The sequence below is a fragment of the Bombina bombina genome, chromosome 1, assembly GCF_027579735.1.
Source record: "Bombina bombina isolate aBomBom1 chromosome 1, aBomBom1.pri, whole genome shotgun sequence".
Lineage (NCBI taxonomy): Eukaryota > Metazoa > Chordata > Amphibia > Anura > Bombinatoridae > Bombina > Bombina bombina.
In genome coordinates this window covers 1,504,190,196-1,504,478,553 of record NC_069499.1, presented here as the reverse complement: position 1 = coordinate 1,504,478,553, position 288,358 = coordinate 1,504,190,196, and the positions used below count along the sequence as shown (strand labels likewise).

At 39.0% G+C, this 288,358-nt stretch overlaps 1 protein-coding gene across 1 annotated transcript; it reads right to left on the bottom strand.

Moving 5' to 3' along the window:
• Positions 1 to 88,003: 88,003 nt before the first annotated feature.
• Positions 88,004 to 220,794, bottom strand: CACNG1 (calcium voltage-gated channel auxiliary subunit gamma 1). Its single transcript, XM_053707883.1, has 4 exons — positions 220,430 to 220,794; positions 116,243 to 116,317; positions 99,994 to 100,131; positions 88,004 to 89,177 (listed from the first exon to the last, which is right to left on the bottom strand). Exons 1-4 carry the CDS (start codon positions 220,662 to 220,664, stop codon positions 88,951 to 88,953), a joined length of 675 nt encoding a protein of 224 aa, XP_053563858.1. The 5' UTR covers positions 220,665 to 220,794; the 3' UTR covers positions 88,004 to 88,950.
• Positions 220,795 to 288,358: the final 67,564 nt, after the last annotated feature.

Genomic DNA, 288,358 nt, shown 5'->3' with positions numbered 1-288,358 from the left:
GAGGCCAAAAGGCTTCGGCAACTTCTCCTCCTTTTTGGCTAAGAAGTATAATCCGCTTAGCTTATGAGACTGCTGGCCAGCAGCCTCCTGAAAGAATTACAGCTCATTCCACTAGAGCGGTAGCTTCCACATGGGCTTTTAAGAATGAGGCTTCTGTTGAACAGATTTGTAAGGCGGCGATTTGGTCTTCACTTCATACTTTTTCTAAATTCTACAAATTTGATACTTTTGCTTCTTCGGGGGCTATTTTTGGGAGCAAGGTCTTACTGGCAGTGGTGCCTTCTGTTTAAGCGCCTGCCTTGTCCCTCCCTTCATCCGTGTCCTATAGCTTTGGTATTGGTATCCCACAAGTAATGGATGAATCCGTGGACTGGACACACCTTACAAGAGAGAAATTCTCTTGCTTGTCTTCGGTCGAATGACTGGAGGTGGCAGTTAGGGGAGGAGCTATATAGACAGCTCTGCTGTGGGTGATCCTCTTGCAGCTTCCTGTTGGGAAGGAGAATATCCCACAAGTAATGGATGAATCCGTGGACTGGATACACCACAAGAGAGAAATTTATCAGGTAAGCATAAATTTTGTTTTTTAAGTTCCTTCAGATGGGAAACTTGTATCTTATCTAAGGAAATTTATTTTATTTTCAGGTCCTTTTCCTAGGCCTGCAATTTATTTGGCTGATGTTGCAACTGCTTCAACTTTTTGGTTGGATACTTTAGCGCAACAAGTATCGGATTATCATTTGATTAGCATTGTTAAGTTGATTCAACATGCTAATAATTTCATTTGTTATGTCATTTTTTGATATTTTCACAATTGTGGTTAAATCTATGTCTTTAGCTATTTTAGCTAGAAGAACTTTGTGACTTAAATCTTGGAATGCTAATTTGATTTCTAAAATCCAGATTTCTATTTTTCCAAGGTAATAAATTATTTGGTTCACGATTGGATTCAATACTTTCAACTGTTACTCTGGGGAAGGAAGTTTTTTTGCTTCAAGATTGTTATAAGAGTAAATCTTAAGCTTTATATTAGTTTTTGTTCTTAATAAGGAACGGAATCCTAATTCTTCCCCAAGTAACATGTTTCTAATTGGAAGCTTTCTTCAAAATGGAATGAATTCAAGCCATTTAAAAGATAAAAGTCAGCCCCCAAATTCACATGAAGGTGCGGCCCATATTCCAGCTTAGCTGGTAAGGGGCAGGTTAAGACTTTTCTAAAGTTGTTTGGTTCAATTCGGTCCAAACTTCTTAGATTGGGGTACAGAATAGGATTCAGAGTAAGACCGCCTGTTAGAAGTTTTTTTCTCCCTAGCATATTCCGGTAAAGGCTCAGACTTTCCTGAAGTGTTTTTCAGACCTGGAGTTATCTGTTGTATTCATACCAGTTCCATTTCAGGAACGGGGTCTGGGGTTTTGTTCAGAACTATTGATTGTCCCAAAGATAGAAAATCTTTTTGAATTGTCATGTAAGAGTACCATCTTTCAGAATGGTGTTTATATGGTCTATTCTGCCTTTTGGTCAGCAAGGGCATTATTTGCCTACAATAGACTTACAGGATGCATATCTTCATATTCTGTTTTCATTCAGATTATTTTCATTTTCCGAGATTCTCTTTTTTAGACAAGCATTACCAATTTGTTGCTTTTCCTTTCTGGCCTAGCGACAGCTCTAGGAATCTTTTCAAAAGGTTCTCAGTGTTTCCTTATTTGGACGATATTGTGGTATTTGCTCAGTCTTTTCGTTCTGCAGAATCTCATACGTTTCAACTTCTGTTGTTTCTTCAAGGACATGGTTAAAGGATCATTTTACCAAAAGTTCCTTGATTCCTCAAGACAAGGGTCACCTTTTTTTAGCTTTCCAGATAGATTGTGTCAATGTCTTTGTTTCTAACAGACAAGAGACAATTTTTATTGGGTTCAGCTTGTCCGAACCTTTAGTCTCTATTATTTCCTTCAGTAGCTATATGCATGGAAGTTTTAGCTCTCATGACTGCAGCATTGGATTCGATTCTCTTTGCTCATTTTCATATGAAACCTCTCCAGTTTTTAATGCTGAATTAATGGTGCAGGGATTATTCTAGGATATCACATTTAATATCCTTGAATCCCAGTATTCAACCATCTCTGACTTAGTGGTTAGATCACCATCGTATAGTTCTACGGGTCTCTTTGGTTCATCCAACCTGGACCGTGATCACAACATATGCGAGTCTTTTAGGTTGGGAAACTGTCTGGGGATCTCTAACAGCACAAGGGGTTTGGAAATCTCAAGAGGCGAGATTATCTATCAATATTTTGGAACTCCGTGTGATTCAGAGTTCTTCAGTTTTGACTTCTATTTGAAGAGAGAGACGTTTATTGGTTTTCAGACAGACAATGTCACAACTGTGGCGTATGTCAATCATTAGGGTGGGACTCTCAGTCCTCAGGCTATGAAAGAATTATTTTGGATACTTGCTTGGGCAAAATCCAGCTCCTGTCTAATTTCTGCGGTCCATATCCCAGGTATAGACAATTGGGAAGCGGATTATCTTTGTCATAAAGTTTTACATCCGGGAGAATGGTCTCTTCACCCAGATGTCTTTTTCTCAAGTTGTTCAGATGTGCGGACTTCCAGAAATAGATCTGATGGCATCTCATCTAAACAAGAAACTTCCCAGGTACCTATCTAGGTCCAGGGATCCTCAGGTGGAAGCAGTGGATGCATTGACACTTCTTTGGAGTTATCAACCTGCCTATATTTTTCTGCCTCTAGTTCTTCCAAGAGTGATTTTCAAAATCATCATGGAGCAATTGTTTGTGCTGCTGGTGGCTCCAGCATGGCCGCTCAGGTTTTGGTATGTGGATCTTGTTCGGATGTTAAGTTGCTAACCTTGGCCATTTCCATTAAGGCCAGACCTTATATCTCAAGGTTTGTTTTTCAATCAGGATCTCAAATCATTAAATTTGATGGTATGGAGATTAAATGCTTAGTCATAGAAGTTTCTCTGACTCAGTGATTAAAACTATGTTGCAGGCTCGTAAATCTGTGTCTAGAAAGATTTATTATCGAGTTTGGAAGACTTACATTTCATGGTGTTCTTCTCATAAATTCTCTTGGCATTCTTTTAGAATTCCTAGAATTTTTCAGTTTCTTCAGGATGGTTTAGATAAGGGTTTGTCTGCAAGGTCTTTGAAAGGACAAATTTCTGCTCTTTCTGTTCTGTTCCACAGAAAAATTGCTAAACTTCCTGATATTTTTTGTTTTATACAGGCTTTGGTTCGTATAAAGCCTGTCATTAAATCAATTTATCCTCCTTGGAGTCTTAACTTGGTTTTGAAGGCTTTACAGGCTTCTCCGTTTGAGCCTATGCATTTTCTGGACATTAAATTACTTTCTTGGAAAGTGTTGTTCCTTTTGGCCATCTCTTCTGCTAGAAGAGTTTGTTTTATCTGCTCTTTCTTGTGAGTCTCCTTTTCTGATTTTTCATAAGGATAAGGCGTTTTTTTGCGGACTTCGTTTAAATTTTTACCTAAAGTTGTGAACTTTAACAACATTAGTAGAGAAATTGTTGTCCCTTCTTTGTGTCCTAATCCTAAGAATTCTCTGGAGAGATCCTTACATTCTTTGGATGTGGTAAGAACTTCAAAATATTATGTTGAAGCTACTTTCAGGAAGACTTCTAGTCTATTTATCTTTTCCAGTTCTAGGAAAGGTCACAAGGCTTCTGCCATTTCTTTGGCATCTTGGTTAAAGCTTTTGATTCATCATGCTTATTTGGAGTCGGGTAATTCCCCGCCTCAGAGGATTACGGCTCATTCTACTAGGTCAGTTTCCACTTCCTGGGTTTTTAAGAATGAAGCTTCTGTTGATCAGATTTGCAAAGCAGCAACTTGGTCTTCTTTGCTTGCTTTTTCCTAAATTCTACCATTTTGATGTTTTCTCTTCTTCAGAAGCAGTTTTTGGTAGAAAAATACTTCAGGCAACTGTTTCAGTTTGATTCTTCTGCTTATATTTTCAGTTTTTTTCATTATATGATTAAAACTTTTGATTTGGGTTATGGATTATTTTTTCAGCGGAATTGGTTGTCTTTATTTTTATCCCTCCCTCTCTAGTGACTCTTGCGTGGAGTTCCACATCTTGGGTATTTGCTATCCCATACGTCACTAGCTCATAGACTCTTGCCAATTACATGAAAGAAAACATAATTTATGTAAGAATTTACCTGATAAATTAATTTATTTCATATTGGCAAGAGTCCATGAGGCCCACCCTTTTTATGGTGTCTATGATTTTTTTTGTATAAAGCACAATTATTCCAATTCCTTGTTGATGCTTTCGCTCCTTTCTTATCACCCCACTTCTTGGCTATTCGTTAAACGGAATTGTGGGTGTGGTGGGGGGTGTATTTATAGGCATTTTGAGGTTTGGGAAACTTTGCCCCTCCTGGTAGGAATGTATATCCCATACGTCACTAGCTCATGGACTCTTGCCAATATGAAAGAAATTAATTTATCAGGTAAATTCTTATATAAATTATGTTTTTTTCTATACAGGGTCACAGTGTGGCTCCTTTATACCTCGGTAGGATCAAGGGTTAATATCTCCTTCAGGGAGATAATTTGAACAGCTAGGGGTTATTTATAACTGCTTTAATGTGAGTTTTTGGGTTCATAGTCTGTGTGCTTTTGGCTTGGAACAAACAGGTTTCACTTTCGTTTTTTGAGTGTTGCGCAGTTCATAATAGCTTAGCGCCTTTTTCATAGCAGGGGAAGTCATGTCCTACGCTCCACATGACCGGGCGCGGTCTTTTCATTTCCTACGATCCTGCTGCAGACATTACTCCTAAGGAGAGCATTTTTACTGTTAGCTGTCTGGGTCTAGGAGGGGGTGAGTGCCCAGCCACTATTTTTATAGAGGTGTCGTTTTTTTGAATAAAAACGTTTACTTTTTTTTGTCCTAATAAATAATTCCTGTTTATATTGTGAGGAGGCCGTGGTTTGCCTGCCTGCTCAATTTTGTTCCATTTGCCTTAGCACTGTTCTAAAGTCTAAGAAGGGAGACAAGCCTGCTAATACTCGTAATGCTATTAGCCCCCTTGAGCAGTCTACCTCTCAGGAATCTGGATCCCGAGAGATTACTACCCTTTCTACACTACCCGCTCCACATGCAGTTCCCCGCAGCTCAACTAATCCTCCATCTGGAGGGGGCTTTTTTCCGGTGGACTTAACTGCGCAGTTATAAATGGCGATGTCTGCTGCCCTGAGTGCCTTACCTCGCTCTAGCAAAACTAAGAGAAAGGTTAAACATAGTTCTCCTGACCTAGAGTCATCTAAATATTTGTCGGATTTAGCTACTATGTCCCAGCTATCCGAGGATGAGTTAACTTCTGTAGCTTCAGATGGTGAACTTTCTGAGTCGGAGACTTCAGTTTCTAAACCTCCTTTAGCTTTAAAATTGAGCATCTGCGTTTTTTTATTAAAGGAGGTTCTGTCTACACTAGAGGTTCCAGAGGCTACACTCCCTGAGGAACCTAAGATCCATAAATTAGACAGGGTTTATGAAGACAGGAAGGTCCCTCTGACTTTTCCTGTGCCAGTTAAAATGGCAAACATTAACGAATGTCTACTTTTAAAAAAAAATTATTCCCGGTCCCTGACTCTCAATTAGATTTATGTGGCTCCATCCCTAAGGTGGATGGCACTATTTCTACGCTAGCTAAGCATACTACTATCTAAGCATACTACTATCCCTCTGGAGGATAGTTCTTCTTTTAGAGAGCCTATGGATAAGAAAATGGAAACCTTTCTGAGGAAGATGTTTTAACATACAGGGTTTTTATTTCAACCGGCGGCAGCTGTAACCACAGTTGCTGGAGCAGCTACCTACTTGTGTGACACTGTCGGAGCTCATTGAGGTGGAGACTCCCCTTGAGGATATTCAGGAAATAAATTAGACTCTGAGAATTGCTAACTCCTTAATCTGTGATGCGAATATGCAGATTATTCGCACAAATGCAAAGGCTTCTGGCTTTATGGTCTTAGCCCGCCGGGCTTTCTGGTTGAAGTCTTGGCCTGCGGATATGACTTTTAAAATCAGACTCCTTTCTCTTCCTTTCAAGGGGAAGATTTTATTTGGTTCAGGGCTAGACTCCATTATTTCTACGGTTACCGGAGGGAAAAGTGCCTTCCTACTGCAGGATAAGAAAAATAGGCCTAAGGGACGGCAATTGTCTAATTTTCGTTCTTACAAATCACGATGACAACAATCCTCATCCAAGTCCGAGCCACCCAAGAGTACTTGGAAGCTGGCTCAGTCCTGGAATAATTCTAAACAGACTAAGAAGCTCGCCGAGAACAAATCGGCATGAAGGGGCGGTCCCTGATCCGGGATCGGATCGAGTCTGGGGCAGACTGTCTCTTTTTTCAGGTGCTTGGTTCCAGGAGGTTGTATCTCAAGGATACCGGATAGCATTCAAGCCTCATCCACCCAGGGGCAGATTCCTACTCTCCAGTCTGTCTACAAGACCAGAAAAGAGGGCTGCCTTCTTAGGTTGCGTACAAAATCTCTCCTCTCTAGGGGTAATTGTATTTGTACCTACAGCAGAAAGAATTTTTGGGGGTTTTATTCAAACCTCTTCTTGGTTCCAAAGAAGAAAATAACTTTTCGTCCAATTCTGGACTTAAAGTGCCTACACAAATTTCTGAGTGTTCCCTCTTTCAAGATGGAGACTATACGGTCAATCCTGCCTCTGGTTCAGGAAGGACAGTTTATGACCACCATAGACCTGAAGAATGCATACCTTCACGTTCCAATACACAGGGAATATTTTCAGTTCCTGAGGTTTGCCTTTCTGGACCAGTTCATAGCTCTTCCGTTTGCCCTAGCTACTGCCCCAAGGATATATTTTAAGGTTCTGGGAGCTCTTCTAGCTGTTGCCAGAACACAAGGTATTGCAGTAGCACCTTGCCTGGACGATATCTTGGTGCAGGCACCATCTTTTCGTTTAGCGGAAGAACATTTGAAGTCCCTTCTCAATCTTCTTCGATCACATGGATGGAAGATAAACTTGGTAAAGCGTTCTCTTACTCAACGTACAAGGGTGATTTTCCTGGGGACAATAATAGACTCCATATCAATGAGAATATTCCTCACAGATCAGAGACGTTGCAAGCTAACTACTGCATGTCTTGCCCTCCAGGCCTCCGAGACTCTCAGTGGCTCAGTGTATGGAGTTGATCAGACTCATGGTGTCCTGTATGGACATCATTCCTTTTGGCAGATTCTATCTCAGACCCTTGCAACTATGCATGCTGAGACAATGGAACAGCGACCATTCAGATCTTTCTCAGCAGATTGTGCTGGACAACCTGTCGAGAGACTCGCTCTCTTGGTGGCTCTGTCAAGATCATCTGTCCCTAGGCACGTGCTTCTTGAGACCGTCCTGGGAGATTGTGACTACGGACGCATGCCTTTCCGGCTGGGGAGCCGTTTGGGGTGCCAAGAAGGCACAAGGACTCTGGACTCAAAAGGAGTCCTCCCTTCCGATCAATATATTGGAACTCTGGGAAATTTTCAATATCTTGAAGGCTTGGTCCCTTCTGGGTTCGTCCCAGTTTATCAGATTCCAATCAGACAATATAACCTTGGTTGCCTACATCAAGCATCAGGGGGAATGAGAAGTTCCTTGGCGATGAGAGAAGTATCTCAGATACTAGAGTGGGTGGAGACTCACGGATGTACGCTGTCAGCGATACACATTCTGGGTGTGGACAACTGGGAAGCGGACTTCCTCAGCAGGCAATCCTTTCACCCAGGGGAAATGGTCTCTCCACCCAAAGGTGTTTGCAGAGATATGCAGAGAGTGGGGGACGCCGGAGATGGATCTCATGGCATCCCGCCTCAATACCAAGCTACCCATGTACGGGTCAAGGGATCCTCAGGCGGAATTGATAGATGCCCTATCAGTACCATGGAGGTTCAGACTTGTATATCTTTTTCCTCCATTACCGCTTCTCCCTCATGGGGTGGCTCGCATCAAGCAGGAGCGATCATCAGTGATTCTGATTACTCCATCATGGCTGAGAAGGATGTGGTTTGCGGATCTGGTGGGGATGTCCTCATCTCCTCAGTGGAGGTTACCTGCTGATACAGGGTCCCTTCATTCATCAAAATCTAGATTCTCTGAGGCTGACTGTGTGAAGATTGAACGCTGAGTCTTAGCCAAGAGAGAGGGTTCTCTGAGAGTGTTATCGATACTCTGGTTCAAGCTCTTAAACCGTCGTATCTTCCATAAAGTGTGGATGACTTCCGGATGTGAAGTCCTTTGTTAGGGCTTTGACTATGATCAGACCTGTGTTTAGATCTGGGCCTCCGCCTTTGAGCCTAAATCTTGTTCTTAGTGTTTTGCAGCAGGCTCCGTTTGAGCCTATGCATACTATTGACATTAAATTGTTATCTTGGAAGGTAGATTTTTGAGATTTCTGCTTTACAATGTGACTCCCCTTGTTTTCCATGCTTATAAGGCAGTTTTACGTACTTAATTAGGGTTCCTCTCTAAGGTAGTGTCGGATCGTAACCTTAATCAAGAAATTGTTGTTCCTTCCTTGTGTCCTAATCCTACTTCAGCGAAGGAACGCTTACTTCACAATCTGGATGTGGTTGTGCCTTTTGATCGTCATCTATACGGGGAAGCGTAGGGGGCAGAAGGCTACTACAACTTCGCTATCTTTCTAGTTGAGGAGCATCATCCGCTTAGCTTATGAGACAGTGGAGCAACAGCCTCCTGAGAGGATAACGGCTCCACTAGAGCAGTGACTTCCTCCTGGGCTTTTAAGAACGAAGCCTCAATGGATCAGATTTGTAAGGTGGCTACCTTGTCCTCACACACTTTTTCAAAATTTTACAAGTTTGATGTGTTTGCTTTGGCTGAAAAGTTTTGCAGGCTGTGGTGCCCTCAGAATAGGGTCCACCTCTTTTTTTGTTCCTTCCCGTTATTCATTCAGTGTTTTCTGGAGCTTTGGGTATAGTTTTCCCAACAGTAAGGAATGAAGTCGTGGACTTTCCCTGACTTATGGAGGGAAAACATAATTTATGCTTACCAGATAAATTCCTTTCCTTCCTTGCAGGGAGAGTCCACAACCCCGCCAGTAATTTATTTTTTTGTTGGACGGCTCCCTTTTTATATTCTTCTGGCACCGTTATAACCTGATGTTTCTCCTACTTTTCTTTGTTCCCTCGGCAGAATGACTGGGGGATAGGGGAAGTGGGAGGGATATTTAAGCCTTTGGCTGCGGTGTCTTTGCCTCCTCCTGGTGGCCAGGTGTTGCATTTCCCAACAGTAAGGAATGAAGTTGTGGACTCTCCCTGCCAGGAAGGAAAGGAATTTATCTGGTAAGCATAAATTATGTTTTTATTATTGCTACTTGGTAAAAAAGGGAACAGCAAAAAACGTTACAAAGTTTGCTGCCCTGTAGAAAATAAAAACACTTCAAAACTTCTTGAGAGCAAATGATGCTTTTAACAATATATTCAAATGTTGACCAGGGTTGCACTGGTTAATATGTAATGCTATAAAAAGAGATAAAATATGTGTTATGGCTTCCAGATCCCAGCCAATACGCTGCACTGATTTATGTATATGTGCAAACCATTCAGATAACAAGCTGCAAAGTCTAGCAAGATCAATATAAAATAACAAGGGCCACATACGATTGAAATTGAGAGTGCCAAAAATTTCTCACTAGGCTCTAATTGATGGAAGGGATAAATGCAATATATAATAATATAACCCATAGTTTTAATAATGCCACAAGAATGAGATGATCAAGTATCCTTTACAAGTATATAGTCTAAGTTCAATACTTTTAAACAACAAGAAATGAACAGTTTAAAATGATAAATAAGCCTCTGATGCGGTTGCGTTTCATTTTATGCTTACTCAGAGGGGTGTGCGTGGCTGCAAACTGACCTTATTTATTCAAACATAACTCCCTCCTCTTAAGTTCAATTGGTTAGGTGTGCTCAAGAGCCTGAGTAGGCATTGGTTAAATTGTGACGACATAATCATTGTCGGTAGGTCACGTAACATGCTGTTATTAAACTTATGTCTCTATGTTTACCAGTATGGTCGACTCCGGAATTATAGCATCTTATCTGCATAGGTACGGTAGGATCACATTAGTAATTCCTTTTCGCTTATAGTAAGGATGTCACAACGATCATATATTCGTCTTTGGTTTCAAATATAACTACAGTTAATATGGCTTATTTTTTCTAGAGAAGCGTGTTTATTAAAGTCATTCTTTTCATCGAACTTGAAATCCTTCTTATCTATACAACATCCTAAAGTACCGACCTTTGTATCTTATTCCCAAGATCCACAAACATATTAATAAACCTCCTGGTAGGCCCATAGTGTCTGGCAATGAAGGACTTACAGAAAAAGCCAGAGAATACTTATATACATTTACCCTCTTTTGATAAAGACACCATGGAAGTCTTACAAAAATTTGAAAATATATAATTAACAGGCAATTCATTGTTGGTTACTGCAGATGTGGAATCACTTTACACCAATATTCAACATGATAGACAAAAAATATGATATTGCTTTTTTACCTACTAATGAATTTAACAACAGAGAACATAATCAATTCATATTACAATTATTACATTTTGTTTTACATCACAATTTTTTCACTTTCAAAGATTCCTTTTATTTTCAAGTGCAGGGAACAGCCATGGGGATTGAGTGTGCCCCAACATACACAAATCTATTCCTTGGTTTGAGGGAGAACAAAATCGTATTCACTGACAACAATGACAAATACACTGTATACATCCCATTATGGATTAGATACATTGATGATGTTCTATACATTTGGGTTGGCCCACTAGAAACCCTCCACAAATTCATGAGAGTTCTTAACAACAATGTGGTAAATATCAAACTAACATATGAACTCAGCAATAGTCAAATTATTATTTTCTTCATAAATAGAAAGAGTCCACAGCTGCATTCATTACTTTTGGGAAAATAAGAACCTGGCCACCAGGAGGAGGCAAAGACACCCCAGCCAAAGGCTTAAATACTCCTCACACTTCCCTCATCCCTCAGTCATTCTTTGCCTTTCGTCCCAGGAGGTTGGCAGAGAAGTGTCAGAAGTTTGTTTCTTTCATGTAATTAGCAAGAGTCCATGAGCTAGTGACTTATGGGATATACATTCCTACCAGGAGGGGCAAAGTTTCCCAAACCTCAAAATGCCTATAAATACACCCCTCACCACACCCACAAATCAGTTTTACAAACGTTGCCTCCTATGGAGATGGTGAAGTTTGTGCTAGATTCTACGTTGATATGCGCTCCGCAGCAGGTTGGAGCCCGGTTTTCCTCTCAGCGTGCAGTGAATGTCAGAGGGATGTGAGGAGAGTATTGCCTATTTGAATGCAATGATCTCCTTCTACGGGGTCTATTTCATAGGTTCTCTGTTATCAGTCGTAGAGATTCATCTCTTACCTCCCTTTTCAGATCGACGATATACTCTTATATATATATATATATACCATTACCTCTGCTGATTTTCGTTTCAGTACTGGTTTGGCTTTCTACAACATGTAGACGAGTGTCCTGGGGTAAGTAAGTCTTATTTTCTGTGACACTCTAAGCTATGGTTGGGCGCTTTTTTATAAAGTTCTAAATATATGTATTCAAACATTTATTTGCCTTGACTCAGGATGTTCAACATTTCTTATTTTCAGACAGTCAGTTTCATATTTGGGATAATGCATTTGAATCAATCATTTTTTCTTACCTTAAAAAATTTGACTTTTTCTTTGTGGGCTGTTAGGCTCGCGGGGGCTGAAAATGCTTCATTTTATTGCGTCATTCTTGGCGCAGACTTTTTTGGCGCAAAAAATCTTTTCTGTTTCCGGCGTCATACGTGTCGCCGAAAGTTGCGTCATTTTTTGACGTTCTTTTGCGTCAAAAATGTCGGCGTTCCGGATGTGGCGTCATTTTTGGCGCCAAAAGCATTTAGGCGCCAAATAATGTGGGCGTCTTATTTGGCGCTAAAAAAATATGGGCGTCGCTTTTGTCTCCACATTATTTAAGTCTCATTTTTCATTGCTTCTGGTTGCTAGAAGCTTGTTCTTTGGCATTTTTTCCCATTCCTGAAACTGTCATTTAAGGAATTTGATCAATTTTGCTTTATATGTTGTTTTTCTCTTACATATTGCAAGATGTCTCATGTTGCATCTGAGTCAGAAGATACTTCAGGAAAATCGCTGCCTGGTGCTGGAACTACCAAAGCTAAGTGTATCTGCTGTAAACTTTTGGTAGCTGTTCCTCCAGCTGTTGTTTGTATTAAATGTCATGACAAACTTGTTAATGCAGAAAATATTTCCTTTAGTAAAATACCATTACCTGTTGCAGTTCCATCAACATCTAATGTTCAGAGTGTTCCTGATAACATAAGAGATTTTGTTTCTGAATCCATTAAGAAGGCTATGGGGGGTAGTTATCAAGCCGTCTACTTTTCTGGCTTCGCCGGCCCAATACGTCCGCCTAAGCTCGCCTACCTTCGCCGCCGCGGACCTTGAATACGTTCGCCTAAGTTATCATATAAAGCTGTCAAAAAGCCGCGGGGCGATGAGCAGCGGACTGTGACAGTTATCACTCATCCGATCTCGCTGCCCTTCGGCTTTTTCCCAGCTTTATTGCTAGCCTGTCACTAAGCACTCACACTAAACTACACTGTTCTACCCCCTATACCGGCGCCCCCGGAGCCCCCCGCAACTAAATAAAGTTACTAACCCCTAAACCGCCGCTCCTAGACCCCGCCGCAACTCTTATAAATGTATTAACCCCTAAACCGCCGCTCCTAGACCCCGCCGCAAGTCTTATAAATGTATTAACCCCTAAACCGCCGCTCCCGGACACCGCTGCCACCTACAGTATACCTAGTAACCCCTATCCTGCCCCCCCTACACCGTCGCCACCTATAATAAATTTATTAACCCCTAATCTGCCCCCCCTACACCGTCGCCACCTATAATAAATTTATTAACCCCTAATCTGCCCCCCCTACACCGTCGCCACCTATAATAAATTTATTAACCCCTATCCTGCCCCCCTACACCGTCGCCACCTATAATAAATTTATTAACCCCTAATCTGCCCCCCCTACACCGTCGCCACCTATAATAAATTTATTAACCCCTAATCTGCCCCCCCTACACCGTCGCCACCTATAATAAATTTATTAACCCCTATCCTGCCCCCCACTACGCCGCCGCCACTGTAATAAAATTATTAACCCCTAAACCTAAGTCTAACCCTAACGCCCCCCTAACTTAAATATTAATTAAATAAATCTAAATAAATTAACTCTTATTAACTAAATGAATCCTATTTAAAACTAAATACTTACCTTTAAAATAAACCCTAATATAGCTACAATATAAATAATAATTATATTATAGCTATTTTAGGATTTATATTTATTTTACAGGTAACTTTCAATTTATTTTAACCATGTACAATAACTATTAAATAGTTATTAACTATTTAATAGCTTACCTAGCTAAAATAAAGAGAAATGTACCTGTGAAATAAATCCTAACCTAAGTTACAATTACACCTAACACTACACTATACTTTAATAAATTATTCCTATTTAAAAATAAATACTTACCTGTAAAATAAACCCTAAGATAGCTACAATATAATTAATAATTATATTATAGCTATCTTAGGATTTATATTTATTTTACAGGTAACTTTGTATTTATTTTAGCTAGTTTAAATAGTTATTAACTATTTAATAACTACCTAGCTAAAAGAAATACAAAATTACCTGTAAAATAAATCCTAACCTAAGTTACAATTAAACCTAATACTACACTATCATTAAATTAACTAAATAAACTACCTACAAATAACTACAATTAAATACAATTACATAAACTAACTAAAGTACAAAAAATAAAAAAAGCTAAGTTACAAAAAATAAAAAAATAAGTTACAAACATGTTAAAAATATTACAACAATTTTAAGCTACTTACACCTAATCTAAGCCCCCTAATAAAATAACAAACCCCCCCAAAATAAAAAAAAATCCCTACACTATTCTAAATTAAATACATTTCAAAGCTCTTTTACCTTACCAGCCCTTAAAAGGGCCATTTGTGGGGGCATGCCCCAAAAAGTTCAGCTCTTTTGCCTGTAAAAGAAAAATACAACCCCCCCCCAACATTAAAACCCACCATCCACATACCCCTAATCTAACCCAAAACCCCCTTACAAAAACCTAACACTAATCCCCTGAAGATCATCCTACCTTGAGTCGTCTTCACTCAGCCGAGCCACCGATGGAACTGAAGAGGACATCCGGAGCGGAAGAAGTTAATCCTCCAAGCGGTGCTGAAGAAATCTTCCATCCGATGAAGTTATCATCCAGGCGGCGCTGAAGAAGTCTTCGATCCCGCCGATGTCATCTTCAAAGAGGCGCTGAAGAGGTCTTCTATCCGGGCGAAGTCATCTTCCAAGCCGGGTCTTGAATCTTCCTTCCGCCGACGCTGAACCACCTTCTTCCCTGACGGACTACGACGAATGACGGCTCCTTTAAGGGACGTCATCCAAGATGGCGTCCCCTCAATTCCGATTGGCTGATAGGATTCTATCAGCCAATCGGAATTAAGGTAGGAAAATCTGATTGGCTGATGCAATCAGCCAATCAGAATCAAGTTCAATCCGATTGGCTGATCCAATCAGCCAATCAGATTGAGCTCGCATTCTATTGGCTGATCGGAACAGCCAATAGAATGCGAGCTCAATCTGATTGGCTGATTCCATCAGCCAATCAGATTTTTCCTACCTTAATTCCGATTGGCTGATAGAATCCTATCAGCCAATCGGAATTGAGGGGACGCCATCTTGGATGACGTCCCTTAAAGGAGCCGTCATTCGTCGTAGTCCGTCGGGGAAGAAGGTGGTTCCGCGTCGGCGGAAGGAAGATTCAAGACCCGGCTTGGAAGATGACTTCGCCCGGATAGAAGACCTCTTCAGCGCCTCTTTGAAGATGACATCGGCCGGATCAAAGACTTCTTCAGCGCCGCCTGGATGATGACTTCATCGGATGGAAGATTTCTTCAGCGCCACTTGGAGGATTAACTTCTTCCGCTCCGGATGTCCTCTTCAGTTCCATCGGTGGCTCGGCTGAGTGAAGACGACTCAAGGTAGGATGATCTTCAGGGGATTAGTGTTAGGTTTTTGTAAGGGGGGTTTGGGTTAGATTAGGGGTATGTGGGTGGTGGGTTTTAATGTTGGGGGGGGGGGGTTGTATTTTTCTTTTACAGGCAAAAGAGCTGAACTTTTTGGGGCATGCCCCCACAAATGGCCCTTTTAAGGGCTGGTAAGGTAAAAGAGCTTTGAAATGTATTTAATTTAGAATAGGGTAGGGATTTTTTTTATTTTGGGGGGGTTTGTTATTTTATTAGGGGGCTTAGATTAGGTGTAAGTAGCTTAAAATTGTTGTAAGATTTTTAACATGTTTGTAACTTATTTTTTTATTTTTTGTAACTTAGCTTTTTTTATTTTTTGTACTTTAGTTAGTTTATGTAATTGTATTTAATTGTAGTTATTTGTATGTAGTTTATTTAGTTAATTTAATGATAGTGTAGTATTAGGTTTAATTGTAACTTAGGTTAGGATTTATTTTACAGGTAATTTTGTATTTCTTTTAGCTAGGTAGTTATTAAATAGTTAATAACTATTTAATAACTATTCTAACTAGCTAAAATAAATACAAAGTTACCTGTAAAATAAATATAAATCCTAAGATAGCTATAATATAATTATTAATTACATTGTAGCTATCTTAGGGTTTATTTTACAGGTAAAAATAATTTATTAAAGTATAGTGTAGTGTTAGGTGTAATTGTAACTTAGGTTAGGATTTATTTCACAGGTACATTTCTCTTTATTTTAGCTAGGTAAGCTATTAAATAGTTAATAACTATTTAGTAGTTATTGTACATGGTTAAAATAAATTGAAAGTTACCTGTAAAATAAATATAAATCCTAAGATAGCTATAATATAATTATTATTTATATTGTAGCTATATTAGGGTTTATTTTAAAGGTAAGTATTTAGTTTTAAATAGGATTCATTTAGTTAATAAGAGTTAATTTATTTAGATTTATTTAATTAATATTTAAGTTAGGGGGGCGTTAGGGTTAGACTTAGGTTTAGGGGTTAATAATTTTATTACAGTGGCGGCGGCGTAGTGGGGGGCAGGATAGGGGTTAATACATTTATTATAGGTGGCGACGGTGTAGGGGGGGCAGGATAGGGGTTAATACATTTAATATAGGTTGCGGCGGGTTCAGGGAGCGGTGGTTTAGGGGTTAATATGTATAGAGTAGCTTGCGGTGGGCTCCGGGAGCGGCGGTTTAGGGGGTAATAACTTTATTTAGTTGCGGCGGTGTAGGGGGGGTCAGATTAGCGGTGTTTAGACTCGGGGTACATGTTAGGGTGTTAGGTGTAGACATCTCCCATAGGAATCAATGGGATGTCTGTCAGCAGCGAACTTGTACTTTCGCTATGGTCAGACTCCCATTGATTCCTATGGGATCCGCCGCCTCCAGGCTGGCGCTTTGAAAACCAGGTACGCTGGGCCGTAAAAGTGCCGAGCGTACCTGCTAGTTTTTTGATAACTAGCAAAAGTAGTGAGATTGTGCCGCACTTGTGTGCGGAACATCTGGAGTGACGTAAGAATCGATCGGTGTCGGACTGAGTCCGGCGGATCGAAGTTTACGTTACAAAATTCTACTTTTGCCGGTCTCGAGCCTTTGATAACTAAGGCGAATCAGCCGCGCCACAAATACGCTGCGGAATTCCAGCGTATTTGAGGTTGATGGCTTGATAACTAGGCCCCTGTGTCTGTTATTCCTCCTCCTAGTAAACATAAAAAGTCTTTTAAAACTTCTCTTTATCCAGATGAATTTTTAAATGAACATCATCATTCTGATTCTAATGATTCTTCTGGTTCAGAGGATTCTGTTTCAGAGGTTGATGCTGATAAATCTTCATATTTATTTAAAATGGAATTTATTCGTTCTTTACTTAAAGAAGTCCTAATTGCATTAGAAATTGAGGATTCTGGTCCTCTTGATACTAAATCTAAACGTTTAGACAAGGTCTTTAAATCTCCTGTAGTTATTCCAGAAGTTTTTCCTGTTCCTGGTGCTATTTCTGAAGTAATTTCCAGGGAATGGAATAATTTGGGTAATTCATTTACTCCTTCTAAACGTTTTAAGCAATTATATCCTGTGCCGTCTGACAGATTAGAATTTTGGGACAAAATCCCTAAAGTTGATGGAGCTATCTCTACCCTTGCTAAACGTACTACTATTCCTACGGCAGATGGTACCTCCTTTAAGGATCCTTTAGATAGGAAAATTGAATCCTTTCTAAGAAAAGCTTATTTGTGTTCAGGTAATCTTCTTAGACCTGCTATATCTTTGGCGGATGTTGCTGCAGCTTCAACTTTTTGGTTGGAAACTTAAGCGCAACAAGTAACAGATCATGATTCTCATAACATTATTATTCTTCTTCAACATGCTAATAATTGTATCTGTGATGCCATTTTTGATATTATCAGAGTTGATGTCAGGTTTATGTCTCTAGCTATTTTAGCTAGAAGAGCTTTATGGCTTAAAACTTGGAATGCTGATATGTCTTCTAAATCGACTCTACTTTCCCTTTCTTTCCAGGGTAATAAATTATTTGGTTCTCAGTTGGATTCTATTATCTCAACTGTTACTGGTGGGAAAGGAACTTTTTTACCACAGGATAAAAAATCTAAGGGTAAAAACAGGGCTAATAATCGTTTTCGTTCCTTTCGTTTCAACAAAGAACAAAAGCCTGATCCTTCATCCTCAGGAGCAGTTTCAGTTTGGAAACCATCTCCAGTCTGGAATAAATCCAAGCCTTCTAGAAAAGCAAAGCCAGCTTCTAAGTCCACATGAAGGTGCAGCCCTCATTCCAGCTCAGCTGGTAGGGGGCAGATTACGTTTTTTCAAAGAAATTTGGATCAATTCTGTTCACAATCTTTGGATTCAGAACATTATTTCAGAAGGGTACAGAATTGGTTTCAAGATAAGACCTCCTGCAAAGAGATTTTTTCTTTCCCGTGTCCCAGTAAACCCAGCGAAAGCTCAAGCATTTCTGAAATGTGTTTCAGATCTAGAGTTGGCTGGAGTAATTATGCCAGTTCCAGTTCTGGAACAGGGGCTGGGGTTTTATTCGAATCTCTTCATTGTACCAAAGAAGGAGAATTCCTTCAGACCAGTTCTGGATCTAAAAATATTGAATCGTTATGTAAGGATACCAACATTCAAAATGGTAACTGTAAGGACTATCCTGCCTTTTGTTCAGCAAGGGCATTATATGTCTACAATAGATTTACAGGATGCATATCTGCATATTCCGATTCATCCAGCTCACTATCAGTTTCTGAGATTCTCTTTCCTGGACAAGCATTACCAGTTTGTGGCTCTGCCGTTTGGCCTAGCAACAGCTCCAAGAATTTTTACAAAGGTTCTCTGTGCCCTTCTCTCTGTAATCAGAGAACAAGGTATTGTGGTATTTCCTTATTTGGACGATATCTTGGTACTTGCTCAGTCTTCACATTTAGCAGAATTTCATACGAATCGACTTTTGTTGTTCAAGATCATGGTTGGAGGATCAATTCACTAAAAAGTTCATTGATTCCTCAGACAAGGGTAAACTTTTTGGGTTTCCAGATAGATTCAGTGTCCATGACTCTGTCTCTGACAGACAAGAGACATCTAAAATTGATTTCAGCTTGTCGAAACCTTCAGTCACAATCATTCCCTTCGGTAGCCTTATGCATGGAAATTCTAGGTCTTATGACTGCTGCATCGGACGCGATCCCCTTTGCTCGTTTTCACATGCAACCTCTTCAGCTCTGTATGCTGAACCAATGGTGCAGGGATTACACAAAGATATCTCAATTAATATCTTTAAAACCGATTGTACGACACTCTCTGACGTGGTGGACAGATCACCATCGTTTAGTTCAGGGGGCTTCTTTTGCTCTTCCGACCTGGACTGTAATTTCAACAGATGCAAGTCTTACAGGTTGGGGAGCTGTATGGGGGTCTCTGACGGCACAAGGGGTTTGGGAATCTCAGGAGGTGAGATTACCGATCAATATTTTGGAACTCCGTGCAATTTTCAGAGCTCTTCAGTCTTGGCCTCTTCTGAAGAGAGAATCGTTCATTTGTTTTCAGACAGACAATGTCACAACTGTGGCATACATCAATCATCAAGGAGGGACTCACAGTCCTCTGGCTATGAAAGAAGTATCTCGAATTCTGGTTTGGGCGGAATCCAGCTCCTGTCTAATCTCTGCGGTTCATATTCCAGGTATAGACAATTGGGAAGCGGATTATCTCAGTCGCCAAACGTTGCATCCGGGCGAATGGTCTCTTCACCCAGAGGTATTTCTAAAGATTGTTCAAATGTGGGAACTTCCAGAAATAGATCTGATGGCTTCTCATCTAAACAAGAAACTTCCCAGGTATCTGTCCAGATCCCGGGATCCTCAGGCGGAGGCAGTGGATGCATTATCACTTCCTTGGAAGTATCATCCTGCCTATATCTTTCCGCCTCTAGTTCTTCTTCCAAGAGTAATCTCCAAGATTCTGAAGGAATGCTCGGTTGTTCTGCTGGTAGCTCCAGCATGGCCTCACAGGTTTTGGTATGCGGATCTTGTCCCGATGGCCTCTTGCCAACCGTGGACTCTTCCGTTAAGACCAGACCTTCTGTTGCAAGGTCCTTTTTTCCATCAGGATCTCAAATCCTTAAATTTAAAGGTATGGAGATTGAACGCTTGATTCTTGGTCAAAGAGGTTTCTCTGACTCTGTGATTAATACTATGTTACAGGCTCGTAAATCTGTATCTAGAGAGATATATTATAGAGTCTGGAAGACTTATATTTCTTGGTGTCTTTCTCATCATTTTTCCTGGCATTCTTTTAGAATTCCGAGAATTTTACAGTTTCTTCAGGATGGTTTAGATAAAGGTTTGTCCGCAAGTTCCTTGAAAGGTCATATCTCTGCTCTTTCTGTTCTTTTTCACAGAAAGATTGCTAATCTTCCTGATATTCATTGTTTTGTACAAGCCTTGGTTCGTATAAAACCTGTCATTAAGTCAATTTCTCCTCCTTGGAGTTTGAATTTGGTTCTGGGGGCTCTTCAAGCTCCTCCGTTTGAACCTATGCATTCATTGGACATTAAATTACTTTCTTGGAAAGTTTTGTTCCTTTTGGCCATCTCTTCTGCCAGAAGAGTCTCTGAATTGTCTGCTTTTTCTTGTGAGTCTCCTTTTCTGATTTTTCATCAGGATAAGGCGGTGTTGCGAACTTCTTTTAAATTTTTACCTAAGGTTGCGAATTCCAACAACATTAGTAGAGAAATTGTGGTTCCTTCATTATGCCCTAATCCTAAGAATTCTAAGGAGAAATCATTGCATTCTTTGGATGTTGTTAGAGCTTTGAAATATTATGTTGAAGCTACTAAGACTTTCCGAAAGACTTCTAGTCTATTTGTCATCTTTTCCGGTTCTAGAAAAGGCCAGAAAGCTTCTGCCATTTCTTTGGCATCTTGGTTGAAATCTTTGATTCATCATGCTTATGTTGAGTCGGGCAAAACTCCGCCTCAAAGGATTACAGCTCATTCTACTAGGTCAGTCTCTACTTCCTGGGCATTTAAGAATGAAGCTTCGGTTGATCAGATTTGCAAAGCTGCAACTTGGTCTTCTTTGCATACTTTTACTAAATTCTACCATTTTGATGTGTTTTCTTCTTCTGAAGCTGTTTTTGGTAGAAAAGTACTTCAGGCAGCTGTTTCAGTTTGAATCTTCTGCTTATATTTTTAAAATTAAACTTTATTTTGGGTGTGGATTATTTTCAGCGGAATTGGCTGTCTTTATTTTATCCCTCCCTCCACATCTTGGGTAGTCATTATCCCATACGTCACTAGCTCATGGACTCTTGCTAATTACATGAAAGAAAACATAATTTATGTAAGAACTTACCTGATAAATTCATTTCTTTCATATTAGCAAGAGTCCATGAGGCCCGCCCTTTTTTTGTGGTGGTTATGATTTTTTTGTATAAAGCACAATTATTCCAATTCCTTATTTCTTTCATGTAATTAGCAAGAGTCCATGAGCTAGTGACGTATGGGATATACATTCCTACCAGGAGGGGCAAAGTTTCCCAAACCTCAAAATGCCTATAAATACACCCCTCACCACACCCACAATTCAGTTTTTACAAACTTTGCCTCCTATGGAGGTGGTGAGTTTGTGCTAGATTCTACGTTGATATGCGCTCCGCAGCAAGTTGGAGCTCGGTTTTCCTCTCAGCGTGCAGTGAATGTCAGAGGGATGTGAGGAGAGTATTGCCTATTTGAATGCAGTGATCTTCTACGGGGTCTATTTCATAGGTTCTCTGTTATCGGTCGTAGAGATTCATCTCTTACCTCCCTTTTCAGATCGACGATATACTCTTATTTATATACCATTACCTCTGCTGATTTTCGTTTCAGTACTGGTTTGGCTTTCTACAAACGTGTAGATGAGTGTCCTGGGGTAAGTAAATCTTATTTTCTGTGACACTCTAAGCTATGGTTGGGCACTTTATTTATAAAGTTCTAAATATATGTATTCAAACATTTATTTGCCTTGACTCAGAATGTTCAACATTCCTTATTTTCAGACAGTCAGTTTCATATTTGGGATAATGTGTTTGAATCAATCATTTTTTCTTACCTTAAAAATTTGACTTTTTTTCCCTGTGGGCTGTTAGGCTCGCGGGGGCTGAAAATGCTTCATTTTATTGCGTCATTCTTGGCGCAGACTTTTTTGGCGCAAAAAATCTTTTCTGTTTCCGGCGTCATACGTGTCGCCGAAAGTTGCGTCATTTTTTGACGTCCTTTTGCGCCAAAAATGTCGGCGTTCCGGATGTGGCGTCATTTTTGGCGTCAAAAAGCATTTAGGCGCCAAACAATGTGGGCGTATTATTTGGCGCCAAAAAATATGGGCGTCGCTTTTGTCTCCACATTTTTTCAGTCTGATTTTTTCATTGCTTCTGGTTACTAGAAGCTTGTTTATTGGCATTTTTTCCCATTCCTGAAACTGTCATTTAAGGAATTTGATCCATTTTGCTTTATATGTTGTTTTTTCTCTTACATATTGCAAGATGTCTCACGTTGCATCTGAGTCAGAAGATACTTCAGGAAAATCGCTGTCTAGTGCTGGAACTACCAAAGCTAAGTGTATCTGCTGTAAACTTTTGGTAGCTATTCCTCCGGCTGTTGTTTGTATTAATTGTCATGACAAACTTGTTAAAGCAGATAATATTTCCTTTAGTAATGTACCATTGCCTGTTGCAGTTCCCTCAACATCTAAGGTGCAGAATGTTCCTGATAACATAAGAGATTTTGTTTCTGAATCCATCAAGAAGGCTATGTCTGTTATTTCTCCTTCTAGTAAACATAAAAAATCTTTTAAAACTTCTCTCTCTACAGATGAATTTTTAAATGAACATCATCATTCTGATTCTGATGACTCTTCTGGTTCAGAGGATTCTGTCTCAGAGATTGATGCTGATAAATCTTCATATTTATTTAAAATGGAATTTATTCGTTCTTTACTTAAAGAAGTACTAATTGCTTTAGAAATAGAGGATTCCGGTCCTCTTGATACTAATTCTAAACGTTTAGATAAGGTGTTTAAATCTCCTGTGGTTATTCCAGAAGTTTTTCCTGTTCCTAATGCTATTTCTGAAGTAATTTCCAGAGAATGGGATAAATTGGGTAATTCATTTACTCCTTCTAAACGTTTTAAGCAATTATATCCTGTGCCGTCTGACAGATTAGAATTTTGGGACAAAATCCCTAAAGTTGATGGGGCTATTTCTACCCTTGCTAAACGTACTACTATTCCTACGTCAGATGGTACTTCGTTTAAAGATCCTTTAGATAGGAAAATTGAATCCTTTCTAAGAAAAGCTTATCTGTGTTCAGGTAATCTTCTTAGACCTGCTATATCTTTGGCTGATGTTGCTGCAGCTTCAACTTTTTGGTTGGAGACTTTAGCGCAACAAGTAACAGATCATGATTCTCATAATATTATTATTCTTCTTCAACATGCTAATAATTTTATCTGTGATGCCATTTTTGATATTATCAGAGTTGATGTCAGGTTTATGTCTCTAGCTATTTTAGCTAGAAGAGCTTTATGGCTTAAAACTTGGAATGCTGATATGGCTTCTAAATCAACTCTACTTTCCATTTCTTTCCAGGGTAACAAATTATTTGGTTCTCAGTTGGATTCCATTATCTCAACTGTTACTGGTGGGAAAGGAACTTTTTTACCACAGGATAAAAAATCTAAGGGTAAAAACAGGGCTAATAATCGTTTTCGTTCCTTTCGTTTCAACAAAGAACAAAAGCCTGATCCTTCATCCTCAGGAGCAGTTTCAGTTTGGAAACCATCTCCAGTCTGGAATAAATCCAAGCCTTCTAGAAAGGCAAAGCCTGCTTCTAAGTCCACATGAAGGTGCGGCCCTCATTCCAGCTCAGCTGGTAGGGGGCAGGGTACGTTTTTTCAAAGAAATTTGGATCAATTCTGTTCACAATCTTTGGATTCAGAACATTGTTTCAGAAGGGTACAGAATTGGTTTCAAGATGAGACCTCCTGCAAAGAGATTTTTTCTTTCCCGTGTCCCAGTAAATCCAGTGAAAGCTCAAGCATTTCTGAATTGTGTTTCAGATCTAGAGTTGGCTGGAGTAATTATGCCAGTTCCAGTTCTGGAACAGGGGATGGGGTTTTATTCAAATCTCTTCATTGTACCAAAGAAGGAGAATTCCTTCAGACCAGTTCTGGATCTAAAAATATTGAATCGTTATGTAAGGATACCAACGTTCAAAATGGTAACTGTAAGGACTATCTTGCCTTTTGTTCAGCAAGGGCATTATATGTCCACAATAGATTTACAGGATGCTTATCTGCATATTCCGATTCATCCAGATCATTATCAGTTCCTGAGATTCTCTTTTCTGGACAAGCATTACCAGTTTGTGGCTCTGCCGTTTGGCCTAGCTACAGCTCCAAGAATTTTTACAAAAGTTCTCGGTGCCCTTCTGTCTGTAATCAGAGAACAGGGTAGTGTGGTATTTCCTTTTTTGGACGATATCTTGGTACTTGCTCAGTCTTTACATTTAGCAGAATCTCATACGAATCGACTTGTGTTGTTTCTTCAAGATCATGGTTGGAGGATCAATTTACCAAAAAGTTCAGTGTCCATGACTCTGTCTTTAACAGACAAGAGACGTCTAAAATTGATTTCAGCTTGTCGAAACCTTCAGTCACAATCATTCCCTTCGGTAGCCTTATGCATGGAAATTCTAGGTCTTATGACTGCTGCATCGGACGCGATCCCCTTCACATGCGACCTCTTCAGCTCTGTATGCTGAACCAGTGGTGCAGGGATTACACAAAGATATCTCAATTAATATCTTTAAAACCGATTGTACGACACTCTCTAACGTGGTGGACAGATCACCATCGTTTAATTCAGGGTGCTTCTTTTGTGCTTCCGACCTGGACTGTAATTTCAACAGATGCAAGTCTCACAGGTTGGGGAGCTGTGTGGGGATCTCTGACGGCACAAGGAGTTTGGGAATCTCAGGAGGTGAGATTACCGATCAATATTTTGGAACAATTTTCAGAGCTCTTCAGTCTTGGCCTCTTCTGAAGAGAGAATCGTTCATTTGTTTTCAGACAGACAATGTCACAACTGTGGCATACATCAATCATCAAGGAGGGACTCACAGTCCTCTGGCTATGAAAGAAGTATCTCGAATTCTGGTTTGGGCGGAATCCAGCTCCTGTCTAATCTCTGCGGTTCATATCCCAGGTATAGACAATTGGGAAGCGGATTATCTCAGTCGCCAAACGTTACATCCAGGCGAATGGTCTCTTCACCCAGAGGTATTTCTTCAGATTGTTCAAATGTGGGGTCTTCCAGAAATAGATCTGATGGCCTCTCATCTAAACAAGAAACTTCCCAGGTATCTGTCCAGATCCAGGGATCCTCAAGCGGCAGCAGTGGATGCATTGTCACTTCCTTGGAAGTATCATCCTGCCTATATATTTCCGCCTCTAGTTCTTCTTCCAAGAGTAATCTCCAAGATTCTGAAGGAATGCTCGTTTGTTCTGCTGGTAGCTCCGGCATGGCCTCACAGGTTTTGGTATGCGGATCTTGTCCGGATGGCCTCTTGCCATCCGTGGACTCTTCCGCTACGACCAGACCTTCTGTCGCAAGGTCCTTTTTTCCATCAGGATCTCAAATCCTTAAATTTAAAGGTATGGAGATTGAACGCTTGATTCTTAGTCAAAGAGGTTTCTCTGACTCTGTGATTAATACTATGTTACAGGCTCGTAAATCTGTATCCAGAGAGATATATTATAGAGTCTGGAAGACTTATATTTCTTGGTGTCTTTCTCATCATTTTTCTTGGCATTCTTTTAGAATTCCAAGAATTTTTCAGTTTCTTCAGGATGGTTTAGATAAAGGTTTGTCCGCAAGTTCCTTGAAAGGACAAATCTCTGCTCTTTCTGTTCTTTTTCACAGAAAGATTGCTAATCTTCCTGATATTCATTGTTTTGTACAAGCTTTGGTTCGTATAAAACCTGTCATTAAGTAAATTTCTCCTCCTTGGAGTTTGAATTTGGTTCTAGGGGCTCTTCAAGCTCCTCCGTTTGAACCTATGCATTCATTGGACATTAAATTACTTTCTTGGAAAGTTTTGTTCCTTTTGGCAATCTCTTCTGCCAGAAGAGTTTCTGAATTATCTGCTCTTTCTTGTGAGTCTCCTTTTCTGGTTTTTCATCAGGATAAGGCAGTGTTGCGAACTTCTTTTTAATTTTTACCTAAAGTTGTGAATTCCAACAACATTAGTAGAGAAATTGTGGTTCCTTCATTATGTCCTAATCCTAAGAATTCTAAGGAGAAATCATTACATTCTTTGGATGTTGTTAGAGCTTTGAAATATTATGTTGAAGCTACTAAGTCTTTCCGAAAGACTTCTAGTTTATTTGTTATCTTTTCCGGTTCTAGAAAAGGCCAGAAAGCTTCTGCCATTTCTTTGGCATCTTGGTTGAAATCTTTAATTCATCTTGCCTATGTTGAGTCGGGTAAAACTCCGCCTCAAAGGATTACAGCTCATTCTACTAGGTAAGTTTCTACTTCCTGGGCGTTTAGGAATGAAGCTTCGATTGATCAGATTTGCAAAGCAGCAACTTGGTCCTCTTTGCATACTTTTACTAAATTCTACCATTTTGATGTATTTTCTTCTTCTGAAGCAGTTTTTGGTAGAAAAGTACTTCAGGCAGCGGTTTCAGTTTGAATCTTCTGCTTATGTTTTTCATTAAACTTTATTTTGGGTGTGGATTATTTTCAGCAGGAATTGGCTGTCTTTATTTTATCCCTCCCTCTCTAGTGACTCTTGCGTGGAAAGATCCACATCTTGGGTAATCATTATCCCATACGTCACTAGCTCATGGACTCTTGCTAATTACATGAAAGAAAACATAATTTATGTAAGAACTTACCTGATAAATTCATTTCTTTCATATTAGCAAGAGTCCATGAGGCCCACCCTTTTTTGTGGTGGTTATGATTTTTGTATAAAGCACAATTATTCCAATTCCTTATTTTATATGCTTTCGCACTTTTTTATCACCCCACTTCTTGGCTATTCGTTAAACTGAATTGTGGGTGTGGTGAGGGGTGTATTTATAGGCATTTTGAGGTTTGGGAAACTTTGCCCCTCCTGGTAGGAATGTATATCCCATACGTCACTAGCTCATGGACTCTTGCTAATATGAAAGAAATTAATTTATCAGGTAAGTTCTTACATAAATTATGTTTTTCGTCTCTTATGGAGTGTAGTACTCTTCGACATGGGACAGGAGTTTTAAGTAATCCTGTCAGTCTCTCAGTGAGTACGGAGATACAGGAAGAGTCTTTCTGTAAAACCATCCCGACTCATTTTAAGAACTCCACAAGCAATCAGCGTTTTTCGAACTTCGCTTTGCTGCCTGCTTCTCTCAAGTCCATGGCGGAGAAGAGGCTACTATCAGTCACACTTGAAGGGCCGTGTTCCTGTTCCACGGCGTAGATTCTGGTAAGATCGTTTCATTTTACTTCATGAATGTACTGTAACTCATTTGTTCCTGCAAACTCACATGAAAAATACAGGGTCTCAGTGGGACTCCTTTAATATCTCCTGAGGGGGATTATTGAACAGGGTTTTTTTTTAATCATGTTTGTTATGTGATTCAATCTGCTTATGTGTAGTGTTAACTAGGCTCGTGGCTTTTGGAACATAACAGCCTTTTGAAGTGATGTGACCTTACGGTCGGGCACGCTTTTTTTGGACTGTACGGTTCACCTTGTGACCGGGTGTGTTTACTTGTGGTCTCCCATTTCCCCATTCCTGACTGTGTGGCAACGGAGAATTCTAGTCCGCTGGTGTTTGGTTCATAGAAGGTGGTGAGTGCCCCAGCAATTGTGGGTGTGAGGTGCCATTTAAATTATATTTAGTCCAATTTTTGGTATCCTTTATCCAGTTATGGAGGATGCTGATGTTGAGATTGTTCAACTTTCTGATTCAGATTCTTCGTCCTGTGACGAATGCGAATGGGCCCCATTGACTGAGGTCAGTCAGTTATGTTCATTAGGCCCGTTCTAGAGCACCTTGTTCCTCGGGCTCGGGTATTCAAGGGACTGCTGAGCCATCCGCCTTGGGGGGTGCTGTCCTCCAGGAGGCGAGTTCCCTACAGCTCCCTACTACTACTACACATGCGGGTAACCCAGGTTATGTTTTTTGTAGGTTGTGGCACATTTTCGCTTTTACATGCTTTTGACGCACGTCTCCAAAGTCCAGATGTTTATTTATGATTGTGTTCGTGCCTGATTGCCCCAGGTCTCTCGGCCACAGGAGGGCATGTGCAGTTCCCTGCGGGTGTAACTGTTCCTGAGTGTTCTGCCTTTCGGTACAGGCTGGCTCGCCATTGTGTTCTACTCAAACACATTTTTGAGCTGTTTGGGGACCCTATCCTTCTCGGTTATGGGACTCATCAGTCTTCTTCGAATGGCTCACCTCGTTAGACATGGGGGGGATTTAGTAATCTCCTTTAAGTCTTGTTATCGAGATCCTTCTCAGTTTTGTTGGAAGAACAGGGTTTCCGTTAGGCTGGTCCTGCGGATCTTTCTGTTCTTCTTAGGCGTTAACACTCGGGTTGCCAGTCATTTTATTTTATCTGGTTAGGATGAATTTTCTTTTTCATACTGTGTTTCCTGCAGGAACTTTCTCTGGGATTGATACTCGCTGTTTGCTTCTACGGAAGTTGTTCGGGACACATAAGTCCCATGTTTGTCTGTTTTTTCTTACTCCCTCTCTAAATAGCCATCTCTCTGGTGACTGGGTCAGTCGCCTTTTTTTCCGCCGGTCTGGGCGGTGTTGCTTTAGTTAATTGTCCTTTTTGGACTTGTTCTTTTAGTGGTTCTTCTTCATTGAGACCTCTTGGATGTTGTCCGTTTCTCCATGTGGATGGGTCACCTTTGGGGGACTTGTATTTCCTTCGGGAATTGGTTGTTCCTTTTTCGGGACATTAGACAGTGAGGTCTTTTTGGGTCCTTTCCCCGGTGTTGGGAATGCTCTACATCTCCTGCTTGGGATAGAAGAGGTCCTAGTGGTTTTCCACTCATATGTTTCAGGTATTGTCATCCAGGTGGCATTCAAACCCATGTTTTACTGTCCTCTGACTTCGAATCTGAGGTTATGTGGAGGCTTTATGTTGCTCTGTTCGGGTGACTGTTCCTCAATGTTCCCCTTGTGTCTGGAGCTCGTGGCTAGCTGGACAGCTAGCTCACCATACTAATGCTCTGTGGCTACTCTGTACTGTTGCAAACCAAGGGTTGCTAGTTCGATCCCCGGCGAGGTGTTGGGCTCCTGCAATGTGTTGTCTCTTACCTTTGGGTCGGAGGGCTTCTTGCTCTTGTTATCCGAGTTATTCTGGATTTTTCCCTGGGAGGTCTCTTTTATATCAGACAAGGGATTTATGTTCCTGGAAGATTGTTTAATCTAAACATTTGTGGGGCCTGGGCTTCTTGTCCTGATCTTCCGGTGGTCGAGGGTTTTACTCAGCGTTTTCTCTTTGTGGATCTCACTGTGGGATGTTACCAGACCTTATGATCCTAGGAATGGACTGGGGGTTCTAGTTTCCGGGGTACTTGGGCTTAGCCCTTGTTCTGGCTGTTCTGTTTTACAACTTGGCCAGATTTACTGATAGCCAGGGCTCCTTGTGGCTTGTCTTGTAGCGGACAATACGGTACGGTTCCCTTGGGACAGCCAACTACCGTGACCTGATGGTGGGCTTTCCTGCCTAGCAAACGGAAGGTTTTTTGGTTGCTCCGCTGTCACTTTTGCGTCTGATATGTGTGCTAGCACGATGGTGTTTTAAGGGGTTATTCCATGTTCTTCAGTGACATGGCCTTGTGTCCCCTCGGTTCTTCCTATGACTTCCTGTTTTATGGGCAGGTGTTTATCGACGCTCTCCTCTTCAGGGGGCTCGGTGTCTTCCTTATGGAGGTGTGGTTCCTTTTTTAGGGGCCTTTCTGGGAGGTTGGAGCAGATGTTTTGTCTTTAGATGAAGTGGCTGTGTCCATTCTTCCGCCCTTTTGGGGGCCGGTTTTGGGGTTCCTTTCGGTTCCCTTGCTTTCAGATCTGCCACTACTTGGGCTGGTCCGGCTAGGGTAAGATCTGAGATCTGTTGTTCATCCTCAGGTCTTGGGGGTGACACTGGATCTTTTTTACAGGTTCTGTGCCTCTCCCCCTTTGTGATCTGTGAGTAGGCTTGGCGGCCTGGATTGCCTGGAGAGTGTCCTCTGTCTTGGAGTTTGGGCAATCAGCTATTTTGTTTGGCGGCTTCTTCATAACGGATAGTGTTTTCTCCCTGTCTTCCTACGGATGGCAGCGTGTTACTGGACTCTGATGTTTATTCTGAGTTTGCTACTTGTAATTTTCTGTTTGCTCAGTCTCTGAGTTCTGATGTTTTGAGGACTTTGTCTTCAGCTGTCTTTTTCGGTGCTGTTGCACAATGTTTTGGAGATGTTTATTCTCCTTGATGATGCCAGGTTGCTCCTTGTGGGTTGGGAATCATCTCCCCTTGTTCTCGGGATCTATTTGGGTCTCTGTGGACTTGGCCTTCCTTTGACAGGGGTTTTTCCTTTATGGATTTTGCTGTACCTTTGGGTATCCCTTTGGCTTACCCTTGTCCTCTCCCTTTTGGGGATTTTGGTACTGTACTAGGAAGGGTTGTTTGGGGACTGACTGCTGGGCGATGGTTCTCCTGGAGGTGTGTTGGATATACATTCCTACCAGGAGCGAATAAAGTTTCCCAAACCTCAAATGCCTATAAATACACCTCCCACCTCACTTATACCTCAGTTTTAAAAACTTTGACTCCTTAGGAGGTGGTGAAGCATGATGTGCTTGATATCTTCAGTGAAAGGCGCTTCTAAGCATATTGAAGCCCGGTTCCTCTGTAAGTGCAATGTTTGTCTGAGGGAGTATTGCCTGATGATACCATGTTTTCGCCTATGGGGAAACTTTCTATAAGGCTCTCTGTAAATCGGTCGCAGGAATTCATCTGCTGCCTCCCTTTATAGATTGACCATATACTCTTGTACCATTGCCTCTGCTGATATGTTTCAGTACTGGTTTGGCTGTCTGCTATATGATGGGTGTCTTACATTATATAAGCCACTCAGCTATGGATTGGGCACTTTTCAAAGGGACCGTCAAGTCCAAAAAAAACTTTCATGATTCAGATAGGGCATGTAATTTTAAACAACTTTCCAATTTACTTTTATCACCAATTTTGCTTTGTTCTCTTGGTATTCTTAGTTGAAAGCTAAACCTAGGAGGTTCATATGCTAATTTCTTAGACCTTGAAGGCTGCCTCTAATCTAAATGCATTTTGATAGTTTTTCACCACTAGAGGTTAGTGTTAGTTCATGTGTTTCATATAGATAACATTGAGCTCATGTACGTGAATTTACCATGGAGACAGCTCTGATTGGCTAAACTGCAAGTCTGTCAAAAGAACTGAAATAAGGGGGCAGTCTGCTGAGGCTTAGATACAAGGTAATTACAGAGGTAAAACGTGTATAATTATAACTGTGTTGGTTATGCAAAACTGCAGAATTGGTAATTAAGGAATTATCTATCTTTTTAAACCATAAAAATTCTGGTGTTGATTGTCCCTTTAAGTAAAGTTGTTATATATTGTTTGTATACATGCCTTGAGTCAGTAATTAAGTGCTCTTTTTAAGCGACTTTATTTGTGGCTAAATAGTTGTCAAGGCTGGTAGAGTCTGTGAAACATACAGGGTTTTTTTTGAGCTAGTAATTTATTTATAAATTAGGATGCTACATATTATATTAGTCTCATGGAATGTTAACCCCTTAGTGACCAGAGCACTTTTCCATTTTCTGTCCGTTTGGGACCAAGGCTATTTTTACATTTCTGCGGTGTTTGTGTTTAGCTGAAATTTTCCTCTTACTCATTTACTTTACCCACACATATTATATACCGTTTTTCTCGCCATTAAATGGACTTTCTAAAAATACCATTATTTTCATCATATCTTATCATTTACTATAAAAAAAATTATAAAATATGAGGAAAAATGGAAAAAAACACACTTTTTCTAACTTTGAACCCCAAAATCTGTTACATATCTACAACCACCAAAAAACACCAATGCTAAATAGTTTCTAAATTTTGTCCTGAGTTTAGAAATACCAAATGTTAACATGTTCTTTGCTTTTTTTGTAACTTATAGGGCCATAAATACAAGTAGCACTTTGCTATTTTCAAACCATTTTTTTTTCAAAATTAGCGCTAGTTACATTGGGACACTGATATCTTTCAGGAATCCCTGAATATCCATTGACATGTATATATTTTTTTTTAGAAGACATCCCAAAGTATTGATCTAGGCCCATTTTGGTATATTTCTTGACACCATTTCACCGCCAAATGCGATCAAATACAAAAAATCGTTCACTTTTTCACAATTTTTTTCACAAACTTTCAGTTTCTCACTGAAATTATTTACAAACTGCTTGTGCAATTATGGCATAAATGGTTGTAAATTCTTCTCTGGGATCCCCTTTGTTCAGAAATATTAGACATATATGGCTTTGGCATTGCTTTTTGGTAATTAGAAGGCCGCTAAATGCCACTGCGCACCACACGTGTATTATGCCCAGCAGTGAAGGGGTTAATTAGGGAGCATGTAGGGAGCTTCTAGGGTTAATTTTAGCTTTAGTGTAGTGTAGTAGACAACCCCAAGTATTGATCTAGGCCCATTTTGGTATATTTCATGCCACCATTTCACCGCCAAATGCGATCAAATAAAAAAAAACGTTAGATTTTTCACAATTTTAGGTTTCTCACTGAAATCATTTACAAACAGCTTGTGCAATTATGGCACAAATGGTTGTAAATGCTTCTCTGGGATCCCCTTTGTTCAGAAATAGCAGACATATATGACTTTGGCGTTGCTTTTTGGTAATTAGAATGCTGCTAAATGGCGCTGCGCATCACACGTGTATTATGGCTAGCAGTGAAGGGGTTAATTAGGTAGCTTGTAGGGAGCTTGCAGGGTTAATTTTAGCTTTAGTGTAAAGATCAGCCTCCCACCTGAAACATCAGACCCCCTGATCCCTCCCAAACATCTCTCTTCCCTCCCCTACCCCACAAATGTCCCCGCCATCTTAAGTACTGGCAGAAACTCTGCCAGTACTAAAATAAAATGAAAATTTGGGCTTTTTTGCATATTTACATATGCTTCTGTGTAGGATCCCCCTTAGCCCCCAACCTCACTGATCCCCCACCAAACAGCTCTCTAACCCTCCCCCTCTGACTTAATGTGCGCCATCTTGGGTACTGGCAGCTGTCTGCCAGTACCCATTTTAGTGAATAATATGCTTTTTTTTTATTAAAAAATGTCCCTTTTCTGTAGTGTAGCTTCCCCCCCCCCCAATACCAACCCTCCACCCCTTCCAGATCCCTTAGATCGTTTTCAAAAAATAAGTATTTCATTTTATTTGACATTTTACTTTTACATTTTTTTCTGTAGTGTAGCGGTTCCCACCCGCTCCCGCCCCGTGCACGCGCCCGCCCGCCACCCCCCGTGCACGCGTGCGCGCCCCCGATCCCGCCCCCTTCACCTTCCAGATCTCACCGATGGCCGCCCACCCACCAACGATACCGGCCATCGATGTCCAGTGCAGAGAGGGCCACAGAGTGGCTCTCTCTGCATCGGATGGCCAAGGGGGGTTATTGCAGGATGCCTCCATATCGAGGCATCACTGCAATAACCGGAAAGCAGCTGGAAGCGAGCAGGATCGCTTCCAGCTGCTTTCCAGACCAAGGACGTACGCCACACGTCCTCGGTCATTAACTGCATTTTTTTTGAGGACGTGTGGCGTACGTCCTTGTTCGTTAAGGGCTTAATAATCACATTTTATGCAGTATAATAGAAGTATCCATTTGGGCTTTATTTAGGTACATTTTCTGTCCAATGGAGGCATGGAGAGTCCACAAATTCATTAAATGACTAGTGGGAATTCAACTACTAGCCACCAGGAGGAGGCAAAGAACACTCCAGCAAAGCTGTTCAGTATCACTCCCACTTCCCATAAACCTCCAGTCATTCTTTGCCTTGTACATCAGGAGGATGTGCGAAGATGGTGTCTGAAGATATTTAATCCTTTAATGGGTACTTTTCCCTGCAAGCAAGGATTTGGGGCTATGCTGTGTCCATGTCAATCTCTTTAGTAAGCGTAATGGTGGCTTTTAGCAGTTGGAAGACGGCGAGGTAGTCCTTGCTTACCTTCCAACATTTATGCTACCCCTACATAGAAAACCAGGGTTTGGTTACTCTGTCTTTTCTTTATCTACAGGTCACTGTCAGAGGTCGTCTGGATCTGTCAGACCGGAAATTCCATACCTGCCCCACTGCTGAGGCTTCAAGGTAAGTGCTTATTTCCTTCATAGGATTATAAAGCCAAGCTCTTTGGAGGTTAATAATATATCTCCCTTACTTTAAGGAGCCCGGGGACAGTCTTTATAATAATCAGGAGTTTGGCTATACGTGGGTTTTTTAGCCTAGGGGACAGTCCCCGGACCTATATAGTGCACTTTTGTATCGGACATTAATCCAACCCTACTGCCCATGCTATGTCCGCCTAGAAGCTCTGTGAAATGAGTGCTTTGGGTTAGGACTGGGACACTTAGTCACTTCTGATAGTAACTAGGCTGCGTTTCACAACGGCTCAATCTAGCAGCCTCATCCCTACTTATGTTCTGCACAAGAGGTGTATGTGACAGCGGTGTTACTATACACATGTTGGGGTCTCTGTGAGGAGCAAGAAGGGCAGCCTATTATTCGTATCATGCGGAGATCTGAAAAGAGACATTTCTACAGTCCTTAATGATGCTACTCTTCTACTAAGGTTAAAACTATGACCACTAATGCCCCAACTGCCGATGGGCTGATCTTTTTAGACAGCTTGGAGCGCTTTTTTTTTAGTTTCAGGTACGATCTTGACTTTTTTTTTGTAAGGGGCAGTTTTACTCAGTCCCTTAGACTCCGGGTGCCTAACTGTTCTGCGGGAGTTTCGGTTTAGTCCACTCCCGCCATGAGTGTTTTTTTGGCGTACAGTGTATGCACTGCGACCTTTTTAGCTCAGCGTCCGGATGGACGAAATATATTGTTTCCCTACATTATATGGGGTCACTAATAAAAAGTAACTCCTTTTTATCCAGAGACAGGATTATATGTTTGCATCGGGCTATAGTGGCCTGTATAGCCTATATTTCCCTGTGTGTACAGTGTCGGTGTATAATTCAGTGTCACACTGTGTTAAGTACACACTCTGCTGTATGGTCATCAGAGGGTTCCAGCTAGACCTGGGAGTTATTCCTCAGGATAGAACTTGTGTCTGGGGGCCATGTGCTTTGTGCTGTATAGTGTCGGTGTATAATTCAGTCACACACTATTGTATGGTCATCAGAGGGTTGCAGCTAGACCTGGGAGTTAATCCTCAGGATAACACGTGTCTGAGGGGCCATGTGCTCTGTGCTGTTCAGTGTTAGTGTAACTGTGTAGCCCATAGTATTCTGTGTAATTTTATCTGACATACAGTCCGAAGCTCCACAGAAAATTTGTGCGATTTTTTTTTTTTTTTTTTTTTTTTTTTTTTTTTTTTTTACAAGAATCATCCCCCTGTTTGTGATCTTTAATGAGGTCTAGGGCTGAGGTATTGGAATGCTTTAACTTTATATTTCCAGATACTTTTCTACACATTCAGGGCAAACTTAACTTCAGTGAGGGTTCCCTGTTGTTGGTGCCATCTAGTGGAGGTTAATGGTGTTTATCCATTCATTCTTGTCTAGTCAAGAGTATTTTCCAAGGTTTATATTGAACCTTCTCTAAGGTTTTCATGTTTTAATTTCATTTGTGTGACTTATACTAAATGTCATAGGAAATTTTTGTTTTATATTTGTGTGTGTGTGTGTGTATATATATATATATATATATATATACTGTCTATGTGTGTGTATGTGTATGTGTATATATATATATATATATATATATATATATATATATATATATATATATATATATATATATATATAATGTCTCCATAGATTTGGAGCAATATTTTTCTCCATGTTGTGTTTATTTCTTTCTTAAGACACGGTGAGTCCACAGATCATCAATTACTGTTGGGAATATCACTCCTTGCCAGCAGGAGGAGGCAAAGAGCACCTTCCCTTCCCACAAACCCCATTCATTCTCTTTGCCTGCGGGGCAAGGAGGAGGTGAAGTTTTCAGTGTCTGAAAAGAAGTTTAATTCAATCAAGATTTTATTATTTTAAAGCAGAGTAGGTTTGCTCTGATCTTTCCTTGGGTCTAGCCGTACCCCACGTCAGTCTTTTCACTAGGGCAGTGGTGGCTTTTAAGCCATTGGGAACTTGTGAGGTTGTGAGGTACAATCCTCACTGCGTTTTATCAACAGTTTTGCTGCCCTATTCAAAAAAGCCTGAGTAAGCTTACTAAGATCTTTCTTTCTCCAAAGGTCCATGTGAGGAATGACATCCTCTCAAACCATGTGAGCTGTCATTCTGCCGGACAGACTGACATGCAGGTAATTGCCAAGAAAATATTTTCTTTTATTCAAGAGGAAAAATACTGGCAGTTCAGTAGTCCAAGGCTGCATGGGGACGTTTTTATTCATTGACCCTCTTTAAGGGTTAATTATTAAGGCAGAATAGCAGGCACTGTGGACGATGGGGAGGTGGTTTTATTTTTATTGGTGGCTGTCAGTGTCCTTAGCTCCGGTGTAGCTCCGGTCAAGGACAGTGTAGGAATGTGGTGACGCTATTAATATTTTAGTTAGTGCGGCCATGCGTTTTTCTGAGACTTTTTACTTTTACTGTCTTAATGGCCGCCAGGACCGCCCCCAATTATTAGGAGAGGTGGTTCCCTTACTGAGGCGACAGTGTAAAGCGTGCTTTCTGAGCTCACTTCCTGTGAGTTCCGATCTGGTGACGCTGTTAATGTCTTCGGCTGCAACGGAGTGAAAACGCTCAACCAACTTTGTCTCTCAGGATTCCGGAGTGAAACTGGAAGTTGTTTTTTTTTAATATTTGGAATCCAGTCAGCAGGACAGGTAGGCACCTCAGCAACATAGCTGAGGTGTAGGGGGTTGCCTGCGGATTTGAGCTCCATTTCTTTTTGACAAAATTAGCTTAAAGGGGCAGTAATCGTTTATTTTTTTCTAGTTCTAAAAATAAAAAATATATATATAGTTTTTTTCTTTTTGCCTTTTATTAGCTTCTTGTTTGGTAATATGGGCCAAGGCCAACGTGAGACTTTAATAAAAGCAATTAAAATGTATCAACACGTTTCTCAATCAATAATGGACTGTTGCATCAGGTGAATAACAATACACGGTCAGCACAGCTTATAAAAGGCCCTAACTATGAAAAGCTTAACACCTATTAGTGCATTCAAAAAACAACAAATCAGACAGGTATAGGATAGTGAAATAGGTGCAACAAACCACATGCAACATTATCAGCCAAAAGTGAGAACAACCTGTCAAAAAAATATAAATAAAATAAATATTTGACCTGCTGTCATGAGAAAATTAAGATTAAAGCTAAAAAGATTATATAAAATCGCAACATTATTGTTATGCAGCAAATTGACAAATATGTTGTATCTATAGCTACAAATTCTTACGTTAAAAAAAGGCAAGATATAACCATGCCCTGGTCCGATTATATACCCCACTTGGGGACTCAGTTTACCCAAAAAAATATATATTTTCAATATTGTATACTTTTAATCATTGGATTAATGGTCTAGCTTTGGACCATTATTTATTTTTAAAAACCGCTGAAAAAACAGGTGTAAGCAAATCATTTACAAAATAGTAGCATACATTATATAGCACATATAGTGCCAATACCATATTTAAATGCAAGTTGATATTACATATGGAGAAACAAAAATATTAAATCATTCTTGTCTATCTACAGATGTGAGTATATATCCAAAATGGGATCTTGAATCAACCTGACCCATCCAGAATAGCTACAAACACCTATGCCTACAGGATTATGTTCAGCTCGATGTGTAAAAAACCCTACATTTTCATTTAAAGGCTGCCATATCAATGTTCTCGTTTAGACCAAAGGGATTTAGAGTTTCTCCAACATTGGTGTGTCCGGTCCACGGCGTCATCCATAACTTGTGGGAATATTCTCTTCCCCAACAGGAAATGGCAAAGAGCACAGCAAAAGCTGTCCATATAGTCCCTCCTAGGCTCCGCCCACCCCAGTCATTCTCTTTGCCGCTGAACAAGCAGCATCTCCACAGAGATGGTGAAGAGTATGTGGTGATTAGTTGTAGTTTTTTATTCTACTATCAAGAGATTGTTATTTTAAAATAGTGCTGGTATGTACTATTTACTCTGAAACAGAAAAAGATGAAGAGTTCTGTTTGTGAGAGGAATATGATTTTAGCAGCAGTAACTAAAATCGTTTGCTGTTTCCACATAGGACTGTTGAGATGAGATAACTTCAGTTGGGGGAAACAGTTGGCAGACTTTTCTGCTTAAGGTATGACTAGCCATATTTCTAACAAGACTGTGTAATGCTGGAAGGCTGTCATTTTCCCCATCATGGGGACCGGTAAGCCATTTTCTTAGTCTCAAACAGAACAAAGGGTTTAATATGGGCTATAAAACTGGTAGACACTTTTATGGGCTAGATTGATTGCTTTATTTGGGCATTTTATACAGCTTGATGTTGAAATTCACACTTTATAACTTTGGGGAACGTTTTTTTACGCCAGGCACTGGTTTAGACACCTTCCCAGTCAGGAAGGGCCTTCTATGTAGTAGGCAGAGCCTCATTTTGCGCCATTACTGCGCAGTTACTTTTGAGAGCCGGACATGCAGCTGCATGTGTGTGGGTCTGGAAATAGTTGAAAAGGTTCCTGAAAGGCTTCATTTGGTATCGTATACCCCCCTGGGTTTGGTAAAGTCGCAGCAAAGGCTGTAGCTGGGACTGTAGAGGGCTTAAAACTGTAAACTGCTCCGGTTTAGTCATTTTAAGGGTTAAAGGTCTGAAATTTGGGGTGCAATGCTTTGAATGCTTTAAGACACTGTGGTGAAAATTTGGTTAAATTTGAACAATTCCTTCATAGTTTTTCACATATTCAGTAAAAAAAGTGTGCCCTGTTTAAAATTTAAAGAGACAGTAACGGTTTTGTTTTAAAACGGTTTTTGTATTTTATTGACAAGTTTAAGCCTGTTTAACATGTCTGTGCCTTCAGATAAACTATGTTCTGTATGTATGGAAGCCAATGTGTCTCCCCCTTCAAAATTGTGTGATAATTGTGCCATAGCGTCCAAACAAAGTAAGGACAGTACTGCCACAGATAGTAAAGTTGCCCAAGATGATTCATCAGATGAAGGGAGTAGACATAGTTCTACATCATCTCCTGTGTCTACACCAGTTTTGCCCACGCAGGAGACCCCTAGTACTTCTAGCGCGCCAATGCTTGTTACTATGCAACAATTGACGGCAGTAATGGATAACTCCATAGCAAATATTTTATCCAAAATGCCTGCTTTTCAGAGAAAGCGTGATTGCTCTGTTTTAAACACTGTAGAGCAGAAGGGCGCTGATGATAATTGCTCTGTCATACCCTCACACCAATCTGAAGTGGCCATGAGGGAGGTTTTGTCAGATGGGGAAATTTCTGATTCAGGTAGAATTTCTCAACAGGCAGAACCTGATGTTGTGACATTTAAATTTAAGTTAGAGCATCTCTGCGCACTGCTTAAGGAGGTGCTATCTACTCTGGATGATTGTGACAACCTGGTCATTCCAGAAAAATTGTGCAAGATGGACAAGTTCCTAGAGGTTCCGGTGCACCCCGACGCTTTTCCTATACCCAAGCGGGTGGCGGACATAGTGAATAAGGAGTGGGAGAAGCCCGGCATACCTTTTGTCCCCCCTCCTATATTTAAGAAATTATTTCCTATGGTCGACCCCAGAAAGGACTTATGGCAGACAGTCCCTAAGGTCGAGGGGGCAGTTTCTACACTAGCCAAGCGCACTACTATTCCTATCGAGGATAATTGTGCTTTCAAAGATCCTATGGATAAAAAATTGGAGGGTTTGCTTAAAAAGATTTTTGTACAGCAAGGTTACCTCCTGCAACCTATTTTGTGCATTATTCCTGTCACTACAGCAGCGTGGTTCTGGTTCGAGGAACTAGAAAAGTCGCTCAGTAGAGAGACTCCGTATGAGGAGGTTATGGACAGAATTCACGCACTTAAGTTAGCTAATTCCTTTATTTTAGATGCCGCTTTGCAGTTAGCTAGATTAGCGGCGAAAAATTCAGGGTTTGCAATTGTGGCGCGCAGAGCGCTCTGGCTAAAGTCTTGGTCAGCGGATGTATCTTCCAAGACAAAATTGCTTAATATCCCTTTCAAGGGTAAAACCCTTTTTGGGCCAGAATTGAAAGAGATTATCTCAGACATCACTGGGGGTATGGGCCATGCCCTACCACAAGATAGGCCTTTCAAGGCCAAGAATAAGTCTAATTTTCGTTCCTTTCGCAATTTCAGGAACGGACCGGCCTCCAACTCTGCAGCCTCTAGAGAAGAGGGTAATGCTTCGCAAACCAAACCAGCTTGGAAACCGATGCAAGGCTGGAACAAGGGTAAGCAGGCCAAGAAGCCTGCTGCTGCTACCAAAACAGCATGAAGGAGTAGCCCCCGATCCGGGACCGGATCTGGTAGGGGGCAGACTGTGAGGTATGTGAGGATGTTTTAAGTTAATGATTGGAAACCCAGTTATATCTACTCCACTCAGTCTCACACCAAACCTCGGGAACCTTGTCAAACTAGGAACCCTGATATGCTCATAGACTGAGGGTGACCAGTTAGGTCAAAAGGAAATACAACTTGTTAAAGTTGTAGGAGATAAGCACTAATTCAGAAATTTTAGAATGTATTCTCTGAATGTGCAAGTACTCTCCAAATGAAAATGAGGTTAAACTTAAAATGGAATTAATGATGAGTAAAAGCTTATTCTTAGATGAGTTAACTTATTAACCAACAATACAACTGAGATGAATGATGGTAGTTTCCCTTTAAGGCATATGAGTTCAATCCCACAGATACAATTCTTTAGTTGGTAGATAAAGCAATAATGAAGTCACAATTAGTCTAGAAAGCCATTAGTGTTGTTAAATAAGCTTGAAATAGATGCAGTCTGATTGACAATTGTGATTAGTTGCAAATGACAGAGTTAAAGATTCAGCAGGAGCATGTAAGCTGCAGTTTAGGTTAGTGAGCGTATGCAGTCTCTGAAGTAGAATTTAACACAGTCTCTTATCAAACATTTGTTAGTGAAATGTACGGTACCGTAACATGCTGTAGTTCAGATCAGCTGTTCCTTACTGTATCGAATGATGAAGCTGTCCGGAGATGGTTTTACATGAGCGGCAGGAGAGAGGAGCTGAGAGACACCCGGAGTGATGATGACGTCAGACGCCGAGCTCCGGTTCACACGCTGAATCCTTGCTTGGCTCCGATGCTGAATATACACAATCTGTGGATTTTAGAAACAAAGGCAGATGCCAATTTAGTACAAACAGTTTCTCTAACACTCATAGGAACTTGGAACAAAGTAACATCTCCCCAACTGTTCAAATTACGTAGCAAAGTTGAAATAAGGTGTGCTTAAATAGGCATAATAGTCATGTGATGTTATGCTTAAAGGAACAGCAAGATGTGTTATGCCTGATTTAAAGACACAGTGTCTGGAGTATGACAGAACACCCCCCCCCCCCCCTTAACGATCAGCTCTGCGGATCAGGGTTTAGGGCGGTCTGGAAACCTGCGACGAAATAACGACACCAACTTTGGAGCTGATAGATTTGTAGATGGTTCCCAAGAATCTTCATCTGGTGCATAACCTTTCCATCGGACTAAATATTGAAGAGTATTCTTGTAGAATCTGGAATCTAGGATAGATTCAACTTCATATGTTACATCATCTTGAATCGAAGTTGGATCAGGAGTAAGCCGTGCAGAATCTCTGATGGGAATGTAGGGCTTTAAAAGGGAAACATGAAAAGTCTGATGTATCTTAAAGGTAGATGGAAGTTGTAAAGTGACAGCATTAGAATTAACAATCCTAATAATCTTATAAGGTCCAATAAACAAAGATCCAAGCTTCTTACTGGGGATGTGAAGTTTCAGATGTTTAGAAGCAAGCCAGACTAAGTCACCTATCTTATACTCGGGAGGTTTTGTCCTCTTAAGATCATAGTAATATTTTTGTTTCTCTTGAGCTTGTAGAATTTGTTTAAGTTGAGTAAAACCCTCAGCAATCTTATTCACTGTGTCATTCACCAGAGGACAAGAACTTTCAGATCTTTGTAATAAATGATAGGAAGGGTGATACCCATAGTTAATAAAAAAAGGAGTTGAGTTAGTGGATGAATTAATGGTATTATTGTAAGAGAATTCAGCAGTGGATAATAGAGTAGTCCAGTTATCTTGTTGCGAAGAACAGTAGCAGCGTAAATATTGCTCTAAGGTTTGGTTCGTTCTTTCAGTTTGTCCATTTGTTTGTGGATGATAAGCTGAAGTCAACCGACGGTTAATCTGTAAACTGGAGCATAGTTGTGTCCAAAATCTGGACGTAAATTGAGAACCCCTATCTGTTGTAATGGACTTAGGTAACCCATGTAATCTGACAATATTTTTTATGAATAGATCTGCAGTTTCGGAAGCAGTTGGCAAAGTATGGACTGGTATAAAATGTGCCATTTTAGAAAAAAGATCCACCACTACCAGAATTACTGTGTTATTCGATGAAGGAGGTAATTCGACAATGAAGTCCATGGCAATATCTTGCCAAGGTCTATCTGCAATAGGAAGAGATAAAAGTAGACCATATGGATGAATTCTTTGTGGTTTACATTTAGTACAAGTGGCACAACTTTGAATATATTGCTTAACTGATTTATTCATATGTGGCCACCAGAAATCTCTTTGAATTAAATGAATAGTCTTTTTGAAACCAGGGTGACCTGAAATTGGACTATCATGTGCCATAGCTAATATATCACCCCTAAGAGATTCTGGAACATACAGTGCACGACCATGGTAGAAAAACCCATCTTTGTGTTTATGAATCCTAGAGTCTTTGATCAATGGATCCTTTTGTTGTTGGTTTTTGAAAAATTATGTTTTCTCCACTAAGAGACCAATGAATTTTTCTGATGGTATGATGGAATCTGGTTTAATAGACTCAATTAATGGGTCTGGAGACCTAGATAAGGCATCCGCCTTAGTATTCCTAATACCTGGTCTGTAAGTGATTAGAAAATCTAATCTAGTGAAAAATAAGCCCCATCTTACTTGTCTGGAAGAAAGGTTTTTATTGATTTTCAAATATTGTAAGTTACGATGATCTGTATATATGATTATAGGGAACCTGGCCCCTTCTAATAAGTGTCTCCAGAATTCCAATGCGGCCTTGATTGCAAGAAGTTCTTTCTCCCCTATTGGGTAATTAATTTCTGCAGAATTCATAACTCTGGAATAATAAGAGACTGGATGAAGAATGTTAGTAGAGGAATCCCTTTGAGATAGGATGGCTCCGATAGCAAATTCAGAAGCATCAACTTCTAGTATATATTGTTTTGATGGATCTGGGAATTGTAAGATAGGAGCAGAAGTAAAACTTTGTTTAAGAGAATTGAGGGCATTGTCAGCTGATGATGTCCAATGGTATTTATAATTCTTCCGAGTTAGCATTGTAAGAGGTTTGGCAATGGTTGAAAAACCCTTAATTAACTTTCTATAAAAATTCGAGAAGCCTAAAAACCTCTGAAGCTCTTTCTTAGATTTTGGTATAGGCCAATTGGTGATCGCTTGCACCTTATTATCCTCCATTGAAATACCTTTAGGTTAAATATGATATCCTAAGAATGAAATGTAGTCGGAATTGAATATACATTTTTCTGGCTTTGCGTATAAATTGTTCTGTCGTAACCGAGATAAAACTGTTCTGACATGTTGTATGTGGTCCTCTTTGGAATTAGAGTAAATGAGAATATCGTCTAAGTAAAAGACAATGTATGTGTCGAGTAAGTCTCTGAAAACGTCATTATAAAAAACTGAAAAGTTGCGGGTGCATTGCACAAACCAAAAGGCATAACACAGTATTCGTAGAGACCATACCTAGTACGAAAGGCAGTGAGCCATTCATCCCCTTTACGAATTCTAATTAAATTATATGCACCTCTCAAATCAAGTTTAGTAAAAATAGTAGCTCCTTGTAACCTTTCTATAAGCTCCGGTATAAGAGGTAGGGGATATCTATTTTTTATTGTGCAGTTGTTCAATTGTCTATAGTCTATTATAGGCCTAAGACTGTCATCCTTATTCTTCACAAAGAAAATACCTGCGCCAGCTGGAGATGTAGAAGGGCGAATGAAACCTTTTTTAAGATTTTCGTCAAGGTATTCTTTGAGATGAATGAGTTCAGGTTCTGAGAGTGGGTATATACGTCCATAAGGAATTTTACTGTCTGGCTTAAGGTCTATGGGACAGTCATAAGGTCTGTGAGGAGGAAGTGATTGAGCTTCTTTTTTGTCAAAAACATCACTATAGTCCAAATAGTCTGTAGGTATGTTGAATGTATCAAGCTGTAAAAGTGTCTGTGCTTGTAAGCAGTGTATATTGCAATATGATGAATCAAAAGATATGGAATCACTATTCCATAGAATAGTTGGTTGGTGTTTCTTTAACCATGAAAGTCCTAAAATTATAGGATATAATGGAGACTGAATAACCTCAAAAGTACATAATTCAGAGTGACCAGATGGGAAAGATAGAAGGATAGGAACTGTATGATGAGTAACTGGACCTGAATTAATAAATGATCCATCAACAACTCGTATAGGTAGTGAAATTAATTTCTTTATTATGGGGATCTTGTGAATTTCAACAAAAGAAGAATGAATGAAATTGTTTGTTGCTCCAGAGTCTATTACCACCTGGGTGTTAAGTTGATGAAGATCCCACTGTAGACAAACAGAAAGAGTAAAATGAGATAAGTTTTTAATAACAGTCTCATTAAAATGAGATATCTCTTGCTTACCCTTTTTTGACTTGAGCAAAATTGGACAGTCCTTTACCCCATGATCTTTGGCTGCACAATATAAGCAAAGGTTGAGTTGTCTACGTCTAGCCTTTTCTTCAGGTTTAAGTGGTCCTTTGACAAACCCAATCTCCATTGGCTCTTCGACTGTTCTAGCTGTAGGAACGGAGTGAGAGAAGTAGGTCTTCTTAATAGATGTTTCTGGTGTTCCTTTCTCAATCTTCCTCTCTCTTATACGTCGATCAATAGAAATTGATAAAGTCATTAGGTTTTCTAAGTCCTTAGGAATAACTACTCGAGCCAATTCATCCTTTATACAATCTGAAAGACCAATACGGAACTGATTCGTCAAAGCTGGATTATTCCATAGAGTATCTGGTGCCCATCTCTTAAAATCTGTAATATACTCCTCTACTGGGCGTCTTCCTTGTTTTAAATTCCTAATAGCTAATTCTGCTGATGCCTGTTTATCATGATCTTCATATAGCATAGCCATAGCGTTGAAAAAGGAATCTAATGAGTTTAGAATAGGATCTTCTTTTTCATAGTATGCATTTGCCCATGCCTTAGCTTCACCAGTGAGATAAGATATTACAGTTAGTACCTTAACCTTTTCGGTAGGATAAGTTCTGGGTTTTAATGTGAAAAGTAATGTACATGAATTCCTAAAATCCCGAAACTGAGTCCTATCACCAGAGAATTTTTCAGGTGGACATATTTGAGGTTCAGGTAGTACAGGGAGTATAGGAGTTGTTTGAGCAGGTACATGTTCTCTAACATATTTACGTAATTGCTCATTTTCAGTTTGTAGGTCCCTGAGACCCTGGATCATTAAGTCCATATTCTGGGAAAGGGTACCAACTCTATTAGTTAATTCTGTAACATCCATAGTAGATATGTGGGTTTAACTTTAAGGCTACGTAATATGTGAGGTATGTGAGGATGTTTTAAGTTAATGATTGGAAACCCAGTTATATCTACTCCACTCAGTCTCACACCAAACCTCGGGAACCTTGTCAAACTATGAACCCTGATATGCTCATAGACTGAGGTTGACCAGTTAGGTCAAAAGGAAATACAACTTGTTAAAGTTGTAGGAGATAAGCACTAATTCAGAAATTTTAAAATGTATTCTCTGAATGTGCAAGTACTCTCCAAATGAAAATGAGGTTAAACTTAAAATGGAATTAATGATGAGTAAAAGCTTATTCTTAGATGAGTTAACTTATTAACCAACAATACAACTGAGATGAATGAGGGTAGTTTCCCTTTAAGGCATATGAGTTCAATCCCACAGATACAATTCTTTAGTTGGTAGATAAAGCAATAATGAAGTCACAATTAGTCTAGAAAGCCATTAGTGTTGTTAAATAAGCTTGAAATAGATGCAGTCTGATTGACAATTGTGATTAGTTGCAAATGACAGAGTTAAAGATTCAGCAGGAGCATGTAAGCTGCAGTTTAGGTTAGTGAGCGTATGCAGTCTCTGAAGTAGAATTTAACACAGTCTCTTATCAAACATTTGTTAGTGAAATGTACGGTACCGTAACATGCTGTAGTTCAGATCAGCTGTTCCTTACTGTATCGAATGATGAAGCTGTCCGGAGATGGTTTTACATGAGCGGCAGGAGAGAGGAGCTGAGAGACACTCGGAGTGATGATGACGTCAGACGCCGAGCTCCGGTTCACACGCTGAATCCTTGCTTGGCTCCGATGCTGAATATACACAATCTGTGGATTTTAGAAACAAAGGCAGATGCCGATTTAGTACAGTTTCTCTAACACTCATAGGAACTTGGAACAAAGTAACATCTCCCCAACTGTTCAAATTACGTAGCAAAGTTGAAATAAGGAGGTGTGCTTAAATAGGCATAATAGTCATGTGATGTTATGCTTAAAGGAACAGCAAGATGTGTTATGCCTGATTTAAAGACACAGTGTCTGGAGTATGACACAGACTCTCTCTCTTTGCTCAGGCTTGGGCAAGAGATGTTCAGGATCCCTGGGCACTAGAAATAGTTTCTCAGGGTTATCTTCTGGAATTCAAGGAACTACCACCAAGAGGAAGGTTCCACATGTCTCACTTATCTTCAAACCAAATAAAGAGACAGGCATTCTTACATTGTGTAGAAGACCTGTTAAAAATGGGAGTGATACACCCAGTTCCAACTGTGGAACAAGGACTGGGGTTTTACTCAAATCTGTTTGTAGTTCCCAAAAAAGAGGGAACCTTCAGACCAATTCTGGATTTAAAGATTCTAAACAAATTTCTCAGAGTGCCATCGTTCAAAATGGAAACTATTCGAACGATTTTGCCTACAATCCAGGAGGGTCAATCTATGACTACCGTGGATTTAAAGGATGCGTATCTACATATTCCTATCCACAAAGATCATCATCAGTTCCTAAGGTTCGCCTTTCTGGACAAACATTACCAGTTTGTGGTTCTCCCATTCGGGCTAGCCACTGCTCCAAGGATTTTCACAAAGGTACTCGGGTCCCTTCTAGCGGTTCTAAGACCAAGGGGCATTGCAGTGGCACCTTACTTGGACGACATTCTGATACAAGCGTCGTCTCTTTCAAAGGCAAAGGCTCACACAGACATCGTTCTGGCCTTTCTCAGATCTCACGGATGGAAGGTGAACATAGAAAAAAGTTCCCTGTCTCCGTCGACAAGAGTTCCTTTCTTGGGGACAATAATAGATTCTTTAGAAATAAAGATTTTTCTGACAGATGTCAGAAAGTCAAAACTTCTAAACGCTTGTCAAGTTCTTCACTCTGTTCCACGACCTTCCATAGCTCAGTGCATGGAAGTAGTAGGGTTGATGGTTGCAGCAATGGACATAGTTCCTTTTGCGCGAATTCATCTAAGACCATTACAACTGTGCATGCTGAAACAGTGGAATGGGGACTATACAGACTTGTCTCCAGTGATTCAAGTAGATCAGAAGACCAGAGACTCACTCCGTTGGTGGCTAACCCAGGATCACCTGTCCCAGGGAATGAGCTTCCACAGACCAGAGTGGGTCATCGTCACGACCGACGCCAGTCTAGTGGGCTGGGGCGCGGTCTGGGACTCCCTGAAAGCTCAGGGTCTATGGTCTCTGGAAGAGTCTCTTCTCCCGATAAACATTCTGGAACTGAGAGCGATATTCAATACTCTCAGGGCTTGGCCTCAACTAGCAAAGGCCAGATTCATAAGATTCCAATCAGACAACATGACGACTGTTGCTTACATCAACCATCAGGGGGGAACAAGGAGTTCCCTGGCGATGAGAGAAGTGACCAAAAACATAAAATGGGCGAAGGATCACTCCTGCCACCTATCTGCGATCCACATCCCAGGAGTGGAAAACTGGGAGGCGGATTATCTGAGTCGTCAGACATTCCATCCGGGGGAGTGGGAACTCCACCCGGAGATATTTGCCCAGTTGACTCAATTATGGGGCATTCCAGACATGGATCTGATGGCGTCTCGTCAGAACTTCAAGGTTCCTTGCTATGGGTCCAGATCCAGGGATCCCAAGGCGACTCTAGTGGATGCATTAGTAGCGCCTTGGGCCTTCAACCTAGCTTATGTGTTCCCACCGTTTCCTCTCATTCCCAGGCTGATAGCCAGGATCAAACAGGAGAGGGCCTCGGTGATCTTGATAGCTCCTGCGTGGCCACGCAGGACTTGGTATGCAGACCTGGTGAATATGTCATCGGCTCCACCATGGAAGCTACCTTTGAGACAGGATCTTCTTGTACAGGGTCCATTCGAACATCCAAATCTAGTTTCCCTCCAGCTGACGGCTTGGAAATTGAATGCTTGATTTTATCTAAGCGTGGGTTTTCGGATTCTGTGATAGATACTCTGATACAAGCCAGAAAACCTGTAACTAGAAAAATTTACCATAAAATATGGAAAAGATATATCTGTTGTTGTGAATCCAAGGGATTCTCATGGAGTAGGATCAAAATTCCTAGGATCCTTTCTTTTCTTCAAGAAGGTTTGGATAAGGGATTATCAGCGAGTTCTCTAAAGGGACAGATTTCTGCTTTATCTGTCTTGTTACACAAACAACTGGCAGCTGTGCCAGATGTTCAAGCTTTTGTTCAGGCTTTGGTCAGGATCAAGCCTTTTTACAGACCTTTGACTCCTCCCTGGAGTCTGAATTTAGTTCTTTCAGTTCTTCAAGGGGTTCCGTTTGAACCTCTACATTCCATAGATATCAAGATGTTATCTTGGAAATTTCTGTTTTTGGTTGCTATTTCTTCTGCTAGAAGAGTTTCTGAGTTATCTGCTCTGCAGTGTAATCCGCCCTATCTGGTGTTCCATTCAGATAAGGTTGTTTTGAGTACTAAACCTGGTTTCCTTCCAAAGGTTGTTTCCAACAAGAATATTAACCAGGAAATAGTTGTGCCTTCTTTGTGTCCGAATCCAGTTTCAAAGAAGGAACGTTTGTTACACAATTTAGATGTAGTTCGTGCTTTAAAGTTCTATTTAGAAGCAACAAAGGATTTCAGACAAACGTCTTCTCTGTTTGTCGTTTATTCTGGCAAGAGGAGAGGTCAAAAAGCTACTGCTACCTCTCTTTCCTTTTGGCTGAAAAGCATCATCCGATTGGCTTATGAGACTGCCGGACGGCAGCCTCCCGAACGCATCACAGCTCACTCTACTAGGGCTGTGGCTTCCACATGGGCCTTCAAGAACGAGGCTTCTGTTGATCAGATATGTAAGGCAGCGACTTGGTCTTCCCTGCACACTTTTGCCAAATTCTACAAATTTGATACTTTTGCTTCTTCGGAGGCTATTTTTGGGAGAAAGGTTTTGCAAGCCGTGGTGCCTTCCATTTAGGTAACCTGATTGGCTCCCTCCCTTCATCCGTGTCCTAAGGCTTTGGTATTGGTTCCCACAAGTTATGGATGACGCCGTGGACCGGACACACCAATGTTGGAGAAAACAGAATTAATGCTTACCTGATAAATTACTTTCTCCAATGGTGTGTCCGGTCCACGGCCCGCCCTGGTTTTTTAATCAGGTTTGATGAATTTCTTTCTTTAACTACAGTCACCACGGCACCCTATGGTTTCTCCTGTTTTTCTCCTGTCCGTCGGTCGAATGACTGGGGTGGGCGGAGCCTAGGAGGGACTATATGGACAGCTTTTGCTGTGCTCTTTGCCATTTCCTGTTGGGGAAGAGAATATTCCCACAAGTTATGGATGACGCCGTGGACCGGACACACCGTTGGAGAAAGTAATTTATCAGGTAATCATAAATTCTGTTTTTCACTTCCATCTTAATATGAGGAGAGTCCACGGCTTCATTCCTTACTTGTTGGAATACAGAACCTGGCCACCAGGAGGCAAAGGCACCCCACCCAAAGGCTTAAATACCTCCCCCACTCCCCTCATTCCCCAGTCATTCTTCGCCTTTCTTCACAGGAGGATGGCAGAGAAGTGTCGGAAGAATTGGAGTAGTACTCTTCGCTATGGGACTGGAGTTTTAAGTAGTCCTGTCAGGCTCTCAGTGAGAGCATTGACGAATGTTAGGGTCTGGAGATGCAGGGAGAGTCTTTCTGCGAATCCATCCAGACTTGCTTGTTGGCTACGTTAGAGGTTCCGGAACCCAAGTTACCCGAGGAACCTTCTATTCCTAAGCCTGATAAGGTGTATGAGGACAGGGTGGTGCCACAAACTTTTCAGGTTCCTCTTAAGTTCGCAAATATCATTAAAAATGAATGGGAAAGACTCTGATTCTCTTTTTCCCCTTCTTCATTTAAGAAATTGTTCCCGGTTCCTGACTCCCAATTAGAGTTATGGCGATTTGTCCCTAAGGTGGATGGAGCTATCTCCACGCTTGCTAAGCGCACCACTATCCCGCTTGAGGATAGTTCGTCATTTAAGGAGCCCATGGATAAGAAGCTAAAAAAACTCTAAGAAAGATGTTTCAGCACACAGAATTTTTATTTCAGCCTGCAGCGACGGTTACTTCGGTGGCTGGATCCGCTACCTATTGGTGTGATTCTCTGTCAGAAATGATCAAGGTGGAAACTCCCCTCGATGAAATCCAGGAAAGAATTAACGCTTTGAGGGTAGCTAATTTGTTTATTTGTGATGCCAATATGCAGATTATCCATGTAGCGGGTCTCGGTACCCCAGACTGGGTATACCCGCTAAAGTCAGCTTCCTCCCACCAAACGCCAACCCATGAACCTCTACTGGATACCTTCTGCTATTAGAATAACGGCCGCTGCAAGTTATTATAGCTACCCCAAAGAACATTAGCCAAGACTGAATGCTTGAGGGTCAAAATAGGAACTGCTTTATTGCACAGAAAACGCAGCTTTTATACATTTCCAACAAAAGGGGATAGTCACCACATAATTAATAGAAACAAATATTATACAATGAGACAAACATCAGACAATGGTTAGTTAAATAAGATTATTATCACATCCTGACTTACAAAAGGACAATAGATGACTCACACTATAACAGACACTTTACACGAAGACTAGATATGTAGACACATAACAGCAGGAGGTTGCAATAAGCTCAAACATTCTGAGTCTGGGGGGGGTTGGAGCAGGCAATACTGAATTGGGCTGTCACTGTATACTCCAACAAAACACAGGAATCCCAACTCTGTATCAGTTCCCTCCAGTCCTCATAGTCTCTGGGAATTCATGGAAACTGTGTAAACCTGAATCCAGGGTAAAAGTACTGCAAATGTACCCTGGGCACCCACCTACCAAATCATAGAATCCCCTCAAGTTCCTGGGTCCATAGTCGGTGGGGAGGAGGCTGGCCTGCAGTCCTCTCCAAGTACAAAAGTAACGGAAGCTTCCGTTACATTTCTCCCCCCCACTGGGGTAGACTAACCAGGTACCAGACCTCCCACTGGTTTTGACCTGAGTTAGTCGGATGGCCCAGCCCAAAAATTTCTTCCATTTTTGTTTTTGGCCACTGCCACTGGGGAATGAGGATGCTGACCTCTTCCTGGAACATGCTAAGCTGCTGGGGAAAGAGGTCAGCTACCTCCTCTCCCTGGAAACCGCTCTGCTGCTGGGGAGAGAGGTTGGCTACCTCCTCTCCCTGGAAACCGCTCTGTTGCTGGGGAAAGAAGTCAGCTACCTCCTCTCCCTGGAAACCGCTCTGCTGCTGGGGAGAGAGGTTGGCTACCTCCTCTCCCTGGAACTGGTTCTGCCGCTGGGGAGAGAGGTTGGCTACCTCCTCTCCCTGAAAACCGCTCTGCCACTGTGGAGAGAGGTCGGCTACCTCCTCTCCCTGGAAACCACTGGGGAGATAGGTCAGCTACATCCTCTTCCTGGAACCGACTCTGCTGCTGTGGAGAGAGGTCGGCTACATCCTCTCCCTGAAAACTGCTCTGCTACTGTGGAGAGAGGTCGGCTACCTCCTCTCCCTGGAAACCGCTCTGCCGCTAGGGAGATAGGTCAGCACCCTCCTCTCCCTGGAACTGGTTCTGCCACTGGGGAGAGAGGTTGGCTACCTCCTCTCCCTGAAAACTGCTCTGCCACTGTGGAGAGAGGTTGGCTACCTCCTCTTCCTGGAAACCGCTCTGCTGCTGGTGAGAGAGGTCAGCTACCTCCTCTCCCTGGAACTGACTCTGCTGCTGTGGAGAGAGGTCGGCTACCTTCTCTCCCTGGCTTTCCGGAGCTGGTGCTGGGCAGAGGCCAGTGGTGCTCTGCCCTGTGGCCATCTCTTCTGCTGGAGGCTCACCGGTCTGTCCTTACTCAGAGGAAAAGTCTATTAAATTATCAATCTCTGGAGCCTGTGGCTGTGCAGAGAAATAGACTACCTCTTCTTCCTGGGACTCCAGAGATATCACAGGTGCTGGACAGAGGCCATTTGTGCCCTACCTTGTTGCCAGTGCTTCTACTGGTGTGACAAGCTCAGGGCCAGGCTGCTGATCATGGTCTAGCAGCTCATGGTAGCTCATTACGGTTGCCACTCCTCTGAGGAGAAGTCCAATAAATCCCTGATCGCTGCACCATAGCCCTCTTCAGGCTCTGAGGCATGCTGCTGAATGAGATCTAACAGCCTTTATATGCCATTTATAGCTCCCACTCGTGTCCGGGTACTTCTGTAATGTTCAGCCTCAGCTCTCTGTGTTCCAGTATGTCCTCCTGACGCAACTCTGCCATACTCCCGCAGTGAGAGTCCTGTGTGAGACTTTCAAATAGCAATCCTGGGCTGCCATAGTCATAGCCCTCTATAGGATCATCCGTCTCCATCTCCGGACACACCTGGACCACATACCACTGCAGTGCCCGGTACCCTTCATCCACCTCCATCTCTGTCTGGACCAATCCATCCAATTCATCCATCCGTTCCTCCCGGGGCTGCTTTCCCAGGAACGGCATTCGTAGATCCATCTGGAGCCAGTATTGCTGCTCTGGAGTAGGAAGGGACTTCCCCTGGAGAGCTTTGTGCCAGAGTTGCCATCGAACTATATCCTTTCAGGCCAGTTTGCCCTCTGCCAAGACAGGGCCTTCAAACTGGGCCAGCACTGCCTGCAATCGCCACTGGAATTCAGCCTCCATTTCCATCGAGGTCCCACTGGTAGTTTGGAACTGCTCCGTAAGGAGGAAGCAGATCCCACAGTTGCCAGCCAATTGTAGCGGGTCTCGGTACCCCAGACTGGGTATACCTGCTAAAGTCAGCTTCCTCCCACCAAACGCCAACCCATGAACCTCCACTGGATACCTTCCGCTATTAGAATAACAGCCGCTGCAAGTTGTTATAGGTACCCCCAAGAACATTAGCCAAGACTGAATGCTTGAGGGTCAAAATAGGAACTGCTTTATTGCACAGAAAACACAGCTTTTATACATTTCCAACAAAAGGGGGTAGTCACCACTTAATCAATAGAAACAAATATTATACAATGAGACAAACATCAGACAATGGTTAGTTAAACAAGATTCTAATCACATCCTGACTTACAAAAGGACAATAGATGACTCACACAATAACAGACACTTTACACGAAGACTAGATATGTAGACACATAACAGCAGGAGGTTGCAATAAGCTCAAACATTCTGAGTCTAGGGGGTGGTTGGAGAAGGCAATACCGTATACTCCAACAAAACACAGGAATCCCAACTCTGTATCAGTTCCCTCCAGTCCTCATTGTCTCTGAGAATTCATGGAAACTGTGTAAACCTGAATCTAGGGTAAAAGTACTCCAAATGTACCCTAGGCACCCACCTCCCAAATCATAGAATCACCTCAAGTTCCTGGGTCCATAGTCGGTGGGTAGGAGGCTGGCCTGCAGTCCTCTCCAAGTACAAAAGTAACAGAAGCTTCCATTACAATCCACTTCAATGCCAAGACATCAGGCTTTTCTGTTCTAGCCCATAGGGCTCTATAGTTGAAGTCTTGGTCTGCTGACATGACTTTGAAATCTAGATTGCTTTCCCTTCCATTTAAGGGGAAGGTTCTTTTCGGTCCAGGACTGGACTCTATCATATCCACAGTTACTGGGGGCAAGGGCGCCTTTTTACCACAGGATAAGAAAAATAAAGCTAAAGGACAGGGTCCTAATTTTCATCCCTTTCGTTCGGACAAGTCCTAACGTCGGCAGCCTTCTTCGAAGCCTAATCAGTCCAAGGGAACTTGGAAACCTCAATCTTGGAACAAAAATACAACGGACCAAGAAGCCCGCCAAGACTAAATCAGCATCAAGGGGCAGCCCCTGATCCATCACTGGATCGTGTTGGGCAGATCTCTTTTTGTGGAGGCTTGGCTGGGAGACGTGCAAGACTCTTGGGTTCTGGAGGTCATTGCTCAGGGTTACAGGATATGTTTCAAATCTCATCCACCAAGGGGCTGATTCCTCTTATCAAACATATCTTCAAAACCAGAAAAATGGGACGCCTTTCTAGGGTGCGTGAGGGATTTCTCCTCCCTAGGAGTCGTACCAGTACCACTAGCAGAGAGAGGTCTGCGATACTACTCAAATCTTTTTGTGGTTCCAAAGAAGGAGAGTGCGTTTTGCTCGATTCTGGACCTAAAGTGCTTAAAGTTTCTGTCGGTGCCATTGTTCAAGATGGAGACGATAAGGTCTATTCTGTCCTTAGTTCAACAGGACAGAAAACAGAGAAGGCCCAGCACAACATGATTAAGGTCACGTGTTGACAAAATGTCGTATGTTTCCTATGTGATGTCTCTAATAAATGGATATTGAAGTATAGCGACTGGTGCTGCTACTTTCTCTTCTCTGACTTAGTTCAAGAAGGACAGTTCATGACCACGATAGACTTGAAGGACGCTTACCTTCATGTGCCAATACACAAGGATCACGTCAAGTTCCTGAGATTTACTTTTCTGGATCAGCACTTCCAGTTTGTAGTTCTCCCCTTTGGTCTGGCTACTGCTCTTAGTCTTTACGAAGGTTCTCTGGGCTCTGCTCGTGGTGGCAAGATCCAGAGGTATTGCAGTAGTGCCTTATTTGGACAACATTCTGGTCCAAGCTCCGTCCTGCCATCTGGCAGAAGAACATTCAAGAGCTCTTCTTCAATTTCATGGATGGAAGATAAACTTGGGAAAGAGTTCTCTGGTTCCCAGTACCAGAGTGGAAATCCTGGGCATGATAATAGATTCCGTATCCATGAAGATATTTCTCATAGACCAGAGACGTTGCAAAATTACTTCCAGTTGTCTTGCCCTACAGACCTCCTTAAAGCCATCTGTGGCCCGGTGTATGGAGGTGATTGGGGTCATGGTGTCCAGCATAGATATCATCCTATTTGCCAGGTTCCAACTCAGAACCTCTACAATTGTGCATGCTGAGGCATTGGAACGGCGATCACTCTGATCTATCCCAACAGATTTCTCTGGACAACCGAGAGAATCACTCTCTTGGTGGTTCTGTCCAGATCGCCTGTCCCAGGGGACATCCTTCTTGAGACCATCCTGGGATATTGTGACTACGGACGCGAGTCTATCAGGATGGGGAGCTGTTTGGGGTGCCAGGAAGGCACAGGCCTGTGGATTTGAGAGGAGTCTCTTCTCCCGATCAACATTCTGGAACTTCGGGTGATCTTCAACGCTCTGAAGGCTTGGCCTCTTCTGGGTTCATCCCAGCTTATCAGATTTCAATCGGACATTACCTCGGTGGCTTACATCAACCATCAAGGGGGGGAACGAGAAGCTCCCTAGCCATGAGGGAAGTGTCTCGGATTCTGGATTGGGCGGAGGCCCACAACTGCTTGCTGTCAGCCATCTACATTCCGGGTGTGGACAACTGGGAAGCGGATTTTCTCAGCAGACAATCTTTTCATCCGGGGGTATGGTCTCTCCATCCCAACGTGTTTGCTGAGATTTGCTACAGATGGGGGACGCCGGAGATAGATCTCATGGCGTCCAGACTCAATTCCAAGCTACCCAGATATAGGTTGCAGTCCAGGGATCCCCAGGCAGAACTGATAGATGCCTTAGCAGTGCCTTTTGGGTTCAACTTAGTTTAAAAATGTTTTCCTCCATTGCCACTTCTACCTCGAGTAGTGGCTTGCATCAAGCAGGAGCAAGCTTCGACTATTCTAAGTGCTCCATCGTGGCCGCAAAGGATGTGGGTTGCGGACCTGATGGGGATGTCATCATTTCCTCCATGGAGGTTACCTTGACGCAGGGATCTGCTGGTACAGGGTCCCTTTGTTCATCAGAATCTAGATTCTCTAAGGTTGACTGCGTGGAGATTGAACGCTTAGTCCTAGCCAAGAGGGGTTTTTCTGAGAGAGTGATTGATACTCTCATTCAAGCTAGAAAGCCGATCACCTGTGGCATCTATCATAAGGTGCGGAGGACGTTGCTTCCCCTGGCATAAGGTCAGGGTACCCAGGATTCTTTCCTTTCTCCAGAACGGTTTGGAGAAGGGACTTAGCCCATGCATTCAGTTAACATTAAGTTACTGTCTTGGAAGGTTCTATTTCTATTGGCTATTGCTTCGGCACGCAGAGTCTCTGAGATGGGGACCTTGCAATGTGAGCCTCCATACCTAGTTTTTCATGCTGATAAGGGTGTTCTTCACACTGGGTTGGATGTTCTCCCTATGGTTTTGTCTGATCGCAACATCAATCAGGAGATCGTGGTTCCTTCTTTGTGTCCTAATACTTCTTCTTTGAAGGAGCGACTACTTCATAATTTGGATGTGGTTCAGGCTTTGAAATTCTATCTTCAGCCTACGAAAGATTTTAGACAGACTTCTTCATTGTTTATTGTCTATTCTGGGAAGCAAAACTAATTTTCACAGTCCCAGTGAAACAGAGACAGGGAGAGATTACTTTAGTTAAAAATACATTTTATTTGTTACTTGCATTAAAAAGCATTACCGGTACAGCAGACAGACAGACACCACAGCTGACGCGTTTCCTGTCATACGGGCAGTTCATCGGACCTATAGAACAAGCATTTCTAACAGCTGTTAAATCAAGAGAAAGCGGTCAAATTGCCCAATCATAGTGTGGTATAACAAAGTTACATACAATTAACCATTTCATCGCTTTACCCTTAAACAAATATTCATGCACATAATTACAACAAACTGATACTGCCAAATATAAGAGAGACCCTCATTTAAAAAGAACAATTAAGATTTATATATCTAGAATTTCGCGGGAATCCATATATAAATTGCTACATTGTATATAACTGAAGTTAAGACCGCTTATTGCAAAAAATGGCTACTCTAGTATATAAGTTGAATGCAATCAGTAAACACAACAAGCGCTTGCAAATATATTTGAAAGCTGTTAAAGCTTCAGGTATATCAACGTGCAGCAAACCATTATAATCGCTTGGTGGAGATATGGGTAACTGACTCCCATGGAAAAACTGGCATATAGTGTACACAGAGCAGTAGCTGAGCAATTACTAAGTGGTTACACAACATTAAATGTCACTAGTAAAAAAAAAAAATCTTTAGATAAGTAAATTTACATAGACAGGCTGTCAGTATATAACATTGACTATGATGTAACATTAACTATTATTTGTCTATGTATAATATAACATCGCTAATTGTATTAATCCCTAAAGGAAAACCAGTTCTAAGCGTATAGATCCAAAAGATTTCTTTTTTTACTAAGGGCCTAATATCTATCGCCACCTCTTACACCCAATGTGACTTGTTCTATACCTTGAAATTTTTAAATATTCCAATTTGTTAGTATGTTCAAAAAAATTCTTAGCAACTGGTGTTTTATGTACCTCTGCCTCTAGAGACAGTAGGTGTTCTCTTATCCTGTCCTTGAGACCCCTAGAGGTAAGACCTACGTATTGAAATTTGCAAAACATACAGGTAATAAGATATACAATATTTGTTGAATTACAGTTAAAACGTTCTCTGATATTATAAGTATGCCCTGTACTTGTAGAGGAAAAATTATGCCCTACTAAGGCATAATCACATCATTTGCAAGGTCTACCCCCAAATTTGTAAAAGCCCGGTTTCATGGACAACCAGCTGCCTGTCCTATTACCTATAGTGTTTTCCTTGGAGCTAAAATTTGTAGTTATTTTGTCCCCTATGGTATCTGATCTACATGAGATAAAATTACAATTACTAGAGATTGATTTCAAATCATCATCCCTCTCTAGTAGCGGTATTCTTTTCCTGATAATATTGCAAATCTCATTAAACTGTCTACTATATTTAGTAATAAAAATGTATGCCTTTCCGTTCTAAGCCATTTCGATTCTTATTTTTAGCCCTATCTTTAAGTAAGGCATCTCTTTCAAATCCTGACCCTAACGTAGACAATCTTTTTAATTCACACGTCATAACCCCTGTCAGCAAGACGTATAGTCAGATCATTGGCATGTTTCCAGTAGTCATTCAAGTTGGTACAATTCCGTCTAAGCCTAATATACTGACCCTCAGGTATACCTTTCTTAAGATGGTTTGGATGTAAAGAGTCCGCTCTCAGTATAGTATTGCATGTAATTTCCTTTCTATATACTTCAGTGACTATACTCTGATCGGTGTGACAAATTAGAACATCCAAATATGGTATATTAGTTTCAGAGGCACTATAGGTGAATTTTAAGTTGCTATCATTCTCATTTAAGTAATCAATGAAATCACCCAAATCTCCACCGTGCACCCCCCCCCACACACTATTAGAATATCATCTATATATCTAGTATATAGTTTGTCATTTTTAAAACTATTCCCATCACCAAAGATTTTCTTGATCTCAAAGTCAGCAAGAAATAAATTTGCGTACAAAGGGGCGAATTTCACCCCCATCGCTGTCCCTCTAAGCTGTATAAAGAATTCCCCATTGAAAATGAAATAGTTACGATTTAGTAGGTAATAGCCTGTAAGATAAATTCAATTAGTTCAGTATCATACCCTGAATACCTTTCCAACGTCCTTTTAATAGAGTTAATCCCTAGATCATGGGGGATACATGAGTACAGTGAAACTGCATCTATAGTGGAAAAAGTATAAATTCTGTACAAGTCTAAGTAAATGTTTGGTGTCCCTAAGGAAACCAGGCAATGATTGGCTGATAGGCTGAAGTTGTGCATCTACCCATTGTCCCATCTTCTCCCCCAGGGAGCCAATAGCCAAAATTATCAGCCTCCCTGGGGGATTAATTAAGGATTTATGCACTTTAGGTAAGTATTTAAAGATGGGTACTCTGGGATGCTCAACATATATATATTCACTGGTTTTAATGGTGAGTACAGAACAATCTACCCCCAAATCTAATAGATGTTTGAGCTCCTTTTGAAACTTAACAGTGGGATTAAATGTTAGCTTCTTATATGTATGTGAGTCCCCTAGTTGTCTATAGGCTTCTTTAAGACAGTGTTTTTCAACCAGTGTGCTGTGGCACACTAGTGTGCCATGAGAGATCCTCAGGTTTGCCACGGCAGACTGACAGCAGTGTGACATTTTTTAAACTTTGCTTGTTTTTTACTCCCAGTGCAGGGGTAGTTTGTAGGAGGCATGGCATAACAGCACAATACATAAAGTATGTATGTGTTTGTGTGTATGTGTATATATATATGCTGTATTAGGCTACAATGTGTGATTTTTTTTAAATTTTGGGATGGTGGTGTGCCACAGGATTTTTTAATGTAAAAAAGTGTGCCACGGCAAAAAAAAGGTTAAAAATCACTGCTTTAAGATACTAGGTTTTATCAAGGACAACAATTGAACCTCCCTTATCTGAATTAACTACCACTATGTCTGGATTGCCTTTCAGTCTATTTAGCACATGCACTTCTTTTTTTTTCAGATTGCTATATTTGTAACTGCCATTATTCTCACTCTTACTTATTTTTTCAGATAGTTCAATAAGATCTTGTTCTAGAATAGAATGGAACAACTCAATAACATCATTACTTGCATGTACAGGATAAAAGATACTAGATTTTGATTCCGTACTTAACTGTTGTTTACCTGTTCTACCTAAAATGGCACTTTTGTCCTGGCGAGACTGTCACTGTAAGATTTTTTAAATGTTTAGTCAGAGTTATTTTACGCACAAATATATTGATATCTAAAATAGTATCAGATAAATTAAAGTCCCTTGTGGGGGAAAAGCCCAGTCCTTTAGAGAGAACAGAGATTTCATGGGGTTCTAAGTGTAGTAGAGGATAAGTTGATTATTTGTCGCCTTTGTGATTCTTCTTCTTCCACTGTGTTCTGCGGCGTGGATACCTTGGTACGTGGGGTCCAGTAATAGGGGCCTTTTCCGATGTCACTTTGTTCTTTTCCTTTGTATAATCCATGTGAACTGCCCCGTTTTTTGGCCTCGCCCCCATCGCCACCTCCGATTCCACAGTTGTTCTTATTGGTGTGGAAGTTGTTGGCAAAGTTGAAGTTGGTGTTACCAAGGCTGAGATCGATGTTGAATTGGTATCATTCATGCCAGTTGTACTTTCAAAGCTTGAAAATGTCACTTTTCGCTGATTCTTATTTTTACTATTTTTGTTATAATTCTGTTTTTTCCTTTGTGCCTTTCTCTCAGCATTACAACTATAGACAACTCCCAATTTATAATCTTTAGAATCTCTCTCATATTTCTTGAACTTGTTATCTGACAATTCAGTGCTCAATTTTTCTAATGTATCATCCAGCTGTTTTTGTCATCATCTTTAAACAATTCAAGCTGTTTGTCTAAATTATCAATTTCCAGCAGTACACCATCTCTCTGATATTTCTTAAACTTAACCAGTTTTTCCATTAAAGTCAGTGAGGGATTGGTTCCAGATTGCCATAAATTCTGGATATTCCTTATGGAATGCTGGAAATTTTTTCATTCTCAATCCCCGAGGAATTTTCCTCTAGATAGTGTTCTAAGAAATGTCCCTCCAGAGTTGCAATTCTTTTATATGTATTTTTTTCTTTTTTAGCATATATGGTTCCCAATTATTTTTTACTTTCATCTGTTGCTGTGCTTTTAAATCATTTTTCATTATTCTGGGAAGCGCAAAGGGCAGAAGGCTTCTTCCACTTCCCTATCCTTTTGGTTGAGGAGCATTATCCGCTTAGCATATGAGACAGCGGGACATAAGCCTCCTCAGAGAATTACAGCTCATTCAACTAGAGCTGTGGCTTCTTGAGCCTTCAAAAATGAGGCCTCTATAGAACAGATTTGAAGGGTGTCTACCTGGTCCTCCTTACATACTTTTTCAAAGTTTTACCAACTTGATGTTTTTGCTTCAGCTGAAGCAGCTTTTGGGAGAAAGGTTTTGCCGGCTGTGGTGCCCTCAGAATAGGGTCCGCCTCTCCTTTTACCCTCTCGTTCATTCAGTGTCCTCTAGAGCTTGGGTATATGTTTCCCACAATTAAGGAAAGAAGCCGTGGACTCTCCTCATATTAAGATTGAAAACATAAATTATGCTTACCTGATAATTTCATTTCCATTTCATTTCCATCTATATGAGAAGAGTCCACAGTCCCCGCCCATTTTCTCCGTTGTGCAGACCTACATTTTTGTTATTCTTCTGGCACCTTTTATACCCTGATATTTCTACTACTGTTCATTGTACCCTCGGCAGAATGCCTGGGGGATGAGGGGAGTGGGGGAGGTATTTAAGCCAGCCTTTGGCTGGGGTGTCTGTACCTCCTCCTGGTGGCCAGGTTCTGTGTTCCCACAAGTAAGGAATGAAGCCGTGGACTCTCCTCATACAGATGAAAATGAAATTATCAGGTAAGCATAATTTTTTTTCTTTCATGTAATTGGCAAGAGTCCATGAGCTAGTGACATATGGGATATACAATCCTACCAGAAGGGGCAAAGCTTCCCAAACCTCAAAATGCCTATAAATACACCCTCACCACACCCACAATTCAGTTTTACAAACGTTGCCTCCTATGGAGGTGGTGAAGAAAGTTTGTGCTAAGATTTCTACGTTGATATGCGCTTCTCAGCATTTTGATGCCCGATTCCTCTCAGAGTACAGTGAATGGGGGAGGGATGTGAAGGGAGAATCACCTTTTGAATGCAATGGTTTTCCTCACGAGGATCTATTTCATATCGGTCATAGAGATTCATCTCCTACCTCCCTTTTTAGATCGACATATACTCTCATATTTCATTACCTCTACTGATAACCGTTTCAGTACTGGTTTGTCTATCTGCTATATGTGGATGGGTGTCTTTGGATAAGTATGTTTTCATTACTTAAGACACTCTCAGCTATGGTTTGGCACTTTATGTATTTATATAAAGTTCTAAATATATGTATTGTACTTATATTTGCCATGATTCAGGTTTTCAGTATATTTCCTTTTGCAGATTGTCAGTTTCATATCTGGGAAATGCTTTTTTATGAAAATGTATTTCTTACCTGGGGTATAGTTGTTGTTTTTTCAAATTGACTGTCTTTTAAATTCGCGGGCAGAATTAGGCTCGCAAGGGGGCAAAATGCCAAAGTTTATTGCGTATTTTTTGGCGCAAGATTTTTTGGCGTGAAGTTACGTTTGTTGACGCAATTCGTCATTTTCATTCACAAGGTTGCATCATCTATGACGCGAGTGTATTGTTTCCTGGACGTTTTTGGCTCCAAAAAATATTTTTCTGTTTGTTGTGCGTCATACTTGGCGCAAAATATTTTCATTATTTAAGACCCCATTCCTATTTGCCTCTTGCCTTTTTCTATGTCAGAGGGCTATGCTGTTTGCATTTTTTCCCATTCCTGAAACTGCCATATAAGGAAACTGATAATTTTGCTTTATATGTTGTTTTTTTCTCTTATATTTGCAAGATGTCTCAATCTGATCCTGTCTCAGAATTCACTGTTGAATCCCTGCTGCCTGATAACAGTTCTAACAAAGCTAGGTGCATTTGTTGTAAACTTGTGGAGATTATAGCTCCAGCTGTGGTTTGTAAAAGTTGTCATGATAAACTTTTACATGCAGAACATGTATCCATCAGTAGTAGTTCATTACCTGTTGCTGTTCCATTAACATCTAATGCACAAGATATACCTGTAAATTTAAAAGAATTTATTTCTGATTCTATTCAGAAAGCTTTGTCTGCTATTCCGCCTTCTAATAAACGTAAAAGGTCTTTTAAAACTTCACATAGCGTTGGTGAAAAGTCAAATGACTGGCAACATACTGATTTATCCTTCTCTGATGAGGATCTATCTGATTCAGAAGATCCTGCCTCAGATATTGACACTGACAAATCCTCTTATTTAAAATGGAGTATATTTGTTCTTTATTAAAAGAAGTGTTGATTACATTGAATATGAAGGAAACTAGTCCTCTTGATATTAAAACTAATAGACGTTTAAATTCTGTTTATAAATCTCCTGTGGTTATTCCAGAGGTTTTTCCAGTTCCTGATGCTATTTCTGATATGATTTCTAAAGAATGGAATAGGCCTGATACTTCTTTTATTCCTTCTTCAAGGTTTAAAAAATTGTATCCTTTGCCAGCAGTTAGATTGGAGTTTTGGGAAAAGATCCCCAAAGTTGATGGGGCTATCCCTACTCTTGCTAAACGTACTACTATTCCTACGGAAGATAGTACTTCTTTTAAAGATCCTTTAGATAGGAAACTTGAATCTTATCTAAGTAAGGCTTATTTATATTCAGGTCATCTTCTTAGGCCTGCAATTTCTTTGGCTGATGTTGCAGCTGCTTTAACTTTTTGGTTGGAAACTTTAGCGCAACAAGTATCGGATCATGATTTGTCTAGCATTGTTAAGTTGATTCAACATGCTAATAATTTCATTTGTAATGCCATTTTTGATATCATCAAAATTGATGTTAGATATATGTCTATTCTATCTAGAAGAGCTTTGTGGCTCAAATCTTGGAATGTTGATATGACTTCTAATTCCAGATTGCTATCGCTTTCTTTCCAAGGTAATAAATTATTTGGTTCTCAGTTGGATTCAATAATTTCAACTGTCACTGGGGGGGAAGTGAGTTTTTTTGCCTCAGGATAAAAAACCTAAGGGTAAATCTAAAGCTTCTAATCGTTTTCGTTCCTTTCAACATAATAAGGAACAGGAATCTGCTTCCAATTGGAAGCCTTCCTCAAATTGGAATAAATCCAAGCCATTTAAGAGATCAAAGCCAGCCCCCAAGTCCGCATGAAGGTGCGGCCCTCATTTCAGCTCAGCTGGTAGTGGGCAGATTTAAATTTTTCAGAGATGTTTGGATTAATTCAGTCCAAAATCATTGGATTCAGAGTATTGTCTCTCAGGGGTACAGAATAGGATTCAGAGTAAGACCGCCTGTGAGAAGATTTTTTCTCTCATGCATTCCAGCAAACCCAGTAAACGCTCAGGCTTTCCTGAAGTGTGTTTCAGACCTGGAGTTATCAGGGGTAATCATGCCAGTTCCATTTCAGGAACATGGTCTGGGGTTTTATTATAATCTATTCATTGTCCCAAAGAAAGAAAATTCATTTAGACCAGTTTTGGATCTAAAGATTTTGAATTGATATGTAAGAGTACCAACTTTCAAGATAGTGACTATAAGGACTATTCTGCCATTTGTTTAGCAAGAGCATTATATGTCAACAAAAGACTTACAGGATGCATATCTTCATATTCTGTTTCATCCGGATCACTATCAGTTCCTGAGATTCTCTTTTCTAGACAAGCATTACCAATTTGTTGCTCTTCCTTTTGGCCTAGCAACAGCTCCAAGAATCTTTTTAAAGGTTCTCGGTGCCCTACTCTCTATAATCAGAGAGCAGGGTATTGCAGTGCTTCCTTATTTGGACGATATCTTGGTACTCACTCAGTCTTTGCGTTCTGCAGAATCTCACACAAATCAACTAGTATTGTTTCTTCAAAGACATGGTTGGAGGATCAATTTACCAAAAAGTTCTTTGATTCCTCAGACAAAGGTAACCTTTTTAGCTTTCCAGATAGATTCAGTGTACATGACGTTTGAAATTGGTTGCAGCCTGTCGGAACCTTCAGTCTCAGTCATTCCCTTCAGTAGCTATGTGCATGGAAGTTTTAGGTCTCATGACTGCAGCATTGGACGCAATCCCCTTTGCTCGTTTTCATATGAGACCTCTCCAGCTTTGTATGCTGAACCAATGGTGCAGGGATTATACAAGGATATCACAATTAATATCCTTAAATCCCAATGTTTGACTTTCTCTGACTTGGTGGTTAGATCACAATTGTATAATTCTAGGGGCCTCTTTCGTTCGTCCAACCTGGACTGTGATCACAACAGATGCGAGTCTTTCAGGTTGGGGAGCTGTTTGGGGATCTCTTACAGCACAAGGGGGTTGGAAATCTCAAGAGGCGAGATTACCAATCAATATTTTGAAACTCAGCAATTCTCAGGGCCCTTCAGTTTTGGCCTCTGTTGAAGAGAAAACCATTCATTTGTTTTCAGACAGACAATATCACAACTGTGGCATATGTCAATCATCAGGTTGGGACTCACAGTCCTCAAGCTATGAAAGAAGTATCTCAGATACTTGTATAGACAATTGGGAAGTTGATTATCTCAGTCGTCAGACTTTACATCCGGTAGAATGGTCACTCCACCCAGATGTGTTTTCTCAAATTGTTCAGATGTGGGGGCTTCCAGAAATAGATCTTATGGCATCTCATCTAAACAAAAAAATTCCCAGGTACCTGTACAGGTCCAGGGATCCTCAGGCGGAAGCAGTGGATGCATTGACACTGCCGTGGTGTTATCAACCTGCTTATATTTTCCCGCCTCTAGTTCTTGTTCCAAGAGTGATCTCCAAGATCATCATGGAGCAATCGTTTGTGCTGCTGGTGGCTCCACTTCCATTAAGGCCAGACCTTTTATCTCAAGGTCCGTTTTTTTTCCATCAGGATCTCAAATCATTAAATTTGAAGGTATAGAAATTGAACGCTTAGTACTTAATCATAGAGGTTTCTCTGACTCAGTGATTAATACTATGTTGCAGGCTCGTAAATCTGTTTCTAGAAAGATTTATTATCGAGTTTGGAAGACTAACATTTCATGGTGTTCTTCTCATAAATTCTCTTGGCATTCTTTTAGAATTCCTAGAATTTTACAGTTTCTTCAGGATGGTTTGGATAAAGGTTTGTCTGCAAGTTCCTTGAAAGGACAAATCTCTGCTCTTTCTGTTTTATTCCACAGGAAAACTGCTAAACTTCCTGATATTCATTGTTTTGTACAGGCTTTGGTCCATATCAAGCCGGTCATTAAATCAATCTCTCCACCTTGGAGTCTTAATTTGGTTTTGAAGGATTTACAGGCTCCTCCATTTGAGCCTATGATTTCTCTTGATAGTAATCAAGAGAAATAAACATAAACCGAGGAGACGCAGCTCCAATCCAACAGCATAAGGTTTACAGAGATAACAGGGAAGGAACTGCGTCCAACGTATAAGTACACCATTTCAACACTTGCAATAAATGTAAACAGGGTCGACTTGTCAAGTCTTGATTCATGACTGACAAGTCTGAGATTAGGGGGAGGGTCTTAGTGGCTGAAATTACAAAAGACTCACCGGGAGGGAGAGAGGAGAGTGGGGGAAGAAAGGTAAGGAAGGAGGGGAGGGAGAAAAGGCGGGAGGAAGAGTATGAGACGGAGAATGGAGGCCATCTAATTTAGGTTTATGTTTATGTTAGGTAGGTGACTGTCTAAAGTGGGATATAGATAAGGAGCTATGTGTCTTGGGCAGTTGCATTGGGTTTCCAGTCTGTATTTTGAGACTCCTTCCAGTCAGCCCAGGTCAATTCAAATAGGTCAGATTTATTTAGTTTGTAAAAGATGTCCTTTTTCCATTGTGTAGATATATGCCATATTATTGCAGATCATCTCCCAACTTGGAGCCCGTTCCTTTTTCCAGGAGCATGCAATAGAGTACTTTATAGTCATGAATAGGTATATGCAAATATACGCCTGATTTTTAGGTAGAGAGTGTAGGTTTAAGTGAAGAAGGGCTGAGTCAGCTAGCCTGGGGAGCCTGATACCAATACCCTGCAGCACCGAAAAGCTCTTTAGCCATAGAGGCTGAATCGCGGGACACTCCCACCATATATGTAGTGCGTTACCCCTGTGGCCACAATTCCTCCAGCATTTGGGTGACACTGTCGGGAATATTTTTGCTTACCTAGTGGGTACATAGTACCAGTGAGTTAGTAGTTTGAAAAAGGTTTCATATAGCGTTGTGCAATGTCAGGGTCAGGGAGAAGGCTCATTCCCACTCTTCAAGGGTAGTGCACCTACCCGTCAACGTCTCCCATCGGGAGAGATGGGGAGGAGTTTCTGGGTCTTGGGACCCACCTAGTAGCATATAGTGGACAGAAAGGGGCCTACACAGCCTGTTTCCCTTTGCCCAGGTAGACTCCCATAGGGTTAATGGTCTGTCAAGGTTAGGTTTAAAATCCCAACTGCTTAGAAAGCTCTTGATCCTCTGGTATTCAAAAGATAAATACGATGGGATCTGGCCCTCGGCCCTAATCTGGGATAATTGTTTAAAAGAGTCTCGAGGAGACGTGGACCAAAGGTCCGCTATATTATTAATTCCCAGTTGGACCCACTTTTTAGGGTGGGAGTCTTGGAGGCCCTATAGTAGGCCTGCTATGGAGGCGACTGGGGAAGGGTGCGGGGCTATAAGGGGATGAGGCCGTATTTTATGCCAAAAGCCAAGGCATTCGCAGACTACTGGGTTGGTTAGGGCTAGCTCCCTACGGCAATGTGGCGGGGTCCAAATCAGATCCCGTAAGGCAATATGGAAGGGCAGCGAATCCTGTTCTATAGATTTCCACTTGGCATCCGACGACTTTACTCCCCATTGAGAAACATGGGTAAGCATTGCACCTTCATAGTACCGTATCACTGACGGAGAAGCAATGCCCCCCAAAGATTTAGGAAGTTGGAGTACTTTGTGTGCGACTCTAGGGGGTTTATCCGACCAGATAAATTTGGTGAACCCACTTTGGAATTGAAGGAGCAGATGCCTCTGTATTTTAATGGGCAAGCATCGGAATAGGTACGTTAGCTTGGGGAGAAAGGACATTTTCAACGCCGTGATCCTACCCAGCCAGGATACATGCTGGAGGTTCCAGTCCTTCCGTAGAGAGTGGAGGGAAGCTAGGAGAGGAAGATAGTTGTCTTTTATTGTTTGGGGAAGACTACTAGAGATCCTGACTCCCAAGTGTAGGACAGAGTGTTCCGTCCAGTCAAATTTATATGACTCAGTGAGAGAAACTAATTGTGTCTTCATAAACCCCTGCGTATACACTTGTGTTTTTGACAGATTCAACTTGTAGTATGAATGGGCCCCAAAAGTGGTGAGAATATCCAGGAGCCTAGGTATCCCCTGATCAGGGTGTGACATGAATAAAGTTACGTCGTCGGCAAAGAGTGCAATTTTGTGCGAAGTGCCCGACAAGGTGATTCCTTTAATTTGGGGATCAGTCCTGATCTGCTCTGCCAGGGGTTCTATGGAAAGAGCGAACAAGAGTGGCGAAAGGGGGCACCCCTGTCTGGTGCCATTTGTGATAGGGAAGTGTGAGGAATGAAAACCCAACCCGCGCACAGAGGCAGTAGGAGTGGAATACAGGGCTTGAACGGCCGCTATGAAGTCAGGGGGGAAATGGAATCTCTGAAGGACTGCCCAAAGGTACTGCCATCTGACCCGGTCGAACGCCTTCTCGGCGTCAAGAGAAATTACCGCGAGTGGCCTACGAAGTCGTGAGGCAGAAGTGAGTATGTTAAGAAGGCGTCTCGTGTTGTCTGGACCTTCCCGGAGGGGGACAAATCCCACCTGATCCGAGTCGATAAGGGAAGGAAGAAATTTAGCAAGACGATTAGCTAGTATCTGAATAAAACTTGATGTCCGTATTGATCAAAGAAATGGGCCTGTAACTCGCACAAAGCGATGGGTCCTTGTCTGGTTTGAGGATGGTGACAATATTGGCTTCTAGAAATTCATTTTTAAAGTGGCCCTCCTCTCTAGCCAAATGATAGAATTTTAGAAGTAACGGGGCCAGTTCCTGAGCATAAGCCTTGTAGAAGTGCGCCGGGTAACCGTCTGGACCAGGAGACTTAAAAGACTTTGCGTTCCTAATGACTTTCAGGACCTCTTGTAGAGAGAAGGGAGAGCTCAATACAACTCGTTATTCTGGGGTAAGCGTAGGGAGCGACAGGGTCTTAAGGTAGGTCTCCAGGACCTCCTGGGAGGAGGACCCAAGAGACTCGGCGGTGGCTATATTATAAAGCTTGGCATAATAATCGGCAAATGCGCTGCCTATCTGGGACGGGATCTGAAGAAGAGATCCTGATAATCGTATGGAATGAATTCGGGAGGCCCCCAACCTATTCCTAATCTTGTTTGCCAACAGGGTATCGGCTTTGTTGCCTTTATGGTAAAATAGGTGCTTAAGCTTGGTGAGGTTTATTTGGGTTCTGCGCAGTTCAATCCTAGAAATGTGATCTTTGATCTCAATAATTTGAGATATGGTCTCCGCTGTGACTGCACTTCTGTTGCATGCTTCTAGTTGTCGCAACTTAATATGGGCTTGCGAGAGGGTGAGACCTACCTGCTTTCTGAGGTGCGATTGTTTAGTGATAAAAATACCTCTGATTGTAGCTTTAGCCGCACCCCATAATGTGTCATCCCTGACCGTGAGGTTGTCGTTAGTTTGAATAAAGTGGGTGATATCTCTTCGAAGTTCCTCTCTAAAGGGTATGTCCTCTAAAATCTGATGGGGTAGTCTCCATTTGGGTCTAATGTGAGTAGTGTTGGAAGAAATTATGTCGGCCTGAACCAGGTCGTGATCAGACCAGGCACAAAGGGAAATTTTGGTTCTCTGAACTAAGTCAAGAGTGTCAGCTGTAGAGAAGATATAGTCGAGTCTTGAGTATAGCTTATGAGGGTGTGAGAAGTGGGTATAGCCGTAATCCTTAGGATGCAGGGCTCTCCATATATCGTACAGGCCTGAGTTAGACATTATTTGCCTAAATCTGTGTGAGAGTTGTTTAGCTGGGGAGGGCGTTAAATTAGTAGACTTGGGTCTTCTGTCTAATAGATGGTCCCAGACCATGTTGAAGTCACCCGCTACTAGGACTCTCCCCTGTCGAACTTGAGAAAGAGCATGGAGAATGTGTTTAAGGTATCGTGGTTGCTTGGAATTTGGAAGATACACGGATACTAGGGTATAAGTGACATGGTTTATTTTGCAGATAAGGAAAATAAATCTGGCCTGAGGGTCTCTAATGACTTGTATACTTTCGAAGGCCAGACGCTTGTGTAGCAATATCGCTACTCCTCTGGCTTTTTTGGTGAAAGAAGCGGTTTCAATATGAGTATAGGACTTGGAGGTGAGCCTGAGAGGCTCCTTGTCCAGCCAGTGGGTCTCCTGAAGGAATACCACATCTGGATTGTGGTGTTTCAGCTACCTAAGTAGAAGGCTACGTTTATGGGGCGAGTTGAGGCCTCTAACATTCTGCGTCATGAGCCTAATGGTGGTCATAATTAATAGGGGGGGTGTGGTAAGGGAGCTCTTATGGGGGACTTGGACTGTGTTGTAGATCGGGGGGGAGGACAAAGTGAGTGGTAGAATGGGGGGGTGGGGAGAGAATGGGAGGGGGAAAGAGAGCACTAGGAAAAGCGCTCGAGAGTGTGGTGGAAATAGTCCACCTCAAGGAGTCCTAGAGTGGGCTTCTATGTGGGGGCGGAGCAGAGGAGGAAATTAATCTAAGGAACCCAAAGTTAGGAGCATCATTAATAATATTAACAACAGCAGCCCCGCTCTGCTATAAATAATTACTGAGATAAGAACCAACATTGAATTTACTATAGAATAATGATATAGTAACCAGCAGAATAAACTTAAACAAAACACATTCAACAGGTATTGCAAACACATAACTACGAACCTAAAAAACAGAGAACCACCAGGTGACTAGAAATAGATATAACATGACTGTAAAGGACAAGCCCCGAGAGTCAAGAGGCAGTTGTGGACTGAGGTAATTTTGCCCTTTTGGCTCTTTGGTCGTTGACAGTCCACTCTGGGGCGGAGGCCCGCAGCTTCGGGTATGGAGGGTCTCTTTGGGGAGGCGGTTCTGGCCTAAGGCCCCAGTTAGTGAGAAGGGTTAGCCCCTGGTTCAGAGTTGTGGCAACATAATTTTGGTTGTCTTTGGTAATGATAAGGCGAGTTGGGAATCCCCATCTATACTTAATGTTGTTCTTCCGCAAAGTAAGAGTGACAGATTGATAGTGGCGTCTCTGTTGTAGGGTATGAGCCGAGAGGTCAGGTAGGAGCTGAATATCTTGAAATCTCTCGCTCATAGTTGGTTTCCTGAAGGCTGCCTGCATCAGCCTATCCTTATACAGAAAACTATGGAAGCACACTATTACATCCCGCGGTTTATCTTGAGCCACGTTTCTAGAGCGCAGTGCCCTGTGTGCCCGCTCCATAGTGGCGGTCAGGCCCTCTGGGCTGCCAATCAAGGAGTGATACAGTTCTCTCAAGAAGTCTTGGAGGTCGGATGGCGCTACCGATTCCGGTATGCCACGGAATCTGATGTTATTGCGCCTGGATCTGTCCTCCACCTCCGCCACCTTGAGTTCTAGTTGAGAGATTTGGTCAGCCAGACTCTCCGAGTAGGCTAATAGATTGGATTGATCCACCACCACGTCGTCTTGTTTCCTTTCTAGGGCATCTACCCTTTCTCCAATCTCCGAAATCTCTTTTTTAAGCTCTGCTGAACTTCGCTGAATTTCCTGCGTGATGAATTTGGTCTGTGAGGCCAGCAAATTCTTTAAAGATTTCTCGGTGATGTAATGTTGTGAGGCAGATGCGGATTGGACACTAGATTGGGACTCCTCATCTTGCGAGTCCGGGTCACTCAACTCTCCTTGGGGTTCCATGTCTGGGCCCTTAGGCTGCTGTGAGAAGTGGTCATAGACTGTCTTTTTAGATTTCGATGCAGACTTAAGGGGTTTTCTACCCATGTGCGGCATACTGTTGCCAGTGTATAGAGACAAGACACTCTGAACCCAGAAACTCAGAGTGCGTTTGCAAGAGGCTGTACTATTCTGCTGGAAGAAAATGGGGTTAATGAATCATAGCATATGCAAAGGTTAAGACATTACTCTAGAGATTGCAGAGCGGGGCTGAATACCATAAAAGTAGCAGCACTCACATTTTAGATATAAACACAGACATACAGTGACTTAACCCTGGTCCCTCACCTCAGGGATGAGGGGGATACGACCCGAAGGAAGGGGGAGGGTTAGTGGAAGTGACCCACCCGGGCAAGCCGAGTGGGAGCGGGGAGGTGAGGGAGTGGCAAACAGTGGTAGTAAGGTCAGATAGACAAATCAAAAATACGATACAAACTAAGCGGATGTCAGACCAGTATGGTGGCGGATCTGACGCACAAAAATCTTATCACCTCACTCTTATATAGAAAGGTTAAGACTAGGAAGCAGACTAATATTACAGCTAAGTTAAATAGACTAATTGGAAAGAGTTGGCGTGGCGACTAATAGATTAAAGAGTCTGTGAGACACAATCCCTTTTTTTTTTTTTAAAGTAATATTCCCGAAGGCAACTTTTATGGTCAGGGGGGGTGACCAGCAAAATCTAGTCAGCAAGGGGCCCTGGCGGGGGCACTGGAGTTGGGGCTTAAGCTTAAACCACAATAATCCAACTCACTGATAGGGTACAATAATGGTCTATAACCAAACAAAACACCAGCCTTATGGTGATTTAACGCTAGGGCTAATTATATGGAGTGAGATTGTATAATTAGTACAGATTACCAGGCCCTAGGTATGCTTTGGGCAGGTTTATGGACTAGGCTGGAGCTCAATAACCTGTAATAAAAGAACAGTACCTTCTAACCTAACTGCTGGTGTACCACATGAATGGGAAGCTGTATTAACACTTTGTTATATAATATACTGATAAACCTGTGGGAAAGAGGCGTATAGTTAAGGCAGTAATATGAAAATACACTCCACCTCAGGCTATGAGCCTAAGTACAATGAAGCTGACGCAGCTGGTATGAATGAAAGAGAGACTAGAATGATAATGTCCCAAAAGCAAGGGCTGTATACAATCCCACTACAATAAGAAGATTGTGCAACGTTGAGGGTACGTTGTAGTCACTTTGATTCAAAATGTGGCTGCAGAGCCTAGTTCCCAGGCCCTATAGGTATGAATATATCCCACAAACCTAGACCTCAGATAGGGGGGGTGAGGTAAGGGTATGCTGCCCCCTCAAGTGTTGAAGACAAATGTCCTGCTATGTAAAACAGCTGCAGATTTTGTTGTAGTCCCCAGGTACAATAGGGTCAATGGACTATTGTATGAAATAGGGGCTGCTTCTTCAAAGGAGATATTACTTATATATTTGACTAAAGTTGTTTAGATAGTCCCATGGTGCTGGCTTCTAAATGTGGGTTGTTCTCACTAAGGTTAAACCCTTGTAGCTGGCCTTAGGGAGCCAACAATAATCACAGCCCACACTGTGTTCCAAGGGTATAGCTAATTCCACCTCCCGTGGCCAGCCGGGCTAACAGGCAGGAGAATAAGGGGGTTTTGTCTGTAAGGACCTGGATGTCAGCCTGTACAGGGCTCAAAAGTTAGCAGTGTGCTGCCTACTCCCCGGGGTCTGAGTGAGCTGTGTGGAGTGTCAGATAACCTGACAAAATCTTACCCGGTACTAGGAGCAGAAGGGCTGGTGGATTGATCTTCCAGCTGGATGCCGGTTCTAGCCCGGCGTAGGAACAAGAGGGCCTCAAGATGGCGGGTGTTCGCGCCCTTTTTCCTCACTGAATTGTGCAGCAAAAATGTCCGGCCCGACTATTTCTGCGCTCCTGGGTCCCTGCAGTTCCGGCACTCTCCTTGGAATCATCTGCAGCCTGAGGTGTGCTGGGGGGTAAGTATCTCGCCAGTGAGATCACTAATGTCCTTCAAGACTTCCAGGCAGAAGTCCTGACCAGAAGTCTGCTTCTCCCCCGCAGGAGCTGATGGCGACTGATCGCTCCGGAGCGGGTCCCCGGCCCTCCGGAGCGGAGTTAGTTGATGGCGGCAGAAATCAGGTATTGGCTGGTGTGAGGGGTGTCAGTTACTCCGGAGCGGAGCCCCGACCCTCCGGAGTAAGAAGACAGCTGCGGCCAAAGGTGAGGGACTGCTATAAGTTCCGCAGGCTTCAGGCGATGACCACTTGAGTGGTGGTAGTAGTTGAGCGGCTAGATGGAGATGACCAGGCAGATGGTAATTAGGAAGCCTATAGGAGATACACCAACCCTTCGGGTTAAAGTTGGCGTTGGCCTGCACTCTCCCCAGCAGTAAACGGGTCCGCTCGCCACACTGTAGATGTCCTCCTCTGAGATGGCTATTAGAGTTGGTGGGATGGGTGGAAGAGGTCACCCTACAATAAAATAGTGTCCATCTACTAAAACTAATAGCTTAATCGTTTAATAAAGGTCAAAATCCACACTTTATATGGCTCTTTTAGATGTTTTGTTTATGGAGCTCAGCTTGCACACGTCTAGTCAGATCAGTGGCTAGCTCCGCCCCCGAGCCTATGCATTCTTTGGACACTTCTTGGACTTTTAAGAATGAAGCTTCAGTTGATCAGATTTGCAAAGCAGCAACTTGGTCTTCTTTGCATACATTTACTAAATTCTACCACTTTGATGTATTTACTTCTTCGGAAGCAGTTTTTGGTAGGAAAGTTATTTAGGCAGCTGTTTCACTTTGATTCTTCTGCTTATGATTTAAGTTTTTATTTTTATTTTTTGAGAATAAACTTATATTTTGGTTGTGGATTATTTTTTTCAGTCAAATGGCTGTTTTTATTTTTATCCCTGCCTCTATAGTGACTCTTGCGTGGAGTTCCACATCTTGGGTATTGCTATTCCATACGTCACTAGCTCATGTACTCCTGCCAATTACATGAAAGAAAACATAATTTATGTAAGAACTTACCTGATAAATTAATTTATTTTATATTGGCAAGAGTCCATGAGGCCCACCCCCTTTTTTATGGGGGTATTTTTTTTGTATAAAGCACAATTATTTCCAAATTCCTTTGTTGATGCTTTTTACTCCTTTCTTTATCACCCCACTTCTTGGCTATTCGTTAAACTGAATTGTGGGTGGGGTGAGGGGTGTATTTATAGGCATTTTGAGGTTTGGGAAACTTTGCCCCTCCTGGTAGGATTGCATATCCCATACATCACTAGCTCATGGACTCCCTGGGAGTAAGGAGGGGCAAGCAAGGAAGTATTTCCAGCTTCAGTTCTAAGCCTAGTTGAGTGCATCTCTATGTTTATTTCTGTATTTATGCTCCCTGGGAGTAAGGAGGGGCTAAGCAAGGAAGTATTTCCAGCTTCAGTTCTAAGCCTAGTTGAGTGCATCTCTATGTTTATTTCTGTATTTATGCAAATTCTCTTAGGTCACGTGGCCTCCTTGCACACATGCCTTAGAGGGATGCAACTGCACCTCACTGACGAGGCCCATAGAGGCCGAAACGTACGTCTGGGGTTTGTTTGTTTTCCATTGTTCAAAGGAGATTTGCCTGGTATTTCAGTGTTGGACTGTCATTTGGCAGGGTCAGACTGATATGCTACAGGAGATTTTACCTTTGTGAAAGGCATAGTGTGCAGAAAGAGTTTGTACCCTGGGAGTAAGGAGGGGCTAAGCAAGGAAGTATTTCTAGCTTCAGTTCTAAGCCTAGTTGAGTGCATCTCTATGTTTATTTCTGTACTCTTGCCAATATGAAAGAAACTAATTTATCAGGTAAGTTCCTACATAAATTATGTTTTTCTAAATCCAAAAAATTTCCATTTGGCGTAAACGAACTAATCTATTTTGACCCCATGCATTTGATATATGCTCAATGGGGAAGATTGTAAAGGTGTCTAATGTGCCATGATGGTGCTGAATACTATGCCTAGGGACACTATGATTCATAACGGTATTTTTAATATTCCTCATATGTTCCCTCCACATCTTTTTGAGGGGTCTTCATGTTCTACCAATGTATTGTATTCCACATACGCATTCCAAAAGGTATACCATGTATGTGGAATCACATGTAAAATGAGTATCAATATTAAAAATGTAATTGGTGCTAGATGAGATAAAGCTAGTTATCTTACCACAAGTAAATGCACATAGACAACAGTTCTTTCTGCTACATTTATTTACTGGGCTAATGATCCTATTGACCTTGCTAGGAATTGTGCTCTTGTGTTTTCTTGGGGCTTTACTTTTCCTCATAACATTTATTTACATTTACTGGGCTAATGATCCTATTGACCTTGCTAGGAATTGTGCTCTTGTGTTTTCTTGGGGCTTTACTTTTCCTCATAACATTTATTTACATTTACTGGGCTAATGATCCTATTGACCTTGCTAGAAATTGCACTCTTGTGTTTTCTTGGGGCTTTACTTTTCCTCATAACTATTTTGCTAGGTGCCAATCTATTCTTTAGTGTGGGTGCCCTCCTGAAAGTACATACTGGTTTAGGACCAACCAGTTTTTTCAAAATGGAGTCCCCTGTCAGAATATGCAAATATTTTTTTTAAATTCTGATAATTTCTCCATGGTTGTTAATATATGGAGTTATAAACCTCAGGTGGTTTTTTATTTTGACTATCAGAATCCACTTTATTCAAATGGGGTTTCATAAATAAATCAGATCTTTATAATTTCTAGCTTTGTTATAACTTTCTTCTAACAATTCTTTTGGATATTGTCTTTCTTTCAATCTTTCAAAAAGGATTTTCGATTGTTCATCGAAATCACCTTTATTAGAACAATACAAGAATGTATGCTACTATTTTGTAAATAATTCGCTTTTTTTTCAGCACAGTTTTTTAAATCCGAGTTAGACAATTAATCCAATGATTAATAGTATACAATATTGAAAATAATATATATTTTTTTTGGTAAACTGAGTTTCCGTCAATTTGCTGCATAACCATAATGTTGCGATTTTATACTATAATATCTTTTTAGCTTTGATCTGAATTTTCTCATGACAGCAAGTCAAATATTTATTTTATTTATATTTTTGACAGGTTGGATCTCATTATAGGCTGATAACGTTGCATGTGGTTTATTGCACCAATTAGAGGAGCGTATGCTAATTTTCACTAGCCTATACCTGTCTGATTTGTTGTTTTTTAAATGCGCTAACAGGTGTTAGGCTTTTCATAGTTAGGGCCTTTTATAAGCTGTGCTGACCGTGTATTGTTATTCACCTGATGAAACAGTCCATTATTGACTGAGAAAAGCGTTGATACGTTTTAATTGTTTTTATTAAAGTCTCACGTTTTATAGACTTTGTCAGCACACTTTATTTGAGCGCATATTTTTTACTTCTAACACTGTGGAAGTTTTTTTGATTCGAGGGACGCAGCAAGATCCAGTTCTGTGAGGGAGACCGACCAGCTTGACACTGTCAATTTCTTGCTGGATTTGCAGACCCACTTCTGGAGGAGGACTCATCCGTCTTTGCCTTTGAGAGCTATCTGAACGACTCAAAAGTGTTCAGAAGGCGAGATTAGCACTATCTAGTGCTTTACACTCTGTGAGTACCTTGTGTCTTATGTATGGTGATTTCTTTGTCCATTTTGATCTGTACCATTGTGGCGTCACCTTCTGTTCTTCTAATTGATAATCTTGAAAGATCTTTACATTCTTTGGATGTGGTAAGAGCTTTAAAATATTATGTTGATGCTACTAAAGATTTCAGAAAGACATCTAGTCTATTTGTTATTTTTTCTGGTTCCAGAAAAGGTCAGAAAGCCTCTGCCATTTCTTTAGCATCTTGGTTGAAACTTCTGATTTACAAAGCTTATTTGGAGGCAGGGCAGTCTCTGCCTCAGAGAATAGCAGCTCATTCTACAAGATCAGTTGCCACATCTTGGGCTTTTAAGAATGAAGCTTCAGTTGATCAAATCTGCAAAGCAGCCACTTGGTCTTCTTTGCATACCTTTACTAAATTTTACCATTTTTACGTTTTTGCTTCTTCAGAAGCAGCTTTTGGTAGAAAGGTTTTTTAGGCAGCTGTCTCAGTTTGATTCTAGTGCCTACGATTTAAGTTATTTGAATTTTTAAGAAAACAATTCTTTTTTGGGATTTAATTTCTCACCTGAAATAGCTGTTTTTATTTTATCCCTCGCTCTGTAGTTACTTGTGGACTTCCACATCTTAGGTATTATATCTTTTTAGTAACAAGCTCATGGACTCTCGCCACATATATGAAAGAAAACATAATTTATGTGAGAACTTAGCTGATAAATTAATTTCTTTCAGGATGGCGAGAGTCCACGAGAACCACCCAATTTTTGCAGGTTATGATTTTTTTTTGTATAAAGCACATTATTTATCCTGTTCCTCTTTTTTTTTTTTTTTGCTTTTACTTCTTATATACCTCACTAACTTGGCTATATGTTAAACTGAGGTATGAGGTATAAGTGAGGTGGGAGGTGTATTTATAGGCATTTGAGGTTTGGGAAACTTTGATCCCATCAGTAACTAGCTTGTGGAATCTTGCCACCATGAAAAAAATGAATTTATCGGTAAGTTCTTACATAAATTATGTTTTTTAGAAAGAAGAGAGCAGCCAATACTTTACTGCACCATTCTAGTGCACATGCCATTAACACCTTTAGGGCAATTCCTAAGGGTGAATTTATTAGGCTAAGACGCAACTGCTCAGTCTATCAAATGTTTTAAGAAGGAATCAATGTGAGAGAGGCTACAGTATTAGATCCATTAAAAAAGCCCATACACAGGCATTAAAAATGAAGCAAGAAAAATTATTACAAATTAAATCTGGTTAAAGGGTTGTCACAAGGGTATACCAAGGGGGTGTTCCAGCACACATGATTGGGATTCCCTGTATGCCATGGAAGATATGCTAGACTTTGTTGCACCAGTGTCTACTAAAAAGTCCTGTGGGGACACCTTCTACAATTAGGGACATTAATGGTAAATTATGCCAATGATAAGACAATTGAGCTGTATAACATGTGAGAAGTCCCATCTGCTGGCCCTCCTAGTGGGTACTGTTCATATTCTGTGGCTGATTATGGGTCCAGAGGATCTAGTATTGTGGGCGATTGCTGTAATTCTGAGGTTGGTTATTATTCCCTCCAGTCTAATCATTTCTATGGTACGGGCATTCTAGTTGACAAAGATCAATAGCCCCTCAATTCCAACATGGTCTCTATGAGGACGCATTTGTGCCTCCTCCTCTTTTACCATTCCATTGAGGTCTTCCTCTACCTCAGAATCCTCTTCCCTTCCTCTATCTGAATCATTAATCATACTCTTCTCCATTTTCAGTATGCATAGGGAATACATCTGCTGCATTCTTTTCTTGCACTGCCTTTTCAAACTCATCCACCTTCATGATATGTATGTCTGTAATTGTCTGTTTAATCAGCTGTGCAGTTTATGGATGCATATTATTAAGCATATGTGTCACATACAATTACTCTAAATCTCATGCAGTCTCCAAACAACACTCCTGCCTCCAATAATCCTCAAACCTCTTAATAAAATCTTACACTTGCTCTTCTGGTCTCTGTTTACATGCCGTTGCCTTAGTAATATCTTTCCTATCTCCATGCTGACTTTTGAAATATGTTTACATATTTTCTTGTGCCACCCTAGGGTTTCTCAATGCATATGCACCATGTGTTATCAAGATTATCGTACTTAGGGTCAAAGAACTTACAAATCTTAGGGAAATCAATATCTGCATATTTTGTAATTACAGACAAGAACCGATTATCAGGACCTCCCAGACACATATCGTTTGTGAGCCTTCTGAGATACATTATTGTCCCCAAAGGGTTATTCACTGTGTCAGGGCATTTCAGTGCCCAAGACATCAACCGCTCTGTGTCAGGGGCTTTGATCATGGTTTGTTCACCTATGGTAATGAACTGAGTATCCATCACATTCTCAACTTTATGGGCTTGTGATTTGGTGTAAGCGCTCAGGCCCCCTTCTGCACCCGCACTGACACCTATCATACCCTTTGGTTACTGGTACGAGTGTTTTTGGAGTGATAGAGATTCATTTAACTGTGGCATATGTTTGACCTTGACTAGCTGCAGCCTGTTACTCCCCTTCCCTCTCTCCTCTTTTGGGGTGATACTTTCACTAAATGGAGTGCCCTTGTCTGTTGTTGGAGCTGTTAATCTGCTCCTCTGCACCAGTAGAGATGCTATTATTTTCTTTTCCTCCCGCTCTGCATCACTTCTTTGTGCATCATTATTGGCAGCTAGCCTGGGATACTGTGCAGGCGGAGGAGCTGATGGAGTAGTGGGATGTAGAAGGGGCAGGGTGTTAAAATTGGTCCAAAACTGAGCCAGTTTCACACACACACCTCTCCACATTCCCTCATATACTTTATGTCTCATAAGGGGTCGCCATCTGGTCCCTGATATGCATTATCTTTTAAACATATGTCTCTTATCATAGTAATGTGTGGTTCGCACATAGAACCTTCTTGCAGGACCGGATTGGTTCCTTAAGGTTTATAATGCTTCTGTCCAGCCAGACAGATTATCATAAAAGGGACTGTATAGTAACCACCTGCTACTCTAGTCATAAAATCCTTAGGAGTTTTCCCTTTAACTGGCTTAGGGCTGTGTTGTACCTGGTGTGAAATGACCAGCACTGGATGGTACATCTCTGACAGTTGTATACTTAATTTTACATTTTGGTATCTCAGTACTCTTTTTAAGTGTTTTTACTGTGAGCTGACCCCATTTCTTTCATGTAATTAGCAAGAGTCCATGAGCTAGTGACGTATGGGATATACATTCCTACCAGGAGGGGCAAAGTTTCCCAAACCTCAAAATGCCTACAAATACACCCCTCACCACACCCACAAATCAGTTTTACAAACTTTGCCTCCCGTGGAGGTGGTGAAGTAAGTTTGGGGCTATCTCTACTCTTGCTAAACGTACTACTATTCCTACAGCAGATAGTACTTCCTTTAAGGATCCTTTAGATAGGAAAATTGAATCCTTTCTAAGAAAAGCTTACTTATGTTCAGATAATCTTCTTAGACCTGCTATATCTTTAGCGGATGTTGCTGCAGCTTCAACTTTTTGGTTAGAAGCTTTAGCGCAACAAGTAACAGATCATAATTCTCATAGCATTGTTAATCTTCTTCAACATGCTAATAATTTTATTTGTGATGCCATCTTTGATATCATTAGGGTTGATGTCAGGTATATGTCTCTAGCTATTTTAGCTAGAAGAGCTTTATGGCTTAAAACTTGGAATGCTGATATGTCTTCTAAGTCAACTTTGCTTTCCCTTTCTTTCCAGGGTAATAAATTATTTGGTTCACAGTTGGATTCTATTATTTCAACTGTTACTGGGGGGAAAGGAACTTTTTTACCACAGGATAAAAAATCTAAAGGTAAATTTAGGTCTACTTATCGTTTTCGTTCCTTTCGTCACAATAAGGAACAAAAGCCTGATCCTTCCCCTACAGGAGCGGTATCAGTTTGGAAACCATCTCCAGTCTGGAATAAATCCAAGCCTTTTAGAAAGCCAAAGCCAGCTCCCAAGTCAACATGAAGGTGCGGCCCTCATTCCAGCCCAGCTGGTAGGGGGCAGATTACGATTTTTCAAAGAAATTTGGATCAATTCGATTCACAATCTTTGGATTCAGAACATTGTTTCACAGGGGTACAGAATAGGCTTCAAAATAAGGCCTCCTGCAAGAAGATTTTTTCTTTCCCGTGTCCCAGTAAATCCAGTGAAGGCTCAAGCATTTCTGAAATGTGTTTCAGATCTAGAGTTGGCTGGAGTAATTATGCCAGTTCCAGTTCTGGAACAGGGGCTGGGGTTTTACTCAAATCTCTTCATTGTACCAAAGAAGGAGAATTCCTTCAGACCAGTTCTGGATTTAAAAATATTGAATCATTATGTAAGGATACCAACATTCAAAATGGTAACTATAAGGACTATTCTGCCTTTTGTTCAGCAAGGGCATTATATGTCCACAATAGATTTACAGGATGCATATCTGCATATTCCGATTCATCCGGATCACTATCAGTTTCTGAGATTCTCTTTCCTAGACAAGCATTACCAGTTTGTGGCTCTGCCGTTTCGCCTAGCAACAGCTCCAAGTATTTTTACAAAGGTTCTCGGTGCCCTTCTGTCTGTAATCAGAGAACAGGGTATTGTGGTATTTCCTTATTTGGACGATATCTTGGTACTTGCTCAGTCTTCACATTTAGCAGAATCTCATACGAATCGTCTTGTATTGTTTCTTCGAGAACATGGTTGGAAGATCAATTTACCAAAAAGTTCATTGATTCCTCAGACAAGGGTAACCTTTTTAGGTTTCCAGATAGATTCAGTGTCCATGACTCTTTGTCTGACAGACAAGAGACGTCTAAAATTGGTTTCAGCTTGTCGAAACCTTCAGTCTCAATCATTCCCTTCGGTAGCCTTATGCATGGAAATTCTAGGTCTTATGACTGCTGCATCGGACGCGATCCCCTTCACATGCGACCTCTTCAGCTCTGTATGCTGAACCAGTGGTGCAGGGATTATACAAAGATATCTCAATTAATATCTTTAAAACCGATTGTACGACACTCTCTGACGTGGTGGACAGACCACCATCGTTTAGTTCAGGGGGCTTCTTTTGTTCTTCCGACCTGGACTGTGATTTCAACAGATGCAAGTCTGACAGATGGGGGGGCTGTTTGGGGGTCTCTGACAGCACAAGGGGTTTGGGAATCTCAGGAGGTGAGATTACCAATCAACATTTTGTAACTCCGAGCAATTTTCAGAGCTCTTCAGTCATGGCCTCTTCTAAAGAGAGAGTCGTTCATTTGTTTTCAGACGGACAATGTTACAACCGTCGCATATGTCAATCATCAAGGAGGGACTCACAGTCCTCTGGCTATGAAAGAAGTATCTCGAATACTGGTATGGGCGGAATCCAGCTCCTGTCTAATTTCTGCAGTTCATATCCCAGGTATAGACAATTGGGAAGCGGATTATCTCAGTCGCCAAACCTTACATCCGTGCGAATGGTCTCTTCACCCAGAGGTATTTCTTCAGATTGTTCAAATGTGGGGACTTCCAGAAATAGATCTGATGGCTTCTCATCTAAACAAGAAACTTCCCAGGTATCTGTCCAGATCCAGGGATCCTCAGGCGGAGGCAGTGGATGCATTGTCACTACCTTGGAAGTATCATCCTGCCTATATCTTTCCGCCTCTAGTTCTTCTTCCAAGAGTGATTTCCAAGATTCTAAAGGAGTGCTCGTTTGTTCTGCTGGTGGCTCCAGCATGGCCTCACAGGTTTTGGTATGCGGATCTTGTCCGGATGGCCACTTGCCAACCGTGGACTCTTCCATTAAGACCAGACCTTCTATCGCAAGGTCCTTTTTTCCATCAGGATCTCAAATCCTTAAATTTGAAGGTATGGAGATTGAACGCTTGATTCTCAGTCATAGAGGTTTCTCTGACTCTGTGATTAATACTATGTTACAGGCTCGTAAATCTGTATCTTGGAAGATATATTATCGAGTCTGGAAGATTTACATTTCTTGATGTTTTTCTCATCATTTTTCACGGCATTCTTTTAGAATTCCTAGAATTTTACAGTTTCTTCAGGATGGTTTGGATAAAGGTTTGTCTGCAAGTTCCTTTTCCACAGAAAGATTGCTAGTCTTCCTGATATTCATTGTTTTGTACAAGCTTTGGTTCGTATAAAACCTGTTATTAAGTCAATTTCTCCTCCTTGGAGTTTGAATTTGGTTCTGGGGGTTCTTCAAGCTCCTCCGTTTGAACCTATGCATTCGCTGGACATTAAATTACTTTCTTGGAAAGTTTTGTTTCTTTTGGCCATCTCTTCTGCTAGAAGAGTTTCTGAATTATCTGCTCTTTCTTGTGAGTCTCCTTTTCTGATTTTTCATCAGGATAAGGCGGTGTTGCGAACTTCTTTTAAATTTTTACCTAAGGTTGTGAATTCTAACAACATTAGTAGAGAAATTGTGGTTCCTTCATTGTGTCCTAATCCTAAGAATTCTAAGGAAAGATCGTTGCATTCTTTGGATGTAGTTAGAGCTTTGAAATATTATGTTGAAGCTACTAAAAATTTCCGAAAGACTTCTAGTCTATTTGTTATCTTTTCCGGTTCTAGGGAAGGTCAGAAGGCCTCTGCCATTTCTTTGGCGTCTTGGTTAAAGTCTTTGATTCATCATGCTTATGTCGAGTCGGGTAAAACTCCGCCTCAAAGGATTACAGCTCATTCTACTAGGTCAGTTTCTACTTTCTGGGCGTTTAGGAATGAAGCTTCGGTTGATCAGATTTGCAAAGCAGCAACTTGGTCTTCTTTGCATACTTTTACTAAATTCTACCATTTTGATGTGTTTTCTTCTTCTGAAGCAGTTTTTGGTAGAAAAGTACTTCAGGCAGCTGTTTCAGTTTGATTCTTCTGCTTATCATTTCAGTTTTTTTCATTATAAGATTTAAACTTTGTTTTGGGTGTGGATTATTTTCAGCGGAATTGGCTGTCTTTATTTTATCCCTCCCTCTCTAGTGACTCTTGCGTGGAAGATCCACATCTTGGGTATTCATTATCCCATACGTCACTAGCTCATGGACTCTTGCTAATTACATGAAAGAAAACATAATTTATGTAAGAACTTACCTGATAAATTCATTTATTTCATATTAGCAAGAGTCCATGAGGCCCACCCTTTTTTGTGGTGGTTATGATTTTTTTGTATAAAGCACAATTATTCCAATTCCTTATTTTTTTATGCTTTCGCACTTTTTTCTTATCACCCCACTTCTTGGCTATGCGTTAAACTGATTTGTGGGTGTGGTGAGGGGTGTATTTGTAGGCATTTTGAGGTTTGGGAAACTTTGCCCCTCCTGGTAGGAATGTATATCCCATACGTCACTAGCTCATGGACTCTTGCTAATATGAAAGAAATGAATTTATCAGGTAAGTTCTTACATAAATTATGTTTTTCAAAATAGCACAATAATAACAGCAATTGAAATAATAACAGCAATAATGGTAATTACAATTGCTTAATATTCCTATACACAGCACAGCGTAAAAGAAAAAGCAGTGAAGCCACAAGCAGTTAAGCAAAAAGCATTAATAAGTGACCCCTCAGCTCCAGTGAAATATCTATTTATGCGGGACTTAACCCCTATCGTGATGAGACTGTACCCCTGTGATGGCAGGCCTCTAACCCCTGTTAAACTGTTAAACAGACGGACCTTGGGTTCTGGATTCACAGAGGGAAAGCAAGATAAAAATAAACCTCTCTACTTTCCATGTGGGAATCCCATTTGCTGACACCAGAACTGTTAGCTGTCCTCTCTGGGACCATGTACCATTTGACACTAATCCGTATTCTGCACGTCACCCTTGCTTCACACTTTCAAGATATCTTGGAGAAAAGGAATCACACAAAGGGGCTTCATACACGCCCCATTATTGAGAGTTACAAAGGCTGAGAAACAAGATTGTTTATGTAAGGTGTAAGAAACTGAAACATCAACCTTAGTACAGAGATAATATAGTTATGTGGTGGGAGCAAAGCTATGCGGTGGGAGCATGTTGTTATTGAAGAAGGTGCTTAGCTGCACACAGTGACAAGATAGAGATTCTTTTCTGTAACAGCACACTTCAGGAGATTTTATTCCACAGCATAATAAAAGGTCACTATTAGTTCAGAATGGCTGAGCAGATACAAAATGGAGAAATAGAGACAAGATGGAGGCTGGTTGGTTATACATATTCTTACACTTCTTTCTTTCATGTAATTAGCAAGAGTCCATGAGCTAGTGACGTATGGGATATACATTCCTACCAGGAGGGGCAAAGTTTCCCAAACCTCAAAATGCCTACAAATACACCCCTCACCACACCCACAAATCAGTTTTACAAACTTTGCCTCCTATGGAGGTGGTGAAGTAAGTTTGTGCTAGATTCTACGTTGATATGCGCTCCGCAGCAGGTTGGAGCCCGGTTTTCCTCTCAGCGTGCAGTGAATGTTAGAGGGATGTGAGGAGAGTATTGCCTTTTTGAATTCAATGATCTCCTTCTAAGGGGTCTATTTCATAGGTTCTCTGTTATCGGTCGTAGAGATTCATCTCTTACCTCCCTTTTCAGATCGCCGATATACTCTTATATATATACCATTACCTCTGCTGATTTTCGTTTCAGTACTGGTTTGGACTTCCACATCTTGGGTATTATATCCCATTAGTAACAAGCTTGTGGACTCTCGCCACCTATATGAAAGAAAACATAATTTATGTAAGAAATTACCTGATAAATTAATTTCTTTCATGGTGGCGAGAGTCCATGAGGCCCACCCATTTTTTTGAGGTTATGATTTTTTTGATTAAAGCACATCTTTTTTCCTGCTCCTCCTTTTTTGCTTCTTTATACCTCACCAACTTGGCTATACATTAAACTGAGGTATGAGTGAGGTGGGAGGCGTATTTATAGGCATTTGAGGTTTGGGAAACTTCCTCCTCCTGGTAGGAATGTATATCCCATAAGTAACAAGCTTGTGGACTCTCGCCACCATTAAAGAAATGAGTTTAGCAGGTAAGTTCTTTTTACCTACCTTTACTAAATCCTAACACTTCTTCAGAAGCTGTTTTGGGTAGAAAAGTCCTCCAGGCAGCAGTGTCTACACCTTAGGTCTATAGTGTCTACACTTTTTTGCCACACTTTATTTTTTTCTGCTTTTCTTTTTCCCCCTCATTTTCTTGGCTATATGTGTGGCTGAGGATCATGGCAAAGTGTGAGGGATTTGAAGCCTTTCAAAAAAAATATTTCCCACCCAACTTACTTGTGGACTCCACAGCTTGGGCATTAATTCCCAGAATTAATGGATTGTAGACTCTCACAACCTTATGAAAGAAAACATCATTTATACTTACCTGATAAATTTAATTTCTTTCATGGTGGTGAGAGTCTACGAGACCTGCCCATATTTATAAAAATGTACATATATTTTTTTTGGCGGTTTTGTCCTTTCTTACCTTTCTACTTCTCCTTGCTTGGCTATACGCAAGACTGGCATACCAGAGAAGTGGGATGGATAAAGTACTCTTGGCATTTTAGGAATCTGTGCTTCCTTCTAGTGGCCAGGAGTTGAATCCCAGGAGTAATGGCTCATGGACTCTCACCACCATGAAAGAAATTAATTTATCAGTTAATCATAAATTATGTTTTTGCACTTCTTTACCCCACTTTATCTTTCCTGCATTTCTTATTTTTCCTCATCTAATAGGCTATATGTGTAGCTGAGGATCATAGAAAGTTGGAGGGATTCAAAGCTTTTATGTGCTGGGTATCTTTTTCGTCCTCCAAGTGGTCAGGAGGGAAATATTCCCCCATGGACTCTTGTGATGAATAACATACTTTTGGATTCAATGCAACTTATTCCACCCATATTAACAAATGCTGGTGCACTGTGCCTCATAGGAAACAAAGTTGTGAACATAATTTGTTCCTGTTTTTTTTTTATAACCAACAACATTTTTTTATTTTATTATAGTCTTGACCACACTGATATTACCATCAAAATGAAAGACATAATGGACAATTTGTCTAGTTCTATATTTTTTAACGTTTAAAGACATCAAGTGATTACATAAAACATAAACCAGCTCCCCCCTTCCAAACCTCCCTTGCAATCCATAGTTTCCATACAATTTACAACACTTGAGATTATAAACTGAAATAAATATCTTTCTTTAGCATCTATAATTTTTAACATTGCATTTTACCAGATTCTGAATAAAGCGACACATAGATACTTGGTTCTTAACAAAGCATCCATTAATAATGTACTTTATGGAAGGTGTATATATTTTGAATATGCATAATGATTGTATGTAACAGGCAAGAAATGTCAATAGTATCCCTTGCTACTGACTTACTGATAACACTTGAAAAGATTTTCAAATCCAGTATTTTTTTTTTTAATGACCATAAAATATAGAATTGCATAATAAACACATTCATAAAAAAAAGACAATGCAATAGTGACTACTTCAAATGAGCAGAAGAATTTGGGGGGGTTTTGTGACCAATTTCAAAATGTCCTTCCATGTCCCTGCCCCTGTGTCTTGTTACAGACATCAGCACTGTGACCTCTTGCACGTGCTCAGTAGGAACATGTGTCAGAAATTCTGTAAATAAAGATTGTGCACAGTTGGTAATAGAAGTAAACTGGAAAGCTTATTTTTCAAATTCAATGCTATATCTGAATCGAGAAATTTAAGTAAAGCTCAGGTGTCATTTCATATTCCTGAACTGTCCTTTTGTAAGCTGTACAGTTTTGTGAGAGATTGTGTATTCTAAAAGTTAAGCACTATCTGACAATAACTGCTTATTTCCATGAATTTCTATGTATGTGATCATAACCATCCATGGTTTTGAAAAGAAAAAAAGGGTAAACATAAAAAAATGTGTAAGAAGCTGTAGTCCAATTCTTGTCCTGATCACATAATTAATTTGTCATAGGATATCACTCATACACTCCTCACATTTCCGGTTCTGCATCCATACAGGTTTCCCATGGGTTTCTGGGCATGCGAGGCAAGGATATGAGCACCAAGGCAATTCCACAGATGAAAAGAATGGCGAAAGCTGAACAGGCACAGGCAAAAGACCAGGAATAATAGTAGTTTATCCACAAGGTATCCTCACTGTCTATCATCCTCTGCACAGATTGCCTGATGACTTCTGCAGAGATCATAATGCACAGTCCTAGGGGAAGAAAAATAATGTCACAAAGGTATTGGAACATTGCACCTGGGAGCATTTCGCTCACTTGTATACCTCATTCTTCCGTTTATTTGCTACTGACCTACTGTGTATTTTCAGTAATGCTAATGAAACACTGGTCTGTTCCTCCTTGACTGGGACACAGAGATATTATCAAAAATGTATTGTATTGCTTGTGCAATGCTGCCCCCCCCCTGCACATACACAGCCAATCAACTGCTAACAGGGGGTGTCAGTTATCTCGATCGTATCTGATCAGGATGATTGCTGTCCACCACCTCAGAGGTGGCAGATGAGTTAAGGAGCCCGAAGGCTCACACACAAACAGCCCCCATAGCTTCACTTACTTCAATCTTTCTTCTTCCAGTCTCCAAGCACCTCCCCCCGCTCAAGTATTAAGACTTGAGCATAGAGAAGTTTGAGCTGTGGATCAGTGGGGAGAAGGAGGAGTAAGTAGAGATAAGTTAGGGTAAAGGGTTTTGTTTGTACAAACTTTTGTATTCAATTTCATTTTTGTCTTACAGTATCTGAAAAATAAGTATATGTTTTAATAGATTATAGGTTTTAATTGGATCAGCTTTGTGTTCCTTTAAAGGGATATGAAACACAATTTTTTTTCTTTCATCATTCAGATAGAACATGCAATTATAAGCAACTTTCTAATTTACTCCTATTATCAATTTTTTTTCTCTTGGTATCTTGATTTGAAAAAGCAGCAATATAAGTTAAGAGCCAGCCCAATTTTGGTTTAGCACCTGGGTAGTGCTTGGTGGCTAATTGTAGCAACCAATCGGCAAGCACTACCCAGGGTGCTGAACTAAAAATGGGCCAGCTCCTATAAGCTTAAATTACATTAGAAAGTCACTTACAATTGCATGCTCTATCTCAATCATGAAAGAAAAATATTGGGTTTCATAGCATACTCGATCTTGTTATTCTATGGCTCTTAAAAAGCATAAACACAGAAATTACTATACTTTCTTAGATTCAGAATCCTTCTTTGTAAGTACACTATACTACACATCCACTGATTCAGAATATAAGACAATACTTTGTGTTATTGATTTATCAGTAAGTCCACAATATCAAATGTCCACAGCACCTAACATTTCTTAAAAGTCAATTCTTTATTGGAAAATGTTGCATGATTTTTAACATGTTCCAATAAAGAATTTACTTTTAATAATGACTAGGTGCTGTGGTTATTTGAAATTGTAGAAATACTTTCAGCATTGCAGTGACCTCAGTCTACAGTGGCACCTGCTTTGTTAATAACCGGTTGCTAAATTGAAATTGTGTAAGTATTAATTGATTTCTTCCATAAAGTGGTGAGAATCCACAATCCATTACTCCTGAGAAATATACTCCTGACCACTAGGAGGAGGCAAAGATCCCAAAATTCCAAGAGCCCTTTAAACCCCTCCCTAACTTTACTGGAAACTAGTTTTGTCTTTGCCGTTGCAGGAGGAAAGTGAAGAAGGAAGGTGCTCAAGGTGTTTGTGAGACAGATTCTCAGGCTTATTTGAGGCCCAATTTCCCCTCAGAGAGCTATAGTTTGGACAGAGGGATGCTCTGAGGCTGCGGACATCAATCCGCCTGATCCTATGCGATCGGGATGATTGACACCCCCTGCTAGCGGCCACAAATCTGCAGGTGGCGGCATTGCACAAGCATTTCACAAGAACTGCTTGTGCAATGATAAATGTCGACAGCGTATGCTGTCGGCATTTATCGATGTGCGGCGGACATGATATGCTACATTGTATCATGTCCGCTCGCACTTTCATAAATCGGCCCCCATATATATAAATATATATATATGTATAGATCTTCTGCTGTCACGTGTACAGCAGTTGATTGGCTATCTGCTGAAAGCAATTCTTTCCGCTTATGGTAAATCCAGTAGTATGGGTGCCTATAAGGTAAGTGTGGGGGTTGTTGTTGGCAACTGCTTAGCCTGTAGGCTATTAGTAGGTACTTATTTATGGGTATATCATAGCCTGGAAATTATTATGTCAGACATTTTAGGCATGGGTTTTTAAGTAGCTTCTTTTCACCCCATAATAGACCTTAACGTGGATTAAGTATTTATTTTTTCATGCGTCGGTTTATTCGAATGTGTAAATTTTTTCATGCATCGTTTTGTTTGCTCGCATCATTTTCACACATCAGCGCGGCAGTTTTTTGCGTGTTAATGACGTATACATGCTGTTTTTTTTAGCATGCTTTGTTTTTCACACGCTTAGTATTTTGGGACAACAAAACAGATTGCACAATATTTAAAAGCAAAAGAAACTTGATTGACACCTACAATGCTAGAAGCCCTCTGCCTTCTTAGACATAATGGATAGAATCTCAGGACACAAGGAGAAACTTCCAGATCATTGTAAGAGGTTTATCTGTCTGATCGGCCTGCCATTGGGTTATTGCTCATCCTATACCCCCCTACTCAGCTTTGCAAATCATGTACGGATCATCTTATGCATTCTGATCAGTCTAATTCTGCTCTTGCTTCAAAAGGTATCTGTCCTCCCTTAGTTTGTTCTGCACAGGGGAGTTCTTCAGATTTTGCTTCTGGATTTAAAGATTTTGTACGCTCTACTATATCTGAGATGTTGGCGGCCACGTCCCCTCCAAGTAAGAGTAAAAAGGTGGTTTCTGATAATCCCTCTACTAGCTTTTAAGCATGCCAGGTACTGCTTCTTCTGATTTATCATCTGAGGGCAAACTGTTTTCAGATGATTAAGAGACGTGTTATATACTTTAGGAGTTCATGATTCTAATTTTTAAACCCTCTCTTGAGGTATTTCCAGTTTTTAATGCTATCGATGGCATCCCTTTTAATCCTGTTCAGAGATTTAAAAATATGTTTCCTTTGCCTGCTTCTAATTTTTGAGATTTTGGAAACTATACCTAAAGTGAATAGGGCTATTTCTACTTTAGCTAAATGTACTACTATTCCTCTTGATTATAGTACCTCAGTGATAGACTCTATGGATAGGAAATTAGAGTCTATTTATAGAATGGCTTTTCAGCAAGCAGTTTTTCTTTTTAGGTCAGCAATTAGTATTGCTTGTGTTGCTGTGGCTTCTACCCTTTGGTGTGAGGGTTTATCTGAGTAGCTTTCTGAGGAATCTGCTGCTGAAGAGTTTTCTAATCAATTAAAACTCCTGAAGACAGCTAATGCTTTCATTTGTGGTTGTTGATATTATTAAGATAAATCCTAAGAATATGGCACTAGCAGTTTTGTCTAGGAGGGCCTTGTGGTTGAAATCATGGTCTGCTGATATGGTTTCTAAATCCACACTTCTTTTTTTTATTTTTAAGGGGAGGTGTTGTTTGGGTCTGGTCTGGATGAAATTATTTCTATAGTGACTGGAGGAAATTAGCTTTTCTCCCTCTGGATAAGAAGTCTAAGGGTAATTCTAGGACTTCTATCCATTTTCCTTCCTTTTATCAATCTAAGAACCAAAAGTCCTCCTCTGCCTCTTCTTCCCAGAAGCAAGGTTTTTCCAGTTTTTCCTGGAAGCCAACCCATATTTGGAACAGGTCTGAACAGTCCAAGAAGCCTGTTTCCACTACCAGCATGTGGTTCCCCATCTGGATCTTCTGGTAGGGGGGCAGATTATGCCTTTTTCAGGGGAATTATTTCCCAAGAATACATAATAGGTTTCAGATCAAGACCTCCCAGGGGAAGGTTTATTCTGTCTCATGTTCCAAAGAATCCTGTAAAGTTAGTAGCCTTTTCCAGTTGATTTTAGATCTAGAATCTATAGGAGTTATAGTTCCAGTTCCGGAATTGGAACAAGGTCAGGGTTTTTATTCCAACTTCTTTATTTTTCCCCCAAAAAAAGGAACTTAGACATGCTCTGAATTTGAAAACTTTAAACAAGTTTCTCAGGGTTCCTTCTTTCAAAATGGAAAATTCTTCCTCTTGTTCAAAGAGGAGACTATGCGGACAACTCTTTCTCTTGTTTAAAGAGGACAGTTAATTTCCCTTATTGATCTGAAGGATGCTTATCTTCATATCCCTAGTCACATTGATCATTATCATTTTCTAAGGTTTGGATTCCTAGACAAGCATTTTGTCTCAGAATTTTTATGAAGGTTCTGGGGTCTCTCTTATTAGTGATAAGAGTTATGGGTGTTTTGGTGGTTCCTTACCTGGACAATATTCTGGTGCAGTATCTCATACCAACAGACTTTTGTTGTTTCTTCAAGAGCATGGCTGGAAAGTAAATTTTCCAAGAAGTTCTCTTTTTCTCAGCCCAGGGTTACTTTTCTGGGTATGATAATCGATTCAGTCTCCATGAGACTTTCCTTGACAGAATAGAGAAGGCTGAACTTACTCTCAGCTTGTGTAAATCTTCAGTCAGTCCCTTCTCCTGTAGCTGTTTGTAAATAAAGTTTAAGGTCTGATAATAAAAGCCTCAGATGTTATACCATTTGCTCAGTTTCACATGAGACCTATTCAGCTTTGTATGCTTTGTTAATGGTGCAGGGATTACATTCAGTTTACTCAGATTATTTTGGATGCCGAAGCAAGACAATCCCTTTCCTGGTGGATAATCATTGGTCCATTGTTCTGGGGGCATCTTTTGTCCATCCCAATTGGACTGTGATCTCGACAGATGCAAGTCTCCCATATTCGGGTGCAGTCTGGTGGTCCCAGAGAGCAGAGCGTGTATGGTTACTTTGGGAGGCAAAGTTGCCTATTTTCAGTTTTGGCCATTCCTGAAAAGTGAGACTTATCTGCGTTTCCAGTCAGACAATTTCACATCAGTGGCTTACATCAATCATCAAGGGGGAACTCACAGTTCCCTGGCAATGAGGGAGGTTTTCTGAATTCTGACTTGGGCAGAGAGCAATTCATGTATAATTTCTGCAGTACATATTCCAGGGGTGAGCAATTGGGAAGCAGACGTTTATCAGTCATCTATCCTTTCACCCAGGGCAATGGCCTCTTCAATTGGAAGTCTTCAGTCAGATTATCGACATTTGGGGTCCTCTGGAAGTGGATCTGATGACTTCTCATTTGAACAAAAAGCTCCCCAGATATTTTGCGAGGTCCAGGGATCTGGAGTTTGTGGGTGCTCTAGTACTTCCTTGGCTTTTTTATCTGACTTATATTTATCCAACTCTTGTTCTATTACCATAGGTAATAGTCAGAATCAAGCAGGAGGTGGTATCAGTAATCCTGATTTCTCCAGTTTGGCCTTGCAGGACTTTGTTTGCAGATTTGGCTTGGAGATTAAACACTTAATTTTAAAACAGAGAGGTTTTTCTGATTCTGTCATTAAAACATTAGTTCAGGCCCGTAAACCTGTGACAAGTAAGATTTATCACAAGGTTTGGAAAGCTTTTATTTTATTGGGATAATCAATTAGAAAAAGGGAGATACTACAGCAACCGCAATTAGATTGCTGTAATGTATAGACAGGGATTGCAGCACATATTTTTTTAAATATAATTTAAGTTCGCTTCGTAAATTCTAAAGCTCCGCTAAAATAGCGGTGTGTGTAGATATATACTCACTCCCCACATTCACAAGTGCCACCCAGCGCCGAAGTTGAATAAAAAGTTACCACTAAATTAAGGAACACATGAATCGATGAGTCAAGAAGCGTAAATGGATCAATGCACATGCACAGATTGGCTGTGCTGTTTTATTTTAGTACACACAGTGTAAACCAGAAAAGCAAACAAAGTTTAACTAATTAGGATTGACAACACCTCCACTAGAGGGTGGTTACGATTAAACGTAAAATCCGCCACCATAGTGATCATTGAGGATCTATGTCAACACAACACATGTATACAGATGAATAAAGAGGAATTCACACGAAAAATATATTGTAAGATGAAGCATGTAATGCTTAAGTCATGTGCACTATACCTGAATTTGGCCAAATTGTGCAAAGAAAAATCCTCAAAAATAATTTCTAGTGGATGACAGTGTAGTCTGTAGGGGGCTAAAAGAAACAACACCTGTAACAGCGGGCACCACCAACTATATGAGAGGTATCAGGTGTCATGTTAATACATGTCAGGATCTATGTTTCTTGAACCCAGTATATACAGACTAACCGTTTGAAACTTAATAGCATTAAGCAATATACAATATACATGTATTAGTTAAACAGTATAAATTCAGACCAGTGGAAGTTATGGGGATAGTATGTAGCAACTCCAGTATTCAGCGGGCACCACCAATAGTAAAGGTATCCGGTGTCATGAATAGTATCAATTCTGGATCTATGTTAAAACTACCCCGTTATAACTATTTTCCGTCTGTTACAATTGTATAGAAGATGCAAAGGATTTAAAGAGCATTACAACTCATTATAACTGATATACACCAGTATCTGAATATCAAGAGCAAACATGTACACAGATTGTGATAAGAATAATATAAATGGAACACCCTTTTCAGGGCTTAAGCATGTCCCATAAGGAGGAACTGTGTATACAGATGGTACATTGTTACACCTTCGGATATCCAGGTGATTTGAGCTGAAAAGTCAGATGGTAAATGCTCAGTTAGTTATACAACCGTATCTTTGCTTTCTGAAGGAGAGTTCCAAAAAGTTTCTGTGTGTAGATAGATTCCAAATCAAAAACAAACGTGCTACATCCTAGCACAGCGTGGACGCCACAGCGATCTGTCCTTCGTGCATGTCCGTCTACACTTCTTACGTCACTGCCGACGTACGTTTCACCCCCCACGTGACATCCAAAGAGCACAGGGGTTTCCTCAGGGCAAAAGCGGATGCTGGATTCTTTTGCAGCCGCAATATATACCTCCTTCAAAAGGCTTATTGGAGGATGTCTGAAGACAGTAGTAGCCAATGAAAAGTATTTACTGAGCCGCAGCCCATTCGTATTGATCAAAGAGGATTTGGTGAATATATATACACAGTGAAAAGTATTAGGTTATATAAAACAACTCTAAAGAACAAACTTTAAGAGAAAGATTATTGCAGTGTATGCTAAAATAAAACCTTATTTATCCATGTTAATAAGCACATGAATAAAGGCTTTACACGCATACTTTTAGTCCGTCGATTCATGTGTTTAAAAGGTTCCTATATGGTATGGAAGTAAAAACTAGATATATTAGTTGATTCTTATAAAGAAGGTGATAGAATATTGAATTATGCCACAAAGATTATATATTTTACGAATGATTAAATTGACGAAATCTTTCACTTGCTTTAAAAACAGATTTTGTTAATCATTCTAATGTGAAGAGGCAGATTGAAAAGGAACCCTAATCTATATATGTTACATACTTGATTTATAGGGATTTAAAAATAAATTTTGTCCTTTTTATTTGAGGAAAGCAGCAAATTCAAATTTTTCATTTAGCCCTTTGGGCATAAGGGTCTGTAACTTATAGATCCATTCTGTTTCCCTTCTAAGTAGTATAATATCAATGTCACCTCCTCTACCAAGGAGGGAACAGTGTTCAATGCCTGTTACTCTTAGGTCTTGGGGATTGCATTTATGATATTTCAAAAAGTGGAGAGCTACTCCACTTCTGATTTCCCCATCCTCTGCTGCTTTTATGTCGTCTCTGTGCTCAGAGATCCTATCTTTCAGCATGCGTCTTGTTTTTCCCACATAGAAAATCGGGCAGCAACAAGAAAGTAAATAAATTACATTTTCTGTCTTGCAATTAATAAATTGCTTTATGGGATAGCTGATAGAATCAGTGGCGAATGTTTTCGTGCGTACAATAAATTTACAGAACACACAGTGTCCACATTTAAAACATCCTTTTATTTTTCTTTGTTCTTCTAGCCAGTTTTTCTCATTAGGGCTTTTAATAAAATGACTCTTGACTAGTTTGTCCTTGAGATTTGGAGCCCTCCTGGGTACCAGAGAGGGTTTTTCCCCAACAATTTCCTCAAATAAAAAGGACAAAATTTATTTTTAAATCCCTATAAATCAAGTATGTAACATATATAGATTAGGGTTCCTTTTCAATCTGCCTCTTCACATTAGAATGATTAACAAAATCTGTTTTTAAAGCAAGTGAAAGATTTCGTCAATTTAATCATTCGTAAAATATATAATCTTTGTGGCATAATTCAATATTCTATCACCTTCTTTATAAGAATCAACTAATATATCTAGTTTTTACTTCCATACCATATAGGAACCTTTTAAACACATGAATCGACGGACTAAAAGTATGCGTGTAAAGCCTTTATTCATGTGCTTATTAACATGGATAAATAAGGTTTTATTTTAGCATACACTGCAATAATCTTTCTCTTAAAGTTTGTTCTTTAGAGTTGTTTTATATAACCTAATACTTTTCACTGTGTATATATATTCACCAAATCCTCTTTGATCAATACGAATGGGCTGCGGCTCAGTAAATACTTTTCATTGGCTACTACTGTCTTCAGACATCCTCCAATAAGCCTTTTGAAGGAGGTATATATTGCGGCTGCAAAAGAATCCAGCATCCGCTTTTGCCCTGAGGAAACCCCTGTGCTCTTTGGATGTCACGTGGGGGGTGAAACGTACGTCGGCAGTGACGTAAGAAGTGTAGACGGACATGCACGAAGGACAGATCGCTGTGGCGTCCACGCTGTGCTAGGATGTAGCACGTTTGTTTTTGATTTGGAATCTATCTACACACGGAAACTTTTTGGAACTCTCCTTCAGAAAGCAAAGATACGGTTGTATAACTAACTGAGCATTTACCATCTGACTTTTCAGCTCAAATCACCTGGATATCCGAAGGTGTAACAATGTACCATCTGTATACACAGTTCCTCCTTATGGGACATGCTTAAGCCCTGAAAAGGGTGTTCCATTTATATTATTCTTATCACAATCTGTGTACATGTTTGCTCTTGATATTCAGATACTGGTGTATATCAGTTATAATGAGTTGTAATGCTCTTTAAATCCTTTGCATCTTCTATACAATTGTAACAGACGGAAAATAGTTATAACGGGGTAGTTTTAACATAGATCCAGAATTGATACTATTCATGACACCGGATACCTTTACTATTGGTGGTGCCCGCTGAATACTGGAGTTGCTACATACTATCCCCATAACTTCCACTGGTCTGAATTTATACTGTTTAACTAATACATGTATATTGTATATTGCTTAATGCTATTAAGTTTCAAACGGTTAGTCTGTATATACTGGGTTCAAGAAACATAGATCCTGACATGTATTAACATGACACCTGATACCTCTCATATAGTTGGTGGTGCCCGCTGTTACAGGTGTTGTTTCTTTTAGCCCCCTACAGACTACACTGTCATCCACTAGAAATTATTTTTGAGGATTTTTCTTTGCACAATTTGGCCAAATTCAGGTATAGTGCACATGACTTAAGCATTACATGCTTCATCTTACAATATATTTTTCGTGTGAATTCCTCTTTATTCATCTGTATACATGTGTTGTGTTGACATAGATCCTCAATGATCACTATGGTGGCGGATTTTACGTTTAATCGTAACCACCCTCTAGTGGAGGTGTTGTCAATCCTAATTAGTTAAACTTTGTTTGCTTTTCTGGTTTACACTGTGTGTACTAAAATAAAACAGCACAGCCAATCTGTGCATGTGCATTGATCCATTTACGCTTCTTGACTCATCGATTCATGTGTTCCTTAATTTAGTGGTAACTTTTTATTCAACTTCGGCGCTGGGTGGCACTTGTGAATGTGGGGAGTGAGTATATATCTACACACACCGCTATTTTAGCGGAGCTTTAGAATTTACGAAGCGAACTTAAATTATATTTAAAAAAATATGTGCTGCAATCCCTGTCTATACATTACAGCAATCTAATTGCGGTTGCTGTAGTATCTCCCTTTTTCTAATTGATTATCTAAATATTTAAAGGGTCTGCACATTGGCTATTTTTACCTTCATATAAGGTTTTATCTACACCGGGGCTTTGCCACACAGTCCTAGGTAAAGATTTATTAACTTGGCTTTACTAGCCTCCCTTTTCCCTACCCTTTCTCTTTTATTTTATTGTGTATGAAACATGGGTTCAGCAGGAACTCTTTTAGAATTCCTGTAATTCTTCAATTTATTCAGGATGGTTTGGATAAGGGTTTATCCGCTAGTTCCTTAAAGGGCCTGATCTCTGCTCTTTCTGTCTTGTTTCACAAGGAGATTGCCAAATTTTCAGATATCCAGAATTTTGTCCAAGTGGCTACTGACATTTCATTAGCCTCTTGATTGATGCTTAAAGCTTGCTTGGAGGTGGGTCAATCTCCTTCTAAACGGATTACTACTCATTCTACCTGATCAGTTGAAACTTCTTGGTCTTCCTTACATACTTTTTCTAAATAATACCATATTTATGTTTTTGCTTCCTCTGAAGCAGCTTTTAGTAGGAAAGTCCTTCAGGTGGCTGTTTCTGTGCATTAATTATTTTGTATTTATATTTTTTCAGCATAAACTCCCCCCTATACATCAGACTAGTTTCCAGAAAGGCGGGAGCGGTTTAAAGGGCTTTTGGAATTTCAGAATCTTTGCCTCCTCCTAGTGGCTAGGAGTAATGGATCGTGGACTCTTGCCACCATGAAAGAAATTAAGTAAGTTATCAGGCAAAGATAAATTATATATTTTTTTAATTACATTATGACATATTGGAATTATATCATTGTTAAATAATATGCTAATGCAAGTCAAAAATGGGTCGTCACCAATGAAATTACACCTTATTTGAGGCTAATGCACAGGACCTGATTGAAGATTTAACAGAGGGGTCAATATTCCATTTGAAATCTGTAAACTCACTAACCTGCAAATATGTAGAATAGACCGGCCGGCTTCAGCAGATAATCCAACTTCTGCTTGAAAGACAGCAGGGTACAGATTGTACCCAATGTCATAAAACCAATTCCAAAGATAGCAATGGCAGCCGCTGAGATGCTGTACTCTGTGGAAGCAAAAATAAAAAAAGAATATGTGAGCTGGTATTGGTTGTGAGAATAATTCTGTCTCCAGTATCAAATTAATGTTCTTTACCTTTTATTATAACACTTAACATATAAAAACAACATTTTAATCTAAATATGATACCCAATATGACTAATATTATATGATAAGTTAAATGGATTCATCATAAATACACTAATTTATTTAATCAGTTAGTCCAAAGCTATCTAGTTGTTTTTTTTTCCCTTCATGAATTTAACCTTTGATTGCTGATTTCAAACCACAGCCATTGGGCAACATCTGCCCCCCCCATGTTTATTTTTATATTTATTTTTATTTTTTGTGTGGTCCCTGTGTCTTTTGTAGCTCATTTTGAAAATTGTAGTAATATTTGCAGTTACAATAATTTATAGTAACTAATTTCCTATGTAATTTTTAACTAAAATCTGATTATAATCTAATTTTACATGTTACATTATACAATGTTTCATTTATTATACAATCTTGTTTAGTCACCAACCCTCTATGTAAAAATTAAATATGGGAAACTCAAAACTGATCTTTTGTAAAATGATGAGCACTTCTATCCTGCCACACTTGAAAACTATAGAACCTAGTAATAAGCTTCAGTTTGTAGTGATTTTTTATGCTTCATTTGTACTTAAACTTGATCTCTTTTCAGAGGTGAGGTAGGTAGATGATTTTTTTTTACTTTGATTTAGAAATATAATGACATAGTTGTATATGGGCATAAAAGTGATGTCTTAACTTTAAAACATCACGTCCTTTGAAAAGAAACATTAATTGATAAAAAGAATATTCATAATAGTGATATTTTCCAGCTATATGCCCAGTGACACATTAGATCAGATGCATGCCCAGTGACACATTAGATCAGATGCATGCCCAGTGACACATTAGATCAGATGCATGCCCAGTGACACATTAGATCAGATGCATGCCCAGTGACACGTTAGATCAGACGCATGCCCAGTGACACGATAGATCAGACGCATGCCCAGTGACACGTTAGATCAGATGCATGCCCAGTGACACATTAGATCAGATGCATGCCCAGTGACACATTAGATCAGATGCATGCCCAGTGACACATTAGATCAGATGCATGCCTAGTGACAAAATAGATCAGATGCATGCCTAGTGACACATTAGATGAGATGCATACTTAGTGACACATTAGATAAAATGCATGCCTAGTGACACATTAGATCAGATGCATGCCCAGTGACAACGATTAAACACAAACTTAGTGACACATTAGATCAGATGCATACCTAGTGACACATTAGATGTGATGCATGCCCAGTGACACATTGGATCAGATGCATGCCTAGTGACACATTAAATCAGATGCATGCCTAGTGACACATTAGATCAGATGCATGCCTAGTGACACATTAGATCAGATGCATACCTAGTGACACATTAGATCAGATGCATGCTTAGTGACACATTAGATGAGATACATGCCTAGTGATACATTAGATCAGATGCATACCTAGTGACACATTAGATCAGATGTATGCCCAGTGACACATTAGATCAGATGCATGCCCAGTGACACATTAGATCAGATGCATGCTCAGTGACACATTAGATCAGATGCATGCCCAGTGACACATTATATCAGATGCATGCCCAGTGACACATTAGATCAGATGCATGCCCGTGAGCCCTATATTAGACTAGGCCCTGTAGCCTCCTTATCCTAGTTAGATATCCACATAAGCTCTAAGGTCAAATTCATATCCCCTGAAGCAACCCTGAGAACTATAAGCCCTGTGTTGATTGTCGGTCAGACTCATCCTTGTAGTCCAACTTTACTACTTATGTGTCCAAATAATATCTTACATTAGTCTCATGGCACTTGTAGAAGAACCACATCCCAGCTCTATGCCAAAATTAAACCAGATCAGATTCACAGCCTCTTTCTAGTTGTATTACATCTCACAAAGCACAGCAGTCAGGAAGGTTATAATTAATAAAAGGGGAGCTTAGGAGCCGGGCCCATTTTTTGTTCAGCACCTGGGTATAGCTACATTTAGCCACCAATCAGCAAGCACTACCCAGATGCTGAACCAAAAATGGGTTTTCAATTTGTTATATGTCATTTGTTTAAATAAACTTTTTATACTACACTTGAGTCCGCGCTTTTCCCCTTCTATCATTCACAGTGAACCAAAAATGGGCCGATTCCTAAGCTTACGTTCTTGCCTTTTCAAATAAAGATACAAAGAGAACAAAGACATTTTGATAATAGGAGAAATTTAGAAAGTTATTTTTGACTAGACTATCCCTTTAAGCATCTTAATCCCATTTTCCACAGACTTAGCTATGCTCTGTGCAAATCCTCTGATTTGCTTCAAGAAAGCTATGTAAAAATGATTAAAAAAATGTGCATGCTTCATCTTTGTATGTTTAAAATTGAAGCATCATCTCTTGTTTGTGTGTAAAAATTGTGCTTTGTCACATGCCCAGTAGAGAGGCCAAAAAGCAAAATGCTGCAAATTGCTGATACCCGTAGTATTGCCAAGTGTCCAGTATTTAAAGTGATGGTAAATCCAAGCGTTTAACAAACGCTAGGATTTACCATCACTAAAAATCAAGGGGAGCTTCATTGATCAACCTTATAAAAAAGGGTGCCAAGCTCACCCTTTCTGTGCTGTGGCACAGCGCTAAACTCAGTGGCTCTGGCCGGCCACGGCACAATGATCTACCAATGAGGTGCCTCTTGCACCTCTGGACCAATAGCAGTGCGTGCATACAGAACACTGTCAGTTGGTTCAGAGGTGCAAACGTCACCTTATTGAAGGAGATCGATGTGCCATGGGCTGCCGGAGCCGCTGAATTTAATGCTGTGCAACGGCACAGAAAGGGTGAGTTTAGCACCCTTTTCTTTCCTATGGCATGGAGAGTCCACAAAACATACTAATTACTAGTGGGATATTCACTACTGGCCAGCAGGAGGAGGCAAAGAGCACCCCAGCAAAGCTGTTAAGTATCAGTTCCCTTACCTATAACCCCCAGTCATTCTCTTTGCCTTGATCACGAGAGGATGGCGAAGATGGTGTCTAAAGATTTTAATCCTTTTAATGGGTACTTTTCCCTGCAAGCAAGCATTGGGGCTATGCTGTGTCCATGTCAATCTCTTTAGTAAGAGTAATGGTGGCTATTAGCAGTTAGAAGACGGTGAGGTGGTCTTTGCTTAGACTTCTAACATTATTGCTACTCCTATTATTGAAAGCAAGAGTTGGTTACACTGTTCTTTCTTTTCTAAAGGTCCCTGGTAGAAATGGTGAAGTTGCCACACCTCAGAAAACAGCTCCTGCCTGACAGAGTAGGATCACAGGTAAGTGCTTTCCCTTCTAGGTTTGACGGTACCGGCACTATAGGGGTTAAATCCTTGTGGAAAATATGACAGGTGTTTGTTTTACTTCTTACTTGTTGCAATCGCTTTTTCAGCTTAGTTTATTAGCCCAATCACTTTTGTTGTGCTCCTGTTGCTTTTCTCCCCGTTTTTGTTTGTTGCAATTAAAAAAAAAAGTTTTTTAATTGTGGTCACATGACCGCTCCTCGGCACTTCCGGTTTTCGGCTTCTTTGTTCAGATCGAAGTTGGCTGTGGTGAGTGTGGAGACTGCAGTTTCCTCTATCTACAGTGGCAAATGGATTTGTGGTGTTCTGGTTACAAGGAGGAGTATTTTGCTACTGGGTGTGTCTGGTTTTCTGTGCTAATGAGCAACTTCTGGAGGGGTAAGACCTCAGCAGAGCTGTGGGTTTTAGGTGCTTATTTATGTTTTATTGCTTCATATAAATAAACTTTATTTGGCATTTAATTATTTTTTTTTAGGAACTGATACCCAATTATGGACGCTAATACTGAAGTTGATTCATTTGAAAAATGCTTATTGTGTTTGGAGACAAAGATAATTCCTCCTGTACAGTTTTGCTCTTCATGTCTAAATAAAACTTCAACATTTAAAGATAAGATGTCTCTCCCTGAGCCTCCTGTCTCTCAGGATAGTGTTATCCTAGCTACACCTCAGCTTTTCCCCACAAGCTTCCCAAGCTTTACATGCAGTGCCTTGCGGTCACGCTCAACCTCCTGGGGGTGTTTTTTCGGGATATCGCTGCGCAGATTACTTCTGCTGTTTATGCAGCTTTATAAGCTTTCCAAAGGTTTCTGGTAAGCGTAAGAGGAAATCTAAACATATTGATGTTAGTAAGGCTGACTCCGCTAAGGCTGCGTTAGTCAGTTTGTCTCAATTTGATGAGGATGATTCTTCAGTGGCTTCTGAGGGGGAATTGTCAGATTCTGATACTGTAGTGACAAATTCTGCAGATTCAGAGTAGATTAATTTCAGATTTAAGTTAGAACACTGAGTTCTTTTGAAGGAGGTTCTTGCTACTCTGACACATCTGCTAGCGCTGCATAATCTGTTGGTGCTCTACAAATAACCAATAATAATAATCTGTTGTGGAGAATCCAAAGAGGTCTAGTAAGCTTAATATGGTATATGTTGTACCCTCATCTGTGGAAGTATTTCCAGTTCCAGACTGTATGGCAGATATTATAACTCAGGAATGGGATAAACCAGGGATTCCCTTTTCCCTGTCCCCTGTTTTTAAAAAGATGTTTCCTGTTGCTAATGCTATTAGTGATTCGTGGCACATGGTGCCCAAGGTAGAGGGAGCTATCTCTACTCTGGCTAAGAGAAATACTATTCCTGTTGAAGATAATTGTTCTTTCAAGGATCCCATGGATAAGAAGCTTGAGGCTTTTTTGAAGAAGATGTACATTCATCAGGGATTACAGTGGCTAGTATTTCTACAGTGCGGGGGCAGCATCATATTGGTGCAATGATTTATCTAATCTTATTCTAGAAGAGACTACTATAGAGGAGATCCAAGACAGGCTCAAGGCTCTCAAGCTAGCCAATACCTTTATTTGTGATGCCAACATGCAAGTTCTTAGGTTGGGTGCTAATATTTCTGGTTTTACTGTTTAAGCTCGCAGAGCTCTCTGGTTAACATCTTGGTCTGCAGATGTTACATCCAAGTCCAAGCTTTTATCTCTGCCTTATAGGGTAAAACCTTGTTTGGACCAGGTCTGGCAGAAATTATTTCTGATATTTCAGGTGGAAAGGGTTCTTTCCTACCTCAGGATAAAAAGAATAGACCTAAGGATCGCCAGAATTCTAATTTTCATTCCTTTCATAACTTTAAGGGACAGAAGTTGTCCTCTTCCTCTTCCAAGTCGGATCAATCCAAGTCTTCTTGGAGGTCCAGTCAGCCTTGGAATAGGGGGAAGCAAGCTAAGAAGCCTTCCGTTGATTCTAAATCAACATGAAGGGGCCGCCCCTGATCCTGTAGTGGATCAAGTGGGGGTCAGGCTTGGATACACGATATTCCAGATCCTTGGGCCATAGATATAGTATCCCATGGTTACAGAATAGGATTCAAATCTTGTCCTCCCAGGGGCATGTTCCACCTGTCAAGGTTATCTGCGAACTAGATAAAGTGAGAGGCCTTCTTAAACTGCGTAAAGGAACTGTCATCCCTGGGAGTGATTGTTCCAGTTCCTCTAGAGGAACAGGGTCTAGGATTCTATTCAAATCTATTTGTAGTTCCCAAGAAGGAGGGCACTTTTTGTCCCATTCTGGACCTAAAGTGTCTCAATCAATTCCTCAGGGTTCCGTCTTTCAAGAAGGAGACCATCCGTTCTATTCTTCCTTTGGTCCAAAAGGGTCAGTTCATGATGACCATAGATCTGAAGGACGCATATATGTTCCTATTCACAGGGATTATTACCAGTATCTAAGGTTTGCCTTCCAGGACAAACATTTCCAGTTTGTTGCTCTTCCTTTTGGCCTTGCTATAGCTCCCAGAATTTTTACAAAAGTTTTAGGGGCTCTTCTAGCAGTGGTGAGGTACCAGGGTATTGTTGTGGTGCCTTATCTAGATGACATACTAGTTCAAGCACCATCTTTTCAATTAGCAAGATCTCATACCAAGATGTTGTCTATTCTACGTTATCACGGATGGAAAGTGAATCTTGGAAAGAGTTCCCTTGTTCCAGGTACAAGGGTTAGTTTTTTGGGAACAATCATAGATTCCCTGTCCATGAAGATTTTTCTGACGGACGTCAGAAAATCCAAACTTCATGTTTCTTGCCTGTCTCTCCAGTCTGCTATTCATCCATCTGTGGCTTATTCGTCCATCTGTACATGGAGGTGATTGGACTGATGGTTGCTTCCATGGACATCATTCCTTTTGCTCAGTTCCATTTGAGACCTCTGCAGCTATGCATGCTCAATCAATGGAATGGGGACCACTCAGATCTCTCGCAGAAGATAAATTTGGATTCCCCAACAAGAGTCTCTCTCTCACGGTAGGTTTCACAGGACCATCTGTCTCGGGGCACATGCTTCCTGAGGCCTTCCTGGGTGATTGTGACCATGGACGCTGGGGAGCAGTTTGGGGTTTCTTAAAGACACAGGGTCTGTGGACTCCAGAGGAGTCGTCTCTTCCAATAAACATCTTGGAGTTGAGAGCAATTTTCTATGCTTTAATAGCTTGGCCTTAACTAGCTTTGGTCCAATTTATCAGATTTCAGTCAGATAACATCACCTCAGTGGCCTACATCAATCACCAGGGAGGAACTCAGAGTTCTTTGGCAATGAAGGAGGTGACTCACATTCTCCAGTGGGCGGAGGCTCATGATTGCCATCTCTCTGTCATCCACATATCAGAGGTGGACAACTGGAAGGGGGATTTTCAAAGCAGGCAGACTTTTCATCCCGGAGAGTGAGCTCTCCACCCAGAGGTTTTCAAAGTTATATCTCTCAGATGGGGGGTTCATCAGGGATTACAGTGGCTAGTATTTCTACAGTTGCGGGGGCAGCATCATATTGGTGCAATGATTTATCTAATCTTATTCTAGAAGAGACTACTATAGAGGAGATCCAAGACAGGCTCAAGACTCTCAAGCTAGCCAATACCTTTATTTGTGATGCCAACATGAAAGTTCTTAGGTTGGGTGCTAATATTTCTGGTTTTACTGTTTAAGCTCGCAGAGCTCTCTGGTTAAAATCTTGGTCTGCAGATGTTACATCCAAGTCCAAGCTTTTATCTCTGCCTTATAAGGGTAAAACCTTGTTTGGACCAGGTCTGGCAGAAATTATTTCTGATATTACAGGTGGAAAGGGTTCTTTCCTACCTCAGGATAAAAAGAATAGACCTAAGGGTCGCCAGAATTCTAATTTTCATTCCTTTCATAACTTTAAGGGACAGAAGTCGTCCTCTTCCTCTTCCAAGTCGCATCAATCCAAGTCTTCTTGGAGGTCCAGTCAGCCTTGGAATAGGGGGAAGCAAGCTAAGAAGCCTTCCGTTGATTCTAAATCAACATGAAGGGGCCGCCCCCGATCCTGTAGTGGATCAAGTGGGGGTCAGGCTTGGATGCACGATATTCCAGATCCTTGGGCCATAGATATAGTATCCCACGGTTACAGAATAGGATTCAAATCTTGTCCTCCCAGGGGCATGTTCCACCTGTCAAGGTTATCTGCGAACCAGATAAAGCGAGAGGCCTTCTTAAACTGCGTAAAGGAACTGTCATCCCTGGGAGTGATTGTTCCAGTTCCTCTAGAGGAACAGGGTCTAGGATTCTATTCAAATCTATTTGTAGTTCCCAAGAAGGAGGGCACTTTTTGTCCCATTCTGGACCTAAAGTGTCTCAATCAATTCCTCAGGGTTCCGTCTTTCAAGAAGGAGACCATCCGTTCTATTCTTCCTTTGGTCCAAAAGGGTCAGTTCATGACGACCATAGATCTGAAGGAAGCGTATATGTTCCTATTCACAGGGATTATTACCAGTATCTAAGGTTTGCCTTCCAGGACAAACATTTCCAGTTTGTTGCTCTTCCTTTTGGCCTTGCTATAGCTCCCAGAATTTTTACAAAAGTTTTAGGGGCTCTTCTAGCAGTGGTGAGGTACCAGGGTATTGTTGTGGTGCCTTATCTAGATGACATTCTAGTTTAAACACCATCTTTTCAATTAGCAAGATCTCATACCAAGATGTTGTCTATTCTACGTTATCACGGATGGAAAGTGAATTTTGGAAAGAGTTCCCTTGTTCCAGGTACAAGGGTTTGTTTCTTGGGAACAATCATAGATTCCCTGTCCATGAAGATTTTTCTGACGGACGTCAGAAAATCCAAACTTCGTTTCTTGCCTGTCTCTCCAGTCTGCTATTCATCCATCTGTGGCTTATTCGTCCATCTGTACATGGAGGTGATTGGACTGATGGTTGCTTCCATGGACATCATTCCTTTTGCTCAGTTCCATTTGAGACCTCTGCAGCTATGCATGCTCAGTCAATGGAATGGGGACCACTCAGATCTCTCGCAGAAGATACATTTGGATTCCCCAACAAGAGTCTCTCTCTCATGGTAGGTTTCACAGGACCATCTGTCTCGGGGCACATGCTTCCTGAGGCCTTCCTGGGTGATTGTGACCACGGACGCTGGGGAGCAGTTTGGGGTTTCTTAAAGACACAGGGTCTGTGGACTCCAGAGGAGTCGTCTCTTCCAATAAACATCTTGGAGTTGAGAGCAATTTTCTATGCTTTAATAGCTTGGCCTTAACTAGCTTTGGTCCAATTTATCAGATTTCAGTCAGATAACATCACCTCAGTGGCCTACATCAATCACCAGGGAGGAACTCTGAGTTCTTTGGCAATGAAGGAGGTGACTCACATTCTCCAGTGGGCGGAGGCTCATGATTGCCATCTCTCTGTCATCCACATATCAGAGGTGGACAACTGGAAGGGGGATTTTCAAAGCAGGCAGACTTTTCATCCCGGAGAGTGAGCTCTCCACCCAGAGGTTTTCAAAGTTATATCTCTCAGATGGGGGGTTCATCAGGGATTACAGTGGCTAGTATTTCTACAGTTGCGGGGGCAGCATCATATTGGTGCAATGATTTATCTAATCTTATTCTAGAAGAGACTACTATAGAGGAGATCCAAGACAGGCTCAAGACTCTCAAGCTAGCCAATACCTTTATTTGTGATGCCAACATGAAAGTTCTTAGGTTGGGTGCTAATATTTCTGGTTTTACTGTTTAAGCTCGCAGAGCTCTCTGGTTAAAATCTTGGTCTGCAGATGTTACATCCAAGTCCAAGCTTTTATCTCTGCCTTATAAGGGTAAAACCTTGTTTGGACCAGGTCTGGCAGAAATTATTTCTGATATTACAGGTGGAAAGGGTTCTTTCCTACCTCAGGATAAAAAGAATAGACCTAAGGGTCGCCAGAATTCTAATTTTCATTCCTTTCATAACTTTAAGGGACAGAAGTCGTCCTCTTCCTCTTCCAAGTCGCATCAATCCAAGTCTTCTTGGAGGTCCAGTCAGCCTTGGAATAGGGGGAAGCAAGCTAAGAAGCCTTCCGTTGATTCTAAATCAACATGAAGGGGCCGCCCCCGATCCTGTAGTGGATCAAGTGGGGGTCAGGCTTGGATGCACGATATTCCAGATCCTTGGGCCATAGATATAGTATCCCACGGTTACAGAATAGGATTCAAATCTTGTCCTCCCAGGGGCATGTTCCACCTGTCAAGGTTATCTGCGAACCAGATAAAGCGAGAGGCCTTCTTAAACTGCGTAAAGGAACTGTCATCCCTGGGAGTGATTGTTCCAGTTCCTCTAGAGGAACAGGGTCTAGGATTCTATTCAAATCTATTTGTAGTTCCCAAGAAGGAGGGCACTTTTTGTCCCATTCTGGACCTAAAGTGTCTCAATCAATTCCTCAGGGTTCCGTCTTTCAAGAAGGAGACCATCCGTTCTATTCTTCCTTTGGTCCAAAAGGGTCAGTTCATGACGACCATAGATCTGAAGGAAGCGTATATGTTCCTATTCACAGGGATTATTACCAGTATCTAAGGTTTGCCTTCCAGGACAAACATTTCCAGTTTGTTGCTCTTCCTTTTGGCCTTGCTATAGCTCCCAGAATTTTTACAAAAGTTTTAGGGGCTCTTCTAGCAGTGGTGAGGTACCAGGGTATTGTTGTGGTGCCTTATCTAGATGACATTCTAGTTTAAACACCATCTTTTCAATTAGCAAGATCTCATACCAAGATGTTGTCTATTCTACGTTATCACGGATGGAAAGTGAATTTTGGAAAGAGTTCCCTTGTTCCAGGTACAAGGGTTTGTTTCTTGGGAACAATCATAGATTCCCTGTCCATGAAGATTTTTCTGACGGACGTCAGAAAATCCAAACTTCGTTTCTTGCCTGTCTCTCCAGTCTGCTATTCATCCATCTGTGGCTTATTCGTCCATCTGTACATGGAGGTGATTGGACTGATGGTTGCTTCCATGGACATCATTCCTTTTGCTCAGTTCCATTTGAGACCTCTGCAGCTATGCATGCTCAGTCAATGGAATGGGGACCACTCAGATCTCTCGCAGAAGATACATTTGGATTCCCCAACAAGAGTCTCTCTCTCATGGTAGGTTTCACAGGACCATCTGTCTCGGGGCACATGCTTCCTGAGGCCTTCCTGGGTGATTGTGACCACGGACGCTGGGGAGCAGTTTGGGGTTTCTTAAAGACACAGGGTCTGTGGACTCCAGAGGAGTCGTCTCTTCCAATAAACATCTTGGAGTTGAGAGCAATTTTCTATGCTTTAATAGCTTGGCCTTAACTAGCTTTGGTCCAATTTATCAGATTTCAGTCAGATAACATCACCTCAGTGGCCTACATCAATCACCAGGGAGGAACTCTGAGTTCTTTGGCAATGAAGGAGGTGACTCACATTCTCCAGTGGGCGGAGGCTCATGATTGCCATCTCTCTGTCATCCACATATCAGAGGTGGACAACTGGAAGGGGGATTTTCAAAGCAGGCAGACTTTTCATCCCGGAGAGTGAGCTCTCCACCCAGAGGTTTTCAAAGTTATATCTCTCAGATGGGGGGTTCATCAGGGATTACAGTGGCTAGTATTTCTACAGTTGCGGGGGCAGCATCATATTGGTGCAATGATTTATCTAATCTTATTCTAGAAGAGACTACTATAGAGGAGATCCAAGACAGGCTCAAGACTCTCAAGCTAGCCAATACCTTTATTTGTGATGCCAACATGAAAGTTCTTAGGTTGGGTGCTAATATTTCTGGTTTTACTGTTTAAGCTCGCAGAGCTCTCTGGTTAAAATCTTGGTCTGCAGATGTTACATCCAAGTCCAAGCTTTTATCTCTGCCTTATAAGGATAAAACCTTGTTTGGACCAGGTCTGGCAGAAATTATTTCTGATATTACAGGTGGAAAGGGTTCTTTCCTACCTCAGGATAAAAAGAATAGACCTAAGGGTCGCCAGAATTCTAATTTTCATTCCTTTCATAACTTTAAGGGACAGAAGTCGTCCTCTTCCTCTTCCAAGTCGCATCAATCCAAGTCTTCTTGGAGGTCCAGTCAGCCTTGGAATAGGGGGAAGCAAGCTAAGAAGCCTTCCGTTGATTCTAAATCAACATGAAGGGGCCGCCCCCGATCCTGTAGTGGATCAAGTGGGGGTCAGGCTTGGATGCACGATATTCCAGATCCTTGGGCCATAGATATAGTATCCCACGGTTACAGAATAGGATTCAAATCTTGTCCTCCCAGGGGCATGTTCCACCTGTCAAGGTTATCTGCGAACCAGATAAAGCGAGAGGCCTTCTTAAACTGCGTAAAGGAACTGTCATCCCTGGGAGTGATTGTTCCAGTTCCTCTAGAGGAACAGGGTCTAGGATTCTATTCAAATCTATTTGTAGTTCCCAAGAAGGAGGGCACTTTTTGTCCCATTCTGGACCTAAAGTGTCTCAATCAATTCCTCAGGGTTCCGTCTTTCAAGAAGGAGACCATCCGTTCTATTCTTCCTTTGGTCCAAAAGGGTCAGTTCATGACGACCATAGATCTGAAGGACGCGTATATGTTCCTATTCACAGGGATTATTACCAGTATCTAAGGTTTGCCTTCCAGGACAAACATTTCCAGTTTGTTGCTCTTCCTTTTGGCCTTGCTATAGCTCCCAGAATTTTTACAAAAGTTTTAGGGGCTCTTCTAGCAGTGGTGAGGTACCAGGGTATTGTTGTGGTGCCTTATCTAGATGACATTCTAGTTTAAACACCATCTTTTCAATTAGCAAGATCTCATACCAAGATGTTGTCTATTCTACGTTATCACGGATGGAAAGTGAATTTTGGAAAGAGTTCCCTTGTTCCAGGTACAAGGGTTTGTTTCTTGGGAACAATCATAGATTCCCTGTCCATGAAGATTTTTCTGACGGACGTCAGAAAATCCAAACTTCGTTTCTTGCCTGTCTCTCCAGTCTGCTATTCATCCATCTGTGGCTTATTCGTCCATCTGTACATGGAGGTGATTGGACTGATGGTTGCTTCCATGGACATCATTCCTTTTGCTCAGTTCCATTTGAGACCTCTGCAGCTATGCATGCTCAGTCAATGGAATGGGGACCACTCACATCTCTCGCAGAAGATACATTTGGATTCCCCAACAAGAGTCTCTCTCTCATGGTAGGTTTCACAGGACCATCTGTCTCGGGGCACATGCTTCCTGAGGCCTTCCTGGGTGATTGTGACCACGGACGCTGGGGAGCAGTTTGGGGTTTCTTAAAGACACAGGGTCTGTGGACTCCAGAGGAGTCGTCTCTTCCAATAAACATCTTGGAGTTGAGAGCAATTTTCTATGCTTTAATAGCTTGGCCTTAACTAGCTTTGGTCCAATTTATCAGATTTCAGTCAGATAACATCACCTCAGTGGCCTACATCAATCACCAGGGAGGAACTCTGAGTTCTTTGGCAATGAAGGAGGTGACTCACATTCTCCAGTGGGCGGAGGCTCATGATTGTCATCTCTCTGTCATCCACATACCAGGGGTGGACAACTGGAAGGGGGATTTTCAAAGCAGGCAGACTTTTCATCCCGGAAAGTGAGCTCTCCACCCAGAGGTTTTCACAATTATATCTCTCAGATGGGGGGTTCTGGAGTTGGATCTGATGGCGTCTTGTCAAAACGGCAAGCTTCCAAAGTACGGTTCAAGGTCAAAAGATCCTCAAGCCGTTCTGGTAGATGCTCTAGCACACCTGTTTCCTCCATTTGTGTTGCTTCCACGAGTAATTGCTCGCATCAAACAGGAGAGAGCTTCTGTGATTCTAATAGCTCCTGCATGGCCTCGCAGGATCTGGTTCCCGGATCTGGTGATGATGTCATCTCTTCCGCTGTGGAGGTTACCTTTCATGAAGGACCTTCTACTTCAGGGTCCTTTTCTTCATCCAAATCTGGTTTCTCTGAAGCTGACTGCTTAGAGATTGAAAGCTAAGTTTGGCTAGACGTGGCTTCTCTGAGAAAGTCATAGATACTATGCTTCAGGTTCGTAAACCGGTTACTCACAGAATTTACCATAGGGTATGGTGTAAATACCTTCATTGGTGTGATTCAAAAGGTTTTTCTTGGAACAAAGTAAGGGTTCCTCGAATTTTGGCTTCAGGAGGGCCTTGAGATGGGTTTGTCAGTTAGTACTTTGAAGCGTCAGATTTCTGTTCTGTCTATTCTTCTGCATAAACGTCTGGCAGTCCTGCCAGATGTTCAGTCTTTTGTTCAGGCCTTGGTCCGAATCAGGCCTATGTTTAAATCTGTTGCTCCTCCTTGGAGTCTTAACCTTGTTCTTAGTGTTCTGCAGCAGGCTCCATTTGAGCCGATGCATTCTGTTAATATTAAATTACTATCTTGGAAGGTTTAGTTTCTTCTTGCTATTTCTTCTGCTCGCAGAGTTTCCAAACTTTCGGCTCTGTAGTGTGATTCCCCTTACCTTATTTTTCATGCTGATAAGGCGGTCCTTCATACTAAGCTGGGGTTTCTCCCTAAGGTAGTGTCGGATTGCAATATTAATCAGGAAATTGATGTTCCTTCTTTTTGTCCTAACCATTCTTTCCCAACTTGGATGTTGTGCATGCTCTTAAATTTTACCTTGAAGCAACTAAAGATTTTCGGCAGACTTCTGCCCTGTTTGTTGTTTTATCTGGTAAGCGTAGGGGTCAGAAGACCATGTCTACCACGCTTTCTCTCTGGTTGAGAAGTGTTATCCGTTTAGCTTATGAGACAGCTGGACAGCAGCCTCCTGAGAGAATTACGGCTCATTCCACTAGAGCTGTTTCATCCTCATGGGCTTTAAAAAAATAAAGGTTCTGTGGAGCAAATACATATGAGAAATTGTTGCCTTATGTGTTATATATGTGTGTTCCTGGCAGTCAAGGGTATAAAATCACTACTGTGTACTTCTGTTTTTGGCAGCCAAAAGGATAATAATATTAATCTGTATGTCACTGGTAGCTAAGGGGAGCCAAGTTCAATTCTGAAAATTTTAGCTGATGGATCAAGGGTCTGGTCTAAAGTAAAGCTTTGTGGGGGGCATTATGGGGCCCAAACCTACTGCCTGTGTTCAGTCACCTATACTGTCCAGTAGTTTGGTGAAGCACAGCCGGCAACCCTAGATACCAGATATCTAATTTTCAGCATTTGCAGGTTAAAATGTTTGCTTTTCACCTCTCTAGGGAGCTTGAGACATGCAGAATTTTACCCAAAATTAAGAGACGTTTAATGTCCTTTTTGAAATTTACCATATTTCTGCAATATCTTTTTTTTTTTATCAGCCTGTAGGTAAAACAGCAATTCAGAGGCTGTATTTATCTTTAGAGGGGTGAGCTCCTAAATGTCTTTTCTGTAATGTAATTCTGAAGATTGCCGACTCCAAATGTAACACTGCTATGCACCCTCTAGTGCCCCATTTTTAAGTCTTCCTAATAAGGGAAAACTAGGTTACAACAGAACAACACTTATTGCTTTATAGGTATTAAAACTTTACACTTATTTTTTGTTTAATATTTAAATAACTAATATAATTGTATTATTATTTTATTTATATAATCTTTGCTTTAAATATACAGTTTTATCTAATGTCCCTTTAAATATATAGTTAAAATTGTGTTCCTGAGTCACTCCACATAAGGAGCAAAGATCCATAACCATTGGCCTTTTTCTCATTTGTAACTGAATGGCATGTTCCAGGAGTGAAGCTTTTTAAAGAGATTAAACGCACAATAATTGTTTTGAATAACATAAAATGCTCTAAAAAAATAGAATGTCCCTTTAAATGAAAAGGGACACATGTCAAAATTAAACTTTCATGTAGCGAGCATACAATTTTAAACTTTCTAATTTACTTTTGTTATCAAATTAGCTTTGATATTATTTGTTGAAGAGTAAACCTAGGCAAACTCATAGGAGTGTGCACGTGTCTTTAAATCTCTATGGCAGCAGTATTTGCAACAATGTCTAATATTGATACAAACATTGTTGCAAGATCTGCTGCCATAGAGAGCTAAGGACCTGTACTTTCCTGAGTTATATTTTGATTCCAATATCCTTTTAACAAATCACTCTCTTATCCCTTTAAAGGGACATAAAACCTAGCCATTTTTTTTCATGGTTCAGATAGAACATACAATTTTAAACAACTTTCAAATGTACTTTTATTATCTAATTTGCTTCATTCTCTTGGTATTCTTTGTTGAAGTAGCAGCAGTGCACTAATTGGAGCTAGCTGAAAGCCAATGACAAGAGGCTTCTGAGCCTACCTAGGTATAATTTTCAACAAAGGATTCAAAGAGAACGAAACAAAGTAGATAATAGTAATAAATTGGAAAATTGTTTAAAATAGTATGCTCTATCTGAATCATGAAAGAAAAAGAAAAAATGGGTTTCATGTCTTTTTAAAGTGGGCAATCTTGTTCTACAATCCCAGCAATTCCCATGGGCAATACAAATGAGCTCATTTCACGTCCTCTCCTTGAGTAACAATCATAAAAAATGCAAAATGGTGCACTCACTGCTGAAATTGCAGCTAAGCAGTTTCTATAATGTTAACAAATAAAAAAAAATGAAATTAGTTAACCTACTAAAATTGTGTTAAGTGATATTTAGTTAAAAAAAACAAAAACTTTTCCGTAACTCTTCTTATTGTTAGAAAAACAAGAAAAACAAACCTTTTTGTGTTGTAACCTCAAAGATTTCGGCATTTTCCCCTGAAGTAAAATGTTTGAAATATGAACAGCTATAATCTAAAAGAGAAAAAGAGAAAGGGTTATAGGGCGTGCTGATTATGTCTCAGGAAACCTGCCAATACTTTTCTAAATAATGTAACAGAGTTTATTTTGTTGGACTAAAGAAAAAAAATTTAAACCGTAAATACACTGACTCTCCGCTTCCCTATTGTGAACTAATGTTCTGGCTAACATCAAAAGAATAACAGAGCTGCAAAGATCTATTAAACAGATGAAAAGAAAGTGTTACTTTATTCATCACACAAAATTATACCTAAGAAGTAACCCATAGAAAGGAGAGAGGTGCAAAATTAATTAAACATTTGTTGATTTTGACATTTTTAATATTATTTAAATATTGATCACTTGTAATTAATTTCTTTGATGTTTCTACCCATTTTGTTGAAAGAGAATTTAAGCTCTAATCAATTAATTTAGTTTTTTTTAAATTAAATTGAATATGTCAGTTTACTTAAACTAAACATTTATTTCTTTAAAGACAGTTTGATGTCAGACTTTTACTCCCCCCCCCCATATTATGTTTTTCTGTTTCAACATTTGCCACAGTAGACCCTGCCATAGTTATACATTGGCTGAAGAACTACTTGAACTCAGTGGATAAAATTTGTTTTGAGAGGCAGCTAAAAGTCGATTTCTACTAGACATGTGCGGTTCGTTTCGGATTAATTCGGAAATTCGGTAAATTCGGTAAATTCGGAGATTCGGATCGATTCGGATTTCCGAATTAAAATACTTCCGAATCTACCGAATGAATCCGAAATAGCTGCCGTATCTCCGAATAAATCCGAATTAGCTCGTTAAGATTCGGCATTTCCCCATAGGAAACAATGGGAGTTTCGGCTGAAAAAAAACTAACACCGCAGCCCCATTGTTTCCTATGGGGAAACACTAAGTCTGCACCTAACACCCTAACATGTACCCCGAGTCTCTAAACACCCCTAATCTAACACTTATTAACCCCTAATCTGCCGCCCCCGCTATCGCTGACACCTGCATTATTTTATTAACCCCTAATTTGCCGACCGAATATCGCCGCCACCTACATTATAGCTATTAACCCCTAATCTGCTGTCCCTAACACCGCCGACCCCTACATTATAGTTATTAACCCCTAATCTGCCTCCCCCAACGTCGCCGCAATCTAACTACAAGTATTAACCCCTAATCTGCCGACCCGATATCGCCGCCGCCTACATTATAGCTATTAACCCCTAATCTGGTGTCCCTACCACCGCCGACCCCTACATTATAGTTATTAACCCCTAATCTGCCTCCCCCAACGTCGCCGCAATCTAACTATAAGTATTAACCCCTAATCTGCCGACCCGATATCGCCGCCGCCTACATTATAGCTATTAACCCCTAATCTGCTGTCCCTAACACCGCCGACCCCTACATTATAGTTATTAACCCCTAATCTGCCTCCCCCAACGTCGCCGCAATCTAACTACAAGTATTAACCCCTAATCTGCCGACCCGATATCGCCGCCACCTACATTATAGCTATTAACCCCTAATCTGCTGTCCCTAACACCGCTGACCCCTACATTATAGTTATTAACCCCTAATCTGCCTCCCCCCAACGTCGCCGCAATCTAACTACAAGTATTAACCCCTAATCTGCCGACCGCAAATCGCCGCCACTATAATAAATGTATTAACCCCTAAACCGCCGCACTCCCGCCTCGCAAACACTATAATACATTTTATTAACCCCTAATCTGCCCTCCCTAACATCGCCGCCACCTACCTACAATTATTAACCCCTAATCTCCCGCCCCCATCGTCGCCGCTACTATAATAAGGTTATTAACCCCTAAACCTAAGTCTAACCCTAACCCTAACACCCCCTAACTTAAATATAATTTAAATAAAACGAAATAAGTTTACTATAGTTAAATAAATGAATCCTATTTAAAACTAAAGACTTACCTGTAAAATAAACCCTAAGATAGCTGCAATATAACTAATAGTTACTTTGTAGCTATTTTAGGATTTATTTTTATTTTACAGGCAACTTTGTATTTATTTTAACTAGGTACAATAGTTATTAAATAGTTAATAACTATTTAATAACTACCTAGCTAAAATAAATACAAATTTACCTGTAAAATAAATCCTAACCTAAGTTACACTAACACCTAACACTACACTATCATTAAATTAACTAAATAAATGAATCATATTTAAAACAAAATACTTACCTGTAAAATAAACCCTAATATAGCTGCAATATAACTAATAGTTACATTGTAGCTATTTTAGCATTTATATTTATTTTACAGACAACTTTGTATTTATTTTAACTAGGTACAATAGCTATTACATAGTTATTGACTAATTAATAGCTACCTAGTTAAAATAATTACAAAATTACCTGTAAAATAAATCCTAACCTAAGTTACAATTAAACCTAACACTACACTGTCATTAAATAAATTAACTACAAGTACCTACAATTATCTACAATTAAATAAACTAAAGTACAAAACCCCCCCACTAAATTACAAAAAATAAAAAAATATTACAAGAATTTTAAACTAATTACACCTAATCTAAGCCCCCTAATAAAATAACAAAGCCCCCCAAAATAAAAAAAAATGCCCTACCCTATACTAAATTACAAAAGTTAACAGCTCTATTACCTTACCAGCCCTGAACAGGGCCCTTTGCGGGGCATGCCCCAAAGAAAACAGCTCTTTTGCCTGTAAAAAAAAAACACAATCCCCCCCCACATTACAACCCACCACCCACATACCCCTACTCTAACCCAAACCCCCCTTAAATAAACCTAACACTACCCCCCTGAAGATCTCCCTACCTTGAGTCGTGTTCACCCAGCCGGGCCGAAGTCTTCATCCGATGGGGCAGAAGAGGACATCCAGACCGGCAGAAGTCTTCATCCAAGCGGGGCAAGAAGAGGTCTTCCATCCATCATACAAGTACCAAAATACAAACAAACACTAAATTACCAAAAATAATAAAATATTACAATAATTTTAAACTAATTACACCTAATCTAAGCCCCCTACTAGCTATTAATATAGCTTCAATATAACTAATAGTTACATTGTAGCTATTTTAGGATTTATATGTATTTTACAGGCAACTTTGTATTTATTTTAACTAGGTACAATAGTTATTAAATAGTTAATAACTATTTAATAACTACCTAGCTAAAATAAATACAAATTTACCTGTAAAATAAATCATAACCTAAGTTACAATTACACCTAACACTACACTATCATTAAATTAACTAAATAAATGAATCCTATATAAAACTAAAGACTTACCTGTAAAATAAACCCTAATATAGCTGCAATATAACTAATAGTTACATTGTAGCTATTTTAGCATTTATATTTATTGTACAGGCAACTTTGTATTCATTTTAACTAGGTTCAATAGCTATTAAATAGATATTGACTATTTAATAGCTACCTAGTTAAAATAATTACAAAATTACCTGTAAAATAAATCCTAACCTAAGTTACAATTAAACCTAACACTACACTATCATTAAATAAATTAACTACAAGTACCTATAATTAAATGCAATTAAAAAAACTAAACTAAAGTACAACCCCCCCCCCACTAAATTACAAAAAATAAAAAAATATTACAAGAATTTTAAACTGATTACACCTAATCTAAGCCCCCTAATAAAATAACAAAGCCCCCCAAAATAAAAAAAATGCCCTAACCTATACTAAATTACAAAAGTTAACAGCTCTATTACCTTACCAGCCCTGAACAGGGCCCTTTGCGGGGCATGCCCCAAAGAAAACAGCTCTTTTGCCTGTAAAAAAAAAACACAATCCCTCCCCCCACATTACAACCCACCACCCACATACCCCTACTCTAACCCAAACCCCCCCTTAAATAAACCTAACACTACCCCCCTGAAGATCTCCCTACCTTGAGTCGTGTTCACCCAGCCGGGCCGAAGTCTTCATCCGATGGGGCAGAAGAGGACATCCAGACTGGCAGAAGTCTTCATCCAAGCGGGGCAAGAAGAGGTCTTCCATCCATCAGAAAAGTACAAAAAAACAAACAAACACTAAATTAGCAAAAATAATAAAATATTACAATAATTTTAAACTAATTACACCTAATCTAAGCCCCCTACTAGCTATTAATATAGCTACAATATAACTAATAGTTACATTGTAGCTATTTTAGGATTTATATTTATTTTACAGGCAACTTTGTATTTATTTTAACTAGGTACAATAGCTATTAAATAGTTAATAACTACCTAGCTAAAATAAATACAAATTTACCTGTAAAATAAACCCTAACCTAAGTTACAATTACACCTAACACTACACTGTCATTAAATTAACTAAATAAATGAATCCTATATAAAACTAAATACTTACCTGTAAAATAAACCCTAATATAGCTACAATATAACTAATAGTTACATTGTAGCTATTTTAGCATTTATATTTATTTTACAGGCAACTTTGTATTTATTTTAACTAGGTACAATAGCTATTAAATAGTTATTGACTAATTAATAGCTACCTAGTTAAAATAATTACAAAATTACCTGTAAAATAAATCCTAACCTAAGTTACTATTAAACCTAACACTACACTATCATTAAATAAATTAACTACAAGTACCTACAATTAAATACAATGAAATAAACTAAACTAAAGTACAAAAAAAACAAACACTAAATTACAAAAAATAAAAAAAATTACAAGAATTTTAAACTAATTACACCTAATCTAAGCCCCCTAATAAAATAACAAAGCCCCCCAAAATAAAAAAAATGCCCTACCCTATACTAAATTACAAAAGTAATCAGCTCTATTACCTTACCAGCCCTGAACAGGGCCTTTTGCGGGGGCATGCCCCATAGAAAACAGCTCTTTTGCCTGTAAAAAAAAACACAATACCCCCCCCCACATTACAACCCACCACCCACATACCCCTACTCTAACCCAAACCCCCCTTAAATAAACCTAACACTACCCCCCTGAAGATCTCTCTACCGTGTCTTCACCCAGCGGGCCGAAGTCTTCATCCGATCGGGCAGAAGAGGACATCCAGACCGGCAGAAGTCTTCATCCAAGCGGGGCAAGAAGAGGTCTTCCATCCATCAGAAGTCTTGATCCAGGCGGCATCTTCTCTGTTCATCCATCCGGAGCGGAGCGGCAGCATCCTGAAGACATCCCACGCAGAGCATCCTCTTCTTTCTTGATCCGACGACTAGGTGACTGTACCTTTAAGTGACGTCATCCAAGATGGCGTCCCTTGAATTCCGATTGGCTGATAGGATTCTATCAGCCAATCGGAATTAAGGTAGGAAAAATCTGATTGGCTGATTCAATCAGCCAATCAGATTCAAGTTCAATCCGATTGGCTGATGGAATCAGCCAATCAGATTGACCTCGCATTCTATTGGCTGTTCCGATCAGCCAATAGAATGCGAGCTCAATCTGATTGGCTGATTGGATCAGCCAATCGGATTGAACTTGAATCTGATTGGCTGATTGAATCAGCCAATCAGATTTTTCCTACCTTAATTCCGATTGGCTGATAGAATCCTATCAGCCAATCGGAATTCAAGGGACGCCATCTTGGATGACGTCACTTAAAGGTACAGTCACCTAGTCGTCGGATCAAGAAAGAAGAGGATGCTCTGCGTGGGATGTCTTCAGGATGCTGCCGCTCCGCTCCGGATGGATGAACAGAGAAGATGCCGCCTGGATCAAGACTTCTGATGGATGGAAGACCTCTTCTTGCCCCGCTTGGATGAAGACTTCTGCCGGTCTGGATGTCCTCTTCTGCCCGATCGGATGAAGACTTCGGCCCGCTGGGTGAAGACACGGTAGAGAGATCTTCAGGGGGGTAGTGTTAGGTTTATTTAAGGGGGGTTTGGGTTAGAGTAGGGGTATGTGGGTGGTGGGTTGTAATGTGGGGGGGGGGGTATTGTGTTTTTTTTTACAGGCAAAAGAGCTGTTTTCTATGGGGCATGCCCCCGCAAAAGGCCCTGTTCAGGGCTGGTAAGGTAATAGAGCTGATTACTTTTGTAATTTAGTATAGGGTAGGGCATTTTTTTATTTTGGGGGGCTTTGTTATTTTATTAGGGGGCTTAGATTAGGTGTAATTAGTTTAAAATTCTTGTAATTTTTTTTATTTTTTGTAATTTAGTGTTTGTTTTTTTTGTACTTTAGTTTAGTTTATTTCATTGTATTTAATTGTAGGTACTTGTAGTTAATTTATTTAATGATAGTGTAGTGTTAGGTTTAATAGTAACTTAGGTTAGGATTTATTTTACAGGTAATTTTGTAATTATTTTAACTAGGTAGCTATTAATTAGTCAATAACTATTTAATAGCTATTGTACCTAGTTAAAATAAATACAAAGTTGCCTGTAAAATAAATATAAATGCTAAAATAGCTACAATGTAACTATTAGTTATATTGTAGCTATATTAGGGTTTATTTTACAGGTAAGTCTTTAGTTTTATATAGGATTCATTTATTTAGTTAATTTAATGACAGTGTAGTGTTAGGTGTAATTGTAACTTAGGTTAGGGTTTATTTTACAGGTAAATTTGTATTTATTTTAGCTAGGTAGTTATTAACTATTTAATAGCTATTGTACCTAGTTAAAATAAATACAAAGTTGCCTGTAAAATAAATATAAATCCTAAAATAGCTACAATGTAACTATTAGTTATATTGTAGCTATATTAATAGCTAGTAGGGGGCTTAGATTAGGTGTAATTAGTTTAAAATTATTGCAATATTTTATTATTTTTGCTAATTTAGTGTTTGTTTGTTTTTTTGTACTTTTCTGATGGATGGAAGACCTCTTCTTGCCCCGCTTGGATGAAGACTTCTGCCAGTCTGGATGTCCTCTTCTGCCCCATCGGATGAAGACTTCGGCCCGGCTGGGTGAACACGACTCAAGGTAGGGAGATCTTCAGGGGGGTAGTGTTAGGTTTATTTAAGGGGGGTTTGGGTTAGAGTAGGGGTATGTGGGTGGTGGGTTGTAATGTGGGGGGGGGGTTGTGTTTTTTTTTACAGGCAAAAGAGCTGTTTTCTTTGGGGCATGCCCCGCAAAAGGCCCTGTTCAGGGCTGGTAAGGTAATAGAGCTGTTAACTTTTGTAATTTAGTATAGGGTAGGGCATTTTTTTTATTTTGGGGGGCTTTGTTATTTTATTAGGGGGCTTAGATTAGGTGTAATTAGTTTAAAATTCTTGTAATATTTTTTTATTTTTTGTAATTTAGTGGGGGGGGGTTGTACTTTAGTTTAGTTTTTTAATTGTATTTAATTGTAGGTACTTGTAGTTAATTTATTTAATGATAGTGTAGTGTTAGGTTTAATTGTAACTTAGGTTAGGATTTATTTTACAGGTAATTTTGTAATTATTTTAACTAGGTAGCTATTAAACAGTAAATATCTATTTAATAGCTATTGTACCTAGTTAAAATAAATACAAAGTTGCCTGTACAATAAATATAAATGCTAAAATAGCTACAATGTAACTATTAGTTATATTGCAGCTATATTAGGGTTTATTTTACAGGTAAGTCTTTAGTTTTATATAGGATTCATTTATTTAGTTAATTTAATGATAGTGTAGTGTTAGGTGTAATTGTAACTTAGGTTATGATTTATTTTACAGGTAAATTTGTATTTATTTTAGCTAGGTAGTTATTAAATAGTTATTAACTATTTAATAGCTATTGTACCTAGTTAAAATAAATACAAAGTTGCCTGTAAAATAAATATAAATCCTAAAATAGCTACAATGTAACTATTAGTTATATTGAAGCTATATTAATAGCTAGTAGGGGGCTTAGATTAGGTGTAATTAGTTTAAAATTATTGTAATATTTTATTATTTTTTGTAATTTAGTGTTTGTTTGTATTTTGGTACTTGTATGATGGATGGAAGACCTCTTCTTGCCCCGCTTGGATGAAGACTTCTGCCGGTCTGGATGTCCTCTTCTGCCCCATCGGATGAAGACTTCGGCCCGGCTGGGTGAACACGACTCAAGGTAGGGAGATCTTCAGGGGGGTAGTGTTAGGTTTATTTAAGGGGGGTTTGGGTTAGAGTAGGGGTATGTGGGTGGTGGGTTGTAATGTGGGGGGGGATTGTGTTTTTTTTTTTACAGGCAAAAGAGCTGTTTTCTTTGGGGCATGCCCCGCAAAGGGCCCTGTTCAGGGCTGGTAAGGTAATATAGCTGTTAACTTTTGTAATTTAGTATAGGGTAGGGCATTTTTTTTATTTTGGGGGGCTTTGTTATTTTATTAGGGGGCTTAGATTAGGTGTAATTAGTTTAAAATTCTTGTAATATTTTTTTATTTTTTGTAATTTAGTGTTTGTTTTTTTTTGTAATTTAGTGGGGGGGTTTTGTACTTTAGTTTATTTAATTGTAGATAATTGTAGGTACTTGTAGTTAATTAGGTTTAATTGTAACTTAGGTTAGGATTTATTTTACAGGTAATTTTGTAATTATTTTAACTAGGTAGCTATTAATTAGTCAATAACTATTTAATAGCTTTTGTACCTAGTTAAAATAAATACAAAGTTGCCTGTAAAATAAATATAAATGCTAAAATAGCTACAATGTAACTATTAGTTATATTGCAGCTATATTAGGGTTTATTTTACAGGTAAGTATTTTGTTTTAAATATGATTCATTTATTTAGTTAATTTAATGATAGTGTAGTGTTAGGTGTTAGTGTAACTTAGGTTAGGATTTATTTTACAGGTAAATTTGTATTTATTTTAGCTAGGTAGTTATTAAATAGTTATTAACTATTTAATAACTATTGTACATAGTTAAAATAAATACAAAGTTGCCTGTAAAATAAAAATAAATCCTAAAATAGCTACAAAGTAACTATTAGTTATATTGCAGCTATCTTAGGGTTTATTTTACAGGTAAGTCTTTAGTTTTAAATAGGATTCATTTATTTAACTATAGTAAACTTATTTCGTTTTATTTAAATTATATTTAAGTTAGGGGGTGTTAGGGTTAGGGTTAGACTTAGGTTTAGGGGTTAATAACCTTATTATAGTAGCGGCGACGATGGGGGCGGGAGATTAGGGGTTAATAATTGTAGGTAGGTGGCGGCGATGTTAGGGAGGGCAGATTAGGGGTTAATAAAATGTATTATAGTGTTTGCGAGGCGGGAGTGCGGCGGTTTAGGGGTTAATACATTTATTATAGTGGCGGCGATTTGCGGTCGGCAGATTAGGGGTTAATACTTGTAGTTAGATTGCGGCGACGTTGGGGGGAGGCAGATTAGGGGTTAATAACTATAATGTAGGGGTCGGCGGTGTTAGGGACAGCAGATTAGGGGTTAATAGCTATAATGTAGGCGGCGGCGATATCGGGTCGGCAGATTAGGGGTTAATAAAATAATGCAGGTGTCAGCGATAGCGGGGGCGGCAGATTAGGGGTTAATACTTGTAGTTAGATTGCGGCGACGTTGGGGGGAGGCAGATTAGGGGTTAATAACTATAATGTAGGGGTCGGCGGTGTTAGGGACAGCAGATTAGGGGTTAATAGCTATAATGTAGGCGGCGGCGATATCGGGTCGGCAGATTAGGGGTTAATACTTATAGTTAGATTGCGGCGACGTTGGGGGAGGCAGATTAGGGGTTAATAACTATAATGTAGGGGTCGGCGGTGTTAGGGACAGCAGATTAGGGGTTAATAGCTATAATGTAGGCGGCGGCGATATCGGGTCGGCAGATTAGGGGTTAATACTTATAGTTAGATTGCGGCGACGTTGGGGGAGGCAGATTAGGGGTTAATAACTATAATGTAGGGGTCGGCGGTGTTAGGGACAGCAGATTAGGGGTTAATAGCTATAATGTAGGCGGCGGCGATATCCGATCGGCAGATTAGGGGTTAAATAATGTTATTATAGGGTTTGCGATGTGGGGGGGCCTCGGTTTAGTGGTTCATAGGTAGTTTATGGGTGTTAGTGACTTAGTGTACTAAATGGGTGTTAGTGTAGTAAAAACATACCGAATTTCGGAACGGAATAGAACCGAATTCAGCCGAATCCGAATAAATCCGAAACGAATTTATTCGGATCCGAATAAATCCGAAACGAATTTATTCAAATTTTGCCGAATCAGATTCGATCCGAAACGAAATTCTAAAAGTCCGAATCGATCCGAACCGAAAACGAACCAAATTTTTTAGCGGTGCACATGTCTAATTTCTACAGTTGCTAGAGTGAATTAAATGGTTTACAAATGGCTCCTTTACCTTTATATCAGCATTTGGAAGCTGATTTTGCCTGTGGTATTCATAGCTATACTGAAAGTTTCTATACTTAAGTATAGGTTATAGAAAAGTTGTGGAAACATAGTCATCAGAAGAAATTACACTCCCAGTGGGAGATAGGAGATATAAGTAATAAAATGTTCATTTTAAATTGTTCTCTATAAGTATTGAGCTTTGGTATACAGACAGATATAATATAAATAAGCATGTGTGAGTACAGAAAGTTATAAAATAAAGAAATCTGATTTCCCTGCAAGTACAACCCATTTTAATGGGTTGTGTTTTTAAAGTACAAAACCAGCCATTTAATATACAAAAATTAACATACAGAAGCTGTTTCTCATACATTTACACCCTGTAGCTGGTATAACAAATCAGTAGAAACACATTTATTTAAAAACAATTAATTGGAGTAGCCATTTTAATGGGATGTCAAAATAACAAGAGTATTACGAGTATAAAAGTTTTATAATGGAGCGAAAATACATTGTAACAAATAATACATAAATAAATAAATAGGAAAACAGGCAAACACCATGTATTGTGCTGCTGAATAATCTATTGGCACATTTCAAATAAACGGCTAGATTTAGAGTTTTGCATTAGAAGGGGTGCGTTAGCTACGCATATTTTTTTTCCCCCGCACCTTTTAAACAATGCTGGTATTTAGAGTTCTCTGAAGGGCTGCGTTAGGCTCCAAAAAGGGAGCGTAGAGCATAATTTACTGCCACTTCAACTCTCAATACCAGCGTTGCTTACGGACGCGGCCAGCTTAAAAAACGCGCTCGTGCACGATTCCCCCATAGGAAACAATGGGGCAGCTTGAGCTGAAAAAAAACCTAACACCTGCAAAAAAGCAGCGTTCAGCTCCTAACGCAGCCCCATTGTTTACTATGGGGAAACACTTCCTATGTCTGCACCTAGCACCCTAACATGTACCCCGAGTCTAAACACCCCTAACCTTACACTTATTAACCCCTAATCTGCTGCCCCCGCTATCGCTGACCCCTGCATTTTATTATTAACTCCTAATCTGCCGCTCCGTACACCGCCGCAACCTACATTATACCTATGTACCCCTAATCTGCTGCCCCTAACATCGCCGACCCCTATATTTATTAACCCCTAATCTGCCGCCCCCAACGTCGCCGCTACCTTACCTACACTTATTAACCCCTAATCTGCCGACCGGACCTCGCCGCTACTATAATAAATGTATTAACCCCTAAAGCTAAGTCTAACCCTAACCCTAACACCCCCCTAAGTTAAATATAATTTAAATCTAACAAAATAAAATAAATCTTATTAAATAAATTAATCCTATTTAAAGCTAAATACTTACCTGTAAAATAAACCCTAATATAGTTACAATATAAATAATAATTAGATTGTAGCCATTTTAGGATTTATATTTATTTTACAGGCAACTTTGTATTTATTTTAACTAGGTACAATAGCTATTAAATAGTTATTTACTATTTAATAGCTACCTAGTTAAAATAATTACAAAATTACCTGTAAAATAAATCCAAACCTAAGTTACAATTAAACCTAACACTACACTATCAATAAATTAATTAACTAAACTACCTACAAATATCTACAATTAAATCAACTAAACTAAATTACAAAAAAAAACACTAAATTACAAAAAATAAAAAAAGATTACAAGAATTTTAAACTAATTACACCTACTCTAAGCCCCCTAAAAAATAACAAAGCCCCCCAAAATAAAAAAATGCCCTACCCTATTCTAAAATAAAAAGTTAACAGCTCTTTTACCTTACCAGCCCTTAAAAGGGCCTTTTGCGGGGCATGCCCCAAAATCATCAGCTCTTTTGCATTTAAAAAAAACATACAATACCCCCCCAACATTACAACCCACCACCCACATACCCCTAATCTAACCCAAACCCCCCTTAAAAAACCTAACACTAAGCCCCTGAAGATCTCCCTACCTTATCTTCACCACGCCGGGTATCACCGATCTGTCCAGAAGAGAGTCCGAAGTCTTCATCCTATCCGGCAAGAAGAGGACATCCGGACCGGTAGACATCTTCATCCAGGCGGCGTCTTCTATCTTCATCCATCCAGCGCGGGACCATCTTGAAGCAGCCGACGCAGATCCATCCTCTTCTTCCGGCGACTCCCGACGAATGAAGGTTCCTTTAAGTGACGTCATCCAAGATGGCGTCCCTCGAATTCCGATTGGCTGATTGGCCTGATCGGAATTAAGGTTGGAAAAATCTGATTGGCTGATTGAATCAGCCAATCAGATTCAAGTTCAATACGATTGGCTGATCCAATCAGCCAATCAGATTGAGCACGCATTCTATTGGCTGTTCCGATCAGCCAATAGAATGCAAGCTCAATCTGATTGGCTGATTGGATCAGCCAATCGGATTAAACTTGAACCTGATTGGCTGATTCAATCAGCCAATCAGATTTTTCCTACCTTAATTCCGATTGGCTGATAGAATCCTATCAGCCAATCGGAATTCGAGGGACGCCATCTTGGATGACGTCACTTAAAGGAACCTTCATTCGTCGGGAGTCACCGTAAGAAGAGGATGGATCCACGTCGGCTGCTTCAAGATGGTCCCGCTCCGCGCCGGATGGATGAAGATAGAAGACGCTGCCTGGATGAAGATGTCTACCGGTCCGGATGTCCTCTTCTTGCCCGATAGAATGAAGACTTCGGAGCCTCTTCTGGACCTCTTCTTGCCGGATAGGATGAAGACTTCGGACCCTCTTCTGGACGGATCGGTGATACCCGGCGTGGTGAAGATAAGGTAGGGAGATCTTCAGGGGCTTAGTGTTAGGTTTTTTTTAAGGGGGGTTTGGGTTAGATTAGGGGTATGTGGGAGGTGGGTTGTAATGTTGGGGGGGTATTGTATGTTTTTTTTAAATGCAAAAGAGCTGATTACTTTGGGGCATGCCCCGCAAAAGGCCCTTTTAAGGGCTGGTAAGGTAAAAGAGCTGTTAACTTTTTATTTTAGAATAGGGTAGGGCATTTTTTTATTTTGGGGGGCTTTGTTATTTTTTTAGGGGGCTTAGAGTAGGTGTAATTAGTTTAAAATTCTTGTAATCTTTTTTTATTTTTTGTAATTTAGTGGGGTTTTTTTTGTAATTTAGTTTCGTTGATTTAATTGTAGATAATTGAAGGTAGTTTAGTTAATTAATTTATTGATAGTGTAGTGTTAGGTTTAATTGTAACTTAGGTTAGGATTTATTTTACAGGTAATTTTGTAATTATTTTAACTAGGTAGCTATTAAATAGTAAATAACTATTTAATAGCTATTGTACCTAGTTAAAATAAATACAAAGTTGCCTGTAAAATAAATATAAATCCTAAAATAGCTACAATGTAATTATTATTTATATTGTAGCTATATTAGGGTTTATTTTACAGGTAAGTATTTAGCTTTAAATAGGATTAATTTATTTAATAAGATTTATTTTATTTTCTTAGATTTAAATTATATTTAACTTAGGGGGGTGTTAGTGTTAGGGTTAGACTTAGCTTTAGGGGTTAATACATTTATTAGAGTAGCGGCGAGGTCCAGTCGGCAGATTAGGGGTTAATAAGTGTAGGTAGGTAGCGGCGACGTTGGGGGGGACAGATTAGGGGTCAAAAAATGTAGGTGTCGGCGATGTTAGGGGCAGCAGATTAGGGGTACATAGGGATAATGTAGGTTCCGGCGGTGTGCGGTCGGCAGATTAGGGGTTAAAAAATTTATTAGAGTGGCGGCGATGTGGGGGGACCTCGGTTTAGGGGTGCATAGGTAGTTTATGGGTGTTAGTGTACTTTAGAGCACAGTAGTTAAGACCTTTATGAACCGGTGTTAGCCCATAAAGCTCTTAACTCCTGACTTTTTTCTGCGGCTGGAGTCTTGTCGTTAGAGTTCTAACGCTCACTTCAGCCAAGACTCTAAATACCAGCATTAGAAAGATCCCATTGAAAAGATAGGACACGCAATTGGCGTAAGGGGATCTGCGGTATGGAAAAGTCGCGGCTGGAAAGTGAGCGTTAGACCCTTTCCTGACTGACTCTAAATACCAGCGGGCGGTAAAAAACAGCATTAGGACCCCTTAACGCTGGTTTGGACGGCTAACGCAGAACTCTAAATCTAGGCGAAAGATAATTATCCATTTGAGCAGTTTTAGTTATTTAAACTGTAGGTCTTCTAATAAAGCCAAAAATCTAATGGAGGCGCCATATGTTTCTTTCATGTAATTGGCAAGAGTCCATGAGCTAGTGACGTATGGGATATACATTCCTACCAGGAGGGGCAAAGTTTCCCAAACCTCAAAATGCCTATAAATACACCCCCACCACACCCACAATTCAGTTTTACAAACTTTGCCTCCTATGGAGGTGGTGAAGTAAGTTTGTGCTAGATTTCTACATTGACATGCGCTTCTCAGCGTGCTGAAGCCCGGTTCCTCTCAGAGTAGATATGTGCAATTCCTTTCGGATCGATTCGGAAATTCGGAAAATTCGTCGATTCGGATCGAACTGAATTTCCAAATTAAAATACTGCCGAATTTACCGAATAAATCCGAATTAGTAAGGATTTATTCAGTAAATTCGGATGGACATGGATTACACTAGTATTGTGCAGTATATTAGGTTATATCACTCTGCTATGGGTTACATCTAATATACAGTACATAATACTAGTCTAATACACAGCACACATACTGAAATTCCGAATTTCTGAACCGAACCGAATCCAGCAGAATTTTTTCGAATCCGAATGAATCCAAAACGACTTCATTCGAAGTTTTCCGAATTCGAATCGATCCGAAACGAAATTCGAAAAACTCTGAATCGTTCCGAACCGAACCAAATTTTTCGATCATGCACATATCTATCTCAGAGTGCAGTGAATGACAGAGGGATGTGAAGGGAGTATTACCTATGGAATACAATGGTCATCCTAACAGGGATCTATTTCATAGGTTCTCTGTTATCGGTCGTAGAGATTCATCTCCTACCTCCCTTTTCAGATTGACGATATACTCTTATATACCATTATCTCTACTGATTCTCGTTTCAGTACTGGTTTGGCTATCTACTTTATGTAGATGAGTGTCTTTTGGTAAGTATATTTTCCATTTATTTAAGACACTCTCAGCTATGGTTTGGCACTTTATATGTAAAGTTCTAACTATAATGTTTGTAATTATATTTGCCATGATTCAGGTTAATCAGTATATTTCCTTCTTAAAGACTGTCAGTTTCATTTTTTGGGAAATGCATTTATAAATATATATTAAAAAAAAAAAAAAAAAAAAAAATTTTCCTACCTGAAAATTTTTCAAATTGATTTTCTTTTCTAAATTGCGGGCTGTTAGGCTCGCGGGAGCACAAAATGCTACAATTTATTGTGTCATTCTTGGCGCAAGACTTTTTTTGGCGCGAGAATTACGTTTGTTGACGCAATTTCTCCATTTCCCGCGTCTTAGTTGTCGCCGGGAGTTTCACGTAGTTGCATCATCTATGACGCTCGTGTTTGTTGCAGACGTTCTTGGCGCCAGTTTTTTTACATTATTTAAGTCCTTATTTAATTTTGCTTCTGGTTTCCAGAGGCTTATTTTGTTTCCCATTCCTGAAACTGTCATATAGGGAAATTGATAATTTTGCTTTATATGTTATTTTTTCTATTACATATTGCAAGATGTCTCAAGCTGACCCTGTATCAGAATCTACTACTGGAAACCTGCTGCCTGATGTCGGTTCTACCAAAGCTAAGTGCATTTGTTGTAAACTTATGGTAACTGTTCCTCCGGCTGTAGTTCGTGCTAGTTGTCATGATAAACTTTCAAAAGCAGACAATATTTCCATTAGTAATTATCCATTACCTGTTGTTGTTCCTTCAACATCTAATCTTCAGGATATTCCTGTTAATGTGAGAGAATTTGTTTCTAATTCCATTCAGAAGGCTTTGTCTGTCATACCACCTTCTAATAAACGTAAAAGGTCTTTTAAAACTTCTCATAAATTTGATGCATTTTTAAATGACCAACAGCATTCTGATTTATCTATCTCTGATGAGGATCTATCTGGTTCAGAAGATTCTACCTCAGATATTGACACTGACAAATCCTCAAATATATTTAAAATGGAGTATATTCGTTCCTTATTAAAAGAGGTGTTGATTGCATTAGATATGGAGGACACTAGTCCTCTTGATATTAAAACCAGTAAACATTTAAATTCGGTTTTTAAACCTCATGTAGTTATTCCAGAGGTTTTTCCAGTTCCTGATGCTATTTCAGATGTAATTTCTAGGGAATGGAATAGACTGGGTACTTCTTTTACTCCTTCTTCAAGGTTTAACAAACTGTATCCTTTGCCAACTGATAGATTGGAGTTTTGGGAAAAGATCCCCAAAGTTGATGGGGCCATCTCTACTCTTGCTAAATGTACTACTATTCCTACGGCAGATAGTACTTCTTTTAAAGATCCTTTAGATAGGAAACTTGAATCTTTTCTAAGGAAGGCTTATTTATGTTCAGGTCATCTTCTTAGGCCTGCTATTTCTTTGGCTGATGTGGTTGGAAACTTTAGCACAACAAGTGCCAGATCATAATGTGTATAGCATTGTTAAGTTAATTCAAAATGCTAATAATTTCATTTGTGATGCCATTTTTGATATCATTAGAATTGATGTAAGATATATGTCTTTAGCTATATTAGCTAGAAGAGCTTTGTGGCTTAAATCTTGGTATGCTGATATGACTTCTAAATCAACGTTGCTATCTCTCTCTTTCCAAGGTAATAAATTATTTGGTTCTCAGTTGGATTCTATTATTTCAACTGTCACTGGGGGGGGGGGAGGGAGCTTTTTTGCCTCAGGATAAAAAATCTAAGGGTAAATTTAGGGCTGCTAATTGTTTTCGTTCCTTTCGTCAAAATAAGGAACAGAAATCTGACGCTTCCCCTAAGGGAACGGTTTCCAATTGGAAGCCTTCTCCAGTCTGGAATAAATCCAAGCCATTTAAAAAATCAAAATCAGCCCCCAAGTCCGCATGAAGGTACGGCGCTCATTCCAGCGCAGCTAGTAGGGGGCAGACTAAGATTTTACAAGGACGTTTGGATCAATTCAATCCAAAATCATTGGATTCAGAACATTATTTCTCAAGGGTACAGAATAGGTTTCAAAGTAAGACCGCCTGTGAGAAGTTTCTTTCTCTCACGCATTCCAGTGAACCCAGTAAAGGCTCAGGTTTTCCTGAAGTGTGTTTCAGACCTAGAGTTATCTGGGGTAATTGTGCCAGTTCCTTTTCAGGAACGGGGTCTGGGGTTTTATTCAAATCTTTTCATTGTTCCAAAGAAGGAGAATTCTTTCAGACCAGTTCTGGATCTAAAAATTTTGAATTGTTATGTAAGAATATCAACATTCAAGATGGTTACTGTAAGGACTATTCTGCCTTTTGTTCAGCAAGGGCATTATATGTCAACAATAAACTTACAGGATGCATATCTTCATATTCTGATTCATCCAGATCACTATCAGTTCCTGAGATTCTCTTTTCTAGACAAGCATTACCAATTTGTTGCTCTTCCTTTTGGCCTAGCAACAGCTCCAAGGATCTTTTCAAAGGTTCTCGGTGCCCTACTCTCTGTAATCAGAGAGCGGGGTATTGCAGTATTTCCTTATTTGGACGATATCTTGGTACTTGCTCAGTCTTTACATTCTGCAGAATCTCACACAAATCAACTAGTGTTGTTTTTTCAAAGACATGGTTGGAGGATCAATTTACCAAAAAGTTCCTTGATTCCTCAGACAAGGGTAACCTTTTTAGGATTCCAAATAGATTCAGTATCCATGACTTTGTCTCTAACAGACAAAAGATGTCTGAAATCGATTTCAGCTTGTCGAAACCTTCAGTAGCTATGTGCATGGAGGTTTTAGGTCTCATGACTGCAGCATCGGACGCAATCCCCTTTGCTTGTTTTCACATGAGACCTCTTCAGCTTTGTATGCTGAGCCAATTGTGCAGGGATTATACAAAGATATCACAATTAATATCTCTTGCCAATTACATGAAAGAAAACATAATTTATGTAAGAATTTACCTGATAAATTAATTTCTTTCATATTGGCAAGAGTCCATGAGGCCCACCCTTTTTTGTGGTGGTTATGTTTTTTTTGTATAAAGCACAATTATTCCAATTCCTTGTTAATGCTTTCGCTCCTTTCTTATCACCCCACTTCTTGGCTATTCGTTAAACTTAATTGTGGTTGTGGTGGGGGGTGTATTTATAGGCATTTTGAGGTTTGGGAAACTTTGCCCCTCCTGATAGGAATGTATTTCCCATACGTCACTAGCTCATGGACTCTTGCCAATATGAAAGAAATCAATTTATCAGGTAAATTCTTACATAAATTATGTTTTTCACCCACAGGGATTCTGATGCATTAGGATGGGTCATTGTGATGCGTTATATTGCTAAGCTAAATGTCATGTATCTCCTGGGCTTTGCTTAATATGGTGGTGTTTTTTGTATTCTACTCTTGCTAAATTACTATACAATTATAATACATTTTACCTACTGTTGTAAAAGAAAATCTCTTACAGTAATGCTAAAATGGATATAATTAATTGAAAAGTTATGTGTGTAAATATTTGTGTTATAACTTAGCTCCTAACCAGTTATATTCTAAAGATAGTTTTAAAATCCCCAATACAGACACAATTTCATGGAGTATAGTTATTGTATGCATAAAGTTGTATTGCAGGGCATCCTTAAAACATATTTGCAATTGCAAAAAGTTCAATAATAATCACACTCTATTTGTGACTAAAATAAATAAATATCTTCTTAATTCTCATCAGGGAAGAATTGACAATGTCCATTGTCCCTGAAGTAAATTTAGTGTTTAATGGTGCGTTCATGGTTTCTTGCAACCTTGTTTATGGTTCTAATATAAATCTTGAAAGGATCCAACACACTTAGAATATCTCTAGCTCTCTTAAAGTAATGTTTGGTGTGACCCAGGGTTCCATTTTAGGACCCCTCTTGTTCTCTATATTCACAAATGATCTTCCTTTAGTTTGCAAAACCTAAACTGTACACATGTATGAGGGTGACACTATATGCAACAATACCAAACATATAACATATAACTTGAGGATTTTTTGCAGCAGGATTTTTAGAGGTCGAAAGATGGATCTAAACACTGACAAAACAGTAAAAATGTTTTTTAGGACAAATCAAAAATATTAAAAACTCAAATAACTCAGAATTAACATAATTGCTTTATAAAACTGTAGGCTGGCCCTGTCAACACCTATAAATATCTTGGCATATGGCTTGATCCTAACCTGTCGAAAGCGGAAGTAAGCAGCCACTCGTTTTCTTCCTATATTTCTGTAAAAGATCCCCATTCTAAGATCTAGATTTGCACAGATAAAAATATCTGAAGGGAATGAGCAGCTGCTATCTTCTGTATATCCCTACTGGCTATCACTTGGCTTTAGACACTTTCTTCACCTCTTGCTTTGTCTATAACCACTGAGAAACTCCAACATTTCCTGCTCCCCACTCTCTATAACTTAAGGTACTCTCCATTTCCCATTACAACAAGAAAGCTGGTGGGTTGGCGTTCTCAATCAGAGCTCCTCAACTGGAATGACCTCCCGGAAAGCACCACATCCTCCAGCAACCTGAGATCCTTGAAATTAAAAATCTCTTTATCTTTACAAACAAATCAATCTTGTAAGACTGTAAATTAAAACAAGACCTACCTTGTTTCTGTGTATATCTATGTAAAAATGTAACTATTTGTACAATAAGAAATTTTATTTATGGCATATCCCAGGACATACTTTAAAACGAGAGAAATCTCAATTTATATTTTTCCTGGTAAAACATTTTTATAAATAAACAAACATGAGATTCAATATTAGCCATCGCATTAAAGGGACACAAAACACAATATTTTTTCTTACATGATTCAGATAGAGTATGCAATTTTAAGCAATTTTGTAATTTACTTCTATTATAATTTGTTCTTCGTTCTCTTGCTATCTTTATTTAAAAAAGCAGGAATGTAAGCATAAGGAGCCCGTCCATTATTAGTTCCTCGCCTGGGTAGACAGCATATCACTTTCATTTGCAGAGGAGGTAGGACTTACTTAGTAAATGTTTTTTATTTCTTTGTGCAATTTTAGATTGTAACTTCAGTTTGGTAGTTGTATGGTGGGGCCAGGGGTCCATAAAACACATTTTTTTTAGCAATATGCAGCAGTGTATTTATAATTATTTGATAATGCTGTAGAAATTCTATATTTAAAACCATGCAGAAATGTTTCCTCCTCAATACACAAATGGTAGGTGCCCTTTTGGCAGATATTATTTTTTTCATTTATATATATATATATATATATATATATATTTTATTACATTCCAGCTTACTGCCCCTTTATGCAAGGACTTTCCAGATGCCAGGAAGCATTGTATCTAAGATTTTACATCTGCATATAATGTTATACTCTCAGGCTAAGATTGCTCAGTGTTTGAAATGAGACAGGTTAACTTAACACTGTTCAGTTTATACTACAGCTTACTTCATTTTGAAATACATACAAACAAGCCTAAATCCTGCATTTAACCAGATCTAATGGTATGAGACTGAGTAATACAGCTTATGGTTCCACCAAGACCATTAAGAGTACAGCATTTTCAAAATTTATAAGTACAGTTGACAGATGGGAACATTTGTACACCAGATTTGAAGTGGTGCTCTTGGGGAAAATGGGGGAAAAAAGCTCCCCAAACATATGTCAACCTTTCAAAAGTACTTTTCTTCATCTACCCATTCTGACAGATCAATAATGTACAATTTTGAAATCACAGAAGTATTTTTGTTTGCACATTTACAAATATGATTCTTTAAAAAGTGATCTCTTAATTGCTGCTATTTTTTATCATGCGTATCCCACACTGTTAATTTAGGGGATGGCAATGTGCAGAAATGTTACCTCCTGTGAGTGTTTCTGTGGGTGTCTGTGTTTATGTCTGTGCTTTTGTTGGTGTCTCTATGAGTGTGTATGTATTTTTTATCTGTGGGTCTCTCTGTGAGGGTGTGTATGTCTGTCTTTGTGCATTTTCTGTGGATGTCTCTGTGAGGGTGTGCGTGTATGTCTTTGTGCATTTTCTGTGAGGGTGTGTGCATATGTCTTTGTGCATTTTCTGTTGGTGTCTATGTGAGGGGGTGTGTGTATGTCTGTGCATTTTCTGTGGCTGTCTCTGTGAGGGTGTGTGCATATGTCTTTGTGCATTTTATGTTGGTGTCTCTGTGAGGGTGTGTGGTGTGTGTATGTCTGGGCATTTTCTGTGGCTGTCTCTGTGAGGGTGTGCATATGTCTTTGTGCATTTTCTGTGGCTGTCTCTGTGAGGGTGTTGTGTGTTTGTATGTATGTCTTTGTGTATTTTCTGTGGATGTATCTGTGAGGGTGTGTGTGTATGTATGTCTGTGTTTTCTGTGGATGTCTCTGTGAGGGTGTGTGCATATGTCTTTGTGTGTTTCCTATGGATGTTTCTGTGAGGGTGTGTGCATATGTCTGTGTATTTTCTGTGGCTTTCTCTGTGAGGGTGTGTGTGTATGTCTTTGTGCATTTTCTGTGGATGTGTGTGTCTGTGAGGGTGCGTGCGTATTTCTTTGTGCATTTTCTGTGGGTGTCTCTGTGAGGGTGTGTGTGTGTGTATATGTCTTTGTGTATTTTCTGTGGATGCCTCTGTGAGGGTGGGTGTGTATGTCTTTGTGTGTTTTCTGTGGATGTCTCTGTGATGGTGTGTGTGTGTATGTCTGTGTTTTCTGTGAATGTCTCTGTGAGGGTGTGTGCAAATGTCTGTGTGTTTTCTGTCGGTGTCTCTGTGATGGTGTGTGTGTATGTCTGTGTTTTCTGTGAATTTCTCTGTGAGGGTATGTGCATATGTCTGTGCATTTTCTGTGCTTAATTCTGTGAAGGTGTATTTGTGTATGTATGTCTGTGTGATTTCTATTAATGTCTCTGTGAGGGTGTGTGCATATGTCTGCGTGTTTTCTGTGGGTGTCTCTGTGAGGGTTTGTGCATATATATATATATATATATATATATATATATATATATACATACAGAGAGAAAGTTCTTCTCTGTGAAAAGCATTACTGGGCTAAAAAGCTACACCCAGGTGGTAAATCGCCATAGAACAGGCTAACAATTGCATTGAGCCAGTTGTTCGTTCCTGTGAGTGCACTTCTCTCTGTATGTATTTAGTCTCCCTATGGGAAAAAGGGGCAACCAGACGTGGACTCCTTGCTCAGTGTGCTTAGAGGAATATGGCTACACCTCACTGACAAGGCCCAATGAAGGCCGAAACGATCGTCTGGGGTTGCTGTGTTCCTTGTTCAGAGAGGAATCTCCTGGTATTTCGGCGCTGGACTGACCGTAATAGGCGGGATCAGACTGATATACTACAGGAAAGTTCTTCTCTGTGAAAAGCATTACTGGGCTAAAAAGCTGCACCCAGGTGGTAAATCGCCAATTGTTCGTTCCTGTGAGTGCACTTCTCTCTGTATGTATTTAGTCTCCCTATGGGAAAAAGGGGCAACCAGACGTGAACTCCTTGCTCAGTGTGCTTAGAGGAATATGGCTACACCTCACTGACGAGGCCCAATGAAGGCCGAAACGATCGTCTGGGGTTGCTGTGTTCCTTGTTCAGAGAGGAATCTCCTGGTATATCGGCGCTGGACTGACCGTAATAGGCGGGATCAGACTGATATACTACAGGAAAGTTCTTCTCTGTGAAAAGCATTACTGGGCTAAAAAGCTGCACCCAGGTGGTAAATCGCCATAGAACAGGCTAACAATTGCATTGAGCCAGTTGTTCGTTCCTGTGAGTGCACTTCTCTCTGTATGTATTTAGTCTCCCTATGGGAAAAAGGGGCAACCAGACGTGGACTCCTTGCTCAGTGTGCTTAGAGGAATATGGCTACACCTCACTGACGAGGCCCAATGAAGGCCGAAACGATCGTCTGGGGTTGCTGTGTTCCTTTTTCAGAGAGGAATCACCTGGTATTTCGGCGCTGGACTGACCATAATAGGCGGGATCAGACTGATATACTGCAGGAAAGTTCTTCTCTGTGAAAAGCATTACTGGGCTAAAAAGCTGCACCCAGGTGGTAAATCGCCATAGAACAGGCTAACAATTGCATTGAGCCAGTTGTTCGTTCCTGTGAGTGCACTTCTCTCTGTATGTATTTAGTCTCCCTATGGGAAAAAGGGGCAACCAGACGTGGACTCCTTGCTCAGTGTGCTTCTAGGAATATGGCTACACCTCACTGACGAGGCCCAATGAAGGCCGAAACGATCGTCTGGGGTTGCTGTGTTCCTTGTTCAGAGAGGAATCACCTGGTATTTCGGCGCTGGACTGACCGTAATAGGCGGGATCAGACTGATATACTACTGGAAAGTTCTTCTCTGTGAAAAGCATTACTGGGCTAAAAAGCTGCACCCAGGTGGTAAATCGCCATAGAACAGGCTAACAATTGCATTGAGCCAGTTGTTCGTTCCTGTGAGTGCACTTCTCTCTGTATGTATTTAGTCTCCCTATGGGAAAAAGGGGCAACGTGGACTCCTTGCTCAGTGTGCTTAGAGGAATATGGCTACACCTCACTGACGAGGCCCAATGAAGGCCGAAACGATCGTCTGGGGTTGCTGTGTTCCTTGTTCAGAGAGGAATCACCTGGTATTTTGGCGCTGGACTGACCGTAATAGGCGGGATCAGACTGATATACTACAGGAAAGTTTTTCTCTGTGAAAAGCATTACTGGGCTAAAAAGCTGCACCCAGGTGGTAAATCGCCATAGAACAGGCTAACAATTGCATTGAGCCAGTTGTTCGTTCCTGTGAGTGCACTTCTCTCTGTATGTATTTAGTCTCCCTATGGGAAAAAGGGGCAACGTGGACTCCTTGCTCAGTGTGCTTAGAGGAATATGGCTACACCTCACTGACGAGGCCCAATGAAGGCCGAAACGATCGTCTGGGGTTGCTGTGTTCCTTGTTCAGAGAGGAATCACCTGGTATTTCGGCGCTGGACTGACCGTAATAGGCGGGATCAGACTGATATACTACAGGAAAGTTCTTCTCTGTGAAAAGCATTACTGGGCTAAAAAGCTGCACCCAGGTGGTAAATCGCCATAGAACAGGCTAACAATTGCATTGAGCCAGTTGTTCGTTCCTGTGAGTGCACTTCTCTCTGTATGTATTTAGTCTCCCTATGGGAAAAAGGGGCAACCAGACGTGGACTCCTTGCTCAGTGTGCTTAGAGGAATATGGCTACACCTCACTGACGAGGCCCAATGAAGGCCGAAACGATCGTTTGGGGTTGCTGTGTTCCTTGTTCAGAGAGGAATCTCCTGGTATTTCGGCGTTGGACTGACCGTAATAGGCGGGATCAGACTGATATACTACAGGAAAGTTCTTCTCTGTGAAAAGCATTACTGGGCTAAAAAGCTGCACCCAGGTGGTAAATCGCCATAGTAGCAAAAAAGATTTGTTCCAGCCACCAATAGTTAAAAAACCTTTATTTCTTCATATGGGGTCTTTTGACAAACATACAACGTTTCAGACCTGCTATAGGTCCTTAGTCATGTATACTGAACATACACTGATTCATCATTTAAATACTCTACACCTGGTCAATTGTTAACCTGTTGTCATGGGACTACTCATTATTGTATCACTGCCATCTTGTGGCCATCTACCATATATATTCCTATTGTGAAAAAACATTCTGAATAGTCACATTAAACAGGTTTAAGTATCAAACAATGTTAATAGATAAAATCATATGTACAAAATTAAAATAGAAGAAATATTACGCACAATATGCAGATATGCCATCACTGTTTACTTGTTATTTGAATGTTAATTTGGACTCTTTCACTTTAGAGTTGATTTCAAAAAAATTGCTGCTAGAGATTATATGGATTACTGTCAATTTGAACACTGTAGGCCTATTTTGAAAATAATCTTTTACTTTTCTCTTTAGTGTTTTTGTATGTAAGGATAATTTTTGAACATTTCCCTCCAATTTTACTCAGCCCATTAAAAAGGGTTATTAGAAAGTTATTTTAGATTAAAGAAATGCAGGTATCATAATACTCAGCCCATTAGAAAGGGAAGATTTACATATTCATAGAGATGTTTTAGGAAAAACAAATATTTAGTAAAACAAACTCCAATCGAATTCTTTGTTCATACCCTTAGGTATTAGGCTTTCCAATTTGTATATCCAAAACATCTCTCTTGTTTTTAGAATATGTTCTCTATTACCCCCCCCTCCTTGGTCTCTCAATCTGTTCAATTATTTGGAATCTGAGCTGGCTGATGTAGGTGTCTAGGAACTCAATTCCAATTTCACTCAATTGAGTTCCTAGACACCTATGTATACTTTAAGGATGGTTTCTTAAAAACAGATATCCATACAAAAGATACAGATAAAAACAACATATTGAAATATGGAAGTTACCATCCAGATAGTATCTTCAGGGCCATTCCAAAGAGCCAATTTTTAAGGGTTAAACGCATAGTGTCTGAGGAGAATAGATGTAAGCAAAGGTTGGAAGAGATGGCTGACAAATTTATCACTAGAGGGTATCCAATATTACTAATCAAGGAACAACTAGATGTAGTTAACAATAAAGAATTACCTAAAAGGTTCAAAAGTAAAGAAACAGATCGTCTAGTGTTTGTAACACAGTTCAATGAATTTAGTCAGAAGATCAATGGTATTCTAAGAAAGCATTGGCACATCCTAAGGGACTGTAACCCTCAAGTGAAGGAGTTTAAAGAAAATTTTATGACAGCATACAGAAGAAATAGAAGTATCAAAGATAGCCTTGTACATTCAGACATAGGCAGTAACAGATTGAACATACAGAAGACTATAGGCCCTAGGAGAGATGGATGTTATCCCTGTTTGAACTGCAGTAACTGCAGTTCAATGATTAAAGGCGAATATTTCTCTCACCCCACAAATGGTAGAAAATACAAGATTAATAAATATCTTACTTGCAGGTCATGTTACTGTATTTATTTGATCAAGTGTCCATGTGGTCTGATCTATTTGGGCGAGACCTGTAGAGAGGTAAGGGAGAGGATAACAGAACATAAGTCCAATATTAGATGTAAAAACAAAGAGGCTCCTGTTTCCTCTCACTTCCTCTCTATGGGTCACAACATCAGCCAGCTCAGATTCCAAATAATTGAACAGATTGAGAGACCAAGGAGGGGGGGGGGGGTAATAGAGAACATATTCTAAAAACAAGAGAGATGTTTTGGATATACAAATTGGAAAGCCTAATACCTAAGGGTATGAACAAAGAATTCGATTGGAGTTTGTTTTACTAAATATTTGTTTTTCCTAAAACATCTCTATGAATATGTAAATCTTCCCTTTCTAATGGGCTGAGTATTATGATACCTGCATTTCTTTAATCTAAAATAACTTTCTAATAACCCTTTTTAATGGGCTGAGTAAAATTGGAGGGAAATGTTCAAAAATTATCCTTACATACAAAAACACTAAAGAGAAAAGTAAAAGATTATTTTCAAAATAGGCCTACAGTGTTCAAATTGACAGTAATCCATATAATCTCTAGCAGCAATTTTTTTGAAATCAACTCTAAAGTGAAAGAGTCCAAATTAACATTCAAATAACAAGTAAACAGTGATGGCATATCTGCATATTGTGCGTAATATTTCTTCTATTTTAATTTTGTACATATGATTTTATCTATTAACATTGTTTGATACTTAAACCTGTTTAATGTGACTATTCAGAATGTTTTTTCACAATAGGAATATATATGGTAGATGGCCACAAGATGGCAGTGATACAATAATGAGTAGTCACATGACAACAGGTGAACAATTGACCAGGTGTAGAGTATTTAAATGATGAATCAGTGTATTTTCAGTATACATGACTAAGGACCTATAGCAGGTCTGAAACGTTGTATGTTTGTCAAAAGACCCCATATGAAGAAATAAAGGTTTTTTAACTATTGGTGGCTGGAACAAATCTTTTTTGCTACTTGGAGTACTTGCAGGATAAGGCAGATCCTGGGTTCCGTGCCCCACAAGCCACATATCTGTTGGTGCTGTTTTCCACACTTTGCTTTGAGGGTAAATCGCCATAGAACAGGCTAACAATTGCATTGAGCCAGTTGTTCGTTCCTGTGAGTGCACTTCTCTCTGTATGTATTTAGTCTCCCTATGGGAAAAAGGGGCAACCAGACGTGGACTCCTTGCTCAGTGTGCTTAGAGGAATATGGCTACACCTCACTGACGAGGCCCAATGAAGGCCGAAACGATCGTCTGGGGTTGCTGTGTTCCTTGTTCAGAGAGGAATCTCCTGGTATTTCGGCGCTGGACTGACCGTAATAGGCGGGATCAGACTGATAAACTACAGGAAAGTTCTTCTCTGTGAAAAGCATTACTGGGCTAAAAAGCTGCACCCAGGTGGTAAATCGCCATAGAACAGGCTAACAATTGCATTGAGCCAGTTGTTCGTTCCTGTGAGTGCACTTCTCTCTGTATGTATTTAGTCTCCCTATGGGAAAAAGGGGAAACCAGACGTGGACTCCTTGCTCAGTGTGCTTAGAGGAATATGGCTACACCTCACTGACGAGGCCCAATGAAGGCCGAAACGATCGTCTGGGGTTGCTGTGTTCCTTGTTCAGAGAGGAATCTCCTGGTATTTCGGCGCTGGACTGACCGTAATAGGCGGGATCAGACTGATATACTACAGGAAAGTTCTTCTCTGTGAAAAGCATTACTGGGCTAAAAAGCTGCACCCAGGTGGTAAATCGCCATAGAACAGGCTAACAATTGCATTGAGCCAGTTGTTCGTTCCTGTGAGTGCACTTCTCTCTGTATGTATTTAGTCTCCCTATGGGAAAAAGGGGAAACCAGACGTGGACTCCTTGCTCAGTGTGCTTAGAGGAATATGGCTACACCTCACTGACGAGGCCCAATGAAGGCCGAAACGATCGTCTGGGGTTGCTGTGTTCCTTGTTCAGAGAGGAATCTCCTGGTATTTCGGCGCTGGACTGACCGTAATAGGCGGGATCAGACTGATATACTACAGGAAAGTTCTTCTCTGTGAAAAACATTACTGGGCTAAAAAGCTGCACCCAGGTGGTAAATCGCCATAGAACAGGCTAACAATTGCATTGAGCCAGTTGTTCGTTCCTGTGAGTGCACTTCTCTCTGTATGTATTTAGTCTCCCTATGGGAAAAAGGGGCAACCAGACGTGGACTCCTTGCTCAGTGTGCTTAGAGGAATATGGCTACACCTCACTGACGAGGCCCAATGAAGGCCGAAACGATCGTCTGGGGTTGCTGTGTTCCTTGTTCAGAGAGGAATCACCTGGTATTTCGGCGCTGGACTGACCATAATAGGCGGGATCAGACTGATATACTGCAGGAAAGTTCTTCTCTGTGAAAAGCATTACTGGGCTAAAAAGCTGCACCCAGGTGGTAAATCGCCATAGAACAGGCTAACAATTGCATTGAGCCAGTTGTTCGTTCCTGTGAGTGCACTTCTCTCTGTATGTATTTAGTCTCCCTATGGGAAAAAGGGGCAACCAGACGTGGACTCCTTGCTCAGTGTGCTTAGAGGAATATGGCTACACCTCACTGACGAGGCCCAATGAAGGCCGAAACGATCGTCTGGGGTTGCTGTGTTCCTTGTTCAGAGAGGAATCACCTGGTATTTTGGCGCTGGACTGACCGTAATAGGCGGGATCAGACTGATATACTACAGGAAAGTTCTTCTCTGTGAAAAGCATTACTGGGCTAAAAAGCTGCACCCAGGTGGTAAATCGCCATAGAACAGGCTAACAATTGCATTGAGCCAGTTGTTCGTTCCTGTGAGTGCACTTCTCTCTGTATGTATTTAGTCTCCCTATGGGAAAAAGGGGCAACGTGGACTCCTTGCTCAGTGTGCTTAGAGGAATATGGCTACACCTCACTGACGAGGCCCAATGAAGGCCGAAACGATCGCCTGGGGTTGCTGTGTTCCTTGTTCAGAGAGGAATCACCTGGTATTTTGGCGCTGGACTGACCGTAATAGGCGGGATCAGACTGATATACTACAGGAAAGTTCTTCTCTGTGAAAAGCATTACTGGGCTAAAAAGCTGCACCCAGGTGGTAAATCGCCATAGAACAGGCTAACAATTGCATTGAGCCAGTTGTTCGTTCCTGTGAGTGCACTTCTCTCTGTATGTATTTAGTCTCCCTATGGGAAAAAGGGGCAACCAGACGTGGACTCCTTGCTCAGTGTGCTTAGAGGAATATGGCTACACCTCACTGACGAGGCCCAATGAAGGCCGAAACGATCGTCTGGGGTTGCTGTGTTCCTTGTTCAGAGAGGAATCTCCTGGTATTTCGGCGTTGGACTGACCGTAATAGGCGGGATCAGACTGATATACTACAGGAAAGTTCTTCTCTGTGAAAAGCATTACTGGGCTAAAAAGCTGCACCCAGGTGGTAAATCGCCATAGAACAGGCTAACAATTGCATTGAGCCAGTTGTTTGTTCCTGTGAGTGCACTTCTCTCTGTATGTATTTAGTCTCCCTATGGGAAAAAGGGGCAACCAGACGTGGACTCCTTGCTCAGTGTGCTTAGAGGAATATGGCTACACCTCACTGACGAGGCCCAATGAAGGCCGAAACGATCGTCTGGGGTTGCTGTGTTCCTTGTTCAGAGAGGAATCTCCTGGTATTTCGGCGCTGGACTGACCGTAATAGGCGGGATCAGACTGATATACTACAGGAAAGTTCTTCTCTGTGAAAAGCATTACTGGGCTAAAAAGCTGCACCCAGGTGGTAAATCGCCATAGAACAGGCTAACAATTGCATTGAGCCAGTTGTTCGTTCCTGTGAGTGCACTTCTCTCTGTATGTATTTAGTCTCCCTATGGGAAAAAGGGGCAACCAGACGTGGACTCCTTGCTCAGTGTGCTTAGAGGAATATGGCTACACCTCACTGACGAGGCCCAATGAAGGCCGAAACAATCGTCTGGGGTTGCTGTGTTCCTTGTTCAGAGAGGAATCACCTGGTATTTCGGCGCTGGACTGACCATAATAGGCGGGATCAGACTGATATACTGCAGGAAAGTTCTTCTCTGTGAAAAGCATTACTGGGCTAAAAAGCTGCACCCAGGTGGTAAATCGCCATAGAACAGGCTAACAATTGCATTGAGCCAGTTGTTCGTTCCTGTGAGTGCACTTCTCTCTGTATGTATTTAGTCTCCCTATGGGAAAAAGGGGCAACCAGACGTGGACTCCTTGCTCAGTGTGCTTAGAGGAATATGGCTACACCTCACTGACGAGGCCCAATGAAGGCCGAAACGATCGTCTGGGGTTGCTGTGTTCCTTGTTCAGAGAGGAATCACCTGGTATTTCGGCGCTGGACTGACCGTAATAGGCGGGATCAGACTGATATACTACAGGAAAGTTCTTCTCTGTGAAAAGCATTACTGGGCTAAAAAGCTGCACCCAGGTGGTAAATCGCCATAGAACAGGCTAACAATTGCATTGAGCCAGTTGTTCGTTCCTGTGAGTGCACTTCTCTCTGTATGTATTTAGTCTCCCTATGGGAAAAAGGGGCAACGTGGACTCCTTGCTCAGTGTGCTTAGAGGAATATGGCTACACCTCACTGACGAGGCCCAATGAAGGCCGAAACGATCGTCTGGGGTTGCTGTGTTCCTTGTTCAGAGAGGAATCACCTGGTATTTCGGCGCTGGACTGACCGTAATAGGCGGGATCAGACTGATATACTACAGGAAAGTTCTTCTCTGTGAAAAGCATTACTGGGCTAAAAAGCTGCACCCAGGTGGTAAATCGCCATAGAACAGGCTAAAAATTGCATTGAGCCAGTTGTTCGTTCCTGTGAGTGCACTTCTCTCTGTATGTATTTAGTCTCCCTATGGGAAAAAGGGGCAACCAGACGTGGACTCCTTGCTCAGTGTGCTTAGAGGAATATGGCTACACCTCACTGACGAGGCCCAATGAAGGCCGAAACGATCGTCTGGGGTTGCTGTGTTCCTTGTTCAGAGAGGAATCTCCTGGTATTTCGGCGCTGGACTGACCGTAATAGGCGGGATCAGACTGATATACTACAGGAAAGTTCTTCTCTGTGAAAAGCATTACTGGGCTAAAAAGCTGCACCCAGGTGGTAAATCGCCATAGAACAGGCTAACAATTGCATTGAGCCAGTTGTTTGTTCCTGTGAGTGCACTTCTCTCTGTATGTATTTAGTCTCCCTATGGGAAAAAGGGGCAACCAGACGTGGACTCCTTGCTCAGTGTGCTTAGAGGAATATGGCTACACCTCACTGACGAGGCCCAATGAAGGCCGAAACGATCGTCTGGGGTTGCTGTGTTCCTTGTTCAGAGAGGAATCTCCTGGTATTTCGGCGCTGGACTGACCGTAATAGGCGGGATCAGACTGATATACTACAGGAAAGTTCTTCTCTGTGAAAAGCATTACTGGGCTAAAAAGCTGCACCCAGGTGGTAAATCGCCATAGAACATGCTAACAATTGCATTGAGCCAGTTGTTCGTTCCTGTGAGTGCACTTCTCTCTGTATGTATTTAGTCTCCCTATGGGAAAAAGGGGCAACCAGACGTGGACTCCTTGCTCAGTGTGCTTAGAGGAATATGGCTACACCTCACTGACGAGGCCCAATGAAGGCCGAAACAATCGTCTGGGGTTGCTGTGTTCCTTGTTCAGAGAGGAATCACCTGGTATTTCGGCGCTGGACTGACCGTAATAGGCGGGATCAGACTGATATACTACAGGAAAGTTCTTCTCTGTGAAAAGCATTACTGGGCTAAAAAGCTGCACCCAGGTGGTAAATCGCCATAGAACAGGCTAAAAATTGCATTGAGCCAGTTGTTCGTTCCTGTGAGTGCACTTCTCTCTGTATGTATTTAGTCTCCCTATGGGAAAAAGGGGCAACCAGACGTGGACTCCTTGCTCAGTGTGCTTAGAGGAATATGGCTACACCTCACTGACGAGGCCCAATGAAGGCCGAAACGATCGTCTGGGGTTGCTGTGTTCCTTGTTCAGAGAGGAATCACCTGGTATTTCGGCACTGGACTGACCGTAATAGGCGGGATCAGACTGATATACTACAGGAAAGTTCTTCTCTGTGAAAAGCATTACTGGGCTAAAAAGCTGCACCCAGGTGGTAAATCGCCATAGAACAGGCTAACAATTGCATTGAGCCAGTTGTTTGTTCCTGTGAGTGCACTTCTCTCTGTATGTATTTAGTCTCCCTATGGGAAAAAGGGGCAACCAGACGTGGACTCCTTGCTCAGTGTGCTTAGAGGAATATGGCTACACCTCACTGACGAGGCCCAATGAAGGCCGAAACGATCGTCTGGGGTTGCTGTGTTCCTTGTTCAGAGAGGAATCACCTGGTATTTCGGCGCTGGACTGACCGTAATAGGCGGGATCAGACTGATATACTACAGGAAAGTTCTTCTCTGTGAAAAGCATTACTGGGCTAAAAAGCTGCACCCAGGTGGTAAATCGCCATAGAACAGGCTAACAATTGCATTGAGCCAGTTGTTCGTTCCTGTGAGTGCACTTCTCTCTGTATGTATTTAGTCTCCCTATGGGAAAAAGGGGCAACCAGACGTGGACTCCTTGCTCAGTGTGCTTAGAGGAATATGGCTACACCTCACTGACGAGGCCCAATGAAGGCCGAAATGATCGTCTGGGGTTGCTGTGTTCCTTGTTCAGAGACGAATCACCTGGTATTTCGGCGCTGGACTGACCGTAATAGGCGGGATCAGACTGATATACTACAGGAAAGTTCTTCTCTGTGAAAAGCATTACTGGGCTAAAAAGCTGCACCCAGGTGGTAAATCGCCATAGAACAGGCTAACAATTGCATTGAGCCAGTTGTTCGTTCCTGTGAGTGCACTTCTCTCTGTCTGTATATATATATATATATATATATATATATATTTACTTACAAAGCATCATTCCCCATGTTTTTGCATTAGATTTTTCTTAAATAATGTAGTAATTGTGTTAGAAGCAACATAACATAAGTGAAATAATCAGAATCTCTCAGTTTATTTGTGCATTCATTAATTATTAACAAAATATATGTATTTGGCTACCAGCCATTAAGGTAGATTTTTAAAGTAGAAATATATTTGTCTACAAGAGGCAAGGGGTTTGGGAAAAAAATCAACAATTGTTTCTTTGTGAATCCATAGCTAGGGTGTATTTTGGCCTAGGCAAACAAGGCACTTGCCTAGGGCAGCACATTTTTGTAGCTATATTTATAAGAAGCTTACAGTTATTTTAGAAGTATTATACAAGTATTTAATATAAGATTTTGCCCAAGGAGTTTCCATTCAAAGGGGTAGAGAATGCCTATGCAGCTTACAGTTTTATTTATTTAGCTAGCTATTACCTTTACGTGGAGGTTAGAAGAGATAGATAATACATTTTTCCTTTTCAATAGTTTTCTAAATACTGGCAATCATATACATATAGATGGAGAGAAGATAAGGCCTTTATGTATAGAGAAATTCAAAAGATTAGATATGGGCATGTTCTTGAGAACAATGTATTGATGCTTCAATAAGCAAAAACAACTATTTCATATACAAAAATAAACCTAAAGGATTGCCTATACCTTTTATACTCCGCATATAGCATGTCATTCGGAAAACGTATTACAGTACAATGTTCCATTAAAGAGTTACAAGTAATTAGGGTGAATTATCATCAATATTACGAGACTTGTCATTTCATTGTCAGAAAGTTTGAAATATTATTTTAATGATGGCTGAGATTATATTTATTTTGAGTAGATTTGTTTTCCCTTAGGGTAATATAATATTACTGCCGTTTGTTTTCAAATGGCAAAAAAAAGTAATGATATTGCAAGAATTAAACAACTTACAACGTAAATAAAAAAAAAAAGGGTAAATTACTAATATATATATATATATATTTGTACAAAAATCCATCATTTATCTATTTAAATATCTTTTTAAGAATAAATAGAACATATTCTGCTATGTGTAGAACACCGGATTATGAAATAAGCAATATTATCTTATGTTGCGCTTTTAAATAACCTTGATCGTGTTAATTTTATTTCCCCTCAACTTTTTGAAGTCTATATCTTTTGCATTCACAACTTCTCAAAGACTATTTGTTACTGACACTTTAAAAAACGAGAGCGCAACATTTTTACTTACAGCTCGTAATACGAGTGCAAATTTCTAGTGCTCCACTCATAATCTAACCCTCTGTGTTCACTGAAGAAAGAGAAGCCTCTTGAATTGTAGATAGGGTGAGAATTTCATTTGAATATGAAACTACAGTGACAGGAATCCATAACTGGGGCATACACATACAGAAATGATTGTGTGGCACGGCCAATATGAAGTGTTTGAATGTACTAGGGCAAGAATGTTTGAGGGTAGGATAGAAACATGAGAAGCTAACGATTAGCTCCCACCTGTGCTTGCTTGTCAAAGTGACATGAAAATTAAAATGTAATTCCCTATAACAGACGTCACTGAAGGTGAAAAGTTAAACATTTTTATTGTTCAGATGCAGCACACAAGTATACAAAACCTTATTCTCTCAGCAACCTTTGTTAAAAGGCATATCTAGGTAGTCTCAAGTGTGTGCACTTGAGCACTTCATGAGGCTAGCATAACTATGTTAATAAGGTATCAAATACTGCTGCCATATAGAACTCAGAACACATGCATGCTCATGAGTATATTTAGATATGCTTTTGAACATAGCATAGCAAGAGATCAAATTTGAATGTAAGTAAATTGAAAAGTTTTTTTTATTATTTTTTTTTATTGTGGTCTATCTGAATCAAGAAAGGTTAATTTTGTTTTTAATGTCCTTTTAATTAATTATCTAAAAAAAACTTTCATTTACTTCCTGTTTTTCTTGTTATATAACTCTGAAAATAGTTTTTCCCACTGTGCCAGACATAATGCATCCTGCAGGCTCTGACCCCTTGACCCAGCAACATTCAACAATGTGACTTTTTTTTCTTCTTCTTTCAATCAGTACATGAGCTCCCTTAAAGGGACACTGAACCCAAATTCTTTCTTTCATGATTCAGATAGAGCATTACATTTTAAGCAACTTTCTAATTTACTCCTATTATCAAATTTTCTTCATTATCTTGGTATCTTTATTTGAAATGCAAGAATGTAAGTTTAGATGCCGACCCATTTTTGGTGAACCACCTGGGTTGTCCTTGCTGATTGGTGGATAACTCCATCCACCAATAAAAAAGTGCTGTCCAGAGTTCTGAACAAAAAAAGGCTTAGATGCCTTCTTTTTCAAATAAAGATAGCAAGAGAACGAAGAAAAATTGATAATAGGAGTAAATTAGAAAGTTGCTTAAAATTGCATGCTCTATTTGAATCATGAAATAAAAAATTGGGTTCACTGTCCCTTTAAATCAGTCTCTAATTTGCTAGAGGAAATGGGATAAGATAAATATACTGAAGAGCCTTTCAAGCAGTATGCTGAACTAAAAAAACAATGAAAATTTTGCAAACAAAATGCAGTATTTGTTTATTTTTTGTTAAAGGATACTTTAATAAAAACAATGTTGTGTGTTATTAATATGCAATTACAAATAAATAATACATACAATAATAAGAAATGGACAATAACAGCAGTAATAAAATAAATGGTGTAAAAAAGTTAAATTACATTTTTTTTTAGCAAAAACAGTTGCAGATTTTTGCACATTTAGAGTAAGCCCTTGAAGGCCGCCTCTTATCTGAATGTATTTGACATTTTTTTACAGCTAGAGGGCATTAGTTGATGTGTGTCATATAGATAACATTGTGTTCACGCCCATGGAGTTACTTATGAGAGGGCACTGATTGGCTAAAATGCCAAAAAAAAAGTCAGCTAAAAAAAAAAAAGTGTTAAAAATTCTGTAAAAAGAACTGAAATAAGAAATAGTTTGCAGAGGCTTACATACAAGGTAATCACAGAGGTAAAAAGTGTATTAATATAACTGTGTTGGTTATGCAAAACTAAGGAATGAGTAATAAAGGGGTTATTTATCTTTTTGAACAATAAAAATTGGGGAGTAGATTGTCCCCTTAATTAAAAAACAAAACAAACAAAAAAAAAAACAACATTGAGACTTGGCTAATATATCATTCTATAGCAACACAACGTTTTGGAATTTGCAATAAAATACTCAGATTAAAAGTGATCCTATCATTTTTGAAATGCTAAGATTTACTGGTGCTATAAATAAAGGGGACGTTCCTTTATTTGCAGAGTTTATGCCGAGCCTAGCGCCTCCGTCCACCCATGGCAAAACACTATTTTTTCAATGAGGTGATGCTGCCACCTCTTAGCCAATAACCATGATTGCCCTTTGGCATTATGCCAGATGGCTAGCAGGCTATTGGCTATATATGCCCGAAAAGAAAAAAATGTTTCTTTGTTTGTTTTTTCCCCCAGCAAAGGAATATCTATTTTTTAAAATGCAAAATTCTTTGGCACACTTTGAAAATACCTTTAGATGCAATCCAGAAAAATAACTTTATGCGTTAGAGAAAACACTAAGAGATTGTAATATAAAATACTTAATTATGCATGGTAAAAACACACCTTGCAGTATACATTGTTCATTTGTTTTGCCCCATTTGCCCTAGAATTTGTCAGAATTTATTCCACCACATTCCTAGCAATTGCTAATGGGCAGGCTTTATAAGCCAAACACTGCCCCATATCTGCCCCTAATTAGCTTCAGCAGAGATAAGATTGTGAACTGCCAAACAATGAAAGTCGTGTTAACAAAAAGTCAGTGGGTCTACTCAAGGACCAAGTAAGGATTGGCTTCTCAATATAAGGAAAATGGTAGGTGAAATTGACCACTGAAAACACGGTAGCAAACAAGGTGTTAATCTGTTCTGACTCTTTAGATATGTTAATCTATTGCAGAACATTGTTGTTAATTACAAGGTATTTGAAACAGCTTTAAAATGAAGCCAACTTATTTTCTAATACCGTTATATCTTCCCCACAGTGCTTTACAAAATCTTTTTTTTATTATTATTAAAAAGTGTGGAGTAGGGCTGTGATTTTCCATTAATCAGGGCAAATTAAAGCATGATGGGGCTAATAATTGATATTTGGTAAACAGTGTTTAACTGTAGAGACAATATTGTTCTGATTAATCAACCTCAGTGATTTTTTCACCTAAATCACCATAATCAAAATCAACTACACAAATATTATACTCTTTTTTTTTTTTTAAATTTTTATTCTATTCAATTTAAATTTGTAGTGTGTCCTGATAAACAATATATACCCCCCAATAATCCTTATGTTAATAATATTTACATATTAAAAGCATTTGAGTTAAATATTGATTTAAAAAAAAAAAATGTTTTCTAAATGTAGCACAATCAGACCTAACACAAGAATACCCCTCTGCTTGAAGCAGCTGTCTAACTTGGACACATCTCCTGCAGGTTTCATGCTTCATTACTACAATTCACGTACTACGAGCGAGAGAAAAGTTGACATGTCTTTTCAGATCATATCACCAACCAACTCTTTTTTTTTTCTGTGCCTTGAACTGAGTTTTCTGCTAATATTTTTAGCTCTTCAAAGACCAAATAAAATGAGTAATATCTTTGCTTTGAAATATATGTAGGTTATGGGCTCTTGTGTATGTTCATACATTGAGTTCATGAATTGAACGTGAAAAAAAAATGTGACAGATACAATTACGTGATATAAATTGTTACAGTATTTAATTAAGAAGCTTGTTATGGAGAGATTAAATTAAAAATGTGATTAAAATAGATCTTTGAGATTATAATATTCTGAAATCCTTTAAATCAAGTTATATTTCATTATAACAAACAAAAATACAGAAGACCCGAATGTCCTACTTCTTGCAGAAAAATTTAGAATCAAAACCTATGACCCAGAGTTTTGTCTAGGGCTAGTGCAACAATTTTTGTCTCGCGGACTAAGATACATTTTACCACGCCCTAGAAAAATTACACAGTACATTTAAAGGGACAGTCTACTCCAGAATTTTTTTTAAAATTTTTTTTTTCCAATTCTCTTTTATTGAGAAAAGCAAAATATACAGAATGAGAGCACATATACATCATATGAATACTGTCAATATAATCCAGGGCGAACCGAACCGAATCGCACATGTCTAGTTAATATTTAAGAAGTCCCGGTATCATACAGATCTCTACTGGAGGAGGTGTGTAAGAGTAGGCATAAAGCCCAAATAGTCATGCTAAACAAGTTATAATTAAAATGTAAGATACATCCGGCTAGTAAAATTCTTACCTCCTCCAAGGCTCCACCAGAGCCAACAATTTTGTTTTAAGAGGAAAGAAGAAGCACATTCATTCCAAATTAACAAAGAACAAATCAAAACAAAAAATAAACAAATAAACACAGACATCACAAACACCAAGAGCTTTGCTGGACACTGCAACATGCCACCATATTATTGTAAATAGGTTAAAAGGTAGTACATCTTAAAATGAGGAGCCCAGTACATATAGTGGCAAACTATTTCAGCAGCTACTTCCCAATGCTATCAAAGCTGCTAGTTAATTAGGCCAAAATGCCCAAACCAGCAGCCTGGCACTGCCCCCTCCAACACATCAGCTAAGACACTCGTCGCTAAACTTGCAAAGTAACCTGTGATATTAAACAATTAGCTTGCCTTAGTAATGTAATAAAGGAAGAGAAGCCTGATGTTTGCAGTGTCGTCAACGCATGCTTTTTGAAGATATGTGATGTAAGTGTATTACCTTTATGTTAAGATAGCCAATACTGAAAATATGCAGGAGTCAGAAGATACTCAAATCCCGTGTAGTATGCTGGTATGTTATGAGTTATAATGGGCAAAAAACTATGCTAGTTTGGGTATTCACAGGGTCCTGAGCAAACAGAGCATTGTGTCAAAAAATAAATAAATATCTGGCAATAATAAAAATGAGAACATAGAAGAAGAGCTAAACATTTATCTACTGAAAAATAATTAGAAATTAAATCTTATCTCCAAACTAATGTTAGTCCGTAGGATCTCTGGCAGCACCACCTATGATGATCTCAACCAAAGTGCTGAGGAATAGGCATAGATGAACCGACAGGTATAAACTATAGCTAACTAAGAACATAGTTGCCCCAGGTTTTTGCAAGCTCACGATATGCACCATTTGTGCAACCATACACATTGATATATTTTATTATGTCAGCAAGAGGGGTAGGATAGAGTGAAGTTATGACCCAAGATGATCTATTGCATCAAAACGGATGGTGGTGGAGTGGACATTAGGGTATTACAATGTTTGTGTGTGGCAATTAAGTGGTCACATTTATTTCTATAAAGGAAAGAAGAAACGCATTCATTAACTGCAGATTACGAATACAAGTAAATGCAAAGCCATAAAAAAAAAAAAAAAAGTCTTTGATAAACGGTGGCTGCGGATTTTCAATGTACCGCTGACATTATCATCAGGGATATCCCCAACACAACACTGAGATACAAAAGTTTGAGCACCACAACGGGCCATCTTCCATAGACGATTAGATTGGCCCGCAATAGTATCTATATTGTCAGTCAGCCGATGCCCTGTGCTTTGCGGGTGAATTGTATATTGTCCTCCACATGTTCCAGGAATATTAGCGGAGCCACCATTGATCTTGATCCTCGAGACAGTCTCTTGCCTTGCAGTGACTCTTGAGCGCATAAATGAGTGCCAGGGTCACATTGTAGGGAGGACGTATTGCCTGTTACCGTATTGTTCTGAACTGACACTGTGCCTCCTGTGCCTATGGTGTTCTCCTCTACTCTATTTTGTGACTCCAAGCTGAGGTTCAGTATGTCAATATCCAGTACAGATGGGCCGTGTGGTTGTGAACCTATCTGCTGCCTCTGCAATCTCTCAATCCGCTCCGGCTGATACACCTCTGGGGCCATACAGACTTTGCCACAGGGTCGCTCTGCGGTAATTGGCTCCCTTGTGAAGAGGGGTGCGGGGGGTTCCCAAGTTGAATTTCAGTCCGCAACTGTTGTAAGGTAAATTCCAGTTTTCCCAGCACCGGTAGTAATAGGTTCTTCAGGGAAGTAACCATGTCTTGGGTTAGCAGTTCCATTTCAATGTGGAAAGTATCCATTTTTCCTAGTCCTGAGTGTGCTGTATATGCAAGGCCCCTCGTGTGTGCTAGTTTAGTCAAGTGCCCTCCGGGGAAGAAGAGATTGAGTTCCCTCTATCCGCTGAAGATTCCCGGACAGCTTATCTGTCAAGGGAGATGCGGATGGCATAGAATGATGGCACTTTAATAAAGATTAGAAGAGCGTTTCTTCAGAGCAGAGTAAGCTCGCAGCCATCTTCTAGAGCCGCCCACCGGAAGTCCTACTCCAGAATTGTTATTGTTTAAAAAGATAGAGAATCCCTTTATTACCCATTCCCCAGTTTTGCATAACCAACACAGTTATATTAATACACTTTTTACCTCTGGGATTACCTTGTATCTAAGCCTCTGCTCACTGCCCCTTTATTTTAGTTCTTTTGACAGACTTGCATTTTAACCAATCAGTGCCCTCTCATAAGTAACACCACAGACGGGACCACAGTGTTATCTAAATGGCACACATGAACTAATGCCCTCTAGATGTGAAAACCTGTCAATGCATTGAGATAAGAGGGCTTAAAATTAACATATGAGCCCTACCTAGGTTTAGCTTTCAACTTAGAATACCAAGAAAACAAAGCAAATTTGATGATAAAAGTGAATTGGAAAGTTGTTTAAAATGGCATTCCCTATCTGAATCATCTGAATCATGAAAGTGATTTTGACTAGACTGTGCCTTTAATGCTTCTTAGATTTCATAAAACACAATATAGCTAGCTATGTTGTTTATATTTAATTATAGAGAATATAGATTGCCAATACTACACAAAAAGGTGACAGTTCATCTGATCTATTGTTGTTATTTTACCCAGATGTGATCATTTTACAGTTTTATATTATTGTATTTCAAGACAAGTGGGTACAATTTGATTGGAGGTTTCCTACAGCTACCTATATTGCCTAACCCCAAATTCAGGTTTAGATTCAGTTGTATGAAGATCACCTTAGTAAGCAAAGCCTGTAGTATGTCAGACATCCTTCACCTTTCTTCCTCTTGTGTACTATTTTATTAGCTATTGGCAATCAGGGATAATAAAAGAAGATATTTAACAAAGTAAAATAGCACATTTGTTCTATAACCTGCTGCAATGCATCTGTGCACCACCCCTGCAACAGTACCTGGTTAGTCTTATGGAAGCACTGTCTTTTGTCTGCCTGCAAATAATGATTAGTTCCAGCCTCCAAATTCTCTTAAAAAGGGACCTCTATTATTTCATGGCAGGGTCTTTGTCTGCTACCAGCAAACCTGTCTTTCAATGGTAAACCTTAAACATGAATTACTATTTCAAGCTATTCTTTTTCTTTGTGTGACCCCCCCAAGTCTGGCAGATACTCGTGTGTAGCACTTCTTTTACACTAATAAATCTGGTGCCAAAAATAGCCGAATGCCTCTGCTTGCCGCCATATTTGGCATTCATTTCTATAACAAATGCCAAATAACAAATTAATGCACATGCCTGGTGGTAAGCTCTGTCATCTCCAGACTCTACATTCTGCTGACGTGTTAACCTATTGGGAGGCCACAGAAAAAAAAATGTTGTAACTACAGTGGACTAGATTACAAGTGAAGCGCTAAATATTTCTCTTGTGCAAGTGATATTTGAGCTCCACTTTGTAACACCAGTGCACGATAATGTGCGACACCATTACAAGTAAATCACAATGCGAACACGAGCTTGCGTTTGCATTGCTAGAATGCATTGTGCTCATGAGAGCGCGCTATCATAGGCTCCTACAAGAGCCTCGTTCTGATGCGGCATCAGAACCTCGTGCAGCGAAGGGGTTAAGTAGCGCAGCATTTTAAAATATATATCTATATGAATATATACATATATATTTATGTGTTAATATGCTTATATACATACGTATATATTTATGTGTTTATATGTGTATATACATATATATTTATGTGTTATTATGTGTATATACATATATATTTATGTGTTAATATGTGTATATACATATATATTTATGTGTTAATATGTATATACATATATATTTATGTGTTAATATGTGTATATACATATATATTTATGTGTTATTATGTGTATATACATATATATTTATGTGTTAATATGTGTATATACATATATATTTATGTGTTATGTGTATATACATATATATTTATGTGTTAATATGTGTATATACATATATATTTATGTGTTATTATGTGTATATACATATATATTTATGTGTTAATATGTGTATATACATATATATTTATGTGTTAATATGCTTATATACATACGTATATATTTATGTGTTTATATGTGTATATACATATATATTTATGTGTTAATATGTGTATATACATATATATTTATGTGTTAATATGTGTATATACATATATATTTATGTGTTAATATGTGTATATACATACGTATATATTTATGTGTTAATATGTGTATATACATACGTATATATTTATGTGTTAATATGTGTATATACATACGTATATATTTATGTGTTAATATGTGTATATACATACGTATATATTTATGTGTTAATATGTGTATATACATACGTATATATTTATGTGTTAATATGTGTATATACATACGTATATATTTATGTGTTAATATGTGTATATACATACATATATATTTATGTGTTAATATGTGTATATACATATATATTTATGTGTTAATATTCTTATATACATATATATTTATGTGTTAATATGTGTATATACATATATATTTATGTGTTAATATGTGTATATACATATATATTTATGTGTTATTATGTGTATATACATATATATTTATGTGTTAATATGTGTATATACATATATATTTATGTGTTATTATGTGTATATACATATATATTTATGTGTTAATATGTGTATATACATAAATATTTATGTGTTAATATGTGTATTTACATATATATTTATGTGTTAATATGCTTATATACATATATATTTATGTGTTATTATGTGTATATACATATATATTTATGTGTTAATATGTGTATATACATATATATTTATGTGTTAATATGTGTATATACATATATATTTATGTGTTAATATGTGTATATACATACGTATATATTTATGTGTTAATATGTGTATATACATATATATTTATGTGTTATTATGTGTATATACATATATATTTATGTGTTAATATGTGTATATACATATATATTTATGTGTTATTATGTGTATATACATATATATTTATGTGTTATTATGTGTATATACATATATATTTATGTGTTATTATGTGTATATACATATATATTTATGTGTTAATATGTGTATATACATATATATTTATGTGTTAATATGTGTATATACATATATATTTATGTGTTAATATGCTTATATACATAAATATTTATGTGTTAATATGCTTATATACATATATATTTATGTGTTAATATGCTTATATACATAAATATTTATGTGTTAATATGTGTATATACATATATATTTATGTGTTTATATGCTTATATACATATATATTTATGTGTTAATATGTGTATATACATATATATTTATGTGTTAATATGTGTATATACATATATATTTATGTGTTAATATGCTTATATACATATATATTTATGTGTTAATATGTGTATATACATATATATTTATGTGTTAATATGCTTATATACATGAATATTTATGTGTTAATATGTGTATATATATTTATGTGTTATTGTGTGTATATACATATATATTTATGTGTTAATATGTGTATATATACATATATATTTATGTGTTAATATGTGTATATACATATATATTTATGTGTTAATATGCTTATATACATATATATTTATGTGTTATTATGTGTATATACATATATATTTATGTGTTATTATGTGTATATACATATATATTTATGTGTTAATATGCTTATATACATATATATTTATGTGTTATTATGTGTATATACATATATATTTATGTGTTAATATGCTTATATACATATATATTTATGTGTTATTATGTGTATATACATATATATTTATGTGTTAATATGCTTATATACATATATATTTATGTGTTATTATGTGTATATACATATATATTTATGTGTTAATATGCTTATATACATATATATTTATGTGTTTATATGTGTATATACATATATAATTGTGTTAATATGCTTATATACATAAATATTTGTGTGTTATTATGTGTATATACATATATAATTGTGTTAATATGCTTATATACATAAATATTTGTGTGTTATTATGTGTATATACATATATATTTATGTTAATATGCTTATATACATATATATTTATGTTAATATGCTTATATACATATATATTTATGTGTTTATATGTGTATTTACATATATATTTATGTGTTAATATGCTTATATACATATATATTTATGTGTTATTATGTGTATATACATATATAATTATGTGTTATTATGTGTATATACATATATATTTATGTGTTATTATGTGTATATACATATATATTTATGTGTTATTATGTGTATATACATATATATTTATGTGTTATTATGTGTATATACATATATATTTATGTGTTACTATGTGTATATACATATATATTTATGTGTTATGTGTATATACATATATATTTATGTGTTATTATGTGTATATACATATATATTTATGTGTTATTATGTGTATATACATATATATTTATGTGTTATTATGCTTATATACATATATATTTATGTGTTACTATGTGTATATACATATATATTTATGTGTTATGTGTATATACATATATATTTATGTGTTATTATGTGTATATACATATATATTTATGTGTTATTATGTGTATATACATATATATTTATGTGTTATTATGTGTATATACATATATAATTATGTGTTAATATGTGTATATACATATATATTTATGTGTTATTATGTGTATATACATATATATTTATGTGTTACTATGTGTATATACATATATAGTTATGTGTTAATATGTGTATATACATATATAGTTATGTGTTAATATGTGTATATGCATATATAATTATGTGTTACTATGTGTATATACATATATAGTTATGTGTTAATATGTGTATATACATATATAGTTATGTGTTAATATGTGTATATACATATATATTTATGTGTTATTATTTGTATATACATATATATTTATGTGTTATTATGTGTATATACATATATATATATGTGTTACTACGTGTATATACATATATATTTATGTGTTAATATGTGTATATACATATATATTTATGTGTTACTATGTGTATATACATATATAGTTATGTGTTAATATGTGTATATACATATATATTTATGTGTTAATATGTGTATATACATATATATTTATGTGTTAATATGTGTATATACATATATATTTATGTGTTAATATGCTTATATACATATATATTTATGTGTTATTATGTGTGTATATACATATATATTTATGTGTTATTATGTGTATATACATATATATTTATGTGTTAATATGTGTATATACATATATATTTATGTGTTAATATGCTTATATACATAAATATTTATGTGTTAATATGCTTATATACATAAATATTTATGTGTTATTATGTGTATATACATATATAATTATGTGTTATTATGTGTATATACATATATATTTATGTGTTATTATGTGTATATACATATATATTTATGTGTTATTATGTGTATATACATATATATTTATGTGTTATTATGCTTATATACATATATATTTATGTGTTACTATGTGTATATACATATATATTTATGTGTTATGTGTATATACATATATATTTATGTGTTATTATGTGTATATACATATATAATTATGTGTTAATATGTGTATATACATATATATTTATGTGTTATTATGTGTATACATATATATTTATGTGTTACTATGTGTATATACATATATAGTTATGTGTTAATATGTGTATATACATATATAGTTATGTGTTAATATGTGTATATACATATATAATTATGTGTTACTATGTGTATATACATATATAGTTATGTGTTAATATGTGTATATACATATATAGTTATGTGTTAATATGTGTATATACATATATAGTTATGTTAATATGTGTATATACATATATATTTATGTGTTATTATTTGTATATACATATATATTTATGTGTTATTATGTGTATATACATATATATATATATGTGTTACTACGTGTATATACATATATATTTGTGTTAATATGTGTATATACATATATATTTATGTGTTACTATGTGTATATACATATATAGTTATGTTAATATGTGTATATACATATATAGTTATGTTAATATGTGTATATACATATATATTTATGTGTTAATATGTGTATATACATATATATTTATGTGTTAATATGTGTATATACATATATATTTATGTGTTATTATGTGTGTATATACATATATATTTATGTGTTATGTGTGTATATACATATATATTTATGTGTTATTATGTGTATATACATATATATTTATGTGTTAATATGTGTATATACATATATATTTATGTGTTAATATGCTTATATACATAAATATTTATATGTTAATATGCTTATATACATAAATATTTATGTGTTATTATGTGTGTGTATATATATATATATATATATATATATATATATATATATATTTATGTGTTAATATGTGTATATACATATATATTTATGTGTTAATATGTGTATATACATATATATTTATGTGTTAATATGCTTATATACATAAATATTTATGTGTTAATATGCTTATATACATAAATATTTATGTGTTAATATGTGTATATACATATATATTTATGTGTTAATATGCTTATATACATATATATTTATGTGTTACTATGTGTATATACATATATATTTATGTGTTATGTGTATATACATATATATTTATGTGTTATTATGTGTATATACATATATATTTATGTGTTATTATGTGTATATACATATATATTTATGTGTTATTATGTGTATATACATATATAATTATGTGTTAATATGTGTATATACATATATATTTATGTGTTATTATGTGTATATACATATATATTTATGTGTTACTATGTGTATATACATATATAGTTATGTGTTAATATGTGTATATACATATATAGTTATGTGTTAATATGTGTATATACATATATAGTTATGTTAATATGTGTATATACATATATATTTATGTGTTATTATTTGTATATACATATATATTTATGTGTTATTATGTGTATATACATATATATATATGTGTTACTACGTGTATATACATATATATTTATGTGTTAATATGTGTATATACATATATATTTATGTGTTAATATGTGTATATACATTTATATTTATGTGTTACTATGTGTATATACATATATAGTTATGTTAATATGTGTATATACATATATAGTTATGTTAATATGTGTATATACATATATATTTATGTGTTATTATGTGTGTATATACATATATATTTATGTGTTATTATGTGTATATACATATATATTTATGTGTTAATATGTGTATATACATATATATTTATGTGTTAATATGTGTATATACATATATATTTATGTGTTACTATGTGTATATACATATATAGTTATGTTAACATGTGTATATACATATATATTTATGTGTTAATATGTGTATATACATATATATTTATGTGTTATTATGTGTGTATATACATATATATTTATGTGTTATTATGTGTATATACATATATATTTATGTGTTAATATGTGTATATACATATATATTTATGTGTTAATATGCTTATATACATAAATATTTATGTGTTAATATGCTTATATACATAAATATTTGTGTTAATATGTGTATATACATATATATTTATGTGTTAATATGCTTATATACATATATATTTATGTGCTATTATGTGTATATACATATATATTTATGTGTTAATATGTGTATATACATATATATTTATGTGTTAATATGTGTATATACATATATATTTATGTGTTATTATGTGTATATACATATATATTTATGTGTTAATATGTGTATATACATATATATTTATGTGTTATTATGTGTATATACATATATATTTATGTGTTAATATGTGTATATACATATATATTTATGTGTTAATATGTGTATATACATATATATTTATGTGTTAATATGTGTATATACATATATATTTATGTGTTAATATGCTTATATACATAAATATTTATGTGTTAATATGCTTATATACATAAATATTTATGTGTTAATGTGTATATACATATATATTTATGTGTTACTATGTGTATATACATATATATTTATGTGTTACTATGTGTATATACATATATATTTATGTGTTTATATGTGTATATACATATATATATTTATGTGTTAATATGCTTATATACATATATATTTATGTGTTAATATGCTTATATACATAAATATTTATGTGTTAATATGTTTATATACATAAATATTTATGTGTTAATGTGTATATACATATATATTTATGTGTTACTATGTGTATATACATATATATTTATGTGTTACTATGCTTATATACATATATATTTATGTGTTAATATGTGTATAACACATAAATATATATAGATATAATCATATACATATATACTTACACACAGTTCCCATAGACCGCAATATAAAGGCACTTTTAAGTGCCATTTTGTTTTCTAACACCCCACCACTACCACCATCTTTAAAGTCCCAAAACTGCCTAGTGCAGTTTTTGTTTTATTTTTTAAAAAAAAAGCTAGTTTTTTTTTTTTTTAAATGAAAAACTATAATGCCCTCTATTTTGAGGGCATTTGATGCATTTTTAGAAAATTAACCAGAGATCTGATCTCTGGTTATTTTTCTGAGTGCTAATTGCAATAACCAGCCACTAGTAATGGCTGGTTAAGTTAGCGCTCCACTTGTAATCTAGCCCAGTGTGTTTACTGTCCCTTTAAGAAAATGACTCAAACTGCCAGTGATCTTAAATAAGACTCTAATTTAACAAATGTGTCCCAAAGAACATACCTGCACAATAAAGGGACATAAAACTCTAATGCAATTACATTTTTAATAAAATTATTTTTGCAATTCATGTGTATTGACAAAAAAAAACAGTGTACATACATATGCCCCCATGCACCTGCATTCAAATACCGCTCCTGATTAGGGAAGACACTGTTGGCTCGCTGAGCAGGTGCAGTGTTTGAACTGGGATGCACAGGGCATATGTACATATGCTCTATGCACAGAAACGTACTCATGACATTCTTATTTCTAATATGTTAGAATAAAACTCACTAAAATTATTTTTTATGAAATGAAAAAACTGTGTTTTACAAATGTCAAACGTCTTCTCCTTCTCTTCCAGTGTTTAACATACGGATCTGTTAGGGATATCTGTGGGTATTTAGCCTTTAGAGAAAACTTAGTTCCCAAGGGCTTTAAAAATAGCTTTGATGCTATGAACATGACTTTCTCTGTGTGTTCTAAATGGGAATTTGTCACTCTTAAGGCTTTGTCAGTCACTAACATCCCACAGGCTGATAAAGCATTTCTGCAATTCCTAAAGTGAATATGGAATTTTATATACAGATGAATGACAGTAATTATTAGAGATATTCTAGGTTTTTTTTACTATTAGGAGAGATTTGCTTGCTTGGTTTATATCTGGACTTTTTTTTTAAATTTATTTATTAATATAACATTTTGAAAGCCCAATTATCATGTGAATTTTTAAATTATATTTAACACCTCTTTTGTAAAAAGTGTGCTTGAACCTTGGTCCCTAAAGAAGCCAAAATGCAAATTCTATAACCTGCAAATCCAATTGATTTCTATTATCAAATTTATGCTGTAAATGTTAGGTAAGTTAAATAGGCTTTTAACAGTGTTATACATTTGCAAGAGCATTAGCTGGCACTAGGTACTATACAGTGCTCCAGACACATGCAGGGTACCTACCAAGGTATGCTTTTCAACAAAGAACACAGTAAGAACAAAGTCAATTTGATAATGGAAGTCATTTGGAAACTTGTTTAAAAATTGTATGCTCTATCTGGATCTTAAAGAGAAAAAGAATAGGTTGTTTCACTGATACTTTGCACTCAGATTTTCACAGGTTTTGTGGATATTTCTAATTTAAAAAAAAGCAATTTTGTTTTCTTTTCAGATCTCCCAATTTTCCTTCATACTGCAGCATTATCACAGGTTTGGAGCTCTACTCTCCTGCAGGATAAATGTCCCGTTTTCCAGGTCAAAACCAGAGACTCAAGGCTGGATTGGCCTACCAGGATACGAAGGGAATTTTCTGGAGCACTGCAGTCGCTGGGGCTGACTAGCTACAATTTAAAGGAGTGATTAATGGCTACAAATGGGTTGTAGATTGTATATATAAAAATAATCTTATTCAAATGCTATTAATGGAGACAGCACCCATCCACCTGGGGCACGGATTCATCAGGGACTGCCAATCCGAGTATACACAATGAAAAACAATGGAATCCAGCCTCTTATCAAAAATAATAAAACTTCTTTATTACTTCCACATCATGGGAAAAAAGGACCCTTTTAAATTGGAGGAGTATCACAGTAATCACATTTGAGAAGAATGAAGCATGTGCATTTTACTGACTCAATCTGGTCTTCAGATTTATCCAGGGTTTCTTTTTATTTCCAGAGACTCCTAGTTCCACCTACAACCCACCCTAGCCCTCCGTCTTCCTACAGTGCCCAGTGGCCACACCCCTCAGATTATGCTCCACCCACTTGTGCCTCTCATATGCTAGTCCTGAAAGCCTCTGGGGAAATGAGGAAGTATGACTTTCTCTCTCTCTCTCTCTCTCTCTCCCCATATTTTAATTGATCTCTTTTCATAGAAGGTAATGATGCTAAGTGGTGAGATGTGTGCAGTTAACCTGTTGTGCTTTAAAACCATAGTGATTTGAACAACGTTATTATCAGTATAGTGTGAATATTGTGTTGGGTTATTGTGTTCATAATTTTTTATTGCTTATTAATTTTTTTAAATATTTGTATTAGTTTTATACATTTATAGTAAGGATGGGCGAATTTTTCTAAAAATGTGATATTTAATTTTGAAACATTGGTTCGTTCGAATCGAATTTCGAATGTTTATAAAACATTCTAATATTCTAATTTTGAATTTTTGTTTGAATAATAGAATGTTTATGTATTCATTCAATTTTGAAATGTAAAATTTGAATTCGAATGTGACATTCGAATTTAAATGTGACATTCAAATTCCAAATAGTATATCTAGTCTACAACTGTGTTTAATAAATGTAATATTCGAATTCACATGCCACATTCGAATTTGAATGTCACATTCAAATTCAAAATAGTATTTCTAGTATAATACTGTTTTTTAAATGTAATATTTGAATTTGAATGTGACATTCGAATTTGAATGTAAAATTCAAATTTGAAATAGTATTTCTAGTCTACAACTGTGTTCAATAAATGTAATATTCGAATTTGAATGCTTCATTCGAATTCGAATGTGACATTCAAATTCGAAATAGTATTTCTAGTCTACAACTATGTTTGATAAATGTAATATTCGAATTCACATGCCACATTCGAATTTGAATGTCACATTCAAATTCAAAATAGTATTTCTAGTATAATACTGTTTTTTAAATGTAATATTCGAATTTGAATGTGACATTTGAATTTGAATGTAAAATTCAAATTTGAAATAGTATTTCTAGTCTACAACTGTGTTCAATAAATGTAATATTCGAATTTGAATGCTTCATTCGAATTCGAATGTGACATTCAAATTCGAAATAGTATTTCTAGTCTAATATTGTGTTTTATAAATGTAATATTCGAACTGGAATGTAACATTCAAATTCAAAATAGTATTTCTAGTCTACAACTGTGTGTTATAAATGTAACAAAATAATGTGACATTCAAATTCAAAAGTGACATTCGAAAACTGTAAATAACATTCGATAATAGAATTTTTAAGAATATTCGTTCTTATCAACATTCTATTATGTAAATCGAATTTCTACAATAACATTCGTTCTAACATTCAAATTGGAATGTAAACACATTCGCCCATCCCTAATTTATAGACAGAGAAAAAACAAACAAATAGAAAATACATAAATGATAAAAAAAAGAAGGAAAAAACAACTTTCTGCTGGTCAAACTAAAGAGTACATGACGGTAAAAAAGTTCAGTAACAGAAGCAAACTATATCTGTTATCTTCTCAGGACTTGGGTAAGAGTGATATATCTATTTCTATAGGTATTACAACACCATTTTCTAATATCTTTATCTTGGACTAAAGCCCACAAGAAGAAAATATTAGAAGTCTATACAGTGTGGTACATGCTTCTACAATTCATAAATGAATTTTAAAAATATAACAATTTGTTCCATCTTGTTTATTTTATAAAGTCTATAAGCTTTGGGAGTGAATTAAAACTCAAAAGGATTAACATAGACATTGCTGACTATGAAAGCAAGTTCTGAAGTGATGATAAGCATGAAGTCTAAATGGACCAGAGATTGTATGAATAACTGTAAACCTTAAAGATAAATTATAAACAATTTTTACGTTTTTTCTTTGGTATACGCAGATATCCTTTAAGGGCCCATGCACCAGAATTCAAGTACAATGCTAGCTCATAGCTGGCAGTGGTGTGTGTTGCTTCTAAATACATCATTTGTGTCATACAAGCGACTGCTGATGCTCTGAGAAGGTGTGGTATTTGAATACTGGTGCATGGGCCTTTAAAGGATACGTGTGTATGCCGAAGAAAAACAGTAATATCTTTTACTAGAAGCATTTTTGCTAATTAAAGTGTATTGCAAAAATGCTTATTTCAAATTGACATGCACCAATGCACATTTCATTTTAGACTTTTCTATCCCTTTAACTTTAAAGGGGCACTAAACCCTAAATACATGTCATTCACCTCTCTCTATTCATGAGTGCTGTGATTATGGAGCCTAGGTTACACTGTAGGTATCTGGAGGATAGTAACTGCAAATGTTCAAACAGGTCAGCAGTGAAACCTAGATTTCAACATGGCAGCACCCATGACTAGAGGGAGGTGGGGTATAACCTCAGTACTATACTTATAAATGTATTTATTGTTTAATGTCCTTTTCAGTGATTAGATAGGTAGCATTTGTATTTGATTGGTGATGTTGCTTTCTAAAGTCATTCAATAGGGGGGAGGTGTAATGTCAGTGTGTGTTTTTTTGTGTGCACAAAAACTAATTTTACATTCCAAAACTCTTTTGGGGTACTAAAGTTGAATAGTTTTATTTGAGTGTTTACCAAGGCCTTTAAGCTGTGGAATTTGACAAGTAAGAAAATGGCCTTGGAAATGTGTTGTTAAGAAATGGAGCATTATGATTATGATCAGAACAAACAGGACTGGCAGATGTTAAGTATAGGGGCCATTTGTCACCAAAACAATTATGAAAAAAGTTAAACAATGAAAATGGCTGATTGTGATTGCGTCAACATTGAAAATTACTCATCTGCAGCTATAGATATGCAGATAATTACTCAACATTAGTTTGTCATCATCGCTATAGTACAAGAAAATGAATGTTTTTAAAAATGACAGCACAGGTGACAAAATCAGCTGATCAGTAACCATGTAACTAACCTGCTCCCACCTATGAGCTGATTATTTCACCTATTATCTAGTTCAGATATCATGAAATCTGGCCTATTAGGGCTCCCAAGGACTGGAAGTAACATTATATTTCTACATAAGAATTACTTTAAAGGGATACTAAACCCTGAATACTTAACATAAGATACTAAATGTAGTCACCAATCAGCAGGCGCTATCCAGGGTTCTGAACGGAAAATGGGTTTTAAAAAAAGAGACCGAAGAAAAATTGATAATAGGAGTAAATTAGAAAGTTGCTTAAAATTGCATGCTCTATGTGAATCATGAAAGAAAGGAAATTTGGGTTCAGTGTCCTGTTACAGAAATTCTTCTGTAGAAATGTAATGTTTGTTGACTCTGAATCATAGAAGAAGAAAAAAATGGGTTTAGTATCCCTTTAAGCTGTAAATTGTCATATTTTTACTTAAAAAAGCTAGAAAAAAATCTCTTTAGTTTACAAGAAATTAGTATATGCATTCTTTCTTACGTATAACGTATTGCAAATCTCTTGTGATCAGCTAATTAGAGAGAATCCTTGCTGACTAGCAAATCTTTATCACATTCTTGCTAATAAAAAACTATAATCCATCTATTAGCAGCGTATCAGTTTTCACACACGTGGCACCATTTGTTATCTCAACTCACTTGGGATTCACCAACTGGTGAGTGGAACAGTCTGCCATTATAGACAACACTGACAGATGACAATAAAAACTACGGACAACATGTATTAATGATTTGTGGTAAAAAGTCAGCTTAAATCCATTTGTAACCAGTTGACCTACATAACAAACAGCTGTCCAGTGTTTGTTCTGTTCTGCAAGTTTTGTATTCTACAACAAGTAGTCAGTGCTCATTTTCTCCATTAGTCTCATACAACTGTAGATGTCATGTGGTCACTAAGACGTACATTTTTGCGGATCACTCTAACTGGAAATGAATGAAACTTGTTTACTGTTAAAAAAATCTCTGTTAGAGATAATAAATATTATAGTGAAGATGAAGGTTGTGAGACTTCCATTACTGACTAACCGGCAGTATCGACTAGGAACACGCAGTCCACTGACGTCTAAAAAGTTCTTTGTATTTAATAGACATGTGCATTTGCTGATTTGTTTCACAAATTAATTGCTGGCATTCAGCTATTTTTGGTGCCAAATTTATTTTTGTGAAAGTACAATGCACAAAGATCTGGATTTACACAAATCTTTGTGTCTTGCACTTTTGCACATATTGATTTGGCGCAGAAAATAGCCGAATGTTGCTGCTCGATGCCACATTGGGCATTAGTTTGTGAAATGAACTAACACATGCACATGTCTAGTATTTAACCTCTTTACGGGGGGTTAAACACATAGCATTGCTGGGTTGCTAGTACTAAAATTACATGCTCTTATTAATTAGAGCGTGTCAGTTTTGTACTATAATGTCCTTAACATATTTTAACCAATATCTGTTGGTTAATAACACAAGTTATCTTAATTGCGATGTAAGTAATGATCATAGACCTATAAATAAGACAAATGGCTTTACTTAGGAAACCGGGGCTGCTATATATCCATGTGGCTACACCACTGACATCATTTTGAAGAAAGTATATTTTACATGGATAGATCATGCCACATTTCTAGAAATAAATCTCAAAATCGTCCTCAGAAAAACAATCCGAACTTGGTGATTGTTAAAGTGTAGGTACTGGCATTCAATACATAAAGGTTGCCAAACCCCACCTAACACTTGCTATATTTGGAGCCAATCAGCTCTGGTCACTGCAGTGGACAAGGCTAGGTATGTTCATTATGTTAGCAAAATAAGCATTTCTTTGCAGTTTTTATCTAAACATCTCTGTTGTAGCCAATTAAGGACATATAGAGTGCACTGTTAGGGCTGTGAAGAATGTTTATTGCATGTTTTCAGAATTGGAAAATTGTTTTTAGGTTTTATTTAAAGAAAAAAGGCAAATAAATAAAATGTATATTGCAACGTTATTTTACAACACAACATTAAACATTTGATATTGCAATCACAATGTGTTTACTGTCCCTTTAAGTGAGCAGTCTATTGCAAAAAATGATATGCCCTAATTGCCCTAATTTAAACACACAGTTTTTATTACTGACCCTATGAGCTATTTTTTAACCCAAAGTTCTGATGTAAACAAATAAATAAAATTTAAAATCACACTATCGTTCCCGCGATCGTGTAATTACAATGATGGGATCAGGTCAGGGGGGGGGGGGTGCCTATGACTTTAGGGACGCTCTCCAGCTGCAATCACATTTAGGAAGTAATTATGGCTTCAGGACGTTCCATGCGCTAAAGCCCAGTGTTAGGACGGCATGGAAAGTCCTAACGGTGAGAATGGGTTAAGGTAACTTTGTTTACATATTTGGAAGATGATTGTTTATGTAATAACACATTCTAATTTAAAAACAACATGTTATTTGTTTTATTTATTTGCTGCTGAGTCGATCATAGATAAAGGGTGCATGCAAAAATACGTTTTATACCGTTGGTTTAGTGTTGCTAGGCAACATACTCTGAGGCACATTTTTTTTCTAAAAACTACCAAGTTGTTGTTAAATAAATATAGGGGTAGGGTGACACCTAACACATGATTACATTTTTGTTTACCTGTGAAATCGACTAACGTATGCAAACAGTGAAAATCGGAAGCAGATATAATTTTCCACCAATCGAATGGTTTGTCTCTTTGTAGCTTATTTGTTTAATATTCACAAAGGGGTTAAATACATAGGTAAAATCCTGCTTATGAGCTGCAGGCATTCACCAGAACAAAAAGGCTGAACCAATCAAGAGTGGCAGCAGTACAATCTACCAATCAGTGGCTGGGCAATGCTTGCAATTTCCATGTGGGACTTTACTTATGTGTTTAAACTCTTTGCGAGGATAAACATACGTTTAGGTTAGTAATTTAAAAACTGCATACGCTTGTCATTTTGTGCATTTGAATGTTGCTTTAAATGTTGGCTATCATGAGGCTGTGTTGAAATGTCAATGCAGATGCTGACCCAGACACTGACAAAAAGTCCCTGGATTTACTTCAGGATATTACTCACCATGTAGTTGTTGAACAGAAGATATTGTAAGATATTAGAGTAACGGCCATTTAAGCCCACAAAGCACCACAACAGAAGGTCCCAACCATCTCAGGGTAAGCTCAGGCAAGGGTCAAGCACACAAAGTAAGGTATGAGACAAAGGTAGGTCTGAAATTTGTAAAGTGGGTTGTCTGGAATGAAATACGTGTTCACAATTTCCTACGAGGGATTCCTTAAAGTTAAAGTCAATCCTAGCGTTTGCGAAACGCTAGGATTAACCACCTCTTAGCAAATAGTGAGTGTGAAATTCGGCGCCACAGACAGACAAGCCGGATTTCCCGTACGGCTATTGGCTAAGAGTGGAAAATGTCACCTCTCAAGCAAAATAGCGTTCTGCCGTGGGCTGCCTTAGCAGCTCAGTGCATCCGGCAACGCTTGAAACAAGTAAAGGAGCTTTCAGCATGAATTTTATACTTCATGAATGAAAGTCCCCTTTATTTGTTTCAATAGTCAATCCTAGCGTTTTACAAACACTAGCATTGACTTTCACTTTGAGCAGCTTAAACTTAAGTAAAGTTAAACTACTAGCTAGTGCTATAAGCCATCAGCAGCAGAAATTGGACTGACTAAGAACAAAAACAAAGCTTAAATACTTATTGGCTGACACAGGAATCAATCAACTGACAATTGCTGGGTATGGTAACTTAGAACAGACTATGTAGTTTGCAGTTTGCAAAACAATTGCAGAACAGATTATGTAGTTTATTTGATAAACTGCATGGACTGTAGGATGCAGTATGTTGGTATGACCACCAGGGAGGTGCGTGTCCATATTAGGGAGCATTTTAATGATATTTCAACATCTACACATTGCTCAGCATTAGCAACACATTTTATAGACAAACATAATTGTCAGGTTGTATCATTCAAATGGCTTGTAGTTGATAAAATTAGGGCACCTCCGAGGGGAGGTAACATTGATGTCCTTTTATCCAGAAAAAAAGAAGCGTTCTGGATTTTTACAGACTAGGTTACCACTAGGCTCCGAAACGAATGCTGACATCATGAATGTATGGAAATAAGTTGTAACTCATAGATTGGTGGTACACATATCTACCTAGCATAGATGGGTGGCACACATATCTACCTAGCATAGATGGGTGGCACATATATCTACCTAGCATGAGTCCATAAAACAAATAATTTGGGCTTTTTGATTATGTCATGCTTATATTTTGTAACACCAAAAATTATCCTTCACTGAGCATATGGATCTCCAACATGGTTTTGATAGACACTATAGTAGTATACCTTATTAAATAATTGAGAGTATTGTGAAGGAAATAAATGCACTATATATGTTTATAATTTTTACAGCCTAGTTGTATCCAGATCCTAACAGAGTGAGGAGGCCTTGGTACAAAAAAGGTTGTTAGTCCCACCTCTAAATTTTCTAGTGATCATCTCTTCACCAATCAGAGTAGCTGAACACCGTTAAAAGAATGCAGGTGTGAAATAGAATACTAGACTTCTGATGACGGCGTAAGCCGAAATGCGTCAAGCCATCCTTCTCACTTGCAAGTGTGATTTTATCTTTGCTTTTTATTTCATTTTTGAATAAATATATCTTTGCGCATCTAGAGCCTCAGAATGCCTCCCTGAAAATGCTCTACCTGAGCCCTCACTCTTGATCACACTATACATATTTTTCCCAACTGATCAGTCATTTTACCCCTTGACTGCCAGTAACGTGCATATAGATAGTTTTACCTCTTTGACTGACATATTTGTATTAGGTTGAAGCATAGGATACCTTTTAAATTTATCTAACACTTAAAAAAACAAACAAACTGGATATTCAAGTATTTTTATAAAGATTTTACAGGACAGCCTGCTAAAATACAGGTCTGTCCGGCTGAATACAGGACACATGCAAACCTAATGACATGTCTGATACCTATTAGACCTGAATACATTTTAACAATAAAAAATAATTAATTCTTAACAGATAAAAGCATTTCATTCCAAAATATCTCCAGAACACATGTAGATTCACAGCACTGGCTCACTTAAGTTAGAATTACTCTCTATTATCATTCTAATATCTTCCACCCCAGCTTAGAGTTTATTCTATGCATCCACTAAGGTTTACTTTTTAAAGGGACACTGAACCCAAATTTTTTCTTTCGTGATTCAGATAGAGCATGCAATTTTAAGCAACTTTGTAATTTGCTCCTATTATCAATTTTTCTTCGTTCTCTTGCTATCTTTATTTAAAAAAAGAAGGCATCTAAGCTAATCTTTTGGTTCAGTACCCTGGACAGCACTGTTTTATTGGTGGGTGAATTTATCCACCAAACAGCAAGAACAGCCCAGGTTGTTCACAAAAAATGGGCCGGCATCTAAACTTACATTCTTGCTTTTCAAATAAAGGTGCAAAGAGAATGAAGAAAAATTGACAATAGGAGTAAATTAGAAAGTTGCTTAAAATTGCATGCTCTATCTGAATCACAAAAGAAAAAAACATATTTCTTTGTGCTGAGCAATCAAAGTATTTTGTTGTCTACAGCACTATGACTTTTCTAAAGTGAAGTTTATGAGTTCTGTTCTGCAATTGACCGATAGTAAGGAATTGAAAGCATGATAAGATCTTGGTGAGTTTATTTATATATTATAGCCCTGCAGCTCTAAGCTTGCGTTCACCTGCTATGTCCTAGCATCTATCACCCTATAAACCTTTTATTGGGTAGAGGACTTTTGCATTACACTTTTTTTCCTGCTGGAATTTTTCTAGCAATAGATTAGACACTGCAGTCTCCCTTGTTGCTATCTGTGCAGGCTCACAAGATGCGCTCAAGGGACATGAGGTTTTCAAAATCTTAAATATGTCACATCAACGCCCGTGAACACTCACATATGCAGACACCTGCTGTTGCCAGTCGCAGACTGCCTGTGTATCAAGCAGTTTACATTCAGCCATGTTTTATGGGGACAGCTGAATATTTACAATCCCCAAAACAAATGTGCAGTGTGCGTGACTTGTACCGTTTTCCTTTGAACAAGTATCCTATAGTTTAATTTAGTCATTTTCCTTTTTGGACCCTAAAATAGACATTAAAATGTAGAGTTCCAAAAGGGGCTGCTGTATATTACTTGTGGATTCATTACCTAAAAACAAAATGTTTAAGCTTGTAGAGACATGAATGTCAGAATGAAACTATCATGATAGAGAAGTTTTAAATTCATTTTATCAAACATACTTTGTTCTCTTGGTATTTTTTGTTGATTGGGGGATACACAAATTTGCCTTTTGTCATTGGCTCGCCAGATGTGTTCAGCTAGCTCCTAGTGGTGCATAGTTGCTCTGGAGCTGACTTTAACTATGTGTTTAATTCTCTTATATGCACAAAAGTACATTTATAAACTAATAAAAAGTATAGTTAATTCACTCTTAAAAGGATATTGCATTTTTTCAATGACAGTGTCCAATAGTATTGCTGAAGGCTTCTCTTCTTAAAGGGACACTAAACCCCAAATTTTTCTTTAATGATTCAGATAGAGCATGCCATTTTAAGCAACTTTCTAATTTACTCCTATTATCAATTTTTTTTCATTCTCTTGCTATCTTTTTTTGAAAAGCAAGAATGTAAGTTTAGAAGCCGGCCCATTTTTGGTTCACAACCTGGGTTGTCCTTGCTGATTGGACAGTACCAATAAGCAAGCTCTATCCAAGGTTCTGAACCTAAAATGGGCTGGCTCCTAAGCTTTAAATTCTTGCTTTTTAAATAGATAGCAAGAGAACGAAGAAAAATTGATAGTAGGAGGAATCTCAAAAGTTGCTTAAAATTGCATGCTCTATCTGAATCATGAAAGAAAACATTTGGGTTTAGTATCCCCTTAAGTCTTCTTATTTAATTGGATATCTCACATAAACAGAGGTATAGAAACAGATATATGTGATGTTCAGTGTTATAACAACATTTCTAGTCTACTCAAGTATTACAATATTCTTTAGCTGTAACTCAGCACTAAGTTTCAAAGCTCATCAGAAACCATATCCAACACAGTTTCCAAGGTTCAAATACATTTTTATTAAAAAGCATAAAAATAAATTAGATTACATATTAGTCACTTAAGTCATAAAGTTTGCACAGCACAGACCTCTTGAAAAAAGCCATCAGAGCTTGGAGAAACGTACGTTGGAGGAAGATGAGGTTAACGTGACAGTGAAAGGGTGGGGTTTATTTTGTACTGGACGCTCTTCAGACATCATTAATAGTGGTGACATCTGTGCTACCGTCTAAATATATAACAGTCTGTGCTGTACAAAGTCTGTGACTCTAAAGTGAGTAATATTAAACCTCATTTGCCTTCTTTTAGCATCTGAACACCACTTAACCTCTTAAGGACATATGACGGAATTGTTCCGTCATAAAACAATTGAGCAAACTGAAAGCTGTGTCCTTAAAGGGTTAAACAGACATTAAACCCCAAATTTTTCTATCATGATTCAGATAGAGAATATAATTTTTATAAAGTTTCCAATTTACTTCTTTTATGAAATGTATTTCATTCTCATGTTATTCTTTGTTGAAGCGCTTCCTAGGTAGGTAGCGTGCAATTTTAAGCAACTTTCTAATTTACTTCTATTATGAACTTTTCTTTGTTCTCTTGGTTTATTTATTTGAAAAACAGGGCTGAAAGCTTACGTGCCAGCCCAGTTTTTGTTCAGCACCTGGGTTCCACTTGCTTATTGATCTCTAAATATACTTACCAATTAGCAAGTGCTATCCAAGGTCTGAACCAAAAATGGGACTGCTGCTAAGCTTATATTCCTGCTTTTTCAAATAAAGATACCAAGAGAATAAAGAAAAATTAATAATAGGAGCAAATTAGAAAGTTGCTTAAAATTGCATGCTCTATCTGAATCGTGAAAGAAAAAATATGGATTTAGTATCCCTTTAAAGGGACAGTCTACACCAGAATTTTTATTGTTTTAAAAGATAGATAATCCCTTTATTACCCATGCCCCAGTTTTGCATAACTAACACATTTATAATAATATACTTTTAACCTCTGTGATTATCTTGTATCTAAGCCTCTGCAAACTGCCCCTTTATTTCAGTTATTTTGACAGACTTGCAGTTTAGCCAATCACTGCCTGCTCCCAGATAACTTCACGTGCACAAGCACAGTGTTATCTATATGAAATACGTGAACTAACACCCTCTAGTGGTGAAAAACTGTTCAACTGCATTCTGAAAAGAGGTGGCCTTCAAGGTCTAAGAAATTAGCATATGAACCTCCTAGATTAAGCTTTCAACTAAGAATACTAAGAGAACAAAGCAAAATTGGTGATAAAAGTAAATTGGAAAATTGTTTAAAATTACATGCTCTATCTGAATCATGAAAGTTTATTTTGGCCTAGACTGTCCCTTTAAGGAATTAACAAAAATAATGTAATCTAGTCCAATGAAGTGGACCAAGATATCATAAAAAGATTTTAATCTAATGGTTGCAATATCTCAGTGTTGCAGTAAAGGATTAGGGGTTGGGTTTCTCTGCCACTGTGTTGTTTGCAAGATTATCATTCCGGCTATGATGTTTTGGCAATGGCTTTATGTGTCACCCATGAGATTAACACTGTGTATCACTGTTCACCTTTTTGACTGTCTACCAATTTATGTTTGTGTTCTATTGGCTTATTTCCTAGAATAAATGGGTTTAGCTCTGCAAGCTCCCCCCAACATTGTGCTGATATGATGCATGCAAAAGCTTTTAGAAAACAAACATACTGAATCACCTTACACACAGGAGCTCTATATCTAACAATATAAGGTCATGTTGTTATTCATTTTGTTTTGTTTTGAGGGAAGGAACTTAAGTATTGAATTTTTATTAATAGCACATAAAAGTATATATATATATATATATATATATACACTGTATATATGTGTACAGGGGTGGAAAAATATCACTTTTATGATATATGACTTTTATTTATATTTTTGCCAGCACACTGCTATTTAAAAATTTAAAGTGAGAGTGCCCTTCTGTGGAAATGTATAAGTGCAGGGGAAAAAATGTAGTTTTGGATGAAATTTTCATAACGAAAATTTTGAGGAAATTAGTTTCCCAGAATATTCACCCACCTGCATTAGTCTTTTTTTTCCATTTTGTTTAACATTTTTGTTAAATATTTACATTTGTTTTTGTTAAAACAAATGTAAATGTTTCAAAGCCACGTTAAGAATTCGGCTCCCAAGACCTGCACTAGTTAGCTCGGCCAGGGACCTGGGAAGAAGAGGATCATGTTAGCGTGCTCTCCAGATTGCGATAAGGTAAGTATTAAGCTTTAAAGAAAATAAATAAATACTGATGAATTTTGTCTGTATTTTTTTGTTTTCTTAAAATTTTGTTGGTGCATTTATTTGTACATTTATCTGAAAATGAATACACACGTCATATATATATATATATATATATATATATATATATATATATATATATATATATATATAGTGTGTGTGTGTATCTTAAATGTAATTTACAATGCCTACTTATCTTAAAGGGAAAAAAGTAAATTTCTGTCTATGGAAAAGATGTGTATATCTTTTATAAAGATATGCATACAATGCTTTATCAGTAAGCACCGTATTACCAGTGACATGGGAACATATTAGTATTTTTTATTTTTACTCCAAATCTTAGATTTTGAACTTAAACTATTATGGCTGCACTACCCTGTGGCTATAATAAATAAACTGTGTATTCTAAGAGAATTAAAAAGAAATTCCCACTGTCAGTTGGGAAAAAAAACAACTTGTTATACCACAATACCAATATACATTCACACGTCCACAAATCTTCCTGCTCACTTGACAAGAGGAAATTTCCAAGCCGCATATTTAAACTACTGCAACACGGGTTTATTTGAGGTAACCTTCCTCACAATGGTATTAGAGCTTTATTTTATTGTTGTGCGTTCTCTATATAAGGGACATTAGCGGACCTACTGCAGCGTACATACAGTAGAGGACCCTGGAGCAAAATAGTTTTTGGGCCTCCCCAAAGGTAAATAATGTAATAATATGTATGCTGCTCTGTATAATGATTTTGAGGATAGATACATAGATAGATAGATAGATAGATAGATAGGTAGATAGATACATACATAGATAGATAGATAGGTAGATAGATACATACATACATAGATAGATAGGTAGATATATACATACATAGATAGATACATACATACATACATAGATAGATACATACATACATAGATAGATAGATACATACATACATAGATAGATAGATACATACATACATAGATAGATAGGTAGATATATACATACATAGATAGATACATACATACATACATAGATAGATACATACATACATAGATAGATAGATAGATAGATACATACATACATACATAGATAGATAGATAGATAGATAGCTAGATAGATAGATACATACATACATACATACATACATAGATAGGTAGATATATACATACATAGATAGATACATACATACATACATACATAGATAGATACATACATACATAGATAGATAGATAGATAGATAGATACATACATAGATAGATAGATACATACATACATACATACATAGATAGATAGTTAGATATATACATACATAGATACATACATACATACATACATACATACATAGATAGATACATACATACATACATACATAGATAGATACATACATACATAGATAGATAGATAGATAGATAGATAGATAGATAGATACATACATACATAGATAGATAGATACATACATACATAGATAGATAGATACATACATACATATATAGATAGATAGGTAGATAGGTAGATAGATACATACATACATACATATATAGATAGATAGATACATACATACATACATACATATATAGATACATACATACATACATACATACATACATAGATAGATACATACATACATACATACATACATACATAGATAGGTAGATAGATAGGTAGATAGATACATACATACATACATGCATAGATAGATAGATACATACATACATACATAGATAGGTAGATACATACATACATACATACATACATACATACATAGATAGGTAGATATATACATACATAGATAGATACATACATACATACATACATAGATAGATACATACATACATACATACATAGATAGGTAGATTGATAGATAGATAGGTAGGTAGATTGACCTGCAACCTAGACTAATTAAAGGCTTCCCTGCATTAGGAAAATACACATTCTACAGATGCCTATGTAAAGACTGGCTGCTATGCCCCTCAGCACTTGGGCCCTGGTGCCCTTGAACCAGCTGCACCACTTATAGTTCCGCCCCTGTAAATGGACATGAAACCCAAACATTTTCTTTCATGAGTCGGATATCAAATTTGCTTCTTTCTCTTTGCAACCTTTGCTGGAAGAAGCAGCAAAGCACTACTGGGAGCTAGCTGAACACATCTGGTGAGTCAATGACAAGAGACAAGTGTGTAGCAAAGAATCAACAGCTCATTCCCAGTGTTACATTGCTGCTCCTGAACAAAGGATACCAAGAAAATGAAGCACTTTAGATAATAGAAGTAAATTGGAAAGTTTAAAATGGCATGCACTATCTGAATCCTTAAATGGACAGTACACAGCAAAAACGTTATTGTTTAAAAAGATAGATAATCTCTTTATTTACCATAACCAACACTGTTATAGTAATATACGCCTAGATCACGAGTTTGGCGTTAGCCTTAAAAAGCAGCGTTGAGAGGTCCCAACGCTGCTTTTTAACACCCGCTGGTATTACGAGTCAGGCAGGAAAGGGTCTACTGCTCACTTTTCTTCTGCGACTCGAGGCTACCGCAAATCCCCTTACGTCAATTGTGTATCCTATCTTTTTAATGGGATTTGCCTAAGTCTGGTATTACGAGTCTTGGAAGAAGTGAGCGGTAGACCCTCTTTTGTCAAGACTTCTACTGCATTTAAAAGTCAGTAGTTAACAGATTTATGCGCTAACGCCGGAACATAAAACTCTTAACTAAAGTGCTAAAAGTACACTAACACCCATAAACTACCTATTAACATCTAAACCGAGCCCCCCCCACCACATCGGAAACACTTAAATAAATTATTTAACCCCTAATCTGCCGACCGGACATCGCCGCCACTTTAATAAATATATTAACCCCTAAACCGTCGCACTTCCGCCTTGCAAACACTAGTTAAATTTTATTATCCCCTAATCTGCCGTGCCTAACATCGCCGACACCTACTTACATTTATTAATCCCTAATCTGCCACCCCCAACGTCGCCGCTACTATATTAAAGGGATTAACCCCTAAACCTAAGTCTAACCCCCCCTAACTTAAATATAATTTAAATTGAACAAAATAAATTTAACATAATTAAATAAATTAATCCTATTTAAAACGAAATACTTACCTATAAAATAAACCCTAAGCTAGCTACAATATAACTAATAGTTACATTGTAGCTATCTTAGGATTTATATATATATTTTACAGGCAACTTTGTATTTATTTTAACTAGGTACAATAGTTATTAAATAGTTATTAACTATTTAATAACTACCTAGCTAAAATAAGTTCAAGATTACCTGTAAAATAAATCCTAACCTAAGTTACAATTACACCTAACACTACACTATCATTAAATAAATTACCTAAACTACCTACAATTAATTACAATTAAATTAAATAAACTAAATTACGAAAAAAACACTAAATTACAGAAAAAAAAGAATTACAAGAATTTTAAACTAATTACACCTAATCTAATCCCCCTAATAAAATAAAAAATCCTCCCAAAATAATAAAATTCCCTACCCTATACTAAATTACAAATAGCCCTTAAAAGGGCCTTTTGTGGGGCATTGCCCGAAAGTAATCAGCTCTTTCACCTGTAAAAAAAATACAATACCCCCACAACATTAAAATCCACCACCCACACACCCATCCCTACTCTAAAACCCACCCAATCCCCCCTTAAAAAAACCCCTAACACTACCTCCCTGAAGATCTCCCTACCTTGAGCCGTCTTCACCCAGCCGGGCACAAGTGGACCTCCAGAGGGGCAGAAGTCTTCATCCGATCCGGGCAGAAGAGGTCCTCCAAGTGGCAGAAGTCTTCATCCAAGCGGCATCTTCTATCTTCATCCATCCGGAGCGGAGCGGGTCCATCTTAAATCCAGCCATCGCGGAGCCATCCTTTTCAAACGACGTCTTAACGAAGAGTGAAGGTTCCTTTAAATGACGTCATCCAAGATGGCGTCCCTTGAATTCCGATTGGCTGATAGGATTCCATCAGCCAATCGGAATTAAGGTAGGAAAAATCCTATTGGCTGATCGGATCAGCCAATAGGATTGAGCTTGCATTCTATTGGCTGTTCCAATTGTTTTTTTTTTTGGAAATTAGTTTATTTAATTTAATTGTAGGTAGTTTTATTAAATTGTAGGTAATTTATTTAATGATAGTGTAGTGTTAGGTGTAATTTAGGTTAGGATTTATTTTACAGGTAATTTTGTACTTATTTTAGCTAGGTAGTTATTAAATAGCTAATAACTATTTAATAACTATTGTACCTAGTTAAAATAAATACAAAGTTGCATGTAAAATAAATATAAATCCTAAGCTAGCTACAATGTAACTATTAGTTATATTGTAGCTAGCTTAGGGTTTATTTTATAGGTAAGTATTTAGTTTTAAATAGGATTAATTTATATAATTATGTTAAATTTATTTTGTTTAATTTAAATTATATTTAAGTTAGGGGGGTTAGATTTAGGGTTAGACTTAGGTTTAGTGGTTAATAAATTTAATATAGTAGCGGTGACGTTGGGGTCGGAAGATTAGGGGTTAATAAATTTAATATAGTTGCGGCAACGTTGGGGGGCAGATTAGGGGTTAATAACTATAATGTAGGTGGCGGCGATGTTGGGGGCAGTAGATTAGGGGTTAATAATATAATGTAGGTGTCAGCGATAGCGGGGGCGGCAGATTAGGGGTTAATAAGTGTAAGATTAGAGGTGTTTAGACTCGGGGTTCATGTTAGGGTGTTAGGTGTAGACATAGATTTATTTTCCCCATAGGAAACAATAGGGCTGTGTTAGAAGCTGGACGCTGCATTTTTGTTTTGAGGTGAGATGTGGAGCTAAATTTTGCTCTACGCTCACCTTTTTGTGGCTAACGCCGGGTTTAAAAAAACCTGTAATACCAGCGTTGTCTTAAGGTAGCGTTAGAAAAAAAAGGCTTGTTAGCCCCGCAAGCCTTACCGACAAAAACTCGTAATCTAGCCGATACTTTTTACCTCTGTAATTACCTTGTATCTAAGCTTCTGCAGACTGCCTCCTTATCTCAGGTCTTTTGATAGACTTGCATTTCAGGCAAGTGCAGACACTTAAATAACTTCACGTGCGTGAGCACAATGTTATTTATATGGCACACATCAACTAATGCCCTCTAGCTGTGAAAAACTGTCAAATGCATTAAGATAAGAGGCGGCCTTCAAGGGCTTAGAAATAAGCACATGAGCCTACCTAGGTTTAGCTTTCAACTAAGAATAACAAGAGTACAAAGCAAATTTGATGATAAAAGTAAACTAGAGAGTTGTTTAAAATTACATGTCCTATACGAATCATAAAAGTTTAATTTGGACTTTACTATTCCTTTAAATATTAATTTTTATGTTACTCTTCCTATACTATTTATATATTTTTCTCCAAGACCAGGCCATGACCAGTAGTTCATTTATCTCTCTTTTTACTCCAAAGATTCTGTCAAATTCCATGTCCTGTTTCAACAAATGTAGTTCTTGAAAATATGTATAATTCCCAGGGCTATTGTCCTCGATAAGTGCTCTGTGTCCCACGTGTACGTTGACTACTTTGATACTAACGGTTTTCTCTGCAAATAAACCCTTTACTGAAATTCAGTAAAATAAATAGTTTTCTATAAATAAATGTAAACTTATGAAAATTAGATTTTTTTTAGAGCAGATGAAGAAAATATTGGTATTACCATTTTATGTGTTTTAAATACCAGGATATTTTTGGAGGTTTATGTACTGCTAAGGGTCTTCATTTATATTTAAGCTAGTATATCTCATCTCATCTGTAATTACACTAAAACTCGCCCCCACACTTGGTTCACATGAGTCTTATTTCTAAATCTTTTACCTCTGATACCTCTTGAGGCCTATAACCGTCTCCCACTCAAAAACCTCAAGTACTAACTGCGATCTATTTAATACCTCTACTCAAGAATCAAGTTGCATGTTCTGAATAAATCTGTGGCATGTTGATTGCTCACACACCCAAAAACACATTCCATGTATACATTACAAGATCTTGCACATTCTTAGTATACCTCTCTTCCTTCCAGGGCCTAATTATATGAAAAACTCCTACACCTTAAATAAAGTCCACCCACTGTGTAATGTATAAAGTGACACAATTGTAAAGCCTATTTTATTTCATATTTTGTTAAAATCAAGATACATTTTCAATAAAGTTGTAAATGTTTTAAATGTACGTGACAATCTTTTTTTTATTTTGTTCACTATGTTTGTCACCAGGATTTAAGCACATAAGCATTGGATTATAACTATATTGCTGCTTAAAGGTACATTCAAATAAAGCATGACTTGTGTCTTTCCATGATCAATTAAAAGAGCAGATTAAAGAGAATGACTGAGAGGAATTTATCATTATCTCCTTAGACAGACCACAAATAAATGATATTGTTGGAAGAATAAAAGTGTTTGATGTCTAAAATGACCGCATTTAGACATCAAACAAAGCAAAAAAAGTTAAACAGAAAAGTGTTGCATGAATGAATACTTGTGCATTTAATAGGGGTTCTAAAGACGTACAAGGTGTTGTAGATAGGGAATTCCCTTTTGGGTCAATTAGATACTTATGGCTCAGAGAAGGGAAAAACATATCATGGAATTTGCTTTACAGAATTGCTAAATAAAAAGATATATATTTACCAGAATTGTGGTAAATAGTAATATTACATGTCTTGTGAAAGGTATTTGAAAATCAACCCAACTCTAGATTACGAGTGGAGCGTAAATAAGCTACTTAAAGGGACAGTCTAGTCAAAATTAAACTTTCATGATTCAGATAGGGCATGCAATTTTAAACAACTTTCCAGTTTACTTTTATCATAATATTTTCTTTGCTCTCTTGTTATTATTTTTTGAAAGCTAAACCTAGGTAGGCTCAAACTGATTTCTAAACAGTTGAAGTTAGTGCATTTTGACAGTTTTTCACAGTTAGACAGTGCTAGTTCATGTGTGTCATAGATAACATTGTGCTCACTCCGGTGGAGTCATTTAGGAGTTGGCACTGGTTGGCTAAAATGGAAGACTGTCAAAAGCACTGAGATAAGGGGGCAGTCTGCAGAGGGTTAGAAATAAGGTAATCACAGAAGTTATAAGTATATTAATATCACAGTCTTGGTTATGCAAACCTGGGGAATGGGTAATAAAGGGAATATCTATATTTTTAAATAATAAACATTTTCAAGTAGACTGACCCTTTAACTGAAAAGGACTAAAATGCACTTATATATGTGTACATATGTTTTGATGTGTTTATAGGTGTATATATGTCTGTAAATACATATATACACATATAAATACAAACATATGTATATATATACTGTATATATACACACACACATACATACATAGATAAACAAATTTAGGCATGTATATGTATGTATCTCTATGTTAAAGCCCCTTGCAGGCCTCATATCTTAGAGCCCTTATAACGTTTTAATGCAATATTTTTGTTAAAAAATTCTTATCACACAGTGTCATTATGAGTGTAACTGCACTGTGCCAGTTTTTGTCTCAAGTAACAGTTAAACCAGAGCTCTGAAGTTGCGCTAACCTGATGTGCGTTGAAACCGAACGCATTTACTTTCAACTCATAATAAGTGCACTACTTACTAACGGTGCGCACAAACAGCCTCGATAAACCCCTTATCGCTCGTGCGTGAGCGCAAGTTAGCACGCCACTTGTATTCTAGCCCTCTATAAGGAGAGTGTGAGGAATTATGAAGGTGACTCAAAGGTATTGAAGAGACCACATATGTACAGTAGGAATCTTAATTGCAAATTGGCCCTTTACTTGTATTACATACAAATGGATTTTTCACATCTTCCCAGGTGAGTTGTCATGTTGTCAAACACTACAGTATACTGTAGTATGCACCCTGTATTCATAGTTACCTTTAATAACCATTTTTTGGTGAAAAAAAAATGAATTAGACGTTTCTAATATATGACTCAATAACAAATTAAATTGTAATTACAGGTGAGGCAATGATTCACCTACAATTATAAAGCAAAAATAATTTAAAATAGTATAATATAATCTAAGTTATTTTTTGGGTATCAGTAAGTAAAGATCTATTCCCCTTTTATTTTTTAATATTTTAAAGAATAATGAGCTTATGGGTTTACGTTTTTAAACTGGAGATAACTTACATTCACAAAATCTTTTTGGTTATCCAACTTAATTCCAGTTTGAAAACTTAAACTCACAAGATAAGAATGTGATAAATTGCCTTTACTGAGATATAAATAGCAGAAATGTATATAAAGAAATCTGTCAGGGTGCCAGGAATCAGACTGAGACGAGAAGTGCAAAAATAATCACACCTTTATTCAAAGCAAAAAATAATAAAAAGTCCACAAGTCAAATAACAAGCCAGGAGTCAAAACCAGAGCTGGTAGTCAGACGAGCCGAGTCAGGAGCCAAAGCGAATAGTCAGACGAGCCGGAATCAGGAAAAAGGAAAACAGCAGAGTCAGGAACAAGCCAGGGATCAGGAACCAGGAAGGACGCCAGGCAGCCAGGTGATACACAGGAACTCTCACAAACAGGTCTGAGACAACGCAAAGGCAAAGCATACTGAACAGAGGCCCTTTAAATAATAAGTGATGACATCACAATTCTGAGACTGCATCCTGTCTCCCATGGATGATGCATACCAGTCTGGCCATAAAAGGAAGTGTAGGAAATGAGCAGCATCCCCCACAATGCACCATAGTCAGGAAGAGAGGTGAGCAAAATGGTTGCCAGCAGCACATGGCAAACAACAGGGAAAAAACCCTGACAGAAATCACACTGAAGGGATATAATTGTGCAAAATAAAATGCTCTAATATGTTTTAGAATTTTATTATCACACCATTGCTTATAAATAGCTGTGTGTTTGGCCCCTGCAAAGGGATTAAACACAAAGGGTAATATTACATGTGGTGTGTTGTTTTGCACAAGCGATATCAAGTTTATTGCTGCTTTTTTACTCACGTCGGATGTATCGCTCATATTACAAGTTAAAAGTAATATATGTAGAAATATGTATTTATGAATAAATAGAACATCTGTTATGTTAAGAACATTGGAATGTAAAAAAAATTAACATTTTCATGTCAGGTTTGCGCGCAAGTAGGGTGTTTTTTTCCCACTTTTCTTGCTCCATTGACTTCTATAGGGGAATACGTTAACACAGTCGCGATATTGGCTTTTGTGCGCATCAGTTCAGTGCTCGAGTGAATAATTTTTATTTTCAACTTGTAATATGAATGCTACCCAACTCGCGCAAAAAGCTTTCTTTTAGCAGAGTTGGCGCGCAAGCAGGAGCGATAAATACCGATCCACTCATAATTTGGCCCATAGTTAAATGCAGCTCCAGAGCAGTAATGCACTACTGGGAGCTAGCTGAACATATCTGGTGAGCTAATGACAAGCTAAATATGTGTAGCCAATCACTAGCTAGCTCCCAGTAGAATAGAATATGTACATATTCTTTTAAACAAAGGATATGAAGAAAAATAGAAGTGAATTTAAAAGGGATAGTAATGTCCATATTAATCTTTCATGATTCAGATAAAGCATATCATTTTTAACAACTTTCCAGTTTGATTTTATAATCAAATTTTTATTATTATTATTAATTTTATTATTATACTTTATTTATAAAGCGTCAACATATTCCGCAGCGCTGTCCATGGATACAATTCATTTAAATAAAACAATGATATAAAACTTGTAAGAGACAAGACAAAAATTTACAAACACGTACAGGAGGAATTGAGGGCCCTATTACCGTGGGAACTTACAATCTAGAAGGGTAGGAGGTTGAGAAGCAGGAGGTGAAGACTGCAATATTGAGAAAGATGCTAATGCAGAGTTAGATAAGGGAACTGTTAGGTAAGTGAAATTAACTTATTATTGAGTTGGATGGTAGGCTTCTCTGAACAAAAAAGTCTTCAGGGAGAATTTAAAAGAAGAAAGATTAGGGGAAAGCCTGACAGGAAAAGGGAGAGTGTTCCAGAGGGTAGGTGCTGCACGACAGAAGTCCTGCAGTCTAGCATGGGAAGAGGTGATATTCGCGGGTTCAAAGAGCAGGTCATTGTTGGATCTTAGTGGGCGGGCTGGAGTATATTTGTTGATTAGAGAGGATAGGTAGTGGGGAGCGGGGTTGATGAGAGCTTTGTATGAAAGGGTGAGAATTTTGAATTTAATTCTGCTGTGAATGGGGAGCCAATGAAGGGACTCACAGAGAGGTGCAGCAGATAGAGAGTGACAGAAAAGGTGCATTAGCCTGGCAGAGGCATTTAGGATGGATTGAAGGGGGGGAAAGGCGGGAAAGAGGAAGGCCAGTTATTAGGTTATTGCAGTAGTCAAGTCGGGAAATAACAAGGGAGTGGATTATTTGCTTTGTGGTGTTAGTGCTCAGAAAAGGGCGAATCTTGGAAATATTGCGTAGGTGGTTGTGGCAGGATGAAGAAAGCGATTGGATGTGGGAGACGAAGGATAGATTTGGGTCAAGTATAACTCAGAGGCAGCAGACTTGGGGCGATAGGGAGATGGTAATGCCGTCAACAGAGATAGAAAAGTCAGAAGTTTGTGTAGAGCTTGAGGGGGGATTAGAAGGAGCTTAGTCTTGGACACGTTAATCTTTAGGTGGTGAGAGGCCATCCAGGAAGAAATACAGTGGGGCAAAAAAGTATTTAGTTAGCCACCAATTGTGCAAGTTCTCCCACTTAAGAAGATGAGAGAGGCCTGTCATTTTCATCATAGGTATACCTCAACTATGAGAGACAAAATGTGGAAACAAATCCAGAGAATCATATTGTCTGATTTGGAAAGGATTTATTTGTAAATTATGGTGGAAAATAAGTATTTGGTCAATATCAAAAGTTCATCTCAATACTTTGTTATATATCCTTTGTTGGCAATGACAGAGGTCAAACGTTTTCTGTAGGTCTTCACAAGGTTGTCACACACTGTTGCTGGTATGTTGGCCCATTCCTGCATGCAGATCTCCTCTAGAGCAGTAAATTTTTGGGGCTGTCGCTGGGCAACACAGACTTTCAACTTCCTCCAAAGGTTTTCTATGGGGTTGAGATCTGGAGACTGGCTAGGCCACTCCAGGACCTTGAAATGCTTCTTACGAAGCCACTCCTTCGTTGCCCGGGTGGTGTGTTTGGGATCATTGTCATGTTGAAAGACCCAGCCACATTTCATCTTCAATGCCCTTGCTGATGGAAGGAGGTTTGCACTCAAAATCTCACGATACATGGCCCCATTCATTCTTTCATGTACACGGATCAGTCGTCCTGTTCCCTTTGCAGAGAAACAGCCCCAAAGTAGGATGTTGCCACCCCCCATGCTTCACAGTAGGTATGGTGTTCTTTGGTTGCAACTCAGCATTCTTTCTCCTCCAAACACGACGAGTTGTGTTTCTACCAAACAGTTTTACTTTGGTTTCATCTGACCATATGACATTCTCCCAATCTGCTTCTGGATCATCCAAATGCTCTCTAGCATTGGCCATTACTTTTAGCAGAAAGAAGATCGTTAGTAACCTTGGTAAGGGCAGTCTCAGTTGATTGTTTGGGGCGGAATCCAGATTGCAGGGGGTAAAGCAAGGAGTTGGTGGACAGGAAGTGGGTAAGGCGATTGTAAACTAGCTTTTCAAGGAGTTTTGATGTTAGTGGAAGCAGTGATATGGGGCGGTAGCTTTCAGGAGAGTTAGGGTCAAGAGAGGGTTTTTTGAGTATGGGAGTGACCTTTGCACGTTTGAAAGAAGATGGGAAAGAACCGGTAGAGAGAGAGAGAGAGAGGTTGAAGATGTGAGTGAGAGCAGGAGTGAGGGTGGAAGACAGGGGGTTATTAGATGGGAAGGGATAGGGTTGAGTGGGCAGGTAGTGAGGCATGAGGAAGATAGTAGCAAAGAGACTTCATTCTCAGTGGCTGGATGGAAAATGCAGAGGGTGGCAGAGGGAGTAACTGGGCCTGTTGTTGGAAGTTTGCATTGGGATGTTGTTTCTGATAGTACTTGTTTTGTTTAAAAAGTAGTCTGCCAGGTCTTGAGCACTAAAGACAGAAGGGGGGTGGTGGAGCAGTTAGGTAGAGGAGAGAGTTAACGGTGGAGAAGAGTTGTTTAGGGTTTGAGGAAAGAGTAGATATGAGAGAAGAGAAGTAGGTTTGCTTGGCTAAATGAAGGGCAGAAGTGTATGAGCGAAGAATAAACTAATAGTGTATGAAGTCAGGTTCAGAATAAGTTTTTCTCAAGGCACGCTCGGCAGTAAATATGAAGAAACAGAAAAAAGGCGCTTTAATGGTGCAGAAGATCACAACAATTGTTGGAAATTGTATCAATACATCACTCTACAGAATGATACTCACAAAAGCGGCGCACTATGTGGTATTGCAAGTCAGGCAGGCTTTTGTCTGTGGTATCCCTACTTATACTGAAAATTGTAATACTTACATGGACATGAAACCCAAACATTTTCTTACATCATTCAGGTAGAGAATGCAATTTTAAACAGCTTTCCAATGTACTTCTATGATCTAATTTGTTTTGTTTTCTTGGTATCCTTTGTTTGAAAGCATACCTAGGTAGGCTCAGTAGCAGCTGACTGGTGGCTGCACAGCTATACTTCATGTTATTGGCTTATCCAGTGTTCAGCTGGCTCTGAGAAGTGCATTGCTGCTTCTTCAACAATGGATACTAAGAGAACAAAGCAAATTAAATAGCAGAAGTAAATTAGAAAGTTGTTTAAAATTCTATACTATATATCAGAATCACGAAAGAACATTTTTGGGTTTCATGTCCATTTAAGTATTGGCTATAAAAAAAAAAAAGCTATGTAAACATAGCCAGCAGAAGAAATTACACTCCCAGTGGGAGGTTTAAGAGATAAGTAATAACATGTTAAAGGGACAGTCTACATCTGAATTTTTATTATTTAAAAAGATAGACAATCCCTTTATTACCCATTCCCCAGTTTTGAATAACTAACACTGTTATATTAATACACTTTTCCCCTCTGTGATCACCTTGCATCTAAGCCTCTGCCCCTTATCTCAGTTCTTTTGACAGACTTGCATTTTAGCCAATTAGTGCTGACTCATAAATAACTCCACGGGAGTGAGCACAATTTTTATCTATATGACACACATGAACTAGCAGTGTCCAACTTTGAGAAACTGTCAAAATGCACTGAGCTAAAAGGCAGCTCAACGGCTTAGAAATTAGCATAAGAGCCTACCTAGGTTTAGCTTTCCACAAAGAATACCAAGAGAGCAAAGCAAATTTGATGATAAAAGTAAATTGGAAAGTTGTTTAAAATTACATGTCCCATCTGTATCATGAAAGTTTAATTTTGACTAGACTGTCCCTTTAAGTTTAACTTGTTCTCTCTTTTATATCTTGTTTTTTTTAATGTTGTACAAAGCAGTTTAGCTCAGTCTCATCTGATTACTAGCATCTAATAACTAAGTCACCTAGATTACACGTTTTGCACTCTCTGGATGCGAAACAAACGCAATAAAAGTTGCGTTATTTCACCCTCCATGGCGCTGCCATTACGAGTTTTTGAAAAGCCGCCTTGTGCGTGCGATATGGTGGTGATGAGCTCCATACTGCACAAAATCCAAGCGCTGCTTTGACGTGCTCGTGCACACTTTCCCCATAGAAATCAATGGGTAGAGAGTGTCTAACCTAACACCTGCGATCGCGAAATGAAAAGCTCCGTAACGCAACCCCTTTGTCTATGGGGAAAAAAAAGTTAAGTTTAAACCTAACACCCTGACATAAACCCCAAGTCTAAACACCCCTAATCTGCTGCCCCCGACATCGCTGACACCTACATAATGTTATTAACCCCTAATCTGCCACTCCCGACATCGCCGTCACCAAAATCAATTTATTAACCCCTAATCTGCTGTCCCCGACATCGCCGACACCTACATAATGTTATTAACCCCTAATCTGCCGCTCCCGACATCGCCGTCACCAAAATCAATTTATTAACCCCTAATCTGCTGCTCCCGATATCGCTGCCACTATAATAAAGTTATTAACCCCTATTCACCCACACCCCAACATTGCCCACACTATAATAAAGATATTAACCCCTATTCCGCCGCTCCCCGACATTGCCACAACTAAATAAAGTTATTAACCCTTAAACCTCTGGTCTACCACATCACTGCCACTAAATAAACCTATTAACCCCTAAACCGCCAGCCCCTACATAGAAAAAACTAAATTAAACTATTAACCCCTAAACCTAACAACCCCCTAACTTTAAAAAACAGAGGATTATATAATAATAAACCAAAAATGAGGCTCTATATAAAGGATACCCAATGGAAAATAAACAAAAAGGTATATATAAATATGAGATTAGTAGATGGTCTCAAGCGAAGGTATAAAACAGTGCTAATCCAAATAAATAAAAATAAAAAAATACAAAAAATGAGATAGATATTATACTCAAATATTTAGAATTTTCACAAGTCCCAATCTTGAAAGTAAATGTCCCAGAAATAAATGAAGCACTGTCTTCGTGGTGTCCCAGACAGAATCTTCGTTATAACTAGCAGTTAACCAGCAACACCAATAGGCAGCACTTTTTAGACACAAGTATCCAAGTGGTTCTAAAAAGACAAGAGCAGAAAAAGAGGTGCCATATGTGTGTATCAATAATACAACGTCAGGGTAAGGGACAAATGAGTGCAGGGTACTCACATGTGCCAGAGGCACCCAGTTGTGCCAGTAGATGCAGGCTGGACCTTTTACAGCAGCCCAGCTCATTGATAATTTGCAAGGTGTACTCTTCATATGCCAGATATAAGTAAAAGAGAAGGGAGACACAAATACAAAACCACATGTGTTTATCAGTCAAGTAGAGTATAAATAAAGTGTACACGTGCAGGATACTCACAAAAGCGACGGCACTCAGATGTGCCAGTTGGTGCAGGCTGGGCCTTTGACACCAGCCCAGCTCGCTGAGCTCAAACTGAGCAGTGGCGAAATCTCTATGAAGTCTCAGGATATCAAAGGGAAGGACTTTCTCTCATATCACATTCGACAGGTGAGGAATTCCCACCCTTAAGTAGTACCCCATAACCTGTGTCACCAGTTTTGCTTGCTACTGAGGACTGCCGCGGCGTTCAACTCGCGCTTCTGCGCATGCACGAGTGGGGTCACGGAAGCTCACACAGGCAAACTGAAAAACTCTTGCTGTTATCATAGGTGAATATACCGTTATTTCAGAGGTGTTATGTAGTAGAAAGTACAGCAGATAACCTGGATGTGAGCGGATTGTTTACAGGCAGCGTGTAAAAACCAACCTGTCTGGAAACACATTACTATTGGCTATTCAAATCAGCCAATAGAATTTCAGTAGCTCTCATCCTATTGGCTGGGGGGAAGGGAGTTTTTGCCTCATGATAAAAGACCTAAGGGTAAATCTAAAGTTTCTAACCGTTTTCATTCCTTTCGACAAAATAAGGAACAGAAACCTAATCCTTCCCCCAAGGAATCTGCTTCCAATTGGAAGCCATCTTCAAATTGGAATAAATCCAATCCATTTAAGAGATCAAAACCAGCCCCCAAGTCCGCATGAAAGTGCGGTCCTCATTCCAGCTCAGCTGGTAGGGGGCAGATTAATTTTTTTTCAAAGATGTTTGGATCAATTCGGTCCAAAATCATTGGATTCAGAGTATTGTCTCTCTGGGGTACAGAATAGGATTCAGATTAAGACCGCCTGTGAGAAGATTTTTTCTCTCACGCATTCCAGCAAATCCTGTAAAGGTTCAGGCTTTCCTGAAGTGTGTTTCAGACCTGGAGTTATCAGGGGTAATCATGCCAGTTCCGTTTCAGGAACAGGGTCTGGGGTTTCATTGAAATCTATTCATTGTCTCAAAGAAAGAAAATTCATTCAGACCAGTTTTGGATCTAAAGATTTTGAATCAATATGTAACTTTCAATATGGTTACTATAAGTACTATTCTGCCTTTTGTTCAGCCAGGGCATTGTATGTCCACAATAGACTTACAGGATGCATATCTTCATATTCCGATTCATCCAGATCACTATCAGTTCCTGAGATTCTCTTTCCTAGACAAGCATTAGCCTGGCGACAGCTCCAAGAATCTTTTCAAAGGTTCTAGGTGCCCTACTCTCTGTAATCAGAGAGCGGGGTATTGCAATATTTCCTTATTTGGACGATATCTTGGTACTCGCTCAGTCTTTACGTTCTGCAGAATCTCACACAAATCAACTAGTGTTGTTTCTTCGAAGAAATGGTTGGAGGATCAATTTACCAAAAAGTTCTTTGATTCCTCAGACAAAGGTAACCTTTTTAAGTTTCCAGATAGATTCAGTGTCCATGACTTTGTCTCTAACAGACAAGAGACATTTGAAATTGGTTGCAGCCTGTCGAAACCTTCAGTCTCAGTCATTCCCTTCAGTAGCTATGTGCATGGAAGTTTTAGGTCTCATGACTGCAGCATTGGACGAGATCCCCTTTGCTCGTTTTCATTATGAGACCTCTCCAGCATTGTATGCTGAACAAATGGTGCAGGGATTATACAAGGATATCACAATTAATATCCTTAAATCCCAATGTTCGACTTTCTCTAACTTGGTGGTTAGATCACCATTGTATAATTTTAGTGGCCTCTTTCGTTCGTCCAACCTGTACTGTGATCACAACAGATGCGAGTCTTTCAGGTTGGGGAGCTGTTTGGGGATCTCTGACAGCACAAGGGGTTTGGAAATCTCGAGAGGCGAGATTATCAATCAATATTTTGGAACTCCATGCGATTCTCAGGGCTCTTTAGTTTTGGCCTCTGTTGAAGAGAAAACCATTCATTTGTTTTCAGACAGACAATATCCCAACTGTGGCATATGTCAATCATCAGGGTGGGACTCACAGTCCTCAAGCTATGAAAGAAGTATCTCCGATACTTGTTTGGGCGCAATCCAGCTCCAGTCTAATTTCTGCGATTCATATCCCAGGTATAGACAATTGGGAAGCGGATTACCTCAGTCGTCAGACTTTACATCCGGGAGAATGGTCTCTCCACCCAGATGTGTTTTCTCAGATTGTTCAGATGTGTGGGCTTCCAGAAAAAGATCTGATAGCATCTAATCTAAACAAAAAACTTCCCAGGTATCTCCAGGTCCAGGGATCCTCAGGTGGAAGCAGTGGATGCATTGCCACTTCCTTAGTGTTATCAGCCTGCTTATATTTTCCTGCCTCTAGTTCTTCTTCCAAGAGTGATCTCCAAAATCATCATGGAGCAATCGTTTGTGCTGCTGGTGGCTCCAGCATGGCCTCACAGGTTTTGGTATGCGAATCTTGTTCGAATGTCCAGTTGCCAACCTTGTCTACTTCCATTAAGGCCAGACCTTCTATCTCAAGGTCCGTTTTTCCATCAGGATCTTAAATCATTAAATTTGAATGTATGGAAATTCAACGCTTAGTGCTTAGTCATAGAGGTTTCTCTTACTCAGTGATTAATACTATGTTGCAGGCTCATAAATCTGTTTCTAGAAAGATTTATTATCAAGTTTGGAAGACTTACATTTCATGGTGTTCTTCTCATAAATTCTCTTGGCATTCTTTTAGAATTCCTAGAATTTTACAGTTTCTTCAGGATGGTTTGGATAAAGGTTTGTCTGCAAGTTCCTTGAAAGGACAAATCTCTGCTCTTTCTGTTTTATTTCACAGAAACATTGCTAAACTTCCTGATATTCATTGTTTTGAGTAGGCTTTGGTTCGTATCAAGCCTGTCATTAAATCAATCTCTCCTCCTTGGAGTCTTAATTTAGTTTTGAAGGCTTTACAGGCTCCTCCGTTTGAGCCTATGCATTCTTTGGACATTAAACTACTTTCTTGGAAAGTGTTGTTTCGTTTGGCCATCTCTTCTGCTAGAAGAGTTTCTGAATTATCCGCTTTCTCTTGTAAATCTCCTTTTCTGATTTTTCATCAGGATAAGGCAGTTTTGCAGACTTTATTTAAATTGAGAAACTGTTGTTCCTTCCTTGTGTCCTAATCCTAAGAATTCTTTGGAGAGATCTTTACATTCTTTGGATGTAGTGAGAGCTTTGAAATATTATGTTGAAGGTACTAAAGATTTCAGGAAGACTTCTAGTCTATTTGTTATCTTTTCTGGTTCCAGGAAAGGTCAGAAGGCTTCTGCCATTTCCTTGGCCTTGTGGTTAAAACTTTTGATTCATCAAGCCTGTTTGGAGTCGGGTCAATTCCCGCCTCAGAGAATTACAGCTCATTCTACTAGATCAGTTTCCACTTCCTGGGCTTTTAAGAATGAAGCTTCAGTTGATCAGATTTGCAAAGCTGCTACCTGGTTTTCTTTGCATACATTTACTAAATTCTACCATTTTGATGTATTTGCTTCTTGGGAAGCAGTTTTTGGTAGAAAAGTTCTTCAGGCAGCTGTTTCAGTTTGATTTTTCTGCTTTTGATTTAATTTTTTTCCTCACATTTATAAGAATTAACTTATATTTTGGGTTGTGGATTAATTTTTCTCAGCGGAAAAAGGCTGTTTTTATTTTTATCCCTCCCTCTTTAGTGACTCTTGCGTGGAGTTCCACATCTTGGGTATTGCTATCCCATACGTCACTAGCTCATGGACTCTTGCCAATTACATGAAAGAAAACATAATTTATGTAAGAACTTACCTGATAAATTAATTTCTTTCGTATTAGTAAGAGTTCATTAGGCCCACCCCCTTTTTTATGGTGGTTATGATTTTTTTGTATAAAGCACAATTATTTCCAAATTCCTTTGTTGATGCTTTTTACTCCTTTGTTTATCACCCCACTTCTTGGCTATTTGTTAAACTGAGTTGTGGGTGTGGTGAGGGGTGTATCTATAGGCATTTTGAGGTTTGGGAAACTTTGCCCTTCCTGGTAGGATTGTATATCCCATACGTCACTAGCTAATGTACTCTTGCCAATATGAAAGACATTAATTTATCAGGTAAGTTCTTACATAAATTATGTTTTAAAACTTTTTTGGGGTATTTTTTTTTTTTTAAGATTAGGGTTTGGGCTTTTCTTAAAAAAGCTAAATGCCTTTTTCAGGGCAAGAAAAAGAGCTGATTGCCCTTTTCAGGGCAATGGGTAGCTTAGGTTTTTGTTAGAGTTAGGTTTTTTTATTTTGGGGGGTTGGTTGGGTGGTGGGTTTTACTGTTGGGGGGTCTTTGTATTTTTTTTCAGGTAAAACAGCTGATTTCTTTTGGGCAATGCTCTACAAAAGGCCCTTTTAAGGGCTATTGGTAGTTTATTGTAGGCTAGGGCATTTTTTTTGGGGGGGGGGGCTTTTTTATTTTTATAGGGCTATTAGATTAGGTGTAATTGTTTTTATTTTGGATAATTTTGTTTGTTATTTTTCGTAATTTAGTGTTTGTTATTTTTTGTAATCGAGTATTGTAGATTTCAATTTTTTTAGTAGGGGTCTTGTAATTTTAATTTAAAGTTAGGGGGTTGTTAGATTTAGGGGTACATTTTTAATTATTTTTTATGATGTGGGGGGCTGGCGGTTTAGGGGTTAATTGGTTTATTTAGTGGCAGTGATGTGGGAGGCCAGAGGTTTAGGGGTTAATAACTTTATTTAGTGCCGACGATGTCGGGGAGCGCTGAATAGGGGTTAATATCTTTATTATAGTGTGGGCGATGTTGGGGTACGAGGGAATATGGGTCATTATAGTGGTGACGATGTCGGGGAGAGGCGGAATAGGGGTTAATAAAATTTATTAGTGATGGCGATGTCGGGAGCGGCAGATTAGGGGTTAATAAGTTTAATATAGTGTTTGCGATGCGGGATGGTAGTGGTTAATAGGTAGTTTATTGGTGTTAGCGTAGTTTGTAACACTTTAATTATGAGTTTTGTGTAACAGTGTTAAAACACGAACGCAAAACTTGTAATCTAGGTGAGTAATTTTTATTGCTTATGTTTATCGTGCTCAAATTGTTGACCTAAGAGGTATGAAATCCTGAGATGATGCTGCTGGTACTATATTTTATAACCCTAAAGATACCAGATATAGAAACATATCTTAATCTGTTTTCGAAAATATAATTGGTTAAATCTAGTCGGGGGCATTTAAAACACTAAGAAGTTGATGAGTAATGATGTATATTAAAAAGAAATAATTTATTTAGCTTGAATTATATTTTAGATGTGGAATTCTCACCCACATTTTATTTCCATTTGGGAATGTGCTTTTGTTTATTTTATATTTATACAAACTGACAAGAGGTTCTAATAGATATCTCAACAGATTTAATATGTGATATAATATGGATGCAGCACCAAGGATATTTTCTAGCCAATCAAAAAGCAGGACAGGCAGCCATATTTCTTGTGCTTGTCTATTAACCCATCTCATTGTTAAAACACCCTTTCTTTTAAAGATTTGAGTTTACATAACGGTCTAGATTACAAGGGGAGCGCTAAATATCACTTTGATAAAAGCAATATTTGCACTCCACGGTGTAATAACAGTGCACGCTAATCTGCACTGGTATTGCAAGTTTTCAGCAATGCAAATGCGACCTCGCATTCGCATTGCTGGGAAGCATTGCGCTCACGGGAGTGCTCTTCCATAGGCGCTGTCATACACGGCATCAGAACTCGCGTAGTGAAGGGGTTAAGTAGCGTCACAATGGGCAGCAGTATTAAATATATATGTATATGATTGTATACATACATATATATATATATATATATATATATATATATATATATATATATGTTGCTATGTTTATATAGATATATAAACACATAAATATAAATGTTTATAATCATATACATATAAATTTACTGGGAACACACAGTTTCCATTGACCACAACGTAAAGACATTTTTCACTGCCCTTTTTTTTTTTAAACACCCCACACCCACCAACTTTAGCCCCAAAATACTGAATAGTACAGTAATTTTATTAAAAAATAAAGATGCCATCTTTATTTTTTAATAGAATACACTAGACTGTATTTTGGGGGCATTTGAGGCAGATTTATAAAATTAACCAGAGATCTGACCTCTGCTTAATTTTGTAAGCGCTAATTGTGATCTAGCCCAAAATGTTTAATTATATGTAGTAAAGAACCTTTGCAATATACGTTCATTATTTATACCGTCCCCTTTTTTTGTAATTTATTTCTGTAAATTGTGGATTTTCCAAACCACATGAAAAATGGAAGAGAAGACTTCAGAACTTAAAGAGACATTAAACCCAAAAATGTTATTTCCTGATTCAGACAGAGCATACATTTTTTTTTTTTAAATTTTTATTTATAACCAAGAAAGTGTACAATCAAATGAATTCAACCTCTTTATGCCACGCAGGGCCAAGTAAAACATAAAATGTTCAAAACAAAGCAATTATAAATCAAAAATTTCACATTTCACATATCAAATTACTGATCCCCTTATATGAAATATTTGTACACCTAGTTGGGATTTTTTTTTTTTTTAAATAAAGGAAAATAAAAAAAAAATAAAAAAAAAAAATGGATAAATGAATAAAAATAATAAAAAAAAAAAGAAAAAAAAAGAAAGAAAAATTAGATAGAAAAATAAGTTCCATAACTATAGATTTAGGATTTTGGCTGGGGAGGGTCACCACACTCCCAAAAGGACCAGTTCCGTATCTTTAAATGGATATATTAAGTATTCAATCTCGCTAGGAGATAAAGCTTTAATGAAGTTCGACCACTTGGAGAAGAAACTCTTCACGTCTAAGTCACTATGTAGATCAGTGTCATATTGTTCGATAATACATTGCTTTTTTAGACAGTTTTTAACCTCTGAGATACTCGGGGTTGCTTTCAGCTTCCATTTTTTCAAAATTAAATATCTAACCGCCAGTATTACCAAGGTAACTGTTTTAAGTTTATCCTGAGGCAGGCCTAGATCTGTAAGAGGGAAAATTATATTTGAAGGAGATAATATCAAAGAAGGAACACCCACCGTTTTACTTAACCAATACTGTATCTTTAGCCAAAAGTTTCTAATTTTTGGACAATTACCAAAACATGTGAATAAGGCTAGCCGATATATATGAACATTTTGGGCATTTATTAAAACTGGCATTTCAGCATTTAGTCCCTTTTTCTGGAGTAAAATATGTCATGTGGACTAGTTTTACATGTGCCTCACGCCAAGAGGCAGAGAGAGTAGCGCGCGAGATTGCTTTACATGATGAGGTTACTACAGTTGCCTCTAATGAATTTTCCAGTAAAGCTCCTGCCCACTTGGTCTGCAACTTTTCTATTATATCTGGGCCTTTAAGGGAGATCATTTTTTGATAAATATATGAAATCGAAGTTATACCACTCTTAACTAATGTGAGCCAGTTTTCAAGGAGGCCTAAAGACCAATCCCAACCAAGTCATTTGTTAATTGAAAAGCAAAGTGTCTCGCTTGAAGGTAAGCGTAAAATTTTTTATTTGAGAGGTGATATTCCTCTTTAAGTGAATTGAATGTTTTAATGCACCTTCTTTTGAAGTCTAACAGCTGAGAAATATTTGAGGCCCATCGATTTCCACTTAGTGAAGAGAGCAGATTGTATCCCAGGTTGAAATTGTGGGTTGTTTAAAAGTGTTAAATACTTCGAGGTCCTAGATTCAGTATGTGACAAAGAACATAACTTCTTCCACATCTGAATTGGGTTATAGATAGATTTTATCTTTTTTATTTCAGGCGGAAGCATATTATTTTTGCAGTGTAATGAGGCTATCAGGGAGCATGGGGAGGCTATGTTACTTTCCAGTTCAAAACTTGTTACATAATTAGAATTAGCTAGCCAATCCATAGCTACTCTGGCCTGGAACACTATGTTATATAGTCGAATATCTGGTAAGGAGAGTCCCCCATATTCTATGGGGAGCACTAACTTAGACAATGAGATCCTTGGTTTCCTATTCTGCCAGATGAAAGAGCAAAGAGTGGAGTTAAAGGATAATATATCTTTCATTTTCAAGACAAGTGGAGTGTTCTGAAGTACATCTAAAATTTTAGGTAGCAAAGACATTTTATAGAGTGCTATTCGTCCTGATAGAGACAAAGGGAGATTCTGCCAGTTTTTAAAGGCTTGCTTAACTTTATTAAGATCGGGTACAATATTTAAATCATACCACGCTTTGGGATTAGGAGAGATCCAGATACCTAGGTATCTAAATGCCTCCTGAACTATGGAGAACGGAATATTTTCGCATGAGTCTTTGGTTTGTTTAAGCCAACATAGTTCAGACTTTAAGATGTTCACCTTATAGCCAGAAAATGAGCCAAACTGCTCCACAATTTCAAGAATTTTAGGGATGTTCCTAGCTGTGTCCGAAATATATACCAATACGTCATCTGCGTATAATGCGATTTGCAGTTCTTTATCTTTTATTTTAATCCCTTGCAGTTGATGTCGGATCTGTAAGGCAAGAGGCTCAATGGCCATATCGAAGAGGAGAGGAGAGAGAGGACACCCCTGCCTGGTTCCCCTCTCGAGTCTTATATCCTGAGTCATATCACCATTTACTAAGATTTTCGTGGAGGCATTCCTATATAAGTTATTAAATAGATGAAGCATATTACCTCCTATACCAAACTGCTGTAGTGTAAAGGACAAATGATCATGATGTACCGAATCAAACGCCTTTTCAGCATCTATAGAAATGATTGCCCTGTCAGGGGTGTCCTCCCCCCCAACCCTCCCGACTCCTCCATCTTCTTAAAATATTCTATAGTCAAGAAAACCTCTCTTATCTTAGCTGAAGAGTTTCGCTTCAAAATAAAACCAGCTTGATCCTTATGTATGATGGTGGGAAGGAATAATTGAAGTCTATGTGCAAGGATGGCTGTGAAGAGCTTGTAATCTGTGTTTAGAAGTGCAATGGGCCTGTATGATTCCTTTTTGTTTGGTTCTTTCCCCTGCTTAAGTATGAGAGTTGTATATGATGCGACAAATTCTTTAGTAGGGCTACTACCAGTGATATAAATATCGTTAAAGAGTGAAGTTAAGTAGCGTGTTATTTCTGGTGCCAGTATTTTGTAAAATTCATTCGGGAGCGCATCCGGTCCCAGAGCTTTGTTAAGGGATAGCCTTTGGATTGCTGTAGAGACTTCTGTTTCAGAAATTGGGGATTGTAATGTTTCTATTAAGTCGGGGGTTAAAGTTGGTACCACTATTTTATTCCAGAAATTTTCCCTCTGAGTAAAGTTAGAGACCTTATGGGAGTACAATGTCTTATAATATTCTTCAAATTCCTTGCAGATTTCTTCTGGGGAGGTAAGAGATTTAGAACCCGAGGTGATAAGCTTTATTATGGAAGAAGATCTATCGGCCTTAACCAAATTTGCCAAAAGCTTGCCAGTTTTGTTACCATAGTGGTGTAGCTTGGCGCGTAGCCTAAGATCTCTCTGGGTCGATTTATAAAGTAAAAGAGAGTCCCTAACAGCTAATGCCTTAATGTATTTAGACCAATTTTCAGAAGTTTTTTGAAAAATATAATGGTTATATGCATTCATAACTGCCTTTAATACTTCACTTTCCCTTCTTTTGAGTTTTTTTGATCTGGAAATGGAATAGGCTAGAATTTCCCCGCGGAGAACTGCCTTGGCAGTCTCCCAAAATAAAGCGGGCTGTGGAGTGTGTTCTTGGTTAAAAGATACATATTCACGAAACCTAGAGATAAGCCAATTTTTAAATTTGAGGTCAGTTGCTAGGAAACGTGGAAAAAAGAAACCGGGGTTCCTGATACTTGGAGAATTGAATTGAATATCAAGAGTGATCGGGGCGTGATCTGAGATGGTGATGGGTAAAATTCCAGCCACCATCTTCGTTTTACATGCTCTTTCATCCAGCAGAATTAGATCTATTCTTGAGAGAGTTTTATGTGCCCTGGAGTGGCATGTAAACTCCCTTTGATCAGGGTTTTGGATCCTCCAGATATCGCAAAGTTTTAAGTTGCTAAACAATTTCATAAACATCTTTGACTCTTTTGGTTTTATGAGGAACAGAGCTTTGCCTAAGCCTATCGACCGGATACTGAGGGGCCATGTTGAAGTCACCTCCAAGTATTAAATACCCTTCTGAAAATAAGAGAAGCTTATTTTGTAACGTTTCCCAAAAGGGGAGGCTAAAAACGTTGGGGGCATATACGTTACAAAATGTATACAACGTTTTTAAAACTTTGATTTTAGCCATCAAGTATCTCCCCTCTTGATCTGTATCTACCTGGATAACCTCGTAAGAGAGCCTCTTCCCCAAGAGGATTGCCACTCCGCTTTTTCTTTTTGTGGTGGAAGAGAATAGAACTTCTTTAACCCAAGAGGCCTTAAGTTTTAATACCTCTTCAGGTTTCAGATGCGTCTCTTGTAAAAAGGCGATGTCAGTGTTGTTTTTTCTTAATTGAGAAAGTATTGCCTTTCGTTTTATAGGCGAGGTTAAACCACCTATATTCCAGGAGGTCAACTTTAGGTTACCCCCCCCCCCCAGCCATTTTTCAGAAGAAACTCGAAAATAAAATAAAAAATAAATAAATAAATAAATAAAATAAAAATAAAAATAAAATAAAATAAAAATAAATAAATAAAAACCATGTTCCCCGTTTACCATCCCATATGCCCCTGGATGGCAAGCATCTAAGAGCCCCTTATCCTTTCTTCCAATCTTAACCCTAAACATAACCAATTCCTTCAAAAACAAGTACATATTTTCCCTGTCTTGTTTTATCTTCTCTCAATTTTTAATCTGAGGGGAAAGATTCGGAGTAAAATTTGGTAGCCTCTCGTGCTGTATCAAATAAGTGTACGTGTCCATCTATCATAATTTTCAACCTGGCTGGATACAGCAAGGTTGCTTGGACTCCTTTCTTGATAAAGTTTGTGCAGTGTGGGGCTAGCTCCCTCCTCTTAGTGGCAGTGCCAGCTGAATAGTCTTGAAACAGGTAGATTTTTGCATCACCTATAAAAATAGGTTGATGCTTGCGGAAGGCCTGAAGAAAAGTAACTTTCTGTTGAAAATTCAAAAACTTTGCTATAATTGGTCTTGTTTTTGTGTTAGTTCTATGTGTGTCAATTGTACCTATCCTATGAATTCTTTCAATAATAATAGATGGGTAGCTTTCTGGAATCTGGAGTAGATGAGGAAGTGTGACAGTTATTAACTTATCTAAGTCCTCAGATTGCCTATCCTCCGGAACCCCTATAATCCTGAGGTTATTCCTCCTTGATCTGTCCTCCAGATCTTCAATTTTGTTTTGCATTTTCAACAGAATCTTATTTGTGGAATCACAGTTAGCTGTATAGTTTGCAGTCAGATCCTCAAGATCAGAAATTCTCTGTTCAGCCTCGGATAATCTAGAGGCAAACTGCTTCACTTCATTGGATAAAGAGGCAATATCTTGTTTAATTTCTATTTTTAATAGATCAAATTTAGGAGTTAATGCCTCTGAAATTCTCGAAACTAATATGTGTATGTCCAGCGGTTCAGATGTACCAAGTACTGAGGGAGTAGGTGAATGTACCTCCATTGAGGTTTCAGGAACAGTTTTGTTCCTCTTATCTCTTTGTCTCCCCGTCATAGTCGCAGGAGAAGTGTTAGAGTGCCCGTGAAGAATTTTATCCATCTACAAAAAAGAGTGAATTGGGGAAACTTCTAAAGTGATTCTCCGAATTGTGGAGTGACGTGAGGGAAAAAAGAAAAAAAAAAAAAAAAAGTGAAATATACGTGATTTTAATTAGAAAAGGAAGGGGTAATGTATACCCATTAAGTTTAATGTGAGGGGGGGAGGAAAAAAAAAAAAAGAAAAAAGAAGGAAGTGTAAGTGATTTACACCGTGAATTTATGACGTAATGGGAAAAATAGTGATTGTGAGTGATATATATTCTCCTGAGCAGCTATGAGAGGAGACACTGGGCAACAGGAAGAGAACCAATAAACTCTCTTTCCTTATTCCTATATTAGTTAAGAGAGAATGTAAAAGAACAATGATTTAGTGGGCAGTCTGAATCCTTTAAGGAAAGGGATTAATGCTAGGGCTTATCTAAAAAAAAAGAGACAGCCACTAGGGAGGACTTAGAGAAGAACAAGTATACTTTTTAGGAAAACAGGAGAAAGAGAGGGGTTTAATCTTACCCAAGCTGTTTTATATATTCTCTATTTTTTTGGAAAAAAGAGGGATTTAAATATTATGCACTAGTCCTCTAGGTTTCCACGAGTTATACTAATTAGAGAGGCCCAAAATGTAGTTTTTAACACTTCTACAGCAGATTATCCTAAGGTTTAAAGCAAACACAAGTATATATTTCCCTTTTCTTTTTCCCTTCCTTCCCTCCCTCTTCCAAATACCAAAGGTAAGTTATTAATGAACTATGTATAATTGAGGAATATAACCTTGAGGCATGATATTTGTAGCCTAGTTGTTAATCTTCCCTTTGTTTCCTACACCCTCCCAGCTGGTCAAAAGCACCTTACTCAAACAAAAACAAAAAAAGAAAAAAGAGAAGTATGAAACCTATAGTGAAGGAGTTTCCATTGACAATATAGGCATTTTTGTCATCAAATAAAACAAATTGAACATGCAGTTACAACAGCCTTATCTGCTATCAGCTTCTAAATAAATAAAAAATTAAGGTGTCTTAATCTTACACCATATGAAGCCTAAGAGATTACTTAAAGATAAAAATGATCATTAGGTACCCAGGAAGTTGTCTAACTTTCAGTAATTGAGCTAGAAGGTCTTGTACCACATAAGGCACAACCTTAATATAATGACCTGGGATCTATAGTCGCTGCTAGGACACCTGGACCCAGTTATACCTTAATTACTGTAAGGGAAAAAGAAAAAACAAAAAAATAAAAAAAAATCTTTCTTCTTTTTCCTTTTGCAGGGTCAAAGTATATACATTAGTAGTATCAGTAAATCAGCTGAAAGTATAACAATATAAAATACTATATAATCAGCTAGGAATAATATCACTATATCAAGAAGACACAGATAAGCAGTTTTAACCAAGGCTCCTAAGTTTGAATGTAGTAACCAAAAAAAGTCCTGTAGATGATATTTTACTCTTTTTCCAGGTGTTATTAACCCGTCATGTAAATAAGATTTCTTTATGCTACAAACAACGGGTAGAGATATATTTACTGTCCATGTCCAGGAACAAAAGTTATATGAATTTATTCTGACAAAGTCATATCCAGTTAGCTCTCCTCAGGCGTCTGCCTCCAGCCCTTTGAAGCCAGTTTTCCCCCTCAGAGTTTTCTCCACTCTCTCCTTCTAATAATCCTCCTCAAAGGCTACCGGCTGCTGCTACCAAAGAGTTTAACGAAAATAGAGGATAACAACAGGAGACTCACCCCTTCCTAGACTGTCCAACACCCCGTCGTCGGTCTCCAGAACACTGCAATGCAGCCTGATGCGAGTAGGAACCGCCACCGGAACTCACGCTCTGCGTCCTCGGACGATGACCCCACTCAGCTCCCCCCACGCAGCACCGGTGGGAGGGGAGAGAGCAGCGCCATACCAGGTGGCAGGACGAGGAACAACCTCAAGACCGGGCCCCCAGACCAAGACCTCGGCTCGGCTCCCTCCCACGCAGCACCGGTGGGGGAGGGAGGAAGGTGAACACCAAACGGTGAAACGACAGGTACCTCCTCTGCAGTAAAGAAGCGCAGTTCGGTCTTTCAATTTAATCTGGTGGGGGCAGCAGACACAGGGAAGGGTAGAGAGTTAGCACCAGGGAACTTAGCACGGCTCGGAGAGAGAGATAGATAAGTGTCCTAGGGCTGGGGCACAGGTAATGTGGGTATGGCAAATTTGAACCAAGTAGAGCGGACAGCTACAGGCAGAGAGGCAAATCCAGGTAGCAATAGTTAGGCAAAAAATCAGTGAGCTGGAAAACACTGAATAAGGTTCCCGAGTAGGTCTTCCATAACTGCCCAAGAAAAACTTCCCCAAAGCTTGGGGAGAGGCGCGAAAAAACCACCGCCAGTGAGTATAGGGCTGAAGGTGCGAGCTGAGCAACACCTGTGTAGCTCCTCCTCCACCGGAACCTCAGAGCATACATTTTTAAATAACTTTCCAATTTACTTCTATTGTCAAACTGCCCTTAAGTTGCCGCAGAAGTGAAGGAAACCTAGGTGACAATATGCACCCAGTTATTTATTATGATTTGAAAACTACGGGGCCAAATTATCAAGCGGCGGACGGACATGATTCGCTGTGGCATTTAACATTGCACAAGCATTTCTTGTGAAATGCTTTTGCAATGCTGCCCCCTGCAAATTTGGGGCCAATTGTCCGCTAGCAGGGGGTGTCAATCATCCCGGTCGTATCTTTTAAAGATTTGAGATTACATAATGGGCTAGATTACAAGTGGAGCGCTAAATATCACTTTGATGAAAGTTATATTTACACTTCAAGGTGTAATAACAGTGCACGCTAATCTGCACTGGCATTTCAATATGCACCCAGTTACAATCGCTGTTCTTAACTTAAGTTAAATCTACCTCTACATTTACAAAGTATTCTCGGGCTAATCTTTGCTTTGAATTACATCATTCTATCTAGCATTTGTTTAGTATTTTAATGTTCCCTAAAGTTTTTTGTTATAACATCTCCCATTCTGAATATATATGAGAGTTAAGTATAGTGAGATATCTATTATTGGTCAACAAATGATTTATATTTTGCATATGAATTGCCCTTGTATATTCAGCAACTCTTAATAATTATATGTATCACATATGCTGGATACTAATGTTTATCCATTTTGGAGAGAAAATAGTTTCCACTACTGACATTTTCAGAAATAGCTTTTTAACTCCTTAACTGCTGAGCCATTTCCACCCCCTTTACTGAACTGTTTTGGAGTTTTTTTTCCACATTTAAGTCCTATTGTAGGCCATTTTAGTGAGAAACAACCCCCCCCCCCCACACACACACATATATATATATATATATATATATATATATATATATATATATATATATATATATATTATGTGTGTGTGTACAAGAGTATACCAGTGCTTAAAGTTTCCTTATCTAAGGCAAAAAACATACAAAAAACATACAATAAAGTAACTGTATGGATAAGGTTATAGAAATGAATATTATGGTTACACAGTCTTATAGAGTATCAAGTGCAAAAAATAAAGCAAGATTAGAAGTGTCCACTTAAATATTCTCTTAGGTATTCTTTAGTAATGTAGATCCCCTTACCAGAATTTACCTCAATCTAATGAGGTAAGTTGCCGCACTGGAAGGGGTATTCAAATACTGGTACAAGTAGGTCCGGTGTTGCGAAGGGTGCCTTTACAGATCTCCTCCACCTCTTGGATTATGTAGTAATGAGTAGATTCACATCCAATACTTTCCTCCCAGGATATGCCTCTTTACTGGCATGCTATTTTCACTGTATTTCTTCCTTCTCTTGAATTTCTTTTTCAGTAAGTATGTATGTAGTTTTTGTATGTTTCTTGTCTTAGATAAGGAAACTTTAAGCACTGTTATACTCTTGCACACATTTCTTACCCTTACATTTGTTGGTGAGATTTTTACTACCCACTGATGTATTTGTTTCTTAACGGCTGCTAAAGATTCTACTCCAGGGATGGGGAACCTTGGCCCTCCAGATGTTTTAGAACTACATTTCCCATGATGCTCAACTGCACTTCAGAGTGCATAAGCATCATGGGTAATGTAGTTCTGAAACATCAGGAGTGCCAAGGTTCCCCATCCCTGTTCTACTCCCTCTGAACAGCGCAACTTTGAGTACTGCTTGTTTACAGATCAGTTCCCTGACCTGTTACATTCTACTTGTATGCTTATATATATATATATATATATATATATATATATATATATATATATATATATATATACATACATTTTTGTCAGCAGACCCACTAGATTTATACCTTGCCATTATTATTTGTATATATGATGACATGTGAGAACGACAAATGTGTGGACAAAAATGCATGTTATTAAAATATTGGTTGTAAACATATACATGTGTGTGTGCTTTTTCCTAAGGGGTTATTCTCATATAAATAAGGGCCTTTAGGTATAGTTAAGTAACTTTGATTTGCACTTAGGGGCTTCCATGAGCCTTTCCTTAAATAAAAGCACATTTCCACAGTGATCACCTGACTATTAAAACATATAGGGGCTTTATTTTAACCCTTTGAGTGCTAAGCTGAATTCTATATTTTTCAGTTTTTTACTATATTTTAAAAAAACTTTTTTTTTTAAACTTTTTTATTTTCCCCCCCAGTTCCCCAAGACTTATACCATTGGAAAGGTTAGGCGATTACCTTTCCAATGGTAGGTCTTGGTAGTAGCTGCATGCCCCCTTTCCCTATACTTTGTATGGACAATTTTAAATAAAGTTGCGCGGTGACGTCATCACGTCATTGCGCGTGACGTCACCGCACGTAACGGGAAGCCCCGGCGATGCCTGTCACTATGCAGGCCCGATCGCCGGGGTAGGAGCTGGTGGGGGCCCCCAGATTGAAAAAAGTAGTTGAGTGCTAATGACGGCTCTGAGCCGTCATTAGCACTCAAGGGGTTAAAATGTTTTTTGGGGACTGCCTTTCCAATGGAGGGTCTAGGGAGTCTCTAGGGTGCTGAGATTGAAGGGTTCTAAATAGTTAGCACCACGCTCTCTGTAGCATATGGTACTCACCCGAGTTTCAGGGGCTTAATAATCTCACCACACTCATGTGTCTCCGGCTTCTCAGGTGATGCCAGACCACTTGGCCCCTTCATAGTGTCCTGGTAAATGCAGGTTTGGAGCATGATTAGCTCACAAAGTATCCCCAGACCCCCCCCGTAGTCATCTAAACTAAAGGGATTAAGTTGTGAGTTGCAGGGGAAAATGCTGGGTGGTCAATACTCTCATTGCTGTATCATTGCAATCTAAAAGTTTATGATTTAAATTAATGACACCTCTCTTATAGGTGGAAAATAATTCAATGTGACGCTGATTATTTTAAAAATTTTGAATGGTAGATTTTTATTGACTACACTCAAGTAGTGGTTTTATAAAATCTGTTGAAATGTGCCTTAAAAAAATATATCATTCAGAGCGTGTTCCAAATTAACAAAGGCAATACAGAAATATAGATTAGATAGAATTAAATCCACAGTTTTAAATATAGCATTATTCTATGCTTTTTTTAAGTCTTGACTATTCAGTTTGATATGTAAACATGTCACGTATTGGTTTGCTTATCAGTATTAATCTATTAGACTACACTCATTATTGGTAGGGTCAATGAGAAAGAACATATAGATCCATAATATGCCTGAATAATGCTGCATAATCACTTGCATACAGGGCTGATTGTACTGTAAGACAAAAGAAAAAAACTATCACTGTCACTAGGGGCGCTAATGCACTTGCTCTAAAAATGGACCATGAACGTCTGTTATAGTCTTTATTCAGCAGTGGAAACTTAGGAGTCCTTCTCATTAACAACATGATGACAGAGCCCACCTGACTACAGCAAATTCCATGAGCACAGCAGATAGGGGTATGTCTTGAAAACAGGTTGGAAGTAGAGAAGTGAAAAAGCAATATAAAGGAGAAGACAATGAAGAAGACATCAGATTAGTGATTACAAATAAGAAAAATAAGGAAATGATAGAAAAAGAGAGGATATAGATGGGGATGTGGAGAAGCGAAAACGTTGATTTTAAAGGAAGTAGGAGAAAATAATAAAAACAAAATATAGATGGAAAAAGGGTGAAGAGGGAAATAATGGGAATAGAGAACTGACGGGAAAAGGAGTAATAGAGGTAATAGTGAAACCAAAGAGAAAAGATGAGAATGGGGAAGAAAATTGAAAAAGAGTGTTTCCTCTCCACACAGACCATCACACACCTTCCTCTCCTCTCCACACAGACCATCACACACCTCCCTCTCCTCTCCACACAGACCATCATACACCTCCCTCTCCTCTCCACACAGACCATCACACACCTTCCTCTCCTCTCCACACAGACCATCACACACCTCCCTCTCCTCTCCACACAGACCATCACACACCTCCCTCTCCTCTCCACACAGACCATCACACACCTACCTCTCCTCTCCACACAGAACATCACACACCTCCCTCTCTTCTCTCCTCTCCACACAGAACATCACACACCTCCCTCTCCTCTTTCCTCTCCACACAGAACATCACATACCTCCCTCTCCTCTTCACACAGAACATCACACACCGCCCTCTCCTCTCTCCTCTCCACACAGAACATCACACACCTTCCTGTCCTTTCTCCTCTTCTCACAGACCATCACACACCTCCCTCTCCTCTCCACACAGACCATCACACACCTACCTCTCCTCTCTCCTCTCCACACAGAACATTACACACCTCCCTCTCTTCTCTCCTCTCCACACAGAACATCACACACCTCCCTCTCCTCTTTCCTCTCCACACAGACCATCAAACACCTCCCTCTCCTCTCCACACAGACCATCACACACCTACCTCTCCTCTCTCCTCTCCACACAGAACATCACACACCTCCCTCTCTTCTCTCCTCTCCACACAGAACATCACACACCTCCCTCTCCTCTTTCCTCTCCACACAGAACATCACATACCTCCCTCTCCTCTTCACACAGAACATCACACACCGCCCTCTCCTCTCTCCTCTCCACACAGAACATCACACACCTCCCTGTCCTTTCTCCTCTTCTCACAGACCATCACACACCTCCCTGTCCTCTCTCCTCTCCACACAGAACATCACACACCTCCCTGTCCTCTCTCCTCTCCACACAGAACATCACACACCTCCCTCTCCTCTTCACACAGAACATCACACACCTCTCTCTCCTCTCCACACAGAACATCACACACCTCCCTGTCATTTCTCCTCTCCTCACAGACCATCACACACCTCTCTCTCCTCTCCTCACAGAACATCACACACCTCCCGGTCCTCTCTCCTCTCCTCACAGAACATCACACACCTCCCGGTCCTCTCTCCTCTCCTCACAGAACATCACACACCTCCCTGTCCTCTCTCCTCTCCTCACAGAACATCACACACCTCCTGGTCCTCTCTCCTCTCCTCCAGAACATCACACACCTCCCTGTCCTCTCTCCTCACAGACCATCACACACCTCCCTCTCCTCTCTACGCAGAACATCACACACCTCCCTCTTCTCTCTCCTCTCCACACAGAACATCACACACCTCCCTCTCCTCTCTCCTCTCCACACAGAACATCACACACCTCCCTCTCCTCTCTCCTCTCCACACAGAACATCACACACCTCCCTCTTCTCTCTCCTCTCCACACAGAACATCACACGCCTCCCTCTCCTCTTCACACAGAACTCACACACCTCCCTCTCCTCTCTCCTCTCCACACAGAACATCACACACCTCCCTCTCCTCTCTCCTCTCCACACAGACCATCACACACCTCTCTGACCTCTATCCATTTCTTTCACTACAGAGTATCACACATGATCTATCTGACCTATATGCTCTCCCCAAAGAGCATCACACACATCTACAGACCTCTGTGACCTCTCTGATCTCCCTCCTGATCTCTTTATAGAATGGATGCCAGGCATTTAAAACCCAGCTACTGTGTCTATCAGCTTTTTTTACTTTTTAAAACATTGCCTTTACTTCATGACATATCCCTGATTCTAAACCAAAATGATGATCCCTGGTTGTTTTTATTGCACGTGTAATACAAATACCTCACCCAATAACAACTAATAAATTAACACTAATAATTGTTGCAAGGTAAGTGTAAAATTTAATTGCATTTGCCGTGAAATATAAACCTGTGTAGTTATGATTGTTCATTTGTATGAAAATTACTAATAAGATAAGTATTGCAGTGACTGCAATTTGTACAGTGATTCTGGGAAATTGTTTTACTTACAGTTCCTTTGAAAAACAAAGAGACATAACCAATTGCAGGTATAAAATAAAACTTCATTCTTTCACCTGTAGTGTCTAATTAACATTGTTTCACCAAAAACAAATATATAGAAAAAGTTAAAACTAGAAAATATCAGGTAAATTGATAAAAACAGATTATGGGCTAGAATACAAGTGGAACGCAATAGATTTTGCTGGGCGTGTTATTTTGAGCTTGGTCTTGTGCTATTAATAACGCATTACATGTGGATGGTTAATTTTTTACCCAGAGCATCTTAAAGGGGCCTTAACTTTTTCAGCGTTCCCTATAGTTTTAATTGATAGCGGAGGGAGTGCAATTAACGCACTAAGGGCAAGATTTATAAGGTGAATGCCCCGATCGGTTGCAGGCTCGCTCATTTGAACCTGCAACTGATACTTATGAAGCAGTGTTTAAACTCTCTCAGCCAAACTGGAATTGGTGGATGTAAATCCCGCCGGATTCATTCGACCGGGGTGATTGACAAGCCCTACTCTCACGCAATTGCTCGAAAATTGATAAATCTTGCCCTAAGTGCGCTTGTTGGACTCGAATGCAATAAAAACTATTGCAATAAAATTGAGAGCTTTTTGAGACCTAAAGTAAACCATTATTATTAATAGTACAGCAAATAACTACATTACGAACTTAACTACTATATGCACACCATTGGCTAAGCGCACCATTGCCTTAGAGCTCGAGCATTATTTAAAAATACATAATTAAAAAAAAAAAAAAAAGTCAATTTTGTACACTGGAATCCCCTGGAAATATGTAAATAAAATATTTTATTATAGTTTCTTTCTGTTATCAAAATCCATCCATCCAAAAACAATATTGCACTAGATTTACATATTATCTGGGTAATTATTCCTAATTATATGACATTCACAAATACAAAAGAATCCCTATAAACTTCCTGTTAGTCAATGTCATATAATCTCACCAAAGGTAGCTAAATGGATGACCATTGCTTTAACATTTTCACTGTTTATTATGTGAAAATATATTGGGTATGAAATGTTGTTATCCTTAAAGGGCCATAATACCCAAATGTGTAAACACTTGAAAGTGATGCACTATAGCTGTAAAAAGCTGACTAGAAAATATCACCTGAACATCTCTATGTAAAAAAAAAAGATATTTTACCTCAAAAGTTCCTCAGTAGCCACATCCCATTGTAAAGGATTTCTAAGCAGCATATTAGTATGTCTGTCCTGGGACAGCTGAAAGGATGAGCCTCATGCACTCTCATCTTATTTCACCAATCAGGTAAAGGAAGTTTACTATGAATTCTCTCATGAGAGTTAAGTCAAATCTCATGAGATCACAGTAAAAGAGTTCATGACCTCAGCAATGCTGATGCTGATTGGTTGCTGTTCATTTCTTGATTTTTTTTATTTTTTTCCCTGCAGCTGGGAGCAGCTGAGTATAACTTTTTACACAAAACTTACTCTGCTGAGCTGAGGAGATTGTGAGGTAAAATATCTTCCTTTTTTACATAGAGATGCTCAGGTGATATTTTCTTGTCAGCTTTTTACAGTTATACTGCATCAGTTAGAAGTGATTTAGCATATGAGTATTATGTCCCTTTAATCACTAAAGGAGAAAGTTCACTGTATTCAAAGCAGCTGCATGAGCCACCTTTCCAATGAGCTGATCTCTATCTCTCTAACAATTTATTTGTTCAAAAACTTTATAAAGATTAATGCCACAAAACTTCTCCTATGCCTTGCATGGGGAAAATGTAACACTGGTATCTGTTTGTGTATATTTATATATTTATTTATATATTTTATATTTCTTCCATTTTCAAATGCAACACACGTTTACCTTTTTTTTAAATGGAATTTCTTAGCTGTTTTCAAGGCTAAAGTTCCTGTGTATGCTCAGTTTAAACGTTGATAAATGCATTTAGAAATAAAAAAAAATTAATTTAATTAAAATTAAATTTTATTTAAACTTTTCAAATGTGTCTGGTACACAAATTAAATACAGCCATCTAAATGTATGATTGGAATGACTAATTTAGTGGTTTTAATGTTTTAATTAAAATTAAATTAAAATTAGACACAATTATATAATTATAATTGCTCTGTCATGAATTCAAATTAATAGCTGAGTATTACAAATCTGTATTCAAACACTTTAATGCAGCCCTTTAGCTGCAACATTTTACTTTCATTGTGGTCATAATATCTTTGCAAAAATCTTTGAGAAAACCCCTCATGAAAATTTTGCAATTAAAGGGACAGTAAACCCCAAAATTTTCTTTTATGATTCAGATAGAACATACAATTTTAAACAACTTTCCAATTTACTTCTATGATCAAATTTGCTTCATTCTCTTGTTATTTATTGCTGTAGGAATAGCATTGCACTACTGGCAGCTAGCTGAACACATCTAGTTAGCCAATCACAAGAGACAAATTTGTGGAGGCACCAATCAGCAGCTAGCTCCCACTAGTGTAGGATATGTGCATATTATTTTTCAACAAGGGATAGAAAGGGAACGAAGCACATTTGAAGATAGAAGTTAATTTAAATGTGTCTTCAAATGACATGCTCTATCTCAATCATGCAAGTTTTAATTTTGACTTTCCCATCCCTTTAACTGATTTTGTTGTTTGTGTTTAATTAAATGTTGCTGTTAAATTGATTTTTAATTCAAGTGTTATATGTTGTTTTTGTTGACAGATTCTAATTAATTAGTAAAGGGTATACGTTTTCTACTGTTTTTACAATTGTAAGGATATTTACATACAAAACAGATGCAGTGACAGCAGCTGTCTTAATCAATGTTTGTTTTGCGGAATGTCTGTTTATATTGTATAGTTCCATTTGTCTCCATTTGCTTCTGTCTGTTTGCCACTTTATTTCTGTCTGTATCTGTCTATCCTCTGCCACATTTTCTTTTTCAGTATCTCCCTAATTTCACTGTTTCTCACCCTGTTTTTATATCTATCATTGTATACAAATGCTTGTCTCTTTCTGAATCCTGAATTGATATTAAAGGAAAAGGAAAGTCAAAATTAAAGTTGCATTAAAGGGACAGTCTAGTCCAAAATAAACTTTCATGATTCAGATAGGGCATGTAATTTTAAACAACTTTACAGTTTACTTTTATCACCAATTTTGCTTTGTTCTCTTGGTATGCTTAGTTGAAAGCTAAACCTAGGTAGGCTCATATGCTAATTTCTTAGACCTTGAAGGCCACCTTTTATCTGAATTGCTTTTGACAGTTTTCACTACTAGAGTGCATTAGTTCATGTGTGTCATATAGATAACATTGTGCTCACGCACGTGGAGTTGCCTAGGAGCCAGCCCTGACTGGCTAAAATGCAAGTCTGTCAAAAGAACTGAACTAAGGGGGCAGTCTACAGAGGCTTAGATACAGTGTTTGTTTTGCAAAACTGGGGAATGGGTAATAAAGTAATGATCTTTTTAAGCAATAAAAATTCTGGTGTAGACTGTCCCTTTAATTTGAAGACACTTTTAAATTCACTTCTATTTTCAAATGTACTTAGTTCTCTTGGTATATCCTACACCAGTGGGAGCTAGCTGCTGATTGGTGCCTGCAAACGTTTGCCTCTTGTGATTGGCTAACTATATGTGTTCATCTAGCTGCCAGTATTGCAACGCAGTTCCTTTAGCAAAGGATAACAAGAGAATGAAGCAAATCTGATGACACAAGTAAATTGTAAAGTTGTATGTTCTATCCAAAACAGGATAGAAAAATTTGAGGTTTCCAGTCCCTTTAATGTTTAACCCTATGTCTTATTGCGTATATAATGTACACTAATAGATTGTACACATCAAGGGCTCTTAGAGTGAGCATAACTACATAAAATCTAAGGGCCAGACTATTGGTTCAAGCCCAAGCCCCAGCAGAAAACATTAACTGCAGATAAGCACTGCAATGCAAATAAATCTGTATACAAAATAAATATTTTAAATACTGTCATTTATTTTTTTTGTCAAAATACACATTGTTTAGCAGTCTAGGGAAATATTACTTGAAGAGTCTCATGATAAGGTAGGCTCAGAAGCAGCAACGCACTACTGGGAGCAAGCTGGTGGTTAGTGGCTATGCACATATGCCTCTTGATACCAGATATTTCCAGCAAGATCCCAGTAGTACTGCCCTGGGGTTAAAAACATAGTTATATGCAAGAAAATAATAATACAATTCTTGAACATATTAGAGCATTATCTTTTTTTGCAGTTTTATGTTCTTCTGTTATGTGGACAGTTAGACGCAGACATAAATTAACATCTACACTGATCAAGGAATTGCTGTATAGCATCTTGCAGGGTCATGTTGCTGTATCCTGCAGGATGCTCTTTAAAGCCGAACTTTAAATCAAGATCTCATTAACGTATTCCCCCATAGAAGTGATATATACATACATAACTATATATAGGTATAGCTATATACCTATACAGATATATATAGGCAAATCTTTAAAAACTTAGAACATATTCTGCTATGTGCAAAACACTGGAATGTGAAATATTTACAGTAAATACATAGTTAAAACTTTTATTAAATATGAATATTGCATAAATATGTTTTACATGTTTTCATCTACTTGACTGCAAAGGGCATGAAATGCACTTACATATATGTCTATATATGTGAACATATGTATTTATGTGTTTATATGTGTGAATATATGCTGTAAATACAAATATACACATATAAATACCTATATATATGTAGGTATGTATCTCAAAGCTCTTTGCAGCCTTATTTTCTAACACCTGAGGCCTCATATATTTAAGCCCTTATAACTTTTTGTTCAATATTTGAAAGCGAACGTGCTTACTTACACCAGACGCTTCCAAAACCTACAATAAGCCGCTTTTCTATTGCGAGTAAATGTTAGCCCGACACTTATAATCTGGCCCTTATGGGGAATACAGTTTTGAGCTTAATTAGCCACTTTGGTGCCATTGCTGAACTGCGTGTGGAAAGATAAATGTAAATGTAATAAAACACATGATCATAACTAAAAAAAAATCATACTATTTTCCATATATACGTAGTCTGTCATGTGACTTAACATCACATTTTCTTATTTTAGATACCTTGCCCCATCTCTAGCCTTTGAGGATCTCTCTGTGTGATGACTGAACCATGCAAGAACATATTGAAAAACCTCATGATTGTGAAAAAGGAATGTTACTGTGCTGAATAAACCAACTTTTTTTAGGGAGTTTTTCTCACCCAGTTAATGATAGATACCTATATATCAGGTGTACACAAACATGCCCTTCCCCTTAGTCTCACTAACAAAAACTTACAAACAAAACAATTTTTACTTGAACCTTTTGCATGTAAAACATTTCTAAAACTGTTGATTTATGCACTGTGTCCCTTTAAGCAATGTGTCCCTTTAAATTAACTGAAACATTAAAATATTTACAAACTACCCTCGCTTGCGCCAAGGACAGCTTAAGTCCTATAAGCAGCACAATATTTTAACTACTTACCTCCTGGAAGGCTTAGTTCACAGTTTTGGACTTTACTCTCTGGGTCTGTGGGTATTTTCTTGGTACAAAGCCTCCATAAACCAAAATGTGCAATCTCACAATCTGGATTATCATCGTCAATTTTGGGACTCATAACAGCCCAGTGGTCACTCATAACCGCAGCCAGCATTAAAGCAATCCCAACCAGAATGATACCGAAAGTGATTCTAATCTTAATGGCTTTTAGTTCCAACATGATTACAGATAATTCTTGAGGTAGCCTCCTTAAATTATTGACAAAACCTGGATGCTAAGAAGTTTGCAAGTTGTGTGTTTCTCTGCTCTTCACTGGCATCTGTGATCGTTGTGTTACAAAAGTAGAGCTGAGATTGGAGAAGGGTTTGGGTTGGGCGACTGGCCCTAAGAACAGCTGTTGAGATCTGTCAGCAAATGCTAGAAACAGACTTGTTGCTATTAAGGATTCCATTAATGGAGGAGAAGATAACTAGACTGCATAGTGTTGCAAGAGTGTGATTCTTCAGTGATTGCAATTGTACTGCTTTCACCAATTCATTTATATACTTTATATACTCTGCCTTTCTTTCTCAGAATGTTTCATTTCTATTGATTACCTTTAATTTGCTGATTTGAAGTAAAAACGATTGATAGAGAAGTTTAAAGGGATATTGTACTTTTCAATTATATCCCCTTTAATGGGCTATTAAACACCAAATACATTTCATGCACATCCCTCTTATTATGGGTGCCACCATTTTGGAACCTAGGTTTCATTGTAGGTATCTGAACAAGAGTTGCTGCATATGTGCAAACACATCAGCACTTTAGTGAAAGCTAGATTTCAACATGGAGGCATCCATGACTATAGTGAGACAGGGAATAACCTTAATACTATGCTTATAAAATGTATTTAAGGCTAGATTACAAGTGAAGCAGTATTTTGCGTTTTCGCTATAGTGAAAACTCCGCTAGGATTTTAATTTTTGCGCTAGTCGAATTGCGCCCGTATTACAAGTCGAAAGTAAACTGTTTTTCCTCCAGTGGTAATAAAAATTGCGCTTAAAGTCAAAATTAAAAAAATCGCAATCACGTTTTTGCATTCCCCCATAAAAGTAAAAAAAACCTAACACCCACTCTCTTGCACAAATACCATGACATACTCTCATTAGCGAAAACCCAACATAAAAATATGAATATTTCATATTCCAATGTTATTTAACATGTTTATTTGTAATATGCGCAAAAATGATCGCAAACTGTAATATGCACATACCCGACATGAAAATATAAATATTTCTTATTCCAATGTTTTTTACGTAACGGAATATATTCTATTTATACATAAATAAATATTTCTACATATAGCTGATGTTTTTTTTTAAATAGATATAGATATAGATATAGATATAGCAATATCTATTAAGAAATACATAAAACATATTCTGCTATATGCAGAACATTGGAATGCCAAATATTTATAGTAAATTCACACTTAAAACCTTTATTAAATATGAATATTGAATAAATATTATTTTATGTTTTCCTCTACTTAAAGGGACACTGTACCCAAAAAATGTATTTCGTGATTCAGATTGAGCATGAAATTTTAAGCAACTTTCTAATTTACTCCTATTATCAAATTTTCTTCATTCTCTTGGTATCTTTATTTGAAATGCAAGAATGTAAGTTTAGATGCCGGCCCATTTTTGGTGAACAACCTGGGTTGTCCTTGCTGATTGGTGGATAAATTCATCCACCAATAAAAAAGTGCTGTCCAGAGTACAGAAACCAAAAAAAAAGCTTAGATTGCCTTCTCTTTCAAATAATGATAGCAAGAGAACGAAGAAAAATTGATAATAGGAGTAAATTAGAAAGTTGCTTAAAATTGCATGCTCTTTCTGAATTACAAAAGAAAAAATTTGGGTTCAGTGTCCCTTTAAGGGGAAAATACATTAATACATACATTATGTAGACATACATATATACATAAATAAACATTATTAGACATGTATAAGTATGTATCTCTATGTTAAAGCCCTTTTCCTGCTTTTTTTTTTAACACATGAGACCTCATATCTTTGAGCCCTTATAAATTTTGTATGCAGTTTTTAAATACTTTTTTAGACAGTGTTATTATGAGTGTAAGTGCACTTATGTAGTTTTGATGTGTTTTGTGACACTTTTTATTTTCAGAAAACAGTTAAACATAGCTCTGAGATTGCGGTTAAGATTCTAGCGTAAATCAACTTGTAATATGAGCACAATTAAAATGAAGCACAAATGATTGCGAAAACCCTTGCAAAATCGTTTACACCTCACTTGTAATCTAGCCCTTAGTGTTTAATGGCCCTTTAAGGTGTTATCTGCTGGAGTGCATAAAATGATTATCAATAGTTAATTTGCCTTTATTTTGTCATTTAAAACATCTGCTTTTTTCCAGTTGAAAATAACCTCAGCCTCCCAGTGTGGGGTTGGAAGACCCAAAACCATTTAAAAGTGTGTTCATGCAACAGCTTTAAATATAATGAACACTTATCAACCCGAGTATATTTTCTTACCTGCATATGGAAGAGCAACAGTCATTTTTAGTATCAGCAGTATCAGTTAGTATTAAAGCAGTTTAAATAGATATAGAAAATGTATATTTTTGCAGAACTGATCCGCTGGGATTACTTGCTTATTGGCTGTGGTGAACAGATCTACAAGCATAAAATATATATCTATATTTTTTTTTTAAGGACAGTAACATTTTTTTGATTAAAAACAAAAAAAATAGAAAGAAAGAAAAACACTTTAATACATTTTAAAATACTATATTTTAGTGCAACAATGTAAATTAATCTCATTAAATAATCTGTTTTTATTATTTATTATTGATCCATTTTTGTATTTCTAACCTCGACTAACAATTAGACACGTGCAGCAGTGAAACTGATTTCCCCGAATGTTCATCTGCTGCACTATTTGGTATTTGTTTTGTTTAAAACTAAACGAATACCTTAGATTGGTGGAACATTTTCATTTACATTTATTTCCCGCGCTGATAGGTTAGTGTTGCGGGTCTGTGTTACAAGACCTTCTCTTCAGTATTTCTTTGTTTTCTTTAAATTGGTTAGTGAATTCATGAAAACGAAAGAAATATCCATATTTTTCTTACGAATTTGCATATGTAACTAAACAAATGAACAAACCTACTAAACTACGGCTTTCAGTCCGATCTTTCTAAAATTCGTGTTCAATATAAAAAAACCAGTATCAGCTTATATGTTTGTTTTTTAAATCAAATCTATCACAATTGCTTCATAACTCCCTCAATATTTGATTTCCATTACCGTTAACGACCAATAATGGGTGTTGATCACGAAAACTGGATCAATACATGAAAGGATGGAAACAAAAAGAAAGCGCCTCATGGTGTGGGAAACTCTGAAACGTTGTGTGGCACAGTGGCAGTAAACAAGTGAAAATATACTCACAAGTAAATTGGCACTCTTATTGAAAGTAGTGCAAATGAGCAGGCTGACGTTTTCAGCAGTCAGTACGCTGAGGTGGGAATGATACAGTGTATCGCAGGTACAGACGTGGGCTCTCCACAATCGATAGCCAAGGATTCCTATGTCTGCAGATAGTTAGGTGCAGATGGCTTCTGATTGGTACAGCAAGCTCCGTAAATGCTGCAAACAGTTAGTATTGTATCGGAAGCAAAAAAGATTTCCTTCCCAAAGCTAGGACAAGAATCTGCACGAGCGTTCAAATAAGATGAAATAGTATTTACTTTGAGCTTAAAACGCGTTTCTCGGCCGTAAGCTCCTGGCCGTTTCATTAACCTGATGGCCATAAATTAACTACTAAATTTCTTGTATTTCTTGTCTACTTGAAAATGTGTATTGTTTAAAAAGATATATAATGCCTTTATTTCCCATTCCCTAGTTTTGCACAACCAACACGGTTATATTAATATACTTTTTACCTCTGTGATTACCTTGTATCTAAGCCTCTGCAGACTTCCCCTTATCCCAGTTCTTTTGACAGACATGTATTTTAGCCAGTCAGTTTTGACTCATAAATAACTCCAAGGGAGTGAGCACAATGCTATCTATATGGAACACATGAACTAGTAGTGTTTAACTGTGAAAACTGTCAAAATGCACTGAGATAAGAGGCGGCCTTAAATGGCTTCAAAATCAGTTTGAGCTTACCTAGGTTTAGCTTTCAACAAAGAATACCAATAGAACAAAGCAAATTTAATGATAAAAGTAAACTGGTAACTTGTTTAAAATTGCATGCCCTATCTGAATCATGAAAGTTTAATTTTGACTAGACTGTCCTTTTAAGTTTCTTGTAGACAATAAATGACTAATATATTCTAGTATTCACTATTAAATTTCTTGTATACACTAAACAACTGTAATATATTCCAGTGTTCACTATTAAAGGGACACTGAACCCAATGATTTTCTTTTGTGATTCAGATAGAGCATACAATTTTAAGCAACTTTCTAATTTACTCCTATTATCAATTGTTCTTCGTTCTCTTGCTATCTTTATTTGAAAAAGAAGGCATCTAAGCTTTTTTTTTTTATTCAGTACTCTGGATATCACTTTTTTTATTGGTGGATGAATTTATCCACCAATCAGCAAGGACAACCCAGGTTGTTCACCAAAAATGGGCCGGCATCTAAACTTACATTCTTGCATTTCAAATAAAGATACCAAGAGAATGAAGAAAAATTTATAATAGGAGTAAATTAGAAAGTTGCTTAAAATTTCATGCTCTATCTGAATCACAAAAGAAAAAATTTGGGTTCAGTGTCCCTTTAAGTTTCTAATCTTGAAAGAAAAATGTATCTTATTCTGTGTAACAATAGTACAGAAATTAAGCGTATATGTGTTTAAATAAAAACAAAACAACAAAAATAGCAAGGCCTGAACACACATTGGGGCCGAATTATCAAGCTCCGAATGGAAACAGAAGTTATGAAGCAGCGGTCTAAAGATGGCAGACAAAAATCAACCGGATCAATTACGATCGGGTTGATTGACACCCCCTGCTAGAGGCCGATTGACTGCGAATCTGCAGGGGGCGGTATTGCACAAGCAGTTCTGGTGCTAGATGGCGTTAGTTCATGTGTCCCATATAGATAACATTGTGCTCATTCCTGTGCAGTTATTTAAGAGTCAGCACTAATTGCCTGAAATGCAAGTCTGTCAAAAGAATTGAGATAAGGGGCAATCTGCAGAAGCTTAGATATAAGTTAATCACAGAGGTAAAAAGTATATTTCTATAACAGTGTTGGTTATGCAAAACTGGGGAATGGTAAATAAAGGGATAATCTTTTTAAACAATACATTTTTTTGGTGCTTACTGTCCCTTTAATGGATTTGTCTCATTGTAGAGCAATATAAATGATTATAGACATTGTATCCCACTGAACTATTACGGCTCACTCACAGAATTTGACCTCTCTAATTTTAGCAACATTCTAAATGGTGCCGGGTTATGGGTTAAGGTAAAGAATTAGGGTTAAAACCCTTTGACTGCCAGAGTGGATTGTGGTTGAAACAAAAATTCTTACTAGATATGCAACATTTTAATAACATCAAAATGGCACTTATAACTTTTTAAAAGCTTTGTTTTGTTTTTGACATTTCAAAAGTACAACTAGAGAAACCAGTTCAATGTTATGAATTACTTATGAGAGCTAAAAACGAAGCTTTCTAAGTGGTTTCTAGCTGTGCCATATAGTTAACAAGACTCTTTCTGCAACAGAGAGCTGCCCATTTGCATCTATTTGATGGTAAACACAAACACATATGGATCAGGGGTCTGTTGTATACTGCACCTGTCTACTGACGGATGGAATTCGTAAAAACAATCTCCTTTTGGCTGAAAGAGAATCCCAAGACCCAAGCAGCACCTGTCAGCCTGTTGTAAAAAAATACTTTAAGGGTGCAGAAATCTTTGTCACCTACAGTTTCAGATCAGTCAGCTGCTTGAAGGGACATAACATCCAAAATGTTAAACAACTTTCCAATTAACTTCTATTTTCAAATTCTCTTTGTTCTAGTTGTATCCTTTATTGAAAAAGCAAGTTGGTAAGCCCAGGAGTGTGCATGTGTATGCAGCACTATATAAACAAGAGCAGTAGATGACAGTATTTTTTCATGCCATGTTGTGTTAAAAAAACGTGCATGCAATTTACCTAAGTATAGTAGTGTATTTAGGTTTTGTGCTGCCCTAGGCATTCAAAATTCTGCTCCCCCATCCCCTTCAGGTTTTAGGCCTTTTTTAGCTATAATATTTTTTTTGGTCAGGGTGTAACTTCACATTTTTTTAATTTTTCATGGCCTTTCTATAGTAAATAAGAGGAGAGAGAGGCAGGTTTAAAGGGACCACATATATGAGTGCAGAGGGCCACATGTGCCCATGAGCCGCCAGCTGGCCATCTTTGATCTAAACCAAAATATTCAATACTTTCTTAACAATATCCTGTATAACTGTCTGCAAACATACAATATATGCAAATGCCAACATCAAAACGTTGACACGTTTAAAATGGAAGCACCAGAAATACCATAAACTTGACTTAATCATTATAACATCACCCTAGACTTAGGGTTCCAATAACATTGTAATATTCAACAATTAAAGAGTGTGTCGTCGTTGTGACTGTTTAACAAGAGATTTTAGCTTTAAGCTTTCCCCTCTTTTTGTATTCTCTCCAATAAACTCATACATATACACATAAAATGACACACTCAAATACACAAGCTCACATAGAATATACACACACTAACATACACAAACATACATACATATACATCTACATAAACACATGCACACAGGTACATACACATATCCACACACACAAACAAATGCACACATGTAAATATGCAGAAACACAAAATTAAATGCACACAGATATAAATACACATTTTATACTCCCACCCACACATTATATATCTATCTATCTATCTATCTATCTATCTATCTATATATATATATATATATATATATATATATATATATATATATATACTGTGTATATATATATATATATATATATATATATATATATTTATATTCATGCATGCATAAAGGTACACAGTACATACACACACTCACAAACTCATATATACAGTATATATATGTAACATACACTCAATTTAACCAACATCTTCAATGTTTTCTTACACTCACTCTGGTATGCCACTGAGCCCTCTGATGATCACTTCAGTGAGTGGTAAGACAGACATGGGGAAGTGTGGAAAGTACTCACCGTGAGATTACCAGGTGTCTATCTGACATGTGAGGACTTGAAGTCGAATCTGTTTATTTTAGTTTTTTTTGAAGAGTGCAACGAGAGCTGCTTGTAAGTGGCAATAAAATGACTGCCAGGATCAGCAGCGTCAATAGGTGTATGCAGGGCAGGAGGAAAATAATGATTGAATCCATGGTCAGTGGCATAGTTGGCCTTGCTCTATACAAGGGGACATTATTTTGTCATAGTTGGGTCCATAGGAAAAATACAATGTTTGAGGTCTATTGCAGTCCAGTGTAATTTTTCCTCTTGGCCCAACTATGACAAAATAAAGGTCTTTTTAAATATTGGTGGCTGGAATCCATGTTGTTGAAATTCCAGTATGGCAAGGACAGTACTGCTCTGGGCGCCGATGTGATGAGAGTGGGAGTGTGACGTCACCGGATGGGACGTGGCTTATAGCCGTTTTAGTCTATGTCGCAGTTAATAAGTTAGATGTGTTGTTCAAGCTGTTTACTTCTATGCTCTGCAATCAAATAGCGTTGTACCTTCTGTGCTGTGTCCTGCATCTCATGACATGAAAAGTGCCGATCTGAGGTCTGAGAGTATTGTGGATGAAGTGCAGCAGTTCAGGAGAGCTACAGTTGAAAGGCACAATGTGAGCGATAGACCATGGGCAACAGATAAGCCCAGAAGCGGATGGACGCAGCAGGCACGCTGCACGCTGTGCAACCGTACCCATGATCAGAATGTCATATGCCCCGCTAAAGATAAAAGATGTAGAAAGTGTAACCGAATGGGCAATTTTGAAGTTGTGTGTAAAACTGAATACATTAAGGAGATGCAGGTGGATAGTGACCAGGAGGGTCAAGAAGTTTCCTTTGTAGGGTCTGTTGTTGAACAGTCTGGTTCAGACGAAGATTGTTGGGTTACTGTAATGGGAGCCAAGGTTGCTTTTAAGATTGATACGGGAGCAAACATCACTGTAATGTCCCTTGCAGCATTCATAAAACTGCCTCGACAGTCTCAGCTGGCGAAAGTTACAACCGCATAGATTGTGCGGGGAAATTTCTTGTCAGCTGCGAGCATAAACAGAGAAAATGCACCATGTGTGTACATGTAATTGTAAATAGAGGTCAGTGTGTTAACTACCTATTGAGCAGGAAAGCATCCTATGGTTTGGGCCTTGTCGCCAGAGTGAATGAGATTTTGGAAGACATGTTTGGTGAAATGGGCCTACTGAATTGCAACCTAGTCCGAATATCACTTAAAAGTAATCCACCCCCAAACAGCATTACCACTTCTCGCAGAATTCCGTTCCCGCTCATGCCTCAAGTGGAGAAGCAACTGTTGCGAAGAAAAACTGGAAGGTACGCATCTGTGTAGATTTGAAAAGGCTGAATGAGGCGGTGAAGAGAGATATGTGCTGCCGACCCTTGAAGACATAGCTCGGAAACTGGCTGGGACGAAGTTCTTCTCTATACTGGATGCTTCCACCGGCTTCTGGATACCTCTATATCCACAGTGCCGCAAACTGACTATATTCATTACACCGGAGGTCGGTTTTGCTTCTGCAGACTCCCTTTTGGGATATCCTCTGCTCCTGAAATCTTTCAAAGAGACATGAGATCCCTCCTAAGGGACCACAAGGGCACTGCAGTCGTCATTGACAACATTTTAGTGTATGGGTCTACATTGGAAGAACATGATCAGCGATTGAGCTGTGTACTGCAGACCATTAGAGAGTCTGGGCTGAAATTAAATAAAGAGAAATGCCATTTTAGAAAATCTGAGTTATGTTACTTTGGGCATATTATCAATGGAGATGGCATCAAGCTGGACCCTGATAAAATCCTTGCTACTGAACAGATGAAAAGTCCTTCTGATGTATATGAGCTGAGACAAATATTGGGCCTTGTGAATTATGTTGGCAGGTTCCTTCCAGATTTATCCACAGTACTACACCCTCTATCACAGTGTTGTTGAAGAAAGGTGATGCCTGGGTCTGGGGTCCTCCACAGGAAGAAGCTTTTGTACAGGTCAAGCCCTTGCTGGGGTCTGCCCCAGTGTTAGGGTTTTATGATCCTTCTAAAAAGACAGTGGTTAGTGCTGATGCGAGCAGTTATGGGCTAGGGGCCGCCCTCCTGCAGCTGAATGAGAACAAACTACAGCCCATCACCTACTGTTCCCATACACTGACGGCTGCTGAGTCGAAATACGCCAAAATTGAGAAAGAATGCCTGGCTGCAGTTTGGGCCTATGAGCGCTTCCAGCGCTACCTAGTGGGTTTAGATAAATTTAGTCTGGAGATTGACCATAAACTGCTAGTGCCTCTAATCAACTCCTATAATATTGACAAAACACCCCTAAGATGCCAGAGACTTCTGATGAGTCTGCTCAGGTTCAACATTCAGGAAGTGCATGTGCTGGGGAAACAACTGGTAGTGGCAGATACACTTTCCAGGCTCCCGCTTGCTGCTACTGAAGAATCGTCAACGGAATCAGATGTGAAGGTGTATGTGGATACAGTTCTGGCATCCAGATCCATTTTGTCAGGAAAGCTAGAGCAAATAAGAAAGGAGACACATTTAGATATAAACCTTCAAGAAGTTATTAAGTACATAAAAGAAGGTTGACCCGAGAGCCGGGCAGCCTGGATGTCTTTAAGTTCTTACCAGTCAGAGAGGTTGCAGCTCACGGAGCTGGATGGGTTAGTGCTGTTCCAAGACCACATTGTCATTCCTGTTAGCATGTGGCAGGAGATGTTAAGTAGGATTCATGATGGCCACTTGGGCATTACAAAGTGCAGATAAAGGGCAGATACGGTGGTATAGTGGCTTGGGATCAGTTCTGACATTGCAAACCACGTGTCAAAATGTGCCTTTTGCCGGGAACGCCGTCCTACTCAGAGAAGGGAGCTCTTGATTTGTATCCCTCTGCTTGCAGGCCCATGGCAGACAATAGCTGCAGATTTGTGCGAACTGCATGGGAAGAAGTACCTAGTCATGGTTGACTACTATTCCTTGTATTTGGAGATTGCACCCTTGAATGAGATCACCAGTCAAGCCGTTATCACTCGTCTCAAGAGCTTGTTCATCCGGTGGGGCATACCAATGGAGTTAGTGAGTGATAACGGAATGCAGTTTGCTTCTATGGAGTGCAGTTCTTTTAGCAGTAAATATGATTTTGTCCATTCTACGTCAAGTCCACATTACCTGCAGGCCAATAGAATGGCTGAAAGGGCAGTTCAAACAACAAAGTTAATTTTGAAGCAATCTGAGCCATACCTAGCCCTCTTGTCCTATAGGGCGACTCCCATCCAAGCCACAGGCTTTAGCACAGTTGATGCTAGGATGACAGATACGCACTACACTACCCTCTGTGGGTGTTTTCCAGCCAACCCGCTCTGTTCCTCGGGGTGAGGATGTTAGGAGGGATGAAGAGGCGAAAAGGGGATACCGATTCTTCTACGACAGAAAACACTCTGTGAGGCTCTTGCAGGAGTTGAATGTGGGCCAAAATGTCAGAGTTAAGCTGGATGATGAGAAGAAATGGAAGACACCTGCTACGGTAATAGCGGTATGTAGTCCTTACTGAAGAAGGGACAGTCACACATTGAAATGGAAGCCATTACCTGAGAGTTTGGGACTGGATGCCTTTAGAGCCACAGCCGGTGGGATCCCCTGTTTTAAAAGAGGTACCTTCCCCTCAGCAAGACCACAGCAGGGATACTTCTTTGCTTCCAGCAGACACTCAATCACCTTCTTCTGTATCAGAGGACAGTTCATGTAAAATGACATCAAGTGGGAGAGTTGTGAAACTTCCAGCCCGCTACCGGTATAAGCACTGTAGTTAGAGCAGTGACCAGAAGAATGGGCAGAATAATCCCATGATCACTGTGGACTAGAGAAGTCTACCCCGATGTCCAAGTCAGGATTGTATTTCTTGTTGTTCATATATATTCTCTTTAACTTGTTATTTGTTGTACACTATTCAAAACTATTTTTGGATGCTTCTTGTATACCTTGTTAAGTTTTCTACTCTAAAAAAAATGTATGCTTTGTCCTATGAAAAAGGGGAAGATGTGATGAGCGTGGGAATGTGACGTCACGGGACAGGACGTAGCTTATAGTCATTTTAGTCTATGTCGCAGTTACTAAGTTAGAGTGTTGTACAAGCTGTTTACTTCTATGCTCTGCAATAAAATAGCGTTGTACCTTCTATGCTGTGTCCTACATCTCATCACAGCCGCCATGACCCACATGTGACCAACGAGAAGCCTCACTTCTCATGTGTGGTGATCAAACAGAAAGCAATAAGAGAGAGTCACTACTTTCTTTCATATAGGTGGCAAGAATCCATGAGCTAGTTACTGATGGGATATACATTCCTACCAAGTGGGGGCAAAGTTTCCCAAACCTCAAATGCCTATAAATACACATCCCCACCTCACTCATACCTCATTTTTTTTAAAAATTGCCTAATTAGGAGGTGGTGAAGCATGATGTGCTTAATTTCTTCAGTGAAAGGTGCTTCTAAGCATATTGAAGCCCAGTTCCTCTCTAATAGCGTGAAGTGGCATAATTTTGTGCCGTTTTTTTGCGCCAAAAATTTCCTGCCAAAAATATAAATTTTCCTGCCAAAATTGCCGTTTTAAGCTCCGCACCCAGCTCATTCAGTGTTCTCAGAAAACACTTAAAGAGCTTTCATGCAGCATTTTATGAATCAGTTTTAACATTTTTTAATAAATTTTCGCTCTATTTCCCACTCTCTCAAGCCTGTTATATATATATCATATATAGGAGCATGGATATAAATTTGCAGAATTATATTTTTTTTTTTCAAATTTAGTTTATTTATGCCTCAAACTGAACCTGCCTCTGATGTTACCATAGAATTTGAGCTGCATGAACACATATATACCAAAGCTAAGTGTGTTTGTTGTAATAAAGATGATCTAAATTTTTCAGCTCAATTCTGTGGCCTCTATAATTAACAAGCTGTCTACTTACCTGCATTCGACGGCCCCAATACGCTCGTCTAAGCTCGCCTAACATCGCCGCTGCGGACCTGAATCCGTTCGCCAAATTTATCAAGAAAGCTGTCAAAAAGCCGCGCACCAAGTACGGTGCGATGAGCAGCGGACTGTTGTTAACTAACAGTCATCGATCTCGGTGCTCTTCGGCTTCTTCGCAGCTTTCTTGCTAGCCTGTCACTAAATACCCACACTATACTATACTGTTTTACCCCCTAAACCGCCGCTCCCGGACCCTGCTGCAACTCTAATAAATATATTAACCCCTAAATCACCGCTCCCGGACCCCGCCACAACTCTAATAAATATATTAACCCCTAAACCGCCGCTCCCGGACCCCGCTGCAACTCTAATAAATATATTAACCCCTAAACCGCTGCTCCCGGACCCCGCCGCCACCTACATTATACCTATTAACCCCTAATCTGCCGCCCCCTATACCGCCGCCACCTACATTAAGTTATTAACCCCTATCCTGTCGATACCGGACCCTGCCACAACTAAATAAAGTGTTTAACCCCTAAAACGTCACACCCGGAGCCCGCCGCCACCTACAGTACATTTATTAACCCCTATCCTGCCCCCCCACACCGCTGCCACCTACATTACATTTATTAACCTCTAATCTGCCTCCCTACACCGCCGCCACTATATAAAATGAATTAACCCCTAAACCTAAGTCTAACCCTAACACCCCCTAACTTAAATATAATTTAAATACATCTAAATAAATGTAATATTATTACCTAAATTATTCCTATTTAAAACTAAATACTTACCTATAAAATAAACCATAAGATAGCTACAATATAACTAATAGTTACATTTGTATCTATCTTAGGGTTTATTTTTATTTTACAGGCAACTTTGTATTTATTTTAAATAGGTACAATAGCTATTAAATAGTTATTAACTATTTAATAGCTACCTAGCTAACATAAATACAAAATTACCTGTAAAATAAATCCTAAACTAAGTTACAATTACACCTAACACTATACTATAATTAAATAAATTGAATTAATTAACTACAATTGCCTAACATTAAATAAAATTAACTAAAGTACAAAAAAAACACACTAAATTACAGAAAATAAAAAATAAATTACAAGAAGTTTAAGCTAATTACACCTAATCTAAGCCCCCTAATAAAATAAAAAAGCCCCCCAAAATAATAAAATTCCCTACCCTAAACTAAATTACAAATAGCCCTTAAAAGGGCCTTTTGTGGGGCATTGCCCCAAAGTAATCAGCTCTTTTACCCGAAAAAAAAAGAAATACAACCCCCCCAACATTAAAACCCACCACCCACACACCCAACCCTACTCTAAAACCCACCCAAACCCCCCTTACAAAAACCTAGCCGGGCCGGGCAAAAGTCTTCATCCGATCCGGCCAGAAGTCTTCATTGAATCTGGGCAAAAGAGGTCCTCCAAGCGGCAGAAGTCTTCATCCAAGCGGCATCTTCTATCTTCATCCATCCGGAGTGGGTCCATCTTCAATCCAGCCAACGCGGAGCCATCCTCTTCAAACGACCGCCTAACACTGAATGACGGTTCCTTTAAATGATGTCATCCAAGATGGCGTCCCTTGAATTCCGATTGGCTGATAGGATTCTATCAGCCAATCGGAATTAAGGTAGGAAAAATCCGATTGGCTGATGCAATCAGCCAATCAGATTGAAGTTCAATCCTATTGGCTGATCCAATCAGCCAATAGGATTGACCTTGCATTCTATTGGCTGATCGGAACAGCCAATAGAATGCGAGGTCAATCCTATTGGCTGATTGGATCCTATTGGCCAATTTAGAACTTTGGGAAACAGTTCCTAAAGTTGATGGGGCAATTTCCACTCTTGCCAAACGTACTACTATTCCTATGGAAGACAGTACTTCTTTTAAGGATCCTTCAAATAGGAAGCTTGAAACATATCTAAGAAGGGCATATTTACATACTGGCTATATTCTTAGACCTGTTATATCTATAGCTGATGTTGCTGCTGCTTCTACTTTTTGGTTCTACAGTTTAGCACAGCAGTTGCCTTTAGATTCTGAATTATCTAACGTTATTGTTTTACTTCAACATACAAATAGTTTTATTTGTGATGCTATATTTGATGTTATGAAGATCAATGTCAAATCCATTTGTTTAGCCATTATAACTAGAAGAGCTTTATGGCTTAAATCTTGGAATGCTGACATGGTGTCTAAAACTAAATTATTATCTCTCTCTTTTAAAGGTAAAAATCTTTTTGGTTCACAATTGGATTCTGTTATCTCCACTGTTACTGGGGGTAAGAGAGTTTTTCTGCCCCAAGACAGGAAATCTAAGGGTAAATGTAAAGCTCCCAATCATTTTCATTCCTTTTGTCAGAATAGAGAACAGAAAAACACTCCTTCCCCTAAGGCCTCTATAAGAAACCAAATCCTGCTCCTAAATCTACATGAAGGTGCAGCCCTCAAGCCAGTTCTTCTGGTAGGGGGCAGACTAAAGCTATTTCAAAGCATTTGGACAGACTCTGTCCAAAATCAGTGGATTCAGAATATAATTTCTTAGGAGTATCGAATAGGATTCAGAATAAGACCTCCTTTGGGAAGATTCTTTCTTACCCATGTATCAAAAAATGCAGTAAATGCTCAAGCCTTTCTGAAATGTGTTTCAGATCTAGAACTTTCAGGAGTAATTATCCCAGTTCCACATCAGGAATAAAGATTGGGGTTTATATTCAAATCTATTCATTGTACCAAAGAAGGAAAATTCTTTTAGACCAATTATGGAATTTGAAAACTTTTAATCATTTTGTAAGAGTCCCAACTTTGCCTTTTGTTCAGCAAGGTCACTTCATGTCCACAATAGACTTACAGGACGCTTACCTTCACAATCAGATTCATCCAGATCACTATCGATTTCTGAGATTCTCTTTTCTAAACAACCATTACCAATTTGTCGATCTTCCATTTGGCCTTTCAACAGCACCAAAAATATTCTCAGTAATATATCTGTAATCAGAGAGCAGGGTATTGCAGTGTTTCTTTATTGGGACGATATCTTGGTACTAGCTCAATCCCTTCATTTAGCAGAATATCACACAAAACAATTTCCGTTGTTTCTTCAAAGACATGTTTGGAGGATCAATTTACCAAAGAGTTTCTTGATTCCTCAGACAAAGGTCACCTATTTAGGTTTCCAGATAGATTCTGTGTCCATGACTCTATCCCTAACAGAAAAGAAATGTTTGAGATTGGTTTCAGCTTGTCTAAACTTTCAGTTTCTTATCATTTCCTTCAGTGGCTATGTGAAGGTATGGAAGTTTTAGGTCTCATGTTTGCAGCATCGGATGTGATCCCTTTAGCTTGTTTTCATATGAGACCTCTACAGCTTTGCATTTTGCACCAATGGTGCAGGGATTATACTACTCAGATATCACAACTGATATAAATAAATCCCAACAATTACTTTATCGTTTAAGGGGCCTTCTTTGTTCGTCCTACCTGGACTGTGATCACAACAGATGCAAGTTTCATAAGTTGGGGAGCTGTGTGAGGGTCTCTGACAGCACAAGGAGTTTGGAATCGTCGAGAAGAGAGGTTACCAATCAATATTAGAACTCTGTGCTATTTTCAGAGCTCTTCAGGCTTGGCCTCTATTAAAGAGAGAACCGTATATTTGGTTTCAAACAGACAATGTCACAACAGTGGCATATGTCAATCCCCTAGCAATGAAAAAAGTGTCTCTAATACTTTCTTGGGTGGAATCCAACTCTTGTCTAATAACTGTGATTCCTATACCAGGTGTAGACAGTTGGGAAGCAGATTATCTTAGCTGTCAGATTCTACATCTGGGGGAGTGGTCTCTCCATCCAGATATGTTCTATCAGATTGTGCAGATGTGGGGTCTTCCAGACATAGATCTGATGGCCTCTCGTCTAAACAGGAAATTTCCCAGATACCTCTCCAGGTCCAGGGATCCTCAGGCGGAATTGATGCTCTAACAGTTCCATGGTTTTCCCTTCCTGCTTACATTTTTCCACCTCTGGTTCTTCTTCCAAGGGTGATCTCAAATATCATTATGTGTTTCTGATAGCACCAGCATGGCCTCACAGGTTCTGGTATGTGGACCTTGTCTGAATGTCCAGTTGCCAACCTTGGTCACTTCCTCTAAGACCAGACCTTCTGTCTCATGGCCCGTTTTTCCATCCAGATCGGAAATCTAAATTTGAAGGCATGAAAATTGAATGCTTAGTCCTTAGTCATAGAGGTTTCTCTAACTCTGTGATTAACACTATAATACAGGCTCGTAAGCCTGTTTCAAGGAAAATATATCACAAGGTTTGGAAAACCTATATTTCATGGTGTTCCACTCATGATTATTCTTGGCATTCTTTTAGAATTCCTAGGATTATACCGTTTCTTCAGGATGGTTTGGATAAAGGTTTGTCTGCCAATACTTTGAAAGGACACATCTCTGCTCTTTCTGTTTTATTTCACAGAAAGATTGCTAATCTTCCTGATGTTCACTTTTTCGTACAGGCTTTGACTTGTATCAAACCGTTATTAAATCTATCTCTCCTCCTTGGAGTCTAAATTTGGTATTAAAGACTTTGCAGGCTCCTCCTTAGAAAGTGTTATTTCTCTTGGCTATCTCTTCTGCTATAAGAGTTTCTGAATCGTCTGCTCTCTCTTGCGAGTCCCCTTATCTGATTTTCCATCAAGATAAAACTGTTTTGTGGACTTAGTTTCTAGTGCCTATGATTTACGTTTTTTGAATTTACAAGAAAACGTAATTATTTTTTTTGAATTAATTTCTCAGCAAAAATTGCTGCTTTTATTTTATCCCTCCCTCTATAGTTACTTGTGGACTTCCACATCTTGGGTATTATATTCCATCAGTAACTAGATTGTGGACTCTCACCACCTATATGAAAAAACACAATTTATGTAAGAACTTACATGATAAATTAATTTCTTTCATGGTGGCGAGAGTCCAAGAGACCCACCAATTTTTTGGGGGTTATTATTTTTTTGTATAAAGCACATTATTTGTCATGTTCCTCTTTTTTATGCTTTTACTCCTTATACACCTCACTAACTTGGCTATATGTTAAACTGAGATATGAGTAAAGTGGGATGTGTATTTATATATTATTTGAGGTATGGGAAACTTTGCCCCCTCCTGGTAGAAATGTATATCCCATCAGTGACTACCTTGTGGACTCTTGTCATCATTAAATAAATTAATTTATAAGGTAAGTTCTTACATAAACTATTTTTTTTTAATAGCTTAATTCCGATAGAATTCTATCAGCCAATCAGAATCTAAGGGACGCCATCTTGGATGACGTCATTTAAAGGAACCTTCATTCGTCTGTAGTCGTCATCAGAAGAGGATGCTCCGCGTCGGATGTCTTGAAGATGGAGCTGCTCCGTGCAGGATGGATGAAGATAGAAGATGCTGTCTGGATGAAGACTTCTGCAGGCTTGAAAGAAGACTTCGGCCGCTTTGTTGAGGACTTCTCCCGATTTCTTGGAGGATGGATGTCGGATCTTCAAAACTGTAATCTTCTGGGGTTAGTGTTAGGATTTTTTAAGGGTTTATTGGGTGGGTTTTAGATTAGGACTTGGGCTGCATAGAGCTAAATGCCCATCCAAATGGCAATGGAGAGCTTAGTTTTTTTTAGTTAGCTTTTTATTTGGGGGGTTGGTTGTGTGGGTGGTGGGTTTTAATTTTGGGGGGTATTTGTATTTTTTTTTTACAGGTAAAAGAGCTGATTACCTTGGGGCAATGCCCCGCAAAAGGCCCCTTTAAGGGCTATTTGTAGTTTATTGTAGGCTAGGGTTTTTTTTATTTTGTGGGGGGGGATTTTTTATTTTCATAGAGCCCTTAGATTAGGTGTAATTAGTTTAAAGCTTTGATAATTTCTTTTTTATTTTTTGTAACTTAGTGTTTATTTTTTTGTGTAACTTAGTGTTTGTTATTTTTTTGTAACTTAGTTGTTAGTAATTTTTTTTAGTGTGGATTTAAATTATTTGAGTAGGGTTAGGTTTTTAAATATATAATATAGTTATTTTAATTTGTAGTTTTATGTAATTTTAGTATAAAAGTTTGTTTAGATTAATTATTAATTTAAGATAGTTTACTGTAATTTTATTATAATAGTTAGGGTAGGTTAATTATTAGTTTAATATAGTTTAATGTAATTTTATTATAATAGTTAGAATAGGTTAATTATTAGTTTAAATTTATTATAAAATAGGGATGAGTTAATATTTAATATAAAGTTAGCGGGTTGTTAGGTTTAGGGGTTAATAGGTTAATTTAGTTTATGGCGATGTGGGGGGCTGGCGGTTTAGGGGTTAATACATTTATTTAGTTGCGGTGGGCTCCGGGTGTGGCAAGATGGGGGTTAATAACTTTATGTAACTTTATGTAGGTGGCGGCGGTGTAGGGGTGGCAGATTAAGGGTTAATAAGTATAATGTAGGTGGCGGTGGGCTCCGTGATGTAACAATCAACTCACTTGTAATTGTAACAACCAATATATCATGTAAAATTGAGGATGTGTTACAAGAGTTGAGGATGACAGTACACTATATGCTTTTAGTGAACTGTATAACACTTGTTGTTAATTTTGCCGGACAGCTAGCTCCCAGTAACTGGAGTGTCTATTAGTGGGAGTTGACTTTGGCAGGTATTCGTAGCAATGGATATACAGAGATAAACAGTAGTGCAGAGGTTAATTATATATCAGGATGCAGTTAGTAGAAAGAGACCAGGGTTAAATGCAAGCAGCTTCAGTCTACAAACAGTAGTGCAGAGGTTAATTGTATTTCAGGATGCAGTTAGTAGAGAGAGTTCACGGTTAAATGCAAGCAGCTTCACTATACAAATCTTACACTTGTAGTATGTTTAAGTGTACTTCAGAAGAGAGTTGCACAGTGTGTTTATGAAAGTTTATACAGCACCTGTCCAGAAGTCGCTGAATGAGATTTCCCCTTTAAGCAAACTGCAGCTGCTGTGAGTGCGATGAGTGCAGCACAGAGATCCGGTCCCAATGAGCTTGTTGAGCAGTGTGAACGCTGTGGTCCCTGCGTTTCCTGTTTGCTGAGTGGCGTGTCACGCCAGGTTGTTAGGAATACTCACAAGCAGACCCTGGATGGGGGAGGTGTGGAGTGAAGTCCTGCTGCAGATATGTAATGTCAGCTCTGGCTGAAGTAGAGGTATGCTGATAGAAAAGGAAATAAATACACAGTTTAAATCCTGTTATGCTGTAGAAAAGGTAAGGACTGGAACTGTAGCTATTACACTTCAATAAACAAGCAAAGGACCATGGGAGGAAGCAGGTTTATATTGGGTTTAGGTAGGAAGTTAACAAGATGTAAAGGTGGTATATAATATTTGCTTTACACATTTAAGGTGGAATAGGAGGATCATGACACATCCCCCCCCCAAAGATCCATCAAGAAGGGATCAGGGTGCGGGACGATCGGGATGGCGCCTATGAAAGAGAGACACCAGCTGGGGAGCCGAGAGGTTGGCTGCAGGCTCCCAAGAATCTTCAGAGGAATCAAATCCAGCCCAATGGACAAGGTACTGTAGTTGTCCATTGCATTGACGAGAGTCCAAAACCGAATGTACTTCATATTCAGGATCCGGCGTCGGGGACACCAGAGCAGGAAGAGGCAGAAGACGAGAGGTATCACAGGGTTTGATCAATGATATATGAAAAGTCGGGTGGATGCGGTAAGTAGCAGGGAGCTGTAAGGTAACAGTAAGTGGGTTGCGAATGGCTACAATTGGAAAAGGACCAACAAAGAGATTGTTAAACTTCCTGCATGGTGAGGGTATTTTAAGATTTTTTGTGCTCAACCAAACCATGTCCCCAACCTTGTAATTAGGTTGTGGACGATGCCGTAAATCATAGTAGCGCTTTTGAGAAGCTTGTGCATGCTTGATATTGCTTTGGACCACATTGTATGTTAGTTTAATAGAATTGATGAGATCATTAACCTGAGGACAAGGAGTTTGAGAGGATGATAAGGGATGGAAACGTGGATGGAGTCCTGAGTTGATATAGAAAGGTGAAAATCCGGTAGAAGAGTTAGTAGTATTATTGTATGCGAATTCCGCTTGAGGTATGAAGGAGACCCATGATTCGTGGGTGCTAGAGCAGAAGCATCTTAAGTACTGCTCTAGCCACTGGTTGGTCCTCTCACAGAGACCATTTGACTGCGGGTGGTATGAGGTGGTGAGATGTTGCTGAATGGAAAGAGAGGAACAGAGAAATTTCCAAAACTTTGAGGTCATTGAAGGCTTTTTGAGACTGGGGGGTCCAGAGGAAAGGCTTTGTCGTCTTAGTGAGATTTGTTAATGGCTTAGTGATAGCTGCAAAATTATGGATAAAGCGTCTGTAAAAGTTTGCAAAGCCTAAGAAGCATTGTACTTCTTTGATAGTGGTTGGTGTAGGCCAAGATGTGATGGCTTTGATTTTATTGTCTTCCATCATAATGGTACTTTGACTGATACGGTAACCTAGGAATGAGACCTCTGTAACATGGAAGAGACATTTCTCTAATTTTACGTAAAGACTATGTGACCTTAGTCTGGACAACACTTGCCTGACATGTATGACATGTTCTGAAAGGGAAGAAGAATAGATTAGAATATCGTCAAGATAGACCACCAGAAAAGTGTCTAAGATGTCCCTAAAGCTATCGTTGATAAAATTCTGGAATGTCGCCGGGGCGTTGCACAGACCGAATGGCATAACAGTATATTCAAAAAGACCATACCTAGTCCTAAATGCTGTCAGCCATTCGTCCCCGGACCTTATTCTAACAAGGTTGTATGCGCCCCTAAGGTCTAGTTTGGTAAATATAGTAGCGCCACTCAACCTCTCAACCAATTCTGGGATTAGAGGTAGCGGGTACCTGTTCTTTATCGTGCGTTTATTTAATTCACGATAATCTATAATAGGGCACAAGGACCCGTCCTTGTTTTTTACAAAAAAGATGCCGGCACCGGCAGGGGAAGTGGAGGGACAGATGAAACCTTTTTTTTAAATTATCAGTTATGTAGTTTTTTAAATGTTGTAACTCAGGTCTGGACAGGGGATAGATATGGCCGTAGGGAATGGTGGCTCCAGGTAACAGGTCAATGGGGCAATCGTAGGACCTGTGTGGAGGTAATGACTCGGCCTCTTTCTGATCGAAGACATCAGAGAAATCTGAATACTGAGGAGGAATAGAAGGAGCAGAGGTAGAGAGTAAATGAGCAGTTGGAAAACAGGTCTTAGAGCAGTAAGAAGAGGGAAAGGATAGAGTAAGTGTGTCCCAATGCACCGTGGGTTGGTCTAACTGTAACCAGGTAATTCCCAGAACTATAGGATAGAGAGGGGATGATATGATTTCAAAGGTAATGGTCTCAGAATGACCAGAGGCAGTAGTAACCAGTAAGGGAATAGTCTGTTGCATGACAGGACCAGATGGTAGATGTGAACCGTCAATAACTTTGAGAGGCAGAGGTGTGCTTTTGAAAGAAAAAGGTATTTTATTAACAGTGACTAAACTCAAATCAATAAAGTTGGCACATGCTCCGGTATCTATGATGGCTTCACACTTTATCCTGTGTTGTTCCCACTGCAAGGATAAGGGTAATGTTAGATAGGCAGTGGCAATATTTTTTGTGTTTAGGCAATGGTTGAAAGGGTGTACCTTACCTATCTTCTGTTTGAGTAGTAGTGGACACTCCTTAACAACATGGTCTGCTGATGCGCAATACATGCACAAATTTAATGTACGGCGTCTCAATTTCTCTTGTGGAGAGAGGGGTCCACGTAGAAAACTAATGTCCATAGGTCGCTCAGGTGGTGAAGTAGATGGCGTCTGTAAAACCCTGCGCTGAGGGGGGTTAGAGGGGCTTTTTTCTTGCCTCCTCTCCCTAAGTCTACGGTCAACAGTAGTGGTAAGGATGTACAGTTCTTCCAGGCGGTCTGGAATACCTACTCTGGCGAGTTCATCCTTAATGTCTTCGGATAAACCAAGGCGATACTGGTTTTTCAGAGAAACCTCATTCCAGAGGGAATCTCTGGCCCATATCCTAAAACGAGTGATATACTCTTCAACTGGGGCTTTAAGCTGTTTTAAACCTCTGAGTTTGCCCTCAGCTGTAATCTGGCGATAGGGATCATCATAAAGAGAGGAGAGGGCTTTAAGGAAGCAGTCCAGGGAATTCAGTATTGGATCTTGTGACTCATAGAAAGAGTCAGCCCAGACCCTTGGCTCTCCCCTAAGGTATGATAGGATGGTTAGTACTTTGGCCCTGTTAGTGGGGTAGGTCCTAGGGCGTAAATCGAAAGCAATAAGCATGCATTGCGAAATTGACGAAAAGTGGAGCGGTCCCCTGAGAACTTTTCGGGGTATGAAACCTGGGGTTCAGCATGATGGTCATTTCCAGAGTTTCTATTTGATAGCACTTCCCTTAAGCATGCTTTAAGGCTTTGATTTTCCACCTGCAAATCCCTGAAAGCCTGGGTTAGGTTATCCAGCCTTTGATTTAGGCTGTGTAGCTGGGGAGTGACGTCAGTGGGCTCCATGGCTACTATATAGGGCTGGTTTATTATGTAACAATCAACTCACTTATAATTGTAACAACCAAGATATCATGTAAAATTGAGGATGTGTTACAAGAGTTGAGGATGACAGTACACTATATGCTTTTAGTGAACTGTATAACACTTGTTGTTAATTTTGCCGGACAGCTAGCTCCCAGTAACTGGAGTGTCTATTAGTGGGAGTTGACTTTGGCAGGTATTCGTAGCAATGGATATACAGAGATAAACAGTAGTGCAGAGGTTAATTATATATCAGGATGCAGTTAGTAGAAAGAGACCAGGGTTAAATGCAAGCAGCTTCAGTCTACAAACAGTAGTGCAGAGGTTAATTGTATTTCAGGATGCAGTTAGTAGAGAGAGTTCACGGTTAAATGCAAGCAGCTTCACTATACAAATCTTACACTTGTAGTATGTTTAAGTGTACTTCAGAAGAGAGTTGCACGGTGTGTTTATGAAAGTTTATACAGCACCTGTCCAGAAGTCGCTGAATGAGATTTCCCCTTTAAGCAAACTGCAGCTGCTGTGAGTGCGATGAGTGCAGCACAGAGATCCGGTCCCAATGAGCTTGTTGAGCAGTGTGAACGCTGTGGTCCCTGCGTTTCCTGTTTGCTGAGTGGCGTGTCACGCCAGGTTGTTAGGAATACTCACAAGCAGACCCTGGATGGGGGAGGTGTGGAGTGAAGTCCTGCTGCAGATATGTAATGTCAGCTCCGGCTGAAGTAGAGGTATGCTGATAGAAAAGGAAATAAATACACAGTTTAAATCCTGTTATGCTGTAGAAAAGGTAAGGACTGGAACTGTAGCTATTACACTTCAATAAACCAGCAAAGGACCATGGGAGGAAGCAGGTTTATATTGGGTTCAGGTAGGAAGTTAACAAGATGTAAAGGTGGTATATAATATTTGCTTGACACATTTAAGATGGAATAGGAGGATCATGACACGGGAGCAGAGGAATAGGGGTTAATATGTTTATTAGAGTGGCGGTGGGCTCCAGGAGCGGTGCTTTAGGGGTTAATAACTTGATTTAGTTCCAGCGGGGTCCGGGAGTGCGGCGGTATAGGGGTTAAACAGTTTAGTATAGTGTGGGTGTTTAGTGACCGTATACAAATAAAGCTGTGAAAAAGCCGAAGAGGAGCGAGATCGATGATTGTTAGTTAACAACAGTCCGCTGCTAATCGCCCCATACTTGGTGTGCGGCTTTTTGACAGCTTTTTTGGTAACTATGGAGAACATATTCTGCAGCAAAGCCCTGGAATGGATCACCTCCTTCCTCATGGGCAGGACCCAGAAAGTCAGACTTCCGCCCTTCTCCTCCAAACCCGCACCAGTCAACTGCGGTGTACAGCAAAGCTCTTCGCTGAGCACCACGGGTGATTAGTTCGCGCTCTATAAGTACCCAATAGATAGATAGTTATTTTAAATATTTAAAGTGGAGGATTCCGCTGTTTACTGAATCTAATCTAAAGGGAATCGGGCTTATGCAGGCTTGTGCAGTATCCCAATAACATCCGTGTTATCCGGCATCTGCATATATTCAATTGCAGCTTATTATAGGGTAATAGGTACTTTTATAACTGATACTGAGATTTTTATATCTATAGTCAGAGAGATTTTTATATCTATACGCATGCAAAGATCACACAAAGTCACCGCAAATATCACTCCCTGAAAGACTGCCTGGAACATAGTAGACCCGCTCTATCGATCGTACATCTTAAGATTGAGCTGCGCTTTGACAGGTATGTCGTGTACGCTTATAGAATCTCCCTAGTAATAATCAGCAATCTTAATAAATATTATAATAGTATCTTATTAAAAGCTTATTAGAACAACATATAAAAAGAGTATATAATTGACAGTTAAGACTTGTATGTTTATGGAATCTCCCTAGTAATAACGAGCAATCTTATTAAATATCATAATAGTATCTTAATAATAGCTTATTATAACAAGATATAAAATGAGTATATAATTGACAGGTAAGCCGTTTACTTTTGTAGAATCTCCCTAGTACTAACGAGCAATCTTTAGAAGTATCACAATATTATATTATTAATAGCTTATTAGAAATACATTGAAAACGAGTATATAATTGACACGTAAGCCGTGTACTTTATAGAATCTCCCTAGTACTAACGAGCAATCTTTAGAAGTATCACAATATTATATTATTAACAGCTTATTCTGAAATCATTCAAAAAGATTACATATTTACTATAATATAGATAATTTGACTTTGCAATTATTAGTATACTTTTCTAAAACATCTTGGTCTATATACATTTTTATTTTGTATTCGTGATATTAAGTTCAATTGATTATATAAAAGGCCAAGTGTGTTTGTCCAAAGCTGTCATGCGCAGTAGAGACAGCACGAGGACAAACACACCTGGCCTTTGAGTCCTAGCTGATCTGCGGCAGAAGTGGGTGTGGCCGGGCATGAGCCAGGGATGTGAATGACCTGAAGGGTGTGTGGCCATGCATGAAGGGGGCATGGCCATGCCTGGTCGCGAGATAGAGAGAGGAGGGAGAGAGAGAGGAGGAGAGAGAGAGAGGAGGGGAAAGAGAGAGGAGAGGGGGGAGAGAGAGGGGAGAGGGGGGGAGAGAGAGGGGAGAGGGGGGAGAGATAGGGGGGAGAGAGGGGGGAGAGAGAGGGGAGAGAGGAGAGGTGAGAGAGAGAGGAGGGGGGAGAGCTCAAAAGAGAGGGGGAGAGAGAGAGCGCAAAAGATCTGGGGAGAGAGAGAGCTCAAAAGAGAGGTGGAGAGAGAGCGCAGAAGAGATGGGGGAGAGAGAGAGAGCAAAAGAGAGGGGGGAGAGAGCGCACAAAAGAGAGGGGGAAAGAGAGAGGGGAGAGAGAGAGAGAGGAGAGGGGGAGAGAGAGAGAGGGGGAGAGAAAGAGCTCAAAAGAGTGGGGGATAGAGAGAGCTCAAAAGAAAGGGGGAGAGAGAGAACTCAAAAGAGAGGGGGAGAGAGAGCACAAAATAGATGGGGGAAAGAGAGCTCAAAAGAGAGGGGGAGAGAGAGTGCAAAAGAGATGGGGGAGAGAGAGAGCTCAAAAGAGAGGGGGAGAGAGAGTGCAAAAGAGATGGGGGAGAGAGAGAGAGCAAAAGAGAGGGGAGAGAGAGAGCACAAAAGAGAGGGGGGGAGAGAGAGAGAGAGAGAGAGGGGGAGAGGGGGAGAGAGAGAGGGAGAGAGGAGGGGAGAGAGAGAGAGAGGAGGGGAGAGAGAGGAGAGGGGGGAGAGAGAGATGGAAAAATGGCCCTTGAGACAGAAGGTCTTGCCTTAAAGGAAGTGGCCAAGGTTGGCAACTGGACATCCAGCCAAGATCCACATACCAAAACCTGTGAGGCCATGCTGGTGCTATCAGAAACACATGTGATTGTTCCATTATGATCTTGGAGATCACCCTTGGAAGAAGGTGGAAAAATGTAAGCAGGTTGGTAAAATCAAGGAACTGTTAACGCATCCACCATCTCTGCCTGAGGATACCTGGACCTGGAAAGGTACCTGGGAAGCTTCTTGTTTAGATAAGAAGCCATTAGATCTATTTCGGGAAGACCCCACATCTGTACAATCTGACAAAATACATCTGGTAGGAGAGACCACTCCCCTGGATGTAAAGACTGATGACTGAGATAATCTGCTTCCCAATTGTCTACACCTGGGATATGTATTGCAGAAATTAGATAGTATTTGGATTCCGCCCAGGAAAGTATCCAAGATACTTTTTTCATCGCTAAAGGACTGAGAGTCCCACCCTGATGATTGACATATGCCACAGTTGTGATATTGTCTGTCTGAAAACGAATGAATGATTCTCTCTTTAATAGAGGCCAAGCCTGAAGAGCCCTGAAATAGAACGAAGTTCTAAAATATTGATTGGTAACCTCGCCTTTTGAGGATTCCAAACTCCTTGTGTTGTCAGAGACCCCCAGGCAGTTTCCCAACCTGTGAGACTTGCATCTGTTGAAATCACAGTCCAGGAAGGACAAACAAAAGAGGCCCCTTGAATAATCTGATGATGGTCCAACCACCAGGACAGAGAGAGTTGAATGTTGGGATTTAAGTATATCAATTGTGATATCCCAGTATAATCCCTGCACCATTGATTCAGCTTGCAAAGCTGCAGAGGTCTTATATAAAACGAGCAAAGGGGATCGCATCTGATGCTGCAGTCATGAGACCTAAAACTTCCATGCACATAGCCACTGAAGGGAATGATTGAGACTGAAGGTTTCGACAGGCAGAAACCAATTACATTCGTCTCTTGTCTGTTAAAGGACATGGACATTGAATCTATCTGGAAACCTAAAAAGGTGACCCTTGTCTGAGGGATCAAAAATTGATCCTCCAACCATGTTTTTGAAGAAGCAACACAAGTTGATTTGTGTGAGATTCTGCTAAATGAAAAGATTGAGCCAGTACCAAGATATCGTCCAAATAAGGAAACACCGCAATACCTTGTTCTCTTATTGCAGATAGAAGGGCACAGAGAACCTTCTAAAAGATTCTTGGAGCTGTTGCTAGGCCAAATGGAAGAGCAACAAATTGGTAATGCTTGTCTAGAAAAGAGAATCTCAGAAACCTATAGTGGTTTGAATGAATCGGAATGTGACTATACGCATCCTGTAAGTCTATTGAGGACTTGTAAGGACCTTGCTGAAAAAAAGGCAGAAAAGTCCCTATAGTCACCATCTTGAAAGTTGGGGCCCTTACAAATTGATTTAAAAACTTCAGATCCAGAACTGGTCTGAAAGAATTTTCTTTCTTAGGGACAATGAATAGATTTGAATAAAAACCCATACCCTGTTCCAGAAGTGGAACTGGTACAATTACCCCTGAAAGCTCTAGATCTGAAACACACTTCAGGAAGGCCTGAGCTTTCACAGGATTTGTTGGAACATGAGAGAGAAAAAATCTTCTCACAGAAGGTCTTATTCTGAAACCTATTCGATACCCCTGAGAGACATTATTCTGTATCCAATGATTCTGAAAGGAACCTACCCAAATGTCTTGAAATAATTTCAATCTGCCAGCAGAACTGGATTGAGGGCCACACCTTCATGCAGTCTTGGGGGCTGGCTTTGGTTTCTTTTAAGGCTTGGATTTATTCCAACTCAAAAATGGCATCTAATTGGAGCCAGAGTCCTTAGGGGAAAGAGTGGCTTTCTGTTCTCTATTCTGAAGAAAGGAACTAAACCGATTAGAAGCTTTAGATTTACCCTTATGCCTAGATTTAGAGTTCTGCGGCCAAAGGGGTGCGTTAGCTACGCGTGCTTTTTTCTGGCCGCACCTTTTAAATACCGCTGGTATTTAGAGTTCACAGAATGGCTGCGTTAGGCTCCAAAAAAGGAGCGTAGAGCATATTTAACGCAACTTCAACTCTCAATACCAGCGGTGCTTACGGACGCGGCCAGCTTCAAAAACGTGCTCGTGCACGATTCCCCCATAGAAAACAATGGGGCTGTTTGAGCGGAAAAAAAACCTAACACCTGCAAAAAAGCCGCGTTCAGCTCCTAACGCAGCCCCATTGTTTGCTATGGGGAAACACTTCCTATGTCTGCACCTAACACTCTAACATGTACCCCGAGTCTAAAAACCCCTAACCTTACACTTATTAACCCCTATTCTGCCGACCCCGCTATCGCTGACCCCTGCATATTATTATTAACCCCTAATCTGCCGCTCCGTAAACTGCCGCTACTTACATTATCCCTATGTACCCCTAATCTGCTGCCCCTAACACCGCCGACCCCTATATTATATTTATTAACCCCTAATCTGCCCCCCACAACGTCGCCTCCACCTGCCTACACTTATTAACCCCTAATCTGCCGAGCGGACCGCACCGCTATTATAATAAAGTTATTAACCCCTAATCCGCCTCACTAACCCTATAATAAATAGTATTAACCCCTAATCTGCCCTCCCTAACATCGCCGACACCTAACTTCAAACATTAACCCCTAATCTGCCGACTGGAGCTCACCGCTATTCTAATAAATGTATTAACCCCTAAAGCTAAGTCTAACCCTAACACTAACACCCCCCTAAGTTAAATATAATTTAAATCTAACGAAATTAATTAACTCTTATTAAATAAATTATTCCTATTTAAAGCTAAATACTTACCTGTAAAATAAACCCTAATATAGCTACAATATAAATTATAATTATATTATAGCTATTTTAGGATTCATATTTATTTTACAGGTAACTTTGTATTTATTTTAACCAGGTACAATAGCTATTAAATAGTTAAGAACTATTTAATAGCTAAAATAGTTAAAATAATTACAAAATTACCTGTCAAATAAATCCTAACCTAAGTTACAATTAAACCTAACACTACACGATCAATAAATTAATTAAATAAAATACCTACAATTATCTACAATTAAACCTAACACTACACTATCAATAAATAAATTAAATACAATTCCTACAAATAAATACAATTAAATAAACTAACTAAAGTACAAAAAATAAAAAAGAACTAAGTTACAAAAAATAAAAAAATATTTACAAACATTAGAAAAAAATTACAACAATTTTAAACTAATTACACCTACTCTAAGCCCCCTAATAAAATAACAAAGACCCCCAAAATAAAAAAAATGCCCTACCCTATTCTAAATTACAAAAGTTCAAAGCTCTTTTACCTTACCAGCCCTGAACAGGGCCCTTTGCGGGGCATGCCCCAAATAATTCAGCTCTTTTGCCTGTAAAAAAAAACATACAATACCCCCCCCCCCAACATTACAACCCACCACCCACATACCCCTAATCTAACCCAAACCCCCCTTAAATAAACCTAACACTAAGCCCCTGAAGATCTTCCTACCTTGTCTTCACCATGCCAGGTTCACCCATCGATCCAGAAGAGCCTCCGATGTCTTGATCCAAGCCCAAGCGGGGGTCTGAAGAGTGACGTCCATCCTCCAGCTGAAGTCTTGATCCAAGCGGGCAGAAGAGGACATCCGGACCAGCAAACATCTTCATCCAAGCCGCATCTTCTATGTTCTTCAATCCGATGACAACCGGCTGATCTTCAAGACCTCCATCGCGGATCCATCCTTCTTCTCCGACGACTTCCCGACGAATGACGGTTCCTTTAAGGGACGTCATCCAAGATGGCGTCCCTCGAATTCCGATTGGCTGATAGGATTCTATCAGCCAATCGGAATTAAGGTAGGAAAATTCTGATTGGCTGATGGAATCAGCCAATCAGAATCAAGTTCAATCCGACTGGCTGATTCAATCAGCCAATCAGATTGAGCTCGCATTCTATTGGCTGTTCCGATAAGCCAATAGAATGCGAGCTCAATCTGATTGGCTGATCGGATCAGCCAATCGGATTGAACTTGATTCTGTTTGGCTGATTCCATCAGCCAATCAGAATTTTCCTACCTTAATTCCGATTGGCTGATAGAATCCTATCAGCCAATCGGAATTCGAGGGACGCCATCTTGGATGACGTCCCTTAAAGGAACCGTCATTCGTCGGGAAGTCGTCGGAGAAGAAGGATGGATCCGCGATGGAGGTCTTGAAGATCAGCCGGTCGTCATCGGATTGAAGAACATAGAAGATGCAGCTTGGATGAAGATGTTTGCCGGTCCGGATGTCCTCTTCTGCCCGCTTGGATCAAGACTTCAGCCGGAGGATGGACGTCACTCTTCAGACCCCCGCTTGGATCAAGACATCGGAGGCTCTTCTGGATCGGTCGGTGAACCTGGCATGGTGAAGACAAGGTAGGAAGATCTTCAGGGGCTTAGTGTTGGGTTTGGGTTAGATTAGGGGTATGTGGGTGGTGGGTTGTAATGTTGGGGGGGGTATTGTATGTTTTTTTTTACAGGCAAAAGAGCTGAATTATTTGGGGCATGCCACGCAAAGGTTCCTGTTCAGGGCTGGTAAGGTAAAAGAGCTTTGAACTTTTGTAATTTAGAATAGGGTAGGGCATTTTTTTATTTTGGGGGTCTTTGTTATTTTATTAGGGGGCTTAGAGTAGGTGTAATTAGTTTAAAATTGTTGTAATTTTTTCTAATGTTTGTAAATATTTTTTTATTTTTTGTAACTTAGTTCTTTTTTATTTTTTGTACTTTAGTTAGTTTATTTAATTGTATTTATTTGTAGGAATTGTATTTAATTTATTTATTGATAGTGTAGTGTTAGGTTTAATTGTAGATAATTGTAGGTATTTTATTTAATTAATTTATTGATAGTGTAGTGTTAGGTTTAATTGTAACTTAGGTTAGGATTTATTTGACATGTAATTTTGTAATTATTTTAACTATTTTAGCTATTAAATAGTTCTTAACTATTTAATAGCTATTGTACCTGGTTAAAATAAATACAAAGTTACCTGTAAAATAAATATAAATCCTAAAATAGCTATAATATAATTATAATTTATATTGTAGCTATATTAGGGTTTATTTTACAGGTAAGTATTTAGCTTTAAATAGGAATAATTTATTTAATAAGAGTTAATTAATTTCGTTAGATTTAAATTATATTTAATTTAGGGGGTTGTTAGTGTTAGGGTTAGACTTAGCTTTAGGGGTTAATACATTTATTAGAATAGCGGTGAGCTCCAGTCGGCAGATTAGGGGTTAATGTTTGAAGTTAGGTGTCGGCGATGTTAGGGAGGGCAGATTAGGGGTTAATACTATTTATTATAGGGTTAGTGAGGCGGATTAGGGGTTAATAACTTTATTATAATAGCGGTGCGGTCTGCTCGGCAGATTAGGGGTTAATAAGTGTAGGCAGGTGGAGGCGACGTTGTGGGGGCAGATTAGGGGTTAATAAATATAATATAGGGGTCGGCGGTGTTAGGGGCAGCAGATTAGGGGTACATAGCTATAATGTAGGTGGCGGCGCTTTGCGGTCGGCAGATTAGGGGTTAATTATTGTAGGTAGCTGGCAGCGACATTGTGGGGGGCAGGTTAGGGGTTAATAAATATAATATAGGGGTCGGCGGTGTTAGGGGCAGCAGATTAGGGGTACATAAGTATAACGTAGGTGGCGGTCGGCAGATTAGGGGTTAAAAAAATGTTATTGAGTGGCGGCAATGTGGGGGGACCTCGGTATATGGGGTACATAGGTAGTTTATGGGTGTTAGTGTACTTTAGAGCACAGTAGTTAAGAGCTTTATAAACCGGCGTTAGCCAAGAAAGCTCTTAACTACTGACTTTTTTCTGCGGCTGGAGTTTTGTCGTTAGATTTCTAACGCTCACTTCAGCCACGACTCTAAATACCGGAGTTAGAAAGATCCCATTGAAAAGATAGGATACGCAATTGACGTAAGGGGATCTGCGGTATGGAAAAGTCGCGGCTGGAAAGTGAGCGTTAGACCCTTTCCTGACTGACTCCAAATACCGGCGGTAGCCTAAAACCAGCGTTAGGAGCCTCTAATGCTGGTTTTGACGGCTACCGCCAAATTCTAAATCTAGGCCTAAGACTTTTAACTTGGGGCAAAAAAACTCCCTTCCCCCAGTAATAGTGAAAATGATAGAATCCAACTGGGAACTAAACAAATTATTACCCTGGAATGAAAGAGATAGTAACCTAGATTTAGATACCATGTCAGCATTCCATGATTTGAGCCATAAAGCTCTTGTAGCTAAAATAGCCAAATACATAAATTTAACATCAATCTTGATGATATCAAAAATAGCATCACAGATAAAATGATTAGCATGTTGAAGCAAACAAACAATGCTATGCAAATCAGAATCTTTTCCCCCATGTGCTAAGCTATCCAAACAAAAAGTTGATGCAGCCGCAACATCAGCCATAGAAATGGCAGGTCTGAGAATATAGCCAGAATGTAAATAAGCTTTCCATAGATAAGATTCAATTTTCCTATCTAAAGGATCCTTAAAAGAGGTACTATCTTCCATAGGAATAGTAGTACGCTTAGCAAGAGTAAAAATAACCCCATCAACCTTAGGGACTTTTTCACAAAACTCTGACTTAGCTACTGGCAAAGGATACAACTTTTTAAACCTTGAAGAAGGAACAAAAGAAGTACCAAGCTTAGACCATTCCTTAGCAATCACATCAGAAATAACATCAGGAACAGGAACAACCTCAGGTGTAATCACAAGAGGTTTATAGACAGAATTTAAACGTTTACTGGATTTATTATCAAGAGGCCCAGACTCCTCAATATCCAAAGTTATTAACACTTCTTTTAACAAAGAATATATTCAATCTTAAAAAGATAAGATGATTTATCAATGTCAATGTCTGAAGTAGGATCTTCCAAATAAGAGAGATCCTCATCAGAGGTGGATATATCAGTATGTTGTCGGTCATTACAAATTTCATCAGTATTATGAGAAGTTTTAAAAGACCTTTTACGTTTATTTGAAGGCGGTATAGCATATACTGTACTAGAACTAATAGAAACCTTTTCTGCATGCAAAAGCTTATCATGACAACTGTTACATACTACAGCTGGAGATATAATCTCCACTAGCTTACAACAGATACACTTAGCTTTAGTAGAACGATGTTTAGGCAGCATGGTTCCTACAGCAGCTTCTGAAACAGGATCAGATTGAGACATTTTGTAAAATGTAAAAGAAAAAAATTACATTTAAACAGAAATATTTTATTTCCACCTATAGCAGTTTCAGGAATGGCAAAGAATGCAAATGCTAAAATTGACAAAAAAACAAATAGCATAGCCCTCTGAGCATAAAGAAGGCAAGGAGCATATAGGAAGTGGGGAAATATAAAACGAAATTTTTTTGGCACCAAGTATGACGCACAATGCAAAAGGAAGTTTAAATTTATTTTGGCGCCAACAAACATCCGGAAATTACGCAACTCGCATCATAACAAACACAATTTTGCACCAAACAACCTGGTGTCAACTAAAACGCAGGAAATTATGAACTTGCGTCATTACAGATGCACATTCGCGCTAAGAAAATTCTTGCGCCAAGAATGGCGCAATAAATAACAGCATTTTGCGCCCTTGCAAGCCTAATTTGCCGCAAGTTTTCAAAGAAAAAACAAGTCAAATTAGAAAAAGACTATACCCCAGGTAAGACAAATTTCCTAAAATATGATTCCCATAATGAAACTGCCAGAGTGCAAAGGGAAGTACACATAGACCTGACTTATGGCAAATATAAGTAAAATACATATATTTAAAACTTTATATTAATACATAAAGCACCAAACCATAGCTGAGAGTGTCTTTAATTTAATTTAATGATACATACTTACCGAAAGACACCCATCCACATATAACAGATAGCCAAACCAGTACTGAAAACTATCAGCAGGGGAAATGGCATATAAGAGTATGTCGTCAATCTGAAAAGGGAGGTAGAAGTTGAATCCCTACGACCGATAACAGAGAACCCTTGAAAAGATATCCGACAAGGGAAACCATAAAGTCAATAGGCAATACTCTCTTCACATTCCTCTGACATACACTGTACTCTGAGAGGAATTGGGCTTCAGAATGCTTAGAAGTGCTTATCATAGAAGAAATCATAAAAATTAAGCACATACTTACTTCATAACCTCCATAGGAGGCAACATTTGAAAAAACTGAATTGTGGGTGTGGTGAGGGGTGTATTTATAGGCATTTTGAGGTTTGGGAAACTTTGCCCCTCCTGGTAGGATTGTATATCCCATACGTCACTAGCTCATGGACTCTTGCCAATTACATGAAAGAAATAGGCATTATAATATTCAATTTCTAAGTTTTTTTATAAAAAAATTAGATACCACAGTAATGTCAGATTTTTAAAATAACATACTATCTGCTAGATTACGAGTCTTGCGTTAGCCTTAAAAAGCAGCGTTGAGAGGTCCCAACGCTGCTTTTTAATGCCCGCTGGTATTACGAGTCTGGCAGGTACAGGTGTACCGCTCACTTTTCTTCCGCGACTCGAGCTTACCGCAAATCTCCTTACGTAAATTGCGTATCCTATCTTTTTAATGGGATTTTCCTAACGCCGGTATTACGAGTCTTGGATGAAGTGAGAGGTACAGCCTCTCCTGTCAAGACTCCTACCGCATTTATAAGTCAGTAGTTTAGTGTTTTATGGGCTAACGCCGTAACATAAAACTCTTAACTAAAGTGCTAAAAAGTACACTAACACCCATAAACTACCTATTAACCCCTAAAATTTTTAACCCCTAATCTGCCGACCGGACATCACCGCCACTTTAATGAATATATTAACCCCTAAAACAAACACTAGTTAAATTTTATTAACCCCTAATCTGCCGTGCCTAACATCGCCGGCACCTACCTACATTTATTAACCCCTAATCTGCCAACCCCAACGTCGCCACTACTATATTAAATTTATTAACCCCTAAACCTAAGTCTAAACCTAAGTCTAACACCCCCTAACTTAAATATAATTTAAATAAAATGAAATTAAATTACTACAATTAACTAAATTATTCCTATTTAAAACTAAATACTTACCTATAAAATAAACCATAAGATAGCTACAATTTAACTAATAGTTACATTTGTATCTATCTTAGGGTTTATATTTATTTTACAGGCAACTTAGTATTTATTTTATCTAGGTACAATAATTATTAAATAGTTATTAACTATTTAATAACTTCCTAGTTAAAATAAATACAAATATACCTGTAAAATAAATCCTAACCTAAATTACAATTACACCTAACACTACACTATAATTAAATTAATTGCCTAAACTAACTACAATTAAATACAATTAAATTAAATAAACTAAAGTACAAAAACAAACAAACACTAAATTACAGAAAATAAAAAAATAACTACAAGAATTTTAAACTAATTACACCTAATCTAATCCCCCTAATAAAATAAAAAAGCCACCCAAAATAATAAAATTCCCTACCCTATACTAAATTACAAATAGCCCTTAAAAAAGGGCTTTTTGCGGGGCATTGCCCCAAAGTAATCAGCTCTTTTACCTGTAAAAAAAATACAATACCCCCCAACATTAAAACCCACCACCCACAAACCCAACCCTACTCTAAAACCCACCCAACCCCCCTTAATAAAACCTAACACTACCCCCTTGAAGATCACCCTACCTTGAGCCGTCTTCATCAAGCCGGGCACAAGTGGTCTGCCAGAGAGGCAGAAGTCTTCATCCGATCTGGGCAGAAGAGGACCTCCAGATGAGCAGAAGTCTTCATCCAGACGGTAGTTTATTTTATTTAATTGTATTTAATTGTAGTTAGTTTAGGTAATTAATTTAATGATAGTGTAGTGTTAGGTGTAATTGTAATTTAGGTTAGGATTTATTTTACAGGTATTTTTGTATTTATTTTAACTAGGAAGTTATTAAATAGTTAATAACTATTTAATAACTAGTGCACCTAGTTAAAATAAATACAAAGTTGCCTGTAAAATAAATATAAACCCTAAGATAGATACAAATGTAACTATTCTTATGGTTTATTTTACATTTAAGTATTTAGTTTTAAATAGGATTAATTTATTTAATTGTAGTTATTTTCTTTAGATTTATTTAAATTATATTTAAATTAGGGGGTGTTAGGGTTAGACTTAGGTTTAGGGGTTAATACATTTAATATAGTAGCGGCGACGATGGGGGCGGCAGATTAGGGGTTAATAATTGTAGGTAGGTTGCGGCGACTTTGGGGGGGCAGATTAGGGGTTAATAAATATAATGTAGGGTTCGGCGATGTTGGGGGCATCAGATTAGGGGTTCATAAGTATAATGTAGGTGGCGGCAGTGTCCGGAGCGGCAGATTAGGGGTTAATAATATAATGCAGGTGGTGACGATGTTGGGGTGGCAGATTAGGGATTAATAAGTGTAAGATTAGGGGTGTTTACACTGTTTAGACTCGGGGTTCATGTTAGGGTGTTAGGTGTAGACATAACTTTTATTTCCCCATAGGAATCAATGGGGCTGCGTTAGAAGCTGAACGCTGCTTTTTTGCAGGTGTTTTTTTTCAGCCCGATCTGCCCCATTGATTCCTATGGGGAAATCGCGCACGAGTACGTTTTGCAAGCTCACCGCTACCGTAAGCAACGCTGGTATTGAGGTGAGATGTGGAGCTAAATTTTGCTCTACGCTCACCTTTTTGCGGCTATCGCCGGGTTTAAAAAAACCTTTAATACCAGCGCTGTTTTAAGGAAGCATTGAAAAAAAAATGCTCGTTATCACCCCTGTTACTGCAAAACTCGTAACCTCGGTGTATATGTTTAATTCCCATAATTAGCGCTCACTCCCAACCAAACAGGTGTTGGAGATGTGGACATGTAAATAGTAATGATGCACACATGTGGTGGTGGTGTAACGACATCCAAAATTTCTGGAGACAAGTAATTAATGTAATAAAAACTGTATTGGGTACCGAGTTCCCCCTAGACCCCGCGATATGGCTTTTAAATAAACCCCCAAACATTAGATATAAACCCTATTTACGTTTATTTATGATAATGACAAATGGAGCAAAACAACTAATAGCCAAAAATTGGAAAAGTAACAGAGTCCCTCCATTGGATATGTGGGTGGAGAAAGTAACAGACCTCCTAGAACTAGAGGAATACTATTACCTAAAAAATGGAAAAATGGAGACCTATGCAGAAATGTCCCAGACCTGGGAAACATATATACAAACCGAATAAGACAAATAAAAAACCACTGAAAAACACTAGATAACAGAAATACCTTGAGAACAGCGGGCAGGACAGGACAGGACTTGCCTCTCTTTCTGTTCCTTTATCTCCTCCTCTCCCCCCCTTTTTTTTTTCTTTTTCCCTTTCTCCACCTTCTTGTCTAGTTTCCACTTATAATTTCCCTAAGATATCATGATTTTTGCTAGTCCAAATATGTAATTAAACGAAAAGTTGTAACAACTATGAAAATGTAACTCAGAGGAGCTGTGTCTCCTACCATATGTTTTTCTTTATTTTATCTTCAATAAAGTTGTTTGGGGAAAAAAAAAAAAAAAAATTCCCATAATTAGCACATAGACATTAGGTGTATACATATACTCAAAGCAATAGGCAGTTACTAAAAAAGGGGGCCTTCCCCTAAGCTTACATTACTATTTTTAGAATAAAATATAGCAAAAGCTGTATAATAATAACTTTTATTATTTGTTTGGTATATTGTACATTGATAGAACTTCACTATTATTATATACTGTGGAGTGAAAATCACAAACTAAATGCAGCAACTAAAGACTAGATTCAATATATACTTATCTTAATGAATATTCAAAATAAGTTACTGATTTAGTTGGTGATCCTCAACTCTGCATAGTAATCGGCAATAAATAAGGGGCTAGAGATAAGACCGAGAAAGTCTGGATAACCTATTTCATGGATTTTTTGTTCAAATGCACAAGCGTCATTAATAACTAGTTAGGGGTAACTTTGGCTTCACTTTTTTGTAGTGCGCATGCGCGATTGAGCATGATTTATAAGCATGCGTATTAGGAACGATTAATCTGTTAATGATATGCATAAAAACGTAATTTCATAGGGCGATGATTTTGAACACATAGTGCTGAAATTTGTGGGCTGGAAAATGTGACATAATCGGTGTATAAGAAATATGAATTTTAGAACATTAGGATGCTTTGTTTTAAGAAAAATATAGGTCAGTACATTTTAATGTATGATTGCTAAAAATAATATATTCTTTGATTGTATTTAAAATTGTAAAGGAAAGTAATCCTTTCAGTTGACCAGATTTGCAAGGCAGCTACTTGGTCTTCTTTGCATACTTTTACAAAATTATACCATTTGGTAGGAAGGTCCTTTAGGCAGTGGTCTCAGCTTGATTTTTTCTTGCCTGATTTATTTATTTTTTAAGTGCATTCTTTTTTTTTTTATCGGGGTTATTGTTTTAATTTCACAGTGAAAAAAGGATGTTGTTTTAAATCCCTCCCTTTATGTCATTATTCGTGGACTCCATGGCTTGAGTATTAGTTCCCAGGAGTAATGGATCGTGGACTCTCACCACCTGTATGCAAGAAAACATAATTTTTGTTTACCTGATAAATTAATTTATTTCATGGTGGAGAGAGTCCATGAGACCCCACCCTTTGTTTTTTGGATTTAGTATTTTCTTTAGCGCATCTTTTTTCCCTGTTACTTTTACGGCTATTACTTTTTCTGAACTCACTTTGCTTGGCTATACATTAGAATGAGGTATGTGTGAGGTGGGAGGGGTTTTATAGAGCTCTTGGGGTTTGGGAATCTTTACCTCCTCCTAGTGGTAAGGAAGAGTAATAACCCTAGTTTTTGTTTCTTGCATTTTTGGCGGTTTCCAGGTGTGGTTTCAATTGATCTTAAAGATATTTTAAAGTAATGGATCATGGACTATCACCACTATGAAATAAATTAATTTATCACGTAAGCATAAATTATGTTTTTAAAAAAAAAATAAAATATATGGTATTAATATATCAATCTATATGGAATATAAAATCAGTTAATTCTTGTTATATGTTGTAGTTTTTTGTTTAATACAGTAAAGTCCTTTTTGTTGGATGTATGTTCATTCTTATAAATTTTGTAAGCAGTTTCTAAGAAGCTCTTGGTTTTATACCTTTAAGATACCTTTTATCTACTGTACAATTTTGCAAGTCTTGTGAAATTTAAGAACTCTGTCAGATCAGTTATTAAATAGTCATGAGTGTTTCTTGTCTCTCTGACTAATGTTGGCATTTACTAATTTGATATGACAAGTATATGGGAATGAACACAATCCTCAGCTATGTATAGGAACTATGCATTGCTTTATTAAGAGTTTACATAAACTGGGAAGTAGAAAGCCATTTAATATTTTGAAGACAGGAGTAGTAATCTGATAATCTCTCCCAGGAGGCTGAAAGTCTGAGTCATACCTACAATTTGCTTTCTAAATCTGACTCACTCCTGGACTTGTTTAGAGAAAACAGCTGTGTAGATTTAACTTTTTCAATGCTAACTTTACCTCAATTGGCAGAATATTCATTGACCCTCCCCCCCCAAGTGTTCTGAAATGGAACAAATCCATGTTGAACTTCCATGTCAGATACTATAACAAGTTACATTATAATACACTAGTCCTAAAGCCCGTGTACACGGGCCATTTTTTGCAGTACAGCGGTCCCACCCCTTGCTCTCTCTCTATCCCCCCTCTCTTATGCTCTCTCTCTCCCCCCTCTCTTTTGCTCTCTCTCTCCCCCCTCTCTTTTGCTTTCTCCCCCCTCTTTTGCTGTCTCTCTCCCTCTCTTTTGCTCTCTATCTCTCTCCCCCTCTTTTGCTATCTCTCTCCCTCTCTTTTGCTCTCTCTCTTCCCCCCTCTCGTTTGCTCTTTCTCTTCCCCCCTCTCGTTTGCTCTCTCTCTTCCCCCTCTCGTTTGCTCTCTCTCTCTCCTCTCGTTTGCTCTCTCTCTCTTCTCTTTTGCTGTCTCTCTCCCTCTCTTTTGCTCTCTCTCCCCCTGTCTTTTCCGCTCTCTCCCCCTCTCTTTTGCGCTCTCTCCCCCTCTCTTTTGTGTTTTCTCCCCCTCTCTTTTGCGCTCTCTCTCCCTCTCTTTTGCGCTCTCTCCCCCTCTCTTTTGCGCTCTCTCCCCCCTCTCTTTTGCGCTCTCTCCCTCCTCTCTTTTGCGCTCTCTCCCCCTCTCTTTTGCGCTCTCAACCCCTCTCTTTGTGCTCTCTCCCCCTCTCTTTTGTGCTCTCTCCCCCCTCTCTTTTGTGCTCTCTCCCCCTCTCTTTTGTGCTCTCTCCCCCTCTCTTTTGCGCTCTCTCCCCCCTCTCTTTTGTGCTCTCTCCCCCCTCTCTTTTGTGCTCTCTCCCCCCTCTCTTTTGTGCTCTCTCCCCCCTCTCTTTTGTGCTCTCTCCCCCCTCTCTTTTGTGCTCTTTCCCCCCTGTCTTTTGTGCTCTCTCCCCTCTGTCTTTTGTGCTCTCTCCCCCCTCTCTTTTGTGCTCTCCCCCTTCTCTTTTGTGCTCTCTGCCCCTCTCTTTTGTGCTCTCTCCTCCCCTCTCTTTTGTGCTCTCTCCCCCCTCTCTTTTGTGCTCTCTTTATCCCCCCTCTTCTGCTCTAGTCTCTCTATCCCCCCTCTTCTTTAGAGCTTTCCTGTTTTTGCAGTCGGCCCCAGCATCATGCCAGGGCCCCGCCCACGCTGCGCCCGCCCGACCATGCCCACATCGCACCCGCCCGGCCACGCCCACTCCACCACACGCCAGATCAGTTGGAAGGCCAGGTGTGTTTGTCCTTGCGCGCAGTCTCTACTGCGCATGACAGCTTCGGACAAACACACTTGGCCTTTTATTATATAGGATGTTAATGGGCTGTTTGTAAATATGTTACAATTAAAGGAATATTGTAGTAATTATGTTTTGTGTATTTTTTTTTTTTAAACATTTTTTATTGAAGTCATAAACAAATACAACCAAAGGGTATGCCCCAAAACATTTACAGAAAAGTGCAAATACAATATTGTTTAGATAAGTGTTACAGACAAAACCCTGTAGGAAGGGCATAATGTATCCATATAGCTCAAGCATTATTATAATATTTGGGCAATCTGCAGTGAGACTTCAGTTTTATAATAAAGGTAGTAAACAAAAAAAACAATAATGGTCCTCTCTGAGCCATATAGAAAGCAAATTAGAGTTTCCACTCAGGTACAATTAGGGCCAGGGGGGTTAGCTTTATAGTTTTATGGGGGGGGGGGATGCAGCGGGCGAGAGCCACTCAAAATATAATAGGGGGGGGTGGAGGGCGGAGCCAGTCGGCATGTCGAGCTTATAGTTGCTATTATCTGGACACTTAGGCCTAGATTTGGAGTTTGGCGTTAGCCGTGAAAACCAGCGTTAGAGGCTCCTAACGCTGGTTTTAGGCTACCTCCGGTATTTGGAGTCACTCAAAAAAGGGTCTAACGCTCACTTTTCAGCCGCGACTTTTCCATACCGCAGATCCCCTTACGTCAATTGCGTATCCTATCTTTTCAATGGGATCTTTCTAACTCCGGTATTTAGAGTCGTGTCTGAAGTGAGCGTTAGAAACGACAAAACTCAAGCCGCAGGAAAAAAAAAGTCAGTAGTTAAGAGCTTTCTGGGCTAACGCCGGTTTATAAAGCTCTTAACTACTGTACTCTAAAGTACACTAACACCCATAAACTACCTATGTACCCCTAAACCGAGGTCCCCCCACATCGCCGACACTCGATTAAATTTTTTTAACCCCTAATCTGCCGACTGCCACCTACGTTATACTTATGTACCCCTAATCTGCTGCCCCTAACACCGCCGACCCCTATATTATATTTATTAACCCCTAACCTGCCCCCCATAACGTCGCAGCCAGCTACCTACAATAATTAACCCCTAATCTGCCGACCGCAAAGCGCCGCCACCTACGTTATACTTATGTACCCCTAATCTGCTGCCCCTAACATCGCCGACCCCTATATTATATTTATTAACCCCTAATCTGCCCCCCTCAACGTCGCCTCCACCTGCCTACACTTATTAACCCCTAATCTGCCGAGCGGACCGCACCGCTATTATTATAAAGTTATTAACCCCTAATCCGCCTCACTAACCCTATAATAAATAGTATTAACCACTAATCTGCCCTCCCTAACATCGCCGACACCTAACTTCAAACATTAACCCCTAATCTGCCGACTGGAGCTCACCGCTATTCTAATAAATGTATTAACCCCTAAAGCTAAGTCTAACCCTAACACTAACACCCCCCTAAGTTAAATATAATTTAAATCTAACGAAATAAATTAACTCTTATTAAATAAATTATTCCTATTTAAAGCTAAATACTTACCTGTAAAATAAATCCTAATATAGCTACAATATAAATTATAATTATATTATAGCTATTTTAGGATTAATATTTATTTTACAGGTAACTTTGTATTTATTTTAACCAGGTACAATAGCTATTAAATAGTTAAGAACTATTTAATAGCTAAAATAGTTAAAATAATTACAAAATTACCTGTAAAATAAATCCTAACCTAAGTTACAATTAAACCTAACACTACACTATCAATACATTAATTAAATAAACTACCTACAATTACCTACAATTAACCTAACACTACACTATCAATAAATTAATTAAATACAATTCCTACAAATAAATACAATTAAATAAACTAGCTAAAGTACAAAAAATAAAAAAGAACTAAGTTACAAAAAATAAAAAAATATTTACAAACATAAGAAAAATATTACAACAATTTTAAACTAATTACACCTACTCTAAGCCCCCTAATAAAATAACAAAGACCCCCAAAATAAAAAAATGCCCTACCCTATTCTAAATTACTAAAGTTCAAAGCTCTTTTACCTTACCAGCCCTGAACAGGGCCCTTTGCGGGGCATGCCCCAAGAAATTCAGCTCTTTTGCCTGTAAAAAAAACATACAATACCCCCCCCAACATTACATCCCACCACCCACATACCCCTAATCTAACCCAAACCCCCCTTAAATAAACCTAACACTAAGCCCCTGAAGATCATCCTACCTTGTCTTCACCTCACCGGGTATCACACCGATCCGTCCAGAAGAGCTCCTCCGATGTCCTGATCCAAGCCCAAGCGGGGGGCTGAAGAGGTCCATGATCCGGCTGAAGTCTTCATCCAAGCAGTGCAGAAGAGGTCTTCCATCCGATTGAAGTCTTCATCCAAGCGGCATCCATCCGGAGCGAAGCGGCAGCATCCTGAAGACCTCCGACGCGGAACATCCATCCTGGCCGACGAATGAACGACGAATGATGGTTCCTTTAAATGACGTCATCCAAGATGGCGTCCCTCGAATTCTGATTGGCTGATAGGATTCTATCAGCCAATCGGAATTAAGGTAGGAATATTCTGATTGGCTGATGGAGTCAGCCAATCAGAATCAAGTTCAATCCGATTGGCTGATCCGATCAGCCAATCAGATTGAGCTTGCATTCTATTGGCTGATCGGAACAGCCAATAGAATGCGAGCTCAATCTTTTTTGGAGCCTAACGCAGCCTTTATGTGGACTCTCAATACCAGAGTTATTTTTATGGTGCGGCCAGAAAAAAGCCGGCGTTAGCTACGCGGGTCTTTACCGACAAAACTCCAAATCTAGGCCTAAGTGAACATTAGTTTTAATTGCTAAGTAAACTCTTAAAAATATATAGATAAAGTATAGGGCATCTATAAATATCGATATGGGAGCATAATGAGGTTAATCTCAAGGCCTAAACTGTATATGTCTTATATGTCAAGGACAGATTTATCCTCCACATCCTAAAATCAAGTGTAACAGGTATAAATATAAGATAACTCCACTGATATGGAGATTTCCCTGTATGTACTGATAAAATAATGTCCTGAGAAAACTATGTAACCCTATCTTAGACATAAGATATATAATACTGATTAAGGTAGGTTGTAGTAATTGTTGCTCTCATAGCTCTATGGAGCTGCTATACTCATACGAAATACAAAACAGGATATCATAAAAGAAACAATAAGGAGAAATAAATGCCTGAGCCCAAGTTGCTAATGTAGGTTAGAAACCAATCTAGGTATAACATGCCAATACATATCTAAACAAAAGTACTGTTGCTAACATTAGAGTATGTAAGTATTGGAGCCCTATAAAAAGCAGAGGTGCTAACATTTCAATTCAGGTATCGTTATAGAGATATAGCAAGATAGGAGATTTAAAATATTGATGAGCAATGATATCGGAGTATGAAACTGTAAGTATATTAGGCATTAAGGCCTCGTGTCACATAAAACTGAACTGTAAGATGTTAATATGGGGTGTTATCCAAAATCCCCCACCTCCCTCGCCGGCTGAGTGAGAAGCAGGCACCATATGGTCTAAATAGAGTAGGACTCAGCCCCGAGTAAAATTAATATATGTATAATAGATACCAATCATGCCCCAATATGTTAACCTATATTATGCAGTGTCTAAAATGTAAACATTAGGTTGGCTGTTGGAATGTATAATAAAAGGAATATAGCGGTGAGCTTTCATTAGTCTCACTATGACCTGGAGAGAGTGCTTTATATACCAGAATGAATCTTAGTACATGGCATATGAGGACTTAAATAAAATTAAACACATAATACAACGGCCTCAAGACCAGCATTAGGAACATATAGAGAACACTGTACCAAAATTCACATAACTGAAGTCCTGCGTACAAAAGTGAAAACAAGAATTAGAGCTAGGCACAACACTATTGTAAAATATTATAATGATCTCACCTAACTAGAAATAGGTTATATAAACAAGTATCTATATTGGTGGCTCGTGTATTCATGACAATCTTCCAACACACCTACAGCACTTTGTTAATGATACCATTTTGTATCCATAGGGTCTACCTTTAGTAAGCTAGAATAACTGAAGCTTAAGTTTTAGAGGGTCAGTATCGGACTGCTAAGTTGCTAAACAGAAAATTGGACTATGGGCTTATAGGAGATCAAGGAAAAGAGATAATAATGAGCGAAAGAAAAATTATGTCAAACTATGGGACTTAACAATAACTCTAAACGTTGTCCTTACAAAATTCCTGCCAGGTAGCATAAGAGTTCACAGACCACCGTATTAGTATCTTCGGCAGTCAGCCTGTGGTTAAGCAGAAATAACAAAAAGAAAGTTAGCCTCCCGGATCAAAGGTGCTCCTCAGCCATCCAGTGAGCATCATGTAGATCAGCCTTTGGGTTCTCTGCCTCAGACTTGGGTGAGTAGCGCAATCGTGACCACAGCTGCTCAGATGCCAGATAGGAGAAGGTTGTGCATGAGCGAGTGTCAGAGGTGCCTTATCTGCGGCGGCTATTTTCGGTAAAGAGTGCATCTCAGCAAACACCTCCATCTTGAGCGGAGTGATAAATCTTCTGGCCGGGTCATATTTAGAAACCAAAGATGGAGGATTAGGCTGCTTAGCTGGGAGCAGGAGAATTACCCTAGCACGAGGAGTGACCACGTTCCGTTTGAACTGAAGCTGCAGGCTTAGGGATCCTCGAGGTCTTGCAGGTGCTGTGGGTTCCGCCTCGTGCTTTTGGGAAATAATCGGGTTACTGGCTCTGTGGGTAGCTCCTATGGTGGGTGGGGTGATAGATGTCCCATGCAGAATCATGCAGGTGGATGTATAAATATGCAAGCCGCCAGGCAGATATTAAGCGTTGTAGAGACTGCGACTAAAGTCAGTGTCCTCGTGGCAGCTTCGGAACATATAGCCTGAGGTTTAATTCCTCCCTCCAGCTGCAGATTCTAAATTTATGCCATAGTTTATAGGATGAGCATGGAAGGGTATTTGTTAGGGGGTTTAGGGCATATATATAATTACCAATAGTCCCCCTATAATAGAATTAAGAACCAGAGCTCTTGCAGGATGTGTCCATGCAGCTTGGCAGTTGGCTCCGCCCCCCCAAATGTCATGTTTTTGTATTTAATAGAGAGAGATCAAACAAGTAGATTGGTGTTTAAGTAATCAAGGTAACAAAATACAAAAACAGAGAACGAATAACAAGTATAACTCATAACATAGAAAATGATTGTATAGTGAGGCATTGATTTATAATCAACCATATTCATATATTTTTTACATGTCCAGGTCTGTCTCACTAAATTTCTACCCAAATGGGTGTTTGTCATGCTTGGCTGAGCAAGATTAGGGCAGTGGAGCATATGCAAGGTGATGGAAGGCAGGATAGTCTGGAGTACAGAAAGGGGCCAGCGGTTAGTGCTTCTTTCAAGAATACCCCTATTAGAAATGATTTAGTAACAGAAAAATAGAAGCAGATTATATTACTGGAACTGGAGATTCCCACTGGAGGTCGAGACTGGAGGTGCAATCTGGGTGGCAGGATATTGGCAGGCTCAGTGTCAGGATACAGATATCACTGTAAAGATGCTTTGTTTCAGGAACAGGGTAAGCATACACAGGTATCATAGAGATGCTTGGTTTCAGGAACAAGGTAAGTATACACAGGTACAACCATAGAGATGCTTGGTTTCAGGAACAGGGTAAGCATACACAGGTATCACTATAGAGATACTTTGTTTCAGGAACAGAGTAAGCATACACAGGTATCACCGTAGAGATGCTTTGTTTCAGGAACAGGGTAAGCATACACAGGTATCACTATAGAGATATTTTGTTTCAGGAACAGAGTAAGCATACACAGGTATCACCGTAGAGATGCTTTGTTTCAGGAACAGGGTAAGCATACACAGGTATCACCATAGAGATGCTTGGTTTTAGGAACAGGGTAAACATACACAGGTATCACCCTAGAGATGCTTGGTTTCAGGAACAGGGTAAGCATACACAGGTATCACCATAGAGATGCTTGGTTTCAGGAACAAGGTAAACATACACAGGTATCACCGTAGAGATGCTTGGTTTCAGGAACAGGGTAAGCATACACAGGTATCACCATAGAGATGCTTGGTTTCAGGAACAAGGTAAACATACACAGGTATCACCATAGAGATGCTTGGTTTCAGGAATAGGGTAAGCATACACATGTATCACCGTAGAGATGCTTGGTTTCAGGAGCAGTGTAAGCATACACAGGTATCACCATATTCTTGGTTTCAGGAACAGGTTAAGCATACACAGGTATCACTGTAGAGATTCTTGGTTTCAGGAACAGGGTAAGCATACACAGGTATCATAGAGATGCTTGGTTTCAGGAACAAGGTAAGTATACACAGGTACAACCATAGAGATGCTTGGTTTCAGGAACAGGGTAAGCATACACAGGTATCACTATAGAGATACTTTGTTTCAGGAACAGAGTAAGCATACACAGGTATCACCGTAGAGATGCTTTGTTTCAGGAACAGGGTAAGCATACACAGGTATCACTATAGAGATATTTTGTTTCAGGAACAGAGTAAGCATACACAGGTATCACCGTAGAGATGCTTTGTTTCAGGAACAGGGTAAGCATACACAGGTATCACCATAGAGATGCTTGGTTTTAGGAACAGGGTAAACATACACAGGTATCACCGTAGAGATGCTTGGTTTCAGGAACAGGGTAAGCATACACAGGTATCACCATAGAGATGCTTGGTTTCAGGAACAAGGTAAACATACACAGGTATCACCATAGAGATGCTTGGTTTCAGGAATAGGGTAAGCATACACATGTATCACCGTAGAGATGCTTGGTTTCAGGAGCAGTGTAAGCATACACAGGTATCACCATATTCTTGGTTTCAGGAACAGGTTAAGCATACACAGGTATCACTGTAGAGATGCTTGGTTTCAGGAACAAGGTAAACATACACAGATATCGGGACTTCCGGTGGGCGGGCGCCGAGAGCAGAAGCAGGGCACAGAGCTCCGGCAGTAACGACGGAGGAATCTACCTTGTTTATCTGTCTTTTGCCCAGAAAACCCTAGATATCCTTGGCAGGGGTGAGAGGAGACTGCCCGGAGACAAATCAGACAGGAATCTAACACCCGATTCCCCCACCGCAAAAGTAAACGGAAAGGAGGAGAAGAGAGCGGTCGCGGAGGTGACCGCGGAAGACACAGAGATAAACCAACTTTGGCCTGGAGTGCGAGGGGAAAATCTGACCCTGAGAATAGTCACAGCAAAAGTAGACATAGCGGTACCGGAGACTCCGACCAGAGGGTGAGTTTTACAGAGAGCGGGAAACCGCCATTTTAAAAAACATTGAGGGGAGGAAGAGAAAGCCGCGCAGCACCCGCCCCAGGTACAACCTGACTAGAGTGAAAGCAGCTATATAGGGATCCGACACACAAGCTGCTACCCGAACCCAAGCTGTTCCCGGATAAGGGAGATTGATCCTAAAATATAGCTTCACATTACGGAGTTAAGGCATGGAAAGAAGGGGGAACAAAACAAACAAAAAAGCTATTCGCTACCTCCCAGCATAGTATCCGTCTGCAAAATCATAGCCAGAAAGGGGAATAACTCATACCCAGTGCTGGAGCCAAAAGTTACACAATTATAAGAAACATTAGGGGTGCAGGTTACCTCTACAGCGCCTCCCCCTTATAGAGCAGTGCTGAGTGACTGGGAAAACAGTGAAGAAGTGGGATACTAGCAGGTTGCAACTCCCCAGACACAATTGCAAAGGAGTTACCGGCACCTTTGGACTGATCACTGAGGGACTCACCTCTGGCTGACAAGATTAATCTCCCCCGCTACAGCCATATTGTTCACATTAATGGTGGTACCCTCTGGTAACATGCAGGGCTAAACTGATGTGAGTTCATACCCCCTCACTCACCCACCGCGCAGAAAAGACTTTCAGACTCTCTGATGGACCTGATCATTTCTACCCTTACAGTGTATTCCTACAGTTCAGTGGATTAGACCTTTTCACCTGTCACAGAAATACCACATCTTTATTCTTAGCTGGAATTAACAGCTACAAGACCCGCTCACCTGTATGCAAAAGTATTACGACTCTTTCACTAAAACAACTGTCACAATGACGAACAGACTTAAAAATGCTGACAAGAGAAAGAATCAAGTAGAAATACAACAGGTGGCAGTGCCAGCTGACGACATGCTCCCCAACAACACTATAGACACTCACCCAATAGTCTCCCAGATCTCAGCTCTGTTTTTGCCAAAAATTGATCAGCTCCAGTCAGGAATGGACTCACTTACAGCAGAAGTTAAATCTTTCAATGGTAGACTGACACAGGTGGAGCAGAAGGTTGCAGACAGCGAACTCCGCCACAGAGAGACTGAATCTAATGTTCAAACGCTACAACAACAAAATGAGAGATTATGGGCTAAGATCGATGATCTGGAGAACAGATCGCGAAGAAACAACCTGCGAATAGTGGGGATTCCAGAGTCTATCTTGCCCACGCAACTGATGGAGTTCGCAGAAAATATCCTACCAAAGTTATTAAAAATCTCACAAGATTGTCTACCCTGTACGGCGGAAAGGGCGCACAGAGTGGGAGACCCAAGAAAGCAGGGAGGAAACAACCAACAACCACGCCAAGTTATGGTGAAGTACCTTAGCTTCCAGGACAAAGTCACCATCCTGCAAGCCTACAGGAAGACTTCCCCATTGGAATACGAAGGGAAAAGAATTTATTTGTTTCAGGACTACTCTGCTACAGTAGCAGCTCGAAGGAGAGAATTCTCACCATATTGCAAACAACTAATCGACCAGGGCAGATCAGCAGTTTTACTGTTTCCAGCACGCCTGAGACTCCAGACAGCAAGAGGCCCCCTGTTCTTTGACTCACCAGACCAACTGAACCTTCATCTACAGACGGAGAGAGAACGTCAAAGAGCTGAGCAGGGCAGAGACACTGATCCACCAACTTGAAACTCATTGCAGGTCCACAGAATTCATTACCAAAGACAGACTATAAGCTCAGTCACGCAGACTGGTATCCTTGAAATGTGAGGGGGGGGGGGGACTCTTTTATAGAAGTGCTGTTTTTGTTCTTTAACGGTTGGGGATTGTGGGGGGAGGAGGAAATACTGTTTGCAAAAAGCATTATTGTTTGTCATTTCATTGGTTAACACTGTTTGTCTCTCTTTTGAAGTGTAAACGTCAAACCAGCCAGATCCGTGTAACCTCGGGGCGTCACTCCGGGGGAAAGAGGTTATAGAAACCCTGCCATATACTGAGGGTAAGTAACTACTAGATAGCTGGGGAGACCCTAAACTACATTCTAAGAGCAAAGCGAGACACACCATACATTGGTATTCAGAAACACCTCAGACTGACACCTGTCCCAGTATAAGATGAAATTAATCACATGGAACGTGGGAGGGATCACATCCCCAATGAAGAGGAAAACGATTCTTTGGCAGTTAAACATTAAGAGGGCTGACATAGCGATATTAGAAGAAACACACCTCTCACAAACAGAACACCAGAAGCTTAAGCAGAGTTGGGTGGGGGAGGTTCTATACACACCGTATGAGTCAAGGAGGGCGAGAGGTGTTGCTATTTTATTTCGAAAAGGCTTGGACTACACTATCTCACACACGATAGCTGACAGAGAGGGTAGGTACCTAATTATTAAACTGGAAGTGGACAAACTACACTTGGTGTTATGTGGAATATACGGTCCCCATACTGAAAAGAAACACTTCTTGACCCAAATACAGACCCAACTTATTCAATTCTCAGACCTTCCCATCATTGCAGGAGGGGACTTTAACATAGCACCACACACCCCAGCAGACAGATTCTGAAATCCACACCTTCCTACACATTCAGCTCAATCCTGGCCTAGTTCCAAAAGGGAAACCCTCATCCTCAAAAACTTTAGGAACACTCTGTCACTCTCTGATATCTGGAGGAACCGTAATCCAGAGTCAAGGGACTATACTTGCCTACACCCATCTAAAACCACGCTATCCCGTATAGACTACTTCTTGGTAACAGACTTCTTCTGCCCCCGGATTACAGATGCACGAATTGACCCAATTACAATCTCAGACCATGCACCAGTCTCAATCACTATAAACACCACCACATCACACAGACAGGCTCGCAGATGGAGGTTCCCCGTCCACTTATACCACGATCTGAACTTTCATAAACATTTAATTGGGGAGTGGCTGGGATATAAAGATTTGAACATCCAACATCTTAGAGACATCTCCCTATTTTGGGAATCAGCGAAAGCAGTGCTAAGAGGGGTGGTCACAGCATATGCAGCCAAAGTAACCAAAACCCGTAAGTTGAGGGGCGACCTACTCCTCCGTCAATTGCTGAACGCCAGAAACCAATACTTACGAAACCCCACTGACTTGAATAGAACGAAATATAGAGACACAAAATGCCTCAGGGACACGTATCTCACTCAATCCTCTATCACTGCTCACAACAGACTACAGGCCAAATATTACCGCTTTGGCAATCGTACCGGAAAACTTCTAGCAAGGCTCACTAAACTTGAGAGGAAATCCAGCACCATAACAGCCGTAAGACAGGGTGACAAGATTCTCACACAAGAAACAGACATACACAAAGCATTTATTGACTACTACTCAGACCTCTACAGCTCACAAGAGATCGACTCAGACAAAAAAGACCTTTTCTGGAAAGACTTACATTTGCCACAACTAGATGCAGAACAAACACAAAAGCTTAACGCCCCAATCCACCCATTGGAGGTTGGTAAGGCGATTGATTCACTCCCACTTGAGAAGACCCCGGGACCAGATGGGCTACCCGGGGAATTCTACAAGATGCTTAAGGTAGACACCATAGATACACTAGCGTCCTTATTTAATGCAATACTGGGTGGGGAGGCCAAGTTGTCCAATCGCTTCACAGAGGCGAATGTAACGGTGATTCCCAAGCCAGACAGAGACCCACTGTTGACGTCCTCGTATAGACCAATCTCCCTACTAAACGTGGACTACAAGTTGTTCACCAAAATACTGGCCAATAGACTGGCGGGGGTGCTCCCTTCCCTAATACACAAAGATCAAACTGGTTTTGTACAGGGTAGATCAGCAGTTAGAAACATGAGACAGCTCCAATTAGTACTTGCTTATTTCTGGGGGAGGAAGGGTAAAGACCAACCAAAGAGGGGTGAAGACGCATGCTTGATCCTAGTAGATGCTGAAAAAGCATTCGATAAGATGCTCTGGGACCACCTTTTTACGGCCCTGGAGAAATATGGAGTGCAGGGACCCTTCTTGAGAGCCATTAAAACCATTTACAGTGCACCTCAAGCGGCGATCTTGATAAATGGAACGCCATCCAAACCATTCCCTCTTAAGAGAGGCACGAGACAGGGGTGCCCCCTCTCCCCACTCCTTTTTGACCTTGCATTGGAGCCCCTAGCGATAAAAATTAGAACTGATACATTAGGACTTAAAGTAGGTGACGAAACCATCCATTTGTCCCTTTTTGCTGACGACATGGTGCTGTATATGAGTGACCCTAGAACTAACATTCCCACCGTTATGACGATTATTACCGGATTCAGTGACATATCGGGATACCGGATAAATAAAGACAAATCCGAACTGCTATGGCTATATGATACACAACCTTCCATTCCCCTTAGAGACAACTTCAAAATCATTCACAACACTTTTAAATATTTGGGGATTCATCTAGCACTGAACCCCGCCAAATGGTATGACGCAAACTTTAAACCACTGTTGAAGGAGCTTAAACAGCTCCTAGTGAACTGGCGAGGCCTACCGCTTTCACTGTCTGGAAGAGTGGGGCTAATTAAAATGATTTTATTCCCCAAGCTCTTATACACCCTACAGATGTTGCCTGAAATACTACACAAACAAGATCTCAAATCACTAAACAAGGAAATCCTTCATTTCTTGTGGCAGGGAAAGAAACACAGAATGAACCACCGCAAATTAACATGTCAACCTATGGTGGGAGGATTTGGACTCCCAAACATTGAACATTATAACTGGGCAGCCCTGGCCAAGTATGTAATGGATTGGTTGGTGGACAAAAACCACTTCACCAATAGCCCACTTGAATCTGAACTTACCAAACCATGGTCCCTGAAGATGCTACCACACATGACACACGCACAGATAGAACCCACCATCAGGGAGATACCCCCCCTCTATCACCCCATAAGGGCCTGGTGGAAGATTTGCAAGATGCTTAATGTCTCACATAAACACACAATCTACCTACCCCTCAAAGGTAACCCTAACTTTCCTGCGGGGATCACTACGAAGCCCTTTCAACAGTGGGAAGGGTGGGGGATTTCCACAGTCAAACAAATCTTGATGGAGGATGGGAAGACAATAAGATCTTTCGGAGACCTGCAACATGACTTTAACATCCCAAATACACACCACTTTGCCTACCTCCAGGTGAGACACTATGTCCAAGACATTTTGAGAACAGGAACCTTACCTGACAGTAATTGCGACATTTATAAACTTTTGACCTTGACAAGAGGAGGGATGACGTCCATCTCACACACTTACAACACCCTTCAATCTCAGCCCCACGATACTCTTAGATCACATATTCAGAATGTCTGGAACACACTGACGGAACAAAACTCCATTGACCAAGAGATAGAGCAAAGCTTTGAGAAAGTGAGAAAAGCCACCTTGTCGAATGACATACGAGAATCCCATACAAAGTTGATCAATAACGTATACATTACACCTAGGATGTTTCACAGATGGGTACAGACCTCGTCAGGTCTGTGCCCAAAATGCGCACACAATGACCCCAATATCCTGCATATGATCCTGATGTGCCCAAGACTCACTAAGTTTTGGGGAATGACACAGAGGTGGTTGGAAGGTTGTACTGGGGAAAAACTCAGATTCACAACGGAAATGATATTCTTCCTACACTCACAGCCCATAATTAAAAATCACGTGGAATACATCCATAATGTCATACTACACGCTAGGAAACTCATTCTTGGGCAGTGGATGCTCCCTACACCACCTAGACTAACACAGCTCAAAGGAGCTTTGCGGCAACAGATGACAAGAGAACAATTGGACACTCAAGGGGACATTACACGAAGGACAAAAAAATTTATGACCAAGTGGGAGCCCTTCATTAAAACGCTAGACCTCACACACCAAAAGCAAATCCTATACCCACTTAAAGACTCTGACTTTATCCTCAATGCGCAGCTACGAGGTGACTGGAACATATTCACCTAGACACCAATAGAATAGGAAATTGAGAAATATACAGGGAACATAAATCCTGGAGTGACGCCCCAGGGGAATGAGAACGGACGGATTTTGTAGAAAAAGAGATAGAGTTGGGAAAATTAGAAGGGGAAAGTTCTTCAATAGACTCTGGGCTGATGCTCCTCTCCTCCAGAGAAAACCTTTAGGAGGACATTTAAAGAGACTTTGTTATTCCATCCAGCTGGAAAAGAGGGGATGTTATCAATCAATGGGAGAGAGCACATAGTCCACCAGACTTCCTATAATGATGAGGGAGCCTAACCCTTCGAGTTAGTAAAAGAGTTCAGGGAGAAGAGTATGAGGAGGGGAGGAGAGAATAAGATTTAAGGAAACGGAAAATAAGTGTGGTTGAAGATCTAATATGCATTTCTTTCTTTTCATCTTACGTATGGTTGACTTGTCATTGTTTTCTTTTATCTGTTCATGAATACCACACGAAAAAATAAAATATTTAAAAAAAAAAAACATACACAGATATCACCGTAGAGATGCTTGGCTTCAGGAGCAGGGTAAGCGTACACAGGTATCACCATAGAGATGCTTTGTTTCAGGAATAGGGTAAGCATACACATGTATCACCGTAGAGATGCTTGGTTTCAGGAGCAGTGTAAGCATACACAGGTATCACCATATTCTTGGTTTCAGGAACAGGTTAAGCATACACAGGTATCACTGTAGAGATGCTTGGTTTCAGGAACAAGGTAAACATACACAGATATCACCGTAGAGATGCTTGGCTTCAGGAGCAGGGTAAGCATACACAGGTATCACTCACCATAGAGATGCTTGGTTTCAGGAGCAGGGTAAGCATACACAGGTATCACAGCAGAGATGCTTGGCTTCAGAAGCAAGGTAAGCATACAGTCTCAGAAGCAATGTAAGCATACACAGGTATCACAGCTGAAGTGCTTGGTCTCAGAAGCAAGGTAAGCATACAGGCTCAGAAGCAATGTAAGCATATGCAGTTTTCACAACTGAGGTGCTTGCTTTTAGAAGCAAGGTAAGCATACACAGGAATCACGGCAGAGGTGCTTGGCTTCAGAAGCAATGTAAGCATACACAGGTATCACAGCTGAAGTGCTTGGTCTCAGAAGCAAGGTAAGCATACAGTCTCAGAAGCAATGTAAGCATATGCAGTTTTCACAACTGAGGTGCTTGCTTTTAGAAGCAAGGCAAGCATACACAGGAATAACAGCAGAGGTGCATGGCTTCAGAAGCAAGGTAAGCATACACAGATATCACAGCAGAGGTGCTTGGTCTCAGAAGCAAGGTAAGCATACAAAGATATCACAGCAGAGGTGCGTTACAGGCTGAAGACACAGGATACAAGAGAATTATCAGAATTCAAGCCAAGGTCTGTATACCAGGAAAGCAGTCCAATCTTGCATCAAGCTCAGGGAAAATCCAGACGAATGGTCAATAAGTAAACCGAGTTAATAAGCCAGGAATTCACCAACAATACAGGAATTCAGAAAGCTGACCAGAGGTACAAACAAAGGAATCAATCACAATGTCAGGACAGGAAGTGAATAGTGAAGCAGCCTTTTATAGTAGAGCTGATTACAAAACTACCTGTAGCTGACAAGCAGGTGGAGCCAGAGAGCAATCCACTGCAGGTAACAGGGGCGCGATCCGATATACGGCGTAGTTTTCGGCGCAAGCGAGGGAACCCGCGCCGCCCGTAATTTCACCTCGCACATCAGGCTATCCAATATACTGCGCCGTCAGATGCTAAAGTGGCGTAAGTAGGACAAACTGGCATTGTTCCGAAAAGTGCAAATACACATTTTAGTCGTTGCAAGTACCTACGCCAATATTTTGTCCACGTAAAGTCTCAATAAAGTGTAGTTTTATGCATATTAGGCTAACCCTCGTAAAAATTACCCGCGACTCCATCTAAAAATGCGCCACGTAATTACGCTATTCAAAAGTCTTATATAAACCCATGCGCAGCCGCCATTTTCTTCAGTGTGTTTGGATGGTTCGTTGAGCTACAGCACACTACAGTGAGTTTAGGATTAGTAAGAGTAGTGAGAGAGGCGCAGCATAATAGTTAGTTAAGTCGAATTGTTGTTTGGGTAAGCTTGTACATTTACTTACACTTATATTTACATATTGCACACATATTGCATACATATATATACAAAATACACAACACTTTTATTTCAATTTTACAGTGTGATAGGCTGAGTGTTTGGTTGTGATAGTGTGTGATTGAACTGGGAGTGAGTGTGAGTGTGTGTAGTGTGAGGATGGCAGGGAAAGGTAGGGCGGAGGGGAGGAGGGGAGAGGAGTGGCAGGGAGAGGAGTATTGTAGCAGACAGGAGGAGCAGTGGGGTCCCCGTCAGGGAGTTAGTGGAGTGGGGAGAGGGAGAGTTAGAAGGGATGATGGGAGGGGAGATGCCCAGAGACCAGGCACACTTAGAAGAGGGACAGAGGGTGCACATGGGGACAGAAGGGGGGAGGAGGGAGAGGATAGGGAGGAACCCACACCAGGGACATCCCAGGGAGCAAGCCAGGTGGCCACAGAGGATGAGCGCATGAGATGCCCAAATTTCTCATTTGATGATAATGTTGCGCTAGTCCAGGCCTTCATGGACAACCACAGTGCCCTCTTTGGCCAGGAGAAGGGCAAAGGCGTTGCCTGAAGGCGTAAGGCAGCATGGTTGGCGGTAGAGGAAGCTGTAAACAGTGTGGCCCCGCAGAGGAGGACTGTCGAGGGACTTAAAAAAAGGTGGAACGATTGAGGCAGGTGAAAGAGAAGACGGGGCAGGAAGCCATGTACCAGAGGGGAACAGGCGGTGGTCCACCCCTGGAAACAGAATACAACACCTGGCAGGAGATGATACGCAGCTCCCTGAGTATCACAGCAGTCCGTGGACTTCCAGGAGCTCATGACTCAGGGGCTGCAACCACAGCACCTCATGCTGGTGAGTAACATCCCACACACCAGTATTGTATGTATTTGAGATATAACATCCTTTAATGTCACACATTCATGTACACAATGAGAAGCATGGTATTTGGCCTACTAACAAAAACATCTACAATTATATTTCACATTAATGCTACTTAACACAATGCAATTCATGATATGAGGTGGAATAGTGCAATACTAACATGTCTCAGAGTAACACAGGCCACAAGCCACATGTTGAGTTTTCAGTAAATGGACACTATAGCCATCACAATACTTTTAGCTCAGAAAGCAGGTTCTGTGCCTACATCAGGCTAAAGTAAATTGTGTGACCATAGTGTCACTTAAAGAACACATTTTCTCCATCACTGACATGTACACATAACTATTGTATGAAACACATACCTGGATACTGTGCATATTAAAATCCCTCATATCACAAATCACATTGTGCACATGCATGTTATACAGTTTGACATGAAAATGAGTATTGTCCCTAGCATGTATCAATGTACATTGTATGCCCACATGGACATATATATGACTGTACTAATCCATCTCATCATTTGACTCCTCCACAGAACCTCCTGTCACCAGGCTGCAAACAGGCATGCCGCCACCTCCACCACCACCACCACCAGTCACAGCCATGCAGCCACCTCCACCACCAGTCTTCAGGCAGCAACATGGACAGTATGCTCCCAGGCATGAGCAGGGTTGGATTGCCTCCGTTGAGGACCCAGAAGTGATGCCACCACCATTGGCATACGACCCCTGGCAAGATACCTGGCCTGAGGAATATACTTTTGGCTTTGAGGGGGAGCCAAGTCAGCCACGAAGGGTCCATGTCTTTACCCCCCCCCAACACAATATCAGGCCAGTCATGGTTTATACACACAGGGGATGTCGCAGGAAATGCAAACTGGACAGGCTGATTGGTCACACACTAGTCGTCAATGGGACTACCAATCCAGCCTGAGAGTTCCACCATCCGCTTCCCTTGGGAGAGCTCCACCATCCGCTTCCCTTGGGAGAGCTCCACCATCCTCAGATGAGCATATAGCTGCAGTTGTCCATAAAGCACCAGCAGCTGCAGTTGTCCCTGAGGCACCAGCAGCTGAAGTTGTCCCTGAAGCACCAGCAGCTGAAGTTGTTCCTGAAGCCCCAGCATCTGAAGTTGTCCATGATGCACCAGCAGCTGAAGTTGTCCATGATGCACCAGCAGATAGAGCTAAACCTGCACCTAGAATCACTGCTGCACAAGAGCCTGTAGATCCACTGTATTCTCCCCTGGGCGAGGAATACATTTCACTCCAGAGGAGGCTCATAACAAGCTGCAAGAGCAGACAAAAAGACCAACACAGGTTTCACAGGAGCCAACAGAGGTTACTCCAGCGTACCATAGAGCTGCAGAGGGACATGGCAGCATCATTAAGTGGTATAGTACAAAACCAGTGGCAGATGATGAGAGTTATTTCTGATATGCAGATGCAGATTGACAACAGATGGTGGGAACAAAACCAACTCTTGGGTGTGTTGGTTGAGCTCTTCACACACCAACAGGACACTGCCTCCAGCCTTTCATCTGTGGCCAGCACTCCAGCAGAATCATCTGAAGCTTCCCAAACCAGGAGAACCAGGAAATCCACTCCAGTCACCTCAGCCCCCTCATCCAAGAAGCCTAAAAAAAAAAAAAAAATCTTAAAGTTCACCATAAATCTTGTCCTCTGTTATTTACCATATAATTGTCATCCACATCCATGTGAGGGGTGTTTTAGTACACTAATATTGTTTAAACATATAATTAGGCCTGTGTGGAAATGGCCCAAAAAAGGTAATATCATCATGTTTATGACATATTCATGTTCTATAAACCACATCACATAGTTGTGTATGAAGGGTACATATAGTAATATTCACTTATAAGATGCAAATCAAGGTTTCTCACATCCAATGGATATTGACACATGGGCAGGGATAGGCACAAGGCAAGGCTGTGGCGGACATTTTCTAAGGTAAAGACCTTTAGTGAAGGACACCTTGCCTATCCCTGCCCATGGGTATATATATCTAAATAATAATGTTTTTACAGAAGGTGTGAACATAAGGTATAAACATCCATTTTCATTCTTCTTAATGATAGTCAATAAATCATAGTGACCTAAACATGAATTAAACAAATGAGATATTTTCAGTAATTAGGGTGGTTAAGGGAAGGGGGTGGGATGTAGTAGTTTCACTTACATGCAGTGGAAATCCGCAGTATGTAATTCTATGACCAGCTGCAGCAGGGGCATCAGCAGGGGCAGCACCATGACCAGGGACCTCAGCAGCAATTATAGAATCAGCATGTATAGAAGGAACAACAGGGGCTTGTAGGGCTTCCAGCACCCCTTGTGCCCCATGATGCACCCCTTGTGCCCCATGATGCACCTCTTATGCCCCATGATGCTGCCTATCTATGGAAAGCAGGAAAACATGGTGGCTAATAAGGATGTGCATTGGTGGGTTTTTTAGGCTTCCTGTTGTGAGGTTGTGCTGTTTGTGATTGGTTTTACACACTTGCAGGGGCAGGAATTATTAAAGCTTGGAAGAGGTTTAACTATTTGTGATCAAGCTGCTGATATGTATGTTGTTGAGCATGCATTTGTTAGGCCTTCAGAGAGTTACGTTGGTTTCTAAGTCAGTGCAAGGGTTCCTGCGCCTGCAATTTGTGGCGAGATGAGAATGGAGTAGATTTTCTGAATTCTGCACACGTATTGGATACCAAACTGTGCGTGTTTTGTATGTCAGTTTATGAGTAAAATAAATACGGCCGAAGGCAGAAATATACGCACGTAACTTGCATGCTACGCCGTATATGTGATACCAAACCCACGCAAAATTTGGCGTCGCCGGCTTCTGCGGGCAATGCTGCATATCAGATCGGGCCCCAGGTTTCCAAAAAACTGCAAGCATAAGCAAGCATCTCTGGTAGCAAAGGGGAAAAATAAGGTGAGAATCAGGAGTCCCAGGTTCAAATCCGGGCATGGCTGTTATAGTGATTCTCTAGCTCTCAATCGTCTTGTGAAAAACCGTCAATACCTGCCTCTGGGGCTTATTCTAAAGGGCTTTTTTAACACTCATTTTCTACCATTGGCTAGTGATAGTAAGACATCTGGATTCCAAAAAATCTAGCCTTACTGTCATAACTTCCTAGATCAAGTAACATATGTCATCTATATCTGTCATGCCTGTGGGTCCCTGGGTCTCCACACTTATGGGACTTTAAAAAGAGGGGGTGGGTGTATAGTAAGAGGGGCTGATGGACAATGACAGTTGGAAAGATAGGGGCAGATAATAAGAAAGAGAGAGAATGAAGCGAGCCGTTTAATTCAGACCCATCAACTGTATGGGGGTGGCTGATGTGTTGAAGCGGTTGCGAGGGTCTTGTGAAGGGAGATGTTTTTTGCATTTGCCTAATGTACAGTATATTCCATCCTAAGTTATTTTGTACTGATCCCAATAAAACTAAACCATGTGGAAGAAGTCTATCTTTTTCTCCACAAGTTCCAATATCTTTCTAATCCTAATACTTTCATCATTCTGTTTATGGACTAATTGAGTACATTTCCATGTTCTCGCTATTTGGAGTTTGGTAAGTCTAATGTTACAATTACTTCTTGGTTTATAATGTAGGATGGCATATACTAGTTACAGGGTAAAGTGGGATCCAGTAAATTTAATAAACTTCCACCCACAAAGTTTAATATGCCTTCATTGGCACCAGATATCTGGTGCCCCCACACTCCTTCCAGCAGTGAGCGGGCAAGTTAGGATAGATACATTTCAGATGGGCTGGGGCTAAGAAACAACACAATAAGATTTTGAAATTAAATCTGTGGGTATATTCTATGAAATTGTTAGTTCCAGTCTTTCATGTCTAAGTCTTCCCCTAACTTTGTGTTCCATTGAATGGTGTACAGAGGAAATTGTTTCCTGTAGAGTTAAATCATTAAGCATCTCACAAGAGCCAGAGTTCACTTTAATGATACATCTGACAAACACCATTATTCAAACTCTGTCGCTGTTCTAAGTAAGTCAGTTTTATAAGGTGTTGTTTATGTCAGGATAAAAAACTCCTCCAACAATATGTATCAAGTCCCTTCTGGTTTTTAGTTTGCCATTCTCTAGGAGTTGGATTATTAGTGCAGGGTCTCCCATTGCTATCTGTTTTTGAGTCTAGACTCCCCTAAAACACTTCATTGAAGTATATTGGTGTTAATAGTGACTGGAGTAATGAGATTCCAGCGCTGCTTTTGAGAAGATAGTACCATCAGGTGAAGGCATGCCTATATATGGCTAGATTGCAAGTGGAGTGCTAATTTATCTGGCACCTGCAAATGGGCAAATTCACCCGTTTACGGGTGTGTGATAAATAACCAGCTATTGGCTGGTTATTGCTACCGTGAGCTTGCGGTAGCCATTAGCGTTCAGAAGATTAACCAAAGATCAGATCTCTGGTTAATTTTCTAAAGTGCTCCAAATGCCCCCAAAATAAAGGGTCTTTTAGTTTTTTATGAAAAAAAAAAAATGTAGCATTTGCATCCGCTGGTCTTGAATGCAAATATCGATTTTGCTTAAGCATTATTTTGCGCTCAACTCGTAATCTGTCCCGTAATGTGATATTATGAATTATGTCAGGTCCTCACAGAAACAAAAATGGGTCACCTACCTGCAGTGTTCAAAAAAGTACAAGGTTACTCGTACTTTTTGATCTGGCACCATTGTGCCAATTTAGAACCCTCTGCAGGGTTATCGCCCACTAGAACAGCAAAATATTTGGGACACCCAACCATCCAGTAGCCAACGACATGTTCAAGACTTATGGGGTTGGACTCCCCCTCTTCTTTAGTTACAGGGGCATTATACCCCTAGGCCCCAGGGAGCTTTATATAAGCAGGCATGGGGCGCTTTCCCTTCAGTAATAAAACATAGGTGCATGGAACCACAGTTCACAGGTCATTAGTAGGTAATTGTTATACAGTTAAGTTTAATAAGGTATGGCTGACTACCTTATATATAATTTTGTAGCTCAATTAGAGACACCCAAATAAAATGGAGTAGTAAATGGGTAATTTCCAATGTAGCAGTGTTATTCAGGTAAACATGAACTGATAACAATGGAGCACATGAAGAGAAATATGCCCAAAATAAGCAAAACACAGAGACAAATAGAACTCAGGAAGGAGATGGAGTAGAACTGACTGAATTCAGGTTGAGCAGGCAAATATATAATTACTCCGGTAGATTAAAGTTAATAATTTGAAAAAAGATCCTTAGATAAAGAAGTGAATGTTGGTATAGTCAGAATATAAGTGGTAGGTATATGCACTCAATGATAATAGATAAACTTAGGCAAGATAACAGTGATTCTGAGTATACTTGCGGTTGAGACTGAGTGTTTGTGCTCCAGTTAGATAAACGACTGGCAGTGAAGTTGAGGTCCCTTTGGAGATCCGGATGTGGAGGAGTGTAGAATAATGGAGGTTCTGGTTGAAGAGCAGTCCTTAGATGAACTCGGTAGAGCTGTGTGTAGCAAGGTAGCGTGCAGAGAGAGATCTCCGCTCCAGCGGCCGATAGTAAACGGCTTGTGGATGCCGAACGGAGTGAGGAAGTTCCAGTCAGGTGATCTAGAGCTCAGCTGAGACCGCAAGCCTGCGGCGTGAGGAACAGCTGATTCGGGTAACAGATTCACAATCAAGGAGAAAAGAATAATTAGGTAAGCCCAAAGTAGGGAAGCAGGCTTGAATCAAAGATTCAAAGGAAGGCAACACAGGAAACTTCAATATTCTGGCAATGAGGGAAGGAAAGAGCAGGACTTAAGTAGCTTTGAGCAAAATGGGTGGAGACGGCATTAAAGGAATATCACAGTGATACTAATTTCCTACCTAATCCAAAGAAATCTCTATTTCTTGCAAGGAACTGCATAAACATCTCCCTAGAAGAAAAAGCTCAACTTGTAGATATTCTTGGTCATGCTGAGGATAGAACCTGGACTTCCTGGATACCAGCCAGGTTCCCTGGCTCTCAGCAGCCATAGGTCTTTACCATCATTGCCCTCTGTTGGTGAGCTATATGTGTGCAGTCTCATGTGTTATCTATCATTAATCAAGAGTCTATAAATATCTGGATTTTCCATTCAATAATTATCTCTGCCATTGCAATAAACACCTATACTATTTAACCCCTAAACCACCACAACCCCATCACAATAAAACAACCATTATGCTATTAAACACTAATCCACCACAAACCTTATAGCAATAAACCCCTATACTATATTAAGTCCTAAACTACCACAACCCCATTGCAATAAACCAACCCCTTTTCTATTAAACCCTAAACTGCTTCAACTCCCATCGCCAACCCCTCCATTGCTATTAACCACTAAAACAATCATAACCCATCACAAAAAATCCTATGCTATTAATGATTAAACTACCACAACACCCATCACAATAAAATCATATTTACCACTAAACTGCCATGGCATCATTACAATAAACTAACCCTATGCTATTAACCCCTCATCAGAATAAATCCTCATGCTATTAACCCCTAAACCTCCACAACCACATTAATTTAGGGAGCAGATGTTGGGGGTGCACTATAATGAAGATTTGTTTTTTTCTTTATTTAATTCTGCTTCCATAAATTCTCCTTCCTGCTTCATTTTGACTTTCGGGAGAAGCAGAAATCACAGCTGTATGCCTTACTAGCACAGCACAGCCATCCTAACAGCACATATTAAACAAATAGGAACCATCAGGAAACGTGCAGCAGGGCTAGGCTGAGCTCTGGCATTTCTTTACCACCCATACGGCTGCTGTTTGATTAGCTCCTTTCAGCTTGATAGAAGACAGTATCTAAGTGCACTGAGCTCTGTAATTCATGAAGCAGCAATGTTGAGACAGGCACCTAAATTTTATCAATGCTTGTAATTGATTTACATTTTTTTTATATATAGAGTACAATACATGATGCACTATAATCATGGCTGGGACATAGTTGTGCAGACACAGACCTGTTAATAAGCACTAAAGAAGGAAGACACCAGCACAGTAATTTACCAGGAGCTTATTTATTTCTATCAGCACACAGAGTATTGGCTGTGTATGCCAAATTAAAAACAAAGAATCTATGAGGAACTGAGGAAGATGGAGTCCTGGCAAGCAACGTGGTTTTAACTTTGCCCCTACAGAAATAAAACTTCACCAACTAGCACTGCCCCTAATACACCATATCTGAAACAGTGGAACAGGTCCAAGCTTTAAAAGAATAGTTTAGATATCCATAAAGCTGCCATGTGAGGATCATAAGTAAAATTGTCACTCAGGAGGGATATTTAGCTCAATTTTGTTTTGTTATTGGTTTCAAAAGTAAATACACTTTTTGGATGTTCTAATAAGTTAGGCCTAGATTTGGAGTTTGGCAGTAGCCGTGAAAACCAGCGTTAGAGGCTCCTAACGCTGGTTTTAGGCTACCGCCGGTATTTGGAGTCAGTCAGGAAAGGGTCTAACGCTCACTTTTCAGCCACGACTTTTCCATACCGCAGATCCCCTTACGTCAATTGCGTATCCTATCTTTTCAATGGGATCTTTCTAACTCCGGTATTTAGAGTCGTGTCTGAAGTGAGCATTAGAAATCTAACGACAAAACTCCAGCCGCAGAAAAAAGTCAGTAGTTAAGAGCTTTCTGTGCTAACGCCGGTTTATAAAGCTCTTAACTACTGTGCTCTAAAGTACACTAACACCCATAAAACTACCTATGTACCCCTAAACCGAGGTCCCCCCACATCGCCGCCACTCGATTAAATTTTTTTAACCCCTAATCTGCCGACCGCCACCTACGTTATACTTATGTACCCCTAATCTGCTGCCCCTAACACCGCCGACCCCTATATTATATTTATTAACCCCTAACCTGCCCCCCACAACGTCGCTGCCAGCTACCTACAATAATTAACCCCTAATCTGCCGACCGCCACCTACGTTATACTTATGTACCCCTAATCTGCTGCCCCTAACACCGCCGACCCCTATATTATATTTATTAACCCCTAACCTGCCCCCCACAACGTCGCCGCCAGCTACCTACAATAATTAACCTCTAATCTGCCGACCGCCACCTACGTTATACTTATGTACCCCTAATCTGCTGCCCCTAACACCGCGACCCCTATATTATATTTATTAACCCCTAATCTGCCCCCCCTCAACGTCGCCTCCACCTGCCTACACTTATTAACCCCTAATCTGCCGAGCGGACCGCACCACTACTATAATAAAGTTATTAACCCCTAATCCGCCTCACTAACCCTATAATAAATAGTATTAACCCCTAATCTGCCCTCCCTAACTGACACCTAACTTCAAACTCACTGACACCTAACTTCAAACATTAACCCCTAATCTGGAGCTCACCGCTATTCTAATAAATGTATTAACCCCTAAATCTAAGTCTAACCCTAACACTAACACCCCCCTAAGTTAAATATAATTTAAATCTAACGAAATTAATTAACTCTTATTAAATAAATTATTCCTATTTAAAGCTAAATACTTACCTGTAAAATAAATCCTAATATAGCTACAATATAAATTATAATTATATTATAGCTATTTTAGGATTTATATTTATTTTACAGTTAACTTTGTATTTATTTTAACTAGGTACAATAGCTATTAAATAGTTAAGAACTATTTAATAGCTAAAATAGTTAAAATAATTACAAAATTACCTGTAAAATAAATCCTAACCTAAGTTACAATTAAACCTAACACTACACTATCAATAAATTAATTAAATAAAATACCTACAATTACCTACAATTAAACCTAACACTACACTATCAATACATTAATTAAATACAATATCTACAAATAAATACAATGAAATAAACTAACTAAAGTACAAAAAATAAAAAAGAACTAAGTTACAAAAAATAAAAAAATATTTACAAACATCAGAAAAATATTACAACAATTTTAAACTAATTACACCTACTCTAAGCCCCCTAATAAAATAACAAAGACCCCCAAAATAAAAAAATGCCCTACCCTATTCTAAGTTACTAAAGTTCAAAGCTCTTTTACCTTACCAGCCCTGAACAGGGCCCTTTGCGGGGCATGCCCCAAAGAATTCAGCTCTTTTGCCTGTAAAAAAAACCATACAATACCCCCCCCAACATTACAACCCACCACCCACATACCCCTAATCTAACCCAAACCCCCATTAAATAAACCTAACACTAAGCCCCTGAAGATCTTCCTACCTTATCTTCACCATACCAGGTTCACCGATCGATCCAGAAGAGCTCCTCCGATGTCCTGATCCAAGTCCAAGCAGGGGGCTGTCTGGGAGCTGTCATGCTCTGCTAACCTAAGATTTTAAAGTTTCCAAAATAAAGCTGACTTTTGAATTATTAGCGCCTTGAGTCCTGCCTGGTCTATTGCTTGCTTGTGAGGGGGCTGAAGATGTCCATGATCCGGCTGAAGTCATCATCCAAGCGGGAGCTGAAGAGGTCCATGATCCGGCTGAAGTCATCATCCAAGCGGGAGCTGAAGATGTCCATGATCCGGCTGAAGTCATCATCCAAGCGGGAGCTGAAGAGGTCCATGATCCGGCTGAAGTCTTCTATCAACGGCATCTTCAATCTTCTTTCTTCCGGATCCATCTTGCAGACCTCCGAGACGGAACATCCTGCTGGCCCGACGGACTACCGATGAATGAAGGCTCCTTTAAGGGACGCCATCCAAGATGGCGTCCCTCGAATTCCGATTGGCTGATAGGATTCTATCAGCCAATCGGAATTAAGGTAGGAAAATTCTGATTGGCTGATGGAATCAGCCAATCAGAATCAAGTTCAATCCGATTGGGGGTCTTTGTTATTTTATTAGGGGGCTTAGAGTAGGTGTAATTAGTTTAAAATTGTTGTAATATTTTTCTGATGTTTGTAAATATTTTTATTTTTTGTAACTTAGTTCTTTTTTATTTTTTGTACTTTAGTTAGTTTATTTCATTGTATTTATTTGTAGATATTGTATTTAATTAATGTATTGATAGTGTAGTGTTAGGTTTAATTGTAGGTAATTGTAGGTATTTTATTTAATTAATTTATTGATAGTGTAGTGTTAGGTTTAATTGTAACTTAGGTTAGGATTTATTTTACAGGTAATTTTGTAATTATTTTAACTATTTTAGCTATTGTACCTGGTTAAAATAAATACAAAGTTACCTGTAAAATAAATATAAATCCTAAAATAGCTATAATATAAATATAATTTATATTGTAGCTATATTAGGATTTATTTTACAGGTAAGTATTTAGCTTTAAATAGGAATAATTTATTTAATAAGAGTTAATTTATTTCGTTAGATTTAAATTATTTTTAATTTAGGGG

Coding starts and splice junctions, on each gene's coding strand:
- CACNG1 (XM_053707883.1), bottom strand. CDS start 220,664: ATGTTGGAACTAAAAGCCATTAAGATTAGAATCACTTTCGGTATCATT. Junction 100,132..116,242: donor TGAGGTTACAACACAAAAAG/GTTTGTTTTTCT, acceptor TTGCTTCCACAG/AGTACAGCATCTCAGCGGCT. Junction 89,178..99,993: donor TCTATTCTACATATTTGCAG/GTTAGTGAGTTT, acceptor TTCTTCCCCTAG/GACTGTGCATTATGATCTCT.